This window comes from Girardinichthys multiradiatus, chromosome 6 (assembly GCF_021462225.1).
Source record: "Girardinichthys multiradiatus isolate DD_20200921_A chromosome 6, DD_fGirMul_XY1, whole genome shotgun sequence".
NCBI classification, from domain to species: domain Eukaryota; kingdom Metazoa; phylum Chordata; class Actinopteri; order Cyprinodontiformes; family Goodeidae; genus Girardinichthys; species Girardinichthys multiradiatus.
In genome coordinates this window covers 23,603,979-23,845,089 of record NC_061799.1, presented here as the reverse complement: position 1 = coordinate 23,845,089, position 241,111 = coordinate 23,603,979, and the positions used below count along the sequence as shown (strand labels likewise).

The 241,111-nt window shown below is 39.5% G+C and overlaps 9 protein-coding genes and 2 non-coding genes across 19 annotated transcripts; 2 read left to right on the top strand and 9 right to left on the bottom strand.

Annotated features, from left to right (window-relative positions):
• Positions 1–18,073: 18,073 nt before the first annotated feature.
• LOC124869566 (solute carrier family 12 member 9-like) lies at positions 18,074–29,588 on the bottom strand. The gene is made up of 14 exons (XM_047367499.1): positions 29,222–29,588; positions 28,554–28,688; positions 28,192–28,329; positions 28,014–28,120; positions 25,534–25,735; positions 25,315–25,422; positions 23,699–23,810; positions 23,408–23,565; positions 22,760–22,842; positions 21,372–21,496; positions 21,079–21,271; positions 20,594–20,768; positions 19,371–19,517; positions 18,074–19,292 (listed from the first exon to the last, which is right to left on the bottom strand). Exons 1-14 carry the CDS (start codon positions 29,418–29,420, stop codon positions 18,400–18,402), a joined length of 2,775 nt encoding a protein of 924 aa, XP_047223455.1. The 5' UTR covers positions 29,421–29,588; the 3' UTR covers positions 18,074–18,399.
• Positions 29,589–39,946: 10,358 nt separating this feature from the next.
• Positions 39,947–125,894, top strand: clcn2a (chloride channel, voltage-sensitive 2a). Of its 8 annotated transcripts, none has more exons than XM_047368109.1 (25): positions 39,947–40,634; positions 79,087–79,255; positions 90,009–90,140; positions 91,342–91,470; positions 91,804–91,937; positions 92,217–92,297; positions 95,085–95,114; positions 95,590–95,668; positions 99,007–99,132; positions 99,334–99,418; positions 99,759–99,860; positions 105,245–105,347; positions 112,124–112,279; positions 112,826–112,895; positions 112,993–113,103; positions 113,515–113,728; positions 113,853–113,986; positions 114,750–114,994; positions 115,315–115,426; positions 117,738–117,784; positions 119,653–119,715; positions 121,343–121,381; positions 121,480–121,584; positions 122,046–122,132; positions 122,235–125,894. In XM_047368109.1, exons 2-25 carry the CDS (start codon positions 79,087–79,089, stop codon positions 122,739–122,741), a joined length of 3,060 nt encoding a protein of 1,019 aa, XP_047224065.1. In that variant the 5' UTR covers positions 39,947–40,634; the 3' UTR covers positions 122,742–125,894. The 8 variants fall into 8 exon arrangements, with proteins under 8 accessions (XP_047224065.1, XP_047224066.1, XP_047224060.1 ...); XM_047368110.1 differs by having other exon boundaries at positions 79,084–79,255; XM_047368104.1 differs by lacking the exon at positions 39,947–40,634 and adding an exon at positions 47,997–48,177.
• On the bottom strand, positions 72,845–77,730 carry LOC124869889 (zona pellucida sperm-binding protein 4-like). Its single transcript, XM_047368112.1, has 8 exons — positions 77,334–77,730; positions 77,040–77,227; positions 76,746–76,843; positions 75,444–75,601; positions 75,184–75,376; positions 74,959–75,106; positions 74,802–74,877; positions 72,845–73,009 (listed from the first exon to the last, which is right to left on the bottom strand). The coding sequence occupies exons 1-8, from the start codon at positions 77,611–77,613 to the stop codon at positions 72,900–72,902; spliced, it is 1,251 nt and encodes a 416-aa protein (XP_047224068.1). The 5' UTR covers positions 77,614–77,730; the 3' UTR covers positions 72,845–72,899.
• Positions 125,895–128,400: 2,506 nt separating the features above from the next.
• fam131aa (family with sequence similarity 131 member Aa) lies at positions 128,401–137,395 on the bottom strand. The gene is made up of 6 exons (XM_047367979.1): positions 137,305–137,395; positions 137,140–137,174; positions 132,472–132,583; positions 132,210–132,392; positions 129,502–129,645; positions 128,401–129,348 (listed from the first exon to the last, which is right to left on the bottom strand). The coding sequence occupies exons 1-6, from the start codon at positions 137,393–137,395 to the stop codon at positions 128,804–128,806; spliced, it is 1,110 nt and encodes a 369-aa protein (XP_047223935.1). The 3' UTR covers positions 128,401–128,803.
• Positions 137,396–139,689: 2,294 nt separating this feature from the next.
• eif4g1a (eukaryotic translation initiation factor 4 gamma, 1a) lies at positions 139,690–170,539 on the bottom strand. 2 transcript variants are annotated; one of them, XM_047368100.1, is made up of 32 exons: positions 170,402–170,539; positions 168,565–168,687; positions 168,400–168,486; positions 168,187–168,219; positions 166,319–166,339; positions 165,817–165,996; positions 163,191–163,287; positions 159,887–160,029; positions 159,608–159,700; positions 158,590–158,665; positions 157,625–158,488; positions 155,956–156,041; positions 155,649–155,838; positions 154,269–154,402; positions 153,423–153,539; positions 152,931–153,314; positions 152,587–152,733; positions 152,252–152,488; positions 150,694–150,798; positions 150,343–150,591; positions 150,091–150,208; positions 149,885–149,987; positions 149,350–149,741; positions 149,143–149,255; positions 148,877–149,049; positions 148,650–148,775; positions 147,203–147,284; positions 147,009–147,101; positions 145,918–146,061; positions 142,817–142,898; positions 141,430–141,570; positions 139,690–141,088 (listed from the first exon to the last, which is right to left on the bottom strand). In XM_047368100.1, the coding sequence occupies exons 2-32, from the start codon at positions 168,637–168,639 to the stop codon at positions 140,907–140,909; spliced, it is 5,067 nt and encodes a 1,688-aa protein (XP_047224056.1). In that variant the 5' UTR covers positions 168,640–168,687; positions 170,402–170,539; the 3' UTR covers positions 139,690–140,906. The 2 variants fall into 2 exon arrangements, with proteins under 2 accessions (XP_047224056.1, XP_047224058.1); XM_047368102.1 differs by lacking the exons at positions 166,319–166,339; positions 168,187–168,219.
• Positions 152,122–152,201, bottom strand: LOC124870715. The gene has a single exon (XR_007038873.1). It is a non-coding gene; the product is annotated as a small nucleolar RNA SNORD66 (small nucleolar RNA).
• LOC124870713 lies at positions 152,821–152,896 on the bottom strand. The gene has a single exon (XR_007038872.1). It is a non-coding gene; the product is annotated as a small nucleolar RNA SNORD66 (small nucleolar RNA).
• Positions 170,540–174,914: 4,375 nt separating the features above from the next.
• On the bottom strand, positions 174,915–186,341 carry tfa (transferrin-a). Its single transcript, XM_047368855.1, has 17 exons — positions 186,186–186,341; positions 185,959–186,107; positions 183,124–183,226; positions 182,841–183,032; positions 180,609–180,738; positions 180,407–180,462; positions 179,238–179,401; positions 178,945–179,098; positions 178,677–178,840; positions 178,483–178,579; positions 178,361–178,381; positions 177,199–177,363; positions 176,828–176,978; positions 176,494–176,561; positions 176,206–176,387; positions 175,377–175,569; positions 174,915–175,238 (listed from the first exon to the last, which is right to left on the bottom strand). The coding sequence occupies exons 1-17, from the start codon at positions 186,223–186,225 to the stop codon at positions 175,195–175,197; spliced, it is 2,073 nt and encodes a 690-aa protein (XP_047224811.1). The 5' UTR covers positions 186,226–186,341; the 3' UTR covers positions 174,915–175,194.
• Positions 186,342–199,764: 13,423 nt separating this feature from the next.
• ubxn7 (UBX domain protein 7) lies at positions 199,765–214,542 on the bottom strand. Its single transcript, XM_047369181.1, has 11 exons — positions 214,417–214,542; positions 210,712–210,865; positions 210,468–210,532; positions 210,293–210,358; positions 210,043–210,155; positions 209,183–209,329; positions 207,502–207,592; positions 203,711–203,841; positions 202,968–203,469; positions 201,254–201,333; positions 199,765–200,670 (listed from the first exon to the last, which is right to left on the bottom strand). The coding sequence occupies exons 1-11, from the start codon at positions 214,484–214,486 to the stop codon at positions 200,509–200,511; spliced, it is 1,581 nt and encodes a 526-aa protein (XP_047225137.1). The 5' UTR covers positions 214,487–214,542; the 3' UTR covers positions 199,765–200,508.
• Positions 214,543–216,640: 2,098 nt separating this feature from the next.
• Positions 216,641–224,052, bottom strand: ppp1r7 (protein phosphatase 1, regulatory (inhibitor) subunit 7). Its single transcript, XM_047369367.1, has 10 exons — positions 223,952–224,052; positions 222,723–222,818; positions 222,490–222,545; positions 222,249–222,314; positions 221,997–222,127; positions 221,744–221,906; positions 221,530–221,646; positions 221,331–221,435; positions 221,113–221,199; positions 216,641–218,990 (listed from the first exon to the last, which is right to left on the bottom strand). The coding sequence occupies exons 1-10, from the start codon at positions 223,989–223,991 to the stop codon at positions 218,814–218,816; spliced, it is 1,038 nt and encodes a 345-aa protein (XP_047225323.1). The 5' UTR covers positions 223,992–224,052; the 3' UTR covers positions 216,641–218,813.
• Positions 224,053–235,551: 11,499 nt separating this feature from the next.
• On the top strand, positions 235,552–239,399 carry LOC124870220. Its single transcript, XM_047368772.1, has 6 exons — positions 235,552–235,793; positions 236,563–236,745; positions 236,828–237,085; positions 238,296–238,394; positions 238,627–238,644; positions 239,024–239,399. Exons 1-6 carry the CDS (start codon positions 235,727–235,729, stop codon positions 239,104–239,106), a joined length of 708 nt encoding a protein of 235 aa, XP_047224728.1. The 5' UTR covers positions 235,552–235,726; the 3' UTR covers positions 239,107–239,399.
• The last annotated feature ends 1,712 nt before the right edge of the window (positions 239,400–241,111 follow it).

Genomic DNA, 241,111 nt, shown 5'->3' with positions numbered 1-241,111 from the left:
TTAAAGGGATGCACGGTGGTGCAGTTGGTAGCACTATTGCCTTGCAGCAAGAAAGTCCAAGGTTCGACTCTAGGGGTCTATTCGCATGGCTTTTGCATGTTCTCCCCGTGCATGCGTGGGTGCTTTCTGGGCACTCAGTCTTCCTACCACAGACCAAAAACAGTTCTGTTAGGTTAACTGGTCTGTCTAAATTGTCCTTAGGTGTGAATGGGTGTGTGCATGGAACACACATCTCCTGTGTGTTGCCCTGCGATGGACTGGTGACCTGTCCAGGGTGTACCCCGCCTCTCGCCCGTACACTGCTGGATATAGGCACCAGATCCCCTGCGACCCTGTATAAAAGAAGCGGGTATAGAAAATGGATGGATGGATGGACCTGTCTTTAAATTTTAAAAAATCTAGCAGGATGACCTGAAAAAATGGCCTCTGATTGTGCATACTGGGTTTATTAGCTCTTTTAACCCCTTATTGCCTAAATGCATTTATAATTGTTTAAAAATTTAATTAACAATATTTTTGCTGTCAAGCAAATGCTAAATGAAGTAGAAAATGTTAATCTGAATACATCACATAGAACAGATATACATTTTGGTGTGACGCAAATTTGCGAAATTAGGCATAACTTGGCACAATAGCTATTAAATACATTTTCTTCTCTCAGGTATACAGATTATTTAATGGATTCTGCTATTGCTAAAGCACCTTATAATCAATTTGCAAAATACATTTCTGTACATTCTGGTCGACCATCACAGTATGTCAAATTCAGCCTAATACTGTAAATTCACCTCAGGACATTGTTAACACTCTGACCACTAGATGGCATATTAGTGTTTTCAGTACAGTACTTGGTATGTGTAGAACATGCACCAACAGGCATGTTGGCTGCATCAGCACCAGGAGCAGTTCAAGGTGATTTTGTGACAATTATCAACAAGGGATTAAATGGTAGACTTTACATTTATATTGCTGTTTTAGTCATACTGACCATTCAGGCACTTTTATACAAGAGCCACTTTCACCCAGCCCACAATCACAAACGAACACACATTTTTTCACCAACATCAGTTGTCAACTTGGAATTAAGTGCCTTGCCCAAGGGCACATCAACATTAGATAGGGGAGTAGGCTAGAATCAAACCCACAACTTTGTAAGATAAATATCCTTCCCATCAATGGCTCAGTTGTTAATGTCCTGCTAGAGACTGTGAAGCTATGAACAATTTCAACCTTATGTACTTACAGAGTAATGTTGGCTACGTTTTGTTGAGGGAGGTCAGGCATAACATCATGGACCTAAAAGCAGTCCATCTCCGATACACCTGACAGCCTCCCAGGTGGGCCAATAAGAGTGTCTTAATGACTTTCATGATCTGCACCAGTTTGGCCATATAGTCGAGTAAAGTTAGGACAATTCCAAAGCCATATATATATATATATATAAGCACCGTTTAACTAAATAATCTGAACTGAAACTGTCTGTGTAGTTATGCTGCTATAGGCTTAGGCTGCTGGAGGACATAACGACCACTTTCACCCTCTTCGCTACATTCTCACACTAGTCTCCAATTTTGCATTGTTTGCTGTTATTTCAGCTTTTAACCTTGTTCTCTCTTTTCTCTTCCTAGAAGCTACACCTGGCCTGGCTCTGTGTCTGTCTGTGACACCTTTCTGGAGAGGGGAATCGTCCGAGCTTCTGCTGGCAACAACTTAATGCTCACCCTCTACCGATGATCCACATAGCCCTGTCTTTTAGTGTTTAACCCTTTCTCTCTCCTAGACATGGAAATTGACTGAGCTTTTACTGTAACTAATTATATGTGCTCTCTTTCAGACTCTAACCTTGAAAACTGGCTCAGAGTTTATCTGTTCTTTCTTTCTAGGTGAAACGACTAAACGAGCTACATCCATTAACATTTACTTTACCTTCCCATAGAAAGTACTTCTGGATCAGTGCTTCTTTGTTATCGTTGTGTCTCTGCTCTGTTCTTTCTCTCAAACCCCCAGTCGGTCGTGGCAGATGGCCGCTCACACTGAACCTGGTTCTGGTTCTGCTGGAAGTTTCTTCCTGTTAAAAGAGAGTTTTTCCTCTCCACTGTCGCTACATGCATGCTCAGTATGAGGGATTGCTGCAAAGTCAACGCCAGTGACTGTCCACTGTCTCTACATGCTCATCTGGGAGGAGGGAATGCTGCAAGTCACTGACTGGATGCAGTCTGCTGGGTTTCCTTAGATAGAAAAACATTTTATCCAATTTGAATAAAAAGCTAACTCCGACTGCACTGTTCAATGGTTAGGATTAATTGGAATGTATGTACCTGACTGTTGTGAAGTGCCTTGAGACAACATGTGTTGTGAATTGGCGCTATATAAATAAAACTGAATTGAATTGAATTGAATTGAATTGAATTGAATATATATATATATATATATATATATATGGTGACTGGAGGGTGTGTTCCAACTACAGGGGATCACACTCCTCAGCCTCCCTGGTAAGGCCTACGCCAGGGAATTGGAGAGGAGAGTCCGGCCGATAGTCAAACCGCGGCTTCAGGAGGAGCAGTGTGGTTTTTGTCCCGGCCGTGGAACACTGGACCAGCTCTATACCCTCTACAGGGTACTCGAGGGTTCATGGGAGTTTGCCCAACCGGTCCACATGTGTTTTGTGGACCTGGAGAAAGCATTCGACTGTGTCCCTCGTGATGCCCTGAGGGGGGTGCTCCAGCCCTTTACTAGGGGCCATTCAGTCTCTGTACAAGCAGAGCAGGAGTTTGATTCGCATTGCCGGCACTAAGTCGGACCTGTTCCCGGTGCATGTTGGACTCCACTTCACAAGTATGTGCTACTTTGCGTTGTTCTACTAAAATCCTAATAAAACATATGGATGTTTGCGACAACATTTCAAGTTTAAGAAGATGAATGAAAGGGTTTGAATACTTTTGCAAGGCACTGGGCTGCTAAGGTATAGTCGGCGATGCAGATCTTACTAAATATTGATTGATAATTTCCATGTAAGCCGCTTTTGGAAGGCAAACAACTTTATCATGCAGCGGAAATGTTTCTTTTTTTAAAATGTGAAAGTGTCAGAGTGACGCAAAAGGAGGGGTATGTAGGCCGAGCTGTAACCAAGTTCTCCATGGAGATAAGGCATCCCCGGCAATGTGGGGGTGGAGGGAGACAACAACCATTTATGATCATCACAACCATTGATAACACTCCAACAGCCCACTGAGAGGTACAAACAGTGAGTCAGTTTAGATCATACAAGTTGGATCCATCAAATGCTGTATTTAAAGCCTTTTGGAAGCAGAGCCTCAGGATAATGTTATAAAAATAAACCGTGGTGATGTAGATTTGGGTTTGAGTTTAGTTACAACTTCCTATTTTGTTTTTTTAAAAAACAACATTCTTCTGCTTTATCAAAGATAAAAAGTTCAGTTTGTGCTTGAATTGAGTAACATTGTCGATTCACCTCACTGTCATTGTGGAGTGAGTGGTTGCATTGCTGTTCAACTGAACTGTGGTTTAGAGAGAGCTGTTATTGTGTTCTTTTATCTAGTTTGTATAGTGCAAATATAATGCAATGCTGTTCAGCAAAAACAAGAACTGTAACCTTGAAATTGTCTGATACAGTTACAATTACAAGTTTTATTCATACCTCACTTCTTTACATTTACATTGAATAGGGACATCTCAGTAATCCATGGCTGCTTGGAGTATAAACATGACATGATACAGAGCCTCATGTCTGGCTACTAGGTTGGACAAGGACTTATATTTGACTTTCCTCCACACACAGTGAGCAGGATGGGAATAACATCTTCAAAGCTTACTTGGCATGAACCATTAAATACTATCTGCATGCCAAGAGGTTGACTAGGAATGATGCCAGAAAATAAAGTTTTTTCTTTGCTAACATTATAGACATAAAATATTGGAGTTTGCTAAATTCTACAAGAACTTTGACAGAAACCGTGTACTTTGGTCAGATGAGACTAAGATTGATCATTTCCACAGAAAACATTCAAATGTTCGGAAAAAGCATCTCGTGCCCACTGTGTAGTAGGATGTGTGATGCTATGGGCCTACCTCTGTTCCAAATGTCTTGAGAATCCTGCTAGAGTGCACAGTACCATGGACTCTAAAGTACATAGAGATTTTAAATAAAAATTTGGTGGCCTCTACCAGTAAACTGAAAATGGGTCAACATTGTGTCTTTCAGCAAGATAAAAATCCAAAACATACAGCGTCCAAGAAATTGTTCATCAGACTTAAAATCAAACTCTTTTTTTTTAAAGAATTTTTTTTTGCACTAGAGGCCTTTATTTTTGACAGTAGGCAGACAGGAAGGAGGGGCACATTTGCCAAAGGTCGCTGGGTCCAGGACTCAAACCCGGGACGGCCGCTTCAAGGACTGTAGCCTCTATATGTGGTCGCGTTCTAACCCCTACACCACCAGCGCCATGCCAAAATCAAACTTTTTTTAAAGCCATCATAGTCCAGAGACCTAAATCCTGTAGAAAACCTGTTGGCTGAGCTGAAGAGAAGACATCAAAACAGAGAACCCAAGTATCTGGATGAGCTAGAGCAGTGGTGTTCAAACTATATTTCGTGATTCCTAAATCATCAAGTTGAAAGATGTAGTAAGCCACAACACATAAAATTAATGTTACTTGGAATTTTTTTAACCTTCTGATTCCTTTTCTCTGTATGCAACAACCTTGTGAAAAGTTATAGAAAAAGACTGGAACTGTAAAATGCGAACTTAGCTGTATAACGTTCACGATGAAAGGATTTATTGCAGGGTTACTTTTATCTTTGTCAAATATCCCCAACAGATGCCTGTCTGCATAGACAAAAGTAGACAAAGATTATGGCAAGGTAATGTTGGATTCAAGTGCTAAAAGAACAAAAATCCCGCCAGAACCACAAAGGAAGCCCACCACTAGGTCTCATCATTAGTTTTATTTCCATGTTTAAAAAGGGCACATGAAGTAAAAATAGCTGAAAAGAAATATTTATCATTATTGCTAAATTATCTTGTGGCTTTCAAAAAACATTAGGTTTAAACAGAAAAGTTGTATAGCTTCTTTGAGCTACTTCTGTTACTTAGAGGCCTTTTTCAGAAAGCAACAAAAAGATAAATGTCATTTTCACAAAACAATGGATTATACTTTGGACATCAGTTTTGTTGAAACCTGTGTGCGAACGAGCCACAAATAAATCACTGGGCTTGTGTGGGCAGTAGCAGAGAGAAGCATACTGCATACTCCTACAGGATAAAACATCCTGCAGTCTGTGCCTCCCACCCTCAACTTGTGCTATTTCCACTGTTTGAACGTCATTAGTACAGACCCCACGGGCTAATATTTTGAGATAATATCCCATTGGGTTATTATTTTCCATGCGATAAACTGCTGCCAACTCCTGGTCTTTCTTTGAAGCAACGTAAACATGGAATGGCCTTGTTGTCAGACTCAACACCCCAGTATTTATTCTAAAGCATAATGATATTAAACATTGCCTGCCAACATACAAATTCACACTTGAACGAACAAAAGAACATAATTGAAGGTGAAAACAGACAAGATAGCACTGAGCAATTGTTAGAGAACCAGACTCACAAACTTAAATCCAACACAGAAGATTTTTCAGTAGGAAAATGTCAGCAGATGTTCTCACTCCGACCGAAAATAACAGAATAAGCAGTTCTGATGGGGAAAACACAAGTTCTTTTAATTTTGGTTTGGTCTTTTCTGTAGAAGCTGTGTTCAATGATACGGCACCCTCCAGAATCATTGGCAGCCCTGGAGATGTTTAAAAAGCCTTAAAATAAATATTTGCTGCATTCCTCTAACAGTGAGCTGCAGGCATTTTGTTTTTACCTCCTAAATCATCCTGCTCCCAATGTTTGGTGGCAAGATAAAAATGGATCCTAATTCATCACAACTCCAGTTATTTTAAGCTTTTCAATTATTGTTCTGGTTGTGGATATGGACAAGTTTAGGCAAGTAATTATTTTCTTGTAGCCCTTCATTGACTTATCAAGAAAACACACATCTGTCTTGAATAACATGTTGTCTTGTCTTTCCCATTTTCAAAAGGGGCCAAGAGGAATAGGCTTCTTTGTCATGCTGAATTTATATCCCAGGGAAACAGGAAGTCATGGATTACTAATTAAAAGTTCCCTGATAATGATGAAGTTAAGAAGATTAATAGGCTGGACTATCAAAAGAAATTCAGTCTAATATTATGCTTTTATAATACAAGATCAATTTATTTTAAGGCTTTTTAAATGTATTTACAAGGGGGCAAAAATTGTGGAAGGCGCTGTAACGTTAGTTTCACCTTGATGCTACAGGTACGAAAAACTTTAATAGCAAAATAAACAATCTAAAAAATAACTCAAGGCTAAAAGGGACACTACGTTTGCCTCATGTCAGTGATTAATCCATGGTATAAACTAGCAACAGGAAAATGGCCTCGCCTGTAAAATCCAATTTTATTTTGACTATACTTCATCAAAGCTCCAGAACCATGTTGAAAACATGAAATAGTGTTTATAATATATATGAGGGGCACACACACTGTCTATCCCACCGCTACGTTCTCCCTATATAGAGTTGGATCTGTGGTTATCTTGGTGTCCTCTCGGTTGATGAGGAAACTTTTGCCTTGATTGAATCTTAAATGGATCGATTTTAATTTCCCAACTAAAACAGACAGCTTGCTTTTTGGATCCATTACATCATTGCATTTTTTTTTTTTTTACTTTCTGGGTTATTTGGGTATTTAAAAAGATTTCTACAACATTGTAAATTGTTTTCTTCAGATAAAGACCTTTTCCACTGCTTTCAAGAAAGCCGATGTTACACCCCATTAGAAGAGAAGTAGCCTTGATAACTCCATGCTTATTTCTAATTTTCCAGTTGTAAGGAAAGTTTAGAGAAACTTGTCAATCTCAACATTTTACTTAAAGACTCATGATGACCGGCATCTCCAGCACTGTCTTAAGTGGTTCAAATCGTGTTTGACACAAACGTTTTTTAAGAATGGGAAACTTGAGATACGGAGTACCACTAGGCCCAGCTTCAGGTTATATATATATATATATATATATATATATATATATATATATATATATATATATATATATACTGGTCCTTCTCAAAATATTAGAATATTGTGATAAAGTTCATTATTTTCCATAATGTCATGATGAAAATTTAACATTCATATATTTTAGATTCATTGCACACTAACTGAAATATTTCAGGTCTTTTATTGTCTTAATACGGATGATTTTGGCATACAGCTCATGAAAACCCAAAATTCCTATCTCACAAAATTAGCATATTTCATCCGACCAATAAAAGAAAAGTGTTTTTAATACAAAAAACGTCAACCTTCAAATAATCATGTACAGTTATGCACTCAATACTTGGTCGGGAATCCTTTTGCAGAAATGACTGCTTCAATGTGGCGTGGCATGGAGGCAATCAGCCTGTGGCACTGCTGAGGTCTTATGGAGGCCCAGGATGCTTCAATAGTGGCCTTTAGCTCATCCAGAGTGTTGGGTCTTGAGTCTCTCAACGTTCTCTTCACAATATCCCACAGATTCTCTATGGGGTTCAGGTCAGGAGAGTTGGCAGGCCAATTGAGCACAGTGATACCATGGTCAGTAAACCATTTACCAGTGGTTTTGGCACTGTGAGCAGGTGCCAGGTCGTGCTGAAAAATGAAATCTTCATCTCCATAAAGCTTTTCAGCAGATGGAAGCATGAAGTGCTCCAAAATCTCCTGATAGCTAGCTGCATTGACCCTGCCCTTGATAAAACGCAGTGGACCAACACCAGCAGCTGACACGGCACCCCAGACCATCACTGACTGTGGGTACTTGACACTGGACTTCTGGCATTTTGGCATTTCCTTCTCCCCAGTCTTCCTCCAGACTCTGGCATCTTGATTTCCGAATGACATGCAGAATTTGCTGTCATCCGAAAAAAGTACTTTGGACCACCGAGCAACAGTCCAGTGCTGCTTCTCTGTAGCCCAGGTCAGGCGCTTCTGCCGCTGTTTCTGGTTCAAAAGTGGCTTGACCTGGGGAATGCAGCACCTGTAGCCCATTTCCTGCACACGCCTGTGCACGGTGGCTCTGGATGTTTCTACTCCAGACTCAGTCCACTGCTTCCGCAGGTCCCCCAAGGTCTGGAATCAGCCCTTCTCCACAATCTTCCTCAGGGTCCGGTCACCTCTTCTCGTTGTGCAGCGTTTTCTGCCACACTTTTTCCTTCCCACAGACTTCCCACTGAGGTGCCTTGATACAGCACTCTGGGAACAGCCTATTCGTTCAGAAATTTCTTTCTGTGTCTTACCCTCTTGCTTGAGGGTGTCAATAGTGGCCTTCTGGACAGCAGTCAGGTCGGCAGTCTTACCCATGATTGGGGTTTTGAGTGATGAACCAGGCTGGGAGTTTTAAAGGCCTCAGGAATCTTTTGCAGGTGTTTAGAGTTAACTCGTTGATTCAGATGATTAGGTTCATAGCTCGTTTAGAGACCCTTTTAATGATATGCTAAATTTGTGAGATAGGAATTTTGGGTTTTCATGAGCTGTATGCCAAAATCATCCGTATTAAGACAATAAAACACCTGAAATATTTCAGTTAGTGTGCAATGAATCTAAAATATATGAATGTTAAATTTTCATCATTACATTATGGAAAATAATGAACTTTATCACAATATGCTAATATTTTGAGAAGGACCTGTATATACAGTGCCTTGTGAAAGTATCCGGCCACCTTGAACTTTTCAACCTCTTGCCACATTTCAGGCTTCAAACATAAAGATATAAAATTAAATTTTTTTGTGAAGAATCAACAACAAGTGGGACACAATCGTGAAGTGGAATGAAATTTATTGGATGTGTCAAACGTTTTTAACAAATAAAAAACTGAAAAGTGGGGTGTGCAATATTATTCAGCCCCCTTGCGTTAATATTTTGTAGCGCCACCCTTTGCTGCAATTACAGCTGCAAGTCGCTTGGGGTTTGTCTCTATCAGTTTTGCACATCGAGAGACTGAAATTCTTGTCCATTCTTCCTTGCAAAACAGCTGGAGCTCAGTGAGGTTGGATGGAGAGCGTTCGTGAACAGCAGTCTTCAGCTCTTTCCACAGATTCTCGAATGGATTCAAGTCTGGACTTTGACTTGGCCATTCCAACACCTGGATACGTTTATTTGTGAACCATTCCATTGTAGATTTGGCTTTATGTTTTGGATCATTGTCTTGTTGGAAGATAAATCTCCGTCCCAGTCTCAGGTCTCTTGGAGACTCCAACAGGTTTTCTTCCAGAATAGTCCTGTATTTGGACCCATCCATCTTCCCATCAATTTTGACCATCTTCCCTGTCCCTGCTGACGAAAAGCAGGCCCAAACCATGATGCTGCCACCACCATGTTTGAGAGTGGGGATGGTGTGTTCAGGTTGATGAGCTGTGTTGCTTTTACGCCAAACATATCGTTTTGCATTGTGGCCAAACAGTTAGATTTTGGTTTCATTTGACCAGAGCACCTTCTTCCACATGTTTGGTGTGTCTCCCAGGTGGCTTGTGGCAAACTTTAAACGATACTTTTTATGGATATCTTTGAGAAATGGCTTTCTTCTTGCCACTCTTCCATAAAGGCCAGATTTGTGCAGTGTACGACTGATTGTTGTCCTATGGACAGACTCTCCCACCTCAGCTGTAGATCTCTGCAGTTCATCCAGAGTGATCATGGGCCTCTTGGCTGCATCTCTGATCAGTCTTCTCCTTGTTCGAGATGAAAGTTTAGAGGGACGGCCGGGTCTTGGTAGATTTGCAGTGGTCTGATACTCTTTCCATTTCAATATGATTGCTTGCACAGTGCGCCTTGGGATGTTTAAAGCTTGGGAAATCTTTTTGTATCCAAATCCGGCTTTAAATTTCTCCACAACAGTATCTCGGACCTGCCTGGTGTGTTCCTTGGTCTTCATGATGCTCTCTGCGATTTGAATAGAACCCTGAGACTATCACAGAGCAGGTGCATTTATACGGAGACTTGATTACACACAGGTGGATTCTATTTATCATCATCAGTCATTTGGGACAACATTGGATCATTCAGAGATCCTCACTGAACCTCTGGAGTGAGTTTGCTGCACTGAAAGTAAAGGGGCCGAATAATATTGCACACCCAACATCCAATAAATTTCATTCCACTTCACAATTGTGTCCCACTTGTTGTTGATTCTTCACAAAAAATTAGAATTTTATATCTTTATGTTTGAAGCCTGAAATGTGGCAAAAGGTTGAAAAGTTCAAGGGGGCTGAATACTTTTGCAAGGCATTGCTTTACGGGTGACACACAGCTTTACATTGACGTGCATCCCAATGACCAACAGCCGTTTGATGCACTTTTTTATTTTATTTTAGGTAAGTTATAGATTGCAGAATAATCTGCAAGAGAGAAATTTACTATAAAACTCTATGCTCAAAAAAGCAATCATTCAAATCAAATAAAAAATTGTGCTTTTTTAAAATATATATAAATATATATATATAACTCATGTTTAAGTTGTTACAAAGAACACTTTCAAACATCAGAAGAACACTGCCGGAGTTTGACCTTTTCTCTTTTGATCCAATGCAGAGACTGTAGTTCACGCCTCTCTACAACCAAAAGTCAGTTGGATGAATTCAGCTCAAATTAGTCAAATTTTAAACTCTCTGTTGGTTGCCTGTACATTTCAGAATTCCTTTTAAGATGCTTTAATAAGCTAAAATTGTATTGGTCCCAAGTACCGAGATCTGCTTTATTGTGTGAGCCGTCTAGCTCCCACATCCTTCACCTGTGGAACAGCGTTCCTACCTGAGGGTAGTAGAGTTTATTAATGCTTTTAAATACAAACTTAAGATGTATGTTTTTGATTTGGTTTTTACCTGACTTCTGGCAACTAAGATAATTTATTGCTCATTTTACTTTATCTTATATTAATCTGGATTTTTATTTGCCTTTTAGTTTAGCTTTATGTTGATAACTGCACTTACTAAATTGTATACCAGTTTATAGAATTAAAGGTAGATTTGAGTTTTCTTTTATTTCATTACTCATGTCAGGATTTTTAAATCTATGCTCCTTTGAATTATTATCTGTAATGTTTTCACATCATCATTAAAGCAATCGTGTTTCCTCAGTTCTTCCACAGGATCACCTCTATTACCTTACAATCCTGTACATTTTTTGCTTTTCAGCCCTTAGCATGATCGTAATTTATTTTTCTTTTCGTTGTTCGTTTTATTTTTTTATTGCCTCCTGTTTTTATCTTATGTAAAGCGTTTTGTGATGCCCTCATTGCATAAAAAGGCTCTGTAGAGAAACAGGGATTTGTTGATTTTTTGATTGCAGTAAATGTATTCTTTGTTGATAAAAGACTGTTTATTCCCTCATTGTTTAAAAATAAGTAAAAACTCTTACTTGATTGTGGATCTGATATCCCCTTATAGTGTTTGCCTCCGTCTAACACAGTCCCTCCTACATCCTGTTTGTCAGTGAGCTGGAGGCTGGTGAATATACACGTAAACCAGTAATGTAGAATTCTGGTGCAAAGTTGACGTAAGCCACAGATGGCTCCGTCTGTTGATCAGAGGATGCATTTAAGCTCTGCCAAATCTATGTGCTAATTAGAAACTGAATCAGCCAGGTTATATTCCTTGTCAATCTATCCATCTTCCATCTATACCCACCTAAACCTGTGGTCACAGGTTTAGGTGGGTAGTCTCTGGGAGCTTTATCTGATGTGGGTCTATCACAGACCTACATCAGATAAAGCATGTGAAAACATTAAAGCTGAAAATCATAGATAGGTTAAAGGATGGTCTTCAGTGCCCTGCCCTGCATGTCTAATACGTTGTTCAAAACTCTATACTTAAAACAGTCTGATTATCACGTCATTGTGTCAAGGCTAATACCTATTTCTTTGAATGTGAATGGTTAAAGCAGATACATTTTTTATTTTTTTTTCCTTTTAGCTTTTAAAGCTTGACTACATCCCATGATTTTGGTTGTTCTTTTTAGTGATGCTGTTTTGGCCCCAAAGGGGGGTGGGGTGTGCAAGGTCTTTATTTTGGGACTCTGAGGTAGAGCGTTTAAGCATCGATCAGGACATTCCAAGGTGTTTTATTACATTTATTGGACCTTTATAATAAGTGACAATTTTGCCAGTTTCAGTCCTTTATACACCTGCCTCTCAGTCATCTCCATAGAAGAGTGTGCATCACTTTTCAAGGTATCTTTACTGACAAAATTTGGTTTACTGACCTTCCTTCTGTGTTAAATCTGTCTTTGCCTAAGCCTCTGGCTTCTAATTTGCAATAAAATTGTTCCTCTTTCACTTCTACATAGATATTCTCTTTAAACTCACAGTTTGTTGCTGCGGGTACTTTCTTCCCAATTAGACATTTTTGCTGTGGTGCTGATTCTGCAACTTAAGCCACCATATAACGTGTTTAAGGCGCTTTTTCATTATAATTATCATTAACAATTGCCTTTTCTGTCCTTCAACCGATCTTTTGTAAAGCACGTTGTGTTTCCTTCACTGTGTATAGAAATTGGCTGTATAAAAAAAGATTAATTCATGGACAATAACAGATGTGTCCATATTCAGTCATAGCTAAAATGAGAGTGGATGTTATGCATTTTAACAGGGTGAAAAAAAAAAAAAAAGACATGAGACCAAAAGCAACAACATTTAAACTCATTTTCATGTGTTGGTCTGCACTTGGTGTGAGCTCAGGTGGTAAGTAGGTGATAAACTGGCCATTCCTCTAGTCTGTATTTTTATCTCCATCATATAGCTGATGAGTGAGTCAATACGTTCCCACAGTCAGTGAAGGAATCACCCTTGACACCCACAACTGCTGAGATTATGGAACAGTCTTTGTGATTGCAACATTTTGTGTGTGTGGGTGAAGCTGTGCCAGCATCTCTCTTTGTTATTCTGTCTTGTAGTGAACAAGTGATTGAGATATCTTGCCTGTGGATGTTGCATACCCTATTAGGGCTTGCCTCAGTCTGTTAACACCCTCCCGCCTACATGCAGTTTTTCAGTGAGGCGTGGGCTGGTGAAAATACACGCAAATTGTGGTGCAAACGTGACGCAGGCCACAGATGGAACAGACTTTTGATCAGAAGCATTTCAGCTCCAGCCAAAATCTGTGTGCCAACGAGAAACTACGTCGAGCAGGTTCTTGTTTTAAAGAAATCCGTGAATTTTCCGTTTTCACGACCTATTGGTATCAACATCCGCTTTAAGAGCACCTCAGATGTTGACCCCAAACCACTAGATCTTTCCATCAAACAGACCAAATCTCAATATTGATGCAACTGATACTGTAAATATTGCGGGACTGTGCTGATTTTTGTTCTACAGATCTAGTTTCATTCATTTAAATTACGATGGTAAAATATGTATTAACATTTTCCTTAGTTTAAATGGAGCTATTGACATAAAATTCACACCAGATGTCGGCAGCAACCCATATATTACAAACATACAAACAAATCAAAGCAAATTAGTCCACAAATGAAGATAATGGTTAAAAAAAGAATTGTATAACACAGGGAAAATGTATTGAACACATTAAGAAAAGTTGTGTAAAAAGACATGGAAAGCCAGGAAACCGGCTAAAAACTGTTTTGCTATCTGCAAATCGGTGCCTGCTAGTTTAATGTTAACTGATGGCCTATAATAAAGGTTTCTCATTACAAAAGTATTGCTTAGAGCTGTATGACTGGTTAGAGTAAAGAGACTGTCACAAAAAGTCTTAATGTTGTAAAACATATTCGTAGCGATTGTTGCAGCTACATTTGTAAATTTCTGAATGTCCCTGTGAGCATCGTTGGAGTCATCATACGGAAGTAGAAAGGAAATAATTTCACCATAAACCTGCCATGGCCAGGTGCCCCTTGCAAGATTTTTGACAGAGGAGTCAACAGTTGTCCATGAATCACCCGCAGAGAGCTTGAGAGAATTAGAAAGTGCAGGTTACAGTTTTCTATGTGGAAAGAAAATGTAATGCACTCCCCAATTGCCTTAACTACGCTCCACTCGTCTCTTGAAGAAAATGCATGTTCAAAGTTGTTTAAAGTTTGTTTTAGAAGATTTGAGAAGCCAGTGAAATACTGGGGGAATATAGTCTGGTCAGATGCGGCCAAAGCTGAAATCTTTAGATGTCATTGAGCCAACCATAATTTGGAGTAAGAATGGCTCTACAAATCATCCCAAAGTAACATGCCCAATGCTTGCAGATGGGAACATCATGGTGTGGGCTGGTTAACAGCATATGGTTCTGGCAGACAATTTAAAAGGAAATAAGGGCAAAAGGAGAAATGTACTAGGACATTCTTGGTAAGATTCTAAAGATGAAATGGGTGTGGATTTCCAAGCAAGACAATAGTCCATAAACAGCCAAGGAAAATCTTAACTGGATTCAGGGAAGAAAGTAAAACTGCTACAATGGCCAGGTCAATCACCTGACGTTGATCCAACTGAACCTGTATAAAAATAACTTAAGATCAGAGTGGATAGACAGAAACTTCAATATTTAAAGACAGTTTGTGCAGAGCAATGAACACATGAGCCACGCATGCAACTAGTGTCTCCATACAGGAGACATATTGAAGTTGTTAAAATATTCAAAAAAAAGCCTTTTGCATTAAGCATTAAATACATTTTATAAGTGTGTTCATTGCATCTCCCCCCATGTCATGTATTTATTTATTTTTACCAATAACTTTATTTGTGAACTAATTTGCTTTAATATCTTTGCATGTGTGGGTTACTCTGGATGTTACATCTGGTGTGAATTCTGTCAATGACCCATTATAAATATTGAAATGAAGTGTGACGATGTGTTCAAGTTATTTTAAATGTAGAAAAAAAAAAAACCTTCAATAAACAGCACAAAGTACACTTCAGTTGAAAAAGTTTAAACTTCTGAGGTTCTCTAAGTTAATTTTAACTGTAGCATTTTGTGTTATAAATGCAGAAAGAACTCATCAAACCCATCAAGTGGGTGTGTTTAATAAAACTTCTTTGTACATAGTTCCTCATGTTACTATGACACTACTAAAACAAACCTGTTAGTTTAAACTGATTTAAAATTTATTTTGGAGGCGAAAGCAAGTTTCAGTGTCTTGTCTTTTTGTGTTGTTTTGTACTATTTCTCTCTAAGTGCCTTAAATAGAAGCTGGTGTTCAGCTTTCAAAAAGAAAGTAATTAAACCTTGAACATTTTATTTTGACCTTCTGGCTGGCTGGTGCTTTTTTTTTTTTTACTTTTAGAGTGCTTTTCCCTTATCAGTAAACCTCTCCACCATCCGGAAATGAGTCAGCACTTCCCCCTCTCTTCTTGTTGGTTTAGGAGGTAGAGAGAGCTGACATACATTCATCCATCCAAACTGAGCAATCACAGGCTTCTAGTGAACAGCTGCACATTTGCCATTTCCAAATAAAGTTAGTCTCGAGTCACAGAGGGGGAAAAAAAGCAAACACAATGCATCTTTGATGCCAATTTTCCTTGGATGGAGCCAAACTCGCCTCCTTCTGGGAATACACTCCCTCCCACATGCTGTTTGTCAGAGGCATGTAGGTGGGTGTCTGTGCTCTACCAGAATGAACTCATGGAAATTTCTACAAAGCAAATGTGGCATTTGCTGCCATTGGCTTTGCTTCATCAGTTGGCAAAATTCGTTAATCATGTATTATTAATTTACTGGCTCTGGAGACGCAAGTGGCTCTTTGGACCTTCCAACAAAGCTCATAACTTTAGCTAAAAATTGTGAGAACAATGTTCTTAAATATAGATATTACAAAAGCAGGTAGCATCTTTTTCATCGAATAATAACATAAAACTACCACTAACAGATCTTTTTTTTCCTTGTCATTAGGTTGGAAACTATGTGCTGTTTTATGATCATTTTCCACAAATAACATTCCCATACAAGACAATGTATCCATCCAATGTTTTTCTTTATTTTAAACCTAGAACTAATAATTTAAAAGTAAATTTCTTTGTAGATACACATGTGGACGAAATTGTTTGTTAGTGAAAGTAAAAACCCACAATGGTCACAAAAATAACTTGAATCTGACAAAGGTAATAATGAATAAAGATTCTATGAAAATGAACAAATGAAAGTCAGACATTGCTTTTCAAACATGCTTCAATGGAATTATTTAAAAAAATAAACTCATGAAACAGGCCTGGACAGAAATGATGGTACCCTTAATATTTTGTTGCACAACATTTTTAGGCAATCACTGCAATCAAACGATTCCTATAACTGTCAATGAGACTTCTGCACGACTCAGCAGGTATTCTGGCCCACTCCTCATGAGGAAACTGCTCCAGTTGTCTTAGGTTTAAAGGGTACCTTTTCCAGACATGTTTCATGTCCATAGGATATTCTCCCAGAAGCTTTGTGGCTCGTCAACATGTAGTTTGGCAAATTCCAGTCTGGTTTTTTTATGATTTGTTTTCAACAATGGTGTTCTCTTTGGTCATCTCCCATTAAGTCCATTTTGCCTCAAACAACATCAGATGTTGCAATCTGACACTGATGTTCCTTGAGCTTGAAGTTAATCTTTAATCTTTTTAGATGTTTTTCTGGGCTCTTTTATTACCGTTCATATAATCATTTGTTTTGTCAATTTTCCTCCTGCGGCTACATCCAGGGAGGTTGGCTACAGTCTCATGGATCTTAAATTTCTGAATAATATGTGCAATGGTAGTCACAGGAACATGAAGCTGCTTGTAGATGGTCTTATAACCTTTACCTTTAACATGCTTGTCTATAATTGTCTTTCTAATCTCCTGAGACAACTCTTCCCTTCACTTCCTCTGGTCCATGTTGAGTGTGGTACACACCATGTCACCAGACAGCACAGTGACTACCTGTAGCCCTATATATAGGCCCACTGACTGATTACAAGAATGTAGACACCTGTGATGCTAATTAATGGACACACCTTGATTTAACTTGTCCCTTTGGTCACATTTTCAGGGGTACCATCATTTCTGTCCAGGCCTGTTTCATGAGTTTGTTTAAAATAATTCTGTTGAAGCATGTTTGAAAAGCAATGTCTGACTTTCATTTGTTCATTTTCATAGAAGTTTTATTCATTATTACCTTTGTCAGATTCAAGTTATTTCTGTGACCATTGTGGTTTTTCTTTCATTAACTGAGGGATACCAACAATTTTGTCCACGTGTGTATCAAAACCCAGGTAGCCTTTTTAAAAAAAAAAAAAATCATCAGTTGCACCTCTAAACGAGGCAAAAATGGATTGTAAAGGTTGCAGACCTGATTTAGGCAAAAGAGCAGAATGAGTATAATGAAAGTGCTGACCTGTGCTTGTTCAAAATGAGCGAGAGCATTGCAGCTGCTTAAATCCTAGACATCTTTTCATAAATTAGCATTATATGAACTGAATCAGACTACTGTATTATAAATGACTTAAATGGACTTCAGCAGCCCTGAACCTCACTTGATTCCAATGAATTTGGACTGAAATGGGTTGTATATGAAAGGGTGTAAATTAGGGATGTCCTGATTCTATTACATCATCAGTCCTAATCTAAGCATTTTAAAATAATCTGTATTATAATCTCTATTATTCTGTGCATGGCTTGAAAACATTCATATTTTATTGATCACATCAGTTTTCACTAAATGTTCATTACGTTTTAAAATGACATTGACCACCAAAGCAGTAATTTATTGTTTGCTCCAATGTCTGGTCAGTGCAATGCCCCGTGTACTCAGAAAATCAATTTTCAAAGTAGGGTATAGTGGTGGCACAGGGGTAAAACATGTGACCCATAATCAAAGGCTTCAGGCTACAGTGCAGTAGCTGCGGGTTCGACTCCCAGCCCAGGCAATATTTGCTGCATGTCTTCCTCCTATCTCCACCCTTTTCCTGACAATCTTTTGTTGAAAAAAATAAGGAAAATAAACACCATTAGTGCCTCATTGAAAAGAAAAAAAAGTGAAACTTTTGAGAATTCATTTTAATATTAAACATGAACAAAAAGTCAGAACACAATCATCAAGCCCACACCCTGTTGCGACAAATTTCGAACAAAGGCTTAAAGATAAGCTTATACACAAATGCACATGAAGACACCAGGATCTTTGCTCCTATTCTACAAATTAGGAAATATATGTCATTTTAGTTTAAATGATGCTTAAAACCCCAAAAAGAAGTTTTCAAAATAAAAGTCAGCAGGATTAATCTAAGAAATTGTATACATCAAATTGTTTCTGAATGCCTTTAAATTATTCAACTTTATTAATTTTAAGAGATGCTGTTAAAATATTAGAAGTCTGTAGTGATAACAGGAGTGATTCCATGGATGAGCAGTGTTGGGCCGAGGTCCCTACTTAACAAGTCCACTTGATGAAGGTAGACATGATAATATCTTTTATCTGCCGGTGGGTGGGGCAAATATAAGAACCGCACAGCTGGCTTGGGAGAGCCATGGCGACAAATCAGATTGTTGACGGCACAGATATATTCATCTGTCAAATGAGAAGTATTATTTGGGAACATTTGCGTGCCATCTTGATCCTCACCTTGTCTTGACCTCTCATTTTGTAAGAAATCTTCCTCTTCTCTCCCTCCTCGTCTCTGCCAGTGCATTGCCACAACCTGGTCCCAAACCACCGTTTGGACATGAGCTGATATTCTAAGTTCCTTCAGCATCTTCCGGAGCTTCATCTCCTCATCTTCTGGCAGCGTGCAGCCTGCCTCCACACACAGGAAGAGGCGAAGTCTTGCCTGGTTCCAGGCCCGGGTTTCATGAAGGACACAGGCCAGCTGTAGCAGGAACAGGGAGCAGATGTTCACATATCCGTGGCTGTCTGGATGAAGCAGGTTCAGAGGCCATACGTCTACAAATTGTCCAGCTGAGGTTTGGTGGCCCAAGACGTCCTCCCGGCTGAACTGATTAAAATAACGAGCCAGAGCCACATTCTTTCCCATTTTAACAGCATCAGCAATAATAGAAACATATTCCTCTTCCTGAAGGTATTTGGATTCTTCAGACCTCCGTACACTTGGAAAGAAGGAGCTCTGCTCCCCAGAGTCTGCAGTTGGACACACCACGTCAGAGCCAAAGCTTAAAGATGGGAAAAGTTGACTGTTGAGGCCATCTTCAGGTGCGCAATCATCGTAAAAACCCAAAACAAGAGTGTTTGGCCTCATTCCACCTAAAACCAGCACATATTAAAAGGATACTAAATCAAATGTCAGAAAAGATTTCATAAAATAGAGATTACGGATCCTACCAAAGCCTGAGATGAACAGCAGATTCTGAACTCCATGCCGAACAGAGTCAGCCAGAGTTAGATTCACAAAAGCCTTGATTTTTAAATGATCCACTAAGGACAGCCAGGAATCATAACAGCTCTGCAGGGGATCAGTTGGCAAACTATCTGCACAATCACAAAGAGAGAAGAGGTGGATGCATGATGACACACTGCATTTAATCTTGGGAAAGAATCATGGTAAATAATCATGTTTTGACTGTGGTGGTTACCAAAATTTGGATGACATACATTTTGCATCAATGCATGAAGCACTTGAAGCATTCAAAAATGTGATTTTTTGTAATCATTGACTTGATAATAGTTTACTGGCCTTAGCAGAAAAACAAGCCTTGGTTACATAGTTATATTTTGGGAACACCAAGAGCCACATATTGTTAGGTACCTCCTTTAAAACCAATCTGTCATGCAAACATATTGTTGATCTTGAAAATGAAAAAAAAAAAAAGGTTATCTTGGCATTATGTACCTTATTGAACTGGAAAACAACTAAAACCAGAGCACAAGAGGGTAATATTTCTGTCTTATAGAAATTGAGAATATGTACATTTTCTTACCCTAAACATTTGCAAACTGTGAACCTGATTAATCACAAAAGCCATTCCAAGATTTAAATTTTCCTCACATTTGTCATTTTTTGTGGATTTGGATGTTTTGACAAAAAAAAGTTTCCGTTTACAGTCCTTCTACCAGGACAGTCAGACTTTATTTCTTGTTTAGGAGATTATTATATCATTATAATTGGTGTTAGGCATGTACCCAATAACACTGAATACATAGTTAAATCAAAAGATTGATTGAGAAGTTTAAAGGTGTACAGAGTTTTTATTTTTTTTAATACTACAGGCTTCAGTGTAATTGGAAAATACCCTAGGTCACAGACTCTTGACATGTCCAAAATACAAAGCGTGGGCAATATGATCTCAAGTGAGAACAGAAAAGTACTGGTCATAACATTAGGCAAGATGAGTTGAGATTAAAGTTGTGAATCCAAACAATTAAAAGGGTGACACCTGTCCAAACTACAGTAAGAAAACATGGCTAAATGCAGTTTAAGTTGAATATTTACATTATGAAACTTCACTGCGAAATTGTTTTCCATCTCATCACCACTGACATGTACTAAAACATGACATTGCTACAGTGACTCTTTGATAAACATGAAATGGTCTCCTTACACTTACCAAGCAGCCCAAGCTTCACATGTCCTAGGACATACAGGCCGCTTTTTTTCAGGTCGTTGATGAAAGTCATAAGACTCATACAGCTGCGAGGGTTTCCGACCATCAACAACACCTGTGGCCTCCAGAACTTCACATGGTCCTTCCGCACATCCAGCAGCAACAAGTACTTGCGCACCTAAGAACATAAACAATTTACCTTAATGTTCAATATTTACCGTCTCCCGAAAAAGTATTGATACTCTGAACTTTTTCACATATGTCAAGTTACAGCCACAAAGTTCATTGTATTTTTTTTAGGATTTTTATAACAGCCCAACAGAAAGTAGCATCTAATTGAAAGCCATGTGTCAGATTTCCTCCACACATTTATGCAAAACTTTGTTTTGTCCATTACATAAAATCCAAATAAATGCATAGAAATTTGTTTCTATGCATTATTGATTTAAAGTAGGACCATCAATTTACAGCAAGACAAACATGTATACCTGATGGAAGATGAGAGCTTGACTGATGTAGCCCCAATTGCTGATGGGCCCCAGGTAGTGTATGAGCATCCAGAGAAGCAGCATAAATGCTATGCTGGCAAAAGCATGAATGGAACTGATCAAGAACATCATAACTAGACAGCCAAAGATGCCCAGAGTGCAGGTGTGCCATGTGAAACAACGAAAAGATGGTCTAAAAAAAAAAAATAAATAAATAAAAAAACAAGCTTCAGGTAAACAGTCCTCAGGTAACTCCCAAAACAGATAAACCCTGCCACTTCTAGTAAAAATACCTGAAATTTGGTGCAGATGCCCATTCAAGTGCCAAGCAGGCCAGATTTACAGCAGCATACACCAACAAGAAGAAGATTGTCACAATGCCAGCTATGGTGTTCAATTTGCCAGCAAACAGCACCACCTAGTGGAATGAACACATAAGTTCAATAAAAAAAACAAAATCTATCCCACTATCTATCTCTTTATACACACACACATACATACATTTATATATATATATATATATATATATATATAACTGGACAACAAATAAAATGTTTATTAAGTGTTTCTACTTTTAAAAAGGGGGTTAAAACCCTACAGATGTACTAGTGTGACAAAAATCTGAAGGAACCCCATTAAATTGCTAAATTAAGCTGTTCCGTTAAAAACTTTTAAACTATTAGCTTCATTTGACAAATCTAAACTGAACACGGTTCACCTCAAGATAATTGTACCATTTTCACCCACTGCCAAACAAATGACCAAAAACATCGAGTAAAAATGTACAGTATGTTTATTACAATGTATTAACTATTGTTTGTTTCACTCACCCATTACTAGCAGTAAGCAAAATGGGAATAAAGGGCTTTATGTTTTTATTGGACAGAAGTCCACCCTGAAGCACATCTCCAACCCTTTACCATTAAACCTTTAGACACATTTTGGTAAGAGTATGTTATGTATGTCATTGTGACCTATCCAATTCACTGAATTTAGGTGTTCCAATCATTTCCACGGCCACATGTTCCAGCACTGAGACATGCAGACTGCTTCTACAGACATTTGCAAAAGAATGGGTCACTCCCAGGAGCTCAGTAAATTCTAACATGCTGTTGAGTTTTGATACTACATGCACAGCAAGTCCAGGCAGAAAATTTCCTTGCAACTAAATATTCCATAGGCAACTGTTACCAGTATTAAGAAAAAGTGATTAAGAAAGTGAAAGCAATGGGAACAGCAACTCCATCATGAAGGCCAACAGAAATAACAAAGCGGGGTCTGCAATATACATCTTTTTTGAAGGGTTAGAAAGCCCCATTGCACTTCTTCTGGACCACGGAAACAACTGGTAAGCCCTGCCATCTGACATAATTACACAAAAAAGTAGGGTTAGTGCAGGGTCGGTAAATTCTGGTCTTCAAAAGCCTGTTTACTTCATGTTTTAAAAATTGCTCTGATCAACATAACCAATTTAAAACAGCTCATTAGAGGGCTCCTGCAGAACCTATGTTTAGGTGTAGGAGATAATTTAATATGTCTAAATCCAGTGTCTGAAACATTGATGACAATGGCCCTTCAGTAGAGCTGGCCACCTCTTTGTTAGGAGTAAAAATATGAAGGGTTAAATGGGATTCACCATTAACTCACTGTGCCATAAGCTAAACAAAAATACAAGATTCACCTGTACAAGCAACCAGGAGACAAGCACAGAAACCCAGGGGTTCCCACTGCGAGATGTCCTCCTCGCCGGCGCCAGGACACCACCTGTACAAATTTGGAAAATCTCTCAAATTGCTCATCATCTAAAAATCAAAAACAACTGAGTCATCCTGCACTCGTGAGGCCGAACACACACAATGAAAATGTTTTTTTTTCCTGAGAAAGTGAACAGAGCAAGCCATCTGTTGACAAGCGAAGCCTTCCAGATTAAAATGCCTCCACCATGAAGATCAGTAACAAGTGACATTTTGTCACAACGAGGAACGAGGCCAATTTTATACTAATGAATGTTAAAATGTTAAGACAAGCTTTACAGAAGAGAAGCTTAATTAGATGCAACCTATGGATAAAGAACTAAATGATTGACGAATAATTAAATCGTTGTTTCAGGCTTAATCACCCTTTTTCAAACTCATGTACTTGTTTGACTTTAATTCATCTCTACAGGTTATTGATTCCTCTAATTCACAAGTACTGTAGCTAAATCTTTACCTGTTATTGCTTACGTGTTCATGTGTTATGTGTAAAAAGACTTTAAGCAATCTTTAAGGGTCTAAGATGTGCTTTGTAGACTCACAAACAGTTAGCAAAACATGTTTCATTTTCTCACCCAGCAAGTTATCTTTAGCCAGAGCATACAGGATCCTGGAAGCTCCTATAAGGTTACTCATTGCAGCAGACATCGTGGAGGAGTAGATACCAACTGTCACCATGGGAGGCCATACATTGATGTCTCCCAGAAAGCTGTAGTCTCTCTGGAGAAGGTAACTATACACAATCCAAGAAATATGAACCATCACATTTTTGCTCCTCATCTTATTAATAAACAAAATGTCAAAGACTGCGACGGTCAAACTAAGTTTTAGAAACATTTTGTAGCTTTGTGAATTCTCTCTCTAACCGGTCACAAGATCCTGTAGCCAGCAGACTCAGCAGATTGTACACGATGAAGGTTGTAAGAACAGCTGCAAGCGTTCCTCTTGGGATGGAGTAGCTGGGGTTTTTGAGATCACCTGATAACACAAAACACACAGCACATGTTTTTCTATTAAGTAAATACAATTTTACATCCCTTTTTCAGTAGTTTAGTTTTTACTAAATTGACAACATCTTAAATGAGAGCTTGGACCAGGAATGCCTTGAAATGTCTGGCCTAAATAAGATGGGCCTAACGATGTGTCAAACATGTGTCTATACATCTCATGTGCACAAACAGTACTGAGCAGGATTTTTTAGTCTTTCCTTATTCCTTTATATTCTATTTCCAAGGTATACATTTTTAAAGTGGACATTTACATGCAGACTGACAACAAATTTGTATCATACAACCAAAAAATTAGGCGTGGTTTAATTTTCTCAACAGCCCTTTTTTGCAGTTTTCTTTATTGTAGCCATTTTGTTTTCTTATGCCATTTTTAGTGCTTCCTCATATTTCTGCTCATCTACTATATTAAAATAAGTTTCCAGAGTGTTTTTTTTTTTTTTTTTACATAACTGGATACAAAAATTTAGAACTTTAGTCAGATAAAGGTGATTATAAATGAAACACAGCTCATCCTCTATTGGCTATACCCGCAGTCAGTTGACTTTGGTGAGACAGCTGAAGTCTGACGAAAATCCCCTTTTGGGTGCGCAAATCCTTCCCCCACCAGATGGGGTAATAATGTATCCCTTTGATTTTAAGATTAAAATTAGCTTTTTAAAGTTAAAATATATCAGATTTTAGATTTAGCCTGCTGTGCAACCGTTGGCAGAGACATACTGCTCCCTGTACACCCTAAAGGGACAGAGTTAGTTTATAGAGATTTGTTTATAATTAAAAGCACCCCCTAATGGAAAAAGACTTGAAATAGAAAAAAAAAAATACAAAAGGTGGATTTTTATGAATGACAAATTTACCCATACATTTCTTAAATGTGATCTGAGATTTCAGTGTGGCACAGCAGATGCACCTTGTTTCGTGTTCCCCTAGTAAATGGGGTACCACAACATCTATGATTCTAAATCATAATCTAATATAAACTGTAGTACAGTGTAAGATAATTGTCAAAATGGGATCTAGGTGTTAGACTGAACACTTCAGCAGTACTATGAGTTATCCTTAACAATTTGCAGTTTTTTTCATGAGGTGATTAGGTCACATTTTATTGATTAACAGGCACTGACCAAAGAATCCCAAGTCATTCATCTCTAAATATTGAGCCTCAAAGACATTAAAGTCCTCAGCTGGGGGATTGAGATCATCTGCTTTTAAGTGTAATCAATGAGAGAAACATTTTCAGCTTTCTAAGAAGTTTTGGACTGTATAAATGACTGTTGCACTATCAATAAGATCTAGGAAATGTTCAGAACAATTTAAAAGCAAAAAAAAAGAAAAACTTTGCCACAAACCTAATCTAACTGCTGTACTAGAGCTGTGTTATATTTTTAAAGTGTTATGGGATCCTACCACTGAGTAAGAACTTATTTTCTTGAGATGAGTACTAGCTTCAACGTTTGCATTTGACAGCAGCATACCTGACATGTTGGAGCCTGCCATGATTCCGGTGCAGCCGTTAAACAAGACTGCAAATACTCGGGCAAAATTCATCACGCCACCAGTGGTGTAGTCAACAGTGTAATTAGCTTGAGGGAGTAAGAAGATAATTTACACAGGTCAGAGATTACTTAAAAAAAATAATGTAATGAATATATGTTTCAACCATCAAGACGTTTGCAGACTTGTGTGGCACTTACAGAACAGGTTGCCCTTCAATGTGCTGAGCCAGAGTCCAGTATAGTTAGCAGTCCTTCTGCTTGTACTGTTGCTTAGAGATGCTTCTGGTAGAATCACCACAGTGGGCCCCATAATGAAAAAACTGGTGAAGACTGAAGCCAGAACAGTCAGGACGATGATAAAAATAATAAAGGTAGCTTTGGCATAGATATGGGCTCCAACCTGTAAAAATAAGCAAGTTTAATTCAGCAACTCTAAAGTTTACTCCATAGCTGTGACCTGTTTAACTATAAAATAGTAAACTGCAAAATTCCCTTTAAACAAGTGCTGTAATTCTTGCAGAGCGAATGTAAAAACTTTCCTTCAGGGACCTTAATACAGCTTTCCCGTGCCCCAACAGTCTGGTTGCACATGTGTGTTCCTCTTTTCTAACTAGCAGTGTAGAAATGCACCATTTGTAGCTGTATTGATTTTTCCCCTATCACATTTTAATGACTGTCAAGAGTATGTTTCTAATGTTTTGGCTTCTCAATTTGTTTTAGCACAGAGACACAGGAGTTTTACCACCCTCGATACACGATGGCTGAAATTAAATATGCCCCAGGATAACAGCCTTCTCCTGCTTTCCACAGGATTTGTCTTGCAGTTTTGAAATTTGAAAAAAAAAATGTACTAAACTTACTTAAAATATATAAAATGTTGTATTTTTACAACCACAAATATTTGTTTTATTGGGAATGTGATAACTCCCTCAGTCAATACTTTTAGAACCACCACTTCTGCAAACTAAGCTCTGCCAGTTTAGCACATCTAAAAACTGAAATTGATGACCATCCTTTAAGAAACCAGCTAAAGCTTAGATGAATCATTTCCAAACAGCAGTATTATTGTCTCGCCCCAGATCTTTGATTGGATTTAGGTCTGGACTTTGACTGGGCCTGGCTTTAATCTCAACCACTCCACTGAAGCTCTGGCTGTGTGTTTGTGGCCTTTGGTTAGCTGCTCCAGTCTTTGGCAGCCTGCAACAGTGGTTCTTAACTCTGATCCTCAGGACCTACTGCCCTTCATTTTCTAGATGTGTCCTCAGCACCCATTTGTTTAAGTCAGGTGTCAGATGGGAAACACTTGAAACATGCGGGACAGTGGGCCCTAAAGAACAGGATTGAGAACCACTGCTCAAAAAGGTCTTCGAAAACTGGGCTGTATTCAGCTTCATCCATCTTGTCGACTCCAGCTATGTCCAGCTTTCGGATCTCTGCTGAGGAATGGCCTCCTCAATACATGATGCTACTGACACCATGTTTCACAGTGGAGCTCGTGTATTTGGGGTGATGTGCAGTGTTAGTTTCCTCCACACAAAGTTTTGCATGAAAAATAAAAGTTTGATTGTTGGTCTCATCTGACCCAAACTGTTCCACATCTCACTTTCAAATATTTTTCCTGTACCATCTTCCACATGGTTGGTCTGTTCCCTTCATGCCTTGTGGCAAAGTGACTTCTTATCGCTCTGCATTTCAACAATGGCTTTGTTTTTATGGCTCTTCCATTAAGGTCAGATTTGCACTAAGTTTGTCCTCTCAACAGATTGCCCCACCTGAGCTGTGTCTCTGCTGCTCATACAAGGTTACCAAGGAGCCTACCCTGACTAATGCTCTCCTTGCCCAGCCTGCCAGTTGAAGCAGACAACCAATAGCGCTACATGATATTAAAAATCAAAACATGAGGCAGGTTGGTGAATGTCGCAATTACAACAGGACTTGCAAAAAACCATGGTATTAACTAAACAGTGGAAATCTTTTTCTGGTTTCAGTTCATAGCTAACATAGACCCCAGACAGTGACTAATAAATTCACCTACTGGAAAAAAATGTCTATGTCAGCATCATGATTTTAGTGGAAAACCTACATCCTGCTACATCTGCTTTTTTGGCAAAGTAACAAAACATCTTGATCAATCCTAAAACATGCTGCATTAAACAACAAGTAATACCAAATACATTACTGTGGATGAAAGCTTGAATGCATGGTACTTAGATAATTTGCTGTCCAGTTAATCCAGTCCAAGCAGTTCTGGTAACATACAGTAATCTTACCCTAACCCTGTTCCTCGGTCTCCCTGCTGCCATTGGATCCCTAATGTTCATGATATTATAGATAATTAATTTAAATGTCTAGGAAACAAAGCCTGACCAAATCGACCCATTTAATACTAAGGAATCTTTTTAAAAACATTAATCCATGAGGAGCAGAACAAATACCTTGTATTTTGTCCAATGTGTTTACTTAGTTGCATATTTTTCTATTAATACTGATAACCCTTCAGCTTTTTGCCTTTTGCTAAATTTTGCATTTTTACCTTTTTAGTGAATTAGTTTTCAGCATACATTTAGAGTTAGTGGAAGGCATTTTTATAGGTTTTGGCTCTTTTTTGGATGTGCAGGGACTAAATAAATTGCAAACCTACCCATCTCAATTGTTTACATAAAGAAAAAAAGTCTTACCAAACAGACCACAAAACACAGAAATAGGAGGATGGTACCATAAAGCAGGCACCACCAATATCCTGATGGCAACATCTGATGAATACCTGTAAACGCTGCAGTGCTCTCTAGGAAACAGTGAGACAAGGCTTTAGTACACTCAACAAGTCAAGAACGTCTCGTGTTAAATGGACCTTACCTTCTGGCATTCCAAAGGTAAACATGATGGCCTCCACCAAGCCCAAAATATACAGGGCACAGCCACAGACATTAGCAAGAAAAAACATGATGCCAATACTACCGCCAAATTCAGGACCTAGGGCTCGACTAATCATGTCTGAGGGAAAAAAATAAAGGAAATTCTCTTTGTTCTCCAAAAAAAGCAAAACTCCCCCTTAAAAATGATCTATTAATTCAAAACTGAACTAAGAGGAAAACTGTGCTGTGACAATTTAAGTCGAAACGGAGAGCAAAGATGCTTTGTCACATTATTAATGAGCCTGACACCCAAGTGAGGTTTTAAAACTACATTCATCTCTCTCTCAGCAATAAAAAGGATACAGTATGCACCACCAGCCTCTAAGGCCCCATTAGTTGAGATGGCACAAATGGAAAGAACGGTCATTGTGATGATAAAGTAGGCAACCACAAACATGGTGATGGACTGGTATAGCCCTGCCTGACCCACAACAAATCCTGCAAAAATTACAAATCATAAAATTATTTCACAGCATAAACCAAATTCTTGATCAAAAAGCTGTTTTAAAACTGAACACAGTGTATACATCATTGTCATTGTAGAATAAATTTTACTGAAATGTATTTTTCCCCCCCCAGAACTGAACCTCATCAATCTAGATTCTGGAAAAAATGTAGGATAGAAAAAAAAAAAAAAAAAAGAAAGGTGTTGGGCAAAACTTTTAAAGCTGAAAACTACCCTGCAATCCATCCATCCTGGGTTCTTCTAAAAGAATGTGACCGCGCTGTTCTGAAGAAAAAGCATTAAGGAAAGTCCTAATTGGTGAACCGATTTTTTTCTCCACCTAATATAATGAAAATTGGTTGTAACGCTTTTGATCATATTTGACCTGTGCACTAATACAGGTCAAAAATAAATGTAACGAGTTAGAACTTCAGGTTGTTTTGGAAAACATTGAAAAAGCAAATCCAAGGTCAGATCCAAGGCATAGCTCGCCTTTATTTTTTAATAACAGCTTTTTGAGACTCACCAATTCGCAGGAACAGCACGACGCTAAACATGGACAGTAAAGTCGGTATGACCACTCCAAACATCACCCCCAGCTTCGGGGACGCGGACCGTGGAGCGTATTTGGCCGACAGCAGCCGGGCCCCCTCGGACACATCCACAGGGTTGGGTGCAAAGCTGGTGGCCAGGCGGTAGTGTAGTAAAGGGGTTCTCTCTTCCATTTTGTCGACGTTTATTTTTAAGAGGAAGTTCCCAAAACTAAACTTTCTTAGGATGAGATTGCTTTGGTCAAAGTGACTGATATTCTAACAGCTTTCTCCGTAGATCAACCGCTAACTCCGTCCGGAACCTCCACATTCGGACCCCGCCCGCATGATGCACCTGTAGCTAATTACCCCCTGTTAATTAAGACTAACGTTATGTCCTCCAACTGTGTTATCCAATCAACTGCCGTTTGGGATTAATTAGGCTTTAGCCACAAAATTACGTGATAAACGTCGATGGCCCCGTTATTGAGACATCTACTAAAAGTGTACAATTATACAACCAGGAACTCAGGCAAATATTTTGTCTCATACATAACTGTGCTGCAGAAATATATATATATATATATATATATATATATATATATATATATATATATATATATATACATTTGTATATATAGAAATGCATAATCTAGGTATTTATATATATATATAAAGTACATTATATATATATAATGTACATATATATATATACATTATATACATTATATATATATAAAGTACATTCATAATAAACTAAATGTTTTGATTGCAAAAATCCATTGCAATGCTTCATGTATCTCTGTGCATTTTTTTAAATAAAAGAATAAAACATGTTTATACCTTATGTTGTGGCCGCAGGATTCTGCTTTAATAACTGGAATTCAAATAATTCGCATATACAGTACAGACCAAAAGTTTGGACACACCTCCTTCAAAGAGTTTTCTTTATTTTCATGACTATGAATATTGTAGCTTCACACTGAAGGCATCAAAACTATCAATTAACACATGTGGAAATATATACTGAACAAAAAAGTGTGAAACAACTGAAAATATGTCTTATATTCTAGGTTCTTCAAAGTAGCCACCTTTTGCTTTGATTACTGCTCTTGGTATTCTGTTGATGAGCTTCAAGAGGTAGTCACCTGAAATGGTTTTCCAACAGTCTTGAAGGAGTTCCCAGAGATGCTTAGCACTTGTTGGCCCTTTTGCCTTCACTCTGCGGTCCAGCTCACCCCAAACCATCTCGATTGGGTTCAGGTCCAGTGGCTGTGGAGGCCAGGTCATCTGGCGCAGCACCCCATCACTCTCCTTCTTGGTCAAATAGCCCTTACACAGCCTGGAGGTGTGTTTGGGGTCATTGTCCTGTTGAAAAATAAATGATGGTCCAACTAAACACAAACCGGATGGAATAGCATGCCACTGCAAGATGCTGTGGTAGCCATGCTGGTTCAGTATGCCTTCAATTTTGAATAAATCCCCAACAGTGTCACCAACAAAGCACCCCACACCATCACACCTCCTCCTCCATGCTTCACGGTGGGAACCAGGCTTGTAGAGTCCATCCGTTCACCTCTTCTGCGCCACACAAAGACACGGTGGTTGGAACCAAAGATCTCAAACTTGGACTCATCAGACCAAAGCACAGATTTCCACTGGTCTAATGTCCATTCCTTGTGTTCTTTAGCCCAAACAAGTATCTTCTGCTTGTTGCCTGTCCTCAGCAGTGGTTTCCTAGCAGCTATTTTACCATGAAGGCCTGATTCACACAGTCTCCTCTTAACAGTTGTTCTAGAGATGTGTCTGCTGCTAGAACTCTGTGTGGCATTGACCTGTTCTCTAATCTGAGCTGCTGTTAACCTGTGATTTCTGAGGCTGGTGACTCGGATGAACTTATCGTCCGCAGCAGAGGTGACTCTTGGTCTCCCTTTCCTGGGGCGGTCCTCATGTGAGACAGTTTCTTTGTAGCGCTTGATGGTTTTTGCGACTGCACTTGGGGACACTTTCAAAGTTTTCCCAATTGTTCGGACTGACTGACCTTCATTTCTTAAAGTAATGATGGTCACTCGTTTTTCTTTACTTAGCTGCTTTTTTCTTGCCATAATACAAATTCTAACAGTCTATCCAGTAGGACTATCAGCTGTGTACTGTATCCACATCCTGCACAACACAACTGATGGTCCCAACCCAATTTATAAGGCTTGAAATCCCACTCATTAAACCTGACAGGGCACACCTGTGAAGTGAAAACCATGTCAGATGACTACCTCTTGAAGCTCATCAACAGAATGCCAAGAGTGTGTGGAGCAGTAATCAAAGCAAAAGGTGGCTACTTTGAAGAACCTAGAATATAAGACATATTTTCAGTAGTTTCACACTTTTTTGTTCAGTATATAATTCCACATGTGTTAATTCATAGTTTTGATGCCTTCAGTGTGAAGCTACAATATTCATAGTTATGAAAATAAAGAAAACTCTTTGAATGAGAAGGTGTGTCCAAACCTTTGGTCTGTACTGTATGACAGATCAAAATAACCCAGACTGGGGTTCTAGTAATGCTGTCTGGGTATTAGATATCACCCAGAAATTTACCAGATATTTACAAACACTGTTTAAAATACCTTTATCGCACTCTCTGATATCAAATCAGAGTTTAACTTAGGATTACCAAAATAATTTGTATTTGTTTATTACAAGAATAATTACAAGAGTTTTAACAAACAAGAGTTTTTTTTTCAATTTTGTTCAAATTTGTAATACACCTCCTCAGTATTTTGGTAGACCTGCTTTGAAACTCTCTGACCTGGATCAAATGTTTTGGGTATCCTTCCACAAACTATTGCTCCTGACATATCTGGTGTAACTGAGTCAGGTTTGTAGGTGCCAAACACACCTATTCACCTCAGCCCACATGAGATCAGGGCTTTCTGATGCCCTCTCTAAAATATTTTTTTGTCTTTAAGCCACTGTGTAACTAATTTGGTGGTATGATTGGAGACCCAATTTTTTTTTTCAAGCTTCAGCTTCCTGGCTGATGTTGCTTTAACATTTTCACATGTTCTTTCCTCATGATGTCCTCTTTTTTGTGAAGTCCATGAGTCGCTCCTGCAGAAAAATACCCACACAAAATGATGCTCCCAATGTGGAATGTGTTCTGAAGCTTGCAAGCTTCCCCCTCTCTCCTCCAAAGGTAATGACCATTATGAGCACACACTTAAATTTAAGTGTTTTTAAGACCACATAAGTCTCCTGAAAATATGATTGTTGTCCCTGAATGCGTTTGCAAACTGTAATCTAGCTTTTTGATGTTGCTGTTGGGAATTGGCTTCTTCTTCTCTGAGTGGTCTTTCTTCCCATGCTAGTGCAGGACTCTTTTCACTGGGAAAATTTACCGTTTCTTATCAGTTTCAGCCCTTCACCTTCACAAGGTTTTTGCTTTTGTTGTGGGCTTTACAAGTACTTTTACACAAGAACATGTTCTTCTCTGTTGTGTAAAATATATCCCCTTCCTGAAAGGTATGATAGCCGGACAGTCCCATGGTTTGAAAAGGTGAATGTGGCAGCTTCCGATACCTGAAAATTCTACTCAAAAGGAAGAACCAGACTTGCAAAGGTCCAAAGTTATCTTTCTAATATATTGACTTATTGCTTTTAATTTTTCAATGATGTCAGAGAAAGAAACAGTGTGTTTGAGGTGTTACATTAAAATACATCCACAGATGTAAATTGCATAAATGTTGCTGGACATAATGTTGAAGTCAAAATGATGGTCGACTGTCAAAAAAATTTATTTGATAGAAATATTGCAAAGGTAGCAATGGTATTTTCACGTTTCTTAGAATTTATTCTTCACATTATGCATATTTAAATGTAAACAAATAGATCAGATCTCCAAATGATATAAATTCACAAAAATATTTACAGTCCAATGATTATGTTGTAGGTGACCAAGTCCAATGATGGAGAGCTACTATTCTGCAACCTTTAGATGCATCCATTCACCAACACACCATGTCACCACGGGTGAAACAACCAGTTATTAGTTTTGGATCGCAACTCTTTTTTACATAAAGCCTGGTTGGTTTGGATAGCTTTTTCCCTAATAAATGAAGAGAATATTTAAAAAAAACTGTTTCTCAGATTGTCTTTGTCTGATAGCTCACAGCAGTGGAGATTGGGCGCGGTACAGGCAGGCCAGGAACAAACTAACAAAAGAGATCAAAGCAGCTAAGAGAAGCTACAGTGAGAACCTTAAGAACAGCCTTTCTACTGGTGACACTTCAGCTGTATGGACTGGTCTGAGAAACCTGACTGCCTACAAGAGCCCCTCCACCCATCCTGAACAGAGTTGTCTCCTGGCCAACTACTGCAGACATGACAAGAAGCCATTCACACCTCAAATCATCTCCTCTACATCCCATTCAGGAACAAATTCCTCCCATAAAGCAACCAACCCCCCACCATCAGATCCTCTGCCTGCACTAAAGATCTCCGAGGAAGAGGTAAATAGGCTCTTTCAGCGCATGAAAACAAAGAAAGCTGGAGGACCAGATAACGTCTCCCCATCATGCCTGAAAGCCTGCGCACATCAACTCGCTCCGATCTTCACCTGGATTTTCAACAGGTCACTGGAGAAATGTGAGGTCCCCTCCTGCCTCAAACAATCCACCATCATCCCGGTTTCCAAGAAACCCACCATCGTAGGATTAAATGACTACAGGCCTGTAGCCCTGACGTCTGTGATCATAAAGTCCTTTGAGCGGCTGGTGTTGAAGCACCTGAAAGACATTACAGGCCCCCTGCTGGACCCCCTGCAGTTTGCTTACCGAGCAAACAGGTCGGCAGATGATGCTGTTAACTTAGGTCTACACTTCATCCTGCAACACCTCGACCAACAAGGGACATACGCCAGGATCCTGTTTGTAGACTTCAACTCGGCCTTCAACACCATCATACCAGACATCCTCCACCAGAAGCTCACACAGCTCAACGTCCCAGCCTCCACCTGTCAGTGGATCAACAGCTTCCTGACGGACCGACAGCAGCAGGTGAGACTGGTTAGCACCTTCTCCCAATCCAGATCAATAAGTACTGGTGCCCCCCAGGGGTGTGTTCTATCCCCACTCCTCTTCTCTCTGTACACAAATGACTGCACCTCATCGGACTTGTCCGTGAAACTCCTTAAGTTTGCAGACGACACCACTGTCATTGGACTGATCCAGGACGGTGATGAGTCTGCATACAGACAGCAGGTGGATCGGCTGGTACACTGGTGCGGTCAAAACTACCTTGAACTGAACTGACTCAAGACTGTGGAAATGGTGGTGGACTTTCAGAGAACACCACCCCCATACACCCCCCTCACCATCCTCAACAACACTGTATCGGCTGTGGACCACTTCAGGTTCCTAGGAACCATCATCTCTGAGGACCTGAGATGGTCTTCACACATAGACACTGTTCGAAAGAAGGCCCAGCAGAGACTGTACTTCCTGAGGCAACTCAAGAAGTTCAACCTTCCACAGGAGCTGCTGGTCATCTTCTACACTGCCATCATACAGTCTGTCCTGTCTTCATCCATCTCAGTGTGGTTTGGGTCATCCACAAAACAGGACAGATCCAGACTGCAACGAATAATCAGGACTGCAGAGAGAATAATCAGGGCTGACCTTCCCTCCATCCAGGACTTATACAGGTCTAGGGTCAGGAAAAGAGCTGCTAAAATCTCTGCAGACCCCACACACCCTGCACATAAACTGTTTAGAGTTTTACCTTCAGGCCGCCGCTACAGAGCACTGTTTACTAAAACCAGCCGCCACAGAGACAGTTTCTTCCCCCAGGCTGTTTCTCTGTTGAACATTCAATAGAGTACAGAACAACAGCATACAGATGTTGCAAATGCACCTTTTTTATTAGATATGTGTATATTGTAAATTGAAAATTTGTAAATTCTGTAATGCAAAAACAGAACAAAAGAGCAAAATGTACCGGAGGCAAATTCCTTGTTTGTATGCACGAACTTGGCAATAAAGCTGATTCTGATTCTGATTCTGATTAAAATTGATATTATGGTCTGAAACATTTAAATCTTAAGGGGTACATACTTTCTCACAGCTCTGTAGAGCACATAGTGTGAATATATTTGTGTTTTATCTTTGGTTGTTTTTGTGTTTCTTTGTACTTATTTAAACAGTTACTACAACAATTATTTGCCAATTCCAAGTATTTTTTCTTCCGTAGTTGAAGTTGAAGCTTTTGAGTTTTCATTGAGGCTAAATAAATTTAATTTGAGAAAAATGCTGAACTTTCACGCCTATTTTTAATTGATTAGGAAACCGATTTATTTTAATGATTACTTTAGCTTTTCAATTTTAAAATTACAACATTGTGGCACTTAAAAATATAATTTTCAAATTGTTAATACAGAAGTCAACAAGATCACACATGCACAGCACATGTGACTTTTCAGAAGGATTCTCTCAGCAGGAAAATATGCTCTGCTATCTCCTTCTTGTGGTGAGGAAGTTAGGCTCTTTGAGCCGCAAAACTCAGATATTCCCAAGAGCCTAGCAAAGATTTATAAGAAACCAGGATATCTCCCAGCAGAGGAAGCTAATAATGCCTTTGAATCCAAAGCAAATCAATTAGAGAAAAAACTCATGAAGATGTGTTTGCTTAGTATTTGTGAATTTCAATCAGCACACAACACTTGTTCTGAGGTTAGGTATGAAAGAGACAAAAACAGACCATGTGCAAGTTGAAGTCTCCAAGGATTTGATGCTTAAGACAGGAGTTAATTTGATGGCAATTAAAGTTAATTTGACCAGCAAATTGGTGTTTACTAGCAGTGCTTATGAGGCTGTTTGTCAGAGTGACTGCATCTTATTACACTCAATTGAAGCTGTGCAACTATGAGTAGGTAGTTGTTGATGTTATCTTCCAATGTCTGCAGCAGCAAAGTCCCACACCATTTTCTGTAAGGTTCCTTATGACCCTTACACTCTCAACGAAAAGCCTCAGTGATGCCTCCTCTCTTTTCCCTGTGTTGCAGGAGAAGAGATGAGAAGATTTTCACTCAAATAGAAATGAAGCAAGCAAGTGCACAAGCTGTTGTTTCATGCATGAGATGACATACTGTTTTATTTTCCTAAGTTGCTGCATGAAGCTCAATGTGCGATAATTTACTGGTGTGAGGATGCTTGAGGAACCAGAACACTCAGTCTGCAACAAACGAGGCAGCAAGAAGAAACCAGATAAACAGGTGTTGTGTAAGAGAAAGAAGAATTTGATTTTTAACAACAAAGGATATCAAATCAGCCAATAAAAGCTACAGTGAGAAGCTTAAGAACAGCCTTTCTACTGGTGACACTTCGGCTGTATGGACTGGTCTGAGAAACCTGACTGCCTACAGGAGCACCCCCCCCTCACCCATCCTGAACAGAATCCTCGCCTGGCTAATCATCTGAATGGCTTCTACTGCAGACATGACAAGAAGCCGTTCACGCCTCAAATCATCTCCTCCACATCCCATTCAGGAACAAATTCTTCCCACAAAGCTACCAACCCCCTACCTTCAGATCCTCTGCCTGTACTAAAGATCTCCGAGGAAGAGGTAAACAGGCTCTTTCAGCGCATGAAAACAAAGAAAGCTGGAGGACCTGTTAACGTCTCCCCATCATGCCTGAAAGCCTGTGCAAATCAACTCGCTCCAATCTTCACAAGGATCTTCAACAAATCACTGGAGAAATGTGAGGTCCCCACCTGCTTCAAACGATCCACCATCATCCTGGTGCCCAAGAAACCCACCATCCTAGGTTTAAAGGACTACAGGCCTGTAGCCCTGACGTCTGTGGTCATGAAGTCCTTTGAGCGGCTGGTGCTGAAGCACCTGAAAGACATCACAGGCCCCCTGCTGGACCCCCTGCAGTTTGCTTATCTAGCAAATGTGTCGGCAGATGATGCTGTTAACTTAGGTCTACACTTCATCCTGCAACACCTCGACCACCCAGGGACGTACGCCAGGATCCTGTTTGTAGACTTCAACTCGGCCTTCAACACTATCATACCAGACATCCTCCACCAGAAGCCCACACAGCTCAACGTCCCAGCCTCCACCTGTCAGTGGATCAACAGCTTCCTGACGGACCGACAGCGGCAGGTGAGACTGGGGAGCATCTTCTCCCGATCCAGCTCAATAAGTACCGGTGCCCCCCAGGGGTGTGTTCTATCCCCACTCCTCTTCTCCCTGCACACAAATGACTGCACCTCAGCGGACTCGTCCGTGAAACTCCTTACGTTTGCAGACGACACCACTGTCATTGGACTGATCCAGGACAGTGATGAGTCTGCATACAGACAGGAGGTGGATCGACTGGTACACTGGTGCGGTCAGAACCACCTGGAACTCAACCCACTCGAGACTATGGAAATGGTGGTGGACCTTCAGAGAACACACCCCCCCTCACCATCCTCAACAACACCGTGTCAGCTGTGGACCACTTCAGGTTCTTAGGAACCACCATCTCTGAGGACCTGAGATGGTCTTCGCACATAGACACTGTTCGAAAGAAGGCCCAGCAGAGACTGTACTTCCTGAGGCAACTCAAGAAGTTCAACCTTCCACAGGAGCTGCTGGTCATCTTCTACACTGCCATCATTCAGTCTGTCCTGTCTTCATCCATCTCAGTGTGGTTTGGCTCATCCACAAAACAGGACAGGTCCAGACTGCAACAAATAATCAGGACTGCAGAGAGAATAATCAGAGCTGACCTTCCCTCCATCCAGGACTTATACAGGTCTAGGATCAGGAAAAGAGCTGCCAAAATCTCTGCAGACCCCACACACCCTGCACATAAACTGTTCAGAGTTTTACCTTCAGGCCGCCGCTACAGAGCACTGTTTACTAAAACCAGCCGCCACAGAGACAGTTTCTTCCCCCATTCAATAGAGTACCAAACAACAGGATACAGATGCAAATGCACCTGTTTATTTATATATGTGTATATTGTATATATGTATATTCTGTAATGCAAAAACAAAACCAGAGAGCAAAGTGTACCGGAGTCAAATTCTTTGTTTGTATGTACGAACTTGGCAATAAAGCTGATTCTGATTCTGATTCTGCATAGGATTTTTCTGAGTGACAAACAAAACTTTCTAAGGTGCAATCTAAAAGCTGAAAAAGAAGATGATCTTTACCAGTGCAGTTTCAATCTCTGACTGGCAGAATATTCATAGCCTTTCTGGCAGTTATGTTGCACAGAAGCACTTCAGGTTTGATCTTGGCTTCTCACACTTCAGCAGACAGAGCAGCAGGAGTGCTGGATGGACCCATATCAACAATCTGTGGATCCAAAACCCAGCCTTATTACAAGTCCATTAAAATACTCAAAGTGCTAATTTCAAGGTAGTCACTACTTAAAGCCATGTCCTGCTTGGCTGCTCCTGATGAGTCCACAATAGGTCCATTAGGTGATGTTTCAGGTAAAAGAAAAATGCACTGATTCTACTGTGGTGTCTCATAAAAAGGAGCTGTGTGTCCCTTGTATCCTCCCACCACTTGATTTCCCACCTTCTCATTTGGTAGTGGGAAGTGCGAGTGTAATCTGGTCTAAGAGGACAGCGCTCTCCAACTTTCGCTGACTGAATGTTATGAACTGTGAAATGGCATTTAACTTTTAATATTTTCTTGTTTGGTCTTAGGTAAACAGAATGGTTACTAACATTCACATAACTACCTTCAGATCCTGTCAGAACTGCAGGAGGATATTTCATTTTTTGGAAAAGTCCTGCACTGCCTAAAAAGAATCAGTTGTTTGTGTTAAAATACTACACTCAACAGCAATGAGCAACAGCATGTGGCTGTGTGACATGTTTGTATAATAGCTTATTTGCCTGACTAGAAAATGCAAGCGGTTTTTATTTTTAAATATACGAGCTTGAAGATAGTTTCCGACATTTGTTCAAAGACGGAGGAATTGCATTCAAAACTGACCTTTTGTACCTTCTAGCCTGTTTTTTTTTTTTTTTTGGGGGGGGGGAGGGGGTTCCAAAGATTGCACATCACCCTTAATTATCCATTCTGATGGTGAAACATGGTGGGGGCTGCATCGTGATGTGGGGATGCTTTTCTACAGCATCGACAGAAAAGGTATTTAGAGTTGCTGGCAGGACCATGTCGTTGTAATGTTTTTCTTCAGATGAGAAGATGGATGGAGCTAAATATCTACCTTCCAGCATTACTATCACCCTTTACTTAGAGCCAGAGCAGCAATGGAATGCTTTTGATTAGATGCTCTACATCTAGTCTGACTGTGCTTGAGCTGTTTGGCAAAAGGGAATAGGCTTAATATTTGAGTTTCTATACATTGATGGCACACCTTTGTATGTAACATTTTCCCGCCAGGTCTTTGCAGGCAGGACTTTGCAACCTACCTCTCTGCATTGACCTTCAAGAACATGAACAAATAATCTTCAACCGGAAACAAGCAATCATAGTTTCAATCATAGTTCAATTGCCATGTAGAGGGTTAAAGGGGAGGATAAAAGCTGTCAAAGACATGAATATAAACTCGAGGGATGCACATCCATCCTCATCACCAGACATACTTGTTCATCCCGGTCACCTCTTACCGGACAGTTAACGGAGCCCCTGCCTTTTTGCGCCTTTATTTATTTATTTATTGGCGTGCCCTTATCAAGACGCATGACGCCCAATTCAGACTTTTGAGTGTGCTTATGCGCTGTGACATGCAGGAGCACACCATGAGCAAGATACAGATGTGCTCTTTCTCTCACTCGCCTTTCAGCAGACAAACCCGGTTGGCGTTAATTAAGACGAATGTGCGCCGCGCCTCCGCAGATAACGACCGGAGCGAAAGGATCTCTGCACACACTGGGAGAAGAAGACTGCGGGCCAAAGCGCTGACTGTACCCGCATTGCATCACGGACACGACACCCGGTACCCCGCTGTCTTCCTCCCACCTCAACAGGCGCAGATGAGGAGACTGGAGCATCTTATCGCATAGTTTTGAAGACTCATGCAGCCCCGCTCCCAGCCAAAGCAAGCCAACAGATGTGCGCCACTCCGGAGGCGCAAAGCTGGTGATTTTTACGCGCCTTTCATTAATAAACTTTGGATTTGATTTATTTATGGATTGCGCATCAGTAACACGGCAGCCTCTGGGATCTGCTGATATTTCTCCCTCAGTGGAGTTTTGTGTCATCACCAGGGGTCACTAGCTGCCGGATCGTCTGTAAGTGAGCGCTGCAACCTGTAGCTGTGCGCCCCTTTTTATTTCAGTCAACATTCCGCCGAGGCGCAATGGAAGGACGCAGCTGACGCTTCTGAATCCCCAAACTCGAGGAGACTGAAAAAAGAGCAAAAAGGCAGCCCAGAGGAAACAGTGAGTACACAGTGTCCTGTATGGCTCTCTTTTTTTAGAAGTATAAAATATATCCAGAAATCCCCGGAACTTTGTCTGCATTTGGCTCAAGGACAAATGATAATTAAAGGTCGGTTATGATCAGAATTTCTTTAGTGATTTTCCCCCTTCACAGTTTGTCAGCTGCAGCCCATAGAGTGACCTAAAATTCAATAACCTGACATTGAAAATAGAGAGATGGTGGTACATCGTGATGATTTTCAGTATGGGAAATGTGTTTGTAAAACAACAAAATGTATGTATAAAAACACAACGATGCCATTCTATTCCCTAAAATATTGAAATAACCTAAAAAAGTATTCCCCTTTTCCAGTGTCATTTTAAAATGACTGTTTCCATGATTTTCGATAATGTAAGTTCTCTAGAAACAGTCCTGCTGTCTTTGGGGCCTGAAGATGTACCGCTGTCTGCCTTACTATGAAACTGGCGAAGTTCATTAACCTCAGTTTGGAGCTATTCCTGCCTTTTGCCCAAGTTACTTATGCAGATAGGGTGATGAATAATCCTTATATGTCCCTCCACTTGTTGCCTTGCCAAGAACCAGCTGCAGCTGCAGCCCTTTTAAGGACCTGTTTAATCTGTTAACCACCCAGATGTCTTCAGTGCTTGATGAGTCATTTAAAAGATCTTAGACTTTCATGGTAAACAATGCATGAGTGAACAGCTATACCAATAAAGTTAGAATTGTTTAAAAGGAAATTCTTATTTACAACAGTGACACAACAGGAATAAAGTGCCTTGTAAAAGTATTCACACCTCTTTCACATAAAACCTCCATACAATTTATTTTATGGAGGTTGTATGTGATAAATCAACATACATTGGTATATAATTGCGATGTGGAATAAAAATAATTCATGGTTTCAAAATGTTTTATCAATAAAAATCTGAAAAGTGTGCTGTGCATTGGTATTCAGCCCCCTTTACACTGATAACCCTAAATGAAATCCAGTGCAACCAATTGCACTAATTAGTAAATAGAGTCCACCTGTGTGTAATTTAGTCTCAGTGTAAATCCAGATGTTCTGTGAAGGCTTCTGAGGTTTTCTAGAGAACATTAGTGAACAAACAGCATCATGAAGATAAAAAACCCCCACATCAGACAGGTGAGATATCAAACTGTATACAGGTCCTTCTCAAAATATTAGCATATTGTGATAAAATTCATTATTTTCCATAATGTCATGATGAAAATTTAACATTCATATATTTTAGATTCATTGCACACTAACTGAAATATTTCAGGTCTTTTATTGTCTTAATACGGATGATTTTGGCATACAGCTCATGAAAACCCAAAATTCCTATCTCACAAAATTAGCATATTTCATCCGACCAATAAAAGAAAAATTTTTTTAATACAAACAACGTCAACCTTCAAATAATCATGTACAGTTATGCACTCAATACTTGGTTGGGAATCCTTTGGCAGAAATGACTGCTTCAATGTGGCGTGGCATGGAGGCAATCAGCCTGTGGCACTGCTGAGGTCTTATGGAGGCCCAGGATGCTTCGATAGCGGCCTTTAGCTCATCCAGAGTGTTGGGTCTTGAGTCTCTCAACGTTCTCTTCACAATATCCCACAGATTCTCTATGGGGTTCAGGTCAGGAGAGTTGGCAGGCCAATTGAGCACAGTGATACCATGGTCAGTAAACCATTTACCAGTGGTTTTGGCACTGTGAGCAGGTGCCAGGTCGTGCTGAAAAATGAAATCTTCATCTCCATAAAGCTTTTCAGCAGATGGAAGCATGAAGTGCTCCAAAATCTCCTGATAGCTAGCTGCATTGACCCTGCCCTTGATAAAACACAGTGGACCAACACCAGCAGCTGACACGGCACCCCAGACCATCACTGACTGTGGGTACTTGACACTGGACTTCTGGCATTTTGGCATTTCCTTCTCCCCAGTCTTCCTCCAGACTCTGGCATCTTGATTTCCGAATGACATGCAGAATTTGCTTTCATCCGAAAAAAGTACTTTGGACCACTGAGCAACAGTCCAGTGCTGCTTCTCTGTAGCCCAGGTCAGGCGCTTCTGCCGCTGTTTCTGGTTCAAAAGTGGCTTGACCTGGGGAATGCAGCACCTGTAGCCCATTTCCTGCACACGCCTGTGCACGGTGGCTCTGGATGTTTCTACTCCAGACTCAGTCCACTGCTTCCGCAGGTCCCCCATGGTGTGGAATCGGCCCTTCTCCACAATCTTCCTCAGGGTCCGGTCACCTCTTTTCTTTGTGCAGCGTTTTCTGCCACACTTTTTCCTTCCCACAGACTTCCCACTGAGGTGCCTTGATACAGCACTCTGGGAACAGCCTATTCGTTCAGAAATTTCTTTCTGTGTCTTACCCTCTTGCTTGAGGGTGTCAATAGTGGCCTTCTGGACAGCAGTCAGGTCGGCAGTCTTACCCATGATTGGGGTTTTGAGTGATGAACCAGGCTGGGAGTTTTAAAGGCCTCAAGAATCTATTGCAGGTGTTTAGAGTTAACTCGTTGATTCAGATGATTAGGTTCATAGCTCGTTTAGAGACCCTTTTAATGATATGCTAATTTTGTGAGATAGGAATTTTGGATTTTCATGAGCTGTATGCCAAAATCATCCGTAATAAGACAATAAAAGACCTGAAATATTTCAGTTAGTGTGCAATGAATCTAAAATATATGAATGTTAAATTTTCTTCATGACATTATGGAAAATAATGAACTTTATCACAATATGCTAATATTTTGAGAAGGACCTGTAGAAGTTTAAAGTGGCGTTAGGTTATAAAATAAATGGACATCTCACAGAACACTGTTCAATCTATTATCAAAAAACAGAAACAAGCTGGGCAAGGAGAACATTAATCAGAGAGTGGCCAAGACACCAGGAGCTGCTGAGATCCACAGCTCAGGTGGGAGAATCTGCTGCGAGAACATCTATTAATCATGACGTGTGGCAAGAATTAACCCAGTGTTGAAAGAAAGCCATAAAAACTTGAGTGTGCTGTTTGCTGTCCGCTATGTTGGTACAACAGCAAACAAGTTCAGAAGAGAATCAAAAACTGCCCACTGCTCTAAACCTTACAACTCGACAGTAATGACAGCATAATGATGCTGCCACCATCAGATTTTCAGCTACAAAGTTTGTTTTGGGCTGGTTTGTATGGCAAACCCTTTACATTTTTCTTTGTGAAAATTGGAAATGTTTCTTCTGCTTCACAAATAAGCAATACGGTCTTTTACATAAAATCCATAAAAATATATTTAAATTTGTGTTTGCAACGTGACATAATGTTAAGAAGCTCAAGTGATAGAAATGCTTTGTAAGGCATTTTATCTCAAGGCATTTTATGTCTGTCTTAGCACAATTTGAGGATGTGCGCCTGAGTTATGGGCCCAAAATACTCATGCAGATAAAGGGTATTAGTAAAAGAATTTCTGACAGGATGAAGTCTAAATGGTTTCTCAGCTCCTGCTATCCTCTGGTCCCCGGGTCTCTCTCTCTCTCTCTCTAGTCAACTGCTGCCCATAATGACAAACTGTTTAACCTTTTAAGCACTAAGATGTATTTTCCCCTCAAGGAATAATGTGTTTAATTCGTTAGACGATCAGGGAGTGTAAATTTGAGACAGGAATAATCAGATACTGTACATTAGTAAAGTAAATGTAAAACAAAAGGTTTGTCATAATGCAAGGAATACAATAAGAGTAATATCGTTTTTACCTGAAAACCCTCAGGTAATCCCAAAGTGGAAGCTTTTTGAGTTTAGTTCACACATACAGCTAAACATGGAGGATATTTTGGCTCCAATAAAGAAGCAACAAATCTTTAGAACCATTTTCTTTTTCAGGGTTGAGGTCCACTTGGTATTACAGGTGTGAGTGCAGCAGATGTTGGTGTCATTGAAAAGGTCTTCTGCAGGCATGCATGGTGGATGCAAAAAAGTTTTTTATTTTTGAATGATAGGGTGCCTATCATTCAAAAATAAAAAACTTTTTTAACAAGAAGAGTGATGTTAACTTGTTGTGGTGAGTTTTTTGGGGTACCTGTGAACAGAGAGTCTCTCAATGAGGACTGAATGTCACATTTTTATAAATGCAAAGATTACAATCTTTTCATTAAAATATAAGTTTAATTGTTGTTATTGATGCACTGTCTGCAAACAGTTCAGGAGAACTTTCTTCAACTTTCAAATTATTCTAAAGTTAGTTTTGAGGACATATAGGTGTAACTTAATAAGATCCTGATCACCAATATGTTCCACTATAGTTGCCTTTTAACAGGAAGAAAGAGGGTTAGCGGCCTCTCCAAAAATTCAGATTTTAGATCTCTCTCAAATTTGTTCAATTTAATCTCCAACCTGTTTGTGCAAAATATTGGAGCAGCTTCTCTCTATGATAGTGGTAAAGTGCAGGGAAGAAACATTCAGACCTTTCTAGGGGGAATATGAGCCAGACCGCTAAATTTAAGCTATGATGGGGGTAAATATGCAACCACACCAAATGTCTTTTTTAATAGTGCCAATTTTGTCACATTACAACTACATGCCTCAGTGTATTTTATGTGATAGGTCAAAGTAGTCCTTAATAGTGAACATAATTCAACAATCAGCACCATGAAGCACAAATTACACAGCAAACAGGTCAGAGATAACGTTGTGGAACATTTTCAAGCAGGGTTAGGTTATTTTCCAAACCACAAAGACATGGTTGTCCACCTAAAATGACCGACTGGGTAAGGTCAGCATTAATCCTAGAAGGCCCATGGTTACTCTGGAGGAGCAGCAGTGATCTACACCTCAGGTGGGGAAATCTGTTGAAAGGTCAAAGAATGGCACTGCCCTCCATGAATCTGGCTGTTATGAAAGAGTAGCAAGAACAAATGGGTTGATGAAAGAAAGTCGTAGGTCCCGTTGGCAATTTGCCACAAGTCATGTAGAAGACACAGCAACTACATGAAAGAAGATGCCGTGGTGAGATAGGACATAATAAACTTGTTGGCCGACATTTACAACACTATATATGGCAGACAATAAACACTAACTATCCCCATTACCTCACCATCACCTCTGTGAAACATGGAGGTGGCATCATGAGGATTCTTTTCTTCGCCAGGGACAGAGGAAACTGGTTATAGTGGGTAGAAGATAGATGGATGGAGCTAAATACATGAATATACAGAGAGAAACCATTTTATAGTGTAGGTGTTCGACTGCAAATGTAGAATGGTTCAAATTTGGCCCACCACCATAGGCTGCGGACGCAGTTTCAAATGAAATGAAAGATGCACTTTTTTGTTTTTGTTATGGTGAGATATTCAATAATAAAATTAAATCTCTTTAAATTGGAAAATGTTTGGTAAAAGCAAAATCTCTGTCTTTATTGACTAATCTATTTCATTTTTTTAGCTGTTGCTTCTTGAAATACATCCATAGGTGCACCCCTACGGGTAAGAACACTGTCAAAAACAATGTGCATGTAAAGACGGAAATGTGTGCATATTAGTCAATAGTTGTGCATAAGTAAAATCCAAAAGAGGTATTGTATATTTTCTCTGTAAGAATACAACATAAAATGTTACAGCTTCAAGAAATTACAAACAGAAAGTTCAAGTTTACAGTTGTGTTTTATTCTTTATGAATACAATATGCTATAACAGTTTGTGAATACAATTTCTTTTCTATGAGAATACGAATTTACATCAGCGACTTGGTGTCACGTGATCTCAGGCTGGTTAGTGGAGCATACTTAGTCGATTCGCGTTGCGCATGCGCTGTCACACTCCTCACCGCCAGTAAACGTAGTGCCGGAATTCGAGGTAATTCAGTCTAAAAGGAATATTAGGAACAGAGGGGAGATAGGGGGGGAATAAAGAATATTATAAATAAAGCATTGTTCTTATTTTTATGAAATACAAAACTAAAACATAGAATGTAGTGGGTGGAGTTATACAATGATGTACAGTAGGTGGCAGTATGCACCTCTGAATTTGTTGCGAACCACCAGCAGAAGAAGAGAAGAAGAAGCAGCAGCACTAGCGCCAAGATGATGGACCAAGAGCATATATTAACAACATTAAGACATATATAAACTTTTTAAAATAACCTGGCTTGGTACCGTAGTTTCTTGGTCCATTCTTTTGGCGCTAGTGCTGCTGCTGCTTCTTCTTCTTCTTCTTCTTAACAACGTCTTAATTTAAAAAGAGTAATAATCCCAGCATGTAGCCAAGTTGTATGGAGTTTGGAGTATTTTTACTCCGGCCACATATAAATATATACACAGGGCTGGCCCAAGGTTTTATGGGGCGTTGTATGGGGAGTTAACATGATTTGGAACATCACCACCGCTAACAATGTTTTTAGTTTAGATTTGGTGGAATCTGGGAGAAGAAGCCAAATTTAATTGACTGATTATAAAAGCAATTATGGTTATTTAAGTATTTTTGAATTTAATTACGGTTTTCATTTGCTGTGATGAGCTTGTGAACAAACCGAGACACAAAAGAAAAGATTTAACTTAAAATTAGAGCATCATATTGTAACTATGGTAACACATAAACAATGGTAGCAATAAACAATGAAGGCTTGTGTTTATACTTAAATTCCTTAAAATCTTTATATATATATATATATATATATATATATATATATATATATATATATATATAATTTATCTATGCTGCAAACATTAAATCTAATTGAATTGTTTCTCATTCTCAATAAACGAAAATTTTAGCCTGTGTTAAAATTGAGGCATTTAAAGGAGGCCTCTAAAGATTTGACTGGTTAGGAAATGAGCCAGGTATGACTGCTGTCATAGAAAGATGTTCCTATTGATTATGTAGACGGGTGTGAGTAACCTTTGACATACCATTTTTAATAAAGTAAAAATAAAAACAAGATAATTTTTTTTTGCGTAATTAGTTAATTGCATAAATAACTTTTATATCGTTTTATTATATTTCAGACTTTGATATATTAATTTCTGTCTGACTTAAATAGAGTTCCTATTACAGACCAGCCCTTCTGAATTAATATTTTTTTTCTTTAAGCAAGGAATGACTAAAGTAGGGCGCAAAAGACAGCTGTGTCTTTCAGAGATACACCACTCTAGAAATACTGTATTATGTTCAAGAAGTAACGTATGTGACACCTGGATGCTACACGCCCAGGTCCACAAAGCATTAGTGTAAAAGTCATTTAACAGCAGCTCCAGTGAGAGAGAGGGAGCAGCGGAGATAAAGTGGAGGAGGGAGGCGGTGTTTCGCAGTTAAACCGCATCGCTGCTGTGAGGCGGCAGCCGGCTGTGTCTCTCATCTGGCTGCGGTCCTCTGCACCATGCGGGCAGGTCGGTGATAACAAACCTGTTACACGCCGCTCATGCGATGGCAGCGAGCCGCGGCGACTCCTCTCGCTCTTCCTCCTCTGAAGATTAATTAAAGACGGATTTTGGCTTCTTAATGAGGATATTGCGGAGATGGTAAAAGGCAAAGCAGAGGAGCGGACGCTCCAGTATCAGCAAACTTTGGTGAGTTTCGGGTGATGTCATGGATGATGCTTGCAGTCGCAGGTCGGACATGTTTGGCTTACATGGAGGATGGAGGCACAGCTGCTGCCTGCTCTGATCTGTCCTGCAGGACAGATGACTATGCTGCTGCTGTGTTTAATACCACCTATAGTACGTAAGATGTGAAATGCTTCTGTGTGATCTTCAAGCAGATGCAGTCCTCTCTGCTTATCATTAATTCACCTTGATCCACAGGTGTTGCATCACTCTGCGTCCACACCAACATAATGAATTCCCACCAAACCATGTCAGATTTTCCAGCCTGCAGGAATGCATGCATTGCTATCCACAATCAATTTATATAAGGCCTAATTATGATGTTAATATGCTTGAAACACTTTCCTTCTGTATCTCCCTTATATATCTCCTGCAGATCTCATCTTTCTGCACCCCTCATCTGAACCCTCTGTTAATATCCCCTCAGGCCTTCCTGTTTGCTGGCCCAAACTGATCTATGAACTAAAAGTGGAATGTTTCTGAATATTAATTGCCTCATGCACTAGTTTCCCCATCCATGTCACTACAGGACTGACAGTGATACCCTGGAGCTCTATATCTATATTCAGATAAAAGGACAGAGAGGCAGTCAGGCAGAAAACCTGTGGACTTGTGTCATCCCACAATGATTTATGTGTTGGTGACAATCAATGTGTCTCATCTTCTGTGTATGGCTTTTATTTGTTTCTGCATGCGGACATTTGCACACATGAATGCACAATTTTCAGACATTAGATCTATTCGTCATTGTGTTTTCTCACAGCTGTGTCGGGCCCCTGATGAACACGAAGATGTTATTCCCTTATTGCTGGTGTGAAGATCGATGTCATGCTGTGTTTCTCAGTTAAAAGATCAATAGCAATGTAAAATGGCAGTCTGTGAAGATTGGAACGTGCTGTCTGTACACCCCACCTCAGACTCTGGCCATCTTACTCTGATCAGTTGAATTATTGTTAACCCTTTACACACCGGTCCTGTTGCTAAAAATAGCCTTGTGTGTTTGTGTGTGTGTGTGTGTGTGTGTGTATATCTGCAGCTGAATGCTGGTGCAGTAGCAGCACTATTTATCACGTTTCTTTCCTCAGGTGAAGCGAAGCATCTGGGGTTTTTTCCTCTGCAAACTGAATGAGATTTAGAGATGACAATCACCCACTGCAAAAGCCACAAAAAGAAAAAAAGGAAAAAATGTATAATCTGTTGAATTATGATTTTCTTGCAGACCCAAATTGGATTTTGATATTGACAACAGGATCTTTTTGTGTTTTATTGTGTGCCTTCGGCAAGACTTTCTGAGTCAAGTGTTTGCTTGGAGTTTGGCAACATGGTGCTGCGGGCCAGATGAACAGATGTCACAGAGCCTTTAGGGGAAAAAACAGATTTATCTGATAAACCTCTCAATGAGGAAAAGTCACAGAAACATAATTTCCCCTTTTACACCTGGTGTGCGTTTTATTCAGTTAATATACATGCAGCAATAGTGTTTTATTAGAACCAGCATATTGAACACTGTAACCTTAAAAACATAAGGAAAAGCTAAATTTTTTAAGCGTGAACCAGCTTAAAATTTGTGTGTGTGTGATTAATTTGATTAACTTTCAATTAAGCCCCTCACACACCTGCCACAACAGCACCTGCGTTGTTTCTTTGGTTGTTTAATGCCCCTGGAGTCATGCCTTGCAAGTAAACCAACATTTAAAGGGATTATATAACAGCATGTTTTTTACTTGGTGCTCACATTAGTCACTTGCATACATTGTGGAGGGAATGTTGTTTCTCTAACTTATTCATATGGTCTGGCAGTCTCGTACAGTGTAGAGCTTTTTATTTCAGACTTGATAGAGCCTGTATGGATGGCCCTGGTTTAATTAGTTAATGATATTGGATTCAAATGATTCTAGTTGGTTGCTTTTCAACAAACCACAGACAATTGTGCATAAAGAGGAAATAAGTAGTTGCATTAAGTTATGACTGTCAAAATAACCATCAAACTTGAAAAATTTTCCTTTAGGAATCCAACATTCAATTGGACAGAGATTGAAAAATGGCAATTTTCCCTTAAATGTCTCTGGTAGGTGATCATTGGGTCAAAAACTGGAAAATCTCAATGTTTTTTTCTTTCCATTTTCATTAAATGCATTAAAACTAAGAACGTCCAACATTTTCACAATTAAATTCATCAGCCAACAGCATGGACTTTTGATGCATATTATTAGTTAAGTATTAGTTTAGTATTAGTAAGGGTATTGGCAAATGGTTTTGTGCATAAATGTGGGTGACCTTGTATTTCCTTTATTTTTTGTTGGATTCAAAACGGATTCCTCTAACAAAAGCCAATTTTATTTTTTACAATTCTTAGAAAAAAAATATTAGTTTGTCAAAATCAGAAATGGAAAGTGCTTCCAACCAGGAGAAGCCTGAACGGTGCATTTGTATTGTCTACTGAATGATCTGTATGATTGCAACTACTACATGGGTTTTTTTAATCCTAAATACATCTAAGGTTTTACTTCAAAACAATGTAAAACCTTTGAATTTTGATATTAAGAAACATTCAGATAAAATTAAAAAATAGATCAATTCTTGATTCCTTGCCTCCAAATGTGAGACCCATGAGAAGTCAAGCACTCTTGGGGGGGGTCCTTTCTGGCTTTTGGGCCTTAAGCAGCTTCAGCTTAGCTTGCTTATGCCTTGGGCTGGCTGTGATTGTGAAAATAAATGGAAGGCTATTATAACTTCATAAAATGGTACTTTACTGTGAGTTCTTGGAAACCAATTAGAAAGCATTTAGTGTTTCTCCACTAACTTTCATGCAGCTGGTGTCTTTGGTCAGGTCAAGGGAAGGGCATGCTGGGACTTCAGTCAGCGGTTGTCTGCTTTGTGTCTCATGGGATGGAGTACTGATGGTGGTAAGTTAAAGAAGCAGCAGATCAGACTCTAAAAAGAAAGGAGACAAGCAGATTGTGCTATGACAGTTTGTTTTCCAAGTGTTTGATTTTTTTATCTTTTATTTTTTTTTGTAGAAGCTTTTCTCAGAGATGTGGGTGGTCTGGATGTGTCATAGGATTCGCCCGAGTAGCTACATGTGTTTTCTCTTTTTAGGAGCGTGGGCAAGGTTGTGTATGGGCATTTGTGTGAATAAACATGTGCATGTGTGTGTTGGAGTGGGAGGGTATGTTTTTCACCCACACATATTCACCTGCCTACACACACAACCTCGTACAGGAGATCAGTGACAGCAGGTCTGTCCAGCAGTGGGAGGCTTGAGGGGTTTAGCTGATGTGAGAGTCAAAGTCATCGTCCACCTGAGAGGGACAAGCCACTCCCTCCTCCTCGGTACAGGGCACTGCAGCACTGCAGAAATGTTCTGTATGTTCAGCACACATGCCGCTGCTGTCCTTGCATGCGCACATGTAAGAATGTTTTTTTCTGAGGAATCTGCTTTACTGAAAAGTCAAGATACACCCCTACTAAGATCTGCTTCTCCTTCATTTAGACTTCTTTCAGTCTATTTGTGCATGATGAATATTTAAAAGCCACAATACTGCATTATTTAATGCCACATATGCACCAAGGGATGAAATTCAACAGACATGCAACACAAGTGAACCTAAAAGGTTTGTATTTCTTTAGGCTAAGCAATTGCAGATGCATATGAGCATACAGTAACTGTGTAAACAGATATGAACACAGTGCTTAAAGTGCATTATTCAGAAACCGGACACAGATTGTCTCCGGAGCAGTGAGCCAGCACTGTGTCCACAGAAAACTAGACTCAGCAGTGTGAGATCTGTTCCTTCTCTTTTTTATTGTTTAATGTGTCATAGACCAGTTGGGTTGGTAAATATCAGCAGGCTGTTTGAAGTTCACTTCTGTCTCTTTGAAAGATTTCTGGACTCTTAAATTAAGCAGCGATGCTTTGCTTGTCATCCCCCTAATTTAGACAGGAGACGATTGTTTTCGCTGAAAGGAATGTTAAACATCAGAATAGGGTTTAAATTGCACATCAGGCGCATGCATTTTTAGCATCTCTGTTGCTGTCGCACAAAAATTGGTGTCTCTTCAGGGAGGTATAGTTTCTCCTTGTCAGCACTCTGCACTCACAATCCCCCCCCCCACCCACACCCACAAACACACGCACACACATACACAAACATAGACTTTGGCTCTGGTCCACCCAATTGTTCTGTTACCTGCTCACACTGCTGAGTGAGCTACTGCTGAGGATGCAGACAAAGAAATCCCGAACTGTCCTAAATTAGATCGTTTTCATTTAACTGTCTTCACAACATAAATGTTTTAATCAAGTGTTTCTTTATCCTGTTCCTCAGGAACCACTGTCTTGCATGTTGGAGATGTTTCTCTGCTTCAGCCCTCCTGATTGGAATGATTGCATTACCTCCTCAGCATGCCATCAAGTGCTGCAGAAGTCTGTTAATCACACATTCTTTTAAGTTAGGTATGTGGCAGCAGGGATAGACCTACAACATAAAGTATAGTGGGTCCTTAACACCAGGAATGACAGACACCGTTTCCATCCATCCGTCCATTGTGGTGAGAGGTGGAGTATACTTTGGACACATCACGGAGATCCTCCTTCGGTGACCAGTCTAATGTGTAACCCGGCCCTCGCACATTGAGATAATCACCAGAGCTCCCCAGCAACCCTGCAAGAATTGAGTATGCTGATTAACCTAACAAGCATGTTCCTTGTAGAGTGCAAGAAATGATTTTTACAAACAACTCTAGACAAAAGTTACATTATGTAGAAAGCAGCAGATGCGGAACATTCCCAAATAAATGTAAACATTTTAAAAATAGAATTTTAAAAGCTTTAAAAAAGTGAAAAACTTTTGTCTTGTTTTTTTTAAGTAGCATTACTGATGCTGAAATGTACATTTATAAGCTCAATTTAGTTTAAGTAAAAAATACAGCAGGGAAAAAAGTACTGAACACGTCAATGTGTAAATATATTTCAAATAGGCCTATTGACATAAAATTAATAACAGATGTTGATAAAAACCTACCTAACCCACACATACAAATAATCAACACAACTTAGTCCCTACCTCCATAAAGTGGAATGAGACAGGGAATAAAAAAAGACATAAAAAATCTGTCACTATTTAGAAAGCAGTCCTGCTTTCTGTTAGGGCAAATTAAAATAATCTGGTTCAGTCCTAATTCATAAGTTTTAAAAGGCATTTATATGGTTGGTAAACCAAAGAGCTTACTCAAAATATTTAAAACCTTGTTAATGCAAAACATACTGCACCCTGTCTACTTTTAAGGCTAGGCTTAAAACTTTCCTTTTTGATAAAGCTTATAGTTAGAGTGGCTTAGTTTATCAGGGAGGGAGCCTTCCTCCCTCCCTGTTGGATGGAGTAAGGGGGAGTCAGCTTTAGCCTAAACCGGCTCAGTTATGGTTGAGGTGCAAACACACCCTCCATTTCTGCTACCTGTATGACCCCTTCTCTTTTCCAATGGTTATAATCAGTCTGACAGAGGGAGGTTTCCCAATCCTTGTGGTTTTTAGTATAACAATGACCATCAGTGGGACCCTTTGTGGGGTGCCTTGAGACAACATTGTTGTAAATAAGCGCCGTTTAACTAAATAATCTGAACTGAAACTATCTGTGTAGTTATGCTGCTATAGGCTTAGGCTGTTGGAGGACATAATGACCACTTTCACCCTCTTCGCTACATTTTCACACTAGTCTCCAATTTTGCATTATTTGCTGTTATTTCAGCTTTTAACTTTGTTCTGTCTTTTCTCTTCCTAGAAGCTACGCCTGGCCTGGCTCTGTGTCTACATGTGACACCTTTCTGGAGAGGGGCATCGTCCGAGCTTTTGCTGGCAACAACTTAATGCTCACCCTCTATTGATGATCCACATGGCCCTGTCTTTCAGTGTTTATCCCTTTCTCTCTCCTAGAGATGGCAATTGACTGAGCTTTTACTGTGACTAACTCTATGTGCTCTCTTTCAGACTCTAACCTTGAAAACTGGCTCAGAGTTTATCTGTTCTTTCTTTCTAGGTGAAACGACTAAAGGAGCTACATACATTAACATTTACTTCTCCTTCCCATAGAAAGTACTCCTGGATCAGTGCTTCTTTGTTCTTTTTGTGTCTCTGCTCTGTTCTCTCAAACCCCCAGTCGGTCGTGGCAGATGGCCGCTCACAATGAGCCTGGTTCTGCTGGAGGTTTCTTCCTGTTAAAAGGGAGTTTTTCCTCTCCACTGTCGCTACATGCATGCTCAGTATGAGGGATTGCTGCAAAGTCAACGGCAATGACTGTCCACTGTCTCTACATGCTCATCCAGGAGGAGTGATTGCTACAAGTCACTGACTGGATGCAATCTGCTGGGTTTCCTTAGATAGAAAAACTTTTTATCCAATTTGAATAAAAAGCTAACTCCGACTGCACTGTTCAATGGTTAGGATTAATTGGAATGTATGTACCTGACTGTTGTGAAGTGCCTTGAGACAACATGTGTTGTGAATTGGCGCTATATAAATAAAACTGAATTAAATTGAATTGGTTACAGACGCATTTCCAAACGTTTGAATATTCCATTGTGGCATGATCTGGAAGTGGAAGAAACATAATTTCACCATAAAATTTCCATGACATGGAGCTCCTCACAAGATTTCAGATTAATTGTAAGACTAGTCCAAGAGCCTTGTAACACTCAGAGAGAGATTTATAAAGACCTAGAATTTGCAGACCTGGATTTATTTTTATTTTTACGCCATTTCTACGGTCATATTTCTTTTACACCTCTGTGTCATTTTCTCTATTTTTTTTATATTTTTACATATAAAAGAAAGAATGAAATAAATTATGAGCAAGCATAACCTGACCAAAAATCACTAGAGATGCTCTTTGACGGATAATTGTCAAGTTTTACTTCCTGGCGCTATATCTTGTCCGGGAAAATCAAAATAGACTAGCGAAAATATCCCTGTGGTAAAAATGGCCGCTAAAAATTGTAGAAATGATTGTCTTTTGCACACAATACGAAATCTATATTATATAAAAATGTACAGAGCCTTAGGAAAGGTCATGCACCAGCAAGGCTTTATGTTTTTATTTGTTGAAGTAATTGAACATACAAAGTGTAAAATGCAAAATGACCTCCATGGCTATTCTAGTGTTGATACCTGGTACCAGGGTCTTTCCACTTCAAATCGCATAATATATGGACTAATTTGAATTCATTTTTTTTTATTTGTGAATGAATTGGTTTGTTACTGATGTCTGGTGTAAATTTCATGCCTATAGCCCCATTAAAATATATATTTACAAAAAATATCACTGACTTTTTCAATACATATTTTCTGTAATGTACCATATTTAAACTCACAGTGTCCAAATAGCTTAGAAACAATAAGAAACATATTGACTTAAGAAAATAGGTTCTTAAGTCAATATGTTTCAAGTTAGGGAACAAATAATCTTATGGTGAATGTGGCTCAGACTGTGTATTGATTACAAGAATTGGCAGTTCAATGTCATAGTGACCTAGAGAAACAGACTGCTGGTCTGGTATGCTAATGGAGGCAAACTGTTCAGACCATCCTGTGTGTGCAGAGCATGAATGAAATGCAGTGAAGTGTGAAAGTATTGAACAGTAGGACAGAGAACAGTGCTTGTACCTTGCATTTCAGTTGTTAAAATTGCATCACTTTTAGACTGATTGTGTTTTATATCTCTGAGCCATAAACTGACATGTCAGTTTGTTTTACCAACCTGCTCCAGCTTTGGTATTTTAAGCTTGAAGCAAGCGTAATCTCTCAGTTGACGTGGGCTAAAAATCCAGTTCTGTACTTAAGTATTTTTCGATAAAGCATCACTTTTTCTGCTTGATGCTTCTGTCTTCTTCACGTTGGATCCCTCCTTCTTCTTCAACCTCTGTGCCTCTCTAATGTTATTATAGTGTGCTGCTGTGAATTTTCTCTTGTCTTGGTTCTACATTTGCACATTTGTGCCTGACTGCGTCAAGAGGGTGTGCTTTTATTTCTCTGCTTGTAAGAGAAACAGCTCTGACTCATGAGGAACCATTCTGAAAGTGGCCTCTACTACCTATATTAATTCAAATGTGTAAGGCAGGATGACTCAAATTGCCACTTCCTCTTCTGATTCGATTTTCTGTCTTGTCCCTGGAGGCTGTATGGTTTGGATTAGACAGAGTGTTTTTGTACAGTTTTGTAACTCTGCTGGTCTCATCAGTGCATTCTCAGCACGAGTTTAACTAATCAGACAATCACAATCATATAGGATCTAAAGTATCCATCATTCTACCTGCAGAGATGTGACTCTCTGCAGAAAAGGAGATAAAACAAATCTAATGAATATTTATCATTAAAATCCCCAGGGATGTTTTTTCAAATATATGTCATTTTTGAATACATTATTTGGCAGTGACTTAGATATGGCAGACTGGATGGAGAACATCTGTAAACATTAATTTTAAAGTACTACCGCATATTCTCATTAAGATCTATAAACCATTATAACATATAAACAGGCTTGATCAAAAACCATTTTGTTGTATCTCTGGCTGTATGTTTAGGGTCTGCCTCAGTCTCAAGTCATTTGCAGGTGCCTACAGGGTTTTTTCTTTCTGGATTGCCATGCATTTAGTCCATTTATCCTCCCATTAACTTTGACCAAAGTCCCTGCAACCATAGCAATATTGTGCCACCACCATGTTCCATGGCCTGGATGGTATCTGATGTTATTTTAGACCAAAAGGTTTAATATTGGTCTCTCCTGTTAGAATTATGATAATTGACTAATTAATATTTATCAAGAATTATAATTTAAAATCATAATTTGAGAAAAATGTATTCCTTTACCACAAATCCTTATTTATTAATTGAAACCAGAGATGTCTGCTGGTGTTGTAATTTGTGGCTCAAAGCCCTTGATAATTACAATTGTTACATTCTCAGTAATAATTGATAACTATTACCAGATGTTACTGTTTAATCAACCGTTTCACCACAGGTGGAGGATCTTCGACCTTATTTTGACTGACAAATCACTCTTGCTCAAAATAAACACAAACGCCTTCTCTTTATCTACGTGAATATTTATTAAATCAACAGTCTTACACCTTGCTATTCTGATTCAATAATCTTCACCTAATCAAACATGCAAAGTTCTACATAAAAGGGTAAAATATCTCACTAAACAGAATGAAACAAAACAACATTGAGTGTGTATGAAAATCCAACCAGCAGTTATGGCAACAAGTGATAATATGGTGCTGAGCGGAGCTTTGGGAGCAGCCCCACCAAGATGTAGCTCAGTGTAATACACCCCACAGGGTCATAACCCCCCCCCACCAAAAAAAGTTGGAAGCTCAGCAAACAAAAGACAATAAAACTTTTGGTGACAAACCAATAAAAAGCAACATGCAGGATACAGATAAAGAGATGGTGAGTTTCCACCACAAAATTCTAACGGTCCAACTTTAAAATGTACCCTGAGCTTGCTCTCAGGTGTTAAAACAACACAGCAAAACACACATAGCTTGAAAAGCACAGCGGCCTTCAGATGTCCAACAGCAATCAAAGTTTCAATGAAATATTGCATGCACATACAATTTAGAACACTACTAGAACAATAAGCGGCGATTCTAAATCGCCCTAAAATCCTACTCTATCCTGCCCACGCTATTTCTAAAAAAGAAAAAGAAAATAACACGGTACTACTTGATCTTGTCTCCTCTGAGCAGAGGGAGAGAGAAGGAGGGGGAAAAGTTTCTATGCGTCCGTGGATAACTCAGGAGAGTGGTCAGTTTCGTCCTCTGGCCTACCTGGTGAAAAGGAAGGATATGACCGTCAACAGTCGACTGGAACAAAAACAAGGGTGGCAATTCCGTCTCCTTGAATCCTCCGTGGGGTTTTTTCTTCTGTTACGTGTTAAACTGACATCTTCAATCAGTAAAGTGAAATTTCTGGCCTTCCTATTACAGAAACTTCTTTCATGAATTTTCTTCTCGTTGGCCAACGGGGGGAGAATGAATGAAAGTCCACGTGGGATTTTCTTCTCCAGAATGATGCTCCAGTTGCGTGGTGACCGCGTCTTGGTTTCCAGCGTGAAAAAGGTGGGCGTTCTCAGAGTATGTTATATAACCCACTGTGACATCAGAGCTGCGACGCCCCGTCCTATCAGCCGTGGTGCCCGCTAGGATTTGTAGTAGCAGACTATCCTGGGGTACAAAATGGCCGATGACGCTGAACAGCATAGCAGCTCCAGCAATATACAAATGGTCCAATATTCAGCAACAAATGGTGAAACACTCCTAACCAAAGGTACTTCCTTCTGCATGTTCTCATGGCTTTCTTTCAACCATTCATGTTGTTATTGCTATCATTAGATCTTCTCACCTGAGCATTGGATCTCTGCAGCTCCTCCAGAATTACTATGGGTCTCTTGAGTGCTTCTCTAATTAAGTCTTATTAAATTGACAGAACCAGGAAGTGTCTGTCAGTTCAGGTGGACCATGTCTTGGAAGGTTGCACTGTGTTCTTTCCATTTTTGAATGATGGATTGAAATATTGTTTAATAATCTAACCCTGCTCTAAATGTCTCCACAACTTTATCCCTGACCTCTCTGGTATGTTCCTGGTCTTCGTGATGCTGTTTGTTCTCTAATAAACCTCTGAGGCCTTCACAGAACAGCTGGATTTATACAGAGATTAAATTACAAACAGATTTGTTTACTAACAGGTGACTTCTGAAGACAGTTAGTTGCAATGGATTTTTTTAGAGTTATCAGAGGAAAATGGGCTGAATAGATGTGTGCAGACTACACTTCAGATTTTAATTTGTATTTTAAAATTATGTATCATTTTTATTCCCCCTAAACCACCCCTAAACAACTATATATTTTTAAAGGTTTAAAAGAAATAAATCTAAATAAAACATACTGACCTGAGATTGTAATGTAACAAAAGAAGTGTATTAGTTTTTAAAAATGTAAAATGTTAACTCAGGCAGAGTTTAAAGTACGTTTTCTTTAGTTTATTTGTTTTTGGGGTTGCTTCAGTTTGGCCATGGAACAAAAACACATTTTGAAACACAGGCAACACTGAATATTGGAAACCTCAAAATAAAAGATAACACTGAAAAAAGCTAACTGAGCAAAAAGCAAAGAGATTAAAGTCGAAAACAGTAATTAGTGCAAAAATGTTACAAACCCCATAGCCTGAGAAAGCAGATTATCTGACTTAGCAAATGTGACACAGCGAGAGATGTGGCAGTGGAGTGTGGGAGGGGTGGGGGGTTGCTTACTGGAAACGTGGTGAACATACATTACAGTCTTCCTGTTAAAACCCAGCAGGTGATCCAGTACAGTACTGCTGCACTAAAAAGCTTCCTGGAAATCTGTACAGCACAGATAGATCAACTAATAATGTGAAGATATTTTCTGGTCATGAAGAAGTCTGTCCAAATATTACAAACAGGCCCATTAGAAGTAATATAGCTACAACAGTCAAGGTTTTAAATCCATTTAGGGACTATGTGTCCCCTTTGCTTTGTCTGAAATGTGGAGTCGTACTCCCTGTGAAAGAGTTTTTCACTGAGTAGAAAACTATATTGTTCATCCGAATCCTCCTTTGGATTAGGCTTTAATAGAAGTGCCTGCTAAACACATTTGGCATCTATTAGACCGTTTTCATCCATCCATCCATCCATCCATCCATCCATCCATCCATCCATCCATCCATCCTACTTATCCATGCAGGGTCACGGTGGGCTGCTACCTATCTCAAGCAGTCATTGGGCGAGAGGCAGGGTTAACTCTGGACATGTCTCCAGTCCAGGGCAACATAGTGACACAGCAGAAAAATAACCACGTGAACAAGCCAGCTAAAATATAGAAAAAACCTAATAATGGTAGTGACTGAGAAATTCTAAAGCTATAACATAAAAACTGTCCCTGCAAAAGTTTTGGACTGCATCATAATTTCTCTATATTTTCAGACAGTTTTTCTTTGGACTTTTGCTGCTTTTTCACTTATTACTAAACCAGCTCTCGTTCCGAACCTTGGTAGCATATTGTGCGGTGTGTGATTTAAAGAATACAGATAGTAGACCAGTGAAGGATGGAAGAAGACAATTTGCAGCAGATGGACACAGTCTAAAAGTCCGATTGCTGCATTTTTTCTCTGTTTTAGAAAAGCTGTTACTTTAAGATACTGGGTACAGTTGTGCTCATACGTTTTTTGAGAATTTTTGATTTTTGGCCATTTTTTGAAAAATATAAATAATAACACAAAAACTTTTGTTTCACTATGTTTACTCATTTTAAATCATGATGACAACAGAAACTACCTAAATGACCTTGATCAAAAGTTTACATACCCTGGTGATTGTGGCCTAATTACACACACACAAGTTGACACCAATGGTTCTGAATGACTACTAAAGGTAAGTATCCACACCTGTGATCTGTTTGCTTGTAATCAGTGTGTGTGCATAAAAGGTCAATATGTTTCTGGGCTTTACAAAGAAAAACCCACAAATAACTTCAGCTGAAATTCAGGACTCTCTGACGAAAAGTGATGTGGCCATTTTCAAGATGCACAATAAGGAGGCACTTGAAGAAAAGTGGGCTGCATGGTTGAGTTGCCAGAAGAAATCTGTTACTACACAAATGCCACAAAGCGTCCCGCTTACAATATGCAAGACTGCACAAAGACAATGGAATCACTCATTTGGAGTGATGAGATGAAAATTTAACTTTTTGGTCACAACCATCAACGTTACATTTGAAGAGGAGTCAACAAGGCCTATGATAAAAGGCACACTATTCATACTCTGAAACATGGAGGTGGATCGCTGATGTTTTGGGGACGTGTGAGCTACAAAGGCACTGGAAACTTGGTCAAAATTGATGGCAGGATGAATGCAGCATGTTTTCAGAAAATACTGGAGGACAATTTACACTAATCAGCCTGGTAGCTGGCCAAGGAACATATTTAAATGTTTCAACATGACAACGATCCAAAACACAAGGCCAAGTCGACCTGTCATTAGCTACAGCAGAGCAAATTGAAGGTTCTGTTGTGGCCATGTCAGTCTCCTGAACTCAATATCTATGAGACACTTTGTTGAGATCTCAAACAACTAGTTCATGCAAGACAGCCCAGAAATTTGCAAGAACTGGAAGCTTTTTGCACAGAAGAATGGACATCTTTACCATCAGAGATAATAAAGAGCATCATCCACAACTATCTCAAAAGACTCCAAGATGTCATTGATGTTGAAGGGGTATGTAAACTTTTGATCAGGGTTATTTGGGTAGTTTCTGTTTTCATTGTGATTTAAAAAGAGTAAACACAGTTGTTTGACAAGAAATTGCTTCACACAGTACTAACCATGAGGGAAAAATCAATCATATTCACTGAAAAATGGCCAAAATGTTTTTTTTTTAAATCCACCAGGGTATGTAAACTTATGAGCACAATGAATATGAAAATCATATTAAGACACGATGTTTGCTGCCTTGAGTTCAAATGTTACAGTTGAAACCAGATATTTATATAGACTGTATAAAAAGAAATATATTTTTTCTCATTGTTTGAAATTAATTTAGAATAAATGTTTACAGTTTCATGTCAGTTAGGATTACCAAAATTATACTATATATTTTTAGAGCGTCTTTTATTACTTTCTTCAAGGTCAGTTTCCATGCTTTCAGATTTTTAACTTGATCAATATGGGAAAGCCCAGGTGATGATGTCATGGCTTTGTAAGCTTCTTACAAGTTAATTAACAACAAATGAAAGTAAAGGTGTAAAAACCTCAAATATTTGTGACTAACAAGAAATCAGCCAATTTATCTGGAAGAGAACTGGGGACCTCCACAAGTTTGGTTCATCCTTGGATACAATTTCCAGATGTGTGAAGACTCCACATTCATCTGTTCAAACAGCGCAGATTTAACTTCAGACTGGGAGAGAGAAAAAGGTCAGACCAAAAATATAAACCACTGGATTTCAAACGTCAATTTTAGTCCTTAACTGTTCAGAGTTTAAACAAAGCTGATTTTGAAAGTATGAACACAGTTTAAGGGGATAAAACGTTGTTTTCCTAAAATCTTATGTAACGTCAACAATGGGAATGTTTGACGAGAAGTGATTTGTGCAGCTATGTTTAGGTACTTATAGTTGCCTTTGGCAAAAACACAGTGTGTGCTCATATTTTATTAGCCGTACTGACAAGGGCAGAGAAACAGTAAGAACTTAACAGGAAAAAAACACACAAACGCGGTTATTCACAAGAAGATGTTAGCCGAAGTCCTTGCATGCAGAGATAAAAGTAAGAAGTATGTCTTTAAAAATAAGAAAAAAACTGTTAACTACAGTTGCAAGTTCTTAGAAATGTATCATATTCCTGTTGATCATTGATTGAATGTCCTGTTTCCAGGTAAAAGCTCTTTGGGAGCCACCCTGTTGGTGGCCTAACACTATTTATGTCTGTCAGACTGTTACTTTTATTAGAGAGAATAAACTGATGAAATGGGAAGAAATTGTGTCTTTATGATAGGATGGACGATATGACAATATTACTACCAGGATTACTATCAGATCTGTAGAATACAAAAATAATGACGATACAAACTTTCTGACAACATGAAGCAGGCTAAAAGATCTCGAAAATCACGACAAGATGCCCCAAACTAAAGATATTACAGAACAGATGAGAAACAAATTCACTAACATTTATTTGTTTGAAAAGGGTTACAAAGCCATTTATTAGGTTTTGGAACTTTAGTGAACCACAGTAAGCTATCATCCTCAAATGGAGAAATATTAAAGAGTTGTTAACCTTCCAAGAAGTGGCGTCAACCAAAATTTCTCAAAGTATCAACGATTCATCCAGAAGCTCACAGAAAAAAATACTAAACATCATTTGATGACATAAAACTCAAGCACACTTGGGATATGCAACAGGGCATCCAAAGCACCTCTGCAAGTCCACCTCTGAATGGCTAAAAAACGAAAACAAAATGAAGGATTTAAATTAAATCTGATTGAGATATATAGAGGGCCAAAACTTCATCAGAGTGACGTAAATGAATAATAGTGCAAACGCTTGATAGTAGTTGTTTTTAAACAAGCATGGCAAAACTTGTGTTAGTGTTAGAATTTGGGCATTTTAAAATGGGCCACTAGGGGTACTAGGTAAAATAACAAACTTATAAAGTTGGTCCGACTAGAGCCCACTGGTGGCCATTGATATACTAAAAACCACAAGGATTGGGGGTAGCGCTCTCTGTCAGACTGATTATAACCATAGGAAAATAGAAGGGGTCGTGCAGGTAGCAGAAATGGAGGGTGTGTTTGCACTTCAACCATAACTGAGCCGGTTTAGGCTGTGCGAATGTGTGAAAAGGTGTGAAAGAGAAGCCAAAGTCCTAGAAAAACATTCATAAAGTCTGAATAACAGTTAATAAAGACAGCTTTAAAAGATTCCCAGAAAATCTTGCAGCTTCCAGAAATAAGAGATGGTTTGAAACTTTTACACAGGCAGTTATTAAAATTGGGTAAGGCTAAAGCAAGAGCAAGTACCCAAGGTCATAATATGAAATCTAAATCATGATGCATTATAGAGAGACAATGAGCTACAGTCTGCAGCGGAGCCCACTGCCAGAGTGATGGAAAAAAAAGTAAAGTCAGAAAGTCGGTCTCTTACTGCTGTATTTGTAAGGATATACAGTAAGTGTAAAAAACGGAGATATCAGTCAGAAATATCAGTCCAGATTAGAGCTTTTCGGAAAAAAGATTAAGCAGTAAGGTGACCATGGTGCTGAAATAGCCTATCGGCCATTGTGGTGCTGGATCATCAGCGGTTGGCTGTTTAATGATAAATCCATGGCAATGTCCATGGCGATGAAATAGCGCAAATTGTGCTGCACAACTCATCCTAATCCACACTCTCTCTTTGCCCTTCTGTCTCCATTTCCAATTATTAATGCTACTAATTGATCAGCTGTGTCATACAGGGTGTCACTGCACAGTGTCTAATGTTGGATTTGTACGTACATAACATCTGGCTGTTTACAAAGCAAATTGAGTCTCTTTGTTGATCTATGATTCTATTTCATATTTTGATGGTTCGAAGTGTTTGGCTTTTTATTTTTGAAGCTAAAGCTGTTCAATCAGGCCCTTTTTGGCAGCGACCAAATACAGCACAGATCCAGATCAGATCCGTAATATGACTTGTTAACCAATGAAATCGCCAAAAGCTATAAGGGCCCACTACAAGTCCCCGCCCCCTCTGCAATGTGACTCTGGCTCTGCGTCTGGCTACAGCAGTTTGCAGGTACTTGCTTTGATGAAAAGCACTAAAGGTTCCTAACAAAAGAACAGTCATGCACTCCATGAGTGTTGTTTTTTAGCTCTGAGCCAAAACAACAACTTTCAGCTTTATTTCTACAGTCCTGGTCGACAGTCCTCCAACACAGAAACCAGAGCCTATATCGGTTTAGCTCTCTTATATGAAGAGCCAAGTCAGCATCTAAAGGTCTGCCTGTTTGCCCTTTAAGTAATTGTGAATGTCATAAGTATACAGATAAAATAATCTGATGAGAAAGTGTCCTTTGCAGAGAATCCTATTTTATGTGGCTCAGGAGGAACACCACCCTTTTGCCTGCTGAAAGGTTGGTTGCTCACTTGTCGCCTCCTCCGCAGGGTCAAAGTGTTCTAAGACACTGAGCAGCAAAAGTGCTGCATGGCGCTCTCTGCAGGAAAAGCCAGAACAAAAGCAAGGTTAAATGAGAGTCAATATTGGATTCACAAATGTATTATAATACATGTATAATACATGTTCTACTTGAACATATTTATTTGGTACCTGGAATAATGCTCTTTTTACTGCACATGTAATAGTGGTATGTTCAAAACACCATGCTTTAAAAGCCGACACCAAATACATAATACCTGAGTACTTCCATATATCAGTCACATAAATGCAACAGATGTAGGGTAATAAAATGCACATCATTAGAGGAAGAATCCACTATCAGATCTTTACACTCTTTGGGTCCTGTATCGCAACAGTCAGAAATGAGACAAACAGTGCACATCACATAATCACAGAGGTGGGGTTCATCCTGGATAGATCCCTAGTTTATTACAGGGTCACATCGAGGCACACAGGACAACCATGCATGTGCACACACACTCCTAAGGGAAATTTAAAGAGACCATTTAGCCTTGGAAAACTCAGCACAGAAAGACCCGGCCTGGATTCAATCCTGGGAACCTCTTGTTGCAAAGCAGCAGTGACACAAAGCCCCCAAAAAGCTGCAAAGTTTTACTTTTGTACATTCTTATACCTGGTGGTTCTTATATTTTCTTTTCTTTAAATCTTTTACTGTATACTATACAAGCCAAAGATATACCTTGTTTAGTCCCAGCAACCTGGTATTATTTATTAAAACACATCCATTCCTCTATTTTACAACAAACATTTTGCATTAACTCGTTTTACTAAGTCTTGCTTTCATATTCTTTTGCAGAGGTTGTTTGCAATACCCTGCGGAATAATGCAAAGGCAACCTTGAAAAAGTTATTGACTTAGGATCTCTCAGTACACTTTTCTGCCTTACTTCTGGCATCAAAGGTGTGTAAATCAACCAAAAGGTTTGGCCTTCATCAAAGAGTCCGGCTTTTAGACCTGTTTCTGAACAGGTGGATCTCTTTTTATCTTTGGTCTACAGCGCGTTGCATCATGTTTTTGCCAAAAATCATTTTGGATACTGACTTGTCTGACCAAAAGTCAATATTTCAACTCTGTGATAGAACAGTGTAGAAAGTTGTCTCAGGTAGGTCAGTATTCTCCAAATATTACCTTATTTGTTTTATTATATCAGCTATTATTCTTTGATGGTTCTTTGGAGTTGTCAGTGCAGGCTTACACCCTCAGCCAACTTCTTAAGAATAAGTGTGTGATTGTTTAATAATATATTGCACTGATAAGAGGAAATAAAACTACTTTCATACTTTTTAAACTTTTCAGAAGTGTTGAAACTTTCTGAATTTCCTGCCACCACCAGGGGACTCAGGGTGTTGTGCAGTGTTTTGCATGTAGGGTGAAAAATATTTTTGTTTTCAACTGACAAGCACACTTTCTCCTTTTACATGTTTGCTGTGTCCACAACATGGCTTCGACAAGCTTTAAGAAGTATTTTATGGCTTTCTTTAAACAATAACTTTCTTCTTGCCACTTTGCCATAAGTTCCAAATTTGTAGATTGCATAACTAGTATTTTTCCTCTCAACAGATTCCTCCACCTGAGCTGTGGGTCTCTGTAGCTCCTCCAGAGTTACCATATGGCTCTTGGCTGCTTCTCTGATTAATGTTTTACTTCCTAGCCTGTCTCTTTAGGTGGGTGACTATGTCTTGTTAGGTTTGCTGTTGTGGTACCCGTTTTCAGATCAGATCATGGACTGAACATTCTCTATACGATGTTTGGTCACTAATGCTCGTTACAGGACTCTACTTACTCATTATGTGACATCAGAAGGTAACTGGCTCCATTTGATTTTATTTAGGGATATTAGAGTAAAGGGCACTCAATACAAAAACATTCCACAATTTATTGCTTATTTGTAAAAAATGAAAATTCAAAGAAATGCAAAAACAATTTTTTATCATTGCAATGATCATATTTGAGCTATAATTGAGCTCCGTGCAGCAGCTAGACAGCGCCATTTGGATTTGATGTACATGATATAGAACTAAATGAGTACAAGCCGACAAACCTTTTATTTTAAGTCAGGTTTGAGTTGCTTATTTCATTCAAAACATTGTTGGTTTGATGTAATTCACAAAAATACCTCATGGTGAGGTCTCTCCACAACACCGTTGCCATGGTTATTTGGACACGTGATCAGCATTTATGGGCGGCGACCGGGAGGTTCAGCCGCCACGTGCAGCTGCGCCCAATTCACCCAAATTGAGATGTATGAAGGCTACACACAGTTTTGTACACCTGAATTTTTTTGTGCAACGCACGTTTCGGACTTTCTCCCTACCGCAAACCTTTAGTATGAAAGCTGTGCACTCTTTAGTACATGAGGCCCCTGGACTGTTGGTGGAAAATACTCTTAAGTTCCTCTCTTTTTCTCTTAAAAAAATTCTTGAAATGTTATTTTATATGACAGTTTGTCTCCTTGATTACCTTGCCTGGTCTACCACAACCAGTGCTTTCTTGGTTATTGTAAAATTAAATCAGTTTTCCTCTCTTTCCAGACCAAACCATGTTTTTGACAGCATTTTATTTGCTCCTTACACCCTGTCTTTGCACCTGTGTTCTTACTCAGTAAAAGGAGAATATTTTCATAATTTAGGGCTGCATTCATGTGAAGTGTTGTATTGTGAGAGACAAACTGACAGATGTAGCTACAGAAGTTGATCATATGGGAGGTAAACTGGTTACAGATAACAGCTCATTTAACCCACATAGTCCCACCTGCTGCTTCCCCAGTGGGGCTTGCTCCAGATGTCCCATGACTGTTTTTACACAGGCCCATTTAAGAAACAGGCTCTGGTTGTACTTCTAGCAGGAGTTTTGATTCTTGATTGTGTGTCTGTACTGTAGAATGTGGCTCAGTAAAAATGTGTTTGCTCAAAAGAAAAAACAAAAGAAAAAAAAATTAATATGCCTTTTCCAAGGTTGAGATGATTATTTGTATTTTAGTTCTCAACCAACACAGACTTCTGCAGAACACTATATTGCTTGTGATCTGCAGAAACTGAAAGATGTAGGTCATTTAATTTTGGAAATAGACAGCTTTGGGGATTATTTTTGATGAAGTGAAAATGGCCTCTAAACTGTGGTTATTTATGGTTTGCATTTGAGAACTATAACAAATATTTTTCTAGCTTTTCTGCCGTTAGCTAGCATCAATTATATACAGTATTTTATGAGCAGAGATGACATCCCACCCTGTGTGTGTATAGACGCAGTAAACAGGGTTTTACTAATATTTCAAGAAAAAATAATCATAAAGTGTAGCATCATATAGTAGCAATCAGGGCAGTTAGCGCAGCACTAAAACACCAGCCTCAGTGTATATATCTAGAGAAAATAGAATCTTATCTTAACTCTAAGATTTTAAAGAACACTGTCAACCTTTCTAAATATGGCATGCACCATGACAGAGAAGTTGAAGGCTCAAAGGAATTAAACAGAGCAACTTTGTTGTTCTTCATTCAGCGTTCCTGTTATCTGTTGAAAATCTTCCTCTCTCTCATTGCCTCGCAGCCAGAATAACCTGCAGACATGTCTCACAATGCCATGATAAATTGTTCTTTTTAAACAGCTACCTAAATCTCTGTGCTTCCTCTGGCCTAAATTTTATACAAGACACTGATGTAGTGTTCTGAGTCTTTTTTTTAATGTTTTTTCAGCACTAGTGGCCTTTATTTTTCTTAATTTGGACAGGAAGCAGACAGGAAAGGGGTGGAGAGAGGGGGAAGACATGCAGCAAAGGTTGCCTGGGCCGGGAGTCGAGCTGCATCGAGGACTGTAGCCTCTGAACATTGGTTGTGCGTTTTACCTCCACTGCCGTGCCCTCTGAGTCTTTTTTTTAAACAGCAACAATGGCTACAGCAAACAGTGTTTTCATCAGCATTTTGTGGTGCGAAAGCTATTGAATTTTTCTGTTTTCTAATGGCTCATCTTTGGTCAGGGTATTATCGTCCAGTCAAGCTAATATCATCCGATTGTGGTCACCAGACAACTTACTGTGTAGTCTCCTCTAAAACCCACAAATGACTAATGGGTTTCATATCAAAATATGAATTTTAAATAAAAGTTCCTCCTTGCAGCCTTTACTTTTTAGGTATTTACTGTTGCACAACATAAAAGATAATTACAAGTCTTATTTTGGTTGCATCAAACCTGCAACGCAATAATGTAATCACAATTTTGCGTGGCCGTTTTTCAGTGATTGATATTTAGTTACTGTGACTTTCACTACATTTTATATGCACAAACCTTTCCATTTTATTTAATTTTTAGGCCTGATCATGGGGAGTATAAATGATAAAAATCAAGAGTTTTTCAGCATGTCTAGGGGGGTTCAAACTTTGCCCTGTCCCTAAAATGTTTTCTGTATATTTTACTTGGAAATACAAAATTACACCAAAGTTGGTATGACTGATCCATTTTGGGATCTCAGTGACACTGTGTGGTCATACGCTTACATCATCAAAGCTACACCCCCTGAGAACGGTTTAACACTTTTTTACTTAGAAAGGTCCCTGTCTGACCCCCTTGACCTAATCCACTTGGATTTCAGCCAGAAGACAGATGACAAGTTGGTCTCACTTAGTTTCAAACATAGACATTTTTTGCTGGAGGGTGTGGCTGTGGCGGCGTGGCGAAGTCCAGTGTCATGCCGTGGAAATATGTTTGGCTCTAAATTCAACATTTCAACTGATCTGCAGCAAATTCAATATGATCTATCTTAATCCCGCCCCTATAAGGCATTCAGTTAAAGATTTTGTGGGCATGGCCTAATTCCTTCACAGCACCCCCAAGAAACATTAAAACAATCAGTCCTCAGCCATTCTTTGTCCAAGGCTTATGAAATTTGGTAACCATATGTAAAGACTCAGGACATACAAAAAACTCTCTTGGAGCCATGGTCCAAACCCCACAGGAAAGTGGCCATTTTGGATCAAAGCAGCAATTATGTCTCTTTTACACACTTCATATTTGAACAAAGCTCTCCTACAGCGATTTGCTCCAAACTGGATATGAATGGTCTTGTCAACCTACAAACAGCCCAGTGTGATTAGTCTTTTTCTGCATCAAAGGATGTGGCTGTGGCTAAGCCTCAAAATCTCGCTTCTGGGTATAAAGGACGAAGGTTTAATAACTTCCACACACACGGTTGGAGCTGTACCAAAGTTCTGTGCGTCATCACAGACCAGTGCTTAGCGCATTGCATTCACAGGGACATTTGCTGACATCACTTTAGAAGTTTCAATCTTTGCCTGAAAACAAATAATTTCATGAAATTTTGAAAATACTACAGGAAGTCTTTATTGATGCTTCCTCACCAAGCAGGAAGTAACTATCAAGAACGTTTTGCCCAAATTTGAAGACTTCTTGCTGGAGCAGAACTCAGCCTGACTGAAGGTAATGTCAAGGCTTGCTCAAAGTACTGCCTAGTGGCGACATGGGGAATCAAGCCACCGTCGCACCAGAGGCACAAAGGTAGTGATGCGGGACGCCTGCGATCTTGACACAAGTGGACCTATGCTGCTTGCAGCTTTAATTTTGGTCTTAGAACTCAAAATTCATTAAAATGGATCAGAAAAAACTGTCCTCTTCTGATTTGACAATGTGGTTTGGGTTGGTAAAAGCAAACACTTGTGTGGTGGATGTATCTAATTTTCTTAAATTGGTAGTTTCACAAAAGATGTGCTACTGTATATTGGACATTTGACAGATCTGAATTAAAGTTAAACAGCTTAATTGCTCATTTCATTCTTGTTAAATCCCATATATTTTATAGCTAGTGTTTTGCCATTTTCTCAGGTTAAAAAAACAACAAAAAAACATCCACATGACTTTAGAAATTAGTTCAAAATTTTTTGATGCTAAAGGTTGAGGGTTGCTTTTTTTGCAGCTTGGCAGATAAGATTTGCCAAGGCTTAGAGTTTTATTTAGAGTATATAAAAAAAACTTGAACATGAATTCCAGTTTCCCCAAATCCCTCTAGTACTGTTCACAGGCTTGAGCATGACTAGATAACACTTTGCTCAATTAGTGTGGTTACTTTGTGCCTCCTTTAAGCGACTTCTAAATTTAAACTGATCTATCCCATATTCACAAAAACTCCTAAGACTGAAAGTAGCTTCTTGTGACATCATTCTAAGAAAAATCTTAAAATGTCTCAAATTCAAAGATTTTTCTTAGAATTCGTGATTAACTTTCTTAGAAAAGTTATTTACAAAGCACCTTAGGCCTTAAGAGAGCTCCCAATGTGAGGAAATGTTAATAGTGAGGAAGACTTTTAGGGAGCTTAAGAGTGTCTTAAGCGGGCAAGATGGCAGAAAGACAAAGAGAAAGGAGAGATAGTCTCCAAATACTGAACAACAGTGTTAATATAAGATTAAACTCATCTCCGATCTGCTCCGGAATGCCTGTTTGCACTGTGATCCCAGGACCAAATCTACTTCTGAACACTATTCTCCACCACCTGTGCCAACAGCAGGCTCTGCCAGTTTGGTTTTCTCCACCTTTTCTGTGTTTTGGTCATTTTACCAAACTAAACCCCATTCTACAAGAAGGCAATGACCATAAAATGCTGAATTCTAATAATATGAAAATAGGAAATAGATTCAGTATGAAAACAACCAGCATGGTGAGTAAACATAAGCAAATCAAAATAACCAGCATGTTAATAAGCTACAAACATTTTGATGTTGACAATTTAATCTAAGTTTTATCTTACACATTTCTGAATCCAGTCTAAATTCTGTTGGTTAATTTCTCTCCATTGATTACTAGGAGTGCATTTTTATTTTGTTTCCTTTAACACCCAATCACAGTTCCTAGAGGACAGTGTTACACCTAGCAACGAGTCAAACACACCTAAGATAATTTGTCATCTCCTCTCTGGAGCAAACAGTCACTCTTAAGCTAGGGCTCTTTAGCAGGACTTTTTAGGCCATGATAGCTCTGTGGGCATACAGGCCCTGCAGTTTAAAAATGTAGTTTTAACCAGTTGTAAGACATTTTTCCTCAGATATGCTTTTCCACTCAGGAGCTGTCAGTTTTTACACCTTACAGCAGACTCCAACAAGGTTGCTGTGTACTTTGAGACACTGCAGCTGTCTGAGATGCATTACTGCCATTTGCTTCAATGCCTTCCAGAGCTGGGTTAGAAGGGGAAGATCAGTATCATTAATAGTACAGTCCTCACCTAGACTGAACCTATATGGCCGCTTTGCCCCCAACACGCCATGTTCATGCAAGCAGAGAGTGTTATGCTGGAGGAGTCGTGATGGCAATGTTAATGATACAGGGGAAACAAAGGAGGAGGAGCACCGCAGTAAAGCAGGAGGGTTGCTACATAAGATTAAAACGAGCAGTTTAACAGTATGTGGGTGGAATGAGAACTTTGCCATCATGCTTATGCCATATGAAAGTCTGTCAAGTCCCTAGATTCCCTATTAGATTGCACATGCTGCTTGGTTAGTGGAAATAGATACAAAAGGTTATGTTTGAAAGACTGGTCTGACATTCAATAGTACTGATTCACCATGTTCCATTTTTCTGTTCATATCTAGAGGGAGAAACATGCATTTCCTGTTTCAGGGGTGCATTAGCCACAACAGGCAGCAACTGATGTTCTACAGCATTAAACTGAAGGTTAACCTTTTGTTGCTCATCTTCCACCAAGTTAAAGAATCTACTTGACCAAAGCTTAAGTTGATGGGGCTCTGGTCTAGTTATCCCAGTGCTGTCACCCACAGCAACTGAACCTTGGGATTTCTCTGCATGAAGGGGGCAGGGCATTCAATACCAGTTCACCACTTTATCAAGTCACAAAAGAGAAAAAAAAAAAAAAACAAAAAAACACATGACCTTTAGCCAGCTTTATTAAAAAGAAGAAAAAAAAAAAAGGCTTTTATGGCATCAAGTGGATAATGGTTTCCGATAAGATGAAGTGGCCTCACACAGGATCACTTCACCACTTGAAACCAGGACTCTCTGGCTTGAGGGGACCTTCTCCACTGCTGCTCTTCCTGTAACAAAAAGTAGACTATCACATTAAAGAAACTCATTTTAAAACCATACTGGTTGCAGCTTCCGAAGCTTTGGTGTCACTAAATTTATAACTTTATGAAAAGAGCAAGCCATGTTTGACTTGTTAACCAGTCTTTGCACTGGTTTGGAGGACGGACAACTCTCTACAAATGCGGACAGTTCATGGTTTAACCAGTAAACTTAGCAGATACAGGTCCTTCTCAAAATATTAGCATATTGTGATAAAGTTCATTATTTTCCATAATGTAATGATGAAAATTTAACATTCATATATTTTAGATTCATTGCACACTAACTGAAATATTTCAGGTCTTTTATTGTCTTAATACGGATGATTGTGGCATACAGCTCATGAAAACCCAAAATTCCTATCTCACAAAATTAGCATATTTCATCCGACCAATAAAAGAAAAGTGTTTTTAATACAAAAAACGTCAACCTTCAAATAATCATGTACAGTTATGCACTCAATACTTGGTCGGGAATCCTTTTGCAGAAATGACTTCTTCAATGCGACGTGGCATGGAGGCAATCAGCCTGTGGCACTGCTGAGGTCTTATGGAGGCCCAGGATGCTTCGATAGCGGCCTTTAGCTCATCCAGAGTGTTGGGTCTTGAGTCTCTTAACGTTCTCTTCATAATATCCCACAGATTCTCTATGGGGTTCAGGTCAGGAGAGTTGACAGGCCAATTGAGCACAGTGATACCATGGTCAGTAAACCATTTACCAGTGGTTTTGGCACTGTGAGCAGGTGCCAGGTCGTGCTGAAAAATGAAATCTTCATCTCCATAAAGCTTTTCAGCAGATGGAAGCATGAAGTGCTCCAAAATCTCCTGATAGCTAGCTGCATTGACCCTGCCCTTGATAAAACAGTGGACCAACACCAGCAGCTGACACGGCACCCCAGACCATCACTGACTGTGGGTACTTGACACGGGACTTCTGGCATTTTGGCATTTCCTTCTCCCCAGTCTTCCTCCAGACTCTGGTACCTTGATTTCCGAATGACATGCAGAATTTGCCTTCATCCGAAAAAAGTACTTTGGACCACTGAGCAACAGTCCAGTGCTGCTTCTCTGTAGCCCAGGTCAGGCGCTTCTGCCGCTGTTTCTGGTTCAAAAGTGGCTTGACCTGGGGAATGCGGCACCTGTAGCCCATTTCCTGCACACGCCTGTGCACGGTGGCTCTGGATGTTTCTACTTCCGCAGGTCCCCCAAGGTCTGGAATCGGCCCTTCTCCACAATCTTCCTCAGGGTCCGGTCACCTCTTCTCGTTGTGCAGCGTTTTCTGCCACACCTTTTCCTTCCCACAGACTTCCCACTGAGGTGCCTTGATACAGCACTCTGGGAACAGACTATTCGTTCAGAAATTTCTTTCTGTGTCTTACCCTCTTGCTTGAGGGTGTCAATAGTAGCCTTCTGGACAGCAGTCAGGTTGGCAGTCTTATCCATGATTGGGGTTTTGAGTGATGTACCAGGCTGGGAGTTTTAAAGGCCTCAGGAATCTTTTGCAGGTGTTTAGAGTTAACTCGTTGATTCAGATGATTAGGTTCATAGCTCGTTTAGAGACCCTTTTAATGATGTGCTAATTTTGTGAGAAGGACCTGTAGGTACATTTAAGATCATAGCTCAAAATGATACATTATTACTTCTGGATTATTGAGTACTACCAGGTTTGAGTTTTGAGGCCATAATTATACAAAATCCGTATATTAACCCAAGTGCCTATGTCACTTGGGCTGCCAGTAGTCAAAGTTCAAAGTATACTCACGTTGCCTGTGGCATTGTTGCTCACAAGAGTCTGTGCTGGTTGGATAGCACACAGTTGTTGCACAGTGGATGAACACCTGTAAGTAGAGAGCACAAAAGTCAACCTTTTAAAAGCAGCTATGGTCATTTTATTTAAATATGCAAAAAGACACATGTACCATATCTTTCTTAGGAGTATAGGTATCTGAAGCCACAAAGGTGAACATCTTGCTGATGAAACGTTTGTAGTGAGTGGGATATTCAAGCCCAGTAGAGCCATCCAAATGAATCACTGTGGTCTGGTATCTGTCATCACGGTAGGGACATCTGCATACAAAGAAGGCATACTTGGTGTGTGCGCACGCAAGTAAAGTGAGACCAATAATGAGAGCACATTTCCATACCCATCAACCAGAAGGTCCCACTGTGGCACACTTTGAGGGTTTGGGGTTGAAGTGGCCCAGCAGTGTTCCAGGTTCAGAATAATGTTTGGGTCAGATCTCCCCAGAAGACGGACCTCAACATAAACAGGTTCCCTCAGAACCTTAGTGATTGGGTAGTCAGATGAGCTGTAGAAGGAGCTGTATGCTGCCACCTCTGCAATCATACCAGTTTGGTTAGGTTTGCCAATTTGGCATTACACAGTCAGTTTAATGCCACATACCATCAACACAGCCTTTGGAAAGACACTGGCCATTGCCCAGTCTGAGCTCCACCCTGAGAGGTCCTGCAGCAGCAACAGACATTGGTGGAGGAACAGCATTCACCTCCATGACCAGAGCCTCCACAGTTGTGCCAGAGTACCGACACTGGAACAATAATCTGCAGCAAGAGAAGACCAGGTTCCAGCTAAATGTCAGCATCTTGGGAGTTGCTTAAAGAACTTGACATGCACTCCTTGGGACAGGACTAATGCAAAACATTGAAGTGGTGAACAAGGTTAGCCTATGTTTGCTAAACCTAGGCTGTCAATTTCATCACAACTGTTTACGGTTGATCATAGTTAAATGCTTTGGTACACTTAATGAAAGTTATGCAATAGGAAGGCCACTAGTGTACATTATGAATGCCCTGTTATGGTTTACATAAACCCAGGCTTTGGTTAGAACATTCCTTTAAGCAGCAGCCATTACAGAATTGCATCTTTAGTTTTGCCAACACTTTGATCCCAGACATGGCACCATCTTAGAGATTTTCCTTGGCCCAATTTTTCCAGCAGCATTCTGTATGGTTTGAATGAGACTCAAGGCTGGTTTACATCAAAATACAAGGAATTAGTTTTCCAGACACAAAGTTATACAAGCATTGACATCCTTCAAGGTCATTACAATTACAAAAAATTCTTAAAAGTTGAGACAGAGCAATGCAAGATTAGTTTTTTTTGTTTTGTTTTTATGTTTTATTTTTGTTTTTTTTTATTTTAAGTAGAAACATAGCCAGAATAATTAAGGCCAGCTGCTGTATTGTTCCCAAATACAATACATTCCATTTTGTCCTCATTGAAATATCCAAGATGCAGACAGTCAAAGCAGTTTCCTTCATCCCTGTAAGAATTTACTGGCAAATATTTGAATGTTATCAGCATAGCAGTGACTGGACACGTGTTCGGCAATGATGCATCCAAGTGGTAGCATGTAAAGAAAAGAAAAAGAAAAAAAAGGAGGGGGCCAAGGATGAAGCCTTGTGAAACACCACAAGAAAGAGGGCCACTGGAAGACAAGTCACAAATTAGAGAAAGAGGTCTCTATTAAGTATGAGGCCAATCATTAAAGTGCCATACTTCAGTTTCAAACAATACTTAAAATGTGGCAGGACAGAGTGATCCACTGCATCACTCAGAAGTAGGAGACAAGCAAATATGGGCTTTAGCGTTAGGTCAGTTAAGTGACTTGTTTGCACATTACTGTCACCTACTGGCCTCAAGTGTGTTATTGCACACAGAGTGCTTTTAACAGTTTTAACTTACTCAAAATGGCTGTCCCTGGTGATTGACCCTTTGGGTCCAATTCCCACCTCATATGAAGACGCCATGTGGTTCTCATAGACCACAAAACCCTCCTCATTCTGCCAAAATGAAAACATGAAGTTAGTCACAAGCCAAAGTAGTCAGGAGTGTTGATCTAGTTCCAGTTTAACATTGTTGCTGCAGCTGGCAACAATATTCCACTAATAAGGGTATTCCTCATCAATATAATTTGATGTTTACATATTTTGATTACTTAATTTTAAGTGGTGCATAAAAAAAATTTTAATAGTTTACTGTAAGTGTAGTTCCACATGCTGTCACAGGGAACTGAAAGATGGCAAAGGCAGATGTGCCATCAACAGGTCCACAGAGATCATCATTTGGTTCAAGCAAGCTGATTGAGTTTACATCTAGGGGTGGCACAGTGGCCTCTCTGGCCACAACCACCACAAACTGCCCGTCCTTGGTACACTGTACAGTTACTGGGTACAAAGCAAAATACATGAGTCCATTCATTTTAAGCCAACAAGTGCTGAAATGTTACAAAAAAACAAATACTATTCAAGTAAGTTGTTAAAGCATGCATACCAGCTTTCCCATAGTAGCACTGGCGCCCATCAAAACAGCAGTTAATGCCTTGACACTGGTCAACAGTGATATCTGGAGTCCCACAATAGATCTTCTCAGCCTCTTCCAGGTCACATTTATCAAAAGGAGATGCAGGTGGAGGGACCTTCGACTGCTGCTGAAGCTTCTGAAAGGGAGGCGGAAGCTGGTTTTCCTGCTGAAGTGGCAGCACCTTCCAGTAGTTCTTGGCAGAAACACCACAAATCAACACAACACCAAACAGCCACTTGAAAAGCTCCATTCTGGTGTTAGTAATTACATTCTAACCAAAACTGCGGATGTAGCACACATTGTTTCTGTCACAGCTTTTATGCACAGCTGATTGTGGAGCAGCTTTGCTTGGAGCCCCTCCTCTCATCAGGAGTCAAGTGTGTGACAAGCCTACAGGGTTAATCAGCTGGGAAGTGACAGGTGGATCTTATTGTCTGGAAACTCATTTCGTGACTGATGAGTTAAAGCTCTGTGGATTTTCTTTTTGTCTTTAGGGGTGAGTGTAGCAATTAGACTTTGTGTTAAGGGAATTTTTCTGCCACTGTATTAAGAGCTGGAAATGCTTCAATACAATAAATAAATACTGTGTTTAAAGAAGATGTATATATCAGCATGTAAAGAAAATCTAAATACTATAACTATAATAAATACAGATTGAATTATTTAAATATGCCCATTTTTTTTAATACACAGATAATTTCTTGTCAGAGAATTTCATATTTTCTATGCTACAGTCCACCAAGACTAATTTAAACCATCACTTTGGCTCATCATACAGACCTGACATCAGATTGATTAACCCGAACAGCAACTTAACGGGCTGGTCATCTTGTCTACAGCATTGTTAGACCCACCCACTGACTTTCATGGATTAAGACTGACAGATACAATAAATCTATTTGCAACACAGAAATGTGAAATAAATAAAAATAAAACCTAAATAATTATACATGCTTTTGAAATAAATTGAATAAAGATTTTACAGAATTATTTTCATATTAATTTCGATGTAGACATTGATATGCCCATTTATTATTATTATCATTATCATTATTATTATTATTATTATTATTATTATTAAATGCATGTATTTCCTATTTTACATCAATCACCATTTACAGTTATCACTAACCAGATCCAATAATCCTGGACTGGAATACCTGCTTACAGCTTCAAGATGTTGGTCGACTTTATGCAACACAGATGTGAAGCAGTTTTCTGAAACAGTGCTTATAAAGCTAAATTTTTATCCAATGAATTACAGGATAACTAACTATTCAAGTATTTTTCCGATTATAAAGTAGTTTGCGGATACTGCTACAGCCTATCATTACCTTTTCTTCACTGATAACAAAACTTGATACAGTTTTCATCATGTATTCATTCAGAATACAATGCACATTGTTCCCATTGCATTTGTGAGTTTTGAAGTAAAAAGACTATTACAAAAGTTTTAGCTTTTCTCACTTTTTCAAGTTTACTGGTACTATTTTAAACAAAACATACATATTTATTTAACAACTTGCTTATGTTTTTTAGTTGAGTAACTTTGTCTCTCCATACTATTTAGCCTCAGTTTGGGCTTACATTTCAGTGTTTATATAAGCCTGCTGTCCTACCGTGAGATGTCAATTTAAAAACAAATACCCTGCTGAGTCATTTTGCCTCCTACCTCTATTACCTGCACTAAGGTGTTTTTTTTTTCTGCCTTATGTATAAGCAGATGTATGGGCGGTACACCCAGGAGCTGGGTGTGTATGCCAAGGAAGAGGCAGCCCGCCTGCGGGATGGAGGGGTGCGGGACGGCGGTGGTCTGAGGAGGAACAAAAGCGTTCGAAGCCGCACTGTAGACCTGCTGGACTACGAGAAAGATCCCTGTGCAAAGTGTCAGCGTAAGTAATGATCGTTCATTAAACCCCAAGCCTAAAAAAAATTACTTAAAAAAAACCCCCCAGACCTCACATAAAAACTGTGCCAGTGTGGAAGCCCCTCCTGAAGGTCAGACCAGCACAGTGCTGGTTGTGTGGTGTGTGTGCAACAACCTATTGTGGCAGATTGCAGCACTCTGGTAGATGTGCAAGCAGTGTGAAAACACTCACACCTTGAAGTTACAGCGGAGCAGTTACCTGACACCAGGGAGCAGGAGAGGATGTGAGCAAGATTAAAAGTGACTGATCTGAGCAAGAACCTGCAGCTAGCAAGAACTGCCTCAGTGTGTGCACCCTCTGCTGGCTGCCAGTGGCCTGCAGTGTGTTTGTTAGTCCGTGTGTGTGTGTGTAGGGAGATGTTTGCTTTACTTTGTGTTATTGTGTGGATTGTGTGAGTTGAACTCTGATCTGAGCTGTCAGAATATTTTTATGTCTCGTGTTCCCAGCTGAAAGAAATTAAGGGAGTGGCAATGCCAAAGAGCTCCAATTCAGACAGATGGATTCAACAGTAATGGAATGACAAGCAGCGGGAGGGTCTGTAACAAAGATGCTGTTTTTCAAAAAATACCCTATAGAGTTTAGTTCTTTATGCTGTCGGCTCCAAGATAGGAACTCTCCTTATCTGCGTCATCTTAGGCTGTAAATCTCAAGGTTGGCCACAATAAACCCCAGTTTACCATCTGAGTGAATGTATTTGTAGGTAAGTTGTGTGGCAGTATTTACAGTTGACCTGATAATGTATAATAAACATGTACTGTTTATTATATATTTAACATACATGTAATGTATAATAAATCTGAGAAAAAACAGTTCAGCCCAGCTTTTAATTATTGACATATTTGGACAGTTTATGGATGAATTATATTTACAGTTTACCTTGCTGAAGATATTACTAAAACTGATTGTCAAGTGCAAAGGATGCTTTCTCTATTATGCACTTCTGCTTCTCCACAGTTACTTCTTGACAACAAAAAATATTCTATATGTGTGAAGAATCTAAAATATCAGAGTCCTTGGGGACTTGCCAGGCTACAGCCACTGCATACTAAAATAAAAAGTGCATAGACTTTCTCTGCAGTGTTCCTGTCTATTTGGAAAAGTCTTTTTTGGATCTATTTTGAGATACGTGCAGCAAAGAACAACACAGAAAACAATGTAAAAAGGTGCTTTCTACAGCACTTTGTAACCTTTGTTTTGATATTTAATCCATGTAAAAAGTAGTAGCATTTGGATTAAAAGCCAACCGACCAACCAAGTAACATTATGTGATAAAATTTGTTGACGATATTTGCTAGTTAATCTACCTTTTACAACCTTTGCTTAACTTAGTTTTATTTTTTGACTCATTTATACATTTGAATTTGTTTAAAGTATTGCACAGTTGTTCACACTGTTGACTTCTAGCAAGAAGGTCTTATGTTCAAATCCTGGTCTTGGCCCTTTCTGTATGAAGAATGAATGTTCTCCTTGTGCATGGATGGGTTCTGTGACTTCATGTTCTGTTTTTGCATTTTTATCCAAATATTCACGTTTTACACCATGCAAAACATACATGGTAGATTTTTTTTTTTACTGTAATTTCCCCTTCAGGTGTGTGTGACTGTGTGGATGTGTCCGGATGGTTGTGCTTGCGTGCTTGTGTGTCTCTATGTTACTGGTCACCTGTCCAGGGTGTACCCCACCTCTTCCTTGTTCCCTGGAGATAGACACTTGCCTTAAATTTTGCATTTTGATGCATTTAGTGATTTATGGGAATTCTGCCTATTGTCGATCGAACACAATCAAAGAAAACTTGGCAGATTCTGGTCACTGGATGTTTGAAAAGCGCAGAACATCATTTTTGATACCCTCTTCTCTGCTATCAAATCACTGTATATTACTTCAAGAAACCTGAAGTATGTCTCCCCCTGTCCACACATGAGAAGATGTACACATGGTTGTCAAAAATAACTTTATAGGTGAAAAAATATTAAACATAATTTTCCGTCTTTACTCAAAAAATAGCTATAATATGACTGTTTGTTGAAGCGTGTTGATAGCAATAGAAATACTGTTAACTGTTAACCTGGTGATGCTTTAAATTATACAAAGCTCTTAGTTTTAATACATTTTACAGTTTTAGATTCTGTTCTGTAAAGGTTCCCATTTAATGACAACTGCTATACAGTTGTCATGAAATGGGAAATTAGTATTTTTTGCTATTTCTGCTGTATGTTTGGATATTTAAAGCCATAAGGGGTAAGGGAATCTGCTCATGCTGCTTTATTTAATGAACTGTGGTTTTTGAAAATCTGGCCATGTCTTTGACGTTTCCCTCTTGGACAATTCCTGTCCAGTCCTCAACTAAAGGCAAGTAAAAATTGTTTTCTGTTTGAACTTAGTGAGGTTACTAAAACTTGTTCAAGCAGATAAAAAGGTAGGCCTATTTATGAATAAGCCAGCTTTACTGTTCTCTAGGATCAATTTCTCCTTCTATCCTCAGTGATTTTAAAGGTCTGATTAAACTGTGATTGATTGCAGCATGGGTGGAAACTGTGCTATATCAGTACAACCTTTCTCGGTCTCTGTAAAGGAGACCTCTTAAAACATTCACTCCCGGATCAGCGGCCAGTGGTTTGTATGCGCTCTCTGTCTGCAGTGTGCGGCCATAGATCAAGTGGTGTTTTATTTTTAAATCCATCTTCAGAGATGCTGCCCAGCCTAATGCACGCAAAGCGGCTTCCTTCAGGTTTAGTGGAAGTGGGCGTTTCAGTGTTCTCCTCTCATGCATCTGTGTGGGAGCGTCATCCCTGTGGGTGATGGACTTCAAGTGTGCGAGCCTCGTTTCAGATCAGTGGCTGCTGCACTAGCAGCTTCTGAACAAGGCAGCCTACACTCACAGCTAAAGGCTCCGGTGCCTGTCAGAGTGGAGAGTTAAAACCATGTACCTCCATGAATTTATTTTGACTCACAAAGGGAATTTTTAGAGATATTTATGGCTGGTGTGACTCACACCTTAAGTTTTTGTGTGTATATAGGTGTATTATGTTTCACAGTACATTCAGCACCTTTACTTATGGGAAAAGGCTGTAGGAATGAAAAATAAAAGCTGTATTTTCAGCTTTATTCTTAGTTATGCCAACGTTGGTATCTGTTGATATGGTGCAGGGCCAGGAGAGAGAGATGAACATTATTGTCTGGCTCTGGAGGTGATCTTTATTAGGGGTAGAAGACATCTGTGAATGCCATGAGTCTGCGGATGTGAGAGCGAGCCAAGATGAACACGGAAGCATGAGGCTTTGCAGGAGCCAGACAGTGTTTATGTGAACAACTATTCTTATGAGGAGTACAGAAAGGATTTTTAGTAAAGTGAGGACATTTTGCCAATTTCTTTTGTTTTCTTACAGTTTTAATCCCTGTTTATACATTAAGGTGAAATTTGAGTAGTAATAAATTCAGTAATAACATAGTTATTATGTTACTATGTTAATGTAAGTGTTTGAAAGGACTAATCACTTTTGGAAATTTCTCCAGCTCTTTTAAAAAGAGAATGTTTAACTTTGAACATGACAGCAGATTACAGTCACAATGGGCTATCTTTAAAAAATATTTTTATTTTGTACCCATTAGGTTGGTGTCTTGTCTTTGTATGTATGCTGCTTATGAGTTTTGTAGTATGCATGTTTGCTCTGCATGAATGTGCATTCTCACCTGGCAGCTGTCCATTCAGCAGGTGGCCGGACTGCTGGGCAACTTGGCTTGTCAAACACACAGTTGTGTCTTTTTTCCCTCAGAGATTTAATAACCGCTTGTGTTCTGATTCCTGCACCAAAAGGGAGCTGCATTGCTATTTTTACATGTCCGTTGGACACTTTTGGTTTTCCGAAAGGCTGTTTTAAAAGGACTTGGTGCAGTAAAAACACATATATTGACATGCTCGAAGTCCTTTAGGGAATCAGAATGTATTTTCAAACATACAAAAGCAGAGGTGACATTTTGTTGTTAAGTACATCCCCAAACCTTAAAGGGATTTTATGCGGCAAGCCAGCACAACTGTGCACAACTGTGGAGTGGAAGAAAAAGGTATACATTCTTTGTATAACTAAATATTTGTAAAGTGTGTTGTGCAATGTTATTTTTAAAAAAGCTCCAGCTCGGTTAAATAAGATGAAGAGTTTCTACGAACAGTTTTAAAATCTTGCAACAGATTCAAAATGAAATCGAGGTCTGGACTTTGAGTCAGCCATTCTAACACATGAAGATGTTGTTAGTAGGTTGTGCTGAAGTTCAGGTAGGATGGAGGGCATCATGAGCATCAACATGTGAACCTCTGCCCCAATATCAAGTCTTTTGCAGTCTCTTCCAGGATTTCCCTGTACCTAGCTCCATCCAGCTTTCCATCAACTCTGATCAACTTTCCTGTTCCTGCTGAAGAAAAGTCTCCCCACAGCCTGATGTTGCCACCACCATGTTTACAATGGGAATGATGTTTTCAACATAATGTAAAATGTCTTGCCTCTTTTCTATGAAGGACATATTTGTGGAGTGCACATCTAAAAGTAATCCTGGTGACAGAGCTGTGGTTCTCTGCAGCTCCTCCAGAATTAACAAGGGCCTCTTGACTGCTTCTCTGATTGATGCTTTTCTTGCCTGGCCTGCCTGTTTAGGTGGAACACCATGTCTTGGTAGGTTTGCATTGATGTGTTATTTGGTCCTAATATTGGTGTTTACTAATGTGCTCTAATAAACCTCTGAGGCCTTCACAGAAAAGCTGGATTTAAACTCAAATTAAATTAATCACAGGTAGACTCTATTTACTAATTTAAGGTGGTTGGTTGCACTGGTTTGCAGTTAGAGGTATTAGAGTGAAAGGGGGTAAATATAAATCTTTTAATATTTAAAAACAAATTGAACATTGTATCATGTTACCTCCAATTCCCGATTAGGTGCTAGATTTTTCTGTCACAAAAAACTCAAATAAAATACATAGAAGTTTTCTGGTTGTAACATAACATGTTAAAAAGAGGTTTTAATACTTTTACAATGCACTTTATATATGACTACAGCAAATTAGAATAATGTAACATGTTATCCACCTATTACATTTTAGTCCAATTTTTCTCTTTAAACATTTTAAAAGAATGTTTCAGAACTAATTAAAGTTGTATGAAGTCATAAATCTATAGAACTTTATAAAGGTCTTGAGACTTCTTTCTATTTTTCTTCCAATAAGTAAGGTTTTCCTCTAATGTTTTAAAGTAACCGAACGTTGTAAACAAAGTCTGCAAGGCTCATGAAGGACATTCAAAGGTTTTTGTTTCATTTTCGTTTTTTTTTTTTTTTTTCAATCCTGATCATTTTGTAGAGGAAAATTATTTTTGCTTTTTAACCCAGTTTAACTGTTTTATGCCGTAGTGCTTGGAAAGGATTTTCTGTTGTGAATTTAGGTTTTGGAATTCAATTAAATAAACTGGACTGAAAATTGCCATATGCCATTCTGACATAAAAAGGCTTCTAAACAAACAATACAAGACGAACCAGTCTTGAATGTTTAGATCAGAGTTATTCAACAATTGTTTTGGGAAAGACAAAATTTGTTCCTCCTTTCAAACTGTAAAATTACTAAAAAACACACACACTGACTGTGAAAAAATTGTATTTTAGCGCTAATTGGGTGATTCTAAAAGAGGTTTAAAGCCGAAGTGCCTCTGCTAGGTTGCCTTCTGCAAAGGTGGATCTGAAAAGGTTTTGGAAGAATTTACTGGTGCCTCTTTTCACCCATTTCCCTTGAATCAGATAATAATTGTTGTCTGAGTGCCAAGAAGAAGTCCAATAGATTTACTTTCACAAGTGGAGCAACATTTAAAGCTGCTTGATATTTATAAAACGCGCACTTGTGTATACAAGGTTTCTTCATAAAAATATGCAATAACGTGTGTGAGGAGCCACAGACCTGGGACAGATACGGAGGAGGTCCGAGCCATATACATCCAAAGATCCCCTAGAGCACAGGAACCCCAGGAGAACCCTCGCCGGACTACCCCAACCCCCCCAGAGAAGAGCAGGGGAGAATCCTAGGGGAACCACCCAGCAGCCACAGTACAGAAGCCCCGAGGAGCTGCAGCGACGAGCCCACAGGCCCCGCCAGCAGCCGTCTACGCCCGAGCAGATCCAGCCATGGACCCAGAGACCTGAGACCCTGGGACATATCACTCCCCAAGCAGAGGCCCGGCAGAGCCCAGTGGTCCAGGCCACAGCAAGCAGCCACCGGAAGTGAGCTGTCATACACCAAAGTACCCAGCTCCGGACACCGAGAACCACAAGTACACTGGCGGGCAGAGACACCAACCACCGGCAGGTAGTTTGGCGGGGAGGAAATAGGCCCTGCATTCCCAACTTGAATCTGATAGAGAATCAGTGGAGGGAACTAAAGATTAGGGTGATGGAAAGGAGGCCTTCCAACCTCAAAGACTTTGAACTCTTCACTAAAGATACGGTAATCAAAATACCAGTGGCTAACATGCAAAAACCTGGTTGGCAATAATAATAAGTGTTTCATTGCTGTAATGCTGTTCCACTGGTTGTTGAGAGGGGTATAAATGCGTTTGTAAATTACATTTTTTAGTAAAATGTAATTAAATACAGATTATTTTTTCCCAAAATTGGCATTCCCTTTTCATTGATTTATTATCTTTTAAGATATGCGTGTCTCGTTTCCTTACAGAAACAAACTTCTTGTTAGAATAAAAATACAGTAGTTAAATCTTAATCTGCCAGGGTTATAGTTAAATTTAACCTAAACTCTTTGTGTTACTTTGATTAACTATAAATATCCACTTTTATTTTATCAGTAGCTCATGGTAATGTTCTCATAACTCTAGCTGACATGTACTGTATCTCTAGTTTTTTATGTGTAACAGAATTGTTCCTAGGGAAGTTAAATAATTCAGATTGATTTATTGATACAGCAGCATGATTCAATAACCTCGACTATAGCTCATGTAAATGTAAATATTATTTTTTCTCTGGCTATAACTACAATATTTTCTTCAAAATATCCATTTTATAACTTTTTCATCGGTCTTATCCACACCTGTTTTTAGTACCGTTTTATGTGTTTAATTTCCTCATTTTCCTCATTTTCTATTTAGCAAAAGTTAAACAGGGCATTTCAACAAAAGACAGAAGTTGACAGTAACTCGACTGAAGCAGTTTTAGGAAATATGGATCTTTCTGTGTATTAGTGGCACATTTTTTTCTTCTCTAGGGATGACCACATCTATGAATGTTCTGGATACTGAAGTGAATATCGGGCTTTGGCTGTGTTTAACAGACCAGAGGGAGGAAATTAGTCCAGTGATTCTTCTTTTAGTTGACCTAGCTCAGATTTATAGATTGTATTGTAATAACGCTTATGACCTAGCTTTATTTCATCACTATATTTTCATGCTTCAGTGGTGCTCTGTCTCCTATGTTCTTTGTCTCGTGATCTTAAATAGCTTAAAGATAAACTTTATTTATGAGAGATTTTAAATTATGTTGAGTATTTTATTTTTATAGAATGGGAATTTATGTCGCGTTCTGAGGTTTAGGTTGACCAAAGCGCAGACAAGAGTTTGGCAGCAGCATGTTGTAAAAGTCTTAATCTTTATTCAAAGTTTTCTAAGCGTAGCAAAAACGTAGCAAAATCACTGCAGGTACAAGCATGAGACAAATCCAAAACTTACTTGAGTACTCACTGTAGGAACGTAGCAAAACCTGAACTTAATCCGAGGTAGTGAACGGAGTAGTGAACGGAAAGAACCAGCGAGGAACTAAGAACACAGACCAACTAATATACAGAGAGAACTGAGAGGGTAACAAAGGGCAGGTAATCAAAGAAACAGGGAACAGGTGTGACATGGAAGCAGGGAGGCAGAGGGAGCAGGTGAACCTAATACGAAGACTAAAATATGAGGAAAGGGACTAATTAACAAGACAGTGAGCAGACCTTGGGTCTTGTTGATCGTTTAGCTAAATACTTGTTGATGTGCAGTTATTAAGAGAAAATAAATGTGTATTCACACTTTTAGCCTTAAAACACACCAGCGTATTCACAGAAAATCAGAATGTGAGTATCCAGAATTTCACAAGATGAAACTGTAAAAAAACACTAAGATGTGTTAGGATTCACAGTGCCATTTTTTCCTACACATATAAACAGTGGACAAAATATTTATTAAATACTCAATGCTTTCCAGAGTTTCAATATTTCTAATCTTTCTATTGATATAGAATTCACACCAGATGTTGCACAACTGCCCAGGTAATCAATGCATACAATTAACGTAAAACTAATAAGTCACAAAATTAAGTCATGTGGAAAAAACAGTATGAAAGAGGGAAGTATTGAACACACAGAAAGGTACTTAATACTTGGACAAACTCTTTCTTGGTAATGATATCTTCAGAATGTCTCATGTATGGAGAAACTGTCCACAATCATTGCTCAGGTGTGTCTTTAAGTCATTCTTCCAAACAAATGGTCTGCAAATCTTTAAGGTTCTTGGGGTCCATTTTAATGCACTTTGACCTTCACTTATTCTGATTGGAATTGTAATGAAATTAGGTGACTGACTGGACCATTCTAGCAGCTTTACGTTCTTCCTTTGAAAGCAGTTAAGAGTTTTGAAAGTGTAAAACTTTGTAAATGAGTAGTTAACATTAAAGCAGCTGATACTGATTTGCACAAAGTAGTAGGAATGCCTTCTAAATACTGACAGATTTCAGCTGGTTTCTTGGCTTTCTATGGCTTTTTTGCATACCCTTTTCTTTATTCTTCCAATAAGTATTCCACTTCAATACATATAACTTAATGTATTTACTAATTTGATTTGATTTCTTTTAATGATCGGTTTACTTGGGTTGTTACTGATATACAGGTCCTTCTCAAAAAATTAGCATATTGTGATAAAGTTCATTATTTTCCATAATGTCATGATGAAAATTTAACATTCATATATTTTAGATTCATTGCACACTAACTGAAATATTTCAGGTCTTTTATTGTCTTAATACGGATGATTTTGGCATTCAGCTCATGAAAACCCAAAATTCCTATCTCACAAAATTAGCATATCATTAAAAGGGTCTCTAAACAAGCTATGAACCTAATCATCTGAATCCACGAGTTAACTCTAAACACCTGCAAAAGATTCCTGAGGCCTTTAAAACTCCCAGCCTGGTTCATCACTCAAAACCCCAATCATGGGTAAGACTGCCGACCTGACTGCTGTCCAGAAGGCCACTATTGGCACCCTCAAGCAAGAGGGTAAGACACAGAAAGACATTTCTGAACGAATAGGCTGTTCCCAGAGTGCTGTATCAAGGCACCTCAGTGGGAAGTCTGTGGGAAGGAAAATGTGTGGCAGAAAACGCTGCACAACGAGAAGAGGTGACCGGACCCTGAGGAAGATTGTGGAGAAGGGCCGATTCCAGACCTTGGGGGACCTGCGGAAGCAGTGGACTGAGTCTGGAGTAGAAACATCCAGAGCCACCGTGCACAGGCGTGTGCAGGAAATGGGCTACAGGTGCCGCATTCCCCAGACCTGGGCTACAGAGAAGCAGCACTGGACTGTTGCTCAGTGGTCCAAAGTACTTTTTACGGATGAAAGCAAATTCTGCATGTCATTCGGAAATCAAGGTGCCAGAGTCTGGAGGAAGACCGGGGAGAAGGAAATGCCAAAATGCCAGAAGTCCAGTGTCAAGTACCCACAGTCAGTGATGGTCTGGGGTGCCGTGTCAGCTGCTGGTGTTGGTCCACTGTGTTTTATCAAGGGCAGGGTCAGTGCAGCTAGCTATCAGGAGATTTTGGAGCACTTCATGCTTCCATCTGCTGAAAAGCTTTATGGAGATGAAGATTTCATTTTTCAGCACGACCTGGCACCTGCTCACAGTGCCAAAACCACTGGTAAATGGTTTACTGACCATGGTATCACTGTGCTCAATTGGCCTGCCAACTCTCCTGACCTGAACCCCATAGAGAATCTGTGGGATATTGTGAAGAGAACGTTGAGAGACTCAAGACCCAACACTCTGGATGAGCTAAAGGCCGCTATCGAAGCATCCTGGGCCTCCATAAGACCTCAGCAGTGCCACAGGCTGATTGCCTCCATGCCACGCCGCATTGAAGAAGTCATTTCTGCAAAAGGATTCCCGACCAAGTATTGAGTGCATAACTGTACATGATTATTTGAAGGTTGACATTTTTTGTATTAAAAACACTTTTCTTTTATTGGTCGGATGAACTATGCTAATTTTGTGAGATAGGAATTTTGGGTTTTCATGAGCTGTATGCCAAAATCATCCGTATTAAGACAATAAAAGACCTGAAATATTTCAGTTAGTGTGCAATGAATCTAAAATATATGAATATTAAATTTTCATCATTACATTATGGAAAATAATGAACTTTATCACAATATGCTAATTTTTTGAGAAGGACCTGTATGTTGTGAATTTCATGTCAATAGAAATATTAGTGATGTTTAAACTGACATTTGATTTGTTTAGTGTATTTCTTTGCTGCTGTAAATGAGCAATCAAGGGTTTTACTTACACTTTGTCAGCCAAGAAGTCCTTTTTTTTTTGGAATCCAAATCTCAAAATGCCTCGTCGAAGTTTCATCCCACATTTGAGATAATTTGTTCAGTGATTTATTTTTACTTTCCCTGCTCTTTTTCTTGTTTGGTATCTTCAGTGTGTGCATCTCGCTGCCAGAAGTTCCTGATCTCACGGGTGGGAGAGGACTGGATCTTCCTCATTTTGCTGGGGCTGCTTATGGCTCTGGTCAGCTGGGTCATGGACTATGCCATCGCCTTCTGCCAAGAAGGTAGAAAAGAGATAAGAAGCCAGAAGAAGACATGAGTTTGATGTCTGAATAATGGGCTGTTCTTCCAGAGGCAGCCATTATATGTTAAACGTTAAAAGATGACAGACATCATAATGAATTGCTTGGAAAGAGTCATGGTGGCAGTGATCAGTGTACATACACTCATCATGGACATAATGAACAGGATTATACAACATACAACTTTGGTTAGGTGAACAAGTTTGACTTTATTGGGGTTTTCTCTAATTCACAAAGGGTCGATACCATTTATATAGGTTCAAATATATGCATACACCTCCCACTAATATTTGGATTTGTATTGCACGCTTCGAAGCCATCAATAAGATTCAGACATAATTCTGATTGGATTGTTGACCTTCTTATAAGAATTGGTGCAGTAAATTTAAATTGGTTGGTTTCCTGTTCACAAATTTATCGATTCCAAAATAAGTTTTCTCTGTTTGTTGGCGAGTTATTTGGCCATAACCAAAGTACCAACTCGCATGGTTAGCCATCATGCGGTGGAGCTGTTTTTTTTCTACCAATGTTCCTTGCACAGAGTGCAATCTTTCTGAAGTCCTCAGACAGCTCTTTCTATCACTTGGTGTTCATGCTCTCTTCAACAGTCAGAAGCAAACAAACACTAAATGTCTGGGATTTCAACAGGGCAAACCTTTGTCAAAATGTTGAGTAACAACTTTCTAATTATGTTCATCTGATGCGATACAGCCATTTTAAGTGGGTATAAAGGTGGGGGTGTCTTAATTTATTCCTTACTATAAATAATGTTTTATTACATTTTACAGAAAGGTATTCTCTTCAGTTTTATTGTTTATTTATTTTACTTGAATTTGTCAGTATTGTTAATATTGATATTAAATATCCTCTTCTCCAAATATGTTAGAAAATACACAAGTTGTTTTAGGGGTATCTAAATGAGTTGATCAACATTATGTTTTGGTTTAGTTTCAACCTAATGTGGCTTTTCCTTCCCTGCATGTTTTTTTGCTGATTCTCAAGAGAATTGATGCATGAGTCAGAGGCCACCAAGCTGCAAAAGGCAAAGAAAAGATCTGATTAAAGCAGAGATTGAAAATCAGATAGAGAGAGCAAGTCAAACAGACCGCGAAGTAGAGATGCTGGTTGTAGTTTTCTGCTGTTTTATACCAGGATGACGTGACTTACGTGTGTGTCTGTGCAGCACAGAAATGGATGTATGGTGGCCTGGACAATAACATGCTTCTGCAGTACATTGCCTGGGTCTCCTACCCTGTGGTGCTCATCACTTTCTCTGCAGGATTCACTCAGATTCTGGCGCCTCAGGCTGTTGGTAAGAAATGCATCACATTTATGCACAAACATGTATTCATCACAGTCATTTTCTGTGTTTGACTAATGTAATTGGCTCTGAAGTGCACAATAAGGGCTTCAAGGACATGTCCTGTGAATCTCTACAGGCAAGACAGTCATAAAATGTGCCTCTGATGAGATGTGCATACACAAAACTGGATGAATATCAATCAGCTCCCCTCCCTCCCATCCCTGCGCTCTTCATTTATTTGTCTTCTTACTCTCTCTGTAATTGCTTTCTTTCAACACCTCTTTTCTCTGTACTCCATCATCCCACCAGGCCTTTCTTTTTTTTCCACTCTTCCCACCTCAGGTTCAGGTATTCCTGAGATGAAAACAATACTAAGAGGAGTTGTTCTCAAGGAGTATCTAACTTTTAAGACCTTTGTGGCTAAAGTCATTGGTCTTACCTGTGCTCTGGGAAGCGGGATGCCTCTGGGGAAAGAGGTAGAGGAATCTTTTCTTTGTCATTGCACATCATAAAATCACAAACGATGAAGCTTCTCCTCCTGCTTTTGGTTACATTAAAGCCAGAGAAAATATCCTGATTTTCTGTTAAAAGCTGGTACATCAAGTAGGCTGAATGTAAATCTAAGAGGGTTTTGTTTGTGTGAAGAGTTTTTAATGATATTCCTGCAGGTCTTAAATGCAGCACTCTTCTCTCAGAGTTGTGATGCTTTCATCAGTATCCTGTTTGGTGACATCTTTCTTCACCCTCCCTCACAGGGGCCCTTCGTTCATGTCGCCAGTCTGTGTGCTGCTCTCCTGAGCAAATTCATGGCTGCTGTTTTTGGTGGGATATACATGGTGAGAACAACAGACATTTTACATTGTATTTTGAAAGATTTATTGTCAGAACATAGAGTTTTATTCATGTTTTTATTCATTTCATCAGTGAGAAAACTAAAAATTACATGATTGGAGATGGTCTCTGTATTTAGGCATGACAGTTTCTGATAATGTTTAACAAATTTCCTGTTACACATTACAAAATCTTATTTCCCAAAATCTTAGGTGCCACACTTATTGTAATAAACGACAATGCATCTAGTTAATAAATAAAGTTCATGTGTCCTAGAAGGGTTTTCTTGAGATTTGCTAATTTGCATCTTTTAATTGAAGCCATTGTTTGCAGAGATGTTGCAAAAGATCAACATGATCTAATTGTGCAAAAGTATCAGTGAATAAAAGAGTTTCAAAGAGTTCACCATGTGACCACCCTGTCCTATATTCTCTAATATCATTAGTATTTTTTCCATTATTGGCTGTGTTTATGTCCGAAGCATTTGCTCCAAAGATAACATCTAGGTCTGGTAAAAATGTAAAGTATGGTCAAATGAAACCAGATTTTGGGTCATCATTCTAAATATTAAAAAACACATCACCAGTGAAATACACTCATACTAGCTGGAAGGTGCAGATTGTTGCGCCTTTTTAATTTTTTATTATAATTTTTAGCTGAATTGTACATAACATTCAGTACAGACCAAAAGTTTGAACACACCTTCTCATTCAAAGCGTTTTCTTTATTTTCATGACTATGAATATTGTAGCTTCACACTGAAGGCATCAAAACTATCAATTAACACATGTGGAATTATATACTGAACAAAAAAGTGTGAAACAACTGAAAATATGTCTTATATTCTAGGTTCTTCGAAGTAGCCACCTTTTGCTTTGATTACTGCTCTGCACACTCTTGGTATTCTGTTGATGAGCTTCAAGAGGTAGTCACCTGAAATGGTTTTCCAACAGTCTTGAAGGAGTTCCCATAGATGCTTAGCACTTGTTGGCCCTTTTGCCTTCACTCTGCGGTCCAGCTCATCCCAAACCATCTCGATTGGGTTCAGGTCCGGTGACTGTAGAGGCCAGATCATTTGGCGCAGCAACCCATCACTCTCCTTCTTGGTCAAATAGCCCTTACACAGCCTGGAGGTGTGTTTGGGGTCATTGTCCTGTTGAAAAATAAATGATGGTCCAACTAAACGCAAACCGGATGGAATAGCATGCCGCTGCAAGATGCTGTGGTAGCCATGCTGGTTCAGTATGCCTTCAGTTTTGATTAAATCCCCAACAGTGACTCGGATGAACTTATCGTCCGCAGCAGAGGTGACTCTTGGTCTTCCTTTCCTGGGGCGGTCCTCATGTGAGCCAGTTTCTTTGTAGCGCTTGATGGTTTTTGCGACTGCACTTGGGGATACTTTCAAAGTTTTCCCAATTGTTCGGACTGACTGACCTTCATTTCTTAAAGTAATGATGGCCACCCGTCTTTCTTTATTTAGCTGCTTTTTTCTTGCCATAATACAAATTCTAACAGTCTATTCAGTAGGACTATCAGCTGTGTACTGTATCCACCACCTGCACAACACAACTGATGGTCCCAATCCCATTTGTAAGGCTTGAAATCCCACTTATTAAACCTGACAGGGCACACCTGTGAAGTGAAAACCATTTCCGGTGACTACCTCTTGAAGCTCATCAACAGAATACCAAGAGTGTGCGGATCAGTAATCAAAGCAAAAGGTGGCTACTTTGAAGAACCTAGAATATAAGACATATTTTCAGTTGTTTCACACTTTTTTGTTCAGTATATAATTCCACATGTGTTAATTCATAGTTTTGATGCCTTCAGTGTGAAGCTACAATATTCATAGTCGTGAAAATAAAGAAAACTCTTTGAATGAGAAGGTGTGTCCAAACTTTTGGTCTGTACTGTACATGTCACAATAACGGTCATTTATAATAATTTAAAAGTTGTTATTTAAGTCACTACAACCTGCCATTTTAACAGGGATCTGTATACTATCCGAGTATTTACAGAAAACTATAATTAGAATACAGTATAGAAAATTACTTTAAGTCAGTGATTGTCAGAGCTGGTAGGGAGCAGAAGTCGGATATGAATTGACGCATGGTTGATATGAAATGTCCCGTAGCAGATGGCAATATTTTCAACCCCAAAAAGTTAGGTATGAAACAAACCAAACTGCAAATTATGAAATAGCAAAAGGGGAGAATTGACCGGTACCCGAAGTGGAAAACTAACCTGTGATTTTGTCAATACAACCTTTAGATTCAGATTTTAAACCACACACAGAGCCCTTCAGGCAACAAAGAAACGAAAGAACCATTATGATTTTTTTCTCAGAAGAAGAAAAAATGCAATTGAATCCACTTTTTAACAAAACAAAAAAAAATTGTTTTAATAATTACAGAAGAAAAGAAACAGAGACCATTATTCTTTGAAATAGTATTTTATGCTTCTTTGACCTTCTGCCATCCCCCAGGACACACTCTCTCCTCCACGCACATGAAAGCTCATCCTGGGCCTCAGTCTTTTTTCTGCACTGGATCCTGGGCTGGGATTCTCCTTGCTGCACACAGGAAGATACACTGCTGAGATGTCCAAAAAGAAAACATGACAGCACATATACAGAAGATTCATATTGATACAGCTACATGGACAGCATTCCACATCATATAGGGAAACGTTTAATAAAGAGCGAGCCTACAGAAATCCATTAACTCCTTGTTTGATATAGTGGATAAGAAAGTCGCACCTGCACTTATATTGTTTTGTTTTTGCTCATACTGCTGAAGGAAGAGCCCTTTGAGGGAAGCAAGGTAGGAACGCACAAGTCAAACAGGTTCTTCATTTCCAATTACGTCTGCATTAATAATCCATGTTGTCCGTTTTAGAAACTTAGAAAATTGATGTCCTCCCCTTTATTTTTGCTATGTTTTATTCTATTCAGTAATGTGTCACAGTGAGGCATCAATCCATGCCGCCTTTACTTTGATACAAACATCTCATTCCATAATTCTAAAACTAAATTCAGTCTTCATTAGACCTCCTGTAGACCTCCAGTCTTAGAAACAACCAAAAATGATCAGATCCAGGGGTTTAACTCTATGACTAAAACATTTTACCATGTTTTGTTTTTCTTCAGATAAATTAATTTCTTTTGTATTCACTGTGTTTTTGTGGCATTTGCATGCATGCATGCACTGACCTGGATCTGCGGGTGTGTTTTGATTGTCTTGAATGCATTGCTCTGTGTGTTTTTGTATATGTGCATATGTCACTCTCTTTAATCAGAATGAGCTGAGGAACACGGAGATGCTGTCGGCTGCCTGTGCTGTAGGTGTTGGCTGCTGCTTTGCTGCTCCTATTGGAGGTAAGACTCGGATCCATTAATGGTAGATAATTACACAAGCTAACTGGATGAGCAGAATGTGTACCCTTCTTGCTGTAGGAGCTCACAGTTAGGCCACCATATTATTGTAATTCTTTCAGTCAGTGTAGAATCCTGTATCTCCACAAATATCAGCCTACTGCCATGCAAGCTTACATGTATATTTATGTTTCCCATTGTTCCTTGTGGGACATTCCATGTCAACTCAACCAGGAGTTCCATCTGTCCATCCATACATCTGTCCATCCATTTTCCTCCACTCATCCGAGGTTTGGTCTTGGTGGCAACAGGCGTGTTCCCGATCAGGGTGTTCCCGAAGCCCTTCCCTCCCGAGATGTTTTCCAGATCCTCCTGGCGTTCCAAGCTCCGTTGAGATATGTAACCGCTCCAGTGATGTCTGAGTCTGCCCTTCAAGCTTTGAGTCTGCGGAACTTGTCCAGAAAAGCTACAGTGTGAAGGAACCATTTCAGTTAGATACTAATCCAACTCATGTGGCTCTCAGGGCTTCTTCTAGGTATCTGAGTTAATGTAAAATGCCAGGTGTTTAGCTATTCTTTGAGATAATTCAGTTCAGCTACTTGCACTGTTAATTTCATTTTATGGGTCACATCCTCTGGGTTGCTACCTCAACTCTTCTCCAACCTGAGGAGTTCACTCCTCCGTTTGTTCACTCATGTCTTCTTCTGGCACAGCGGGTCCTTTACACTCCTCAGTAGATTTGCAGGTGTTTACTCTTCTTCTGGCCATAAGGCGCAGCTGAAAGCTGCCCTGTTCGGATCCTACTACAAAGAAAACAAAAGAACAACACCTCTGCAAACAAATGTGACTCAGCCAGAGATTCATACCAACAAAGGTTCCATGCTTTAGTTAGTTAGTTAGTTGCTGTTTTTAAAATGTATATTGATACATACATGATTTTTTGGAGCTGTTACAGCAAATGTCTAGACACTGCAGTTACAAGTTTTTTGACTTACTTTTTATTTTTCACTTGTGTGTGTCCTCTGTGGCCAACCCAGTGTGACCATGCTTCAGTCAGTCTTTAAATGAAACTTAATGTATTGTACCCAGTGAGAACCCACGCATGCACAGGGAGAACATGCAAACTCCATGCAGAAAGACCTCCGGACGGGAATCAAACCCAGGACCTTCTTGCTGCAAGGCAACAGTGCTACCAACTGCGCCACCATGCGTTCTCACTGGGTACTTTTGCTTCCTCCCACAGTCCAAAGACATGACTGTTAGGTTAATTAGTCACTCTAAATTGCCCTTAGGTGTATGAATGAGTGTGTGCATGGTTGTTTGTGTGTTGCCCCGCGATGGACTGGCGATCTGTCCAGGGTGTACCCCGCCTCTCGCCCATAGACTGCTGGAGATAGGCACCAGCCTCCCCGGGACCCACTATGGAATAAGCGGTAGAAAATGACTGACTGACTGACCGTATTGTTGAAGCATAAATATCATCTTAATAATGAGGTTGTTTACTTTGATAAACTTGCTGATATAAGATGAGAGCTATAAATGCCGAAAGGTAAATGGAGAACTATGTGTCTGTAAAGTTAGTGATAAATATTTCCTTTAGAAGTAGACAGTTATTAAATTATTAAAAACATAAACAACATAAAAGGTAATTTAGATATTGGTTTATCTGGGTCATGAGTTAAATCTTTATTTGTCAATGGTCCTTTAACTTACTTCTTACGTCTAGGTCAAAATTCAATCTTCCCCCACTTTGATTGATGCTAAGACTTTCTAGAATTGAAGAAACTGTTGGATAAAATGTAAATGTGATGAATCTTGTTTTGTCTCAGCAGCTGCTGTCCTTTTTATGATGTCTTTTTATAAACAGATGGACTCGCCCACTCTGGGAAATGTTCGAAGTTCTATTTTATTCTAAGCAATGCAAGAAGTTCTTGACCTGTCCTCTGACATCATTTTTAAAACAGATTTTACATCTGGTAAATGATTTTATCCAGCTAAGCTATCTTCTGATTTATCCTAATTCATTTGATATATATTTTTTTTACCCTGACATATGTAAAACATCTGCTTATTTTATCCGGCGCATTCAACTGAAATAACACTTTCTTTGTCAGCATTTCCCTCCATGTATAGACAAAAAGATGAATTATTTTATTTAAAAACTCGATATTTGTTTTGTTTTGTTTGAGTTGATCCTTTTAGACAGACAAGGACAGGGCTTGTTTGGTTTTTTCGGGACATGATTGAATGGTTGTCTCATTCATTCAAAGCTCTGAAATAAAGTCATACAGACAGTTTGTACTGTACAGCTGCTAAAAAATTCACAGTGTTTATCAAATAACCAGATAGAGTTTAAATAACCTGTTATCGGTTATTTGTTAAGTAGAAAGACAATTCTTTAGTTTTATTGGCTGAATGAACAGCTAAGGAAATAATTGAGAATGAATATAAATACTTGCAGCTCCAGGACTAAAATGTTTTGGATTCATGAGGGTGAATTTTCATCAAGATGTAAATATAGTGCCTTGCTAAAGTATTTATAACCATTTAAATTTTTCACATTTAATGACATTACAGCAACATGCTTCCATCTATTTTATTGGCATTTTATGTTTAAGACCAGCATAAAGATTACTGTATCAGTTACTAAGCTAATACCCTTATTTTATGCAACTGCTGGAATTTGCAACAACTGTATAGTATAATTGACATCCTTATTTGGCCAATGTATTTTGTTTTGTAAATAAAATATATTTATATAGCACCTTGCACAGACATTAAAATCACAACGTGCTTCACAAAGATTAAAAGTATAAAAACAAACTATACATTAGAAATAAGTGTTGCAGTCTTGTTAAAAGCCTGTCTGTATACTAACGTATTTAACTGCTTCTTAACACAGACAGCAGAGTTTATGCAGAGTAGGGACAGTCAGAGACATTTCCAGAGCCTAAAATCAGCAGGACAATAAACTGAAATGTAGAAGGAAAAAGATGGTTTTTAAAACTGTTTACCAATCTGAAAATGTACATTCAGTCTCCCTAAATCACCTCTTTGTAAAACTATCTTTTGCAAAAAAACACAGCTAAAAATGTTTTGGGTTGTGATTCTACCAGCTTTGCACAGCACTAAACAAAAATGTTTGCCCATTGTCCATTTTTTAAAATGACATCATGTCCTAATATACCTAGACTTCCAAACGATTCACTACTTTGTGTTGTTTTATCAAAGAAAGTTTGACATGTAAAAAAAATTCTAGGGGTTTGAATACTTTTGCAAGGCCACAGCGTCGTTTCTCTATGCTAAAACATGTTGTCTTAGTGTACATTTGTGCGTTGCAGGTGTGCTGTTCAGTATCGAAGTCACGTCAACGTTTTTTGCAGTCAGGAACTACTGGAGGGGCTTCTTTGCTGCCACCTTCAGTGCTTTCATATTCAGAGTGCTGGCTGTCTGGAACCAAGAAGAAGGTACAAGAGACTAAGTATTTGCTTATATGTCTCTGAATATCATCTGTGCTGTGGATCAGGTCTGTTGCACGAAAATCCAACTTTTTTTTATTTCTTGCATTTTGTTATTCAGCCTTTTTATTACAAAAGTCAGAATGACAGATTGTCATTCATCGCTGCTTACTGTCAGCTGCAGAGTGAGAACAATCTTCTTTTCCCCAGAGACCATCACTGCTCTCTTTAAGACACGTTTCCGTCTGGATTTCCCGTTTGACCTTCAGGAGCTGCCGGCGTTTGCCATCCTCGGGTGGGTGTGTTTCTCTGGAGTGACTCTGCATTAAACAGTATTTAGTTTCAGGGGATACTTGAGTTTTATTGAGCTTTCCTTGAAGTCTTCTCTGCTACAGCAGTCCTACTGTTTAGAGTTTGAAAGTTGATTTTTATTCAAGGAATGTGGCAGAAAAGGAATTTCGGAAGTATTGGATCTGGATCAGACTGTACTAAATTAGTTTGAACCTAAAATATTGTTTAAAAAAGGAGATTAGATTATTGTCCCCTGTGAAAGAGCATCCAATAATGATGGGCAAAACTGAAGTCTGTGGTTGTTTCTTCTATACACTAAACAATTCATGTTTGTCTGTTTGCAGGATTGCTTGTGGGTTTGGTGGGGCTCTGTTTGTCTACCTAAACCGACTGATTGTGGAGTGCATGAGGAAGCAGAAAACTATTAACAAGTTCTTGTTGAGGAAGTGAGTATCGAATCCTGGTTCTTAAAATACTTTGACATGCACTGGTTAGGTTAAACTCTTTCATGAATCCTTGAAAGGCAACATCGGGAGGTGGATAAAGCCCAAAGACAAGTCAAACAGCAATTGCATCCTAAAGTATTTATATAATTTATGCCAGTAAAAAAAACCTGGCTCTGGGTCAATTTTCCCTTTCCGCAATTCCCAGTTCATTTATTTAAGCAATTCTTTTTGCTAGATAAAAAATCAATTAAAAAAATACTTGTGCTAATTTTCCAAATATAATCTAAATATATATTTTTAAATGGTTGCATTGATATCAAACTTTTATATTAGAAAACAATAGGCAGTGAAATGACCAGAACTGCAAGTGTCAATAGGCAAGGACATATCCTAGCAAATGAATCAGTGATACAGAAAATCCAAATAAAACCTTTAATAAAGTATAACAAGTATAGCAAACGTTTTGGAAAATATAACTATTAAAAACCCAACTAAACAAAAACAAAACAACATAGAAGTTATTTTCTTGGCAATCACAATTCTTAGAAAACAAATCAACCAAACACGCCATAAAAATATGTAAAATCTGTCACAAACATTCAAGAACAAATTAAAAACCCAACAAAGAGAGGCAGTGACACACACACATGATAATGGCCCTAACTAAGGAGAAGTAAGCACTACAACAAAATGGACAACATAAAGAACTGCATTCATAAAACCCAACATTTAGAAAAATCATAATCAAACACCAACAGAAAGAACGACAATAATTAAAGAAACACAACAAAATCAACAAAAGAAGAGTTTAGGAGAAAACAAGCCTGAAATGTAAAATAACAAATCACTTTACACGCAAAGGGCCTGATCTTCAAAGATTTTTAATAAGAGGTGCTAAATTGCTTGTACAAAAACAAAAGTGCACATGCAATAAGTAGACACGATGTCCGCGATCTTCAAAGATTGCATGTGCAATGGATAACAGGTGCAAAAGAGGTGCAGACTGCCCTATTTAAATTAGGAAATTGTGTGTGCTACTGGCTGGCTGCTACTGCCCCCAGCAGAACAAGAGGAAAAGCGAAGAAAGGCTGTGTTGCTTGAAATATGCATGGGTAGTTGTGCTGCATCATTGTGAATTATCCAGTTGCTTATTTTTTTTTCCTTCTGTTCTGTTCTGCTCCTGCTTTTCTGGACTGTTACCATTTGTTAACCTTTGTTGTCACTATTCACAGCTGCAGCTTTGTCATCGCAGCCTCTGCCCTGACGAGATTATTTCTCCTTTCTGTTGATTTGCGCTGGGCGTTTCTGAGTGCGGGATCACGCATGCAGATGGCTGAGATTGAAGTTGTTCTGTGAGCAGATGCTTTATGTTTGTGGTACGGATGGACCCAGTGAGGCAAAGACTACATTCTGCTTCACCTTTAATCAAAATATTCATTACAGGTTATTGCGCTAGAGGGCAGAGCTATGTCCAAAGTAGCGCGTGGCCTCCGCCATCTGTGCGCACACGGGGGCAGCTGTTCAGCGCTGCGTCTGGGGTAACAGCAACACAGCAGCACAAACAGCTTGTTAACTGTGTTGCTGGCTAGTCAATACTAACAATAAAAAAGACAATTACGTCTGTCAATTAGTTTATTAGAGGTTTGCCTCCCTTGAACTTTTAATTATTTTTGGAAACTGACCATGTTCTATTTTTTTTTTGAGTATGTGTTTGAAGAGTTTGGAGTTTATCATAAACCGCATGCAATATTTAAGCCTGAACATAAGATTAGCAGCATAATTATATTTTGCCGTAGGAGTAGGCTATCTGTATGTTATAGCTTTGCTAATTTTAAAACATAATGTCACATAAATTATTTTCCATTGATTTTACTGAATACGTTTTGCCAAATTTTTAATGATATACATTGCTTCAATTGTGTTTTGGTGACATTAAGTCATTTTTCACTGTATAAACCCTTCCCTGGCATATGTTCACATTTAAACAACGTAATCCAACTGATCCAGCTCTGATTGCTCTGCAATGACACAATGTCACTGTCAATAATGCAGTGTGTTTTGTTTAGTGACAAGGTTAAAGAATACACAAGTCATAAGTCTTGTCTTTCTTTTTTTGTTTTTTTCTTTTTTTTTAGATATTTATTTTCTTTCAGTTATAAATCAAAAAGCATAAGAACCTACAATAGAACACTTGAACAGAACAGTTCACAACCAGAGGGTTTGGTGACACATTTTCTTTTTACCAAAAGAATCAGAAAAACATTGAAAAACAGATTTCCAATATGGTTGAATATTTTTACAGAACCAAAAGGAGTGCTAGAGTACCTGTCATAGATTTACAACAAAAACAAAATTGGGAAACATCTGGAAAAGGTTTATGTAGTTTGTCATGTGAAAAATAAATTCTGTTAATTGTTTTAAATTGTATCAGATTATGTCTAGCATTTACAGAACATTTATGAATATTTTTTAAACATTCTTCCCAAATTGTATCACTCAATTCTATATTAAGCTCAACCATCAGGACTGTTTGTAATTCTCAGTATTAAATAAAACATTGTTATGAATGATTTGATAAAATGAGGAGAGTGCACCATGAGTGCTGGGGTTTGACTTGATCATTTCTTCCAGAGTTTTATACTCCGTCAGGGATTCAAAATCTGGTATGTTCTTTTTACAAAAATCTCTGACCTGCAAGTATCTAAAAAAACATGAGTTGGGAATTTTATATATTGCTTGAAGTTGTGAAAAAGAAGCAAAGTTTCCCTTCAGATAAAGATCTTTTAGGCTACAGATGCCCCTCTACCTCCAGTCCGAGAAGACAGAATCATTTAGAGCAGGTTGAAAAGCATGATAGGGGTGTCTGTATACATTTTAGGTGCTTTAATATAAAATCTAACCTGTTCCCATATGCTCAGAGAGTTATTGATTTCAAAGCTGTCACTATATTGAGATTTATGTACTTTAACTTTAGTGGGGTTGTTAAGCAATGCTAACAAGTAGGTATTCCTACAAGCTGTTGCTCTATACACAACTAAGACGGATCGGGGCTCAAGGAGGGGGGTGTCTGGGGCATTCTCCACCAAAACAGCACTGAAAGGTGTGCCGCCCAGTAATACATCTTAAAATCTGGAAGGGCAAACCCTCCAGCTTCACGTGGCTTCAATCAGTGTTTCTTTGTGATTCTTATAGATTTATAACCCCAAATGAAAGGCACAACAACTGAATCTAACTGCTTAAAGTGAGATTGTGAAATATAGCAGGGAAGAGATTAGAAAAGATGAAAAAAATGTGGCAAAGCAACCATTTTAACTGCGTTAATTTTACCGACTTGAGAGATTGGGAGTGTCTTCCAATAGTCTATACTCTGTTTGAGTTGTTCAATCTTTTTATGCCAATTTATTCAGAGAAGGTCCTTGGGGTCCTTTGTTACAATTATACCGAGGTAGGTGAAAGACTCAAATGTTTTTTTGAAGGGCGTGGAGTGAATATATGTTAAATTAATCTTCTCAGATATAGATATAAGTTCCCTTTTGTGCCAGTTAACAGAAAACCCAGAGAATTTACCGAATTTGTTGATTAGGGACAGAAGCAGATGTACAGATGTTTCAGGATGAGATATGAACAAAAGTATATCATCCGCATAAAGCAAGATGTTTTGTTCTAAACCGAGGATACTAATTGGGGAGATTAAACTGTTTTGTCTAATACTTGCTGCTAATGGTTCAAGAGCAATAGAAAATAAAAACGGGGGTCAGGGACATCCCTGACTAGTACCACCACGTATTGTAAAGGGCCGTGATAAGACTTGATTAGTGATAGTGGAAACAGTTGGGTTAGCATAGATTAATTTTCGTCTCTATAGGTAGTAGACAGATGGGACGATATGAGGAGACCAGACAGGGATCTTGATCTGGCTTAGGTAAAAGAGAAATATTGGCATTGTATAATGTAGGGGGTAACCATATGCAAGGAGTGATTGAGCATACGCAATATATAAGGGGCTAATTTATTACGGAATACTTTGAAAAATTCCATACAAAAGCCATCTGATCTCCCTGCTTTATTTGTAGGGAAAAGAAGAGATCACCTTTAGTATTTCATCTAAATGAATATCTTTATCTAACAAGGAGGAGGATTCTCTCTATAATTTTGGCTAGTCGATCTTCTCAAAAAATTGCTCTATTACCCCACTATCACAACTTCCATGGCACCGATAAATGTCTTTATAAGTCTTGTCTTTCTCACCACATGGAATAGTCACCTTAAAATGGTGATGTCTCAACTGCTAAAAAGTGATTATAGCATACAGTTTGCAAATGGAGGATTTAATCTGCTTTATAATGACTTTATTTCTTTGCTATTAATTATATTACCCACATCAAACCAAGTGGGTCCTTAACATGATGTTCATTGACAGTTAACAGGCTGTATGCGCTTCTCGCGAATGATCAGGTCTGTGCGCACTTTGCCATGATCAGATTTGTGCTCCAGCAGCAGATGAACTCACTGACAGTGATGGTGCGCTGGACTGATCTAAACACCAGAAAAAAAGTGTTACAAGATGTTTTATCATAAATGATATGTCATGGCTAATACTTGTGATTGGCTTCAAATGAGACCTTAGATAATTCTACACAGAATCCTCTATTCCATCTATTTTTATTATTTTTATTTTTGCCAACCCAAATCTGTTAAAACATGTACAGAAGATTCTCTCTACCCGTCATCTGTCATTCTATTGATGTCTCCTTCTAGCCAAAGTAACAGCAGACATTTTTGCATCCCAGTTAGTACCTGCATTTCAAACGTGCTAAATCTAGATGCAAAAACAGCATCGCAATCCGTTTCAGGTTTGATAAATCGCATTGCGGATGGTAAGGGATTACATTTGCATTTCCCCCTCCAATAAATTTGAGCGTTTGGGTCATTATCATATGTTTTGCATATTCATGAAGGCAAACACGCTCCAAAGTTTGCACCTGCTGTTATGCTAATTTTACACACGCAATCCCATTAGCACCTGGTTTGTAGATCAGCTTTGCAGACGCAAACAGGTATGCATGTGGTTTTGTACACACAAACCTTTTGAGGATCAGGCCCAAACTGTTGTGTTAACAGTGGTGTTTTGAGAAATGTCACATTGCTGCTGTTGTGCTTTGTACCTTTCCACCTTCTGACCGTAACCCCCCGATCCTGCTCCCTCTCATTTGTGTTTAACATCCTGTTCTTCATACCATGTGTCACAGTGATAGTGGTGTTTTGGAGAAATGTAGGTGTGTGAATTAGGTCAGTTTGACACACATCATCATCAGACGTTATTCATAGAGCAATGAATCGACTGCGTACATACATGACGAGCACCCCCATTAATGACCCCACAGTCCGTCTCTTCCTGTCAGGCGGCTGGTGTACCCCGCCCTCGTCACCCTGCTGGTGTCCACGCTCACATTTCCTCCTGGCTTTGGGCAGTTCATGGCTGGACAGGTGAGAAAATATTTTTGCACCTTTCTGACAGAAGGGAACCTTGTCTTGGTTGTTGTGATAAAATTGACGTTTTAAATGAAGTGAGAGCTGGTGTCAAGTTGAGTTCCTCATATTTAGTAGGCTGTTTAACAGTCGATATATTTGCCTAGATGGTAGATGCTGTTAAAACATTTTATTGACATTTAGACCCTCTCCCTGAGCTCTTAATATAGCAGTGGCACTAAAATGTATAATTTTTCAGTAAAACAAAGATGTAAAACTCTAATTCTGATTATTTTTATTCACACTTGAAATCAAATATTTACATACAATGCATAAAAAGACAAATAACCCTTTTTTCTCACTGTCTATTAAATTGAAACTTTTCCTGTTTTAGGTCTTTAGGTTTAAACACGTATCCTTGGTATTTGGTAGTATTGCCTTTTAGGTGTTTTTGTTGTCCGATGAGCTAACCCCTTCCTCCGACTTCCCTATTTCTAAGGGGATTGCTCAATCCAGCTCTCCATCCAAAGGGTCCGAACTTCCCTAGACCTGGAAGGTCTCACTGAGCAGGTTTACTGGAAAATCTGTTGAAGCTGGTGTTGGGAAATGACACGCCTAATCTCTAACAGCATATCTTTTCCAGAAGTCTTGCCCTTCTTCAACTGGTGGCTTGGACAACTGAGTAGCCCACAGCAGTCATCCACTCCTCGACAGTCACTTCTGTTAACGGCTGCTCATTCCCTAATTTACAACTTGCAATTGGTATATGGGTTAGGTTGATTTTAGTGGCTCGGCACGAGACCCAAGGGCATTGTTTTAACAAGTTTGGCTTAAGGCAACTATAAAAACCTCCTAAAATCATTTGGAACCAGGCAACAAGACTTTTTACCACCAACAAAAAACCCAAAAATAAGGTGACTCAAATAATTGACTGTCCACAATAAATCTAGAATTTTATATGCTTTCTTTAATTAGTAATGCTTTCGCAGGGGTCAGTAACAGCTTAAAAATCAGTAAAACTTAATAACTTGAATAATAGAAATAAATCAATCAACGAAACTTATCTTTCCCTAATGCTGAAACTGGTAAGGCTGAAGAGGCTTTGGAGACGGAGGTTCACCATGGATCCGAATGGAATGATTTTTTCAGTCAGCAACGAGTGATTTTCTTCTTGGGTGAAAGGCAAATCTTCAGTTTTCTTCCTCTAAGTGGACAGGCGCTGATGCTCGGGGTTTTGATGGTCAAGTTGGAAAAAAATGTTTTTTAAATTTTTAAAATTAAAAAAACTTACTTTTTTTTTTTTTTCCCCAACTGGGCCCACCACCTGCAGGGGGAACCGTGAGGGACCGGTGCAAAGAGGATTGGGTGGCGGACGAAGGTGGAGACCTCAGTGGCCTGATCCCCGGATGCTTAGGCTGGCTCTAGGGACGTGGAATGTCACCTCGCTGGGGGGGAAGGAGCCTGAGCTTGTGCGGGAGGTCGAGAGATATCGACTAGAAATAGTCGGGCTCACCTCCACGCACTGCGTGGGCTCTGGAACCCATCTCCTTGAGAGGGGTTGGACTTTCTTCTACTCTGGAGTGGCCCACGGGGAGAGGCGGCGGGCTGGTGTGGGTTTGCTTGTTGCCCCCCAGCTCAGCCGTCTCGTGTTGGGGTTTACCCCAGTGGATGAGAGGGTCGTATCCCTGCGCCTTCGGGTTGGGGAGAGGTCTCTGACTATCATTTCAGCCTACGGGCCGAGTGGTAGTGCAGAGTACCCGGCCTTCTTGGCGTCCCTGTCGGGGGTGCTGGATAGTGCCCCTCCCAGGGACTCCATTATTCTGCTGGGGGACTTCAACGCCCACGTGGGGAACGACAGTGACATCTGGAGAGGCGTGATCGGGAGGAATGGCCTCCCCGATCTGAATCCGAGTGGTGTTTTGTTATTGGACTTCTGTGCTAGTCACGGATTGTCCATAACGAACACCATGTTCAAACATAAGGGTGTCTATCAGTGCACTTGGCACCAGAACACCCTAGGCAGGAGGTCGATGATTTACTTTGTTGTCGTATTATCAGACCTTCGGCCGCATGTTTTGGACACCCGGGTGAAGAGAGGGGCTGAGCTGTCCACTGATCACCACCTGGTGGTGAGTTGGATCCGCTGGAGGAGGAGTAAGCCGGACAGACTTGGCAGGCCCAAGCGCATAGTGAGGGTCTGCTGGGAACGCCTGGCGGAGCCCTCGGCCAGGGATGTATTCAACTCCCACCTCCGGAAGAGCTTCGACCAGATCCCGAGGGATGTTGGAGACATAGAGTCCAAGTGGACCATGTTTTCCTTATCTATTGTCGATGCTGCTGCCCGTGGCTGCGGCCGTAAGGTCTGCGGTGCCTGTCGTGGCGGCAATCCCAGAACCCGGTGGTGGACACCGGCAGTAAGGGATGCTGTCAAGCTGAAGAAGGAGTCCTATCGGCTGTGGTTGGCTTGTGGGACTCCTGAGGCGGCTGACGGGTACCGTGAGGCCAAGCGTGCTGCGGCCCGGGCTGTGGCAGAGGGAAAAACTCCGGCCTGGGAGGAGTTCGGTTAGGCCATGGAGAAGGACTACCGGTTGGCCTAAAAGCGATTCTGGCAAACCGTCCGGTGCCTCAGGAGGGGGAAGCACTGCCTCGCCAACACTGTTTATAGTGGGGGTGGGAGACTACTGACCTCGACTGAGGACATTATCGGGCGGTGGAAGAAGTACTTCGAGGATCTCCTCAATCCTGCCATCACGCATTCCGTGGTGGAAACAGAGGCTGGGGACTCGGGGTTGGACTCTTTCATCACCCAGGCTGAAGTCACGAGGTGGTTAAAAAGCTCCGCGGTGGCAAGGCTTCGGGGGTGAATGAGATCCGCCCTGAGTACCTCAAGTCTCTGGATGTTGTAGGGCTGTCATGGTTGACATGCCTCTTCAACATTGCGTGGCGATCGGGGACAGTGCCTCTGGACTGGCAGACTGGGGTGGGGCTCCAGTCCCCCTTCATAAGAAGGGTGACCGGAGGGTGTGTTCCAACTACAGGGGGATCACACTCCTCAGCCTCCCTGGTAAGGCCTACGCCAGGGTACTGGAGAGGAGAGTCCGACCGATAGTCGAACCTCGGCTTCAGGAGGAGCAGTGTGGTTTTCATCCCGGCCGTGGAACACTGGACCAGCTCTATACCCTCTACAGGGTGCTCGAGGGTTCACGGGAGTTTGCCCAACCAGTTCACATGTGTTTTGTGGACCTGGAGAAGGCATTCGACTGTGTCCCTCGTGATGCCCTGTGGGGGTTGCTCTAGGAGTATGGAATCGGGGGCCCTTTATTAGGGGCCATCCGGTCCCTGTACGAGCGAAGCAGGAGTTTGGTCCGCATTGCCGGCACTAAGTCGGACCTATTCCCGGTGCATGTTGGACTCCGGCAGGGCTGCCCTTTGTCACTGGTCCTGTTCATAGCTTTTATGGACAGGATTTCTAGACGCAGCCAAGGGCCGGAGGGGGTCTGGTTTGGGGACCAGTGGATTTCGTCTCTTCTTTTTGCGGATGACATGGTCCTGCTGGCCCCCTCTAGCCAAGACCTACAGCATGCGCTGTGGCGGTTCGCAGCCGAGTGTGAAGCGGCTGGGATGAGGATCAGCTCCTCCAAGTCCGAGGCCATGGTACTCGACCGAAAACGGGTGGCTTGTCGTCTTCAGGTTGGAGGGGAGTTCCTGCCTCAAGTGGATGAGTTTAAGTATCTCGGGGTCTTGTTCACGAGTGAGGGAAGAATGGAGCGGGAGATCGACAGACGGATCGGTGCGGCTGCCACAGTAACGGGGGCGCTGTGTCCGTTGTGGTGAAGAGAGAGCTGAGCCGAAAATCAAAGCTCTCAATTTACCGGTCGGTCTACGTTCCTACCCTCACCTATGGCCATGAACTTTGGGTCATGACCGAAAGAACGAGATCCCGGATACAAGCGGCTGAAATGAGCTTCCTCCGTAGGGTGGCCGGGCACTCCCTTAGAGATAGGGTGAAGAGCTCGGCCATCCGGGAGGGGCTCGGAGTAGAGCCGCTGCTGCTCCACATCGAGAGGAGCCAGTTGAGGTGGCTCGGGCATCTATACCGGATGCCTCCTGGACGCCTTCCTCGGGAGGTGTTCCAGGCACGTCCCACCGGGAGGAGGCCCAGGGGACGGCCCAGGACACGCTGGAGGGACTATGTCTCTCGGCTGGCCTGGGAACGCCTTGGGCTCCCCCTGGAGGAACTGGAGGAGGTGTCTGGAGAGAGGGACGTCTGGGCGTCTCTGCTGAGTCTGCTGCCCCCGCGACCCGGTCCCGGATAAGCGGAAGACGACGGGTACGAGTAAACAGAAACTTTGTTGGCATATGTTTCAAAAGTCAGTAGCTTCCAAAGGCTGAATAGTTGAAGGAAACCTTTGAGGTGTAATTGAGGTTGGTTCAGGACTTCCAGAAGCCTGAAACTTAGAGCAATTTGTTGTTCACTGACCAAGTTCACTTCAGTTGTCTTGGTAAAAATGCAGCAGATGAAATTCCGATTCTCAATTTTGAGTTGCAGCTCTTCAGGGCACACGGGTTGATCCTCTTTATAATGCAGAATTGCCAGTGGGGCTGCGTCTCCAGTCTTCTGATTCATCTGTAGCTTCTTTCTCCATCCGATCTTGTTCGCTGGTCTTCTGCGAGGAAACTACCCTGTTTCTTTCTTTGGCACAATTTTAATAGTGCAGATAGCCTCACTGCTCATCCCCTGTTGCCGGGCAAGCTTTGCCATCATTGAGTTACGCGGTCGCCGTGACTTTTTGGTGCTGTCTCCCAGCCTCCGTAGACAGAGTCGTAAACAATCCGCAGCTGGCTCTCTGTGTTATGACTTTTGCCTGTTTTTCGAACTTCAGACTGATGAAAAACAGCGTGCACCTAGCTTCTTGTTTCTCGCTCCCATGCTTGTTATGACTTGAGATTGCTCGTTGACCTTCCATCCATGCCCAGTTCCCATGAAGCTGGCTCTCATCTGCCCCACCCATCCTGATGTTATGACTCCCAGGCCATGATGCCCTCCTTATCTGTTCAGCCTCAAGCTTTCTAATACACTATTTCTCCGCTTATTGCTCTCACACCAGTTACAGCTAAAAAAAAAAAAAACATCACCTCATTTTTATTCATACATGACAATTGATTAACATTACCCCTCTTCATTACATTTAATAATTGTAGAAAAATAGAAAATCACCATACATTTTTCTTTGATTATACTTGTAGATTTCTACTTCTGAAAAAGATAAGACAGTCACAGTTAATGTGTGACTACATACAGGCCTCTTCAGTCCTCAGTTCCAGAGTGCGAAGATATACTCATTTTACTGTTTCATGACATCTTATCCATGTAATATAATCATTATTTATTTGATACTCTAAAGATTAGGCTCTCATTTCATCATATGTGATCGTTGTTAAACTCAATCATAGTGATACACTTCTGCAAAAGAAAGAAGAATTAAAACATACACCAAATGGGCCCCCCAGACTTGATAGATTTAAAATGTGAACATTTAGTGCTGTATATTTCATTGCTCTAATTATGAGAGTTTAATTAATTTCTGTATAGATACATGGAAGGATCTCCCCTCATTTTGAAAACGTCTTCTCACAAGCTTTTTACAGCAGTTTACTGTAATTTTGGCCCATTCCCCCTGACCAAACTGCTGTAACTGAGTCAGGTTACTATTGAACTGAGGTCAGGCTGTGATAGCTACTCCATAACATCAGCTTTGCTGTCCTTAAGCCACTTTGTGACTAATTTAGCTGTATACTTAGAGTCATAGTCCATTTAAAACGTAAACTTGAACTTATGACTGTTTTCTTGCTTTCATATTGCTTTAGTATTTCTATCTATTTTGTGACATGCACAAGTTCCTCCCCACTACAAAACCCTAGCATGATGCTGCCTAACCCGCAATTTACATTTGTGATCTCAGGACCTTATGTTCTCAGGATTTCAATATCCCCCATTTCTCCTCTAGAAGTAACAATGGTGGTCAAAGGCTTTAGTTTAAACAGACCACAGGACATGTTCTGAAATGGTTTGTTTTTTATGTTGATTTTGGAGTCATTGCTTCTTCCTGCTGAGTGGTCTTTCAGGACTAGTTCCACAGTGGATACTGACACTCTTTTACCAACTTCAGCCGGAATCTTCATAAGGTCTTTTGTTCTAGGGTTGATTTATTTTGATTATTCCATGATGTCACATAAGGAAACAATGTGCTTGTGCTTTGCCTCTAATTAACTCAGATGTTGTGAATTAATCTTAAAAGCTGCCAAAAGAAAAAATATTTGTTTCTTATCTTCACATTTTTAAAAGATATAGCTTGCTTAATTTATGTTTTCTTCTAGTTTTGAAGAAATTAATTTAAGAATAGTTTTAAAAAAATCCCCACCTATTATTTGGGAATTTAGATAATAAAAATGTTTTCTCTTCTTATCTGACTTAAAACAGGAAAAGTTGAAAGAAAGAAAGAAAGAAAAAAGAATCATTTTTACTGTCCTTTACCAGATCAGAAAGAAGGCAGTAATTGCAATAATTGTACCTAAACTTAAGAAATGTTTTCTCTACAGTATTTGGCTATTTGCTGAAAAAACAAGTGTTTTAATTCTCTTTTTAATTTATTTATAAATAAAAAATTATATTACATATTCTTTGCAAGGACTTGTCCTTGTACCACAGCTACATCTATATATTCCAATCAAGGTTTGTTTCTGTCAGACATGACTGGATTGAAGTCCGTTCTGACAGTTTACCTGTTTGTCAGTTGACGCAGCACGAGTCTCTGGTTGCTTTGTTCGACAACCACACCTGGTGTCGCCAGGGTGTAGCTGAGGAATTTGACTACATCAGCCACCATCATGCCTGGAAACACCCCCAGGTCAATGTCTTCATCACGCTCATCCTCTTCATTATCATGAAGGTAAGACTTCAACACTGAATGCTGCGTGGAAAGTTTTACCTGCTGAACAGTCTTGGATGTCCTGAAGTCTTTTTTTTTCACTGCAACTGAGCCTTGAACCTTCAAATTCTTGATCATCTGGAAAATATGTTCTTTCTGCTGCAATACGCATGACCTCAAATGTCTATAGAGGTAAACAAATCTGCAAATCTGACCCTCTTTTATACCAACCACTCTGCTCCTTAGATTTCAACTACACAACTTTACCTGTGCTGAAACCATGTGCTAATGTGACAATATTGAAATGTAGCTGATAGATCATTTTGTGCCAGGGGAGGAACATAGTGAAAGTGGGGTTTCACATGAAATACATATTTTAAGCTAATTAAGTTATTTGCAGGTACATAATAAATTCTAAAGCCACAGCCTCTGACCAAGACTAATACCATTCACTGTTTTACTGGTGACAAGGTATTTATAGTGAATTAGGACTTTGCCTAAAACTCTCCACTTTAGGTGTAAAACTCAAAAATGTTATTTTGTAACCCAAACTTTTCTCTATTTCAGTTTTGGATGTCTGCTGTAGCCACTACCATGCCTGTCCCATGTGGAGCCTTCATGCCTGTCTTTCTTATTGGTGAATAAATATTTAGCATTTTTTCTTGGTTTCCAGGGAGATGCTAATTTTACACTTTAACTATAAACGTCATTCTGTGTCTGTTGTTGACTGACAGGCGCAGCATTTGGCAGATTAGTTGGAGAAATCATGGCAGCTATGTTTCCCGATGGCATCCACGCAGATGGCAGTGTTTATCCTATAGTTCCTGGTGGTTATGCTGTAGTTGGTGAGTTGCTATAAGTCAGTTTTTATACTCTGTATTTCCTTCTGCATTGCATTTTATACCCATTTCTCCATATTTGTGTGTTTTGCGTGACTTTAAGCCTTTAGGCTTTAGCAAATTTTGCAGGCCCCAAATGTTACATTTGGCATAGCACAACATCAAGATAGGATTCGCAATGATTACTGCAATGATCTAAAACATTAACATTATGAATTAAAGTAAAATTGAAAAGTACAACATGTAATAAGAAAGCCATGTTTTAAATGAGAATTGTTTGGAGAAGGAGCAATCACTTGCAAAAATCCTGTTCTCAATGTCATTGCCAGATTTCATATGTAACTGTACAGATTTAAGAAGACGTATATAAATTTATACGACACAAAAATATATCTGCTTCTGATTTCCTCTGTCCAGGAGCCGCAGCGCTCTCTGGAGCGGTCACTCACACTGTATCCACAGCGGTCATTGTGTTTGAGCTGACCGGTCAGATCTCCCATATCTTGCCAGTAATGATCGCTGTGATCCTGGCCAACGCCGTGGCACAGGCGCTCCAACCATCCCTGTACGACTCCATCATTCGCATCAAGAAACTTCCATATCTGCCAGAGCTGGGGATGGGACACCATGAGTGAGTTTGGTCTTTTTTGCTTGCTTTTAAAGTGATTATGAGCCCTCATTTGTTTTGTATTCATTTGCATTTTTTATCTCACTCTTCCCATCACCAAGCTATTAACCTTTTTTGCATGATTTAGGAAGTATAATATCCGTGTGGAGGATATCATGGTCCGAGATGTGCGCTTCATCACTCTGAATTCTACATACAGAGACCTCCAAGAGATGCTTTTGACCGGGCATCTTAAAACACTTGCCCTGGTTGAATGTAGAGGTAAGTTTTTATAATTTTTTTCTTGATTGGAACAGTGGGAGCTCAGCCCTGGCCAGGATCTTTAGATTTTCTTTAGAACTTTTGTATTGTTTTCAGGTTAAGAGGCCAATTAGGACCATATGTATTGTACCACTCCTTCACAAAGGTTGTTGTTTCCTTTTCATTAAACGATTGCAAGCATAAATTAACCAGAAGCGCTTAGGATTTCTACATAATTTTACTGTTAAACTGCAATATTAGACTATTAATATTTGACAATTTAATAGACTATTAAATTGTCAAATATTAATGCATATTATGTATTTGTTTGTTCTATATATGCTGCAGGAAGGAAAGTCTAACACATTTGACTATTATGGTTTTTTCTTCTTTTGCGCAACGTTTGCGTGTTCTTTGTCACTCCAAACTAGAAGGATGATAATTCCTCCTATTTACCACAGCTGAGCTGGTATATAAAGCAATATGACCCTCCAGCAGACAGCTTTCTTTCCTCCAGCCTGACCTGAACCTAATTTACTTTTAGCATTTGCTGCACAACTGAGCGACCACTTGCCAACAATAATTAGCTCTCTGTGTGGTCTCCATCTCAGTCAATCATTATATCCCTGTGAAAATATCTGTAATGCCAGGTAATAGGAAGTAGATGCTTGTAGGAAAAGCGAAAAATTGAAACATGACTCCATTTTATGAGCTAACATGTAATATTTTATTCTATCTGGCGATTTAAATCCTGATGGATTGATCTGTTTATCTTCTCCATCAGACTCCATGATCTTGCTGGGCTCAATAGAACGACTGCAGCTCCAGTCCCTCCTGTCTCTTCAGCTGAGCCGCCAGCGGAGGCTTGAGTACCTTCGTCAGCTGGCCCAGGACAACGGCGCTCATGATCCCCTGCCTAGTCTGACCTCTGACAGCACCCCCAGCTCCCCTTGCGCCCACGTTCACCTCAACACTCCCACCAACACCAGTGCTCGCCAAGTTGTCCGCTTCCTGGTGAGCACCCAGCAGGTGTGAGGCGTCCGGGGGCGCCGGGGTGGGTTGTAGCAGTAGACTAGAAGTAGATCAGAAACAGTGAGTGAAGCATGTAGCAGTAGGTAAAGGCACAGATGGATATTTTGGATTTTTGTTGTGGTAAGTGTTTTTAAACATATACAAATGTAAAATATTAATACTTTTCCATTAACATCTCTTTTTTGTGTCTCTGTTGTCTGTGCCTTTACCTGTGCTGTCCTGTTTTTGTGCCTGTGCTTGGTCTATCTATGTGCTTTTGTCAATTTGTATGCATGTATCTGTGTCTGGCCTCTCCTGTTAATGTATTGTCCATGCAGATCTCCACAGAGGAGTCTTCCTCCTTCAGCCCGGTGGTTTCTAATGCTCAGCTTCCTCTGAAATCTGCCTTGAAAACTGTGTCAGCCATCAGTGATGCAGAGACGCCAAATAGTATGTATCTTAATCAAGAAGCCACAGAAACACCGAGAACAGGAAAATGTAATTCTATGCTGCCTTGCAAAGGGATTGAAACCCCTGAGACTTATTCACATTTTTTTATGTTATAACCACAAAGGTTTAATGTATTTTATCGGGACTTTGTGTGTGGACCGCCACAAAGTAGTGGTTTAATGTGAAGTATAGGCATGCATTTGTACTCAACACCTTTCACTCTGATACACTTAAATCCAGAACAACCACTTGCCTTCAGAAGTCAAATACAGTTCACCTGTGTGTAATCTAATTTCATTATAGAAACAGTTGTTCTAATAAGATATCAGATGTTTGTAAAAAAGATATTAGTTAACAAACAACATCATGAAGGCCAATGAAGACAAACGACAGATCAGGGATAAAGTTGAGAACAAGTTTAAAGCAAAATCAGAATCAGAATCAGCTTTATTGCCAAGTTCGTGCATACAAACAAGGAATTTGACTCCGGTACACTTTGCTCTCTGGTTTTGTTTTTGCAATATACATATATACAATATACAATATACACATATATAAAATAAAAAGGTGCATTTGCAACATCTGTATGCTGTTGTTTGGTACTCTATTAAATGTTCAACAGAGAAACAGCCTGGGGGAAGAAACTGTCTCTGTGGCGGCTGGTTTTAGTAAACAGTGCTCTGTAGCGGCGGCCTGAAGGTAAAACTCTGAACAGTTTATGTGCAGGGTGTGTGGGGTCTGCAGAGATTTTAGCAGCTCTTTTCCTGACCCTAGACCTGTATAAGTCCTGGATGGAGGGAAGGTCAGTCCTGATTATTCTCTCTGCAGTCCTGATTATTCGTTGCAGTCTGGATCTGTCCTGTTTTGTGGATGAGCCAAACCACACTGAGATGGATGAAGACAGGACAGATTGAATGATGGCAGTGTAGAAGATGATCAACACCTCCTGTGGAAGGTTGAACTTCTTAAGTTGCCTCAGGAAGTACAGTCTCTGCTGGGCCTTCTTTCGAACAGTGTCTATGTGTGAAGACCATCTCAGGTCCTCAGAGATGATGGTTCCTAGGAACCTGAAGTGGTCCACAGCCGATACAGTGTTGTTGAGGATGGTGAGGGGGGTGTATGGGGGTGGTGTTCTCCGAAGGTCCACCACCATTTCCACAGCCTTGAGTGGGTTCAGTTCAAGGTAGTCCTGACCGCACCAGTGTACCAGCCGATCCACCTGCTGTCTGTATGCAGACTCATCACCATCCTGGATCAGACCAATGACAGTGGTGTCGTCTGCAAACTTCAGGAGTTTCACGGACGAGTCCGATGAGGTGCAGTCATTTCTGTACAGGGAGAAGAGGAGTGGGGATAGAACACACGCCTGGGGGGCACCAGTACTTATTGATCTGGTTCAGGAGAAGATGCTCCCCAGTCTCACCTGCTACTGTTGGTCCGTCAGGAAGCTGTTGATCCACTGACAGGTGGAGGCTGGGACGTTGAGCTGTGTGAGCTTCTGGTGGAGGATGTCTGGTATGATGGTGTTGAAGGCCGAGCTGAAGTCTACAAACAGGATCCTGGCGTATGTCCCTGGATGGTCGAGGTGTTGCAGGATGAAGTGTAGGCCTAAGTTGACATCTCAATATCTCAAGCTTTAAACATCTCACAGAGCACCGTTCAGACAATTCCAGGAAAGTTGTTCAGGGGTAATGAAAAGACAGATGGAGCTAAAGACAGGGCCATCTTCTGAAGGAAAACCCATGAGAGGCTGCAAAAGACTTGAGACTGGGAGCAGATGTTCACCTTCCAGCATTACAACTATCCTAAAATTACAGCCAAAGCTACATTAGAATGGTTTAGATCAAAGCATGTTCCTTTGTTAGAACAGTTCAGTCAAGGTTTAAACCTAAATCCATTTTAGAATCAGACTTGGAAAGACTTGAACATTGCTGTTTAAAGATGTTATCAAACTAAGCTGTTTTGCAGAGAAGAATGCACAAACATCCCAGTCTCTAGATGTAAAAAGCTGGTAGGGAAATAACCAAAACGTTGCTGCTGTAATTGCAGCAAAGGGTGGGAGTATTGACTCAGGCAGCTAAAATCAAATGCGCACCCCACTTTTTTATTTCTAAAAAATCTTGAAAACAATGGATAATTTTCCTTGCACTTCGAGGTTATGTGCTACTTTGTGTTATTCTGTCACATATTCCCAAAATAATAAATTTCAGTTTGTGACGTGACAAAAGATGAAACGGGTTAAGGGGCATGAACACTTTTGCAAGGAATCAAAAGCAGATTTGATGAAATCTGTTTTGTTTTTTTCTGTCAGGCTCACAGACCCTCTCCTGTGCTGATCCAGACAAGGAGCTGCTGGAGGTGAGAAAAACTGAGTTTACTTAGGTGTGAGCTTTTTGTGGAAGGAAGAGTGTGACATGCTCTGTGTGAAAGGAAGTGTGCGCTCTTGTTGCTGTCCTGTTGCTGTCAGATAGGACTCACCCAAAGACAGCAGAGCTTTGCAGTGTGATGTCATTCTGTTGTCGTTTTGCACAGTTCTGACCTCTGTGACTGCACCTTAAAACTGCACAGTACACTCACTGCCAGTCTTCCAACACCTTTCATTTCAGTTCAATTTAGTTACATTTCTGGCAGAGACGGAGCCACACAATGAGGCAACCATTGATCTGTCTTTGACTTCTTCATCTTTGCTGATGCAGAAGCTTATCAGGAATAATAAACTCAATGCTTTGCAAGCAAACACTGTTAAAATCCACGAGATCTGCCAAACAAAGCACTAAACTTTATGTCAAACTGTAGGTCACTGAGGATGATTATCCTATTCTAAGAAAAGTGAAAACATTAGTATTTATACTTTATCATTCTGGTCTGTGTGTAAAAGCTCATCTATAAGTAATAGTAAGCAAGGTTATTCCTAACACAGGAAAGTTTATTCTTAGATTCACCTGACCAAAGCACATGGTTCCAGTAGATTTTGTAGGCTGTATGCTACCTCATTTACTATCCTTCTTACTATGTGATGCAAGGTAACTTTTGGGTCCTTGTCCATCCTAGTGACCAGTAACTAAGAATAATATTTCTGTGTTTCAAGTGATGAGCGAAAGCTGTTGATTACTTACTAGACGTTTGTAGAAATTCTAATTACCCTATAAAAACAAAAATATAAATTGCAAAAATGCTTCTATGACATTCATTTTTGATGAACTGTTGGGGTGACAGTAATTGTGTCACCAATGATTATGTGAAACACTTATGTCTAAATGTGCGATTTCTTTCCCCCATCTGGACATGATGTACTGAAATTAAAGGTTGGGTATTTCAAATTGTTATAATGTGAGACTATGCTACTGCAACAACAATTACAGGAGCATTAAGGTATTAGTTTTAGCAATTTTATGCATCTTTCCCAGGAGAGCAAATAACTGTGAAGGGAACTAAATATACTCATAAATTAATCTTTAATAATCTAATACTGTTATCAAACATATTTTTATTTATTTAATTACCATCAATAAAACATTTAAATGTTATTTTCAGTTAATAATAACAATTAGAATAATAAGAAGAATAATTGAACTACACTAATCAAACAAATCCAAATTATAATTCCCTGTTTAGTCATTTGGCTTAAAACACAAACCTTTCATCATGTAAATAAAGAGGAGCCACCACTGCTTTAATATGTGAAGTGTATCTTAAAATAAACAATATAAAAGAGATAGGAAACATTGACATTTAGGCCATACATCTCAAATTTGAACTTGGAGCTTTTTATGTTGTATATGTATTTTTCTAAAGTGCTGCAAAAAGAAAGAGTTGTTATTAGTTTGACAAATCTAAATTGCAGGTTTAATTAATTCTCTATTTGGGCCTTTATTTAGGTAAGGTGTTAGTTCTTCTGAAAAAAGTAGTTATATGTTTATTTCTTTTCTTCTATAATAGTTGTTTAAGCGGGATTAAATACATTAAAACGTAGCATGATTAGTGCATTTATGATGAATGTGTATCTAACATTAGGTGCTGCATTAAAATTGTCTCATAAAGATTGTGTGCCCTCATCTTCATCTGTGGTGCAGTAATTATAGCCTTTCAGAGACATCTTCCCTGCAGAAGTCTGGCTGAAACCCAATGCTTCAGCCCTGCCATGTTCAGAGGGTTAAAAACTGTCCGCTTTATCTGAACCTTGCGTTAATTTTGTGCCGTGATGCCTTCTCTCCCCCGGCTGGAAGAGTCCGGACGGGCCGGCCTCTCCTGACAAAACAAAGCCCAAACGAGTGAGGATCTCCATGGCGGTAAGACTGTCTGCCGCCTAGATACTGTTGCTTAGTAACTGTTGCCTTGCAACGTGCTCATAGTAAGTGCTGAAGCTAAATATTTGTGGTCCTCGAACCAAAAGCATCAGAGTGGCTCTTTACACAGAGAGAGAGAGAGTGATCAAGATGTTCATGCATCCATATGTTTTCACTCCAACTGCTGATAATATTTGTTCAGTGTCATTATATTTCTTCACCTGCATTGTTAAATTTGTACAGTGGTTTTCATACCCCTAGAACTTTTCCACATTTTGTCACTTTACAACCACAAACATTTTTCATTGTGGTTTAACGTGAGAGACAATCATGATATAGTGTATGTCGAACAACAAATAAAAATCTAAAACTAGCATTTTTCTAAAGCCCCTTTTACTCTGATACCCTTAAATAAAATCCAATGCAACAGATTTACTTTTAAAAGTTGATTAAACTGTGAAAAGAATCCACCCATTTGCCATGTAGAGGTACGGTGTATATTTTAGGACATCCTCGGGTCTCAGGAAAACATCCTCAGACATCAGATCACACGGTTTCAGATTTCTGCGTAACAGGTCTGAGCAGTTTTTTGCTGACATTATTAACCTCATATTTTGCCCCTGTCGCACGTTGATGACATATTTGCATCACCTGCCGCAGGCTTTTCTCTCTGAGGCACAAGTGTCTGAGACCTTTTTCTCTGATGCCATTTCTGAGGCCCTTAAGTCTGAAGCCGTTTGATCTGATGTCCAAGGTTGTTTTCCTGAGACCTGAGGATGTCTTTAAAATATACACCATATAGGGGGCATGGCGAGCATGTGGAAAAAACTTCTCCGGTCAGATTAGAACAAAAATTATGTGTTTAGCATACGTGCAAAACACTATTTGTGGCAGAATATTATCACTGCACATCGCCCTGAAAACACCATCTTTATTGTTCAAAATAATGGTGGCAGCGTCATGTTGTGGGGATGCTTTTCTTTAGCAGGGACAGGAAAGCTAGTAATTTGATGACACGATGGATGGAGAACACCTTGAAGAACACCTGTAAGAGGCAGCAAAATACTTGAGACTGGGGCAGAGGTTCTCTTCCAGCAGGACAACAACCCTAAACATATGGCCAGAGCTGCTGCACTATTGAATAGCTTATACATAAAAATGTATTAGTGTTCGAATAGAGACTTTTCATCCAATCTGCCTGAGCTTGAGCTATTTTGCAAAAAAGAATCGGCAAACATTTCAGACTCTTGACCTACAATACTGGTAGATGTACCTCAAAAGACTTGTGGCTGCCACAGTGAAAAGTGGCTCTACAAGGTATTTAATTCAGTTTATTAATACACTTTACTCAGCATGACTGAATTCCAATTATTGAGAAAATATCCCAACAAAATACATTGACTTTTATGGTTATTATATGACAAAACATGAAAATGGTCTTAAGGTGCAATTACTTCTGAAATGCACTCTAAAATACAGCACATCGGTGTTCAACTTGAAACTTACTACACTTACACAAAGCTCAAATTAAAGCCAGCTGCTTCTTTGTAAAGTTCTATGGGATGTTTTTACAGGGTATATTGTTTTAAAGGTTAAAAAAGACTAACTGTCTTACTTTTTTTATTTTCAGGAGTCTGCTGAAGTGGAAGACTGCATGACTCCCTCAGACGTGAGGCTTGAACAGTCGGAAGACATTAATAAGGACTTCTATAATTCAGATATTTTATATTTGCTGTGTTTTTATCTTGGTCTTCTATCCTTCTGCAGATAGCAGAGTGGGAGGATCAGCAGCTCGATCAGCTGGTGGATTTCAAGAACTGCAAGATTGATCCCGCCCCCTTCCAGCTGGTGGAGCAAACATCACTGCATAAGGTACAGAATTAATTAAAAACCTTTAATGCCATGTGATTTAAATTTAACTTGCAGAACTGTAGTATTAATACTTGGAAAAAGGTTTGTATTTGATGTAACCCCTTTGGAAATGGGTGCTCTTATTTTACTGAGCCTGCATAACATGTTCATGTCCCTGTATTCTGGGAGAAATCCTTAAATTGCTTTCAACATAATTTCTGTAAAATCACTATGTTTACATTCACATTGCACTGTTATGAAAAATTTCTTGAGCACACAAGGTTCATCTAATTTGATTGTGTGGTAGAAGTCTAAGACTGCCTGATCTGACTCAGTGACCATCTTGAGAACCAAAATTACAATGTAGTCCCATCCCTGCACACAGCCCTGCACACAGTTCACACAGCCCAGATGCAAAATGTAAATGAGTCCCTTTCAAGTCTGTATTCAGGCCATGACCCACCTCTCATCCTCACCCACAGACTCACACTATCTTCTCTCTACTGGGCCTGGATCATGCCTACGTGACCAGCATGGGACGGCTGGTTGGAGTGGTCTCTCTCAAAGAGGTATGTGTGTGATTTCTTGCTCTCTTTATGCACCTCTTTACTGATATTTAAATGCCAACCTATTATTCTATTTTCCTGCTATCTGTTTCTCGGTATTGACAGCTGCGTAAGGCCATCGAGGGCTCTGTAACAGTGACTGGAGTGAAAGTACGCCCTCCTCTGGCCAGTTTCCGTGACAGTGGGAACAGCACAAGTGTATCTGAGGTAACAGAACTACACAAACTGTGCATGCGTCACAGAGGGCTGTCCTTGCCACGGGAACCTAAGCCTCCAAACGCGGCGAAAAAGCTGGACCTTTCGTTCAACGACGTCCCCGTCAGCTTCTCAGACAAGACTAATTTGGAGTTTGAAAATAGCGATAACCAGTTGTCAGACCTCGTGCTTCAGGAAAGCCCCTCATTCACCGAGGACCAATCAGAGTTTACTTTTGACTGTAGCCCATCTCACACTGAGGAATCAGAGCTAGGTTGTGACCACAACCCCACCGAACCAACACCAGAGCCGGACGAAGTGGAGCAAGAGCACAGGAGTCCAACTCTAAACATGGACCAAGCAGAACCTGGGGGAGAGGGTAGCACTGTCCAGACCAAGGGCCAATCAGAATGCTAACCTAATGCTTATCTATACTGTTGTCTCATAAATGTATTTGTTTCTTAAATTTGTAACAGCCCAGCCTAGACACTTGTGTTTTTAACCTAGTGATGTGAGCAAATGTCTGTTAAAAGGACAAAGTTGGTTTAATTTTGTATCTTTATAACAGTCAACGGATCACTTACAAAGTACCAAATATTTCAATATTTCCCAAAATGTCCACATCAAGGTTTGTTAACCCTTGGAAAACATGGAACGTTCCATGCATATGTGGAAGTAAAATAAGCCTCCTTTCTCCTGGTTTGCAGCTGAAAATGTTTGTAAATGAGAAACATGAAATCAGAAGGTGTGAAGTCAGAAACTTTAAAGCACAAGGCTGCAGTAGATTCTCTTCACAAATCACACCTGAAAAACTAAGTTGAATTTTGATGACCAGGTCACATTGGCACCTTGGCTTTAACAGGGAAGAACACTGCTCTTACTAAAAATATGTGTTAAGTGTCTATTTAGGAATATTAGTATTGTTGCAGGGTTGCAATGCTGAGTTGGTAGAGAATCTCAACAAGCACTAGTTAATGGCTCTTCTGGCCCTTGATGTTCATCTAAGTTCCCTCTGAAGTAGCTGGATACTTGTGACGTTCATAAATTCCTGATCATAAAATAATCCTCCATAGTACAGTTGTGGGTAAACCTGTTAGCTGTTTGGGGGTTTCATGTGTAATCTTCGTTGAAGTAGTTGGCTTGGCTCATGTGACTGGCCCTATACCGATTAGAGAGGTGGCTGCTAAATGCATCTGAGTGGTCCGTTGGAAAGTGTCAAAATAGCATCCATGTGCAGTTCCTTGCACTATTTTTACTACCTAAATCTTTTCACAATTTGTCATGTCATAACTACACACATCAATGTATTTTATTGGGATTTTAGGAAAAAAGAATTTATGAATGAAAAGTGTGACATGTGTAGGCATATTGCCCCATTTCGGTGCTATGCAATGTTAGTTTTCCATCCAACATAGAGTTTTGCATGTAGATCAGAAAGATCAGTTTTGCTCTAATTTGACCAGAGCCCCTTCTTCCATATGTTTGTGGTGTCCCTCTCATGGCTGCAGGTCAAACTGCAAACAGGACATTTGTTGGCCTTTTTTTCCCCGACGGCTGCTTTTTTCCTGAGATCTTCACAGCACATTTACACTAAAACTAAATAAATTAATAATTAGGTGGCTTCAGAGGCAGTTGGTTAAACAAGATTTTATTTAAGGGAATCAGAGAAAGGTGGGGCTACAAATACACACACACACACACATTTTCAGATTTTTGCATCCTTTCCCTTTCAGTTCAAAACAAGTTACTTTATATTGGTCTACTACTTAACATCCCATTAATATTTATTAATGTTTGTAGCTGTAACAAGAAAAATGTGAAAAGGGTCGAGGAATATTTTTGCAAGGCACTGTAACTATCAACAGGAAGGTTTCTTAGCACTTCAGGGAAGATGTCACAAGATAATCAGTTTTGCTTCATTTGTTAATGGTTATAATTTTGTCACCGATCAGAGTGCATACACCCTATTTTAGTTCAGAGGTGTTTTGCATCAATACATAAATGAGAAATACTTTTGGCCTTTTCCTGGTCTAAAAAATGGTATATACAACATCAGATCAAAAACAGCTCATATCATATTACACATTGTCAGTTTTTATTCAAAATACAGAACCATTGTGTGAATAATATCTACATAATTATCCAGTAAGCACTAAATTTAACACCAGTACTTCACAGTAATTGTCTTTTCTGTGACCCTTACTTATTACACTTTGCAGGCATTAGTTCATGCTCAGCTACCAGAGCATTTTATTCTAGTTGAGGTCTTGGATTACTAAGTAGTATTGTCCAATTACTCCGTACACTGAGATTTTGGTTAATTTATTGTTCAGCTTCCTGTTGTAGATTTTCAAGGATTAGTGTCCTGTGAGGTGAAGTTGGGCTCTTAGATAACGTCAGATTTGTTACTACACTTTAATTTAAGATCTGTGTCTGTGCGATATAATTCTCTGCCCAGGGTGGCACTGCTTGGGGCGTGCCAGAAACACTCAAACAAAAAATGTTATGTCAGTTGCATCCCAAACAAGCATTCTTTTGCTTAATTACATGTCCAGGCAATGGGAAGCTGCACCTCGTTGTGCTGTGCAAAGTATAAGCACTGTACCAAAATGTCCATGTGTTTCTAATAATTTGCGTAATGAACAGGGGAGTTGGGGTGGGGGTCTAGAAGAAGGGGCTCACCCAGGGCGGCATTAATGCAAGAAGTATCAATGATAGCCAGGTGTCTAGGTTTTGTGCTAAACAAGCTCAATCATCCCTCCTCCAACACCGTGCTTGACTGTTGCAGTGAGGGGTTGGCATGCTTGTTTGGTTTTACTAAATATGGTGCATTGCATTATAACAAAACATCTTGAATATGGTCTTATTTATCCAAAGGAAATTGTTCCAGAAGTCTTGTAGTTTGTTTAGATACAAGAGTGAAAAGAGGTTGTTTTATGTTCAATCAGTTTCTGTTTATATGTTTATTTCTTTATTTTACAAGATTGATTTGTCATAAACTTTCCCCTTATGTTTAGGATTTTATTTTCCAAGTTACTTTTAGCATCATGGTCTGGATATCCTTACTGAAGAATAACTACTAACAAGACTATAAACTGTCATCCGAGAGCTTTCTCACTGTAGAATAATAAACTCTAACTTTGTTTTAAAAGGCTTTTTAACTTTTTCCATATTGGTGGAAAAGCTACAATAATTGCTTCTCTGAGACCACTGCTGATGTCTTTCCCTCTTGGCATTGTGTTAACAGAACCTCTGCTTTAATCAGGTGGTCACCTTTACTGTTGTTCAGGTAATCTGAAAGCTGTTCCTTCATTAATATAAAGCATTACATTTGTTACTGGTTTTTCACACAGTGTTTCTGCACTTTAGCCCAGTTGAAATTCATTTATGACACTCTATAATATATTATGAGCCTAACTGAGATTATCACATTTTCAGCCATGTTAAAGACCAAGTGATGCTTTGTCATGTCCTGACACAAAAAGGCATACAAAAACCATTTTCAGGGAATGTCAATAAACTGATATTTGGTAAATGTGCGCATTTAGATAAAACAATCTATCAGCACCATGTCTACTGTATTTGTGTCATTTCCACCAGCACATGAAGCCCCATCATCTCATTTTAGCAGAATTTGTAGTGTTAAGTCTTTAAAATTTCATTTGTTGACATTAGGATTTAACGACACCAACTTTACAGCTTTATATTTGCTTGGTGTGTGTGTGTGAGGGCAGTTGTCTACATGTGTGCGAGAAAAGACTTTCCATAATTAAATCTGGTCCAGACTCCTGCATTTAATTTGCCAAAATAAGATCCTGTAAACTTGAAGCCAACAAAAAGTACAAGATATTATCGGCTCATGTGTGAATAATGTGGGCTGAAAACCAAAAGAGCAAATAATAGCACAGAATAACAGGATTTTCTTTTTAAATAAGCACATTATGTTATTGATCCATACTACCTATATGTGAGCAATGCACAAATATGTGTAAGAGGGGTCATTGTCAATGACCCATAATAAGATGTGTTGTTGGTTTATGTGTCAAACGAAATGCAATACATTAATGGAAATGATGCAGTAAATGGAAATTGCAGAGTGCATTATTTAGTATATAGACATCAGCATTTATCTTTGTTTTGATATTAGATACTGGTCTATGGATTAGCCCCTTAAAAATTATTTCTGGGATCCATACTAACGGTGACAAAGGCAGCTTCCAAAGATCCCTACAGCTGGACACAGGGCTCTAACCAACAGCAAAGCACATTGTAATTACTATCTTTCACCAACTGCTGCCGGAGCCTTGTGTGGCTTTACAGCGGCGGTCTCCATGAGGCAGACGCAGAGAGTCTGTTTCATCATCCGAACATCTTCTGCTGCTGTATGTGAGTTTAAAGAGCATGAAAAATGAGGGGCCTAGTTGCAAGATTTGCAGTCTGTTGTACAGAGCATACACACACACACACACTCACACACAAACACTGACAAATGCTGTTCTGTGTGTGGTCTATGGGTATTTAACATCTCTTTATGCTAGAGTACATTCAATCCAGCCTGAGCTCTAAAGCAGAAGTTTAACCGCTGTACAAAGCCTGAGAAGCTGTTTTAGGGTAAACTGTGTGAATACTTCCAATGGCTGTCTTTAGGCTTCAGCTCATTTTGAGCCATTTTTTTAAATCATTTGTAAAATGGCTGCAGTAGGCATGGGTCAGTATGAACTGGACCAGTAAGGATTTTAACAATGTTCACACAAAGAAAATTAAACAATAGTTCATACTAAAATCTAATTTCATTTACAATTTATCCTGCTACTGCTAATATACTTGGATCTTGTAAAGATGATAAAAATTCATTGTTATTTAGATTTTTATGCATAAACTGTAGTCAATTCCTGAATTTAATTGTAGTTTTCAAGAGAGACAGTTTGTGATATAGTTATTGGCATAGTGGTGGGCTGGATACAGCCTGGATACAGCTGTGTGTGGTGGCTCTTGAAGCTCTGCTTCCAGCTGCAGTGAACAGCTTGTTAATTTTCCCCCAAACTATTGAATGGGCTTTGCTTCACAGTCCTCTCAAGGCTGTGGTTATCCCTGTTACTTGAGTACATTTTTCAGCGACACTTTTTTCCTTACATGCAACTTTCCATTAAAATGCAGTCTGTAAACATCCACCTTCTTCAGAAATGGCATGTTGTAGCCTACACCTTACTGAGGTACTATAGTCAGTTGGATCACTGTCAAGTCAGCAGTCTATCTCCTAATTGTGTAGGCCATAACATAACATTCTATATGAAAATATATTTCTAATTGGTTATACATAACCTTCAAATAATTTTATTAGTTGTAAGCCATATCTATGAAAAACAAAACAACACTAACTGTATTTTCTGGATCTAAATGAAGTATAAGTTATAAACAGGATTGGTGAAAGACATTGACTTATATTGCATTTAAATTTATTTTGGTACACTTGTATGTGAGAGAAATGTTTAGTAGCCTTCTTTTGGGCAGCTGAACAGTAATGTGCAGCGACAGGTGGGTTTGGGGCGGTGCTGCATTACACAAAGCTTCATAGAGCTGGAGGGAAAAAGGCACTTCATCTGACATCTCATTCAAATCAGAAATTATTGCAGTTTTGCAACTTTTTTGAACATTGATTTACCTTGATACTTGTTACTGGCCCATGCCTGAGCTGCAGTCAAACATTCAGTAATGCTTGTATTATTAAGTTATGTATAAGGAATTAATGGTAAACAGCATCTAAGCTCATTTGCAGCGTATCTAGTTAAGCAATAAGTCTGTAGTATCTCCCTTTATTTGACACTAGCCTGTATATGCTTTGTACATACAGAAATACACATCTATATGCTGTTGTACATAGGAGGATTGTGCATTTTGAACTCACCTACCATTGTTATTTTTCAGAGAACATGCAATTGTTTTTGTACATGAAGAAATAAATTTAAAGAAAAAAATGTGTAAAACAAAACTGAGAATTTGTTTCCCTTTTTTGAATGTTTTGAATGTTTGTTTTTTATTTTGCTGTGGGGGCAACAAAAAAAGAACCACCAGCGACTCTTGTTCCAAAAATCTATTTTTACATATGCAGGACGCTCGTACTTTCCATATCAAACTCATGTTACACAGCATGAGCTGGAAAATAAACCACACTACAAAACATCCATAGAAAAAAAATAAAAACAGCACATGACTCTTCACAAGAATGTACAAAACTCAGTTTGAACAACAGATTTACATCCTCATTGAACTCTCCAACATGTACACTGTTTACGGCAGCGATAACTTGTGGAAGGAGATCCGCCAAAGGCCTGGAGGGGTGGGGGATGAAAGGCTTCCAGTGGAGGACAGATGGAGGGAAAAGAATAGGAGATGAGAGGAGGTTCACATTGTAATCGGAATAGATCTATGTCATCAGAATCAACCGGTTGGCTCAGAAAGACATAAACATCGACAATACATCACATCAAATTCTCCTCTTTCTTCTGTTCCTCTACCTCCTCCCTCTCCTCTTCTTCATCAAAAGACGCCACTCCGGAAGACCCCCGGTCAGAGAAGAAGCCTCTGGGGCTGCAGTGCCACACCCGCACTTCATGAAACACACTGCCTTCCTCGTCGTCCTCCTCGTCCTCCTCCCCAGGAGACTCAGAGTGAGAGGTGGAGTAGCAGGAGTCAAACCTGCTGCTCCTGTTTCGTGGCCTCCACTCTGGCTTGCTGTGGACAAAGTCCTCGCCACGCTGATCCTGCAAAGGAGCCAGCTGCTCCACCAGACCGTTGAGCCTCTCTTCATCTTCTTCTTCCTCCAAGAATGGACACATGCAGTCGCTGCGTGAAGTTGCAGAGTCGCTCTGTAGGTCGTTATTAGTTGGAAGCCTATCACGGAAAGGACCGTCACTGCTGCCTCTGCTACTGGTGGAGCCTACAGGACGAACCGATTGTGGCAACTCGATCCCTTGAGTCTCAGGGTGGCATGGCACTCCGCTGATAGTTTTGGACATGTCAGCATCTGAGGGAGGAGCAGACAGTCAGAAAACCTGGACATGGGTGGGATGAGTTACAGGGGAAGAAAATGAGAAGATGATTGATTTGTCAGCAGTGATTCATGAAAACAGTGAGCATTACAGGATAAGAGGAAGAGGACAATGATGACGTTGGATACCTGGGCTCTCGGTGGACAAGGTACGAGGCTGTTCATTGATGTGGAATTCTTCATCTTTGAAGTCTTCCTCATCATCATCATCATCATCTAGAGATGCCCAGGCTCGCAGCTTGGCCTCAGCAATGGCAAACTGCTCAGCCACTCCTAGTAAGAAAACACGTTCAGTTAGTCAATGTAAGCACAACAACGAGGATCACTAGCTTTTAACTCCTATGGGTCCAAGTCCGATTAAAGCTTAGTACAGTTCCAGGAGTATTATGATACCTGCGAAGTTTTTCACATTTTGTCTGCTCCAGTTGCTCGGGTATGCGTCAAATTTACAGATATATCAAAACAGCAAACAACCAGGAAAAGGATTATTTGTATATGAAAAGAATAAATAGCATTAAGAATAATGCCTAAACTACACTGTGGTTGTTGGTGTCTGGGTGACATATACTGCAGATTGGTCGCCTTGTCCACAGTTTTTGCTTTTTTGTCACAACAAAATCTTCAAGATCATCAAACAAATTTTAATATTAAACAAAGAGAACCTGAGTAAATACAAAATACAGTTTCCAGATGATTTCATTTATCAAGGGCAAAAGCTGTCCAAACCAACCTGGCCCTATGTGAAAAATATAGAATAACCTAATAACTGGCTGTGCATTCAGAGGTGGACTTGCTGTTGGATCCTTCAGATAATTGTCCTGCTGGATAACCCAAATGTGCTTAGTCGTTAGGTCACAAACTGATGACTAGACATGCCGTTTCAGGATTTTCTGCTAGAGATCAGATTACATGGTTTCCTTAGTTAAGTCATTCAGTCATTAAGTCATTCAGGCCCCCAAGCAACCCCAGGCCATCACCACCATGTTTTACTGTCACTAGGATGTTCTTGTTCTGAGATGCTGTTAGCTTCTTATCAAATGTATTGGAACAAAAACTTTCCAAAGTGTTGCAATTCTGTCTCATCAGTCTGCAGGATTGTTTTCTTGTCTCTTTCTTATTGGTGTAGAAAGAACCTTAACTAACCGAAATGAGGCCTGTTGTGCTTTAGATGCAGGATGAGTTATCAAGTGCTCTGGGCAAGAGTAGAGTAACCTGTTCCGTGTTTTTTCTATCTGTAGATATTGGTTCTTGCTGCGGTTCCACACTGATAATGTCATCTGTTCTTCTATTTCCTTAGTTTGAGGCAGGAAGTGTTACTCTTTCAGACCATCATGTTGTCAGACAGGTTCTGTAAAGGGTCTGGCCTGGGTTTGGCTATCAAAATTGAGCTGGGCTTTCTAGAAAATTAGGTTAATTATTATTAACATCTGTTTGATAATCTGAAACAGTTAAGAGTGACAAAAATAATCAAGACAGGAACAAATCTGTAAGGGGGTAAAATATTTTTTTTCACAGCACTGTGTAATTTAGAGTATAATCCGTTTTGGTGGGATTCACTGGATTTTTCTTTCTGAGAGAAAAATGAAGAATAAAAAGATGCTACAGCAAGACTTTGACTTTACCAACTAGTTCTACTGCAAGTGAGAGATTGGTTCAAACAAACCAGTTTAAGTTAGATAGTTGTTTTATGGGTGGTCTGCCATGCAAGATCATGTTCAGATCTGAATGAGGAAAAAAAAATAACCTTACCCATGTTTTTGCTTTTATTTTTTTCTGGTAGTGTATTGCTTCTATAGGTGGGTCTCACAACTAATCAAGAGGGAAGAAAATAGCTAAGAAATGGGCCAGTAACAAGTATCAAGGTAAATCAATGTTCAAAAAAAGTTACAAAACTGCAATAATTTCACATCATACCATCGTCAAGGTATGAACTGAAAAGTCTGATTTCAATGAAAACTAGCATAAGTATTTAAATATTAAAAATATTTAACAAGAATGCACTACACTGCCCTTTTTTATAATTATTACAGAACATTTTAAGAGGTTTTGTTTGAGTCATCTCTGCTTTTATCAGACTCAAAGATATCTTGTAAGCTCAATGCTGCTTTCTCAATATTTATCAAATTTTTATACGTTTGATCAGTGGAGTTCATGGCTATGCCTTCATATGGTCTCTTTATCTAAAATCTCAAAACGTTCTGTCTAAAATTCCCCTGGTTACCTTGAAAGTGGTTCAGACGTAATCAGCTGCCCATAAAAGGAAAAACAATAACCCAGTCCCAGCTTTCAGTTTTAAACGCTCACGGTGAGGTAGCCTTTTGGCATTTTGCTGCGTTAATTAGGCTATCAAGACAAACAGACTTCATAATGCGCGTGATGTACGCTCGCCTCGTCTGCTCCCTGCTTTCCTCCCCCTCACATTATCTCCTCATCAAGCTGCAGCGATGTCACCGGCGCCAGAAAGGATGAGTCACGGCAAAAAGCAACAAGCGCTGCTGTACCGTCGGTGGGCAGCGAAGTGTTCTGAGAGTGTATGTCTAATAGGCCACCATCTGCTGCCAAGACAAGCCGGTGGCCCAGAGATCCTGCGACAGGGCGGGGCCTTTCCAAGGGAGACAGGAGTTTTGAACAGATTAGGCTCATAACAGAAGGTGGACGCCGGTCACGAGATGATGCTGTAGTTAAACCATGCTAAGTAACAGGATGCACATGTTTACCCAAACAGACAAGTGACTATAACTAGTTTCAACTAGGATTAAACCTAACTGTAAAAATTGGACGTAAATTGTAAAACTTTCTGCAGGTTGTGGGTCAGAAAGGAGAAAATAGGTGAATACCTGCAGCAAACCGAGCCTCCTTCTCCCCTTCAGTCAGACGGCAGTAAGAGTTGAACTGGGAGTGAGTGCCTGGTGGAGGACCTGTAGGTTTTGGCCAACCTTTCCACTCTATGAGGTGGGCGACCCGGCCCTGAGCCAGGGATGTGGGCTTTGTCACATGGTCCCTCACTGCCTGAGAGATGCCTGGATCAAATGGAGATGAAGAAATCAGACTGATATTTGAAACACTGTTTAAAGATCAAATTTAAAAGATTTTCTTTACCATTTAATGAAGATCTGGCGAGTGCTGCAAATTCATGGATGCCTACACTTTTCCGGGAGTCTGCTGGAGATTTTCCCGACTTTGGAATCATTTCACACTGTTCAAATTTCACCTGCAATAAACATGATATTTTAGCAAAATTTGCATCGATTTTCTGCATTTGTGCATGAAATCCCAGTCATTTCATCTCACAAACAGTTTAAATTCTCCAACATACCCACAATTTCAGCTTTTATGATCCAACATATGAATATACAGTATGAAAACACAGCTTTAACCTCAGTGTAAAATTCTCCTACCTCTTCCACCCTTTGCCTCTCCATTCTTTCACTACTCCCGTCATTGCGGACATACAGAGAAGGTTTCAGGGTGCGGTATGCCCACACAACTCAACATCACAGCTCCGCTTTGCTGGTTTAAACCACTAGTCAGACAAGCAGACAGCAATGCCCTAAATTTGCTGCCCAGATGCTGCTAAAGCCACGGTAAGCCAGTGAAACCGGTTCGAGTGGTCAGGGTTGGAGGGAGCAGAGGGCTGGAACAAGAGTTTCCATTTGACTGAGGAGACATTTGGTGTGTGTGTAAAGCAGTTCCAGCCGGGCTCGCTCACCGCAAAGCCGCTGATTGAAACTAATACTGCTACCTGATGAACTTCGTGCCCTGAAAAGGCAAACTCACATGACCAACTAGATGAGTTGGACAAGACAGATTCAAAATGGGTCCTGTTTCTGTGACTTTTAACAAGCAGCAGACATGTACCCCAAGCAAACATGCATGACTTAACAGATATTGTTAAGCAGATTGACTCCTAAAGCAGCTAAGAAAGAAAATCTTTCCGGCAGTGGTAAAAGGCTTACACTGAAGTCAAGCATGACAGGAAATGTGAGCAAAAAGACAGGCGGGGAGCTCCAAGAGGAAGCAATATGAAGGTGGAAACAGTTTCTACAGCTCAGGTGACAGTCAACCCTCCCCAGAGAAGAGCTTCAGCCTGAAAAACCCACCAGTGAGACGCCACTCATCCTGAATGCTGACAAACATGGGGAAGCATGGAGCTCTGAAAGGCCTCCCTCATGAGCTTCAGACTTACAGATTTCAGCACCATGGACAACTCAACTCTTTAATGGGGATTGTTGCAGGTCAGAGCTCCATGCTGCATTAAGCTGCATTTGTGTTGCATTTGTATGCTTACTTCTTAATCTATTAGATTTTTTTTGTCAAGTAGCTAAAATAAGTTACACATTTTTTTGAAAAAGAGAAAAAGAATAACCCAATCATCAAACCAAATACTAGTACTAATTTCATCTTCACCTTTTCTTTTTCTAAACAGATACCATCTCCTACATACTGACAGAACAAAGTAAGGTAATTTTGACAGTTTACAATTTGTACAATCTCCTTTTACCAAATGCATTTAAATAATGACAAATTATTGTCATTAGTTGACTAAAGGTGTACAGATCAGACTTTTCCTGTCAGATAATGATTTCCGTTTATGTTTAGAGATAGCAGGTTTGACCCATTCCTTTATCCCCAAAAACACTAAAACACAAAAAAAAAATAGAAAAAAAAGTGTGGTTCAGGTTACTTGACCGAGGAAGTACTTGTGAATCCAACAGAAAATGAAATAATTTACAAATTATCACAATTTCTGCATAAAAGCATATGCCCTATATAATCTTTATCAGATTTGTATTGGACAAATGAAAGTGAATCAAAGCACATTGTTTGATTTGTTTATAGACCAAGAAAGTTGAGCTGTTGGTTTTGATGCATTTATTGAATAGAATTTCACAGTATTTGGTCCGCAGATCACCAATCAGAGCTGGTGGCCAGTCTCTGGCTGATTGGTTGGTAGATCTATAAACAAAAACAACTAAAACTGAGACCTCAATGTTGTAGGAGTGAGGTCTTCTTTTTATTATTCTTAAGTTGCATTTAAGACTTTTGTTTTGTTTAACTGAATTTGAATTCATCAAAAGAATTACACAAATGAACCCCTTTAACAAATAAATACCCTTTTTACAATAAGTTAAACTTGTGTTTTTATGAATGCCTTTTATTTTGCCTTTTTGGACACATTGCCAGTTTTTTTTTGTAAAAAAAAAAAAAAAAATCAAACATATTTTCCAAGTCAAATGTTCCAACGAGGCGAGGTAAGGTTTTGTAAAAATAATAATTTAAAGAAAAATCAAGCAATCTCAGTTGATTAGTATTTTATTGTCAACATGAATTTTCCCATTATATACCAGGGTTATTGATTGAAGAGTTTCATTTTTGTTTATCAGGTGATGTAAATTTATAATGTCATGTTCTCACATGTAGAGGACATTTTTCCAGCTAGGACATTAAAGTGGGTGAATTATCAAGGCATGCTCCATGTATCTGGTTTCTCCCTTCTAATTCTAAAAACCTAATATTTCCACCTTTCAAACTTTTACCTTTAAAATCCAAACAATTAATTGTGTATTTGAGATTTGAATATAATGTCTAGATGTTATTTTAAGTATTAAGGGTTTTAGCAACATTTATATGTCATTTGCTTTTATCCTACAGGTCCAGTCAATCCATTAGCTCTTCTGAGAAATATTTTCTGTTGGTACCTAAAGTTAAAACCAATACTCATGTTGAGGTGTTCATTTCATTATTACTTAATCTTCCTAAAGTCTTGAGAGCAGACAAAAATGTTAATGATTTTAAAAAGCAACTATTTTTGCTTGAACCTGAGTGATTTCCTTTCTCGTTACTTTACTTTCTGATAATTAATGTGTATTAAATATAAGTACGTTCCATCTTTATTTGGTTTTATTGCATTTTTATTTTGATGCCTTTAATATTAATATTTTATGTCATGTATTTATACCAGCATTTTAAATTTCATCACAAATGAAATTATAATTTATCCTTATTTGTCTCCTTTTTTAACTGATTTAATATTCTATAATTTCAATGTTTTAAAATGTAAATATGTCTCAGTTGTTTCTTCTTTCATCACTTCAAAGTTCTCTGTAATAAATTAAGTAATAGTACAAACATATATATATATATATATATATATATATATATATATATGTTACAGACAAGATCTATCTATCTATCTATCTATCATCACTGAGTAGAGATAAGGTCAGTTATATTGATAGATTAGACCCATGTCAGATGCCAAAAAGCAAACATAGACCAAATTCTGAATCCTTAAGGTCATACATGGATGTGATGAACTACTTGATGTTGCCAGACTGGCATAAATACGTCAATAAAGCCTTCCCAGTGTATGACACTGCTGATATTACTGGCAAGGTGGTTTAAATCTTCACTTTGTAACATTTCCTTAAGTGAGCCTAAACTCAAGATAAACTCAGCCTGGATGAAATATTAACGTTGCTTGTTGCTGTCTAGATGTATTTTTGCAAACCGAAGTGCACTGATTAAGACATTATTTTCAAGCAGTTTATTTTGTAATTAAACATCTACCTCATGTCCATAAATAAGCTACTTATCAGTAGGCTTTGACATGGTGAGACTCTGAGCAGTGTAAAAGCAATAAACCAGTAACAGGGACTAAGCTGATATGAAATGACATGAGCAGACACTGCATAGCCTGTTGTTTAATCTTGCAATTCCACTCATGTTATTTTTCTCATCCCCCTTTGTGAAAATAACCAGTAAACAAGGAAAAAGCTCTTTCCATTTCTTTGTCTCTGATTTCTCATTTACAGCAGCACAGAAACATAGTTGTGCATCAAAACCCCACTTATGTGGAGTTGCTTCTGCGGTGGCGTCTGGATATCATTGTTCTGAACGTCCTCCATTATGCCAGACAGGAAGTTACCCGAAGTACTATCGCGACCACCCAATTGTACTGTTCATGTTTGGGTTCAAGGCACCAAAAATGGCTCCAGCCAAGGGGACACGCATCCTTCTATATCCGTCCCTGGGCTTGATTATAATTAAATGTTATTGACAACAAAAAAATGTTTTAATCAAATGTATATTGAAATGAACGGCAAATGTTACTTTTTGGAAGAAAACACTGCACACCTGCATAATGTGTTCATGCTTTGGAGTCTCTCTTCAACCTCCCACTGCAGGTTGCCAGCTCTCTGCATAAATGGAGCTAATTAAGCCAAACAAACCTGATATGTGGCTGCGACTGCGGCTAAAATAATTAGGTTTCCTGGATGATTTCTCCCAACCAATCTTAAATAAGCATACAAGCCATGTAAGATAACTGCTGTGCCGCCTGGCACATCTGGACACTGTGATTTTGACTTATATGACCAACAAGTGGTAGGTTGAAGCCAGTGAGCCCGCAGCTCTGTATGAATGGAGCAAGGCTGCAGTGCAGAAACCACACGTGTTTTTTTTTTCTGGAAATGGTGCATTCAAGCAGCAGAAGCGAGGCGCTCACAGCTGAATAACGCATCAATCCGCCATTGAGAAGCGCATATCTGCAGTCTGCAATTATGATTGAGTGGGAATAAAAAAAAAAAAAAAAAAAAGATGAAACAGCAGCCGATGTTCTCTCTGAAGTCTTGATCTGCATACCAATAGCTCCGTACCTGCACCAGATAAACAGCTTTCCTTCATGAGCAGCTCCACAGCCTCCTAACGACGCCGCTTCTGATTCCCATCACAGCCGCTCTCTCTCTCTCTTTCTCGGCCACCTACCTGGAAGTCGGTCCGCGGCGACTCATGGTTATGCGCTGTCTCCCAATCCGATCAACAGATGATACCGCGGGGTTTGTCCTCCAGCTGCGGGATCTGCGGCTAAGCAGAGACGCTACAGTGACGGCCGAAACATCTCCGTAACTCTTGGTTCTTGGGTCGCACTACATCTCCTGCTCAGGCCGATCATTTGTTGGTCTACATATGGGTTACATACAGGCTGAAGGCTGTCCAAATGTCTCCCGATGGCGAGCGTCATCAACGCAAGGCGGCGTCGTCTCTTCAGCGCCCCCCCTCCACCTCCCTCATCTCCGTGGTGCTGAAAATCCAGATTCAGTCCCAGAATCAGTGCTACAGACTGGTACTTATTGGTATCATCAGAGGATTTCACACATCTGCAGTCACTCCGTGAACAGCAAAAAAAAAAAAAAAAAAAAAAAAAAAAAAAAAAAAAAGAAACATGCAGGAAAGATGCGTGGAAAATTACTGACATCAAAAAGGTCAGTAAGTTATAGATTTGCTCTTCTCGAATGAGCATTTTGTGCAATGACTTCCAAAAAGGAACAATAAAAAAAACAAAACATTTTGGAAGCATTTTATCAATCCTGCTCATGAGAACCTTTAGCATCTTATAATGCCTCATGAACACAAAATAAACATGATTTCTGAACGGTTTTGCCGGTAATAAAAAACCCTAGAAGCTGTTTTGACTTTTTCATGCAACATTCAGGCTTAGAGGTGCAATTCCTGAAAGGTCATTTGAGAGACACACATCGGTCAATCTATAAAAAACAGGTGGAAACCCCTGGTCCTTGCATTGCAGGCCGATAAACTGTTTAATTTGACCTAATCATACTATTCATTTAAATAATGTAGAAATTCCTGGTATAATAAATCAGAATGTTAATTTAGGTCGTCTGGTTCTTATTGCAATAACTGTAAAAAAAAAAAAAAAAAGTGTTGTTCTCTTAAATTTTCCAAATATTGAAAATAACCTGTTGGTTTAGTCCTGTTAACCATATCAGATATACTAGTTGTTTAACTGAGGGAGTTTCTGATTATTGGGCTGTAGAGGATGTAGTATGGTTGCTTAAAATAAATATAGCACCCTGTTCTATGAAAAATAAGAGTACACTGATTAAAAAGTTGGAGAGAGGAAAACATGAAGAGAATTGCAGGAGGCTGCTCAGTTAAAATGTGATCAATTGCTTTAAAATAGACAGAAAACCGGAAAGCCAAGGAAGAAAACTAATTCAATGGATCAAAAACTATCAAAATGGGGAGAAAAAAAAAAAAAAACTCGACAAGTGATCATCTCTAGAGTGATCCAAGGTTTACATTTAGCAGTGAGAAGTGTTTATGTGAAGCTGTCAGCAAGAGGCCCCTGAAAAGTCTGATTTAAGAAAAATAGACATTGACTGAAGAGGTTAGTCAAACAAAGCGTTCACTGGTTTAAAAAGAAGCAATAAAACCTTTTAGGGCATAATAAAGAAATTCTTTGGGGGTCCACAAGAGCAGTTTGTGACATGACCCCCAAACGTTAAATTCATCAAATATACTGACGACTGTAAAACATGGTGGTTCAGCAATCATGCTGCTGGGATTTTTCCTCATACTATGATTTTGGGGGGTATGTGTACCAGGAACCATGGGGAAATGCCTTTAAAATGGATCTTTCAAGAAGTCAATGACCCCAAACACATCAGTAAGAGAGCAGCACCTTGGTTCAGGTAAGGTCCCGAAATCTGGACCTTGTTCCAACAGAAAACTTGTTCAGTTGCCAAACTTTGTGTCTGAAAACTGCTTCACATTTGTTTTGCAAGGACCCGACCAGAGCTTAGACATCTGATTATTGGCAGGAGTCCTGTGAAGGACAGCCGACCTTTCTAGGGCGTAGCGCGCCTCTCGCCCAATGACCACAGGGCACCAGGCCCGCTGCATCTAAATCTCATCACAATCTGCAGATTGACAAGAAACAATGTAATTGCTTTGTTTAGTTTTGCAATAGAAAGTGCCATCTTCCTAACGCAGTGGGAATAATTTACGAGCCGTCATTGTAGCAATGATACATGTAGCCAAATCACAAATTCTAGGAGACGAGACACAAAACAAGATCATAAGGAAGAGCAGCATCATACACGAGGGTTGTGGTTAATTAAAAAAAAAAAAACTTATTAGCCTCAGAATATCTGAAGGATGGGGAGAAAAAGATCGCATCTGTAAGCTGTGCAGCACAAACAACTCAAGCTTAAAAAGTACTTCCAGTGTGTTAAACTGGGAATTTTAGATATGACTGCATCATGAAGATTTAGTTAAACAAATAAAGATCTAAAGATGTTATTGGAGGTAAATGAAGCAGTGGACCACACCGCTGGAGAAGCAGCCGATCAGGTTAGCAGCAGCTAACTAGGTTAGACTTGGATGCAGACCTGACGGATCATTCTCCTCCCTTTTGTCTAGAGCTCGATGCCGACTGATGAGGAAGATAACCCGATCAGCTTCACATGGTTGGTACAACGCATTCAACACATTCCAAGACCCAAACTCTGCACAGCAACTTAATAAGTCATTTATTGTAATGCATCTGTCACCTCATCTTTCCAGTTTCCGATGCAAAAGAAGCAATCATTTCTTAAATAAAGAAAGCAAAAAAAAAAGAGAAAAAAAAGTATTTACAAAATTCAAATAAACCTAATTATTGAATTATCTAGAGCACCTCTCTGCATCTGGACAACTGTGGTTTCTGCTGGAAAATGAGACACTGCAATTTCATCAGAAATTCATAGTTTCTGAAAAATAAAAACAGAAAAAAAGTTCATTATATATTTACAGAAAGGTCCTGAAATGAGTTTCCACTTAAAAGTAGGAAAGGCTTTCGGATCATTTCTGTTTGTTTTTGTCCCCCCGCCCCACTGTATATATTTAATTTCATCAAGTCACTTTTTTTTTCTGCAGATTTCAAGTTTCTAACGGTGATTGGGTCATTAAGTGTCATTAAGTGTCAGGTTAAAGTACAGAAGAGTTAAAGATGGAGAATCAGTCAGTGTGGTTTACTGCCGGGGATGGGAAAGGATGGCTTAGAGGAAGCATTAAGACCACCCCCCGTAGTCCAAGTCAACATCGGTTCTCTTTAAGCTCTTCATAGGAACCGGGAACAGAGAAAATAGACAACCTTTGCATTAAAAACTCCATCTAAGTTCAAGTCCTTAATGTCAAACATTTCGTCTACTGAATTTTTAATTGAAGCACAATTCAGTCATGCTGCACACACCAGTAAAGGACAGAAAGAGGAGCTGTGCATTAGATCATTCCAAGCGGCCCATGAGTCAGGACACCCACCACACCACACACCCTGCGGTCGCCTTCCCGGAGGTCAGAGAGTATTAGGCATAATCGTCTAGAACAATGAAAAAAGCAGCCAGTTGGTTTGTGTTACTGTGACTTTAAAAAAAAAAAAAAAAACATTTGTAGTGATGTGTGGATTTCTCACACGTCATTAACAAGCAGTCCTGCTGAACGCGTTTTCAAGTTTATTTCATGAGGACACTTGCTGTGTAAAGCAGGAGAGGAGGGAAGGGAGAAATGATTGTTTTCAGAGTTCATCTCTCAAAGAAAACAAAATAACAAAAAAACAAAAGAAAAATAAAGATTTATCCTCATTGAGGATTGATTCGAGTCTGCCACTCTGGGCTAAATATATTGTCTACTACTCTTCGCAGTCGCCTGCAGATCCCACATCTTGACAAAAGCAGGATTTTAAAATGATTTCCTCAGTCCTTGTCGGACTCCTCTTCGGCGTTGCGGAGGAAGGTGAAGAAGCCGGTGACAGATTTCAAGGCTACACCTTTGCCTGTTTGCTCTGCTGGATCTTTGCTGGACTCCCATTTGAAGAAGACCTCCTCTTCGATCACATCTTCATCGTAAAGGTTGTTGAAGAACATTAGCAGCAGGTCTGCAGAAACAAGGCACATAGGTCAGTGTTGACACTTGCAGAGCTGACAGCCTTGTAGGAACAAATTACGAGTTTTCTCCTCAGACTGCTGCAGTGGCCTAGAAAAAAACCCACTACAACAGATAACCACAAACACACCTTTTGTTTTTTGATCATTAGAGAGACTAATAGTGGATCGTTGGATATTAAAAGGCTAAAATGGACCAAATACGGTTTTCTGCAGAATGCCAACTTGAGCAGTACAGTCAAAATAACCTCAATGACCGTATTTGTATTTGCCGTCTTTAGTCTCCCTTAAAGATTCCTCATTTTAAATGCAAAGAAATGGAAAAAAAACTTACTTGCAGGCTGCTCCATATGCACCATGAGGGCTTGGAGGGCATAAAGGGCTTGCAGCTCTTTCTCCTCGTCGCAGAGATATCTCTGCAGCAGATCAGCTCTCTGTTTGATCTGCTGCTCATCCACCTTGTATGGATTGTCACCTAAATTACAATGATAAAAACAAACATTTTTATCACAATCACTACCATTACAAAGTGTCGGACTGACAGAAATATGCTAAAAGGCCAGTTTATTAGGTACACATGCAAATCAGCCAATCACAGCGCAGCCACATGTTGGATTTAGACATCTAGATGTGATAAAGTCGATTTGCTGAAGTCCAGTTATCAGGAATGGGAACCAAAGACTGATCCAAGTGACTTTAAACGTAGCAGGGTATATGGTGTTTGATGTGCTGCTCGAAGTATTTCAGAAACTGTTGATCTGCAAGGATTTTCATGCAGAACCACATCTCATGTTTACAGAAAACGGTCTGAAAAAGAAACTACTCAGTAGTTATGCCAAAAAAATAAGCAGACTGACCTGAAGTGTAGGAAAGGCAACAGCAGAACAAATAACTATTTGTTAAAACAAAAGTGTGCACAGTTTCCTCTTTGTATATACAGCACATCATACCTTAAAGCAGATGGGTTACAACAGCAGGAGACCACACAGGGTGACATTCCTGTCAGTTATGAACAGGAAACTGAGGCTACAGTGATTGGAAAAATGTTTCCTGGTGCGATTAGCCCTGATTTTAGCTGCACCATTCAGATATCAGGATCAGAATTTGCTACAAACAAAACAAAAGTGTTGATCTATGCTGCCTTGCATCGATGGTTCAGGCTGCTGGTTGTATTGGAACGATGAGGTGGATATTTTATTGGCACATCTTTGGCCCATTAGTATCATTGTTTACACCACAGCCCATTTGGGAACCGTTGCTGAACATGTCCATCCCTTTATGACCACAGTGTACCAATCTTCAGATGGCTTCTTCCAGCCCCATGTCATAAAGCTCTAATCATAATCAAACTGGTTTCTTAAACGTGAATGTCCTAAAGTGTATCAGAATCAGAATACTTTATTGAGCCCAGAGGGAGATTCTTGTGGTACGGCTGGACCCACTCAGCATAAAAGGCAATAAAAATACATATAAAAATCCTAATAAAGCTAACCTAACAATAAAATGCAATGTGCAAAAAAAAAGTTAAATAAAATTAAAAATTAAGTAAAAAAACATATGCACTCTTATGTAAATATGTATAATATATACAAAAGAGATGCACACTATATACAGACCATATGAATAATCTAGAATTGTTTACTTAGTGAAGTGCATACTACATTTCCAGGTAAACAAGGAGGACATCTCTGATTTTTGGATGCTGTATTAGACCCACTTACATATTATGGCAGACTGGCACACTGATGTCATCAATGCTCGTAGAAACTGGCTGGAAGAAGACTGCTGCTCATCCAGATTGGCCTAAAAACATTACAACATTATTGTGAGATGATATTTGAACTACAAGTTGGAGGCTTTTCCCTTTGCTGATATAGTAGAACAAAACATGAGACAAGTAGCAAAGGCAGCTGATGAAACCGTATATAATCTACATTCATGTATTATATTAGAGGCATTTTAAAAATGGCAGTGGTTCCTGCTTTTTATAAAACAAACAATGTTTACTTATAACAACCTACCGGATTATAACAAAAAATGACCGATTTTGCTGCCAATTTTAAGAGATTAAACCCATCTTTATTTCCATCCTAAGGGAAACTATAAACAAAAACTAGAAAAAATAGCATTTCCTGCGAAAATGCAGTGTGAATGCTGTAAGCTGAATTTTTTAGCTGAAAGCTGGCAGAAACAAGCTGAGATTGACTGCAGAAAATCTGCTGAAATGTAATGAATTGCAAGAAAACAGAAATGCTAAACTCTTGTTGAAAGCTGGCAGAAAGTGGCTACGGTTGACAGCAGAATATCAGCTGAAATCTGATAAATTAGTAGAAATAGCAGAAATATTAGCAAAGAAAAACTGTCATCTGATCTGTTTTAGCAGGAAGACTATTAGCTATAAAACAGTGTAAAAGGTGAAGTTACCTCAAAACTACACGTTGAAACAGTTGTTGAAATGCAAGAACTGACAAAACTTTAAAAAAGCAGGAAAGAGCTGCCCATAGATGAGATGAAAAAGCACAGACTGAAGCAAAAATGTAGCCTAAGAAGTTGAAGTCAGTGCTAAAATATACAAAAAATGGCAGAAAATTCAGGAAAAGAATGAACTAACAACAAATACGCTGAAGAAACACAAAAACAAACAAGAAATTTCCTAAAAAAGGCAAAAGTGTTCTTCAGTTAAGAGAAGAGATGAGAAAGAGAAGCTAAAATGCTAACATTAGCATTTTGGCTATCACTACCATGAAGGCTGATATTAATTTACCCCATCTACTATGCAAAAAGCAATATATAAGCTAAAATGAGCTAAAATTCTAATGCTTACTACAGCCTATATTCAAAAGTCTATTAAATTGCCGTTTCAAAAGATTCGTTCTTGTTCAGGTGTTGGAACAGCAGAAGCTGTTTAAGTAGCTGACATCAAATGGTTGCTGTTTTAATGCTCCACTGGGACCTATGAAGATGGTCTTATCATAAGTCACAGAGTAGTGGTTTCATTCTGGTTCTGATTGAGATTGGACCTGGTTCTGATAGAGGGTTCCTCCTGGATTTGATGAAGTTTTTTTACCTGGTTCTGATGGATGATTGTACATGATTCTGGTGTAGATCTGTTCAAGGTTCTTATGGAGATTTTTGACAGGGTCTGGTGGAGTTGGGACCTGGTTCTGATACAGGTTTGTACCTGGTTCTGATGAAGAATTGTACATGGTTCTGATAGAGATTTTTTCCTGTTACTGATGGAGCTTTTGGCCAGGTTCTGATAGAGGTTTCATACTGGTTCTGATGGAGTTTGGATCTGGTTCTGATGGAGATTTTTTACAGCTTCTGGGAGAGTTTGGACCTGGTTCTGATGGAAGTTTGTTCTTGATAATCGTTAGTGTAAACTGCTGCAGCATCTCCTCTCAAACGACTCCCATATATATACTTATGTTTGTCTGTGTGTGTGTGTGTGTGTGTGTGTGTAAGGGCAGCAATGGATTAGCTAATCAATCAGCATCGAGTGTCAGTGAAATTCGACCACCGGCTGTTTTTCTAATGAAGGAGTTACTCTGCCCTGAAGTAGCATGCTCCCAAACTACTCCTAATATCTCTGAAACCGTAAGAGCCATCGATGTCATTGTTTGACCGTTTTAATAAGAACGGACAGGGGAACGATAATGTCAATCTTTTTTTGTTGACAAAATATTATTAAAAGGCACGACAATAGGTTAAAAGGGAAAAATGGAGAATAAGACAAAAATGCCTGGAACTTGGAAACTAGAAGGGCTATCGATTTGATTCATGCGCTGTATGAATCAAATGTGAAAGGTATCAAAATAATTCCTTCACTGTGAGTGAGAGGACCTATTGAAGCAAAAAACTGCCAAGGCTCATGTCTCTACATACTGCCATTTAGGAGATTAGGCAATTCGAAAATGACCCTTTTTCACTGAAATTCGCAGTCCTCCCTTTTCTTAGATTTTGTATTGATCCCAATGGGTCAGGAGGTGTGACATGCCTGCGCTCAGGGAGGGTTTTAAAGAAAACCATAAAACCTATGGCAGTGACACTTATATTTCCTGAAAGCAGAAAGGCAGAGCTACGTTTTGATGCATAAATTACTTCTGTGGAGTGAAATCTGTAAGAACAATAGCGATTTGTTTGTGAAAATTCAGTCAAGTTTCAAAAACTGAGAAAAGCTAGTGTGCTCTGTGACAGTTGGAGAATTCTGTCATTGGATTACATTGTAAAATTGAAATCTTGTGAAAAGTTGCATAAAACTTAAATTGCAATTTTAGAAAAACCGTAAGAGATATCAAAAAGCTGAATCATTTTAAGATAGCTTAACATCTTGTGACCCGTTTAAACTTTGAATGGAGTTTCTAGCTGAAAGTATGTGGAAGTAGTTAGCTGTGAAAGAGCGCGAACTTTTAGCTGAATTTTGCTGAATTTTTTAGATATTCCATTCTTTTCAATGGGCTAAAAATCGACACATAAAGTTGAATATTTAAATAAGTATAAAAAAATATTACAAAAAAAAAAAAAAAAAGAGCCATTGCCAGAAAGTCCTAAATGAGCTGAACATTTTAAAAGTTGAATGGCTGAAATAGCACAAAATATGAAGGAGATAGGTGCCAAAAAAAGTGTTAGATTTATGGAGTAATAATGAGAAACAGCAACACTATTATGTGAACGCTTTACAGCATTCACACAATAGTGTACAAAAAAACATTAAAAGTACTGTCCGTTTTACTAAAAATTAACGAGAAATAACTAAAATAACATAACTTTCAAATCATGGTTCCTGAAACTTACAGTGCCTCCAACTACTGGTTGCACCCACCTCAACCCAGTCTCTGATGCGCTGGTTGTTGGCTTTCTCCTGAAGGAGTCTGTCCAGTTCTTTGCTGATTTCATCTCCACTGACGACCTTCTTCTTAACAACTTCCTTTGACTCAGTCTCTTCTTCTGTGGTAAACTCCACTTTCTAAAATACACACAATATGATAATAAAACAAGGCTGAAAAACAATGTTCAGCAACTTGGTGCTGGAATTTTTTTTTCTTTTCGTTGTTTGTTTACATCATCTCCAAGTACAAATAGATCAGCAGCCATGGTGTTAATTGTGCTGACAGAAGATATTACCAAACTATTTATATATTGAGTTAGCAGACAGAGGCATGATCTGGCAGCTCAAAGAGAACATGCTGCTGCTCTAAAGTCCAGTGGCGGTGGCAGCTTCAGAAACTTTGTGTTACACTAGGTGATATAAGGCATGGGTGTGTGACTGCTTGGTTATGGAAACCCACTAAATGAAACACGCCGTTTTAAGCTGAAGGCCACATAAATGTCGGATGTCTGTAGCTATCGACTCTGCAGAAAGTTGGAAGTCTCTACGTCTTTACGTTGCTTAACCCTTCATGGCTGAGTGGCCGTCATTTCCGATCGCTTCTGCTTTTTTATAAAACCGCCGCCAGTTGACTGTGGAACATGAAGTATCAAGAACAGTTCGCACCTACAGTTGTGCAAATGGCACCCTATCACGGTACCACACTGAGCTCCAGGGAGCGAGCAGAGTGCCTGCCTCCTGGCTGGATTGTTACCCCTCTGGAAATGGAAGCGATTGGAACACCGGAGTTCTGTAAATTGGAGGGGTGGCGTTCCGATGGATCAACTCCTCATCTGTCAGGGGCTGATGTTGAGCTACATTTTTAAAACTAATTTTCTTCTGGACAAAACTGATTTGTATTCTTGTATCTTGCCAGCTGCCACATTACAGTGAATTTCTAGTCATCTAATAAAAAATAAAAAAAAGCTGTAAGAGGATGTCTGCTTTTTGCATCATCAAAAGGGCTTTAAGGACTTTTTTTTTTTTAAAACAAATACCTGCTCAATTGTTAGAAGTGTTTATAAGCTCTGACATCTGATACGCACCTGGTCTGTAACAAATTTGTTGACATCTTCATCCAAAAACTCTTTCCAATTTAGGCCAGCATCTCTCCACAAACCCCCAGCCTTCTCCTGAGTCTGATAGAACAGTTTGAGTTCAGTTTGAAATATTTTATTTATAAAAAAGATAAAAGGCCGACTATTTAACTGCACTCTGTTTTTGAGTCTCATGTACGTACCATTCCTTTGCAGAGCAACTTGAGAATCTGTGCCAGCAGTAGGCCAGCCTTCCCCAGAGGCATCAGAGGCTTTGAGATCTCCCTGAAGACACAATTGCAAGGTATCAATCTTATAGTTTTTAATAAAGTCTGTAGACTGCACTAATATTTAGTCGTTTTGTACATTTGTTAATAATGCAACTGAAGGGCTGAGTTTAATACATCATATCTTGATTTAAGATGCAAGTTGAGGTCTCCGACTGGAAACATGTGACCTAGATTAACATCTGATTAATTATTTTCCCTGCTGAGTAAATGCCTCAACATAGGAAACTCCTATCTATTGGAAAATCAGCACCACCGAGCTCTCTGACCACTATCCATTGCCGATGGTGGACAGAGGGCCCTGTGGCGCCGATTGTATGGCAGCCTTGCTTCTGTCAGTCTGCCCCAGGGCAGCTATGGCTACAATGCAGCTCCATATTGCCGGTGTGTGGATGACTGAGTGTAGTGTAAAGCGCTTTGGAGTCTTTGGGGACTTGAAGAAGCGCTATACAAGTGCAGACCATTTACCATTACTCCTACTTTTCCAGCCTGTAAACACAAACGTCTTCTTTAATGTACTCTTCTGACTTTAGTAAAAAAAACAGATACAGGTTAAGGACATGTGCCTGGATGCATAAATGGAAATAATCAGCTAATCACTTCATTTTTTGCTGAACTCACAACAGTGACCTTTAATAAAGTATCCTGCATCATGTTGAATTAAATCAAAGTGTACACAAAATATGTTTTAAGGGTATAGACCTCAGAAATAAAATCTGAATTTAATAAATACTAACTGGTATACTTACAATACAATTTGCTTTAAAATATGTCAGCTATAATTTAGCATTGTAGATTTATGTCTCTGCCTGTATATGTCAAGACACACAACATTTATGTTTTTATCTTTAACTTTGTTGCCTTTTGGTCCAGACCGAACACGTTTTTTCCTAACATGTTAGGAAAAATCCTCCAAGTGTAGAGCGTTTAAAAAAATCACATTAAAAATAAAATGCGGTGACCGTCACACAGAGAGAAGTGAAACACTTCTGGTTTACAAACTGTTCTGTAAACAATAAAAGTATTTAACTTTATCCACAGAGAGCTGCATGATTAAGAAGAAATCTGTATGGTTGGATGAACTGCTGCACCAAAGCAAAGCCACAGCAGTCTAGTTTCCACCAAAGTAGAATTTGTATTAAATCAGCGTGACCCAATTAATTTTCACTTTTCTCATCTAATCTTATCGTGTCGCCATGTTCAGAAATGAGCCTAAAAAAAGAATTTAGTAAGCATAGATGTGAAAATGGAAAATGTTCAACATGTAGAAGGGGTTAATGCATTTGTACTTGTTCTGTTTTATCTTCATGTCAACCCCTAGCTGCTTGCATTATTCTTACTCAGGACAGTCTCAGGCACTCACCTGAAGAGCTGTCCTATAGGGATGCCCCCATCATGGAGCATGGGAGTAATGAGTTCTGCCAGGTAGAGCCAGATGTGAGGTATATCTATGGCCATGTCCTCTGCCACTTCCAGGATCTCTAGTAGTCTGAAAGACATAAACAAAGACCGCTTTACTTTCACATTTCTAATTCTACTTTAACTCCAAAGTTCCTGTTGAGACACAGGGCCTCAATAACCTCTGCTCACCCTTTATAGTACTGCTCTATGGGCAATGTCCCTGCTTCTACAAGTTGGTGTAACAACAAACCCATGCGCTCCCTAGCAATGGTGCTGCGTTCAAGGGTCGACTCGAGGCCGGTGCGCGCGAATACGTAGAGTAGCGAGGCACTATTGAGCTCTACGACACACTGCAGTGCCTCCTACAGGACCAGAAGAGAAAAACAAATCTGAGATGGAAGTACTAATACCTGCTAATGTCACAAAGACGTATGTCTGAGAAAACCGGTTTGTACCTTCATGTCGTTGATGTGGAGGTACTCTTCAATAATGGCATTGGACTTTTTCTCCACCTCCTCTTCAGTCATGGCAGGTTTGGGAAAAGAAGCAGGAGCACTTTCACTCTTAACTGTAGAGAAAAAAAAAACAAGAGGAGAAAATAAGTTAACTCCCACATTTTCATGTCAAACGGACTGTTTACGTTTAAAGCTTGTCCAAATTACCTGGGAGGTCTTTGCTTGGACCAGAGTCCCGACCACCTTGGTCCCTGCTTCCTCTGTCCCGACTACCTTGATCTCTGCTTCCTCGGTCCCGACCACCTTGATCTCTGCTTCCTCGGTCCCTGCTTCCTCTGTCATGACCTCCTCTGTCTCGACTACCTCGGTCTCTGCTTCCTCTGTCCCGATTGTCGGTCATGCTGGCAACGCGGCGCACTGGTTCTGTTGAGACCCGGCTGTCTCCACCCCTTCCACCACGCTCCTGTGATTCTCTGCTGAAACTTCTCTTGGAAAATTGGTTCCCGTCCTGTCTGTCGCTGCGAGCAAATCTGTCAAAGCGATCCCTGTCGTGGTCATTGCGGTCTCTGTCACCACCGCGTTCCCGACTGGCGCTCGACCTATAAGTTATGGATTGATATGCTTTTATGCGTTCTTTAGTGCCTAACTGCTAAAAAGATTTAGATGGTTAACTGCTCCAAGCAGAAAGTAGCCAAGAAGAAAACAGCCGTAAAGCAAAGAGGTAAAACATGCTTCTGATTACCTCTGAGGAACTCGGCGATCAGTGTCTGTTGAGGATGACGTCGTACCGGACTGCTGCAGTGCTGAGAATCGGTTCAGAGTGCTGGTGGCTGGACGTCCGGAGTCTATACAAAACAGAAGGAAAAAATAAATAAATAAAAAACTGATTAGGCCAAAATCTGTAAAACCACCTCAAATTCAAGGTGTTCATAGCAACCAGTGGTTTACCTTGATCTCCACTTGCTGGTTTGGCTCCACTTCCTCCACTGCTGCCTTTTCCCCAACTGCCCCACATGCCTTTTCCATCCGGAGCCAGCCGCTGATTGTTGAAGTCCAGGGCCCCAGGCTGCAGGGAAACAACCAGGTCGCATTAATGAAAAGAAGCTTCTAAACATTTTACAAAAATGGAATCTGAATTTATAAACAATTGCAACATTCAAGAGTTACAGAGAGTTAAGTTAGGTGGTTTAGAGGTTTTACCTTTGTGATCTTGCTAAGGCGGGTGATGTCGATGGGTCGATTCTTCGAGATGGGCACCGTGTTCCAGCCCTCATCTTGAGGCTGGGCAGCCCGGCCTCTTGCTGGTGTGTGCGGGCCGCGGCTTTCCTTCTTTGACAGGAGCTGCTGCTGGACTTTGATCTGTTCCCTGTGCTCTTCCATCTCTGCCTCTTTGTGGATCTGGTCGATTGTTTTAGGACCCTGTTCTCCTCTACGAGGGACCCAGTTATTCTAAGAATCAGAAAAGGAAAAAAAACAAAAAACAGATAATCAGCACAAGCATGACTTATGAGTTGCTTTACTGCAACATGAATTATTATTATACTATTTTACCTTTCTGAGGTCCAAAACATCTTGCAGCATGAAGCGGATTCTGGATGATGTCTTCTTCTCCTTGATGATCTTGTCCATCTGGTTGAAATACTGATCCATGCGAGGCTGAAAAGGAAGAACTTTGGGTTTTATGCGCCATGGTCATGAAACTAATATCTCAGAAAACTGATATAACAATTTTTGTTTCAGTGTCTTTAAGTATTCATACCCCTCGAGCTTTTTCACATGTCAATTTATGATGGACTTTATTGAACATTATCAGGGTTTTATGTGATAGAGCAACACATGGTGCAATATTTGTGAAGTAGAAGGGAAATACATGGCTTTCAAACATAATTCATAATATAAGTCTGAGGAGCATGGCTTACATTTGTTTTTAATCTTGTGTCAATACTTTGTAGAACAACCTTCACTGCAGCTTTGTACGTCTCCAGGCTGAAATATTTCTTATTTTAAAATAGCTCAACCACATGGATGGAAAACATCTAAACAGCAATTTTAAGCCTGTGAATCTACAGAATCTCAGATTTAAATCTGGACTTGGTTCAACCTTCATATCAACTTGGACCATCTTCCCTGGTACCGGCTGAAGAAGGGCATCCCTACAGTGTGACACTGCCACCATTGTGTTTCTCCATAATAATGGTGTTTTCAGGAAGGCGTACAGTGTTGGCTTTCTATTACACATATACTGTAATGTTGCATGTAGATTGCTGTGCACCCTGCATGGTTTGTGGTAAATGGCAAACGGGACCTCCTGTGGCTTTCTTTCAACATCGACTTGATTACCACTTCTCCATAAAGACCAAATTTGTTGAGGGCACAATGAATACTTGTTCTGCTTACAGATTTTTCCACCCGAGTTGTGGATCTCTGAAGCTCCTCTGGAGTTTGCATAGGCCTCTTGTTCGATTCTCTGACTAATGCAGTCCTTCCCAAGGCGATATCTAGGTTTCCATTTTAAAAAGACAGATTGAACAGCGCTCTGTAAGATGATCAAGGCTTGGGATATAGTTTTAGAACCCAACCCTGCTTTAAACTTCTCCACAGTTTTGTTTGCGGTATGAAGCCATTTGCTCACTTATGTTCCCTAACAAACCTCTTAAGTCTTTATTGTCAACATGATTTCAGCCGACCTGTAAATTACACACCTTTGGGCTGCTTTTGCTTAGAAGTTGATTTCTGAAGGCCATTAGTTGCACTGGATTGTATTTGGTGGTATAAAGAGTAAAGGGGGATGAGCACAAATGCACACCACACTGAACATTTTAATTTGTAAAATATTCATGAAAACCCATGAATCGTTTCCCTTCTAACTCAATCATGCACCCCTTTGTGTTGGTCTTTTGCATAAAATGTCAGTAAAACACTGAACCCTGAGTCGTAGATATCAAGGGGTGAGGATACTTCTAAAAAGGAACTGCATGTATTCTCAGTTCCTCAACCCATCATAAATAAACCCATCAGTGGCCCAGACACGTGGCACAAAGGAAAAGTCATCACAGAAGACCATCTGATGTCACCAATGTCCTTCTGTATTCATTAATAACCTACTTACCTTGGCCTTCTCGAAGTCAAGGTCTTTGCCAATAGTGGAAAGAAGCCTGCAGAGGCACTCAAGAGATTCTTCGTCATGGTTCTTCAGCAGTTTGACTACACAGTCGTGCATAATGGCCTCCGTCAGCATTTTCAGCTTGAAGAGCTCGCCGATGAACTTTATGTTACCCAGCGAGCGCCTTCGAGCTTTGTCTCTGGCCTCTTCGAGCTCCACTCTCAAACTCTCACGCTCCTCATCCTGCAGAGAAAAAAGGAAGAGGTTCATTCTTGCTCTCGCAGTCAGACCATCAATTTAGTCGAAAAGATATTTTAAATAAGGGGAAAAAAATGTCATACATTTTTGGAAGCTTCCATCTCTTTCTGCTTTTTCTCAAAAATCACATCATCGTCCTGGTCCTTTTCAAACTCTTTCTGGCAGCGGTTGAGCAGAAGTTTGCGGAAGTTCACAAAGTTTCCAGGTTTATCTGGGATGGGGACTTTCAACTGGAGAGGGAGAACGATGAACAGGAGTTTGACTCGATTTCAATTCATCAATAAAGAGTAAATTCAGATGGGAAGATATCATTTTGCCCCTTCAGTTCCTCAATACCATCATGAACATTCAGTGGCCCAGACACGTGGCACAAAACTCGAGTCATCATTAGAGCAGTCGCAATGTGTAACAGCACAACATAACTCACCCCTATAAGGCAGCGGCACATGTTGGCGTAAGCTACAGAGAAGTTGGGCTCTGAGATGGCCTTCTCGAAGATGAGATCGATGGTTCCCTTCAGCCTCTCTTCTGTGTCTATTTTCAGTTCCATCACCTGCTTCATCAGCTCCTGAAACTTCTGCGGGGTGAGCTTGTTCAGGATGCTGCGCAGACGCTTGAACACCTCATAAGTCCTTGCCTGCTCAGTGTCAGGCTCTTCAGGGTTGATGTCTTCTGGCTTTATGGTAGAGGGCTTCCAGGCGTTCTCAGCCTTGTTGAGCTGCACGTTATCGGTGAGTGACCTGCTGTTGATTATGATGATTTTCTTGGGTTCTTTTCGCAAGCTCTGCTGGGAACGATGTGACCCAGAGGGCTAAAAGTACAAAACAGGGCACATGTAGAAAAAAAGTTATTTTTTTGTTGTTTTTCTTTTTAAATAAAACTCAATATGATAATAATTCCAAAAGAATAAACAAAAAACCTGCGGCCGTTGTCCTACTGATTTGCCCCCAAGACCCCCCAAAAACGTAGGTGTAAAATCGGAACCAGCACTCATCAATCGGCCTGGATCAACAGGACGGAGCGGAGTCTTGTTTACCTGGAAAAGGAAAGTAAGCTAAACCCCTTTCACAAAACATTTCTGTCATAAACCTAAAAAGACAATGTACTTGTTTTCACTCTACAACCGTAGGGAAGGTGGCAAAATCCAAATCAGAGGGACCATCTATAAGACACATTCTATGTTTTGCAATTCTATGTCCTTCCTAATCAACTTAAAAAGAAAAAATGCAGCTGGGATGAAATGGTCACTGGTTTTAATAATTCCCAAGGCTGTAATAGTTAGTCAAAACTAAAATGAACGTTAAACCTATATTTAGTGATCGCACTTTTAATAAAATATTAGATGCTATTAGCTTCCTAGCAGCTAATGATGAGTTGGTAAACACTTAACAAGATAGTCTGGTTTGGCTGTTTAACTGATTAACATTTCATTAGATTTATTGGCTGTTAGCATTGTAGCCGAGCACCCGGCACACCAGCAAAAACATCAACACAAAGATGTGTTCTTCCATTTATGCCGTCAATGGGGCAAACCTTCACAATAAAAGCCTTATCCAGCTACAAAGCACACTGCTGGGGTGTCAAAGCCGCTTGGTGAGTCAGGGGCTTAAAATAGGCAGAAATAGCAAAAATACGCCCAAATTGTGCCTTTGAAGTGTTTTTTTTTAAATGGGCTACCATCAAATATGTAACACCTAATAAGATTTGTCAATAGAAAAAGTCTGAGAAATTCCATTTATTTCCCCCCAGTGAACCCGCAACATACCTCGTCTAGGACCACATCGCTGATGACAGGCAGACCCTCAGGTTTGTGCAGACTGGCGCTGATAAACTGGAAGCCCAGCAGGAACTCTCGGTCATACTGCTTCTTTGCTTCCGGGTCTATTGGCCCTAATTGGTCTGAGTAACACACATTTGAGAAATGTCGGTGAGCTTGCATTATAAAAATGCTTAAACGTCCAAACTGGATACAATGTTGTATTAATTTTGGTGAGAAAGGTTCTGCTTGGAAGAAGGAAAAAGAAAACCACTTTAAACTTTAAAATGGTCCACATTTTAATGCTACTAAAAATGTCTGCAGTTTTCAGAAAGATGGTGTTCAGAACAAGAATTGGGAAAAAAGGAAGTTGTCCATTTTAATATATGTCAACAATGATGAGCAAACAGAACTGGTTATTTTAGGGACACTGAATGTGCTGCAAGCCTGCCGTCAGCTGTTTAAACATTTTACAGAGCATTTGTGGCAGTCCAATTGCTCTTTCTTTGACACAGACCTCAGTATTCTGACAGGTTCTGGCCTATTTTTATCAAAAAGGCCTTTGTGCCGTCTCAAACCTTTCACATGAGTAGTGCATGTGCACTTTCCAGACCTAAACGTTAAAAGCAATTCTTCTAGATTGCCTTAAAATGCTCCAACAGTTGACTTAAATGTCAGACTGCATTGTGCTTTCCCACGTAGATCTTAGAATAGGAGATATGTTCAACTAGTTCTTCTTATTATCCAATAGCCTCCAAGGTTGTTTGAATGCGAAGATTTAACAAAACACAATCTGTTAGTAACTAAAAGATATTATTCAAATCAAACTAGAAATGAAAATCATGGTAATGATTTGTCAAGAAGAGATTTTGAGCATCAAGAAAGCTTTTAGTTAGTAAAGAAGAAAAGATTAACTATAGTTGAAACCAAAATATTCATTTTATGTTCTTCGCTCCATATGGTTCAACATTTGTTCAGTTGACTATAAATTTCTAACAAAACTGCTATAGAACAGCAGCACTAATAAACGGCTAATCTGCTATTAGCATTTCGAAAGTTTATCAATAAATCAGATTTGCATTTTTTTTTTTTCCCCTTTTGATGCGGAGCCTAAAATGAAACCTATTAAACAGTAATAAAAATCCGCTGCTGTGTTTTAATGGTCAGGAATATTAGAAAGGATTCATTACTTGGTGTCCATTTCAAAAGAAGAATTTAACTACATGGTTTTCCCTTCTGAAAGCACTACTTCACCACAGAGTTAATATCTTCTTTCTATAAATAGTTTACAGCTTTTGGTATTCTTTGTCCATTTTAACATTATAAAATTATTGAACCAAATCACCTTTTTTCAGAATTTTTAGTGAAGTGCTCAAAGTCATAACTAACCTTCCTTGTACTGGTATTTCTGCTCAGTTGGCTCAGGTTTGGATTTGAGTTTGCCCGCATCTGCATTCTGCTTGTCCTCTTTTTCTTCCCAGGTCTCATCTACTGCTTCAGCAGGAGGTTCAGCTGGAGCTGGAGCTGGAGGGCTGACCTGACCCGTTGATGGTTCAGGAACAGACTTGGCATCCGGCTCCTGCTAAAACATAATACTGTTTAAGTTGGCTTACAATAGTTATCACCATAAAGGTTGACCTGCTCTTAAACTAAAGCTGTGTTACTGCCACTAATAAGCAGCTGAAGTGAGACTCGCCTCTTTGAAGGCATCCAGGAGGTCCCCAATGGCTTTTTTGTTGAGCTCTTTCATGCTCTTCTTCTTCTTTGGCACAGTCGTAGCAGCTACAGATAGAGGACAAGTCAGCAGGAACAAAACAGAAATAAACAAACCAAAACATACTTATTTTTTTAAGTGGGTCATTCCCCTCAATTCTGAACGTAATAACCATTTTTCTTTCAACATGTTCCACATAGAAGCTCTAATTCAGGAAGAAAAGATACTAAATGAGCATATCACACCCTGCTGGGACCAGTAAAACACCCCTAGCCAAACAATCGGACTGATGAGTCCACTATACCCAGCTAGCCCCAACATGATACAGGGCATATTTTCACACTACAGCATGAAGAGCAAGGTGCATTGTAGTGAAACCCGCACCCTAAACAGTCACAAAAATAGCTCCTACGCTCTGTTCATTACAAAGCGCATAATGTTTGTAACAGTGGAACCATATGACTGCTTTGTTGCCCTGTCCCATAATTGAGGTGGAAGCAGCAAAGTGTGGCGTTTACTGGTGGACACTATGGAGAACACAAAGAGTACAAGTAGATTCATACTAGCTTCATTTCTTAAGACAGTTATTAACCTTGTGCCCACTTGTTTCGGTCTCTGGGTCAATGTTACCATCCATCCATTTGTGGATCATCAGCATTCATATTCTGGCTCAAACATACAGGACTGAAACACTTTCTCAATCAGAGCTGCCATCCTGACTGGATGAACATTCTTCTGAATCCATGTTGGAAGCTGTTAATAGCCGCTTGTCCAGCCCAGTGTTTAATAAAGCAAACAAATCAGCCTGAAACTCAGATCTTTGTGTCAGCACCCCCATACAATCATTCTAGCCTTCTACTGCCTGACCTTATGAACCCTTATGACATTGGGTGCCCAGATGTTCACTAAAGCTTTTTTAGCTTTGTTAAAACCCTGCACTTGAAATTTAAAATGTGTTTTTTTTTTCTAAACGTTCAGCTCAGGAAATGCACCTCTGGCCATTAATTTGAAGATACATCTCCTCCACTTGGGGGCAGTTCTGGAAAAAACTGAAAGGAAATGTTAAGTGACCTAGTTGTGGCTTTATTTGTAGGCTTTAAGTGGTCTTTTAGCTTAGATTGCATGTGCCCTAATTAAACTGCCTGAAACCAAGTGTTCATAATACTCATCACTTTAGTTTCACTAAAGTTTGTGTTTTCACCTCACTTTTTGGTTTCTGCTGTTTTTCACATTTGTGAGTAAGTTGGTGGCTTCTTTCAGGTGACCTGGAGCATCATCTCCAATAGGACACACACCAATAAGTGTTGAGGGGAATGCAATTAACATCTGTGCACTGATTAAAACACCCCAAACCCTTTGCTCTATGTGGGATCTAAACTGGCAGAAACCTCGGAACAACCATACAGGACTCATAATGGTGTTCCCTTATGTTGCTATAGCCAACAAACTGTCTTCTGGGAGGTGGTGGAAGTTGTTTATTGATACAAGTTCTTTCAATACTGTCACTCTCAGGACTCTAAGGGAAAAGATGATCCTACTTGCAAATGGGGTAAGAGTTAACCTACTTGTTTAATCAGGTCCACACGTTTAAACATCCGGTTTAATCCCAACAACAAAGATGAAAGACAAGTGAAATTCATCTCAACCTCACCTTGCATAGTAGTTTCATCTGGGCAGCTGGCAGAGGGCAAAGGAGCAAATTCAGTTTTCTTCTTCAGCGGTGGCCGCTCTTCTTCCCTCGTCTCGTCCTCTTCTTTCGGTGCTGGTGTTTCTGTTTTAGCCACAGGTGTAGATTCCTGAGATTGAGAGGGGTCGGGTTTGTCTTGGGGTGTAGTGTCAGACACTGGTACGTCTTCAGACAGTTCTTCAGTCTCCTGAGGAAGGCCATTGGAGAGAGGAGGCTCTGCTAAATTAACTGGTGCGGGTTCTGGTTCAGAGCTCTGGTCCATGACCTTGGTCTGTGGAGCAGCAGGTTCGGGTACAGTAAGGGGCAGGGAGACATCACTTGATGGTTTTGCAGCAGTATCCTCTTTCACAGTCTCCACAGCAGTAGCTGCAACTTCAGCAGGAGGTTCCAACTTGGCGCCAGGCGTCTGTCCCTCTTTTTCCAGTTTCTTAACACCTTCTGGTTTCACTTCTTCGTGTTCAGGTTCCTTTTCAAATGGAGCAGCCTGTGGCTCCTCCGTCTCCACAGGCGTCTCTTGTGCTACCAACGATGCAGGAGGACTGACCGGAGCGTCGACTGTATCGCCAGCATTAGTGCCGAGTTTATTTACAGCCTCAGCAACACTACTGGTACCTGCTGCTGCTGCTGAAGGGAGTGGAGGCGGAGACTGACGCTCCTTTATCGACGGGGAAAGTCTCTCAGTAGCAGCTGTAGTGGCCACAGACTGAGTAGCTAATTCAACAGATGGAGTTGAATCAGCTTCCTGTTCGGCCTCCACCACAGGCTCTGTGTTTGCTGGAGCAGCAGGTGGAGGGGTTTCAGTGGGAGCAGAAGGCTCAACATGTTCATCTGATGAGTGTGAAACAAGAAGAAAAACATAAAAACATATTTAAAAAAAGAACAGACGTCACGCATCTGTCTGCAAATCTACCTCAGGAATATTTCCTCACCTCTTCTTATCGCTGCAGCAACAGGCTGTACAACTTCACCATTGGTCTGGGCACTACTCAATTCTACAACAGAGGCCTAAGATCAGAGAGAAACAGATGTGTTTTTTAAAGCACCATTCAAAAGGAAACAACACATCAATATGCAACACCTTTTTCCAGTCTCTGCTTGTCCCTGGGCAAATGGAAAATTTGTCTCAGTAAAACAACGGATAAAAAACACCCAGTTGGCTAGTTCAATTAATGTACGTTGTCCCTGCCAAATAAATACATTTAAAAAAAGATGAAAACTGACAATACTTTGTTACAATAAAAACTTAAGGGAATCCTTGCATCTATGAAAAAAAAAAAAAAATCTTTAACTTCCAATTTTTAATTGAATGCTTGTCCAGTCCTGCTTATGAACGTTTATTTTACACACATCCAGTATGATCATACAGAATAGCTTAAAAGTGACTTTCTTTGCATTCAGCCACATAATTAACCAATACATTACAACGCAGAGAGGAGATGAACTGAGAAATTGTGAACAGAAATGGCCACTTCTCCATTTAACCAGCCCTGATTGGTTATAACACTCTTCGGTGTGAACGTTGTTACTACAGGATAAAGACTCAGCTATTTTCAGTATCAGTGATGTGTATTATCCAAGCCTGGGAATTTCAAAGCAGTCGCAACTAAGGAAAATATGTCTGCAGTAAAACCATGATCTGTTAGTGAGGCGCACAATTATAGCATAGCTCTTGTAAACGAGGCATACTGTAATTGTTTTAGCCAAATGTATTAGTGCCGATACCACAATCTAATAATGTATTTGTAGTTTATTAGTGATGCAGACAGAGACATTTTAACTCTAGGCTGTTCTTTTACATCATCAGTGTTTTAGGTTCCCAAAAACATTTTAGCGTGAAATTTTCAACAGATGCGGAGAGTAGATTTGGTGATTTATAGTTCATAAAGAGAACTTGGAATCAACTAAAATCTCTATTGGCTGTAGTGAGCTTTGTAAGCAATCTCTCACCTGTGGGGGAGTTGCTGCTGTGGTAGATCTTCCACCTGACATGATCTCCTTTGTAATATCGCGTCCACCTTGGTTGGGGTCTCGTATTGTGATCTGGCGGACAGAGAAAAAATAAATAAATCAGTTTCAACAATGAGGAGTGCAGCCATCCAGTTTCTTTTCAGCTATTGTTGGCACCCAGTTTTTCAGGTTAAATGAGAAGGTTCCACATGGACAAAACAATACACTTTTTTTTTTTTTTTACAGGATATGTGCTGGTCTTTTGTTGGGAGACGCTACCTGTTTGCGTTCTCTCTTTAGTGGGCCTTGTGGCTGTGTGGGTGCTTGCTGGGGAGGCGGAGCTTGTTGCTGTGGGCTAATCATCACCTGTGTTGCCTGCACTGATGGAGAGTACTGCGGCTGAGCTGGATAGTATGCTCCTGCTGCTCAGAGAAAAGGGGTACATTTATGGTTGTCAAGTAGTTTTCAAAGTGCAACTTAAGTAAGAGCAGTGAAAAATGCTTGAATCAGGAGAGATAAATATTAATGAGCATGCATTACATCCTTAGGGCCTTATTAACACCTGGTATTTTATAACAATACCAAGTCTAAAGATAGTAATTTCAAATACCACCACCTTGTTCCTGCATTGCAAATATACCCCCAGCCTGCTTTTCCATTTTCAACCCATCCTCCATTTTTTTTTCTTGTATGTAAAATACACATTTCAGCCCACTAACACAAAAAAGACTTCACCTGTTGCCAAAATAAAACAGGTTGGATGTGATCAGAGACAGGAAGTGCCACAGAAGCTAGCTGACCACAAGCGCGCGCACACACACTACTCACCAGGGTAGCGCTGCGAGGTGAGAGGAGCACCGTGGAGAGAGAGACGGCCGTTCTCTCGCCCGCCCCCTCTCCCCCCACCACCCCGCCTCTCCCTCGCAGCAAGAGAGGGCTCTGAACCAACGCAGCAAGGAAGAGGGAAGGGGGAGTGAGGGACAGGAGGAGGAAAGGAGAAGAGAGGGCAGGAAGAGACAGATGCAGTATGAGTTAATGAGAGGATCCAGAGGAAGCAGGGTGTTAAGAAGGTCCCATGAAATGAACAATATCCTCATTCTTTTACGATGGCCCTGGCAATGGGAAAATTTGTCTTTACTTTTTGAACTGAGTGACAAAGTGGCTGAAAAATCTTGACAAAGTTTTAACAAAAGCCATTTTTGAAATTAGTAGGACCAACAACTTTTAGAACAGTTCTCAAGTTTCGGGTTAGCCTGTGCAGACCACTCAATGGTTGCATTCATGTCACACATAAAAATGATGAGGTGCAGAAACGTCAGAAAAAAATATCAGATCTGCAGGATATTAGCCGAGCGAACCTAGACAAACTGTTGGTACATTATCTCTCGTTTGTTTCACGACTTTAGAGGGAATTGTAAAAAAAAAAGATTTGGCTACATATATGAGCTTGATAATGGCCAACAGAGTACCAGTCCCCGCAAAACATGCGTTTATTCAAAATAAATCCTGTTAAATTCAGCAGGTGTTGAGTTTTAAATTTTGTTTAAGTCCTCAACCGATGTGTGTCTTTAATTAAGACCAATGTCTCTTTAAAAAAATTACCTTAGTGTTTCAGCTAACACATTTTGTCTTACTAGTTGCTTTTCTGTTATAAATAAAAGCAAATAAATCAGGGTATACATTTTAGCTTCAAATCTTTGAGTTAAAACCATAATACAGTGAAATTGTTTTTACTCAAGGTTAGCATACCGTGCAAATCCCATATTAATCAAAGCAAACTTATGGTATAATAGTCATTTTGAAGACAGTCCCCTGAAAGAGTTTGAAAAGAAACACTACAAAACTGTTACTCAAATTCTAAAATTTGTACAGTTCAGCGTATTTTCCAACATTATCTGACTCCTCAGCCTCCCTGGTAAGGCCTACGCCAGGGTATTGGAGAGGAGAGTCCAGCCGATATTCAAACCTCGGCTTCAGGAGGAACAGTGTGGTTTTCGTCCCGGCCGTGGAACACTGGACCAGCTCTATACCCTCTACAGGGTACTCGAGGGTTCATGGGAGTTTGCCCAACCGGTCCACTTGTGTATTCTGGACCTGGAGAAGGCATTCGACTGTGTCCCTCGTGATGCCCTGTGGGAGGCGCTCCAGGAGTACAGAGTCAGGGGCCCTTTATTAGGGGCCCTAATGAAGGGCTCTGTACATGAGCTCTGTAGAAGCGGAGCAGGAGTTTTTTGCCGGCACTAAGTCGGACCTGTTCCCGGTGCATGTTGGACACCGGCAGGGCTGCCCTTTGTCACCGGTCCTGTTCATAACTTTTATGGACAGGATTTCTAGGCGCGGCCAAGGGCCGGAGGGGGTCTGGTTTGGGGACCAGTGGATTTCGTCTCTTCTTTTTGCAGATGACGTGGTCCTGCTGGCCCCCTCTAGCCAAGACCTACAGCATGCACTGGGCTGGTTCGCAGCCGAGTGTGAAGCGGCTGGGATGAAGATCAGCTCCTCCAAGTCAGAGGCCATGGTTCTCGACTGGAAAAGGTTGGCTTGCCCTGTTTAGGTTGGAGGGGAGTTTCTGCCTCAAGTGGAGGAGTTTAAGTATCTCGGGGTCTTGTTCACGAGTGAGGGAAGAATGGAGCGGGAGATCGACAGACGGATCGGTGCGGCTGCCACAGTAATGGGGACGCTGTGCCGGTCTGTTGTGGTGAAGAGAGAGCTGAGCCGAAAAGCGAAGCTCTCGATTTACCGGTCGGTCTACTTTCCTACACTCACCTATGGCCATGAACTTTGGGTAATGACCAAAAGAACGAGATCCTGGATACAAGCGGCTGCAATGAGCTTCCTCCATAGGCACTCCCTTAGAGATAGGGTGAGGAGCTCGGCCATCCGGGAGGAGCTCGGAGTAGAGCCGCTGCTCCTCCACATCGAGAGGAGATAGTTGAGGTGGCTCTGGCATCTATACTGGATGCCTCCTGGACGCCTTCCTCAGGAGGTGTTCCAGGCACGTCCCACTGGGAGGAGGCCCAGGGGACGGCCAAGGACACGTTGGAGGGACTATGTCTCTCGGCTGGCCTGGGAACGCCTTGGGCTCCCCCCGGAGGAGCTGGAGGAGGTGTCTGGAGAGAGGGACGTCTACTGAATCTGCTGCCCCCGCGGCCCGGTTCCGGATAAAGCGGAAGACGACGAGAATGACGATCTGACTATTTTTCAGATTACATTCCTGACAATATTAGAGGCCACTTAACCATTCTTGTGTATGTACAGTAGGCACATCTGAAAAATGAGCTCGAAAGCCATTTCATGGGACCTACAAGGAAGTGTCAGGTGACTGCAGAAAACAGACCAAAGCAGAATCAAGCCAGACCAACGTGCAACTGGCCCTATAACACTTATAGCAGTATTATGACACAGAGGAGCATTATTTAAAAGCAACCAAGCAAAACCACAAAAAAAGCAAAGACAAAGGGTTTAGATTACAGTCTTTATATTGCAGATCATTTTTGGGGGTTTAGTGTTCGAGATTACACCCCTACAATGGTAAAATCGACGGTTGTGCTTGGTTACTGTTGTTGGGTCAGGGTAAAATCCTTACCATAAGTAGGGTATTCTGCAGGGCTAGTCCCAGGATAGAAACCTGTGCTGCTGGTCACAGGGTACTGCTGGGTAGGAGGCATGTATGGAGTACGGTACTGCAGAAACAAAAGTAAGAATCGGTTTAGAAAACTTCAGCCATATCCGAATAAACCAACACTACACTATTTCAGATGGTGTTACTAATGTAATGTAATTATATTAAAGTTGTAACTGGTTAAAAAAAAAACTCAAAACAAAAACAAAGCAGCTATACTCATGTGTGACGATGTAATGCAGTCACTGAAGCGTAACTTGGTTAAAGAGCGTGCTCCAAAAGGCTTGCCGTTGTGACATTTGACGTGTTTGGGGGTTGAGGATTGGGTTACAAGTTATCAACACGATCCAATCCTACAAATTAACAGATCTTACTTTTACATGGGCTCACACTTCTTTGGAAGCTTAAAATATGCTCAGGCCATAACTGCACCCAACACATAGTCCAGTCATTTATTGTGTCCTTCTTTTAAATGCTACTGAAATTGTTTTGTTTTTTATTTACCTTAAACCTTGAGGATTGCACCTTCAATTTCGTTGTACTTGTAAAATAACATTAAAGACAGGCTATTGTCTGATATGTCCCGATTGGACCAAATTTTAGTATCTTTGCCCATTAGTGTTCATGTCTGTGCTTTTAAATAAGGGGGAAAAACAGGATAAATTACAGCCAACACATAGTATAATACAGTAACTCTTAAGACTTATATCTGGCTGTGACAATAGTATTAATGGGTTTTAACATAATGTGCTGGATACTTAGAAAATCTACAATGCGTAACAGACAACCCAAAGAGAAATTATGATCTCTAAATATGGTTCTGACAGCAGTTTTTGTTTCCGATAGCATCCACACTATGCTTGCAAAACATTATTTCAACAGACAACATTGAAATAATGTTAATAGGATGCCCCATTAACATTTTAGTTCCCATAAAACTGTCACATATTGATCATCTATTCTGGAGAAAACAAATTGGGTTTAATTTCATAAAAAAAATAAATAAATAAATAAATCAACCACTAAACTTGTTTAACTCAAAAGGCAAAGAAAATGTGTTTTATATGTCTGATTAAACGGTTAGGACACCAGTCCCTCCAATAGCTGGTGTTACCCCCTTTACCTCAAAAAACTTAGTAAGATGCCCACTTCTGACTTTCAGCAGTGTTGATATGGTGTGAGGGGTTTCTTGCATGTACAGCCCGTTTCAAATCATCCTATGGCACCTCCAAAGGATAAGGACGTGTGATTTGACTCTGATCTTTCCAATTTCTCAGTTTTCAGCCCATCCCTGTTGGCTTTACTGGAATGTTTGGGTCATTCTCAATTTGCAGGATTCAGTTCATCTTCAGGTTTTATTTTATTATTATTTAATAATTGCCTCACCAAGCACCCTCTGACACACGGTAGAATTCATGGTAGATTCAATGATGGTGAGCTGACCCGGTCTTGCTGCTGAAAGCCATCCCCAAACAATGACACAATAACATGTCTGACCGTTGGCATGAGGTTCCTTTCCTGGAATGCTCTATTTTATTGAATCAACCATGTCATCTGTTTTGGTCTCCAAATAATTGTACTTTAAACTCATCTGTAAGAACGTTATTCCAGAAGTCATGGTCTGTGTCTATGTTCTCTGCAGCACATGTCAACAACAAAGGTCTGTTTGGATACAGGGAGGATTCCAATTTGGCTTGAAAAGAGGTCACTCCAGATATTAATGAGGTCTAACGTCTCACTGTCCCTCTACTGTGAGTACTTTTGCAGCTGACGTCCTTGTGGCTAACTGCTATCACTTCCTGCCGGCGTAACGTTGTGACAAATGTCAATAGAAAGTGACGTCAAACTCACATCAAATCCACCTTGTTCCCACATAAAAAAAAAAAAAAAGTTTACAATTGAGGACCACATATGGAAGCGGTTCAAATCTGACTTGGGCTAAAAATCCAATATGGGCCAGATCTCAGTGTTCACAGCTGTTCTAAAAATGTCTGCCCTGGTCACTTAGTTTTGGGTCACATTTGCCTGCAGTGTAAAAGAGGCCTTAGAAAATTTTCTGTACAATGGATTGGCTGATTTCAGTTTCAGCTAAAGACTTCTTTTAATCCGTTAGACTCAGATGCTCAGATGACAGTCCTTTAATCTCCCATGGTGTTCACTCTCACCTTAACAGTCAGGAGCACATCGGACTGTGTATGAGGTTTAAACAGGGCAAATCTCCTTTAAAATGCTAGCCAATTATTTTCTGCTCATGTGGGCCTGATGTTATACGCCTGTCTGTGATTTCAGCTATTTTCCATTGAATAAATGCAGGGTTGTCCTAAGATTCCTCATCAGATATTATATTTTTTTGTTCATTTTCATAATGTTCTTAAATCTCTTTTTTTAAGTTTTATATTCTTGATTATAAATACCTGAAATTTGTAGCATTGTTAAAATAGATGTTAAATATTATTGAATATATATTGATAGAATACGCACACTTCTTTACAGTGGACAGTGAGTAGATGATTAAAAATGATGCTAAATGAACAGCTGTCAAACCAAAACAAACCTGGCTTACAGCTAATAATTAACTGAATGAACTAACCTGTCCAGATGAGATAAAATAGCCCTGAGGAGGGCTAGCGAAAGGCAGCTGCTGCTGGGGGATCATCATCATCTGGGAGCTGGCAGAGTAGACATGGGTAGGTGCAACAGATCGAGGGCCACTGCTAGCCTGCACCCTAGGAGCATTGGTGGCCATAGTGGCTCGATTCTGATAGTAACTCTAGAGTAAAAATGAAGGACAATAGAGGACACGTGAAACAAAGCAAAGCAAAAAAAAAAAAACATTTGCTCAGTGTACAAGAAATTTCCAAACTATGCTATGTGTAATCCATTTATTCACATATTGGGAGTATTTTTATTGGTGCGTGTCTCCTATCACACATAACCTCATAGGGAGGCCATGCACTCACAGCACTTGCCAATTTCTAAATCAAGTTGAGGTTGCCGACCATCGAATATACACTTAATATTCAGTCTTGTTTCCCTGTAACACTGAAGTTTTCCCAAGTTAGGAGAGGAGGAACGAAGAGAAAAGCCATTACCTGCAATGCTCTGTATCCACCCTTCAGCCGCACAACACATGAGCAGAGAGCAAGAGAGGGAGTGAGATTAAGGAGAAAACGAGGACTAGAGACAATGAGGCAGGGTTGATGCAAAAAAAGAAAAAAGCAAGGATTGTGACAGGCAGCAGTCTATCCTAAAGCCGTGAGCAGTTCAAACAATCGTAGATGCAAATGCAACGAGTGGAAACAGCATCCCCTCCAGGTCTAAAATCTCATGTGAAACTGCAAAAACCATCCCCATGTGAAAAACATAACAGCATGGTGAGAAAAACGTGGTTAAACAATATAAATTTGTATGAAATAAACAAAGAATCGAGGCCAAAGATTTCGCCCGAAGGATTTTTTTTTTTTTTTTTATCGAATCAATTGAGCTATATTTGCAGCCCTAATTCCAACGAATTATGTAATAACTAACAGACTTGGCTATTGGAGCAGCTTTAAAGTGTTGAAAAGACAGCACAGAGGAGTTATGATAGACAGAACATGGATTGGGATAGCAAAGCAATCGTTTTAAGCATTAAAACACAGCAGCAGCCATGTTTAACACTACCAGATACCCAGGCAATACAGTTGAACATAACTTCCTGATCTTAGCGCTTTTGAGCTTCTGTCATAGTAGAATAGATAACCGAAAACCCCGCACACAATCAAACTGAAACTCTTTAGTGACACACACCGGAACCTGGTTATTAAACCAAACTTCTAGCTTCGCAGTACAGATCCAATCCAGACAAAATGTTTGGATCGCGTATAGGGTACAGGAACTGCAAAAGTTGTTTTGCATAAGGCACTCCTCCTGTGGATCTTGAATTTGGACTATTTTACTATTCCTGGCAGATACTTTAAACATTAAACCCTGACAGTGAGATGACATTATGACCAACCATCCAGGCAGAGATGCACACATAAAGAAAGATGGACTAACTGCCCTGCAAAAGGCACTGGAATGACAACAAAGGTCAATAAATGCAACAGCAATGTACAGGATATCAGAATTACTCATTTCACATATACTGAACACAAAGAGTGTGAGGTGAACTTGATTTACATAAAGAGCAAAATGTATGAGGTTTTACTGCTGATATTTATGTGTCAACCTATAAACTGTTATTAAAGAGGAAAACCCCAAAAACTAATATTTATCTTACATGTTTTTGTTTCGCAAAACAAAACTAGCATCAATTTCAAACTGTCGCCTAATTTGAAAGACTAAACAAAATCAGCGAATGTTTTAACTTGGTTTCTGTTTACCTTTTGCTACTTCTTTTAATCAGAGCTCAACATCTCAAAATGTTTTCATTTTAACTAATAGGGCAGTTTGGCAATCCTTTAAATTGCCAGTCTTGCTAATAAAGTTTCTTCAGAATTGAAATTAGAAAATATTGCACTGAAATGTATCGTATTGGTGCTGCAAGGTTTCATGCTGGCACTACCGAATATTTTGCGATTGAAAACATTTTTGATGTACAAATAATTGTTTTATTATACTTCTAGTTACATTAAGGTAAATAAAATAATGGTGAAACAATTCACTGTTCACTTTAAACTAAAGTGAATGATCATGCTTTTAATGCTTATGCTAGTTTTAGGAACACTGTATGGACAGAGGTGGTGAACAAAAAAATGGTTTTGTGGATGGTAATTAACATAATTCATAGGACTTTGCTACCCTACTGAAGAATTATGAACTCGGGTTAGAATAAATATATTTTAAGAATGAAATGGGAGCCTAAGGAAAAGACTACAAGCAAAGATTTTGTCCAATCTCTGAAAATGTGGCTGTGAGAACATGCATTATACTAATGGCACAGAAGGGATAAAAGGAACAAAGTGAGAAGAGTTAGTACCTGTTGGTGTAAAGTACGAGGCCCTGTAGCAAACTGGGAGGACAGCAGAGAAGAGTTAAGAGGTCACGACAGACATTCAAGGCTTTTACACAGACACTGACCCAAAAAGCATTGTAGCAGAAGAAGCCCGTCAGAAATCCAAGTGAAAGAGCAGGAAAGACATCCAACAAAGCACTCATTTAATCCAAAAACCTAAGCAACGTGAAAGAATACCTGTCTCGGCTGCTGTGCAGAATTCATTTGTGGAGGCGGAGGGGTGGCAAAAACAAGAGAAGGTGGCTGTACGGGGCCGTACGCAGCCTTGAGAGGACAAAAGAGAAAAAAACATTACAGAACCCCAATCTACCCATCAATTGATACCCAGAAAGCAGGCCTCACCTGTGTTAGTCCTGGGGATGGGGAAGGGTTTGGGACAGAGGTGGGTCCCGTTATAGGTTGTGGTGGTTTGTTCATTTCACGTTCTTTTATAGGTCTGCATTAGGGTGGCTGTGTGTTGCCAGCCTTACAGAGGAAGAACAAAACAAAACAAGAAATGATAAGTAATTGTCCATCTAAATCATGTGTTTAAAAAGGTTTCCAGTCATTTTATACAACATATTATTAAAACTAAAATGTCTATAACTGAATAAGCCAAGGCAGCGGTGCAACATATGTTGTCTAAATATATTTGCAGCAATGCTGGATAGGAACACCACTGCATGGACACATCTAAGTGTGGCACCACCATTAGCCGGAGAGGGTGTGGTCTGTGGGCTTTGCCCAAGATAAAACCACCATCACCTCCTCTCACACTTGCATACTGCGTGTCCAAAACATAAAGCATAAACAGCAGTTAAAGTCAAAAGAAATTTAATAAACAAGTTATTGTTTTTGTTTTTTCCATCTAGAACTTTACAAATAATAAATTAGGCAATGAGGCAATACATGGGGAAAAACACAAATGGGTAACCCTACTGGTTTAAAGACATTATATTTAGCTGGCGGGAAATAGCTCCGACAGTTCTAATTTTCAGTAAGTTTAAGAAAATGGATACCTCAGGTCAAAGTGCATTCACTGTGTTAACAGTGTTGTGCTGGGTCCATGTGAGCAAACATGCTGCACAAACAAGTTGATATTGACGCCATAAACGGGAGCGAGTTTGCTGTTAAACATAAAAGAAAAGCTCATTTCTGAATTAAATACCACCTAACAGCTACATGTAGGAAAACCGATGTCTCAAACAAACATGACATTCTGACACAGGAACCATCGTTAGCTGCTAGCTAGTGCCATGCTTTACGGCTTCAAGACGCAATGCTACCATATGGTTGTGAAGCTTGCAGTGATGGATCACCGGTTTGCGGACCGTGATTAAAGATGACAGGTCCTCAACGAAAATATTAACATGTCTTAGCGAAGATGCGGGTTTACACGATTTTTACCGACCCGCTAGCGTGGCAGCCGCTCGTAAATCGTAGCCACCAGCCTGCGTGCTAACGTTACGTGTCCCGCTATCACAGACATTTTCTGTAGTTACGCTACGTGGCTTAGTCCGCATTTAACCTCGGAGTACATAGTGTTCAATTTGGTAGCTACTGCTAACGGGAAACACGTTTTCTCGGAAAATGCGAGAACGGGAAACATATTGTTCCCTGGCAAAGCATTGACACGCTCTAGTTACGGTGGGGCTATTGCTGGTAAACGTCAGCTAGCAGATTAGCTCTGCCAGTGAAATTAGCTAATTAAAACACAGGCCCAACAGGCTCCACGATCAAACGAACCAATCCAATCTGTCATTCACTCGTGTCCTTAGCAGATATTAATTTCAAAAGGTAACTTAGTAAAAAACTACAGCTTCACAATAAAGGCGCCGTCTAAGCACACAATACAAAATATTTTTAAACCAAAACGAGGTAAGAAGTAACTAGTGATGACAACGGAGACCGATGAAGATTAGCCAACTGTCATTTAAGCTAACGTCAGAATAACTTCCACTAAACATCGCTAACAGCAGTCTCAAGTATAAACACCCAGTAAACAGATGTTAAACTGTTACATTGAGCTGATTCTAAGAGTTTTTGGTCAACTAAAGCACAATTGGTCTGCTTGTTATCCAAGCGTGTGGACTGACAGCCGGCAAGGCCTGTTCAACTTGCATGCCTTTCACAAAACTAATACCTAGCTCGAATGCACCTAAAGCTAGAGTCAACAAGGCTAACCGGCCTAATTTCTTACCAGGTACCAACAGGGACAGTGTTGTAAATTTGGAACTTGAGGTGTCAGCCTTTGGTCAGTCTTCTGTTAATGAAAGTTTTGTTTGCTTGTCCTTGCTCCAACAGACGAGTGAAGCGCTTCTTGGTTACTGACTTCAGCGAACTAGTTGGCTAACCGGCAGATGGGGTGAGTGCTACTGATGTCACTTCGGTTTAAATCCCAGGATGTTCAAAAGTGACACTGGTAAAAAATATAATATCTTTCTTCGGGAGTGCTATTGATAATTGCGATGACTCCCAAATGAGCCTCTGGACTGGAGGTCCATGATCAAGGCGTCGATGGTGACGGATTGCCGGTTAGATTTGTACTCGCTCGTACGACAAGGCTCAGAGACAGGCCATAGTGCGATGTTTCTGCTCTACGGAACCGGTGCGCCTCCAAGTCGCGTGGGTAAGTTCCGGGGAAATTACAATTTGATGCCGGTTCCTTGGTCATGTGATACTGGAACGTGAATCATTTGAGGAAACGTACAAGAACCACCCATAGACTTGTTTTAAATTAAATAAAAATGACGACAGGCGTATAAAAAAAAAATTAAAAAAAATGTTATTTTATACAGTGTCTGAAACCTTCTCACATTGTAAACAGCGAAAGTATAAAAATTACATTTTTTAGTCTAAGTCATGATGGGTTGTGTACCTAGAAGAATAAAAATCAACAAGATAGTGAGTTTTCTTCTCTTTTCTGTGACTATTTCTTTTTTCCTCTTCTTTTTGTAAACTTTTCAAGCAACAAATAACCATAGAGATACACAACATGTCGCAGAATTATAGACACAACATTATGGCAAAAAACTGAATCAAAATCAAATTTATTTCAGAGAAGAAATTTCACAAAATATAATAATAATAATAATAAATGCACTGCATAATTACCATTATAAATTATTTGATAATGATTTGACATAAAATTATTTTAAAAAAATCATCAAAACAAAATTTATGTCATGAAAGACTACTTCCTCCACATCCTATTGTAAAGTCAGCTTAATTATAATATGAAGTTATTACACGAGACAAATAAAGAAACTTACCGAAGTCCCACAAAGAGTCATTAAATTACTTGTTCTCCAGTTTGCTGTTAACCAACACAGTAACTGAACTGTGGAAGACTGAAACTGCAAAAATAAGAAAACTATAAATAATAAAAACACAATGATTCAGAATTCAAACAAACACTTTGTTTTTCCGTTTAATATTGCATCAATTTCCAGTTTTGTTTATGTTTACATTTTCCCTCTCAACATTTCCATATTATTTGCTTTGTGCTGTAGTGTGCAATCATGTTGGAACAGGAAGGGGTATACTTGGTATACTGAAGCAATAACGGTTCCTTTCACTGTAACAGGTCGGGTCCAACTCCTGAAGTAACCCATCACCATAATCCACTGACAGCACTCTAACTCTATGTGGTCTTCCACTGTGTTGCACACAACTAATTTCATGTTATAATACACCAAGAGTTGATTGTTTATCATTCAGTAGTAAGTAAATTTCAGCACTAAACTAATTGCACAAGTGGTATCCTATCAACGAACCACTCTGTAGTTCACTGAGCTCCTGAGAGTGGCCCATTCGTTCACAAAGGTTTGCAGAAGCAATTTTGCATGCCTACCAGCTGGATTTTATTAACCTGAGGACATTGAAGTGATTGGAACACCTGAATTTAATTCCTTGAAGGGTGACTTTTGGCAATACAGTGTACATGCATTTACTTAAATTTTTTAAGAAGTTGCAGATAGTTTCTAGAATGTATTTTAACTTCACAAAGCCGAATAACCTCTCAGCAGACAGTTTCTCTTTGCCAGGATTTGTTTGATAGGACTCATTAGACAAATAATTACTCAGAAAAGCCAGAAGTCTTGATCTCTAGTCTGGGTCGGTCAGCAAACCCAAGATGTATTCCCGCACCCAGTCAGGTTCAGTGAGCCTAGCCTTGGGTGAAGTTTAGAGCTCTAGCCTTTGCTGGTCAGAAAATTAGAAAATGGTACGTTTTTTTGGAACCATTTCTAAACAACTGGAGGCACTAAGACTGTCAATTTAAACAGCTGTGTGTATGTACAAGTATACGATTGTGTCAAAACTTTGCCATGGTCTGGAAGAAGATGCAAAATGTCCACCTCAGCTTAAAGAGAATTTGTCATAATATTTAGGAACAAACCACAAACTAGGTTTAAGCAGATTATAAAACTGATACAACCCAAATGTCAGTGTCACAGTGTGACAGCGAAGGAAATGTTACTTGGTCAAGGACTGAAAGGCTGAATCTCAAAAATGTGGATCTTGTTTCAAAATCAGTACATTCAAACTCAATTAAAATTTGCACCTCTCCTACTGAACCTATATATGTTAAGCCCTTCCACTGGGCCCCGGCAGGATTTCTATATCTGGAAGTTAAAATCACACAGAAAATTGGCCAAATATATCTAAATAATATTACATCTTTGATAAAAGAACTGAAAGAAAGTCTAACTAGATGGATTGATATTCCAATATGTTTCTTGGCAGATTAACCTTATTAAGATGTCTGTACTCTCAAACATAATATATCCCATATCTATGCTGTTTGTGATTTTAAAACCAGAAGACATCAAAGTTTATTAGCAGAATTTATTTTGGGTAGTAGGAAGCCTAAGGTCAAACTGGGTTTTCTGCCATAGCTGAAGGAACAGGGCGGATGGAGTTTGCCAAATTCAGGCCAGAATACTCTCCTCCTGGGCTAATCTACACTCACAATGTCCCTGACTAGAGTTGTAGTCACGATATACAATGCCTCTTTCCCCATTAAACCTGTTAGTGAAACGCCCAACTGAATTACCATCTATAGTTAAAGATAATTTCCTGATAAAAAATGTAACATGGGCAAACTGAGGACAAATTTTAAAGGTGGCTCATTTATTCTTTTATTGACATTAGATGACCCAGAACTCTCATATCAAAATGTGGGTTTAAACTTCAAGTTGGCAGAGACCAGGCATGAAATGAATATATGATTTGTCTGATAACGGAACCTTTAAAACATTCGAAACCCTGAAATCTCAATATCATCTGTGAAATAAGGATTTCTACAAATGCTTGCAGATCGGGCATTTTGTTCTTAAGAAAGCCGGGTCTATTAGAAACGGTTTTTTTTAGACCACAGAGAGCACAAACACTTTGTATCAAAATGTATGCCGAGATATGTAGTTTGACCTTAGATAAAGTGCATGGTTGAGAAAATCCTGGAGTACTTTACTTAAATGTGAAATACAGAATGACGTTTGGGATAAACTGTTACTGCTGCCTTCCAGAATCTCAATAAGTAATAGATAAATGGAATTACAATTTAACATATTGTATAATGTTTATATTTCATCATTTATTTACAGTTAGTATAAAAGGGGAGTTTCCCCAAACTGCCATAAATGTAAGTTTCAAATTGGAACAAGATTTCTTATGGGAATGTAGCTTCGTTCAAACTTTCTGGAGGTCAGTATGTGTTAACATCAGCAAAGCAATCAGTCTACATGTGCCAGTTGATCCACTAATATGTTTGCCTGGAAGTGTACAAGACTCTTTGACACAGCAAAAAGAAGCTATTCAAACGCTTCTAACGCTGGCAAGAAAAACTATTATGATGAAGTCGGTCAGACACGAGCTCCCTTCAATCTTCAGATGGAAGTCAATATTTCTGGACTTGTTCAGATAAAACTAGGATATGCTGATAGAAGGATGGATGTTTTTCTGCAAAAAAAAAAAAAAAAAAAAAAACATTTGAAGTTATGGGACTGAATTTTGTCTTGGACTGTAGCATATCTAATGCAGGAATTTATCATGTTGTGACTGACCAGATATGCATTGAAGTTGCATTCTAATTTAATAAACATGATGAAAAAGTTTAAAAAAATAAAAGCAACAAAAAAAACAATTTGTACACGAACAAATTGCCTTCTGGAGGAAGATTTTATGATGAAACATGAAAAGATTTTGCCATTTTGCGGATATAAGGTAAGATGTTCAAAACTAGGAACAACCAATTATAAAGCATGGTAGACGTAGCATCCGTGTTTCGCTACCAGTGGAATTGGGTGTAATTTTTTCTTCAACTTCACTCAACAGCTATAAGGTTGAAACTTGGACACAGTTTGGGTGTTCCAACTGGACTATTAGCTGAAACACATAACATTTTGTCTTGGAATAGATAAAGCTGTCTAACAGTAATCCTCTGGAATGGCTCTCCCAAAGCTTAGGAAACCATGGTAATAGTTATGTTTAAAAATGGGTCAGTACTAATGCTAACTACCTTTTTTAATTCTACCAAAAGGAGTGCAACAGGAAATATAACAGAGGCTTTATGAGGAGTTCAAAAAGCTTGTGATCGAGGTGAAATTTACCAAGGAACATTCAACCAAATATTACTGAAAGTATGCATATTTGAGTCAATAATGAGATAATATATAGCAGTGTAAAAACAGAGACCACACTATCCACAAAAAAAGTCTTGAGATGCTTTATTTGGGAAAAATCAAGCACTGAACAGAGCAAAGTTGATCCAATAAGGTTGGAAGTGTGATATTTTTTTCGCAGCAGAGTAACAATAACTAAAACAATGTGGTCACATGATTATTGATTTGAGGCTCGTAATATTTCTTTGCTGTTTTTGTATAGAAAACAGGCAGCAGGTTTGAACAAAGCAATGTCATTTGGGCGGTGAGTGAAGGAAGTGTAGTTGAATCAGTGATGGCCAACATAGGTGGAAATCTGTCCATGACACTTTTAGGGTTGCTGGCAGGTATGGAAAGTGCACGATTTCTCCAGATCTGGAGGAAGGAAAGAAAAGATTGTAACATTTTAGAAAACATGTATTTTCAAATGCTGATCACAGATGGGTGCCACAAACTATACATTTTTGTTAATAAACTGTAATTCTACTAATTTTGATGTAACTTAGCACAAACCTGAAGCAGTGTCAGTGCATTGTCTGAGCGAGGACATGGCGGACATGTACTCTGGTCCCAAAAACTGCTCATAAGATCTGCCAGCTGGAATTTCCTGGAGGCATTTGGTGGAGTCCTTGAAGAGGAGGTTCTTTCCATTGCTGGATTGGAACATTTTAAATGTGGAATCACTGCCACTGACTCCAAACTTGGTCTGCAAAGAAAGTACAAAATTAGGTTTTTGTATTCACAGTTGTTAAGGACAGTACTTTCTGATTAACTTTGTATTGCAACGGAGTTTGTATTTGAATCGCTGGCGAGACAGCATTAATTAGGCTTTGTAATCAATATTCTGCTTCAAGCAAAGTCAAACAACCACTGAGGATAGATAAAATTGTCCTTCAATACTAATATATTCTCTGATTAAACTTTCAAAATGCTAAAAATAGACGGTAAGAGATATATTTATTTCCAGATGTGAAGGCAAAGTGGTTAATATAGGGCTCCATATGACATTAAAAGACCCAATTTGATTTTAATTTTACCATGATCAAACAGAATAAATGTTTATTTGCAAATTGTCAGATAATTCTTAGGCAGGTATTTTTAAAAACTAATTAATAGTTTTAATTTTGCTTTGAATAAATGATTGAATCTTTTTTGGTACGACACAAGCAAAATGCAGAATGCAAATTATGGTGCCTAATAAAAATGAAGAATCAACAAAAAGCAAGTGATAACAAATTGTTTTTAAAACTGAGGATGCTACAATAATAAACTGTTCTGTGAATATTCTTTATCCATTCTATTATTTGTTTTGCTCATATTGCCCATAAAGTTTATCACTGACCTGCTGGTCCTGGAGGATGCGGACCACGTTGTCACGAATCTCAGGGCGAGTTACCACAGCGTGTGCTGGGACAACAGCCAAGTGGCAAGAAGTAAATTCATTGACTGGCACCGGATCCTTTCCAGGGCAGATCAGCTGGTAGTCGGCAGAATTCACACCACGAGCCCATTCTGGACCGTTACCTTTGATGAGAAACAAATGAGACATAGATTTAAGAGATGCCGAGGTTTTCCAACTAACAATTCAGCAAAGTGATACTGTAAAATCAGGTCAGCTTATGTCTCTTACCATTACTGTTTTCTTCAACAGTTGAGTGTTTAATAAAGGCAACATCACCAGCACCCTCAACTAGACATCTGCAACAATGAGCCATATATGATGTTACACTAAATTAATACTTTCCAAAAGAGAGATTTCAAAAAGGTCAGTGGAAATAGTTAGTGTGGTTCTGTCATGTATGACATTCTGTACAAGGCTTACTTTGAAAAACACTTCTAAACTTGAAGTGTAATTTTTAAACAAAAATTTGAGTACATCATAAGACCAAATCTCAGAGAGGATTGGCAAAAAAAAAACAAAGACATACATTGTTATACATAGTCACTGTTGCATCTTAAGGTACCTGAAAGCTCCAGCATAACCGTAGTACTGCTCGTTGGCACTGGCTTTGCACTTGGCCTCATCTCCCACGGCTTTGCCACTGCCTTTACACTCACTGCAGAATGGAGAGTTGAGTTCAGCTCCGGGGGCACAACCGCTGCTGAAGAAATTAGCTGTTGGAGAAGCAGAGCATCATCCTTTAGAGGGACCAAAAACCTCCTTTTAAAAGATGGCTCATTTTAAGCCTTTAAAGAATCCAAAAATATGTCATTTTATGAAATTCATCTGCTGAATTGTCTTGTAATAGGTGCAAATTTTGTACCAGTGTGTTTAAATTTTATGTAATCATTCTATATTGTATTTGCTTTTTAAATTAAACGGTCCATCACTTACCAAAGTTGCAGTCATTAGTCTGGGAATGGATGCGACCCATGGGGATATTCCAGCCAGCTGTCCTGCCAATGCCTGTGTGGCAGGATTTCTTTCCCTTCAGGTTCGCCCAGTTCACCCCCGAAGACTTCTTTACCACAGCGACAGCGTAATAAGAGGAGGCTGTGGCTGTGAAATCAGAAGTAAAGAGGTTACAGCATGAAAATCTGAAAATATTGTTTTAAAAGAGAAAACAACAATGGCTTAGCTTAAAGCTGGCAAGTTTAGGATACATTTTATTAGATCATTTAAATGACCTCAAAAGTTTCGTATATGCACAGTTTTTCTTGTGATACATTGTCTTTTGTAATGTAGCAAAATATGATGTGCTAAATCAACGCAAAGTTGCATGATTAGGAAGTGAAAGGAAATTATTATATATAAATATATATATTTTTTACAAACAAATATCTAAAAAGTGTGGTGAGCATATGTATTCACTGACATGATTCAAGAGGGACATGAATAATGCCACTGGTAAAAGAAATCAATAAAAAGTTCAGTTTAATGTTTGTCTCGAGCCATGGAGAAGACTCAGCAAAGATCAGAAGATCCTCTAGTCAGATTAGACCAACATTGAACTTTTTAGTCTAACACTGCACATCACTCCACCATTATTGGAGGCAAACATATTATCTTGCATCCCCACAGTAAAAACATAGTGGTGGCAGCATTATGCTGGGGGGTTTTCCTTAGCAGGGACATGGAAGCTGGCCAGAGTCGGTTAAGAAACACAAAGTGCTAGTGGCACAAGGCTGGTTGACCTATGAGAGGTTTGCCTTCCAGCAGGACAACCAAAGAGTTGCATGCCACACCTTTAAGATTTTTATTTTTTAAAGGAAATTATAAAAACATGAATCATTTACTTTCCACTTCACAATTGTGCTGGTAAAATCCCAAATAAAACATTGAAATCTGTGGTTATACCTTGATAAAATCTTTAACAACCTTCCCTATGCTTTTGTAAGGCACACTAAACATCTAATCCATTTCCCTCGAAATTGTTCTTAGTTCATCGACACTAACCAGGTATACCTACATTCTGAAACAGTTACAGACACTACACTGAAACTACACGTCAAAATTGTGTCTTAATAAAAATATAAAACAGAGATAGTTGCAGTACCTGGAGAAGAGCCACACTGTTCTGTGGAGAGACAGACAGGTGAAAACATTACCCAAAGCTTATACAAAAATACAACGTTTCTACAATCTGTCAGGCTTTATGTACATTTAAAGGCATCATACCTTGCTGATACTGCTCCACCATGGCAGGAACCAGACCACACTTTCCAGCGGTGTAAACCTGTCCTCCATCCACTGCCATAGCATCTGCCTCTTTGCGCTGCAGGACATTTAAAACAAAGCACCTTTAGAAAGAAAACAAATAAAAAACAAATTCTCCTATAAACAGCAGAGAACATATTTCTTTCTAGTTTTACCATAATCTTCTTGAAGCACTCCTCAACACTTGGGGCGTTCTGGCACTCAATAGAGGCGCTGTCGCCAGTCACGCTGTTGATACTCCACGTGTCACACTTTTCAGTCTCAGCATGGCCCACAGCGCACCATCGGATGGCAGAGGATACAGTTCCTGCAGTCTGCTCTGAAGAGGGAAGTAAAAAAAGACCATGTAGAGTCAGGTATGGATCATGACTGATAAAAGGGTGGATCTAATAATTTTTATCACTATGTTTTTCCCACTTTTACCTTTTCTGAGGGAGTGGACGATGCTTATGTATTCAGCACCCAGATACAGGAAGGAGTCTGTGTTTGGGGGCACTTTCACCAACCTCTGTGTTGAATCCTTGAACATCAGATTCTTGGCAGGGGCATACGCCTCCGAGGAGAAGAGGTTGAAGTTCTGAAAAGCGAGCAAGCCAAGTCACAGTGAAAATACAGAACACAGTTTTGAGTCAGATGAAACACAAGCTGATATTCCTGTTTTCCTTCCTCCTGTATGAGGCAGTCTCTACTTTTTCCTTATGCTGTGTTAATTTTACCTGCACTCCATTGAGACTATTCCAGATTAAGTCAGCCAGCCCTGGGTCCTTGCGAGTGATAACAGCATGAGCAGGCACTCTGGCCAGGTGGCAGTTTTTATAGCTATCAATGGGTGCTCTTGTATTATCCTTGCAAAGCAGCTCATATTTGGACTTCTCAGAATCTAAGTGAGGGAAAATGAAGAAATCTTACTTGTGTTTATCTAAATACATTTTGTATTTACAACCGTAATACCACATCAACACTTACCATAGAAAGTTAGTAAATTTGTGTTTATTATTTTTTGTTGTAACAATGCCTCTTGGTGATAAGTCCCTTAAAAGCCTTTTGTTATATTATTTCTATTCAAATGGTGACAAAATTGTAAGAAAACTGCATTTGTGTGTTGAACAGCAGATTTGAGATTGTACCCATGACAAACTTCCTAAATCCTCTCTGCCAATGACAAACAGTTTATTCTGCTCTTGACTTTTGTTTCGTGTCATTTATTGGATTGGATGATAGAACTTGGAATAAACAAGATGCATTGGGAATTTAGCAAATTATTCTTTTAAATAAAAGGGTCCTCAGTAGTACATAGAAGAAATTGAAACAACCAGAATAGCCTGGCACCTTCTCCTCATGGTGGTCACCTCCCTGGTCACACACTGGTGTGGGATGGAATACCATTACTCAACCAGCAAATCAGCCAATGTTGCTATGTTGCTCACTTTGGCATGAACAGCATGCCCAAGCTGATCAAACCAGTGTTCACTGGGGTCAGGTTCTGGACATTGCATGCCCTTCACTTCCAAATTCTGGTGTTGGTCTCTGAAATGTCCTGCTCTGTGGGAGTGAGCATTGGCATCTAGTAGGATAGATCTCAAGATTTGAGATATGGGGTTGCCACTGATTTTAGAATCTCAACTTCATTTATCCTTGCATTAAGATTGCCTCCAATAGTGACAAGTATTTTTTTCCAGTAAAGAAGATGCTATGAGTCGAACGTTATAATATATATATATATATATATATATATATATACTTGGCATTTTCTGTTTGTATTTGATTTTACAGGCAAAATGTTAAGATAATAAATAAAACAAAAAACTTACAAATTAAAAGAAAATATCATCAGGTAAAATTAACTCGTTAAAGCCAATGATACATTGAGATTAATGACACTGACCGGGTACAGTAAGGTGCTTCACAAATGCCACTTCGCCTGCATCCTCTGCCAGACACCTAAAAATTTAAACAAGTGAAAAAAAAAGAAACTTAAGCAGGAACAATACAAGCAACTGATGTGAGACTAAGGTAGGATTCTTATTGCCTGTCTGATATCAATAAAATGGCATTGGACGTATGTGAAGATAATAGCAAATACTGACTGGAATGCTCCAGAGTAGTCATAGTAAGGCTCCTTTTGGGACCTGGAGCAGTCTCCCTTGCACAGTTCGCACAGCTTGGAGCCTCTTGTTGCCCCTGGGACACAGCTTGCATGAAAGAAGGTGCTCACCGCTGAAAATATATAAAATATTTAATTCATAATATTTAACAAATAATACTACTTTAATTGACTTTGAATAAACTTTACTTTGCTGCACTAACTCATGCTTTCTTAGACCTAAAAATTATAAGCAGTCAATATCTGCATCAGATGACTCTCTTGGCGTTTTGGTGCTGTAAAATTCACAATTACTGGTCCCTGAAACTGAAGCTAACTGCCAGTCCAAGAGGGTCCAAGAACAAGGCAGACTTTGACCTTTCTAAAACAACTCAAATCTCAAAAATGTCATATGAAAACTAACTCATGAACCACTAACTTATTGCTATGTTGGCACTGGATGGTTATCTACAAAGAAGCTAGTGATTATTTAGATTGGAAACTGAGGTAGAAGGTCAGTGTGCCATTACTGATCACTTTGTTCAAATACATACTTAGAACGGAGCTTGTAAATGGTTTCCGGTGAGAGCTACTGTTTGATAAAAAGGCAAATGTGTACCCTTTTTCCAATTGGTAACATTTACATTAGACCTTTTTCGAACCTGAAATGTTCGGTCTTCAGTACGACTTTTACACAAGATGGCGCATCACTGCCTACTTCCATCTCCCGTGTAATTAATCACAGACAACTCTCTGCAAAGCTTTCAATACAAAGTCGACATTTAAAGGTTCATAAAATAGCCTTGGCATAAACTTCTATGATGTTGTGAGCATTGGAGTTATTTAGGATGATATAGGTTTGCTTGGGTCTTGACCCTTCTCAGACTAAGTGTTTGCTTTGGCCTCCACTAACAACTAGTCTGGATATACAAAAAAATTATAGTAACTGATTTACTGTGATCAGCATGCCAAAAGAGTTATCTGCTGCATGTAACGTGTTAACTTCTTTCAACCTTTCAGTAGAACCTCACTTCAAAAATGCTGAATTATCTCTTTAACCCCTTATTGCCTGAATTGTTTTAATATGTGGATTTGCTGTGAATATAGCACATACAACAGGCACTGCATAAAGATATTTCGAATTAGGGATTCATAGAAAAACATGCATAATGTGATATTGTTGGTGAATGTCGCAATAATGATATGACTTTCGATAAATAAACAAATACTTAATGCTAATGTATTTTTGTTCTGGTATCATAGAAATGAAGGAGTTGGAAATAATGGTTCTTAAATATTAACCTAAGATTTATCACAGTCCAAGCCAGTCTTCGTGATTTTTATATTACGTACCGTGATATTGCGATAATGATTCAATACTAGTTTATGGTGCAGCCCTTTATGGACATAAGGAAACATACATTGGAAATAGCTCCTTTTGCTAAATGGCAGCAAAATGCGTCCAATGTAATCCCCGGTGTATTTGGGTTATGCATCAACAGCTAAAGGTACGATACATACACCACATTGTCTGTATTAAGGCCGGAAGCAGGTTGAGGCAAATATGTTACAATATTCATCAAGGGGTTGTGTTCCCAGACTAGGCAGCAGGCAGTCATTATGTAACTGCAATACATAGTGATAACATTGGGTGAAGAAATAACTCTTTTCTACATTTACGGCGTTTCAGACAGAGCAGAATTAGTGTCTTCTTTTCAGTTTACTGTATAGCTAAAATGTTTGTGTCAGCTTTTAGCTTGTTACCGTGGCCGGTGTTTTCCAGCATCATCTTTTAAGAATATTTGGATTTTTTAAAACAAATTAATCTTTTTTTGAATTAATGTAAACGAAATTAGCTGTATGCTGAAAGTGAATTACTTAAAGTAGCCCCTGAAAAAAATCAAAATTATCTTGGCATGCCTTCACTTTGTGTAAACAATCCAAACACTAGCTTGCTGTTGTTACTCTTCGGTTATGCATGGGTTCATAAAATAAGTGTCATAGAGTCAAAGATACTGTAAATCAGGTTTTTGATTTGTCAATCATTTTTACAGCATTGTTATTTTCATCCAATTTTTGTTTCCTCCAGCAAACACCTATAACTTCTCGAAAATGTTGGTATTAAAGTCTGTTATAGCATCCCACATTTTAATCTAAAGTACATGGAAATAATCAGATGGTATTTGTTAACTTTTATCTGAGGGCTGACTTTAAAGGGAAAAAAATGAGTACTTACCCTCCTCCACCGGTTTGTCCTCAATGCCGTCCCACTGAATGATATTCATTGAAACCAGAGTTCCAATGGGAATGTTCCAACCCGCAGATTTTCCCAAACCAGTGTGACAGGATTTCTTCCCTCCAAGTTCTCTGAGGACAAATCCAGTTCCCTTCTTCACCACAGCCACAGCGTAGTAGCAGGTTTCTGAAGCTAAATATGTGGGATTAAAAACAAGGAGAGATTAAAGCTGTCACTCATCATGCATAATTTATGTGCAAAGACAGCTGATTAGCATGCATACCATCGCCGTAGTCCTCAGCAATGATGGGGTGGAGATCATAGTTGTTCAATCCTGCTGTGTAAACATCACCTCCATCTACTGTGATTGCATCTGCTTCACCACCCTGTCAGAAACGACACTCTAGAATAAATGTGTCTAATGTCTCTAAATGGATATATATTTGTATGTTTTATCAGACTCAATTAAGCATTTGAACACACAAAAAGACTATTTATTGTTTCATAATGGTGGTTGCAACAGTTCTTAACTGTTAAAGCAATGTAAATTTTTTCACTGTAAAGTTTGTGTTTTTCACTGTAGAACTACCATATTCCCATCAGTTCTGAGCTGTATACATTGTGTTTTGTATATTTTCAGTGAATTCTGGGAAGATTATACTGTCCTGACAGATACAGAAATATGGACAAAACAAAAAAAAGAACTTGACTTAAATAAAATATTTGGCTTTGGGGCTTTCCCCTCAGATCGGGTTTATAATCAGTTTCATTTATTGTTATGAAATGTTTTGTGACTTTTTTGTTTCAATGTGTAAAACAGGGTCTGTCATCTATGAAAACTTGAAGACCCTATTAGTTTTTTATATCAGCAATCTCAATCTCTCTTTAAACAACTTCAGATATCTCATTTATTAGTAAACTAGTGGAAGGCTTTATGCTTTCAACATTTGCTTTATGATTAGGTTAATTTTATGGAAGAAGTATCAGAATTGTTTTTCATTAACTTAGTTAAAAATTCCTTTCCTACTTCAATTTCTTTGCTAGCTAGCATTAGCATTGCATAGCTATTTTGTTGGCTTGGAAGTGAGTTAGAAGCCAACAATACTGATGGCAAGAAATGCATTAAGGACAAATTGAACAAAATTATGTTAACGTATTTTTTTAATTACAACTTTTTTCCAGAGCAAGAGCTAACTGGTGTGAGATAACTTGAGTAAGCTAAGCAGAGTGAGCTAACTCAGCGAGCTATCTGGAAGGTTTAGCAGGGGATGTGCCAATGTTGGGTACTGTAACGTGCTTCTAGATCAGATATATACAGGAGTTTTAATATATGGTCTGTTGAGGTCACTGGTTCCAGTTACCTCCAGCTTTGCCTGATCAATCCCATCCCATACTTTGACCCCTAACGTTGCCATTTGTGACGGAGCTCCTGTGCAGTTTCTTCTATGTATTCTACAGGAAATCCCCTGATTTTTTTGTTGGATACATGGGCTTCAAACATAAGGCCATGTTTTATTTTGTTAAAAATTTGGGCGAAACCTTTTGAGTAAAAAATTTACCCATTTGTTTTGCTGTCATTATTAACCTTCTTTTTATGTATTACTTAAGTTGGATTTGATAGGTTGAAAATACCTTCTGAGTGAGCTCCACTTAACATGGTGTCATAATATTTTAGACAATGTTATTTGTATTCTTTCATTTAATAATTTAACTTACATACATTTACAAAGGGCAATAGACTAATGTGTTGTTTAGCTATAAAATTTTGTAATAATGTTTCAATGATTTTGAACCCTGTTGTTAGTCTATGCAGCACCTCATAATAGCTCTTCATGGAAGAATGCACTTTCACTGATGCCTGTTGTATTAATGTATTTATTTCAGTTTGCTTGTCTGTTAAAATGATCCCTTTGTATAAGTATATTATTCTTAAAATTGCAGAATAAAAACTTCGCAGCAAAGTTATAAATTGTCTTTCTTGTCATTCATTTCTTTCAACAATAAGCTTGTATTTTGCTATTGTTTATTTTACAGTAAAACCAATTTGCTGTTGCTTTTTGTACAGTGTGGATGGATGCTCTGCTAGACCTTAGTTTGACATTGATTTTTACAGTTAAATTGAAATAGGCTACAGGGGATACTGGATAATTGTTTCCAGTAACTAACAGTTATTTTAAGAAAATCTAATTTATTGTTTACTCAACAACAGTTTACACGATGTAATAAGATTTTTATAGAATTAGCACCTTTAATCTTCTTGTTTGGAAATGTTTGGTTTTTTTTTTTTTTTTATTAATTTCATTTATTAAAAAATGTCTAAATTATCTATGTGATTTTATTGCATTTGCCCTTATTTTATATTTTATTACAAATAATTGGCTTTTTGTATTTCAGTGTTTATTCTATGGTTTAGGCTTTTAAGAATGTTATTGTATTTAGTAGTTTTTATTTCAGGTGTTTCCTCACTACATATTTTAATTTTCTGAGTTCCTCATTTTCTACAATTGTTTAATTTACTTAAGAAAACGTTAAATTAGTTTCCTTGTTTTTTTCATTGCCAGTATGTATTTTTTACATCTGTGTGGCACTTTGTGTTATCCGAATAAAAAATGGTTGATTGATATGCTGTAAGAAAAGTTCTATTTATCATTTTAATCATCTTATTCCTAGTTTTAGCTCTTTGGATAATTTAGATTTTATTGTAATATTTGTTAGTAGATTTTGAATTTACAAATCCAAGCTTTGTCCCTAAGACTTTGTTGTGTTGTCTTGTTTTTGCCACATTCATACATTTTAATAGGAACAAAACATGTTTAGCACTCCCTGCTACCCCTGTGTAACAAAAACAGTTATATAAGTCTTATAGTCTTCACCCTGCTACATCATCAGCCCTTAGCAGCCTATGGAAGATGTTCAGCTATCTCCAACAAGTGTCAGAATCATATTTTAGTAAAAAGAAAACATCATTAATTGTACAGGGGAGCACATTGATAAGGTTTGGATGTTAAAGCATTGTTTTCTGTAATGAAACAATCTGGATAGTTTTGAGAGAAACTACTGATTGTAATTACACGTTAACTAGAAACAAAATTGCATTAAATGAGGGTAATATCCTCACCTTGATTGCAATAATGCACTCAAGGGTGTTTGCCTTTTTCAAGCAGGCGAAAGCAGGAGCTGCAGCTGCAAGATCCATGCACTTCCGTAATTCTAGGTCCGACTTTACACACCATCTTACTTTCCCAGCCGGGGCCGCAGACACGGCGGCTTTAAATAAAGAAATATATCAGTATGGATTAGTCAACCTAAAATTAAATAATTCTTTATAATGTAGAAGTCTTTTACCGAGACATCCGAGTAGCGCCACAAGGAGGAGAGGCTTCATGCTGGTGGACTGTGGGGTCTTCTGACCTGAAGGACTGAGCAGACTTTCCGTCAGGGGGCTGTGGTTTTATAGCAGAGCCAACTGGAGCTATCCAAGAGATAAAATACCACAGTTTGCTCAGGTTTCCTAATGTGAGGGGGCCTGTGTACTTTGGTGTGCTGATAAATGAGAAAACAGAGGCCTGACCCAAGTTTCCACATAATGGAATTTCACATCCATACAAATCAGTTTAGACAACAAAAGTAGCCACGTTTTCCACCCATTTGAAGTATTGGCTGTTTTTCTCCCCCCCAGAGTTTAGTTCACTGGATTTACAGTTTTTATAGTGTGATAATGTTTTGATTATTGCCCACTTTCCAGTTAGCTCTTGTGGTACAAAAGAATAAATAAACTGATTAACTGACTTTTTCATCACCTTTGTTCATCAGGCAAAACTTGTTTGTAAAGGGCAACACAAGCAGCTAATTGTCATCATGCAAAAAAGCAACCCTCTTTGGTTGTAGATCTAATATATGTGGATGTTTTTTTTTTGCTATATGTAAAACAATGGAGAATTCTAAACGACTACCAAAAGTCCTCGTTTTGTTATCCTGCTGCTTTTTTGTACACGTTGCAGGTCTTTGATGCGTGACTGCAGTTTAAATTTTGTATTTAAAGTTTGCATTTTGTTCCTTGAAACAGCTGGTTCAAATATTATCTTACAATATTGTCAGGATCTGCCATTTTGGACTTTGTTTTGGTTTTGTGTGTTTTTGATCAAGCAGTTTATTTAGGTCTATTTACTCCTGCGATGTGCTTAGTTTTGTTAGTTTCTTCCTCCTGGCTTTAGACCCCTTTTTGTTATGATTTACCCAGTTGCTTGTTCCCCTTAATTTTAGTTGTTCTTCCCCTGCCTCACTTGTAATATAATTTTCTCTCGCTTAGTTCTTCACATTTACTTTCTCCCTTCCCGGTTTATTATTAGTACAGTTCACTTTGTTTCTATTCCTATTTTTTTTGTTTGTTTAGTTTCTCGCTTAGTGTTTCTGTGCTTGTTCATTGTTAATTAGGTTTATTTATTCTTGCGGCATTAGTTTATTAGTTCCCTTTCCCCTTTGGCCTTAGATCCCTTTAGTTATTGTTACCCAGTTGGTTTTTCCTGAGTCTAGTTCTCCCCATGGCCTCTTGGTTTAGTTTCCCCCCTTGAGCTTGTTTCTATTTTAGGTTTTATTTATTATCCTTCTTAGCTTCCTTAATTTATTTACTTGCAGAGTTGTTTCAGTTACAGGTTCATTTTTAGTTTAGTGTGTCTGTGTTCCCATGTCTGTGTTCCCAGCTTTCAGCCCCGTCAGTATCCATAGCAACCTAATTCCCTAAGTTCCCTTCACCTGGCCTGCGCACCTGCAATCACTCACTCTGATTACCTGCCGCTCTCTTACCCACTGTTGTCATCATTCACTTCCCCTGTATATATACTTCCCGGTTTCACTTGTCCCCTGTCGCCGCGTCTCTCTTCTAACCACCTGTCGAGCTCCAGCCAGTTACCTGCCTTCTGCTCCTGGGGGTTTTGCTCATCTTGCCTACTGTTTCCCGCACTACTGCAGAGCATTCGGCAAATAAACATGGAACAAAACCTTACCTCATGGCTCCCAAGTGTCTCTCTGCAAGCTGGTCCGACCCAAACCCATTCCTTGACAAATATACCGGTAATACAAAGCATTACAACACTGCTTGAGTATTACAATACAAACCATGTTTGCATGTTCTTTATTCCTATTTGAACACTATTTATGTTGGAGACGCATTTACCTGTCAAAACACGAAACATTTCACAAAGAAAAGCCAGAAAAATCATTTTAAAACATTATTAACTGTTTATTTAAAGCTGTGGTTTGGCCCAGCAAAAGTCATGTTGCTAAAGTCAGTATTACCTAATACAGATGGAACCTCAGGTTCATGAGGATTTGCAAAACACCCCCTTAATTGTTGCCATGTGCCAAATAAAATATTGCAAGATCTCTTAATGGTTTATGCAATATATTCCAGTTGTAACATAAATGGAATGGTGTAAGTTTGAAAAATCAAGGATACTATACTGGACAAGTGGATTGATCAGTTCCACCTTCATTTCAGCAACATTTCACATCAGATAAGAAGGATTTCTGTGATATGAGACAAAAATCCAGTTTATCCAAATAACCAATTTAGCTGGTTGTTTTATAAAATAGTTAGCTTTGCAACATTAGTGTTTCTTTGAATCAGTTTTGATTGTTTTAGAAATTTTATTTTGATCTTTTTTGTGGTTCTTTTACATGTTTTTATACATTATTCAGATTTTTAGTCTTATGGATGATTAATATTATTGTCTATTTGTCAGCTATTTTATGCAAGATGATGTAACTGAATTTTAAAACCTGAATGCAAAATGAAAAGATTAGCAAATAATGACTTTAACTTGTTTTACCACTTTCATTGAAGTTACAAAGTCTGGTTGTAAATGTGATGCTTCCACAACAGAGGGGGAAATTAAGGGAAATTAAATGTGGTTGTAGCTTATTATGAAGGTTTCCTCAAAGAGCCGTTGTAGATGCTGATGGCTGTGGGCAGGAAGAATCTCCTGTAGCGCTCCGTCTTACAGCACATCTGAAGAAGCCTCTGACTGAAGACACTCTGTTGTTGTAGGACAATCCCATGCAGAGGATGCTCAGGGTTCTCCATAATGTTCCTCATTTTATGAAGAATCCTTCATTGCACAATGATCTCCAGAGGTTCCAGAGGAGTCCCCAGGACAGAGCTAGCCTTTTTTATCAGCTTGTTGAGCTTTTTTAAGTCCCTGGCTCTGATGCTGCTTCCCCAGCAGATGATGGCAGAAGAGATCAAACTCTCCACAACAGACTTATAGAAGATATGCAGCATCTTGCCGAAAGGCCTAAGCTTCCTCAAGAAGTACAGTCTGCTCTGTCCCTTCTTGTAGATGGCTTCACAGTTGCATCTCCACTCTAGTCTGTTGTCCAGGTGAACACTGAGGTATTTATACTCCTCCACCACCTCCACTTCTTCTCCCATGATGGAAATAGTTTTTGACTTATTCCTGTTTCTCTTAAAATCTACAATCATCTCCTTTGTTTTAGTCATGTTCAAGATGAGAAGAGTGTTTTCACACCATGCCACAAAGCGGTCCACCACCTTCCTGTCCATCTCTGATCCACCCCACGACTGCAGAATCATCCGAGTATTTCTGCAGATGACAGGAGTCTGTCTTGTCCTGGAAGTCTGAGGTGTACAGAGTGAAAAGGAATGGTGAGAGTACAGTCCCCTGTGGTGCTCCTGTGCTGCTGACTACCTGGTTAGACTAACAACCCTTCAGTCTCACAAACTGTGGTCTGTTTGTCAGGTAGTCTTTGATCCAGGAGATTGTTGAGGCCTCCACCTGAGTCTTCTGGAGTTTCTGACAAAGCAAATCAGGTTGAATTGTGTTTAATGGAGAAATCAAACATCATGAACCTCAGAGTGCTGCTGGCTTTGTCCAGATGACAGTGGGTTTGTTGAAGCAGGTGTATGATGGTATCCTCACCTCCAACTCCACAGCGATAAGCAAACTGAAGGGATTCCTGATAGTTTATTTTTTGCTTACTCAGGTGGGCCAACAAGAGTCTCTCTAGGACCTTCATGATGTGGGATGTCAGGGCAACAGGTCTATGGTTATTGAGGACTGATGGGTGAGTTTTCTTTGGTACCGGAACAAGACAGGAGGTCTTCCACAACACCGGAACCTTCTTCTGAGCCAGGCTAAGGTTGAAGAGGTGCTGCAGAATCCCACAGAGCTGCTCTGCACAGCCCTTCAAGACTCTAGGACTGACACCATCTGGACCTGCAGCCTTATTCCGATTCAGTCTCTCCAGTTGTCTCTTCACCTGACTTCTTGAGACACACAGGTGGAAGGGGGAAGCAAAGGAAGCATTAGCATCTTCTGATATGGTTGAAGGCAAACATGTAGAAGCAGAAGGGTCTAGGGCTGAGGTGGAAGATAAAACATTTGAGGTGTTACTGGACAGCTGTGGGTCCTTTGGGTCAAAGGAGGGTGGGATGTCTGTTTGGCTGTGAGCAGGAGAGGAGGATGCGAAGCTTGTTTCTGAACTGAACCTATTGAAGAATGTGTTCAGTTCATTGGCTCTGTCCAGACCTCCATCGGCCTGATCATCCTTCTGCTTGAAGCCTGTGATCTTCTTCATCCCTGTCCACACATCTCTGATATTATGTTGCTGGAGCTTGCTCTCCAGCTTCTTCTTGTGCACCTCCTTGTTGTCTCTTATCTTGACTTTAAGTTGCTTCTGTAAACTCCTCAATAATTCTCTGTCTCCTTCTCTGAAGGCTCTTTTTTTCTTGTGAAGCAGGTCCTTCAGGTCACTGGTGATTCAAGGTTTGTTATTGGGGAAGCATCTCACGGTTCTGGTGGGGATGATGTTATCCACACAGAAGTTTATATAGTCGGTTACACACAGTCATGGCATTGATGTCCTCTCCATGTGGCTGGCACAGTGCATCCCAGTCTGTAGCCTCAATGCAACCTTGCAGAGCTTCTTCAGCTTCCTGTGACCATTTTCTCACAGTCCTCTTTATTACAGGTTGTCTCTGAACAAGGGGCTTATATTTTGAGCAGAGAAAAACAAGATTATGATCTGATTTGCCAAAAGGAGGTCTGACTTTAGAGACGTATGAGTCCTTGACATTTGCATAAAACAAATCCAATGTTTTGTTTTCTCTGGTAGAGCAGCTGACAAACTGTTGAAACATTGAAAGTGTAGCAGAGAGTGAAGCGTGGTTAAAATCACCAGAAATTGCCACAAAAGGATTGGGGTGTTGTGTCTGTAGCTTAGCAACATCTGAGCTGATGGCATCACATGCAGTGTCGGCAACAGCAGAAGGTGGAACGTAAACTGTTGCCAAAATAACACTGGTGCACTCTCTGGGTAAATAATATGGACGAAAACTTACTGCCAACAGTTCAATATCTGGACTGCAGAGACAACACTTCACAGTAACATATCCTGGATTACACTGTTGTTCACAAGTACTGCCAGTCCACCTCCTTTACATTTGCTGCTCCTCTTTAAATCTCTGTCTGCTCGTATGGTTAAAAAGCCGCTGGAGTCGGGTTATATATCTATATACATCTACCAACAAACAGAGCACAGGGCTTCTAGATCACTGTAGGACAAAAGCAGGATTTTCCATGCCTCTGTCATTAATTTGAGAATCTGTCAATGCTCATTTAAACCAATACTGATAAAACCTTATGTCCTGTGGAACATTTTTAATGCGAAAAGTTATTTCAAACACTGCCACTGGTATTGGGTAGTGCAAATAAAATGCCTTATTACTTATGATAAAGTCAAATAATAATAATGCAGAGAAAAGTTGTGTAAAAAAGGGAAATCTGGACTTTATACAACACTTTATTTGGATAGTGTTATGCGTGGGGTTTGGTCACCTTCAAACTGCTGATGTGAGAATGACCCAGGGAAAGGCTTTGTTGACACAGACTTAGTTGAATAAAGGAGGATTTTATTTCAACCAGGCTCACTGCAAAAAGTACAGATCTGTGCACGGATCTGGAGGAATCTGAAGCCGAATGTAGAAACAAATCGCCTAGAACTATGAACCCAACCCCCTCTATAGGCATCCAAACAACACACACAGAGTTTCCAACGTTTGGCTTTGTAACCTCTACACATACAACTCCAACTATAAGCATAGTCAGGCATTTGTGTCTTGCCATTTTTGGTCCCTCTCAGTATATGTATTTTGCCTAGAAATGTCCTCCAAGCCCAACCTGAGGCCTCAAGATCTAATTTATTATCAGACACTAGTTGTGAGAAGATAAGTAGTTTTTTATTTTGCGGTTTCAGTATAGCCCAATTTTACCTTGAACACAGTGTGGCAGTTTTTATACTTACTTTTAGTAACACAAAGTTTGACAATCATATTAGAGTTATAGAAGTGAGGATTATTTTCTCCAAAATTAAATGATCAGTCTATCTAATCTCAAATGCCTGCTACAATACAAAATCCCCCCAATATAACTCACACTTATACCCTTACAACCCAAACAAGGTCCTGCAGAAAAAGTGCTATAAAACCAAATAAATATATAATTTCTTTCACATTTAAAATTTTATTCTTTAATTGGATTTAGCCATAATCAGAGCTCTGAAGTTTTTATTTATTTTAAAATTTATCTTACATGTTATGCCATTTGTCAGAATAGCAACTGCTTTTCAATCTCAATATAGACCCATGCATTGGCTCCAATATCAGCTAGCAGTTATTTGTGTAATTTAATGAAAAATAAAAAATTTATTCAGATTTCAACCCAGAGGCTAATAATAGAAAGGCAGTCACAAGTCTCATCTTTTGTGATGGCTAAATTAAAGTATATTCAAATAATGATGTTTTAATGGCCATCAAAGGGGACCAGTTTGGGCCAAGGATCAAGTGTGTGTAATGTTTTTGTAACTTTTAAATTATGATGGTGTGAGGACAAGAGAGGTGGCAGATTTTAACCTTTGCCCCAATCATTGGCCTTTGAAAAATCTTATTACATTAGCATAACCTAAGGAAAAATATTGACATTTAAAGTGTGGCTAAAAGGACCAAATGGATCCCAGAAGGGTTCAATTACAAAGACAAAATTAAATTTGCTAATTCGTTGTCATTTGATAATAATATCTAACAGCTGGTAAGTAAATGTGTCATAGCAACTTGTAGTTTTTAAGCTTATAAATTAAGTTGTGCTTTAGCCTAGTACTGGTTACATCGCCACCTTTTTGCCATCGTAAAACAATCCTGTAGTGCATCGTTTCATTTGTTTAGAAAACTATATAGGTGAGGTCTTCAACCAGGTCTCCAGAACCTCAACATCCTGCCTATACAGATACATTATTGTGAGGGAAATGTCATGTCATTTGGAAACTTGACAGTGAAGATGTTCATATACCCACTTGATTGTCCCACTATGCAGTAGATAGTATGGCTTGGGTGTTTAAGAGTCCTAAATTTGGATATATATAAAGACCTTACCATTAGCTGTTTTTAGAAGTTTTACTTTACGAATCTGGCTGAAAACATAGGTCAGGTTTAGATGTCAGTTTTCTTTTAAATTTATGACATGTTTTTCTGAAATTTGGTAAGTTGTAGGTATAAAACACAATCACAGCTTTGACTTTTGAGAAATTTACAGATTTTCTAAAGCTGTTCACCCAGTGAGCCTTTATCTGTAGAAGGTCAGACTTGCTTAGTCACATGCAATCTAAAGTGCGGCAGCCAATCACTGCTAAGTGACTTCTAGCTGATCCAATCATAAGTCACCCACCAATCACAAAGAACTGAGATTTTAACCTTTGATATTGACAAATCAGGGTGCTTTGTCTGGGTTATTTTGTACTGCCAATCGTTTTTGTTGTGTCATAGCAGTGTGTTGTAAGGTAAAAATGTAACAAAATTATGTTCGATTTTGTTTTCATCTGTGTTGAAAGCCACATCTTAAATTGTTGTCATTTATTCTTGTATCGAAGAAAGCTTTCTTTGGTTGTTTTGGCCTTATCTAATCAAACTATGCTCATATTTTCTCTTCTCTCCCTCTTTATGTCTTCTGTTTAGTCTCTAAAAGGACAAAAAGCACCTGAAAAGATGTCTTAGTTCCAATATAAAATCATAAAATAAGCATTTTTGACTCAAACTTTGTGTAAAAGAATGGCTTACATCATTTGGTAGATTTTCATACAAATTTTTATCTTGCACAAAAAAGTCCCTAAATCAAAACAGATATGAAGTTTTGATTAGAGAAATTTCTGTCCCTATAAGAATCATTTCTTGAATGAAAACCTGTAAAACTACACCTTCACCGCAGGATTTAGGCGGGGGGCTCCGATGGCCATGCAAGAAGGTTGATATTGTGTCTAAACGTATGTTTCCACCGCAGGAACCTTTTCAGCAACCAGGGTAGTTTACTGCAGTAGTTTTTACTCCCCACAACTTTTTCCCTGCAGGAAGCGGACCAAAAATCGACAAATGTGGGAAGAAATCTCTGGTAGGGAGGTAGGACATTTGGATGGACCCTGCACAAAAGGTGGAACTTTGTAATGGGATGATACTAAGCATTCTTTCTATAATTGAATAGTCTCAGTATTCAGTTTCAGTCAGGTGTGTGGCTTTATTAGTAGATCTCATTGTATACATTTTAACTGTTAAGCTAAGGATACTCAGGTCCATGAATCCTGAAGAATTACTTGGTTAACTAGAATGCAGTGTTGTCTTGAAAACATACATGGATGACTTTTTTTCTGCTTTTGAATTCAGAAGTTCTCATCTCTGGACCAGAGCATCTGGAAAATTGTTGAAATAATTTATGCCTGGCTTTAACTTAGCCACCACTACTAATGTAAAGAACCTTAGTCTAATTTTTGACTAGGACATGTCATTTAAATCACATATTAAACAGACTTATCGGATATCCTTCTTTCACCTGTATAATGATTTGCCAAAAATAAATCTGTTATTATGCCTTTATATGCTTAAGTTGCTGGAAGACATACTCACCACTCCTCACGGTGCTGTGATTTCCTACTACTCAACAACTATGCATTATCTTCAAATATTGCTGGCATTAACTTTATGTTTTCTCAGTTTTTTCTCTTTGTAGAAGTAACAGCATTTCTCTTTATCTGTGACATCTTCCTAGGGGTAGCCATCGGTTGAGCTAATGCTGCCAATACCTTCATGTTCTTTGTCTGTAGATGAAACACTTGGGCTTCTCATTCTTTACTTGATCCTGTCTCTCTCCTAGACAAAGCTTTTGCTGCCACCAACTGTGTACCGATTTTCATCCCATAGATTTTACTAAGGGCTCTGAGCCTATACATTCAGATGTGTTTCTCACCTAGATGAAGCCACTGACAGGAGTTACTGCTGCCATTAACGCTTCACTATTTCTTTAACATAGAAAGTACTCCTGGATCAGTGCTTCTATGTTTTTTGGGTGTATGCGCCGTCTTCTATAACCACTAGTCAGTTGTGGCAGATGGCTGCCCACAGCAGGTTTCTTGCTGTTAAAGGGGAGTTCTCCTTTCTACTGTTACCATATGCATACTCAGTATACAGGAGGGATTGCAGTAAAGAAAATGACTCAATGCACTTAACTGTCCACCGTCACTCCATGCCCATTGCACAGTACCTTGAGATGCCATTTTTTGTATTTTAAAAAACTGAATTGAATAGCCTCAAATGATTATTATAGAGACTTTTTGCACCAGTTGTTTAACTGAGCCTCTACCATCCTTCTCATTGTGTGTGGTGAAAAAGATAAACATGGGTTTGTGACCAGCCTAGGGGCCACTGTCAACAGGTAGTTGTGTCAGACCAGCAAAACAGAAAGTTGTGATTTACTAATTAGGGTATATAAGAATAAGAATTACCAACAATTGTGCCACCTGTAATTTATAACCCCCTCATCTTCTTGTTGGATCCATGTTTCCTTACTATCTGCAAGCTGTAACAGTCTGTTGACAGCTGATTAAACATCTTCAGAGGGTGTTATTTCCATATTGTGTAACGTTTCATGATATAATTTATTTTTAAAATGACTTGCTTCCCAACAATTTATTCAATCCTGATCTGCCTTTTGCAGATGAGTCTGTTTTGCCTCCTCATAGATGGCTTTCTTGGTCAATCTGTGCTGACACTTCACTCAGCAGTTTAATGATGGCTCAAGATAACAGTCAACAACATCAATGTGTTGCACTCACTGAAAAGGTTAACATTTACCACTCATTGCTTAATAATCTCCTACAGAACCTATAATAAAGTTTAGGATCTAAATGGTTCACACTTAATGGTCTACAGTGAGCTGAAATAACTTACCTATTTTTTATAGTTTCAATCTCAGCAGCAAATGTTACTAAAGCTACTGTGCTAATATCCCACCTTTAGCACACTCTGTGCCAAATCACAGTTGATAAGATTATTTATAAATCTGTCCACATATTCTAAATTTGATTTAGGTCTGGACTTTGACTAAGACATTCTTAGACATGAATAGGATTTGATCTAAACCATTCATTTCTACCCTTGGCTGGAAGGTAAACCTTCACTGTGGTCTCAAGTGTTTTCCAGCCTCTTGCATTTTTTTATATAAAGCTGCTCCATCAGTCTGCCCTTCAACTGTGACCCCACAGCATAAGGCTCCCACTACCATGTTTCACAGTGGTATGTTTAGGGTGATGTGTGGGTGTAATTGTTATCCACATAAAGTTTTGCATAAAAATGTTCAATTATGTTCTGTGACATAATTGCTTTATCTCCAGGAGTTAGATGTTGACCTCATCTGCATGTTTTATTAAAACATGCCTCAATCAGACCTGAAGACCTTTGCATGCACTGCTGGTAAAACGTTTTCATCCCGTATAAATATACTAGTTTTTTGTTGTAACTGTCAAACTGTCAAACTGAACTGCCGCAGATGGTTCATCCTAACATCCATACATGATAACAGCCCAGAAAAACGCTACAGTTGTCTCATTCATAAATCACAGACGCGGTTGATATAAGCTGCACATAAAGATGAGATAAATTATAAATGGAAAGCAACTGTAAGCCTTCAATCTTCAAGCAGGACAACGATAGAGCTGAGGCTGGATTTAAACCTGTGGCTTAAAATGCTATTCTATTCTAAGATCATGGTGCCAAATAATTTTTTTGTGCTTGTGGGTTGTTATTTTTACCCAGTTCCCTCAAGAACAGGGTTTTGTCATGGTTTGTGCTATCATCTGACCCCTGATCTGATTTCTATCTATAAAATCAGTAACAATACTTTGAACTCAGACCCGAGGTGGACTTCTGGTCGGACATTAACCTCTATTGATTCTTTCTCAGAACAAGGAGAAAGGCCCAAATATGATAAAGGGCATCAGCTTGTTGTGCAACAAGATAACCTCCGTACATACACCCAATTTAAGAGCTGATGTCCCAGTTACCTGAAACATATTTTAACACTTGGAAGTTTTGCATTACTGTAAAATTTGGCTCTTTGCTGCTAAATGAAGATTCTCATTTTAGAGAAAAAAAAACCTTTATAGTGATTAAGGCCTTCAAACTGAACAAAAGGAAAACGTGAAGCTCATCAGCAGTAAAAATTACTTAATGGGATAAAAGATTAAACGGTTCACTGTTACCCACAGTGTTCTATTTGAAGGTGCTCCTTTTCTCCACTTTCCACAAGGAGCAGGAGGTGAAGGAAGCTCAAACTGTACAATCCACACAGAGAGGGGAGAGAAGTGTTCAGTGCACTCATCTGTTTGTGCAGCTGCACGTCTTTTTTTGTGACCTTTGTCCCAAATTGAATGATGGTTACTAATATTGCTTGTGGCTCTTATTAAATGGGCAAGTATTAAAAAAAACAAAAGCAGGATGATGACTTAGGATGACCTGGCCAATAACGAACACAGGCAATAAAAACCTGATTTTATTATTAAGATGTTACTCAGGCTTCGCAAATTTATTTAAATATTAGAGAAAAAACAGCTGCTTCAGAAAGATGACGGGTTAAAGGAGACAACTAAAGGACTGGTTTCTGGCAATCAGTCCCTCCTCTCAGAGATTACCTTCATCATTCCCTTTGATAATGTTTTTTTGTTTTAGCTGTACAGGGGAAATCTCAAACAGTAAGGCAAAGCCTTTATCTGCAATGCCTTACAAAAGCATTGATACCTCTTGGACGTTTTTTGGCATGTTGCAACAACAATCATGAAATGAAAGTGAGACATGTTTTTAAAATTACCCCTACAAATAATAATCTGAAAAGTGTGGCATTCATTTTAATAATTCCAGGTGCACATTCAGACACTAAAGAGTTCAGTTTCAGTTCAGATTTAGAGCTTTTGATCTAAAATCATTGCAGTGTACCCCTGGCTTTGTGTTTAGGGTTGCTATTCTGTTAGAAGGTGAACAAGCCTCTTCCAGAATCGCCTCGTGTGGTCTATCAGGTACTATTTGAATTTGTTACTGTTCCTGACAATTTGCTGGATGTTCCATCTAGATATAATAAAAGGTGATGAGGGACTAGCAGGAGTGAATGTTATTTGAATGATGACAGCTGATATTTAGAAGTTAAAATGTTTTAAGTGATGTGATTGTTTTTGCCAATAAAATGTAACAAAAACGGTTTTAGTTTTATATTTCTTATTTTAAAAATATTTCGTTTTTTGTTCAGTTACGAATTCAGGAGCTTAATATGATTTGAAACTAAGAATCCTAAACATTTTACATTCTTGGCGATTCGTGTAATTCGTGGTCTGTCTGGAATAGGGGCTTGATGCATCATCTGGGCAGAACTTTCTAACTGTGTAAGATAGCCATCAGAAAAAAGATTGTAGCAGCTTTTGAGTCTCATAAGGGATTTAAAGAAGTCTCAAAATAATTTGATATTTGCTATTCCACAGTATAGAAAATAGTCTACTGGTGGAGAGGATTCAAAATCACTGCCACCCGGTTTGGCCATGCAAGCGAGTTTACCCTGAAAGCAGACTGCAAGATGCTAGAGAAAGTGTCCAAAAACCATGAAATGTCATCATGGTACCAACTGGGATGACATTTAGCAGTAGCAACAGCAAAAAACAAAATGTACAGGCAAAAATGTTTGCTCAATTTCACTAGGGGGACAGGGTGTACTGACGTTTTTGCCAAGCTAGACAACACATTTTTGTGTTTTTGGAAAATGCCGCAATGAACCAGAAATGTTGAGAAGTTTTTTTAGTCTTACTTTGGCTGATCTAAAACTTTGTCTGTGTGTGAGAGAGAGAGAGCTTACACTGCTAGATGAAAGGTTTCTAGCACATTTCCAAAAAAATTGATTTAAATGAAGTATTGGAAAAATCTAAAAGCTCTTAAGTTGACATACATGAACAGTTAGGATTTAAGCCTGTATCTGCAGTATTGTGGACTCAGTCATATTCCTGTCTTCTTTGATCGCTAAAGAGGAGCCTTTTGAAGTGAGACAAACTGATATAGCTGTGAAATTAAATGTGAAGTTTGTTCATCAGGAAACCCAACCTTACCTCTATTCCCAGTTAAAATGATGGAAATCTTCAGAATACCAAACAGAGACCCTCTGCACATTCAATCAGATGAAAAACAAAAAAATAAAACAAGACATTTACTCCAATATTTTAAAACCTACATTTTAAATTACCACCATCTGCTGTTCATAAGAAAAAATAAATAAAAGAAATCTACATTTGAAAATTGCTTTTGGTCAAAATGCAGAAAGATTGTCTTCTTAAACAACCACCTTAGCACTGGTTAAATGACTGAATAACTCAAAACCACCTTGTTCTGAAAAGATGAATAAAAACGTTCCTATTAGTCTCCCTAAAAATTATCCTGTAATCTGAGGAATTGTGTCGCCTTTTGGAGTTACTCAAAATCTTTCTAAGTTCTTCTGCCAGGAAGCTACATTTTAACCTTTCAAAATATAAACTTTTTTGAGAAAAGATCAAGCAGAATATCTTGGTTTTTGGTGGTTATATTTCAATATCAGCATATTTTCTTGGCAATATATAAAAAAAAGAAAGAGTGACTATGGCTCAACGTCAGTATCGCTAAGCAGTCTCTGCGTGGTGCAGGTTCGACTGAGGAGCTGTACCCCCTTCGTTTTTATTCCAATCTGTATTAAAACACATTTATTTGTCTTGCAAGTTTTGGACCTGTTCCTCGAGGGCTCTTGTCTTCCAGGTTCCAACATTTGAAACAATGATGGAGAAAAAAAGAAGAATGAACCTCCCTTCACTTGTCCATGTACAGAAAAAAAGAAAACAAGAGCTAGAAAATAAACTCTGACATTTAATCTACATTTTGGGAAGTAAAAGTATCTTTGTACAAGTCTCTGGTGGCCCACAGTCAATTAGTGATCTGTTATTTGAGGTTTTATGAACAGGAGACAACCATGTGTATTCTGCTCTAATGTGCTGCATTAGTACAGAATAGACATTATTAAGAAACCAAACTGATGCTGATATATGAAACACCTTACTGGCCAATTGTTGAGCATTACAAAGGCATTAGACTGTCAGCGGAGATGTCAGTATTCAGACAGTCAAAGCAGTCCATCCTTTAACATCCGCCCTGTCACAAGTAGCAGCCTCCCCTTCAGAGCTCAAAGTACTGCGATCGTCGGCAGATCACATTGTGGATGTTTGAAACAGTGAGGTCTATTAGAGATACACAAGCAGAATGTGAATGTTTCTGGGAAGGCTAGTTTCTCTCCTGAACAAATACAGTCTCCTGTGGACAAAGCCCTGCTTCCTGCAACGTGATGTCATAGTCCAAGTGGGCGAGCTTCCTCCTGGGGAAGTTGGTGACGAGTTCGAAGCGTTCGTTAGGGTAACCCTTGGACTGGACGTGTCTTACCAGTGCCTTGAAAGAAACAGAGTAACAATGTAAGCTGGTTAAAACTTAGCTTTCAAACCCCATGAATTGCATCTACAACCACAAACGTCAATGTCACTCTGGACAAAGAGCACCTCAGAACATTAACTTACAAGTCTTGCCACAGAGTCTCAGCTGAACTCGGGTCTGGGTTTTGACTGAGCCATCCTAACACATGAATAAGTTTTATCTAAGCCGTGCCATTGCAGCTCTGACTGAATGTTTGGGGTCATTGTCTCGAGTCTTGTTGGTATTTGTTCAGAAAAATGTGCAGTGTTAGGTTTCATCCAGGTTATTTAGTTCAGTTTTGGTCTCATCTGACCTCTTTAACATGTTTAGAGGTTCCCCTACATGACTTGTGGTAAACTGCAAACTTCTCATCAGTCCTCCATAAAGGCTTTGTCCAGTGCATAACCTAAGGCTACTTTGAGTTGGTCCATCCCAAAATGATATTACAATACATTGAAGTGTGTGGTTGTAATATGACAAAATATTGAATAATTCCTGAAACGTAGATACTTTTGCAAGGCGCTGTATGTTAGGAATAAGAGTAATAACGAGTAAAACTCACCAAAAGTTTTGCTTTTGAAGACAAGGAGATCTGCTCTCTCTGTCCATCTGGGTAACGAAGCATCAACCTGGCTTTGGGGCCTTTATAAAAACAAAAACATTAATAAAAAACATCAAATCTTTTTCTGTAACAATGGAGCTGTAACAACATTACATTACAGCTGCAAAAAAAAAAAAAAAAAACACAGTAGTGAGATTATATTTTTATATCACATAAAACAATAAATGACTCACAACATCTAACTTGATGGTGCTGCAACACTAAAGAATCAGATAATCTCAGTGGTTTCCATCTGAGTCAATGCACTCACCCTTGCACACACACTCCTTAAATACATGTGTACAAGGATCTAAACTGATCTTAAACAGTCTGGGCCTTTAAACGAAGCGGCGATCCAAATTAAGCAAGACTTAGTGTACGCTATAAATCCACTCATCTCAGTCGAGCCAAGAGAAGGAGTTCAAATTTCTTTTCTTGATATCATCTGAAGGACAGAGGAAAACCAGGTCCAAATTTTAAAGAAACACATTATCTAATCTCAGCAAGAAGGAACATTATCACACACCGGTTTTTCATCTGTCAACCATACTTGCAGATGGAAAAAAGGCTGAACATCCACCTCAAGCTCAAAACACACAAAGGGCCACGTAAAGATAAAAAACACCCTTCTTCATCCCCCTTTTAACGTTCCTAAACAGTTTCATTAAAAATCCCATAGTATTGTAGACTCAACATTCCAGAGATTTTAATTTTAGATCAGAAAATATAAAGGTTCACAGCTAGGAAACACTATAAGCAAGGAAGGAAGGAAGGAAAGATGAAGGAAAAAAGTGAGGCCACAAGGAAAGAGGGTAGGAAGAAAATAAGAGACAAGACACAAAGAAGGATAGAAAGGAAGGAAGTACAGAAATAAGAGATCTAGGACAAAAGGAAGGAAAAATCAGAGGGAAATAAGGGCTCAAGGAAGAGAGGGAAAGGAGGAAGAAAATGAGGGATGAAGAACAAAGAACAAAAAAAGGAAAGACAGTGACAAAAAAGAAAGAACAAAAGGAGGAACACAAGGAGGAAAGACAAGGAAGAACAAGAAAGGGAGGACACTTCATGTTGACCACTTCAACATTCAGACAATGAGATGGGCAATAAAGTCTGGAAATACTGAGATTCTTCTATACTGTTATTTAGTTTTTCCACTTTTCAAGACTTGGAAAATGCTGAAATCCTAATCCTGCGTTCGATTGGTCTCTAATGTCGAATTTGGGAATTGTGCCAGAACAAAGTTGAGCGGGGTCTTGTTACAAGTCGGAAAACCAGTGTGACTTGCTAACTGTTGTGCCCAGTAGCCAAGCTGCCTACTCTTAGCAAACCAAGCTGATAAGGACATATCTCTATGCAATCATAATGTAAAGAAACATGATTACAAGCAGAGATTGTAGCTTATTATGGTTGCCACTAAGGAGATACAAACTCTCAGAAATACAAGCTCTTTTCCTGCACGTTTATAACGTTTGTATGTTTTGTATGCACAGCAGCCATGTTGAATCTGACCTCCAGGTTGGATGGGGACCTCCAACATTTCAAATTAAAAAAGTCTGACTTCTGAGGGCATTCTCTGTGATTGTGTTTGTTTTTTCTTGAAACTAAATTTGGACATCTGAGAATAAATAAAATGCACAATCATTCTGCAACAAGCCTTAAAGTTTGCACTTCTTCATACCATTGTCATCAGGACAGTCCACATCACAAGTTGTGGTGATGATGTTGGAAGTTCCAGCACTTTTGGTTTGGGAGGAGCAGTGATTCCCTCCAGAGTCTGCTTCAGGCTGAGGATGAAGTGGACTAGGAGCCGAGGGCTCCAGGTGATTCTTTTTGCTCTCCTCTTTTTTGTGACTGTGATTGTTCTCTTTGTACGGAGATTTTCTGTGGGAGGAAGTGGAACTATCAGGATGTAGACGCTGCTGGGCGGCGGTGACTGTAGCCGTTGACGTGTGTTTGCTTGTAGAACTTTTTTCTTCATGTGGTGCTGGTGTTTCGCTGTCTGAGCCATCAACAGAGATGGGCCCCTCGCTGTCCGAGAAAGGCTCCGCATCCGATTCATCCTCTGATCGAGGTGAGTCGGGTGCTTCAAGGACATTTGAGGAGTCGTAGTGGGTCTCCTGTAGGGAGGCTCGGATCGCTGCCTCCAGCTGGCTGTCTTCGCTGGCGTCAATCAGACTCTCCTGGAAGGGAAAATACAGTGAGCAGCAGGAGTTAGTTGTGTTTTAAATACATCTTTGCCTTAAAAATATTTACAATATAAGTTTAATAAATGACAGCCATTACATAAAATTGAAGTCAATGTGTTTAAAACAATGAGGAAGCTCCTAAAATGGTTGTAAGCTGATGTGAAATATAAAGAAAAAAGGGAACGGATCGGGTTGAATGGTAGTATAGAGCTGATATGTGAGATGATACACTCACCGAGCGAGCCCGTTTGGCAGGAGGGGCGTTGCTGGAAGGCCCGTCGAGCTGGCCGTGCTCTGCCAGGAAGCCCGTTGCCTGCTCCATAAACGACGCCACATCCAGCTGGTTCCACTCCACCATTTTTTGCCCTGAATTCAAGAAAGTTAACAACTGCACGTAAATAAAAACATTTTACATGTGTTTCCTTAAGTGACTGGATCTCTGGCTTAGTTAACCCTACAGGTCCTAATGTGGTGGGTTCACTGTACATCCACCAGACTCCAGAGTGAACACTCTACAACCCTGAAACGACCTTCATGTGCTGAAGAAGACGTAGCCTTATTTACGCCCATATTTACATATGGAAGTAAATTAATCATGCATGCATCAAATCTGAAGTTGTTTTGCATTTAGAGCCAACGGTCAATGATCTGTGCTGAGATGTTCAGATACTGCTGTGTTCATTTTGAAGGAAGCGTCCTCTAGCAGAAGATGCTAAATCAATGTAAATAGGTTATAAGTAGTGTTGCTAAGCAATAGATGGGGGCTCAAACCTGCCATGAACGATGGGGGAAACGTGCAGTTATTTAATACAGCAGAGGTCATGTGTCCCATGCTTGTTTTGTCCATTGTTTACATTTGATCCTGCTGCTTTGTGCCTCCTCTGGTGTAAAAGTGTGAGTCTCTCACATGCAGGGACGTAAAAGACAGAGGAAATGCAACCCGCGTCCACTGCAGGTTTCGCTTCGCAATGTTTGCCTTAATCACACCGTTCGCATCGCGTCCTTTGCCTCGTTGCATTCCTGAACGCGCCTTTACACCGGGTTAACATGTAAATAGCTCGCTCCTGTCGTGTTATTCGCGTTCGGTGTGAACGCACCTTTAGTTGCTGACTCCATACATACAAACTTTAATGGCAAATGGCTCAACACCAGAAAGCCTAAAGGCTGCCACAGAGTCAGGCGTACTGTGCATTTACTGTGAGCGGTGCAGGTATTTGAGATTTCATAGTAGAGCGTACGGCCTTTCTTACATTTCTCCTGACAAATTCCTACATTTCCCACACATTTTGCCATGGCGTCATCATGCGGGCAGGAACGGCTAATTTGTCTTGTGGCTTTGGGAAAACAAAATAAAAGAAGGTGGTATATATGGCTGATTAGCTAGTCGAGCACCTAGCCCTGTTTCTTCTCCACCAGGGCATCAACTGCACACCTGCTAGTGTGCCACAGAGACCTCAATCCTTATCAGCTCGTGTGACGTGTAAAAATGTTCCATGTGAAGATTTTTCTTCCCCGCCGAGCAGTTTCTGTGACTCCGCAGTCAAGTATGCCCGTCTCTGTGGGAGCCATTACAGATCAACTGACCGATAAAAAGAGCATGAAGGGATATTAGCCATAACAGAATCTTCATTTCCGAAATGTATGTCAGTGATTCACAAGAGATCTGCACACCTGGTGTTCATACATTTATAAAATATCAAACCTTACACTAGTAATTCTATTTCTTAAAAAAATAGGAGGAATCCTCAGTTGTGTCACACATCATTGAAAGTATTGTTATGGAGTTAAATTTGTCTCAATATTATTCAATCAAACAAAAAACTAATCTCAATCAAAAAATATTAAGTTGTGATCAAAACTTTCAGAGTTTTTTCTCACAAAGAGAAAAATGTTATTTGCAAAACATAAACTTTTATTTGCGCAGGTCAAAAATCTTTGGTGACGAGTCTCGCTTTTTTGGTTTTGACGCTCTCTGTTTTTGGTTGAACTCAACAAATTTTGAGTCCTGGGAACATGAACATCCTGGGCGGGGCCTAAAGACGAACAATGTAAGACGTTTCCCTATTGGTTAGCGCTGACTAAAGCAGCAGACTCTGATCCCCCGCATCTCTGAACTTCTGCTCGAACTGCAGGGCTTGCAGCGTCACTTCAGTGAGGAGACATCAACTGTACAGAAGAAAACTGCGGTCAAGTGAGCCGAAAGTCAGAAATACGCGGTGATGCCAGCCGACACTAGCTCTCTCTTAAAGATTAGCGTAGCGCATACAAGGTGCATTACGGTAATGGAGCAGAAAGGACGCCGATCCTGGCAACGGTTGAGAAAATAAGAGGAAAACAGAAAAGTAACCTACAGAACATTTATATTAATTAAATTTTTACAACTTTCACATTCATGTTTTATGTAAAAGAATAAATATTTTATATTTTACTGTGAAGTTTTGGAGAAATATCTTGTCAAAATACTTCAAAATGCTCAACCATTATATGCATTTGTCCCACTTTCAGGAATTTATTTCTCCAAAACCATGAGGTGACAACACAATCATTCAGATTATATTAGAGGGTTATCTATATTATAACCAGAATTAGTATTTCATAATTTCACTGTAGGTTTCTGGAGAAATACACAACTACCCCAACAAAGTACCACAAACGCTTCTTTTTGGTGAGGTCGATGAGGTCCTGGGAAGTGGTCTGGACAGCTTAAAGTGCAAGAGCATCCAGATCTCCTCTGACCTCTCCTGGACCGGAAACGCCCCTCGCCTGTTGAAGAAGGTACAACAACAGCTCTTCTTCATCTCCTCAGCTGCTTACAGATGTCTACAGGGCCACGGTGGAAAGCACTCTGTGTCTCAGCATGACAGTGTGGTGAGGGAACTGCACAGGAGAGGAAGGAAGTATCACTGGTGTTGAGGACAACACACAGGATTATGGGATGCCATCTGCCCGACATGGATTCTGTTTTATACTACACTTGGGGTAGTTGTGTATTTCTCCAAACCTTTACAGTAAAATTATGAAATACTAATTCTGGTTATAATATAGATGACCCTCTGATATAATCTGAATGATTGTGTTGTCACCTCTCATGGTTTTGGAGAAATAAATTCCTGAAAGTGGGACAAATGCATATAATGGTTGAGCATTTTGAGGTATTTTGACAAGATATTTCTCCAAAACTGTACAGTAAAATATAAAATATTTATTCTTTTACATAAAACATGAATGTGAAAGTTGTAAAAATTTAATTAATATAAATGTTCTGAAGGTTACTTTTCTGTTTTCCTCTTATTTTCTCAACCGTTGCCAGGATCGGCGTCCTTTCTGGCTCCATTACCGTAATGCACCTTGTATGCGCTACGCTAATCTTTAAGAGAGAGCTAGTGTCGGTTGACCTCACCACGTATTTCTGACTTTCGGCTCAATTGACCGCAGTTTTCTTCTGTACAGTTGATGTCTCCTCACTGAAGCGACGCTGCAAGCCCTGCAGTTCGAGCCGAAGTTCAGAGATGCGGGGGATCAGAGTCTGCTGCTTTAGTCAGCGCTAACCAATAGGGAAACGTCTTACATTGTTCGTCTTTAGGCCCCGCCCAGGATGTTCATGTTCCCAGAACTCAAAATTTGTTGAGTTCAACCAAAAACAGAGAGCGTCAAAACCAAAAAAAGCGAGACTCGTCACCAAAGATTTTTGACCTGCGCAAATAAAAGTTTATGTTTTGCAAATAACTTTTTTCTCTTTGTGAGAAAAAACTCTGAAAGTTTTGATCACAACTTAATATTTTTTGATTGAGATTAGTTTTTTGTTTGATTGAATAATATTGAGACAAATTTAACTCCATATATTGTGTCCAATCCCACTGTAGCGTAATAACTTTTTCATTTCAGATCAATCGACAAGTTTAAAAATCACAATACTAAACCATTAAAAAAAACGCTTTAATACTAGCTAGAAAGGTGGAAGATATTCTTGTAAACCAGTTTTAGACACAAAAACACACTAAATAAAAACTATTCTAGGCTTCTCACCTGTGCGTGGATCAAGAATAGAAATGTAGGGAAACTTGTTCAGCTTGTAGAACTGGATGTATCGTTGTCCCTCTTCACTATCGTGATAAACCTGTCGAGAGAAAAGCTGTACTATAACAAATGAACTTAGTGAAATGTGAAAAGCAAAGAAAATGCAAGTTGTCCTCTCTCGATGCTGACATGCCACATTTAGGACCTGTACCCACAAAACATGCCTGTATTCTTGGTTGGACAAATTAAAAAACTCATAACATACTTTTGTAGCAAGTCAGTCTCAAGTTTGTAGCTTTCTAAAACTAATATATTAAATGATTTATCCTTGTGCTGGGTCTGGCAGGGCAAAAAAAAAGAAGGCAAAAAAATTTGATATTTTTATTTATTATATTAGATTCTTTCAAAAGTCATCCTGCAATTTCAATTTATTGCCTAAACCCATGAAAATCTGTAAAGGGGCAACGTTTAGTAAAATGTTGCCACCCTTAAGTCTAAAGCCCTGTAGCCACTGTAACTGTAATAATGTGTGAACCTGCACTGCAGGGATGGTGTACACTAATGTATAGTTCATTATATGAATGCATTGTAAGCAGCCATGGATAGGAAATTTATGTTAATAAAAATGTTCTCAAATAAAAAACGAAAGATGTTTGCAGGGCAAACATTTTCTCACAACTTCTGTTTCCACACGGAAATCACAGCTTGAGATTTTCTGCTGAACATTCAAGCTACAGAAATTAAAGGTTTAATATTAAGTCTGCCCACGTTTGGAACCATAACACCTTCACCTCTTGAGAGAAGGTTTTCCACAAGGTGCACCATTCTTCCAGAAGGGCGTTTATGTGAGGTCAGACACTGGTGTTGGACGAGAAGGTCTGGCTTGCAGTCTATTCCGTAATTCGTTCCATCTGGAACTGGTGCACAGCTTTGTTGGACCAGGGAGAGGCCAAGCTCAAACATCTTGGTGTGCTGAAGCATTAAGCATTCCTTTTATAGGAACCAGGGGCCGAGCCCAACGTCTGAAAAACAGCCCCCCACCATAATCCCCTCGGCACCAAACTTTACACAAGATACAATACAATCAGGCAAGTGCTTTTCTCCTGGCAACGGCCAAACCCAGACTTGTCCAATGAATTGCCGCATGGAGAGGCCTGTTTCGTTACTTCAGAGAACATGTCTCCACTGCTCTGGAGTCCAGTGGTAGCGTGCTTTACACCACTGCATCCAACACTTTGCATTACAGCTGATGAAGTAATGCTTGAATGCAGCTGCTCGCACATGGAAACCCATTCCATCAAGTTTTTGTAGACATTGTTCATAAGCTAATCTAAAGGCAACATGACGTTTGCAGGTCTGAGTCTACAGAAAGTTGGTGACCTTTGAGGACAATGCACCTCAACATCCTGTCTACTGAGCACGCTCTGATTTTACATGGCCTACCACTTCCACTTTGTTATAATACCACTAAAGGTCGAATGTAGCATGGGTACCATGCTGGAAATCAATGATCTCCTGAGAGCGACCCATCCTCGCATAAATATTTGTAGAAGCAGTCTGCATGTCTAGAACAGACAGACAGACAGACAGACAGACAGACAGAAACCTTATGACTGACCCTGCGATGTTAAACTGTGTTTCGCTCTTACTGTGCACTGACCATTAAATGAGGTTGCAATAACCTGCGTACCTGCCAGAATATAAAATGTTCTCGTATGATGTTCTTCACAGCATCGTTACTCCACACATCCCTGTTGAGGCACTGGCACGCAAAGTCCTGAACATTTTGTATGTTGATCATTAGCCACTTATTTTCAAGCTGTCCGCAGTCTTTAGCCTGCAAGACACAGAAAACAGTCAAATGAAAGTCCATAAATTAGGTTTTAGCCATTCATGACATAAAATTTTAAATATGAATTTAGAAAAATGAAAGCATAAAAAACAAAATTCACATGTTTTTGAAAACTAGCTGAGCCCCATATTGATTTAAATATAAAATTGTTTACAGTACTGAAAATATTTAGATAATAAAAATCCAATCTTTTCTACACCACATACTCCTCATTAAGGAACGCCAACTGTTATGTCAACTATATCCTGTTAGAAGTAGTATTAAACAAATGTAACCAGTAAATTTCAACGATCATTCCATTTTATGCAGAGAAATATTGTTTGATTAGTGATTATGTTGGTGCAAATCTCCAAAACATTTCAAAACAATGCTGCTAACAAGAAACCTCTAAACCAGAAAACATTTTATTTACAAATTTTTTTTTTACTTTTTGTCTATTTGTTTATTGTCACTGTGGGTGTGTAAAGTGCTCTATAAATAAAAGGTTGATTAATTGATTAACATTTAACAGAAATATAGTTCTACTTTACTACCGTTGATTTTATGAATAAGCAATGATTGAATCAAATGACAGTCTGAAGATTTTTTAACTTGGTTTCCCACCTGTCATCTTAACAGTCATTGTTTGAAATTACACAAAAAGTTCAGTCAGACTGGAGAAAGGTGGGGTGTAGAATGTCCTGTGAGTGACTTCTCACCGTCTCAAAGCTCCCTTTGTGCATGAGCTCAATGGGAGGACGGAAAAGGTCTGCCAGGGTGCTCAGTTTCTTATCCACTGTTCCACCGTTACGCAGCTCCTGTTCCTGACGGACTTTTACAGAAAAACATGCCAAGTCAACAAAATACATCAGACAGTTTAAGAGACGTTCTTGTCGGTTCCTATCAAGAAGCATTAAATTCTGGTAAACTTTGAAACACTCAGATATTTTAGGATGTAAAAGTACACACTTGTTTCCGTTTGGAAGTCTCTGAAACCGTCGAATATTGATCGAGCAGGCCGTCTTCGCTTTGGCACTGAACAAACGAAAGAAGGCATGAAAAGAGACTTTCAGTTTATGATTTCAACAGCGGCTGAGGACGACATTCTGTGCCTGAGCTGGAAAAATAAGACACTTTTCAATACCTCCAAACAGAGGTTCGGGTTCCACCAAAATGTCCTGCTTCTGGGGAATGGGTGCTCGTACTTCACTGAAACATTAAATAATATATATATAGTTAAAAGCAAAAAGTCATTGTTGATTTATACATATCCATCCAGGGCTTTGTTCTATTATGTTGATTCAATGAAAACTAGCTTCCTTCTGATGCTGAAGATGACAGTTTTACTGTAGTCTGAGACGAGCTTATGAGTTAGAATATGAGCTCACTCTGTAGGGGGCGCTCTGCTGCTTGATGCTGCTGAACTGGAGCTGGTGCTGGGCTCCTCTGCCATCCCACCTCCATCCAGGAACATGGTCACTGCCATCTCCAGGTTATTGTTGCATGCTTCAAGCATGTGTTTTCCAACGCTCTCTGTGGCCCCTGACACACAGAGAGCAGCCAATGAAATTTAACAGTCATAGTACTTTTAGTACATAGAACTAAAATCTATTAGGAAACAATCATCAGGTAATTTAACACATTCATCTCTCTTTCATGCTTTCAATAAATTTCCAGACTGACAAATGTTTATTTTATTTAAATATTATATCAAAAAGAAAATGTACAACAGAAAATAATTTCTTCTTTACTGAATCAATAAACTCTTAATGAATAGTATATATTCTATGAAACTGAGATGCTGAAAAGATACCGGGGCTACTCTGTACCTGCCACCCTTACTGGGCTAACGTTTATTACTTTATTTACTTTTAAAGTTTCTCTGTTGTCTATTTGCATTAAAACAATGGCTCTGATTTTTTTCAGTGGGTTTGTAGGGTGTATAGTTTCTTATCATTATTAACATTTATTATTTACCACAGACAGCATTCAGAGCATGAAATCCTTCTGGAAAAGGCAAGATAGCAGCTATTCAAAAATACGTTTGAGAGGATTTGCGTGACTCAGAACAAAAGGTCTGTAAATGCATTTAAAGAATGTCAAGTAATGTACTTTTACACATTATTTTTTGCATCAAGACAGAGAGCTGGAAGGGCACAAATATCAGGAAGCGTGATGCAAATGACCACATATTGGGCTCCAAAATGCTTGCTCTGCACTGTTGATAATCTGCTAGAAAAGTGAGGGTCTGTAATAATTTACAACGCAGCATTTAGTTTAACTGCGATTCATTTTTTCATGAGATGACATGCTTTGGGTCAAGGGTGCCCAAGTCCAGTCCTCAAGGGCTACTATGCCGTAATTTATAGACACATTCCTTCTTCAATACACCTGAATAAAATGGCTGAACCCCCTCATCCAGATGTCATTCAGCTCTGCAGAGACCTGATAATGAGCCATTCATCTGGTGTGCTGGAGACGGAAAATCTAAAAGAAGCAGGACAGCAGCTCTCATGGACTGGACTTGGGCACCCCTGTAAATTTAGATTGGGACAATTCTGTTTTGAGTGGGCCCTTCCTGAGTAGGAGCCTGGTTGAGTTTCCAAAGAGAATTTTTTTAATAAACTCCAGACTTAGAACATGCTGAGCACTATCTGCTGGACGAAACTTGCTACAAATAAGTCCATCCAGTTCAGTCACTACAGGCAATGATTTCCCCTAGCCGTTTGACATGGGACCACTCGTTTTCATTCTCTATAAATCAACAGTGCTGACAATAATCTCGTCGCTGTGTATCTTCATCATTACGCGACTACTCTTAGACTGAGGTAGTCATATATTTTAATCTACATGGCTATTTTGAGCCACCTACCTTTATAACTTCAGACCTACATTCAGGTGGTTGAGCTACACAATATGTTGAATTACAATTGTCACCTCAATATCAGTGTACAAGAGCGCAATCACAGGGGAATGCGTGGAAGCTGTATTTTGTAGGAAGGGCAAGAATCACGCATTCACACTTTGCATGTCAATGAATACATTTGGAAAGTTGAATAAACTTTCACTGCCTGCGTGCCCACACCTGATAATGATTTTAGTGACAGAGATGCTAAAACTCAAAGAGGGTGCCTCGGACATCATTGTGTCGGAAACAAAGGAGAACAGAGAGTAAAAATGTGTGTTAATTATAACAGATATCAATATTTAACATTTGAATCACAATTACATGCTTTCCTAATATTGTGCAGCCCTAGAATTAAAAACAAAAAAGGTATTTAGATATTCTGTACCCCACGAGTCAAACTATTAGTCCCTGAGTTTGTCTCCTGGTTAAGAAAAGGTTAAATAAAAATAAATAAAAACCACAAACAATTCCAACATAAAGCATAACTATATTAAAGAAGACATGTACTTACTGCTCATGGTATGTGTAAATTATTTAACGACTAATTGGATGACTAACTCATACAGTGTGAAAATATATTTAGACAATATTTTGATGTGCATTTCTGCAGAGGAAAACTTTGCCTAAAGTATCGGCGGACAGTATCTGTTAGTGAAAATTAGTGGTTACTAAAGTCGAAGGTTGGGTTACTTATCCCCATTTTTTGAGACAAACAACCAGAGCTAAAACGGGATTTGAAATCTCACGTTCAAACCTTACGGTGAACCCCAAATAATAGGTGAATGCCTTACAGATTATGTGAAATATGCACAGTTAAAAAAAAAAAAAGTCTGAAGAAAATCAAAAAAATAACAAAGGCTGACTATGTGTTCACCTGGACAACAAACTAGAGTGGAGATGCAACTGTGAAGCCATCTACAAGAAGGGACAGAGCAGACTGTACTTCTTGAGGAAGCTTAGGTCCTTTGGTGTTTGCAGCAAGATACTGCATATCTTCTATAAGTCTGTTGTGGAGAGTTTGATCTCTTCTGCCATCATCTGCTGGGGAAGCAGCATCAGAGCCAGAAATTTAAAAAAAACTCAACAAGCTGATAAAAAAGGCTGGCTCTGTTCTGGGGACTCCTCTGGAACCTCTGGAGATCATTGTGGATAGACGGATTCTTCATAAAATGAAGAACATTATGGAGAACCCTGAGCATCCTCTTCATGAGACTGTCCTACAACAACAGAGTGTCTTCAGTCAGAGGCTTCTTCAGATCTGCTGTAAGACGGAGCGCTACAGGAGATCCTTCCTGCCCACAGCCATCAGCATCTACAATGGCTCTTTGAGGAAACCTTCATAATATGAGCTGTAACAACATTTAATTTCCCTTTGGGATTAATAAAGTATTTTTGAATTGAATTAAAACTCGTTGGCTGCATCATCCAAAAAACCCAGAAATGTTTTTAAATCCTCCCCGTCAAGAAAACATACTGTAAATGAACATATATAACAAATAGATTAAGATTCAGTAGTTTTTAAAGCATCGAAAACCCTACAGCCAGTTCGAAGCCTTCCGTCCGTACTGCGCATGACCGTTTCACTTTTTGAGTCTGGCGGCCCCTGATCACACTCTACTCTCCTCTTCTCCAATAAATAACTTTAAACGGCAACACTGTACATAATCTCAAAGCGCGTAGAAACTAATTCGTATGCAAATGCTAACTGTCTAACACAGAAGTGGTACCTGTTCGGGTATTTTAAATGACAGCGACAGTGAAGATGACAGTAACCCAACATGAGGCTGGTGATGAAGAAGGGGAATGTTGTACAGCCGACGTCCATTCTACACTAACGGAAGAGAAGCTATCTAAAAAGCGAGAAAATATTGTCGAGACGACAACGTGTTGTGTGTTATGGCTACACAGAGGAAAGGCATTTTCTGTTGAATGAGTGGGAAAGGCAATTTTCAAAGCAAGTAGCTGTGTAAACCTTTTACGTGTAATTTTACCAGAGTTTAGCTAAAAAACTGCCTGTGCTTTTCCACTCTGTAAAGCATTGACAGCGAAGGAGCCACAGCGAGACTAAGCGTCCATTTTCCTTATCTGCGCGTTGCTCCATAGGTTTTGTGGAAAGAAAACCAGTCCCTTATGAGTACCCAAAGCCACCCGTGACTTCGAAAGCTTGATATAAGCTTATTTTTACCTGTTATTGCTGTGAATTGTTGTATTAACCCGTTCATCCCCGGAGCTGAAGTGTCTCCGAGCGCCGCCATCTTACCGCCAGAAACAACAACATACAATGTGGCGCATGCGCTTTACAGTCTTTTCCTCCTCAACGTCTGGCGCAGCGCGAACTGGTGCTGCATTCTGGATCATGTAGTCAAAATAAGCAGCCCTTTATCGTGGACGTGGGCTGCCCTTTGCTGTGTGTAGACGTGATGTTCAAGGCATATAGAGGACTTTAGAACTGCATAAATGTAACAAGAGTAATTATGACTTGGTTTTTAAATTATATTTTTATGTTTTAAAAATACTTTTATTATAATAAGGCAATTATTTTAATGCATGACCACAGAACTTTTATTTTGTTTAAAAAAAATCAAACTTCTACTTTAGGTAGTGGGTAATACAAATCCCATGTTAGGAAACTATTTTAATTTTTTTACAGAATCACTGGCAAAATGTATTGCCTTTTCTAAAATTCACTAAACCACAAAAGTAAATTAAGAATATTTTATTCATGCTTTAGTCTTTAAATAGATCAGTATCTAGGAAGTTTTAGTAAGTAATCCTCGAGTTAATCTAGGATTTCTCTTGGCAACTCTTTAAAAAGGGAAAGACAAGAAAACATGCTATTCAATGTGTGATGATTTAAAAAATAAAATAAAATTAACCATTAACTTATTTACAGTCAGAGAAATAAAGACATGTCAAATAATTACAGTTTATAACAATTGGAGTTCTGAAAAACAACTTACGGTTATGTTGCCATGATACCGTGGTACAGGCACAGTGAGCAGTATGGTAAAGGTGGTACAAAACAAATTCCCAGAGCTCACTGTTAAGAGAACTGTACTAAATCTTGGTATCTTGGAGTTACAAAGTCTCTACAACAATCATCAGATACTTTCTGCATGCCAACTGATGGTTTGGGACAAAACCCCTTACAGCATTGCCTTACTTTGGTGAAATGAGACTAAGATTGAAGTTTTTCACAACAAACGTAACAATGTACAACAAATACATGTAAAAAATTATTGCCTCATACCCACTATTTAGTATGGTGAATGATCTCGAATACTTTGGGTCTGTTTCTCTTCCAATGGCCCTGGGAAACATTGGCATCACTGACCATTTGAAATTCAATAAGACTTCAGTGAAATCTGTTAGTATCTGGGTTGTAAAAGAATCCTTTAGGAGGATCATGATCCAACACAGATGGCCAAATCCACACAGAAATGGTTAATCTGCCTTAAAATCAACCTTTTCCATAAACATCTCAGTCCTTTGACCGCCAACCTGTAGAAAACCACTGGAGAGGAGCCTAGATCAGAAAGAACAAGCACTATAGATCATTTAGAGTGATTTTTCAAAGAGGAATGGTCAAAGATTGTTCTCTCTCTGTGTGCTACAAACTTGTAAAATGGTACAGAAGAAAAGCTTCCATGATGAGAAGGAGGGCTGTACAGGTATTTACAGCAGAAGTGTCAATACGTGTGCACAATTAATATTTTTATTAGAAAATTACTTCCTAATGTATTTTATCCCTCACCTGATACATACTTAGATAGAAGGCAGGATTTTCCACATTTTCTCAGTGTATGATTATATTACTGCAATAAAAGCTTTATTTATTTTAGTTTTTACATATCTTTACTAGTGGTGCCAATAAATCTGGAGGCAATGGTAGCTTTACATCACACAGTTTTTGTTTTTATCACAGTAAGAATTACAATGACTTGTAGACATTTGTAATTTGGAAACCATGGAAGAGAAGCAGCAATTAAATCTATGATATGAAAATAATAGTAATTAAAAAAAATTATTTAATCGATGATTGTGAATTGTGCAACAACAAATAAAATGTTTTTAATAACGTTGCAGATTTCTTTTTGTTTTCATATGTGGTGTGCAGTATGAAAAACTGTTAGCCACAAATAAAAATGGTGAAACAAGAAGAAAGTATGTTCAAATCTGGGATATAAAGAGGATTCAACTGTCCACAGTACAGACTGGAATAGATTCAAAAAGGTGAAACAAATAAAATAAATAAAATGTTCACCTAAACCAATGAAATACTTGATGATTCGGTCGATATATGCTCAGAACTACAGCTTATGGTTGGGTATTAATGGCTAAATACAATCTTATAATTTCTAACCAAGCTTTGAAATGTACTCTGCGGTCATGACAAGTGAAACTACACGTTTTCTTCTTTAGTAGTGTCACTTTATTGTTATTTGCATATTACATTCATTTTGCAAAGAGCATCGACTAAGTCTCAAGGACTCAGTTCTGACAAGGAGCAAAAAGCAGTTTGTTTTAACACTCCTACTTGACCAGCGAGGTTCTGTTCTGTTCCTTTTCTGAATCTCACATGAATCCGCTGTGCTGCCTGGCACAAAAAACACAGTAAAACATCACTATACAAAGGAAAGGTGATGATGGCACAGGCCATCTACGTGATGAGATGTCCAGTATTTACAAATACACATCGTGGCACTTCCAATTCAGTTTGATGTTTCTTCCGTTAATTTAAGTAAACTGAATACAAAAGTACATTCATATCAGTTATGTATAATGACCGTGTTGATGGTTTTATATGGGTCCATAGCTGTTTATACAGGCTCATAGTTAGCTCCTGAAACTAATTTAATGAATCTCTAATTATCAACATTAAGCCTTAAAAAGTAATAAGGTGCTTCCTTTAAAACTGAATTGCCATCTAAATGACCTATTCTATGGTATAAATTACAACTTTATCTCATCATTTGTAAGCCTATAAAGTGATATATTAAATTGGGCCAACTTATCCATTAAAGACCACTGACATACAGAGGTTAGCTGGCAGAAAACAAGTGCACTTAGTTTAGCACTTTTCATTTAATTTTTGTTTTTTTTCTGAGGAGTTATTCTGCGATCTTTTATCCCTGAGGTGTGACAACTTCTTCTGTTAAAGATATGTCACTAGTCAGTTGGACCAGGGAGTTATTCATGAGCACCCAAGACTTATAAACAAGAAACTTCACAGATAATTTCTTATAGATTCAGGTGGTCTTGTTGCTATTCGAGCTAAACAATCCTAAAGCAACTATGGATAGCTGAGATTTATGAATTTTAAGCCATCCTACTGGTCAAAAGCCTAATGGCAGAATATTCATATCTAAACGTATTTGTCTTTGTGCCAACACCGAGTTTATTTTGCATTTGTAAACTTTGTGAGATTCGTCCAGCCACTGGAATATACATTTAATTATGATACAATCTACATTTTATTGTTAGGCGTTTAAATAAAGTGAATGAACCACCTGCTGAAAATAAATGAGACCAAAGGCTGTAATCAGGAACAGTTTCAGGTTTGAATTCTTCAGAACAAAAAAGTGTGATGGGACCACTGATAGCATCTGCATGGAGAGTTTCTTAAATGCTCATGAGTGCTAATTTACTGCGGAGGTCTCTATTGTTAATCTGTGTTCGAAAATATTTGAAGGAATAAACAATGCTGCCGGACATCAAAAGATGTCCCTTTGTGACGTCAGTTTATTTAAAACGGCACACAAGTAAAATATGTTGTTGCTAAAAAGACTGCATATGTCTTTTGGGCTGCTTTTATTTATCAGATTCAATTCAATTCAAAAATACTTTATTAATCCCAAAGGGAAATTAAATGTTGTTATAGCTCATATGATGTTTTAAGGCTTTGGTTTCTGCGTTTTGTTTTTCTAAATTTTCTAGATCAGGATATGCCTTAAGCTGAAGCAGAATTCAGAAAACCAAGTATGTCGATTCTACGTTTAATTTTCATACAATTTCCCTTTAAATGTTTGATCCTGAATTGCTCTTTTCTACCGGTTCACTTATGCAAACAGCATCACTGTGAAAAACATAAAAAAGAAAAAAAATCCCCAAAACATTAATATTTGCCTCCCTTCCCACGAATATGAGAACAATGCAACTTCATTGATGTGTTAGGTAGGAATGACTCCTCATTTTCCTGATGGCCACAGCAGGTCTGGTGCACCTAACTGTATCTCACATGCAAATAAAACTCAAACAAAAGAAGAAAAAAACCCAACAAAGTACAGAGGAAACATTATCAAATGAGAGTAGGGTGGTTTTCCATTTTCACAGTTCTACCGTAATAAATAAAAGCTTGCACACTATAACATTGATCGAAGTTTGTTTGAGTGCATACATGCATACATGTATGTTGAGTGACTTCTGTGCTGGAATGTATATCCTTTTTGGAGTGACATTATGATATAGTGCGGCCATTATGTCTGAGGAGGTGTTTTAGTGGGCTGGGCTGGGCTGGGCTGGGCAGGCAGGGAGGTGAGGTGAAACACAGAGAGGTTTGGCAGGTGGGTCGTACACTGCAGTTTAGAAACGAATAAAGGTAGCGTCGATCTGGCGCACGCTGGGCAGTGCCAGCATGATCTTTCTTCGGTACTGAGGATCTTTCTGTAAAGGGTTCCGCTCCAGATACACTGTTTCCAGGGACTTGGCATTCTTGAGCTCGTCAAGATCTGACCAGTTGTCTATTTGATTGTCGTTCATCTGAGGAGAGATTCAAATACAACACAGCCATAAGTATCGTCTTGTGGAAAAAAAGAAAAAGAGAAATGGGCTGAAATGAATTTCTAAAACAACTGTCATGAAGTTTGTCTCTTAGTTACTTTCTGAAATTCCTATTATAACAGTTTGCAGCTTTTTGCAACTAAAAGGCCTCCATCTGATTTATAAACTTCAATTAGCCTCTCTTAGTCACTTGTTTTGTCATTCTTTTAGACCATCAAGTCAAAGTGTTTATATCAAAAGACTAAAGGCTTCTGCAAAAGTGTTCTTTGGATCGTCACAGGTCCGGCGGGCTTGCGTTGAGTCGACCAACCTCTGTTACTCCTACGTCTCAGCCGTGAGATGTAAGAGTAAGATGGGATTGCAGAGGAAGTGGGACCTACAAACTAAGGACAGCGACCGCAGCAGCAGCACAGTAGCACAGTCTGAGTGAAAGCAGAGATCTTCCGGTATCTGTCTAATCTGAGAAATGTGTTGATCAGCAGAATCTGAGAACATGTAGAGTTTGGCCTATATCTGAAGCACTGGAGGAATTCTGACTGCCAGCCCCGGGTTCAAGATGCAGTTTTAATCTATGTTATAAACACACACCGCCTAATCTTACTGGATTGACTCAAAACTGTGATCAGAAGAGGGCTTCTGATAATGCTACCAAGGCCTTGCTTTCACCAGGAATGCACAATGAGGTCCATGCACACGAGGCTTTTCCTCCTGTGATCTGACAACACTTCCTTATTTATATATACCTAAATATAGTCTTGTTTTATAAAACAGTAGTTGGTTTCAATTTTATAAAATGAGTCATTTATTGGTAACATCCCAAGCTTGTTAGGTAGTGGAATCACCATCAGAGGGTGATTATGTTTAGAGGAAACCTTCCGGACCCCACTGCTCCAATAGAACCTAAACATCTAATCAAACAGGTGACCAAATCATCAATAATCTTTCTTCGTAATATTTATTACCTTAAGGGGGAATTTAAACCTGTGCAAAACTAAACATACATTTCAGCTGTCCAATAATGTTAGCTTCATGTTTTAATTAACATCAGGAATCTATTACAGTCTGTTAATATAGAAAACACCGCTTAGTTGAGGCATATCAAGTATATTTTCCAAAGCTGTTTTTGGTTATCGATTTCTTAGTTAAAAAGCATTACTATATATTTACAGTTAAAATCAATAAATTATAATATGAGGCTTGTTTTTCAGATTAAAATTACCTTTTGAAAATAACAAGCATGTATTAAACAAACATTTCATTTAGCCCACACTCTGTATTAAAAACGCTTTTTACTGGTCTGACGAAATAGTCAAATCTTAAATGTCGTGTTTTTAAATGATCTGTAAGCGGAAAATCATCACGATTAACAGAAATACAGGCTTGTGTAATTAATCCATATAATGTGTTTCACTTAGCGATAATAATATTCTAATTTACTGAATGGTTCTGTATATCTGAGGACTCCAGATCAAGAGCTGATGTCCTGCAGCTTTACAGTATATTTATTCCTGCCCCAACACAACTAAATCATCACCCCAGCATATCTTCAAGTTCCACAGGAGCCTGTTAATGAGCCATTCACTTTGTTTGGGGGTTCAGGTTATATGACTTTGTTGAACTAACTTTAACTTTCAGAGTACAGGTAGTTCTATAACTACTCCTCAATAAAAATAGATTTAAACATCTTAGTGAATGAGATACTGTGTAACCCACCATATTCACACACATAAATAACCTTCATAGCCAAAGCTGCTTAATTTAAACTTGTTCATTTCTGCTCAAGTATTTGTGTTAGCAAGCCGAGAACTTTATTGTTGGTCTGCTCTGGTGTGTTTTAAACTTTTAGATTCAATTCTTTTTGGCTTTTTTTTTATATGTTTCTCTTTTTTCTTTCACAGAGAAAACTCATTTTAAAAATTACAATAAACACCCTAAATAAAAGACTTAGGTCCTCCTAAAAGCATCTTTTAGCTAAAATACAAAGTTTGAATGTTGTAGGTTAAGCGAAATATTAACAAGATTAAAGGCTAAAATGTTATAGCCATTCTAATACACATGATCTGCGAAGGTGAAATGTAAATAATATTCTTCACTTCCATACCCAGAACTCCTGCAGCTCTGTCAGATGGCTGATGTTCTCAATTTTCTTTACTCGGTTGGCAGCAACATCCAGCGTGGTGAGTTTTTTCTGTGGGAAAAAGAAAATACCTTAATAAAAACATTCACAAAGTGCTGAACAAACTGTTGGAACATTTTTGACCAACTAAACAACCTGTCATTTAACCCCCTGTTTTGTAAACAGACGTTTCCAGAACTCACATTGTTTTCCAGGCCTTCTATGACCTCAACGCCATTGTGGCTCAGATAAAGCTCTTTCAGGTTGACCAGGTTCTGCAGGCCCTCGATTTTAGTAATCCGGTTACTCTGCAAAGAAATATGCAAGAAAAGTATACATCACTCTCCTTTTACGCACATTCTTTTTCCTTGGAAAAAAAAAAAATTTTTTTTCAAAAGGTACCTGAATGCTTAAAACAGTCAGGTTGTGTAAACTGTCCAGATTCTGAAGGTTTGTTATTTTATTGGTTCCAAGAAACAAACTTTGCAAAGACGAAAGAGCATCCAGGTTTTCGATGACCTGTAAATACCAGACAACGGGATGTAGACGTGCCTTAAATTAAACTCACAGCTAATTCACATTACGTTATTACTGAAGCAGACTCTTTATGACTCACCCTAATGCGATTAGAGCCCAGCTCCAGCATCTCCAGACCTGTGAGGTGGTCCAGGTTGGAGATGGCAGTGACTTTGTTGTGAACCAGAAAAAGTTTTTTCAGCTTAGTCAACTCCTCCAAATTCTCCACTTTCCTCAAAATGTTAAAGGAAACGTCGAGCAGCCTGTGGATTCATTGTAACAAAAACAATTTATTTTAATTAGCATCACATATGTATGTGTTTTCTGCACCCTTTTCTTCGAATCAGACTTACTCTAATTCTTTGAGGTTGCTCAGGTTCTCTAGTTTGCGGATCTGATTGTCATAGAGATCTAGTTCTTGCAGCGAGCTCAAGCTCTCAAGGTTTTCTATCTTTTTGATGAGGTTCTGTCTTAAGGATAGCGTCTGAATAAGCAGAGAAAAAGGATAGAAAAAAACATGAATAAAACCATTTAGAAACAACTCTTGGATTATGATCTATTTTTATGGATCGAAAGAGTACGAAAATAAACTCAGTGTTGCATACTTTAGCCTTCTGTAGCACCTCCAGTCCTTCAATTTTACCAATACGACAATGAACAAGATCAACATCCTAGAGAGAAAAGGAGCACTTAAGATGACAGTGTTTAAACAAAACTTCAGCAGTCTATGAATTTACATTAACGTTTCTGTACAATGTGTTAATTTGCAAAATGTTTTGACAATAACTGAAAAAAAAAAAGAAAAAATCACAGATAACAATTGTTTTAATGAAAACGTCTTCTAACCTCTTCCTCTGGATCCAAGGTTATAGTGTCCATGTCAACAGGGGACTCTTCTTTACCTTAAGTAAGAGCAAAATTAAACTTAAGAAAAATATAATTGGCAACGGACATGATAAGATATGATAAACATGAAACATTTCAATTAAAGGAGCTGTTTTGGCCCACTTTTAACCAGTTATGTTATTCAGAAACATATCGGCTTCTGGCTGGCTGAGTGGGAGCTAAGGATGACTCACTTGTGCCTGTGGGCTGACTTGGGTCAACGTCGCCGTTGATACTCTTTCTTCTGGTCTCATCATCACCAGACTCCTCAGACTCACCCCTTCGATCCACTGACACAGGGGGAGAGTAAGCTTTATTTTACTTAACAGCAGCAGAGCTTCTGTCTAGCTAAATATAATAAACAGTAAGATAAACAACATGTCTTTCAGTGCCAATCTCCATTTTGGTCACTGAGCTTAAACATGTTGCCATCAGTGAATCCATGACTGCTGTCTTTGCTCCAGTCTTCTTAATAACAGATTTTTAGTTGTTTTGTGCGTTGCAGTTTTGAGAAAAGTCAATGATAATGTAAAAACAACCACAATATCATTCATAATCAATTTTTGGCAACAGAGCCGAAACAGTCCATCAAAAAAAAAATTGAAATAATATATCTTGGTTTCAGATTTGAACAAGTTTTGGTGTCCAGAATTTAAGCTCTCCAAATACTGTAGCTGTCCTAATTTCTAGTTCACATACATAAACCTACTATCAATTAAAAGCTCCATTCATGCTATTTCAGAAGAAATAATTAGTTTCACCTTACACCTCTGGTGAAAAGTTTCTCAACATACCCACTTAGAAATCAAGATGCCTTGAGGGGCATTCAGACTGGCTGTAAGCCACCAATGGCCGCTAGATTTACTATGACAATACATTTTGTGCTCTTTGCAGCATGCACAGGTTGAGTGTACAAAAACATGAGCAATCCACCCACCACAGACTTAAACTAGCAGCTTTGGATCACTAGAAGTCATCTCGACAACATTTCCAAGTCGCACCAATTAGTTAGCGAAGGTTAGCCGTTTCAAATGTGCAGACTCTACAGTGTGCTGCCATTCATGCTAGGTAGCTCGGTAACTGACTGACCTACAGCTAACGAAAAAAGGAGTGAAGATGTAAGCATGTTAAAAGCACAGACGGTCCGAATTATACAAATATCTTTATTCCCTACAACACAGCATCGGCACGTACAGCAAAAACCGAGCATAAAAACAAACTGACCAGACGTTAAATGAATAACGTCAGCTAACGCTTTGTGTTAGCTAAGCGAACCAGGACGAAGGTCTGGGTCTTACAAGAACAACGGATCACTCAGAGCGCATAAATTAAAAACACAAAACCTTTTTTATATGGGTTTTTTTTGTCTCCCCGGACCATGCAGCCAGATAGCGAAGGTTTCTTCGGACATTGTTATACTCACCTTCCATTTCTTGAAGCTCTCCAACAGACACAGAAGCCATGTTTCTTGTAAACACTCCTGACAACCGCTCAGCCAATCCGATGGAAGTAGTTACTGCCTTCAGACACAAGAGGCCGCTGCTTATCCACTTAAAAAACACCACACTTAAACTACTGGAGGTGTAAACACTTTAAAATGCCTTTTTTATTCAGTATAATTTGGTGCTTCTACTTTTTATACTTCTTTACACGTAAGTCCAGTAGATAATTTAAAATGAATGGCACCCCCTCCTTGAACCGCCACCTTAACGTGGTGGAGGGGTTTGAGTGCTTGAATGATCCTAGAGGCTATGTTGTCTGGGGCTTAAATGCCCCTGGTAGGGTCTCCCATGGCAAACAGGCTCTAGGTGACGGGTCAGACAAAGAGCGGTTCAAGAACCCCTCATGACGACTACAAAATCGAGGCACGTGACGTCGCCCGGTACGGCGGAGCAAGGGTCCCACCCTGGAGCCAGGCCTGGGGTCGCGACTCGTCGGAGAGCGCCTGGTGGCTGGGTTGCTCCTCGCGGGACCCAGCCGGGCCAAGCCCGAACGAGAGACGCGAGACCATCCCCCAGTGGGCCCACCACCTGCAGGGGGAACCGTGAGGGACCGGTGCCAAGAGGATTGGGCAGCGGACGAAGGTGGAGACCTTGGCGGCCCGATCCTCGGATGCTTAGGCTGGCTCTAGGGACGTGGAATTTCACCTCGCTGGGGGGGAAGGAGCCTGAGCTTGTGCGGGATGTTGAGAGATATCGACTAGAAATAGTCGGGCTCGCCTCCACGCACAGCGTGGGCTCTGGAACCCATCTCCTCGAGAGGGGCTGGACTCTCTTCTACTCTGGAGTGGCCCGCAGGGAGAGGCGGCGGGCTGGGGTGGGTTTGCTTGTCGCCCCCCAGCTCAGCCGTCTCGTGTTGGAGTTTACCCCAGTGGATGAGAGGGTCGCATCCCTGCGCCTTTGGGTTGGGGATAGGTCTCTGACTATCATTTCAGCCTACGGGCCGAGTGGTAGTGCGGAGTACCCGGCCTTCCTGGCGTCCCTGTCGGGGGTGCTGGATAGTGCCACTCCTGGGGACTCCATTATTCTGCTGGGGGACTTCAACGCCCACGTGGGAAACGACAGTGACACCTGGAGAGGCGTGATTGGGAGGTGAGGCCTCCCCGATATGAATCTGAGCGGTGTTTTGTTATTGGACTTCTGTGCTAGTCACGGATTGTCCATAATGAACACCATGTTCAAACATAAGGGTGTCCATCGGTGCACTAGGCACCAGGATACCCTAGGCAGGAGGTCAATGATCGACTATGTTGTCGTATCAACAGACCTTCGGCCGCATGTTTTGGACACTCGGGTGAAGAGAGGGGCTGAGCTGTCCACTGATCACCACCTGGTGGTGAGTTGGATCTGCTGGGGGAGGAGAAAGCCAGACAGACTTGGCAGGCCCAAGCGCATAGTGAGGGTCTGCTGGGAACGTCTGGCGGACCCCTTGGCCAGGGATGTATTCAACTCTCACCTCCGGGAGAGCTGTGACCAGATTCCGAGGGATGTCGGAGACATAGAGTCCGAGTGGACCATGTTCTCCGCATCTATTGTCGATACTGCTGCCCGTAGCTGCGGCCGTAAGGACTGCGGTGCCTGTCTCGGCGGCAATCCCCAAACCTGGTGGTGGACACCGGCAGTAAGGGACGCTGTCAAGCTGAAGAAGGAGTCCTATCGGCTGTGGTTGGCTTATGGGACTCCTGAGGCGGCTGACGGGTACCGTGGGGCCAAGCATGCCGTGGCCCGGGCGGTGGCAGAGGCAAAAACTGGGACCTGGGAGTTCAGTGAGGCCATGGAGAAGGACTACCGGTTGGCCCCGAAGCGATTCTGGCAAACCGTCCGGCGCCTCAGGAGGGGGAAGCAGTGCTTTGCCAACACTGTTTACAGTGGGGGTGGGGAGCTGCTGACCTCGACTGGGGACATTATCGGCCAGTGGAAGGAATACTTCAAGGATCTCCTCAATCCTGCCATCACGCATTCCGTGGTGGAAACAGAGGCTGGGGACTCGGGGTTGGACTCTTTCATCACCCAGGCTGAAGTCACCGAGGTGGTTAAAAAGCTCCACGGTGGCAGGGCTTCGGGGTTGGATGAGATCCGCCCTGAGTACCTCAAGTCTTTGGATGTTGTGGGGCTGTCATGGTTGACACGCCTCTTCAAAATTGCGTGGCGGACGGGGACAGTGCCTTTGGATTGGCAGACTGGGGTGGTGGTCCCCCTTCATAATAAGGGTGACCGGAGGGTGTGTTCCAACTACAGGGGGATCACACTCCTCAGCCTCCCTGGTAAGGCCTACGCCAGTGTATTGGAGAGGAGAGTCTGGCCGATAGTCGAACCCCGGCTTCAGGAGGAGCAGTGTGGTTTTCGTCCCGGCTGTGGAACACTGGACCAGCTCTATACCCTCTACAGGGTACTCGAGGGTTCATGGGAGTTTGCCCAACCGGTCCACATGTGTTTTGTGGACCTGGAGAAAGCATTCGACTGTGTCCCTCCTGATGCCCTGTGGGTGGTGCTCCAGGAGTATGGAATCGGGGGCCCTTTACTAGGGGCCATCCTATCTCAGTACAAGCGGAGCAGGAGTTTGGTTCGCATTGCCGGCACTAAGTCGGACCTGTTCCCGGTGCATGTTGGACTCCGGCAGGGCTGCCCTTTGTCACCGGTCCTGTTCATTACTTTTATGGACAGGATTTCTAGGCACAGCCAAGGGCCGGAGGGGGTCTGGTTTGGGGACCAGAGGATTTCGTCTCTTCTTTTTGCAGATGACGTGGTCCTGCTGGCCCCCTCTAGCCAAGACCTACAGCATGCACTGGGGCGGTTCGCAGCCGAGTGTGAAGTGGCTGGGATGAAAATCGGCTCCTCTAAGTCCGAGGCCATGGTTCTCGACCGGAAAAAGGTGGCTTGTCCTCTTCAGGTTGGAGGGGAGTTCTTGCCTCAAGTGGAGGAGTTTAAGTATCTCGGGGTCTTGTTCACGAGTGAGGGAAGAATGGAGCGGGAGATCGACAGACGGATCGGTGCGGCTGCCACAGTAATGGGGGCGCTGTGCCGGTCCGTTGTGGTGAAGAGAGAGCTGAGCCGAAAAGCGAAGCTCTGAATTTACCGGTCGGTCTACATTCCTACCCTCACCTAAGGCCATGAACTTTGGGTCATGACCGAAAGAACGAGATCCCGGATACAAGCGGCTGAAATGAGCTTCCTCCGTAGGGTGGCCGGGCACTCCCTTAGAGATAGGGTGAGGAGCTCGGCCATCCGGGAGGGGCTCGGAGTAGAGCCACTGCTCCTCCACATCGAGAGGAGCCAGTTGAGGTGGCTCGGGCATCTATACCGGATGCCTCCTGGACGCCTTCCTCGGGAGGTGCTCCAGGCACGTCCCACCGGAAGGAGACCCAGGGGATGGCACAGGATACGCTGGAGGGACTATGTCTCTCGGCTGGCCTGGGAACGCCTTGGGCTCCCCCCGGAGTTTGCTGGAGGAGGTGTCTGGGGAGAGGGAAGTGTGGGCGTCTCTGCTGAGTCTGCTGCCCCCGCGACCCGGTCCCGGATAAAGCGGAAGACGACGAGTACGAGTACGAGTACGAGGCACTGATTTGCCTGTACCCTGTCTCTCGCCCGTAGACTGCTGGACATAAGCACCAGCTCCCCCGCGACCCACTATGGAATATGCGGTAGAAAATGACTGACTGACTGGCACTGATTTGCATAAATTTACAGTGCCTTCCAAAAGTATTTCCACATTTTGTCAAATTAGTACATCAGAGTTCAATCTATTAAATTAAATTTTTTTTTTTTGTGGGAGATCAAAACAGAGTAGTTCAAAATTGTGAAGTAGAAGGTAGATTATAAATTGATAAATTTTATTTTCTGGAATTCTATCAAATCTAAAAAGCCTAATATTTGCATTGGTTTCAGCCCACATGAGTCAATACTGCGAGTACAGCTGCATTTCTTTTGGTGTATATAGACTTTGCACATCTACGTACTGAAATATCTGCCCATTCATCTTTGCAAAACAGCTCAAGTTCAGTGGGCATGGATGGTAAACCTCTGTGAACATTTGTTTTGAAGTCTTGCAACACATTTTCACTAACATTTAGGCCCTTACTTTGACTAGGCTGTTCTAACAAATGAATATGCTTTGACATAAATCATTCCATTGTAGCACTGGCTGTATGTTTAGGGCCATTGTCCTACTGGAAGGTGAACCTCCATCCCAGTCTCAAGTATTTTTTAGTCTCTAGTTTGTCATCACAGATTGCCCTGTATTTAGCTCCATACATTTTCCTAAAAACCCTGACCAGCTTTGTTGTCCATGCTGAAGGAAAACATCCCCACAGCATGATGCTAACACCTCCATGTTTCACAGAACAACGGTGTGTTCACATTGATGTGCAGTGTCAGGCTTCCCCACACACGTTTTGTATTTAGGCCAAACAGTTTAATGTTTGCCTTTCCTCTACATGGCTTATTGTAAACTTATTACAGGAGCAGCTGGATATATTCAGGCATAAATGACACTCAAGTTTAATATACTATATGTGGTTTACTGTATGCATTACCAGTCAAAAGTTTGGAGAAATCTTCTAGTTCAATGGTTTGTCTTCATTTTTATTACCACCTTCACTACATTTCCAAGATTAAAGGACTTTAGTGGAACTGGTTACTGCAGCAGTGTCTTCACAGGTCTGCCTAGACAGTCGATCAGACACCTGCTGCTGATCCTGGACAATGCTGCTCGCATCATCATTAAAACTAGAAAAATAGAGCACATCACCCCAGTCCTTACACTGGCTCCCTGCATCTCAGAGAATAGACTTTAAAATTATAAATAACTACATAGCTTAGCACCAAATACATTAAGATTTGTTGTATGAACCTCCCAGACTACTCAGGTCTTCTGGTTTAAGTCTACTCTGCATTCACAGAATCAAAACCAAACATGGAGAAGCAGTATTCAGTTCTTATGCTCCATTAATCTGGGACAAGCTTCCATAAACTGCAGAAATGCTGAAACCCTGAGTTCTTTCAAATCAAAGTGTATAACCCACTTGTTCAGAGTTGCTTAAATAAAATTAATTTCAATTTGTAGTCCAACTTTGCTTTAATTTATTATGCCAATGCTATGACCTTTATCCCTATGTGTTTTCTTTTTTTATGTTTTCATCGCGTAAAGCACTCTGACATTACTTGTTGCTAAAACGTGCCATCCAAAAAATGTGCCCTACCTCCAGGAACTTCTTCAAGACTGTTGGAAAACCATTTCAGGTGCCTCATAAAGCTGGTCGAGAGGATGCCAAGAGTGTGCAAAACAGTAATCAAAGCAAAGGGGAGCTATTGTGAAGAATCTAAAACATAAAAGATATTTGAGTTATTTTACAATTTTTAATTTTCTACCTAATTCTTTGTACTTTTGTGTGATAGTTTTGATGTTTTCACCTTGAATCTACAATGTACAAAGCAATAAAAAATACTTCTTTAGCAAATTGCTAACAGTTTTCATACTGATTCAGAATTAAAATAAGATCATTAATTATTGTTTTTGTCCTCTTTTTGATAATGGGTAACAACTTTCATGACCATATGGAGCAACAACCTTATTTACATCAGTAAAGGATCAGGCCGTTTGTAATAATTTTAAAACCTACTTCATAATGTCACATACCCGGTGTGAAATAAAAACAAGGAAATGCTGTTTTTTTAAATAAGTTCAATTAGATTACATTGCCTCCTGTGATGTCATGTGTGTGTGTGTGTGTGTGTGTGTGTGTGTGTGTGTGTGTGTGTGTGTGTGTGTGTGTGTGTTTGGTTGTGCGTGTGTTTTCCACTGTAAATACACTATTTCCAGTGCAGATTACAGTTCAGCCAGTGTTATCAACAAACATTGCATCTTGTCCTGGACTGAAAGATAATTATTTGGTTTGGGAGCGTTTTCTAATTAGATTTAGGAGTCCTGACATCTTCTAATCTTGATGTTTACACTGTCAGGAAATCTTTGATGAAAATATAGTTTCCTAAAAGTTAGCAGATATTGCTCCAAGAGAGCTATTTTTCTTGTAAAATGTGGTTTGTAAATTTGTAATCGTCATCTCAAATTGCCATTTTCCCCAAAACTTTCAGATGATTGTATTCAGTCATGCCTCAGTTGTATCATACTGGTTTTACTGAATCCCACAGTCTAATCTATTTATCTGTGATACGACAGATTTATCTAGAGCACAGAACATGATGTTTTGCTGGGATTTTCTCAGACCTGCTTTAAAGATATTCACTGAACCTTTTAACAGCTGTTAAAGCAATGCTTTGTGATAAAGGTTGGGAAAAACACATCAAATTAGAGTAATGGCCTAATCGTAACAAGTTAAAGAATTCTGATTATATGAGTATATCACAGTGTTTCACTGCTCTCAGTTCAGGTTGCATCAGTTGCACAACAACAGCTTTAACAGGATAAACTGCTGCAGTTTATTATGATATACTAGAACAAAAGCATTACGGAAATTACTTACAGTATAAACTAGCTACCTCCCAAAAATTGTTCTTTGTTCTCTCACAGCAGTCTGTTTATACAGGACCTTCCCATTTGCACAGCTTCCCCTTTCAGAACACGGCTGCACAAAGTCCAGGTTCTTACAGTCGTCAACAGGCTTGATGAAGACATGAGGATCCAAGCAATTCTTCTTAATCATAACAGAACCTTTGCTGAACAGCACTACAGTGGTCAGCAATCTATTTTCACATAAAAAAGGCTTTGTGTATGACGTTTACTTTTTTCCCTGTTTTCACATGTTTTTTTTTCCTGTGGGTGTTCACATTTGATTCAACAATCTAGTGACAGGTTTCCTGGATTAAATTGCAGTTCAAAATAAACTTTACATCAGTGAGTGAGATTGTGTCTATTTGTTGGCCCTGTAATAGATTTTGATTTTGAAGCATTTTTGAAGCATTTTGATGTGGTAGATATGGCTCACACCCCATCTTGTTGATGGTTGGAACAAGCACTAGAAATAAATAAGAATAAGAATAATTGTACCAAATATGTATTGAAAAAGTAGTGTTTTGTGTAACACAAGCAGCAACCCAGTCCAGAAAATAGGAATATATACTCTCTGATTGCTGTGGTGTTCTCTTACAAAAATTAAAAAATATCAGGGCAAAAAGATCTTTTCAACTTCCACATTTGTATATAATAACTTGTTTTACTTGGTGCATATTAAAAACTGACAAGCTTCAGGTTGCTTCAGCTGTGTCACAATGGTTGAGAGTCGGTCAAAGAGCAACCACAAAGAGCCCAGGGGCGTACATATATTGTGGAAGGCAAGTCCCAGGTGTCCCCAGTCAAAACCACAACCATCATGCATAACCAGCAGGGCCATAACAAATGTTTGATAGACTGCTTCCTATTTTTCCAAGCACCACATTTGGTTTAAAATTGGCACTACTTAATACCAGCTGAAACTGAAGACAATAGGACTTGATGAATGATGACTTTTAATTCAGCATAAACTTAGCTACAAATTAGGTAATGGTTGCTCCACGTGATTTTTGGTAATGGAAACGTTCTGCTCCTCTTCTGAATATAATTCTTGAACCAACCTGTCATGTATTAAGATAAAAGGTTACTGATGTCCTCTAGTCCTCTCCTGATTTCTCCTTAGGGCAAAGGGGTTTGCCTGGCATTTCTTTGAATTACTTGGAAGGGCTGAGAACAGATTTGTGTTGTAAATAAACAATCTACGTTGTGTGAAAAAGGACAACTTACATGTTACTGCTTCAACAGTAAACATGGGCTACAGGTCATGAGTAATAAAAGTGAGAAAAATCTTAGAAAGGAGAAAAATGGAATTTGCATAAGAAAAAGGTTTCTGTAAATAAAGGACAAAGCACCTCTGTCTTTTTCCATGGACAGAAAATTAAGGGTGCAATATTATAAAGAAACTGAAGGTATCCAGAATTCATCTTAACATTTGGTTATATGTTTTGTGTAACTTTAGCTCTTTCTGTTCTTATATTCATGCTTAACATTTCAAGGCAAAGCTTATTTACTCAGATTTACTTAGATTTGGCTTCCACCCACTATTATCTGGAAAGATGCATGATAAGCTACTAGAGGATTCGAAATTGAAAGTAAGACAAACCAGAATGGAAAAGGAATAAACTATCCACTCCTGCAAACCTGGAAAGTGCTAAAGGCTGTTTGGAAAACAAAAAGTACCACACCTACCTTGAAATGACTTCAGAAATTCATGTTATTATCACCTAATTAATAAACATCTCTCTCATTCAGTGGTTCTCAGACCTTTTATAAAAAGTACCACCAAAGTAAGAACTAGGATTGTCACATATGACCATACTGACAGACATTTTAAAATCAATAATACAGTGAGGAAAATGAGTATTTGAACACCCTGCGACTTTGCAAGTTCTCCCACTTAGAAATCACGCTGAGGTCTGAAATTTTTATCTTAGGTGCATGTCCACTGTGAGAGACATAATATATAAAAAAAAAAAAATCCAGAAAGCACAATGTATGATTTTTTAATCATTTATTTGTGTGTTCCTGCTGCAAATAAGTATTTGAACACCTGCCAATCAGCAAAACTTCTGGCCCTCAAAGACCTGTCAGTCCAACTCTAAAAAGTCCACCTCCGCTCCACTTATTATTCTAAATTAGAAGAACCTGTTTGAGGTCATTAGCTGCATAAAGACACCTGTCCACCCCACACAATCAGTAACACTCTAACTACTAACATGGCTAAGTCCAAAGAGCTGTCCAAAGACATCAGAGACAAAATTGTAGACCTGCACAAGGCTGGAAAGGGCTACGGAGCAATTGCCAAGCAGCTTGGTGAAAAAAGATCAACTGTTATAGCAATTATTAGAAAATGGAAGAGGCTAGACATGACTGTCAATTTCTCTCGGACTGGGGCTCCATGCAAGATCTCACCTCGTGGCGTATTAATGATCCTAAGGTGAGAAATCATCCCAGCACATACGGGAGGAGCTGGTCAATGACCTGAAGAGTGTTGGCACCACTGTTTCCAAGGTTACTGTGGGTAATACATTAAGACGGATTCTTCATAAAATGAAGAACATTATGGAGAACTCTGAGCATCCTCTTTATGAGACTGTCCTACAGCAACAGAGTGTCTTCAGTCAGAGGCTTCTTCAGATCTGCTGTAAGACGGAGCGCTACAGGAGATCCTTCCTGCCCACAGCCATCAGCATCTACAACGGCTCTTTGAAGAAACCTTCATAATATGAGCTATAACAACATTTAATTTCCCTTTGGGATTAATAAAGTATTTTTGAATTGAATTGAATTGAGATGTCATAGTTTAAAGTCATGCATGGCACGGAAGGTTCCCCTGCGTAAATCCGCACATGTCCAGGCCCGTGTTAAGTTTGCCCATGACCATTTGGATGATCCAGTGCTTTTTGGTCTTAATTCCACTCGCCGTCTTTGGAGGACGAAGAATGATGCATACCATCCCAAAAACACCATCCCTACTGTGAAGCATGGGGGTTGAAGCGTCATGCTTTGGGTGTGTTTTTCTGCACATGGGACAGGACGACTGCACTATATTAAGAACAGGATGACCGGGGTCATGTATTGCCAAATTCTGAGGAGCAACCTCCTTCCCTCAGTTAGGGCATTGAAGATGGATCATGGCTGGGTCTTCCAACGTGACAGTGACCCGAAGCAGACAGCCAGGATAACCAAGGAGTGGTTCTGTAAGAAGCATGTCAAGGTTCTGGAGTTCCTTAGCCAGTCTCCAGACCTAAACCCTATAGAAAATCTTTGGAGGGAGCTCAAACTCCGTGTTTCTCAGCGACAGCCCAGAAACCTGGCCGATCTGGAGAAGATCTGTGTGGAGGAATGGGCCAAAATCCCTGCTGCAGTTTGTGCAATCCTGGTGAAAAACTACAGGAAATGTTTGACATCTGTAATTGCAAACAAAGGCTACTGTACCAAATATTAACATTGATTTTCACAGGTGTTCAAATACTTATTTGCAGCAGTAACACACAAATAACTTATTACAAAATCATACATTGTGATTTCCGGATTTTTTTTTTTTAGATTATATCTCTCACAGTGGACCTGCACCTTAGATGAAAATTTCAGACCCCTCCATGATTTCTTAGTGGGAGAACTAGCGAAGTCGCAGGGTGTTCAAATACTTATTTTCCTCACTGTAGCTCAGGAATTGGTCACTATCTGATTGCTTTTTTTTCATTGGTAAAGACACACACAAAACATGTAATGTTCTTACCCTTTGGCACAACATCTCGAGGTGACATATGTTGTTTATTTGTGCATGAAATGTTTAGTCAGCAGTCAAACGTTTTAAATTCCAAGTTGGTAAACTAAACAGGAAGGTCGACTCACAATTTCAAGTGGGAAAAGCTGAAGTTTCTCTATCAACCCCGACTTTAAAGTCCAATATGGCTGCAAAGTAATATGCTTTTACTTTTGACATCTCTGAACCTTATTAACCTTCCATTTGCTTCACGTACATGAAGCAAATGGAAATGAACCAGGACAAGAACTGATGGTGAATTATGTAACAGAATAATGTCAGACCAAATTTAACTGTGATCCAACTGGAAGTTTGTAAACCAGTTAAATTTGCTGACATTACATGGTGATCAGGCAAACTACAATTAGATAAGGTTAGTTTAGAAAAAAGTAAATTAAAGGGTGTTGCATAGTCTTATGTGTGTGAAGGATTTCAGAGAAACAAATTGCCAGAAGTGCAAATCACAACCGAAACCTGCTCTGATATACAGTGGTATGAAAATAGCTGAGGGGGCAATTAAAATGCTTTGCAGACAGTCATAAACAAAGCACATAAGATAGTCAACCCACATGTACCAGCCCTAGTAAACATAGTTACGTCTCGCTGCCTGTAGGAATCAAACATGTTGAAGGACTCAGCTCACCCTGCCAATAATATATATATTATAACCTCTGCTCTCTGGCAGTCATTATAGGACAGTTAAAACTCATTGCACCTCAGGACTGTTAACCAGATTTAATTATAAGGCATTCACTACACTGAACTCGGTTAGAACACACACCAGTGCGCAATATACAATATAATTGGATGTTGAGGTCAGGGTTGTTGGGAATCTCTGTCTTTCATACCTCGAATTCAAAATTCTGGGGTTCTTTCTGTTAATCTTTTTAATTCCAAACTTCAAAATTTCAACTTTTAAATAATAAAAAAAAAAAGAACACATGACATAAAAAAGAGACTGCGGGACTTTACAAACTTGGTGTTTACTTAAACAGAGAAAGTTACAGGACCACTCTAATAGACTATTATGTTTTGTGCAAAGCGGAACTGGAGTTATTGTTTATATCTGCCTGCCTAACAAACTAACTAATCATTGACACTTCACTTTGTCAGTCATCTATCTTCATATTTAACATCTTCAGCCGTCAGCAGACTGATAAATAGGTGAATCGAGAGAAGCCTGAGAGCCAATCAGATGCCGCACTGTTAAACCCGTATTATCATAATCCCTGCGCTGAGAAAATGGGCGTTGGGAGTTGTCAGTCCCAGCCTGTCAAGCAGCGTCTTTTAAAGGTAGCAGTTGATGTGCTGGATTGTCTTTGTTCTCTGCTTAAATGGCTTAAAACAAACCTGGCTACCTTTCATCCGGTTGACGTTGCTTTGAAACTCAGCTGAATTTGACACTGACAAGGACCAGCTACAGATATGCGTTTGTGTGGATTTGTTTTGATCGTACTGAGTCATTTATCGAGCGCCCTTCCTCTGCAAGTAGGTAAGAAACTTCACGTCGCTTTTCGGGCAGCTGAAGAAAAACGTGTTAAATGTGGTTAAAAAAAACGTTGTTAAATCAACTAGGATTTTTTTTTTTTTTTTTTTTTTTAGACATTAATGCTATGCAAATATCTGGAGAGTGGATGAGGTAGGTGTCAGGATATGCGTTTGATTTGTTTGCATCAAATTGAAAATTCAAACACACCAGCAGCACCTACTTCTTTCAATGAGACACCCTACAAAAGGGAGCAGATTGTGGTCAACAACTAAGGTGATGCAAGCTGCATAGATGGTCAATGTCTCATCTGTTCTGTTGGACTGCAATAATATGATAAAGATGCTATTGATTTGAAATATTGTATTGCTTACAATAATAAAAAAAAATGCAACTGCAAAAGTGTTTGTATAGTCATAGCTACAATAGGAGGAGCTTAGCAGCATTAGTCAGATTATAAAAAATTCAATTCAATTCAAAAATACTTTATTAATCCCAAAGGGAAATTAAATGATGTTGTAGCTCATTATGAAGGTTTCTTCAAAGAGCCGTTGTAGATGCTGATGGCTGTGGGCAGGAAGAATCATCAGGGCTTTTGCTTTTGGTTTTGTGTTCCCTCAAAAGTAAAAGTAAAATGAAATATATTTGTTATATCACAGTAAAACAGTTGCCAATATTGGTGAATGTATGTAAAATTGTTGTTTTTTTCAGTCGAGAGTTTGTTGTATTACTTGCGTCTGATGTCCCCTTTTTTCACTTTCCCACGTCCTTTTAGATGCCATTATAGTACAGGTCCAGCAGTGGGGGGTGGTAGGAGCTCAGCATGTGGCAGAACAAGTTCTGCTCAATGGAATTTCCCTCTCAGGCCAAAGCTGGGAGGTGAACAGCATTATTAAAAGCATGTCCACCAGTGCCCTCCTACCTGCTGGAATCAGCAATAACCAGACTTCAGCTCTGAGTAAGAGGATCAGCTTTTTGTGCAAACACAACGTTGGATGTAATTTTAGAGTTACCCGCATATGTTAACACTCTCCCCTTAGAAAATCATACCATTCTTCGCTCTCGGGAATGCATCATAGAGGGGTCTCGGCTCCACTGGGCCGACCGGATGTTTTGTGACGGCAAGGTTTTTCTGACTCTGGAGCACAACAACACATGGACAGCCCATGTACCAGAAGCAGCAGCCCTCAAAAAGCAATGGGACCAGGAAACGGAGCACTCAAAGAGGGAGAGAAGTTGCCTGCAGGAAGGATGCATTCTGCTGACAAAGGAGCTGAAGCTCTCAGAGGAACAGTCAGGTAAAGATTTATTTTTTCAGGCATATGTTTTAGGGAAGTTAAAAAACTTATTTGAAATGTATTTCTTGTCTCATTATTAGGAAGTTAAAAGTTGTCCAGGTGATCATTAAGTGCAGGTCATTTTGACAATTTGCCATTTTGTGCCATTGTAGTAAATAAAGTTTCTTCTGTAATGTAGAAAATCAGAAGAAGTCAGCCTAGATATCAGGAAAATAATTTTCAGATGTCTGAAGATGCCACATTAATCTGCTCAAACAATTATACGGAATAAACATCATGGGAATGTCCAGCCATCACACGTTTCAAAATGGAGACAGGTTCTATGTCCCAGAGATGAATGGGTTTTGGTGTGAAATGTGCAAGAAAAGCAAAAGACCGTGTGAAGATGCTCTCTTTAACTAGAGGAAATACCAACATAAAACACAAGAATACACATAGGACCAAAGACCTTAATTTTTGGAGACATGTCCCTGTGGTTTGATGAAACAAAAATGTAAGTGTTTGACCATAATCACCATTGTTACATTTGAAAGTAAAAGTATAAGGTTTGCAAGCCTCAGAAAACCAACCTTACTGTGTCTCATGTTGTGGGGTTGTTTTGCTGCAGGACGGGCTGGTGCACTTGAATAAATAAATAACATGAATTAATAACATTAAGTGGAAATATTGCAGCAACATCTCAAGGGTGAATCACCCCAAGCATACTGCCAAAATATTTACAAGGTGGTTCAAGGACAACAAAATCAATGTCCATCAATCTTGGTCCCGTAGAAAATGTGTGGTCAGAGCTGAAAAGGTGTGAGAGCAAGTCAGCCTAAAAACCCCACTTGGTTATATCAGTCCTGTCAGGTGGAATGGGCCAAAATTCCAGTGAACTATTGTGAAAAGCTTGTAGAAGGATATCCAACAAGTCTGACTCAAGTCAAATGGTCAAACAAATGGTTATGTAAATGTGTATCATGGTATATGATTGTGAATGTGAATATGCTTGAAATAACCAAAGTCATCACTCATATTAAGGAAATGGATGAACCTTTAAAGCAACCCTTTACCAAACGGTTGCTTTAAAGGAACAAAATGGATGTAGAAAAGTACAATAGGGATATAAATTAACAAAAGGTCAATTTGAACCAGAGCCTTCTGCCATTATGTTGTTGGTCAGAGTCAGACTCGGTCATTTGAAATGCTGTTTTTCTGCCTCTTTCTGTAGTTCAAGAAATTCATCTGCCCAGATTTCTGATTCCTATCTTGGCTGTGACGGCATTTTTAGTGCTAATTATAGTGACCATACTTCTCTCTAGAAACCTTGGTGAGTAAACAACTTGTTGTTTTTTTCATTATTTTGAAATTTAACATTGCTTATCATGCATATCATCCATATTGTCAGCAAATTCCTACATGCTTTCATCCTGTCTTCAGTTTTGAGTTTAATGCCAGGTTCACAAAATACACCCCAATTTAACATGTCTCATCAGTGTGGTCTCCCATAGTTCAGTGAAATGTAATGTCATGTGCTTTGTCTTTGTTCTCAATCTGTTCAGGTCTAAGGCAGCCTGGAGGTAAGAAAAACAACACTTCCACTGTTTTCTCTCAACTTTCTGGATGTTTCAGCTGACATTCTTAGGAAAAAAGTGATAAAAAAGTGATAAAAAAGTTAAATATTAAATGAACTTAAAAAAGTCCACATAGCCTTTGGACGAGTATGTTCTACTTGATGTTTGTGGGCCAGTCATGTGGTTTTTCTTCATCCCAATTATTATATATGTGCAATGTGACTTCGCTTGTCACTCTGTTTGCTTGATCAGCAAATTATGTATGAAGCTAAAGTGCAAGTAGGTACAATGCTGAAAACAGCTGGAGTTATTTGAGTTATTTAAATTTCTTGCTCCCTAATGAAGCAAAAAAATGGGATTGATGTTTTATTTCTTTTAATTGTAGGCGTGATTGGCTCCATTATCCATTACCCCAAGGATATAACTTACAACGCTCCTGAGAAGAAAGGCTGTTACAGCACACTGTGACTCAAAGGCTCATGAATAAATAGTTATGCCATTTTGCTTGTAAATGATATTGTTGTTAGTGCCATATGTTATTTTTTTGTAGTTGCTTTTTTTTTGTTTTTTGTTCCAGTGTAAATTTTTTTTTAAATCTAACACTTAAAAAAAAATTAAGTCTACAAGCCTGTACAAAGCAATAAACTGATCGTTTGTAAAATTTTTGTCAACAGCAATAAACTATTTGAAATGTCCCTGACAATGCAATAAAAATAAATTGATAACAACTCTATCCCTATTCAATAAAAAATGTTTCATTACCTAATGGTTTATTATTGTTTAAAAGGGTAAATGCATATATTTTTATTCACACATTTACTATTCATTGTTGTTTTGGTTGCAATTGGAACGTTTCAGTAAATTTGACAAACTCTGAAAAATGATCCTCTTAAATCCATCCAAATAAAATTTAAATGATGGATAGTAGCAACTGCGCTTAAGAGAATACTTTCTAATTATTAGACTGTTCTGCTATAAAATTGTGTTAAACTCTATGAAAAGGACTGGTTTAGAAGGTGATTTGGGTGATTCATGCACATTGAAAAAAAACTGTCAAATTAGTCTTTCAGTGGTAATATTCTATGTAAAGTAGTCTGAGTGAAGAAAACTCTTTCAGGGTTCAAATATAAAAGTTAATCATTTATGCAGTATTCCTTGTGAGTGCATTTTAGTCGAATGTTAATTTCCTTGGACAATGGTTGACAGTGCTAAGGCAAGCAAAGGTACTGTAAGCATGCCTGGATTGCTCTATTTAACTGAGTGGATGCAAATAGTATGAAGAATTAAAAAAGTTATTTTGTGTGATTCCCAGATAAATCATGTATTTTAGAAAAAGTTGGAAATTAAAAACACTTCAGAGGTCAAATGTTAAATTATGTTTGTGACTATTTGTTTTCCTGGTGGAGTTTCTGTACGCTCGTTCCACTCAAAAAACTCTCTTTTAGTGATATATCTCAATAAATTATATCTTTAAAAGTTATTTCAGCAAATCAGTTCAGAAAGTAAAACTCATATATAGATTCTTTACACACAGAGTAATATTTTTAAAACATCTTTCTTTTATAGCTATGAAAACCTAAAATTCAGTTACTCATACATTATCTAATACACATAAAAATCAGGATTTATACATCCCCAATTCCAGTGATGTTAGGACGTTGTGTAAAACGTAAATATAAACAGAATACAATGATTTGCAAATCCTGTTCCACATATGCAATTGAATACACTATAGGGACAAGATATTTAATGTTTTTTACAGATCAACTTTATTGTTTTGTTTATTTTTGTTTTTGTTTTTTTGGAAATATTCACTTATTTTGAATTTGATGCTTGCAACATGTTCCAAAAAAGATGGGACATGGGCAACAAGAGATCTAGAAGGTTGAGGAATGCTCTAAAATACCTGTTTGGAACATTCCAGAGGTGAATCGGTAAACTGGTTAATAGGAAACAGGTGAGTATAAAAGTAGCATCCACGAGCAAGTATGAGGCAAGGTTCACCATCTTTAACAATGGCATGAGAAAATAGTCCAAAAGTTTAAAAACAACATTTCTCAATGTACAATTGCAGGTATTTTATCAGTCTATAATATAATCAAAAGATTCAGAGAATAAGGGAAATTTCTGCACGTAAGCAGCAAGGCAGAAAAACAACACTGAATGCCCGTGACCTTTGATCCCTCAGGAGGCACTGTATTAAAAACCTAAATCATTCTTTAACGAATATTATCATGTGGGCTCAGGAACACTTCAGAAAACCATTTTCTGTAAACAAACTTTGTTGCTACATTTACATGTGTAAGTTAAAACTGCCATGCAAAGAGAAAGCCATTTATCAACAACACCTAGAAATGCTGCTGGCTTCTCTGGACCTGAGCTCAACTTAGATGGACTGACAAAAGTTGAAAATTGTGCTGTGGTCTGACGACACCACATTTCAAATGTTTTTGGAAAGACATTGTGTCCTCAG

Coding starts and splice junctions, on each gene's coding strand:
- LOC124870220 (XM_047368772.1), top strand. CDS start 235,727: ATGCGTTTGTGTGGATTTGTTTTGATCGTACTGAGTCATTTATCGAGC. Junction 235,794..236,562: donor CGCCCTTCCTCTGCAAGTAG/GTAAGAAACTTC, acceptor ACGTCCTTTTAG/ATGCCATTATAGTACAGGTC. Junction 237,086..238,295: donor GCTCTCAGAGGAACAGTCAG/GTAAAGATTTAT, acceptor CTCTTTCTGTAG/TTCAAGAAATTCATCTGCCC.
- fam131aa (XM_047367979.1), bottom strand. CDS start 137,395: ATGACGCTCGCCATCGGGAGACATTTGGACAGCCTTCAGCCTGTATGT. Junction 132,393..132,471: donor CGCCAGATCTTCATTAAATG/GTAAAGAAAATC, acceptor CATTTGATCCAG/GCATCTCTCAGGCAGTGAGG. Junction 129,349..129,501: donor CTTGTCCACCGAGAGCCCAG/GTATCCAACGTC, acceptor CTCCTCCCTCAG/ATGCTGACATGTCCAAAACT.
- eif4g1a (XM_047368100.1), bottom strand. CDS start 168,639: ATGAACAAACCACCACAACCTATAACGGGACCCACCTCTGTCCCAAAC. Junction 149,742..149,884: donor GATCGCCGAGTTCCTCAGAG/GTAATCAGAAGC, acceptor CATAACTTATAG/GTCGAGCGCCAGTCGGGAAC. Junction 146,062..147,008: donor ACAAATTTGTTACAGACCAG/GTGCGTATCAGA, acceptor TGTGTATTTTAG/AAAGTGGAGTTTACCACAGA.
- ppp1r7 (XM_047369367.1), bottom strand. CDS start 223,991: ATGGCTTCTGTGTCTGTTGGAGAGCTTCAAGAAATGGAAG. Junction 221,907..221,996: donor AGCAACCTCAAAGAATTAGA/GTAAGTCTGATT, acceptor ATGAATCCACAG/GCTGCTCGACGTTTCCTTTA. Junction 221,647..221,743: donor TGGGCTCTAATCGCATTAGG/GTGAGTCATAAA, acceptor TGGTATTTACAG/GTCATCGAAAACCTGGATGC.
- ubxn7 (XM_047369181.1), bottom strand. CDS start 214,486: ATGGCGGCGCTCGGAGACACTTCAGCTCCGGGGATGAACGGGTTAATA. Junction 210,866..214,416: donor ACAATTCACAGCAATAACAG/GTAAAAATAAGC, acceptor TCTGTGTGTCAG/GGGCCACAGAGAGCGTTGGA. Junction 203,470..203,710: donor CTGCCAAACGGGCTCGCTCG/GTGAGTGTATCA, acceptor TTTCCCTTCCAG/GAGAGTCTGATTGACGCCAG.
- LOC124869889 (XM_047368112.1), bottom strand. CDS start 77,613: ATGGAGCTTTTCAAGTGGCTGTTTGGTGTTGTGTTGATTTGTGGTGTT. Junction 77,228..77,333: donor GTGCTACTATGGGAAAGCTG/GTATGCATGCTT, acceptor CTTTGTACCCAG/TAACTGTACAGTGTACCAAG. Junction 75,377..75,443: donor TTCCAAAGGCTGTGTTGATG/GTATGTGGCATT, acceptor GTATGATTGCAG/AGGTGGCAGCATACAGCTCC.
- tfa (XM_047368855.1), bottom strand. CDS start 186,225: ATGAAGCCTCTCCTCCTTGTGGCGCTACTCGGATGTCTCG. Junction 186,108..186,185: donor GGCGCTACTCGGATGTCTCG/GTAAAAGACTTC, acceptor CTTTATTTAAAG/CCGCCGTGTCTGCGGCCCCG. Junction 177,364..178,360: donor ACAGTGTGGCTCTTCTCCAG/GTACTGCAACTA, acceptor CTGATTTCACAG/CCACAGCCTCCTCTTATTAC.
- LOC124869566 (XM_047367499.1), bottom strand. CDS start 29,420: ATGGAAGAGAGAACCCCTTTACTACACTACCGCCTGGCCACCAGCTTT. Junction 28,121..28,191: donor TACCTTTGGAATGCCAGAAG/GTAAGGTCCATT, acceptor ACTGTTTCCTAG/AGAGCACTGCAGCGTTTACA. Junction 20,769..21,078: donor AAGCTCTCATCTTCCATCAG/GTATACATGTTT, acceptor TTATGTTCTTAG/GTGCGCAAGTACTTGTTGCT.
- clcn2a (XM_047368103.1), top strand. CDS start 48,127: ATGGTAAAAGGCAAAGCAGAGGAGCGGACGCTCCAGTATCAGCAAACT. Junction 91,471..91,803: donor TCTGGCGCCTCAGGCTGTTG/GTAAGAAATGCA, acceptor TTCCCACCTCAG/GTTCAGGTATTCCTGAGATG. Junction 122,133..122,234: donor GAGTGGTCTCTCTCAAAGAG/GTATGTGTGTGA, acceptor CGGTATTGACAG/CTGCGTAAGGCCATCGAGGG.